Here is a 285,010-nt window from a genome sequence, read left to right as displayed (position 1 = left end):
GTTGTGGAAATCAGCACACAAAAAATAGTAACCTCTAAAAAGCCTCTCTTAAGCGATTGTCATAAAATGGTGAGAGAACTTGTAAGTTTTCAGAGAGGTTTAGTACTGTACTGTAATCACTAACCCCAAGTCTCAGCAATGTCAAAATGCACAATGCACTCTTATTTGCAACTGCTTGTTACTAGGGCACTCATAAACTTAGCTCGACTAACCTTGGTTATTATTCTGAAAGGATGTGGGATTCCGTCGGGTCGTTATTTATGCATTAATTACTCGCCAAGACGTGTGCGTTAGTTAGCTCGTTAAAATGCTAGCATTAGCATTACAATGTTGTGTGTGGAAACCGGAAACTCAATGGCAAAAAAACCAAAAAAAAACACGTCAAACACAGAATATTAACCAGTAAACAGGTGGTGTGGTTAAAAACACAAAAAAGTCGGATTTGTATCGAATTTGTGACAGAAAATTAGCGTCCCTGGGTAGCAAGCTAGTTTGTCGAGGGGCTCACGTCACCTGCTTTGTGGGTTTGGTCGCACAATGCAAGCCAAATGCTCTTTGACATCTATTTCTGTCAACAGCAGGTGGCAGTAAAATGTCAAAATGGCTGCACCCTTTGATGAATGAAAAGGATGGATTTATCCAATTCATTCTTATTCCACCACCAGCACGATATCATTCAGAATACTGTGTTTAGATTCTTGGGGACACATAATACCACAGTAGAAGATACTATTGCAAAGAATTCTTTTGGACTTGACTTCCTCAGGTACAAAAAAAAAAACAAAAAAAACAGTAAAACTCCATAAGCCTGAAATTGCCTGCTCCTTCCACTCCAAACTGCCATTTAAAACACCGCCTTTGACGAGTGATGTATAATGTAGAGCTGGAAATGTGCTCCGAACCGTCCAGAACGACTTGTTGTGTTCACTCAAGTGTGTTGCTGGCTAGATGGGCTGCAGATGTGCTTAAGACGTCATGAATGATGAATGAACAGGCTGCGGTGAATGCAAATCACCTGCCTGCCTTACTCGTAATTCTGCAGGCGGAAATAAAATACGACCCACCTATCATGATGAAAACTCTTCAATGACGGCGTGCTCCTTGCCCGACAGGAAGTGACGGAGGAGGAAGAAATACCATCCGTTGGTCACCCCAAGTCAATTTGGCAAATAAGATGAATTCTTCATAATAAAGTATTGTGATCGTCACGACTGCGACACGTCGTGAAAATTTCGTTCCATTTCCTGTTGTACTCTAGCCCTTCTGCAGTTATGTGAATTATTCTGCTGCTTGGTGAATTTGATCGGAGCAGAGGTGGACAGATTCAGAGCCTTCATTGGCCGGCACGCAGCTATGTGGTGGTGCGGGGGGACGGGGGTCAGGGGGGGGCGGGTATGACATTAAAGTCTCTAGTGGTTATCACTATGAAAGCGCCTGCTTACGTTGTACGCACAGATTAGTACGTCCTTTTCCATGCAAGATGTGTGTGCCAAATTTAAAGGCAATGAGAGGAACCGCTTCGATTGGCGGCGTAGGGAGTCAGGTGTGTTCACGCCCACAACGGCGCAAACTGCCCTTTTTCTCAACTGTGCCATCTTGTGCGCACCTGCAAAAATGACCAACATTGGTTTCACACCCCTCACCGTACAGATTTACGCCACGCCGGTCATGAGAAAAAGAGCCCTAGGACACATAGTGCAGTGGTGGGTGACATTCCTGCTCATGACCTTCTTTTCTCCAACGCCGCCGCCTTCAGGTTGCACGTTGAACTCAAACCTGCCTGAATACAAGCTTACAAACACTTTAGTCAACATTTAAATTTTTACATTTTTCTTCCTTCCGCAAAAAAAAAAAAAAAAATGTAAATGACAAAGGCGAATGAAGGACAGAGTGTATTTCTATGAAGTGATCCAAATCAAGCAAGTTGGTTTGATGTATTGTCTTGCTCCAAATACAGCAGGATGAGAGTCTGTGCAGTAAGAGGGGCTGAAGTTATGTAAACGTCATGGGGATTTACTGGTGAAGTCAAACTCCATTCAAACATTTGTTCAACTTAAAAAAAAAACGAAAAAAAAAAAAAACCTCCTCGCTTCCTGACGGCATCCCACTGGGGGAAAGCATCAGGGGAATATAAAAAAGAAAAGGTAAAATAAAAGTCATCCAGGACACGCACAAAAATTGTTAAATAAACCCTTCAGGGCCATTTTGTGTTGATGTGTTGAATGAACATAAGTGGAATTTGCCAGCTGATATTTATTTTCTAAATATTTTTAGCATCGTACTTTGTTACTTAAAGGAGCTTTTTTTTTTTTTATGCAAAGCTATCTAAAAAACTGCAAAAACGTCAAACTGAAAACGTTTGAAAATGTATCTTGACATCAACTAATGTGATCATTTGTTTACATTTCCCTCTGCCTTTTATTTTTGACCACCAAATGGCGCTATTTTTTACCTCTTCAAAGCATGCAGCTTTGTGTAGCTTATTATTTTTTTTAGTTTTCTGACACCGCCAAAGGACTTGAAAACATTTACAATACAATACAATTTTATTTATATAGCGCATTTCATCCTCTTATCGTTGAGCCATATCAGGGCATTATTTAAACATGGAAATATTTCTATTTCACTTTTGTTGCTTCCGATCCACAGGGCCTAAAATTAAAGTATTTCTGTTTTGACTACTTGACTTTGATATTTGTCCACCAGATGGTGCTTCCCTTCCCCATTCAAAGCATGTCACACCTTTTGACAGTTTAGTGATGCTGCTAAACAAAGAGCATAACAAAATGAATGTTCATACCAATCCATAACAATAACAATAATGATAATAATAATAATAATAATAATAATAATAATAATTTGGAGTAATTAATTTTTGCATTTGTCCGCCGGAGGGCACTACTTTAATCCCATTTAAAGAATGCAGCAACATGATACAACTTTTACTGTCTTTACTGACATTCCAGAAAAAAATGCATGAAAAAAAAAAAAAAAAAGTGATCTCAGATTCTATCCATAAAATAAGCACATAATCCTGGAAATGAATTTTGATGTCATTTTTATATTATTGTTTATCTTAAAATTCCAATTTGTTGCTTATTAAAGTGCTAAAATGAGCAAAATATCATTTAATATTTCCTACATTTTTATGTTCGCCTACTAAATGGGAAATGCTACTTTTCCCCATTTCAAGCATGCAGCAAAATTTCACACCATTTATTCTTGTCTGTAAACATACGGGCATTTATAGGGTTACTCCCCAAAATATCATTCATAAGGATATTTCTAGTTTTAAAACATTGACCTGTTAAAGGGTGAAAAAGTAAATATAAATATACAGGAAATATTTTTTCAGCAGTTTTTGAGAAGATGCTGTTTTTTGCGGTTGCGGACAAATGAGGGAGGATATTTAACATTTAAACGTACATTATGTCCTTTTTTTTTTATTAAGTCACTTCCCATACAAACAATGTAAAACTTCTCAATATAAAAAAAAAAATGCACTGCCCCAGTTTCCCTTTGTAGACGATAGCACCATGATGACATCACAACCACACACATAAGCATAACAACGTAGCTAAAGCTAATAAACAACAGCAATGAGGTTTTTGGCGGGTGATTTCGGGCAAAATGCGACCATTCAAGTGTTTTTGCACTTTTGTGTAGTGGCGACCATTCAAAGAAAGCAGCAGCATGTGAAGGCGACAATCGGCAATCATCCATTTTTCTCTCCTGTTTGTCCTCTAGGGGTGGCGAGTGAGCCGGAGCCTATCCCAGCTGACTTTGGGCGAGAGGCGGGGTGCACCCTGGACTGGTCGCCGGCCAATCGTAGGACGCTCAGAGACAATTCCCATTCCCACTCATGAACAATTTAGTGTCTTCAATCAACCTATGATGCACGTTTTTGGAATGTGGGACAAAGCCGGAGAAAAAACGGTCCACACAGGAAGGCTGGAGCTCAGATTCGAAGTACGAACCTCAGAGCTGCGAGGCAGACGTGCGTAGTCCACCGTGCTGCCTAATCAGTAAGCAATAAGGTATAAATATGACGAGGCACCCGCTCGGAGTCTTGGAAGTAGTTTGTTTTTTTCTTTTCCCTGCACGTTAAAAGAGTCAGTCAGTTTTGCTCTTTTTTCAGTTCCGTCTCATGCCGTCCGGAAGGGTTAACCGCCGAAGCAGACAGGCCCGACCTGGAAGCCGAACTTCTGGCCTGCGTTGCCGAAGTCGCTCACCGCCACGTCGACGACGGGCAGCGCGGAGGAGTGGGGGGCGTCCATTTCCAACACCGTCCTTTCCTGTCCTGAGCGCGTCTGGGACACAAAAAGCACCATGAGAAGATAGAAGACGGCGCTGCGGCGGTTCCACAGCTGAGGATGCTGAAAATCTCTTTGGGAGTGAGCATGATGGACAGGATCAGGAATTAGCTCGTCAGTGGGACAGTACAGACCGGAGCAAAACCAGTAGAGGACAAAGCTAGTAAAGGATATTAGGGCAAAACCAGTCGAAAACAAAGCTTGGAGAGGACAAAACTAGAAGAGGACAAAACAAGGAGAGGAAAAAATTAGTAGCGGACAGAACCAGAGGGGTCAATAAAAACAACGACTGCTTCATGAATCATCTTGAAGCTTCATTTTCCCATCACCAATTTTGAGACTAACAAAGACCAGGCAACAGAAGACAGAGTTGGAGATGCTAAGATTCTCTTTGAGAGTGACTAGGACGGACAAGATCGGGAATGAGCTCATCACAGGGACAGCACGGATTGTAAAGTGTGGAAATCGAGAAGCCAGTTTGATATGGTTTGAACATGTGGAGCGGAGGGACAGTGGATAAATTGGGAGGTAGAAGGCAAAGAGAAAGATTGGCAGACTTATGAGTGCAGATGGCTAGGGTTCGAGCGAAGGATGCATTGGACAGGAAGAAATTAGGAAGTCCGACTGGCCGTGGGCAAAGAGAAAGAAGAAGAAGTGTCCGTTTCCCGCTCACCTGACAGCCGTCGTAGAGGGCGCGGATATAGTGCGTGTTTTCGTGCATCAGTTGCTCGCCGTCGCTGCCGCGGAAGCGCAGCGCCCCCTGGTGACTGCCGGTGTCGCCATTCAACCAGGCGGCAGAGTTGAGGCAGTGGTAGGTGAACGTCTGCCTGGCCGTCACGCTCACCAGCTTGAGGAAGTTCATCTGCACCACGTGCACCGGAAGGCCGTCGGCGCCCGAGTACGAGAACTGGGGGGAGGGGGGGCGCGGCGAAAAAGGGAGGCGCACGTTCTCAGGCTGATTCAGCAGAGGCGGCATAACCGTCGTAGTCACATGCCTGACCAAGCTTGACTAGATTGTTTTTTGGGCAGAATAGAATGCTAAAGTCCAAGTAAAAGGTAGTATCAAAGGCAGGATGGTGGGAACAGCAGAAAGTTGCGGGTGCGAATTTGAACACTTAACACTCACCCTGTTGTGTTGAGAGCAATTGTCACTAAGAGCTAAGTACGGGAGAACCCAATATTATGACAGGATATTGCTGGAATTGGGTAAATTAGCAGCACGGTATCCTGTAATCAGGTACTGTAATTCAGTGACGTCAACACCTGCATCTGGTGTGATGATGCAGAAGTGAGTGAAAGGCGGCAAAATGCCGGCATTTTCAGGTAGCGTAATTATTATCTATTCTCGAGCAAAGCAAGATATTGCTGCACCTTTACGTAGAGACACGACATCCCACAATAAGATTCATCCATCCATTTTCTCCGGGTCACGGGATCAGCAGCTTAAGCAGGGGAGCCCAGACTTCCTTCTCCCCAGCCACTTCATCGAGCTCTTCTGGGGGGATCCCAAGGTGGGAGACATAGTCTCTCCAGCATGCCGCGGGTCATCCCCAGGGCCTCCTCTCAATGGGACATACCCGGAACAACTCAGCAGGGAGACACCCAGGAGGCATCCTAAGTAGATGCCCGAGCCACCTCATCTGGTGCCTCTCAATGATACTCTTTGTCCCTCCTGGACAACCGAGCCACCCTGCTAATGAAACTCGGCCGCTTGTACCTGGGATCTTGTTCTTTCCGTCGCGACCCACCATCGTGACCATAGGTGAGGGTCGGAACTTAGATGGACTGGTAAACCAAACCGGACTCCCTCTAAGCCCCCTAAATTCTGTCTATAAAAGTTATGAACTGAATTGGTGAGAAAGGGCAAACCTGTCCAACCCTCAATCCAACTTACTTACAATGTGGACCAAACTCTGAAAACCACAATCAGATACCCAATGAAATCAGTTCCAGCGTCTGGTGCGACGTATTAAATAGAAGTCGGACAGCAAAATTGCTTTCAACGCAATAGGTTATGAAAGGAGCTGTCCCGCTGCTGTTAGATCTCCGAAGCCGGAAAATCCTTGACTTCAACACCCATCCTCTGTTGGTACTGTTCACACAAAACAGCAATTTCCAAGAACAAGCAGTGTGAAGTGTTTCTATCTGCTCTAAATTTAAAAGCGTCAAAATTCCACAAATCTGAGATCCAGGACATGGATACATTTTAAAGCGCCGCCCGTGCGACTGAGGCCAGTAACAGCAGCCGATTTTACTTCGGCCCTCGGGCCTGGAATGACCATCAGAGTTGACTCAAATTGGCCTCTTTGTATAGTTTTAACCTAAAAGTTGCTGAATTTATTAATACCAGTTGCTCCTACTCTGACGTGTAGCACGTTTCTGTGCACATTTGTTATCTTTCTTACATACATATACCTGGAAAATTCCTAGCTTTTCCCGGAAATTGTTGCCTTCGGAGATGCAGTGAAACCTTGCCTATTCGTGGCTAACTATTTACGAAATGACCCATTTTGTGCTAAGATGCAACAAGATTTCTCCAAAGTCCTGGCTGGCTAATGGTAAAGTAATAATTGGTGTCAAGGAAGTTTGTTGAAATAATACTTCTAGACTGTATGTTTGAAACATCCCAAAACATCACTGCGTACCTCTTTCCCTTTCCGGAATTTACTGTACCAGGTGCCGGGCTTCTCCCCTTTCCACCCGGCCAGCTTCACCTGATGGTTAACGCAAATTTCAATTAGTACCTTAGATTTAAGAAGACGTTAAGTTCTTTAAGATGCAGCGGGCAAACTCACTGACTGAAACTTCTTGTCTGGGTAGAGACACGTCTCCCCCTGAGCAGTGAAGTTGCAAAACACCTTGAGGGAGTCTCGGTGGCAGCCCTGATTGGGGTCGATCCAGTACTCACCTGGAGGCAAACATGGAGGCTTAACCACAAAGACATATTTCCACCAAGTTACAATATGGTTCAGTTATAGCAAACTCTACCATATTAGGTTAAGTGGGACAGATATTTGCGGACTTTGTACTTTTTCGTTAGTTGTCTTAGTTTTGGTTGTTTTTCACGTAACGTGACTTAACAATTCACATAGTTCGAGTCTGAGTCAAATCATGTCTTTCATAAGCTTTACCAAAGCAAGTCCCAAATACGGAGACCCAAAGAAATCAGGCCTAAAATTAGAGACTTAAGTCTGACTCCGTTTAGTGGCCTTTGACGCATAGCTGAAGAGATGATATGTGGGAGTACCGTTTGGAAGTTCTGGGGTGAGTAGCCAGAGCTCCTTGCAGGAGCGGGCGGGACTGTGGTAGGTCCCCTGGGGGGTGCGCAGGCCCTCCACTTCCACTTTCATGGAGGACAGTGAGGCAAACACCTCCTCCATGCCTTGGCCTTCATTCTTATCGTTGGTCCACGCGTCCGACATGGCCTGATCCCCCTGAATCCACTCCCCGTCCTCCTCGCTGCCGTCCAGCATCTCGTCCTCCCCTTCCAGAACCGCACCATCCAGAACGTGGGGCCGCCTTTGCCGTTCTCGATCCGGCAGTGGTGTGACCGCCGGGAGTCCCTAAGACATGCTCCACTTTCAATTCTCAAAGTGTTTATCCAGCCAATGTTTTGTTTTTTTACAGTACTAACAGGGGGTCCCGGTGGTCCTGCGGGTCCAGTGTCTCCTCGGGATCCAGTTGGACCCTAGGTTCACAGTCAGTCAACCCATTAGTTCAGTGTAGGTATTTATGACACTGTCCATTTAGTAAAGACGCTTACCGGATTGCCTTTAGAACCCTTTATACCGAGAGCACCCTGCAAAGGACAGAGACAGACGGTTGTTCCACAACTCTAACCCGCAACGCATAATTGAATCTAAGCATTGTACTCACAGATAGACCTGTAGGGCCTGGGGGGCCGTGAGAACCTGCGGGACCAACAGGACCCTGGGATGAAACACAAAAGAAGCAGTAAAGTCAATCACCACATCAAGTAACTTCAAGATCAAGACTAAGACCAAGTGAACACAAAAACTTTGAGGAGTTTAGACCAAGTCGAGATGAAATGTGTTTTGATCAAGTACAGACCAATACCTTGAGGAATTGAGACAAGTCAAGACTAAAACATGAGTTGATTGAGACCAAGAGTTTTCGGTCAAAACCAACACAGGTGGAACAGTTTTTAAAATGATGATGTTCACAGTTTTGGTCTTGAGACTAAATACTAAGTCCACTATGCCGGGTCCAAGGTAAGACAGAGTTGAAATACAATGGATTTCTAAACAAGACCAAGACCTTCAAAAACAGTCTTGAGTTCTGTCAAGTCATGTTGTCACTGTACTGGTATAACTTTGCCTGGATGGCCAACCAGGTTCGTGTTTGGAATGTTTTGGTTTGTGTTTTCAATACCTCATCTCCTTTTGGACCTTGTAGTCCCTGGTTTCCCGGCAGCCCTCGGTCCCCCTTCTCTCCGATGTCCCCTGGGGGTCCGATCAATCCTATGAGGCCGCCATGACCCTGCCCATGCGGCACAAGTAAAGTGGAGTTCACATGGATTGTAGATGTGCGGCGTTAATCCTGAACCCACCTTGTCTCCAATTTTTCCATGTTGTCCCTTTAGCCCGATAAATCCTGGTGGACCCTGAAAGATGTTGTGGGAATAATCCGTAAATTGAATGACGTCCTGAGAAGTGCGATCTAAACAATCTTACCATAGGACCAGGTGGGCCCGTCTGGCCCGATGGTCCATTTAGGCCTTGCTCACCCTGCCAAAAAAAGAACAATGATTCACAAATTTAATAATTGTACAAATGTTTCTCTTGATCAGCTGACTTACAGCAGGACCAGGTATCCCCCTGAGACCCTGGGGACCAGCCTTTCCGGATTGTCCTTGACGACCCACTGGCCCTGTTTTCCCTATAGGACCCTCAAATCCAGGAGCACCCTGACATGAACACAGAGCAACGACACTTTGAGAAGATGTGAACTTTGCCAACTTTGTGATGCAAAAAGCCGCTTTTTTAGTGCTGACCTTGGCTCCTTTAAGGCCTTCCTTTCCATCTTTCCCAGCTTTCCCCAGGTGGCCCTGAAGAAGGACATTTTAGATAGTGTAAGATTTCACTGAGGCAAGACTTTTTAGGAGTTAAGACCAGGTCAAACAAGACTTTGAGGAGTTAGGGAAAAGTCATGACCCAGGAAGTTAAGACCAAATCCACGATATGTGTTGTTGTGGCCACCTGTTTTAGGATGAAGGTCGCCAAGACAAAGACTTTGGGAAGTTAGTCAAAAGTCAAGACCAAGACTTTGGGGATTCATGATAAAGATTCATGAGACCAAGCCCAAGTGGATCAACCTTATCATCCTAGTGTCTCCTTAAAGCCGGAGTATTTCATTTTTAGTATCAACTTACATTTCCTATCCAAAAAATAAACCCACCCTTCGGCCTGGAGGTCCTGGTGGTCCTGGTTCTCCTGCTGCTCCTGGTGGTCCCTGGGAAGTAGGGAATAAACAAACAGATTATAGTATCAACCATCTTCTTTTGATATATACTGTACCTAACATGCATGATTTGCACCCACAGCTTTTCCAGGCTCGCCGGTGTCTCCTTTAGACCCAGGAAGGCCGTCAACACCCTGACAGAAGACCAAACATCTTACCGTCATGACAGCATTCAATTTATCCGCATGAAAATCAGTCATTGTGACAATGTTATTCATTGGTGGCTAGGATTTAGAAGAGAGGGTACACTCACATTGGGTCCAGCCTCCCCTTGCTGTCCAAGGTCCCCGGTGAGACCAATAGGACCCTGAGACCAAAGCAATCCTATTATAACATGTTTTGATGTTGAATATATTTCCCGAATGGTTTTTGAGGGGGTTCGGTGGCTACTCACCGCATTGCCCTTGGCTCCGTCCTCCCCTGGGGTGCCTCGGGAACCTGGAGGACCAGCTGCTCCCGGTTGGCCAGTATCGCCTTTCTCCCCTTGATCACCAGTCTCACCCTAAGGTAGCAACGAAGACACACATAAAAGGGTCATTTCGAACAAAGTATGGAATAGAAACTGTGGATACAAACTCACCATTTTCCCAGCAAAACCAACTGGGCCAGGATCACCTGATTCACCATCCTCCCCCTAGGTTAGAGACGAGTGAAGAGATAAAGAATATGAAGCGAGGATTGACATGTAGACCACTGAACAGGAAGTAACCTAAACTAAGTGCAATGACTGACAGACTGCAGAAGACAATCAGTGAATCAAGGACACGCAGACCGTCCAATGATGGTGCAAGGTCTCTGCCCCACCCCATTGATTACCTTTTCTCCGACCATACCGGGCTGTCCAACCATACCCTGCCGACCTGTGGGCCCCTGTGTAAAATATAAAAATCATCAGGACCGATTAATCAGAATGTATTGAAACATACGTCGGATGTTCCGTACCAGTCCTCCGATTGGTCCTTGAGAACCCGAAGGCCCTTGTTGCCCAGGTGGACCCTAAAAACCAGACCTCAATTATTGAGGTGAAAATGTACAGGTACATTTGTGTGTGATGTAGACAGAAGATGGCTGCCAGCTCACCATCAGCCCAACATGTCCGCTCTCGCCTTTTTCACCAGGGAGGCCCGGCATGCCCTTGAAAGGAAACGCACATCAGCCGCTGTAACGCTGCGTCCCGATTGGCAGTGGACGTCTCACCTGCAATCCTATTGGTCCTCTCAAACCCTTGAAACCGCGAAGTCCCTCGTCTCCTTTGGGTCCGTACATTCCCTGTTGGCCCCGGGGCCCTACCTCCCCGTCTTGACCCTAGAACACACCGGGAGTCATCAAACGGGAAGCGTCACAAACTGTTGGGTTTTCGCCACAAACTCTCTGGTCTTAATTTTGACCAGCGCACATCTAAGCGAGCCTACTCACAGGAAGTCCCAGTTGTCCGAGGGGCCCCTGAGTACCAGTGGGTCCCGGGGGTCCCTGCGGAAGAGCAAAGACACATGATCAGAGGTGTTATGTTTATGATGGCCTTGTTGAGTGTCTAGGTTCAGACTCACAGCTTCGCCTTTGTCGCCTTTACTTCCTTTCTGGCCCGGTCCTCCTTGCTCCCCCTGTAGACACACTCGTTATCACGATGTAAGCCTTACAATCACTTCTTCTGTCATGTTGTTGGCACTTTTTAGAAAATAAAACTATTGATGGCGGGATGTCGTGTTTCTGTGCAAAAACGCATACATAGTGCAAATAGGCTGGATTTTCTCTTGCAGATCTCGTGGAATAATTCTGTGTAATAGAGGATTGGGTTCCAACAGTCTATAAAAAAAGACCTGGCAATTTTTACGCTTTTGGAAGTAGTATCAGAACCATAACAAAGGTACTACTGTCACCTGGCAATAGTCCCAGAGATTCTACGAGATTACTTTACAGTCAGAATTTATTCACCTATGCTTTTCTGTCTACAAAATAGTTTTACGATAGCAACCATTTGTTTCAACGCAACAGGGTGGGAGTGCGGAGTCAGGTGTTAAGCTTCACACCCCAGTCCTGGCTTTGATTACCTTGTCTCCATCGTCTCCTGCGGGTCCTGGAGGGCCTGTAGCTCCGAGCATGCCCCCTGGTCCCTGGTCTCCATCCTGACCTGCTGGTCCAATTGGACCTTTCTCACCCTAGGACAAACACACACACAGACAGAGCAAGCACAAGGACCCGACCAATTAATCGGCTGGTCAATTTTATCCGCTGATATCTGCCCTTTTCAAATCGACAAAAATTTGTACATTTTTGCCAACATTTGGAGATTTTCTTTTTATGCTTTAACACATTACAGCATAAGCAAAGATAATGACATTCAAACTATTTTTTTTTTTTTAATCTGGCCTATTTTTCTCACTGTTGTAAAGACAAACAAAAGCTAAAGGACAAAGTATGGTAAAACAATCCAAATTTCAACCTGAAATTCCTAACTTTAATATTGTAAGTGCTGAGGGACCCCAAAATAAGTACTTTTATTCATTATATATTTTTTAAATGAATCGGACAATTAATCGGGTATCGGAATTTTATCCTGCCAAATATCGGAATCGGCATCGTCCTAAAAAAAATAAAATCTATATCAGTTGGGCCCAAGTAAGCACGACAGTAATGGTGTTTTTCAAGGTATTGCAAATGATATATCTTACGGGCTCGCCCTTTTCTCCCATTGGTCCTGGTCCTCCAATGGCTCCGGCCCGTCCTGGCTGTCCGATGGCTCCGGCCGACCCGGGGGGACCTCTCTCTGCGGACGGCCCCTACACGAACAGAAACATCGACTTTATTTACTTTAATTGATCTTAAGGTTGAATTGCATTGTTAAAAAAATTGATTTGATTTGTAAATCCATCCATCCATTATCTGTACCGCTTCTCCTCACAAGGGTCGCGGGGCGTGCTGGAGCCTATCCCAGCTGTCTTTGGGCAGTAGGCGGGGGACACCCTGAACTGGTTGCCAGCCAATCGCAGGGCACACAGAGACAAACAACCGCACTCACAATCACACCTAGGGGCAATTTAGACAGTCCAATCAACTTACCATGCATGTTTTTGGAATGTGGGAGGAAACCGGAGTGCCCGGAGAAAACCCACGCAGGCACGGGGAGAACATGCAAACTCCACACAGGGAGGCCGGAGCCGGGATCGAACCCACGACCTCTGAACTGTGAGGCGGACGTGCTAACCAGTCGACCACCGTGCCGCCGATTTGAATTGTAAAAATGGACAAATGAGCCAGATCATTTGTAGATGATGTAAAACAAAACATAAAAATACTTTATGTGCATAGAATAGTTTATTTAAAAAAAAATCCTCATTATAATTATTTACATTCATATTTAATTAGAGCTAATTAGTTTGTTCACGCATTTTATATATAGCTGTAATAAATCCATGAATAATTTGTTAAATGTGTATGTGTAATTGTTTATTTTACATTTTTATTGTACAATTCAATGAACTAATTATTTAAGAACAAATACAAAATAGTTAAATGGATGTGTAAAATTGTGCATTTTAAAAATACAATAAATCAATCAGCCCGATCAATGAGATTTATTTGATAATAAACTCATTTTAAAATTGCTATTGATAATTAATTGAATTACAATTTAAAATGCTTTTTTAATATTGTTCAATACACATCCACTTATTTTCAATAACGCTTGTGCTCAAAATTTATAATAAACTACTTAAGCAATCATTTAAAAAAAAAAATGTTTAACTATATATGTCCAATTTCCTTTATTTTACAGTTTTATTTTATTAATGACAATAAATCAACCTATTACATGAAAACACATTTAAAAATGTACATTTGTAATTTTTCAAATATGATTCATCATTCATAACAAAGCAATAAACCAATTAATGAGAGAAATTAATCCATTTGTTCATCTCAATTTAGGGGGAAAACTAAATACATGGTGGGCCATGTTTTGCTCACGCCCGATTTCAAGCTAACTCACAATGGCACCTGGCGCTCCAGAGGGTCCTGCACTTCCTTTCAGACCAGGAGGCCCCTAAGAACATGAAACCTACGGTCACTTTTGTTGAAATAAATGTCGACTACTCACTAAACGTGACTTATTTGTGTTACCATAACGCCAGGAGCACCTCTGCTCCCCCTGAAGCCCTTCAGTCCTGGGGGCCCGTTCTTCCCCATAGTTCCGGGTAATCCAGGATCACCCTGAGGACAAACCAAACCAACGCAAGATGACTCCGTGTTGCTGATCGTGACAGGTGCGAGTGGATTTCCTGACCCACCTTTCCACCTTCCTTCCCGGCTGAGCCAGGTAAACCGTGTTCTCCGGGTACACCCGGTGAACCCGGGTGGCCTCGGTCCCCCGTGGGGCCAGGCTCGCCTGATTTGCCCTGGAACGCGCACACAAGGAGGACTGGCTCAAAAAAAGCGGAAACGTCACGGCTCCAGGCTCGCAGCGAAGCTGTAATGATCGAGATTTGACGCTAGGCCCTAAATGTAATGGACGCTGACGACCCGGGTTGCTCCGTGAAATTTTTGTTTGAATTTGGTAACAAAGATGTATATTGTCAAACATTTATAGTAATAATAATGACCCCAAAAAATCTACAACATGCAAATCTGAAAAATTGTTAAAATAAACATATGCTTATAGACGTTTCAACAAAGTTAAGATTTTTTTTTTTTTAAGATTTTGATATTTTCTTTTTTACGGAAAATTAATATCGGCTCCAAATATCGGTTATCGGTCGCCTTGACTACTAATAATCGGTATCGTATCGGCCCTGAAAAAAACATATCGTTCTATCGCTAAAGTTTAGCTTTAGGCTAATTTTTCTTTTAACTTTCCGGGGTTGCTACTGGGTGAGTTTTGAGCGGGTCATGTTGTGGACCCACCTGTGGGCCCACCACACCAGAGGGTCCCGGGGGTCCCGTCTTCCCTTGGAATCCCTACAGTTAAAAAAAAAAAAAAAAATTGTCAGGCAAAGAGTATCCATGCTGCCTCCAGAGTTCACTAAAAGGAAGAGTCTTACCGGTTCACCTCGTTGACCCGGGTGTCCCGGAAGGCCGTCTTTCCCGCCCGGACCCTACGTAAGTGCGTAAAGTTGCAGAAAGAACAAAACAAAACTGGAAAAATCACATTCAAGTAGAGCTGTGCATGTAAGGATATTGAAATACAGATTGTTTTTTTTTACAAATAAAAAGGTCAGCATCAGGGGGGGAACTCACAGATGCTCCTTTGGGTCCAGGCTCTCCACCCCTTCCTTGAGGTCCTTGTGGTCCCTTCAAAAATACAAATCACTCGATGAGTGAATAGCATGCAGGCTGTTTTATCACTTCATTTATTTATGTCGTCCCTCACCCTTTCACCGGTTGATCCCGGGGGGCCGTCGTGCCCGGAGGCTCCCTGACAAAAACAATGAAAAAGGAGAAATGCGACTGGTAAAGTGTGGAACCGAGTGACCTTAAGTGACCTCCCAAGTAAAGTGAGTCAGCTGACCTTTTCTCCAGGTTTCCCCGTGGGTCCTCTGGGCCCTCTGCCTCCCCGTGTACCCTGAAGGTACATGTCAGGGATTATGACTTTTCTTTGATTTGGTATTTTTTTCCATTAATGAATGGAATATTATTACTGTAATTTATAAGATTTTTTTCATCAATATTTTATTTGTATTCATAAATTTAAATTGTTTACTTGTTTGGTAAACACATTCAAATGAATTTTACACTCAATTCATGTTGCACACCACACAGAAAATTACATCCGAAAATGTAAATGAAATGTAAATAACCAAAAATGATGTGTTTATATATTAAAAATTCAAGGTTTCAATAACCGTTTATGCTGTCCGTGACCTCCTTCACTTTTTATTTTCTGCTTGTAAAGTATAGTGAATGAACCGCCTCTTGAAGGTAATTGGAGGCCTTTTTTCCATCTCTCCTTGGTGAGCAAAGAGGTGAGGGGTGAGCAGTTACACACAAAGGCGAGAGGAGGGGGGCAGGGAGGAAAACGAGAGAGAGCAACCTCGCTGATTACGCGGATGCCTTTTTGCTATGTCGAATAATGTGCATTGTCCTAAAAAAAAGTTAGCCCCAAGGACATGAGTAGACAATATGACTTAAGAAGAGTTAAAACAGAAGAATTATGTCAACATTTATTGATGTATTTAAACTTAACAAGGTACACGTTTCTTAATGTACAAAACATTCTCCATTGCGTTTAATGGGAAAATAAATGCAGCTTTTACTTACCCAAATATTTTTAAAAAGGACATTTTGGGGCTGTATTTTTAATAATGAGATATTTTTGCTCATGGTTATCATGCCATCAGAATCTAATATTGAATGAACTGAATATGAATGGAAAGAAGGACCTAAACAACCTGAAGAGATTCCAGGAAGGATACATTGCGCTGTCTATTCAGATCTTTTCCCCCGGTATGTGTTTTATTGTTTTTTTTTAAATTTAAATATTCATATATTACTATCAATTAGTATCCTTTTTTTTAATTGTAAACAATCAGAGGAGACGCATACATTTTTGTCATCTGTGAACATGTTTTTCTTGCTAAAACAAAACCAAACTCTTATTAACGGAGTGTCCAGGTGTACCTAATAAAGTGTCCAATGAGTGGTGCACTTACGTTTGGCCCTCTCTGTCCTGCACTTCCTGATTGTCCTGGAGGACCCTGCATGCATTGAACAGGATGTTTTTGGATCTAGTAAACACACTGAGATGGGCCAAAAGCCTGTTTTTTTTTTTTTTTGTTTGTTTTTTTTACACTCACTTTTTTGCCTTTCTCTCCAGGAGCTCCGAGTACTCCAGGAAAGCCATCAGAGCCCTGTGACAAGACAGAGAATTAAGCAAGTAATGTATTTCAATTATTTACTATATGTATGTGGATTATTAATGAAATGACCTTTGGTCCAAGGCGACCTGGATATCCTGGCAAACCGGGTACTCCTAGTTTTCCCTGAAAAACAGCATCAAGTTATCCAATAGGGCTGGGCAATATGGCCTTAAAATAAAATCTCAGATTTTCGTCACAAAATTCTGGAGACTCTCTAGTAAATTCTTCCGCTATCAACCCAGGCTAAAATTGGCTCCTCCCCGGCATATAAAATGTGTCTTTCAGTTGAAATGTATCACTTAAAAACACTTCCTTGGCATCAAGAAGTCAGAAGATGGCGCCAAAGCCCTGTTGAATATTAGGAAAGTAGGATTACTTTTGTCTAATAGGATAGTAGGCCAAGTTTTCTAGTGTTGCACAAAGAGCGTAAAATCAGTGAATAGTTGACTTATTCAGTAAATGATGGAGGTTCCCATAAAAATCCCCAAGTACAGTTTGTAAATTTGTGAACACCGTACTACTTTAGTATTTTTCTGTTACATAAGACTGTCTTTTTGTGGAATTTCAGAAAGAGAAAAACAATGCACATAGGTGAATTTCAGATTTTTTGGAGTTTGCATAAAAATCTGGAGTCAAATTGGTTCATTGCCCAGCCATACTTTCTTAGTATTGTACTCCTTACCTTCTCTCCAGGGATCCCCGAGGGTCCCGTTTCTCCCAAGGGCCCCACTTGCCCTTTGGGTCCCTCTGGTCCATCTTCCCCGCGTGCTCCCGTAGCGCCGTTGTCGCCGTCGTCGCCTTTGCCGCCCATCTCGCCCTTGGCTCCGGGGAAGCCGTCCTCGCCCTGAAGTCGGAGCCCAAGGAGGTTAGCGAGGAAGATGACATTTGGGGAAAGAATAAAGGTGCTGTGGATGGAGGGCACCTTTTCTCCTTTGCTGCCCTTCAGTCCTCGGACGCCATCTGCTCCCTGGCCAACACACAAGAAAAGATGGAAGAAGTTGAACATTTGGATTTGAAGCTGCTGTACTGGGCTCATTTTAGGCTCATTTTGGCCATTACCTTCCGAGAGTTTTTCTTTAACGACCTAAAATTTGAAAATTCAAATCGCCAATGCCAGTTTCATTTAGTGACAAAGAAATTGGTACAGAAATGTTTTAGTAGACCCACAAAAAAAGTTTGTAGAGTCCATGTCCAAAACACACAGGAAGCTTGCCATTTTAGCTCATAGCGGACATCATGCTAACCATTGCTTTCAAAAACAAATTTGACTTGTCCTTGAAAAATTCATCCCCCGAAGCTAGTTTCCTTTAGCAACCTCAAATTTGGTAGACGTCTCTATCATGAGTAGACCCACAAAAATGCCTCAAGAAGCCATGCCTGAAAACACACAGGAAGTCTTCAATTGTAGCGCGAAGCGACCATTTGTGGCTAAATTTGGTCATTTACTGGAAAAAAAAGTAACGTGGCCTGGATTGTCCTGAAAAAGTCTGCCCCTGCTCTGTCAGTTTCCTTTAGCAACCTCAAAGTCTCTCATAAGTAGACCCACATAAATTCCCAAGAAGCCATGCCCTAAAACACACAGGAAGTCTGCCATTTTGTTTTCCCACTAGAACTGCATAGATGCAATAACTCCAACCTTGACTCCTCGTTGTCCGGGATATCCGACAGGCCCCTGCACTCCCACGGGACCCTGTAACCAAAAGTGACACATTTTAGCATCACATTTTACGAGCCGGGATGATGACAATGTAAATAAATGCACTCATCTCACCGGCAAACCTTTTTCACCGGGAGTACCTTCCCGTCCAGGATGACCCTGTTGGCGAGAAAACGCGCTGATATCGCTAATGTAACATGCTAACGTTTTAGTTAGTGCTTGTCGCAGTCGGAGAAAGTTACTACTTCCACCAAGCAGTACTTAAAGGGAAATCAACCCAATCGTATTTTTCAAGAATATTTTCCCACCAGGCCCACTAGTTGAAACATTGATATTACGTTTGTGGAATATGAGTTAAGCAGCAAAATCCTTCCGTTTTTAGCCACCGCAGGGGGCGGCCATTTTGTCACTTCTGTCGACTGTAAATGACGTCACAACTACTCGGGGCTCAGGCAACGACCAATCGCGGCTCGGCTTCAGAAAACAGGCGAGCCGTGATTAGTCGTTACCTGAGCCTTGAGCAATTGTGATGTCATTTTCAGTTGACTAAAAACGAGTGGATTCACTCTTATTCCACAAACGCAATATTTATCAGAATGCCTTGTTTCGAGTAGTGGGCTTGCATAGAACATATTCTTGGAAAGAATATGTCTGGGTTGACTTCCTCTTGAAGCAAATTTGTCCATACCAAAAATAATGGCTCAGGCAGTCAGTAATACGTTACAATACTGCTGTGTCTTTACATGCCATGACTTGATAGAAAGGTGACTTTTTTTTTTTTTTTTCAAACATGATCTTACGGGAGGGCCGTCATTTCCAGGTAAACCCTGCATCCCTTTCTTCCCTTGCGGCCCCTGCCAGACAAAAAAAAAGAAGAAAAGTTGAAATTCCCCCAAAGCACAAAAGTGCTTTTGCTCGCTTTTACCTTCTCTCCCGGCAGGCCGACTAATCCCTGAGGACCAGGAAAGCCCTGAGGGAAACATGGAGGATTCGATTTTTTAACAATCTGACTATTGAAGGTGATTCTGCAAGGTGATTTTTTTTGTTTTGTTTGCTAATACCTGAATACCAGGGTTGCCTTGTTGTCCTGGTGCGCCAATGTCTCCCGGGGACCCCTTAAGTACACAAACACACACACGCACACACAAACCATGGAATCATGGCTCCAGATCAGGCTACAAAAAGGAGGTCAAATACTCACAATGTTGCCCTTTGAACCTTGAACACCATCGATTCCCCGAATGCCCTGCGAGAAGAAAAGAGAGGCAGGTATTTAAAAGTATGCGTGTGTGTGTGTGTGTGTGTGTGGAAGAGTTCACACTCACAGACTGTCCTGGGGGTCCTGGACGACCTCGAGGGCCATTCATACCTCTTGACCCCTGCAACACAAGCCATTTGTACACTTGTCAAGACTTATAAAAGTAAAGAACTCCATCACTTTTTTTTGAGGTAGCAAACGTACACACACCGAGTACTTGGGCAGAAATACAGATGCTTATGTGGGAAAAAGAACCGATTCAACTCCTGTCAAGCCAAACATGTGTTTTTTTTCAAGAATGTGTTCTATGCAAGCCCACTAGTTGAAACAAGGCATTCTGATAAATATTGCATTTGTGGAATAAGTGTTAATCCACTGGTTTTTAGCCATCTCTGGGTGCGGCCATTTTGTCACTTCTGTCGACTGAAAATGACATCACAACTACCCAGGGCTCAGGTAACGACCAATCACGGCTCAGCTTTAGAAAAGAGGCGAGCCATGATTGGTCGTTACCTGAGCCACGAGCAGTTGCGATGTCATTTTCAGTCGACAGAAGTGACAAAATGGCCGCCCCCGGAGATGGCTAAAAACAAGTGGATTAACTCTTATTCCACAAGCAATTCCACAAACGCAATATTTATCAGAATGCCTTGTTTCAACTAGTGGGCTTGCATAGAACATAGTCTTGAAAAAAAATGTTTGTGTTGTCTTCCCATTTAAAGGAAAATCATGGCTGACCTGTTTTCTGAATCTGAGCTGTGATTGGTCGTTGTGAGCAGTTGTGATGTCATTTTCAGTCGACGATAGACAAAATGGCCGCCCCAAGAGATGGCTAAAAACGAGTGCATTTTGCTGCATAACTTCACATTCCACAAACGCAAATGGAATCAGAATTTGGTGTATATATATTTGGTGTATGAAAGTAAGGCTTTTCCAATGGAAAAGACCCTGAACTCTATTGCGCAAGTGGTGCGAAAGCCTTTCAGCGCATGTGAGCACTCACAGCGTCGCCCGGTTGTCCTCTCGGTCCAGGCGGACCCTCGGAGCCCTGCACATGACAACAACAACAGTTTCAACAACAACCACCACGAGAGATACAGAATTACTCACATCAATACCACAAATTCTACCTTTTCTCCGGGCTCTCCGGCAGCACCTGGGGGCCCCGGTTTTCCCCTGTCACCCTGAGGGAACAAACAACATGGCGGCTAGTTCCATCAAGCTTTTCAAACGTGTTTACATTAAGACTTGAATTCGTCTGGGGAACTCTTCATGTGCTTTGGTGAGTGCTGCCGTTTTGGTGAGCAACTCTCTAGGCCTCACGTTAGCAGCATGACGTTAATATTATTTTGTGGATTGAACCGACTGCGGATGGCCAAGTAGCTTTATCCAGAGAGCTACTGTATGTCGAGGAAAACAAACATCCAGGTCATGCATGTCACTTGTTTGGGAGAGAATTCTCCAGGAGCCCAAAAGAGCGGCTGTGAACAAAACTGGCAGACTTCCTGTTCAAGTTGGGGCATGGGTCTTTGAGACTATTTTGTGCGTCTTATTATGATAGACGGTGAAACTGGAGTCAGAGGCTGATTTTTTTCAAACTTCCAAGGGGGTGGACTCAATTGAGGGAATTCCCTTGTAGTAATTTGTCAAAGTGAGAATCCAGCAGAAATGGCGGCTTCAGACCAAAATGGCTGACCTCCTGTTCAATATCAGGCATGGGTCCTTGAGACTTTTTTGTGCATCCTCTCAAGATAGACATGTCCACCCAATTGCCTGTTGATTAGTGAAACTGGTGTCTGTGGCTGATTGTTTTTCAACCTTTCAAAACCTGGAATTTGCCCTAGAAGGCTGCTTAAAAAAAAACAAAAAACGCTCGACTACCTGTTCAACTTGGACCATGAGACTTTTTGGTTTGTCCTGTTAACTCATTCACTGCCAATGGCACATTTATTCGTCTTTTCACAGTCCAGCCATTCAATCCCGGGACCTTACTTATAGTTTTTTTCAAAAGTTAGGGTTAAAGAGGGTCTGAAAATGTCTGGCAGTGAATGAATTAAGCTAGACAATTTGGTGTCTGATTTTTTTTTTGATCTGCCTCGAATGGGAGTTACTGTATCAGTCATACTTACTTTATGTCCCATGTCTCCGGGTAGACCAGGCAGGCCATCGAAGCCTCTGTCCCCCTGCGAGGACAAACAGTTTTACGATGACATTTGGAACGCGCCGACCGGTCGTGTTCGCTACTCACCTTTACACCCGTCTCTCCGATGTCGCCTCGCCCGCCGTCCGCCCCGGCCCGTCCCTGACAAACACCCAAACGAACGTTAGCATCCATGCGTCGCACGTATAAACGTGAACGTAAAAAAGCCTCACCCTTTTCCCGGGGCGTCCATTCTGGCCTGGGATTCCGGGGGCTCCGGGTGAACCCTGAGGGCGGTGCCGGGTTGTTAGCATGAAAGGAAGCGTGCGTTACCTTGACAACCAGCTTTTACTTACAGGCGGTCCCAGTTCTCCATTGCTTCCCTTCAGGCCAGATGGACCTGGTATGCCCTGGAAGACAAAAAACAAGAGAAAAAATGGTTTAGCATAGCATGTGTGTGTGTGTGTGCGGACGTGCGTGTGTGTGAGTAAAAACTCACAAGTGGACCAGGTCGTCCCCTGAGGCCAAGTGGACCAGGAGGACCCTTCATTGACAGCTACAAAAAGAAGTAAGATGCGACTGAAGGAGGTATCAGCCGTCAATCCGGTTCAATTGATTAGGGGCGAGGTGTTCGTTTACCTTGGTCTGCTGTAAGATGGCCTGAGCTTGAGCCTCCTGCGCAGAAAAGGTGGCCGATTTTTCACCACCGCCCGCCCGGAACTGCATCCACAAACAGAGACTCAAGATTCTGTCCTAGTGGCTATGCGAACGGACGCTTCGTTTTTATTCCAGCAGTTATCTGGGTACTTTTTGTTTTGAAACCACCAAAAAGAAACCATTTCCATTGCACACGTGAACACACAAGACTCCACCATTGTGACTATGTGGACGGCCGCATAGCTTTACAAACAAACGACAATCACAAAGGTTAGTTTATTAACGTAATGAAAAAAAAATCCACTACAAAAACAGACTTAAAGGGGAAGTCAACGCAAACATTTTTTTTTCAAAACTATGCAAGCCCTCTAGTTGAAACAAGGCATTCTGATAAATATTGCGTTTGTGGAATAAGTGTTAATCCACTCGTTTTTAGCCATCTCTGGGGGCGGCCGTTTTGTCTTCTATCGACTGAAAATGACATCACACCTGCTCACAACGACCAATCACGGCTGAGCTGTTTTCTGAATCTGAGCCGTGATTGAGCTTCGTGAGCAGTTGCTATGTCATATTCAGTCGACAGAAGACAAAATGGCCGCCCCCAGAGATGGCTAAAAACGAGTGGATTAACACTTATTCCGCAAACGCAATATTTATCAGAATGCCTTGTGGGACTGCTGGCAACATATTCTTGAAAAAAATATGTTTGGCTTGACTTCCACTTTAAGATGCTGCCCGAATCACCTCATTTTGAATTATTAAAAATTCCACACACACGAACAGAGTCACGATTTCAGCCCAGTCACTATACAGATGATTTTGAAACTCAATTAGAAAAAAACAACATTTCTACTACACTCATTCACTCACTCAACATCCCCCCTTGAGACTATGCGGACGGACGCATAACCTTATCCAGAACAATCATTCATCTGCATTTAAGCTGTTATGAAATGCGCTGTATCAATACAATTGTATTGTGTTGTATTGTATGTGAACCACGACACGAAAACAAAAATATATATATATATATATATATATATATATATATATATCTACTATACACACACAAACAGACTCAAGACTCCCCCTAGTGGCAATGCGGACGACGGCATAGCTTCATCCAGATACTTTAAATCAGTGCTTTCCAATTAGCACAATGACAGCAACCACAAAGAACAAAGCGCTATTTTTCTTTTTTTCCTCTCCACGTTACCGGTAAGACCATGATGTTTCCTGGCGGTCCCGGTATCCCGTCTACTCCGTTCATGCCCGGCAGTCCTGGGGGTCCCTAAGAAACCCGCATAGATTAGACCAGTTCAGAGCACGCTTGACAACAAATAGAGGACAACCCTGACCAGTTCTCCGGGGTCTCCTCGAGGTCCCACCAGCCCCGTGATTCCGGGAGGGCCCGCCGGTCCCTGCACACACAAACGACGAATAATGTGGATCGTTTTACCCATTTGAGTGAAGCGAGTGATGCGTTTTATATCCTGTACGGCACCAACCTGAAGTCCCGGAGGCCCGTACGAACCTACAAATTGCGTGCCCTGAAATCACAAAAAATGTTACAAATGTGGTTTTTCAAAATCGATTTTAGGCTGTGCTTGGAACCTATCCACTAGAAAGTGTCCTACATATCGAGATGGCCATTTTTTAGTGTTGTTGTAATGTGTCGCGAGTACAGGTGTCAAAGTCAAGGCCCGGGGGCCAGATCTGGCACGCACATCATTTTACATGGCCCACTAAAATGCAAATGATTTCCGTCCTCTTGATGGATCTCGCTAAAATGTGAACCCAAATTATTAATTGTCATCACTTTTAAAGTGAAAAACAGTATATAAGATTTGAACCTGCATATCGTCGCCGTCACGTGAAAAACACTTATCTCCGTTTTTTTTTCATTTTCTTATTTTTACATGAATGGTGTTTCCGCAGTACGGACATCGCGTTGTGATCGCGCATCGCGCAATGTTAAAAAAGTTTCCAAAATTGGAGATAAGTGTTTTTCACTGGACAAGGACAATATGCTCAAATGTCGTCCAAGCTATCATGTCCTCAAGCCACGGTATACACGCTTTCCGGGTTTGGTCACATGACGTTTGCAACATTCGCTGGGGCTTGTTGTGAGAGAGCAGAGCTGGGCATTTTACGAAAAATTGAGCGTCCGCAAAACGGGCGTCCATCAATGACAGATAGACGGACCGGTCCCTCACATAGACGGAATGTCCAGCTCTGGTTGTGATGATAATTTCGTTCACCAGCACAGGGTAATATTGCCCAAAATGGCGGCCTCCTGAGATTGATGAATTATTCTGTTTAATTCTTATTTCACAAGTGCAATATTAATCAGAATACTGTGTTTTAATTAGTGGTGGCACATACAACGTCTTCTAGCAAAAAAAAAAAAAAGCCTATAGTTCCTCTTTAATGATGATGAGATGTTGCAATTTTGACATCTTAAAAAAAAAACTTGAACAATAGTTGAAGAAACTATTTCCCTTGACTTGTAAACAATGCACAGGGAACTCCAGGTTGCCATATTCGCAAATTTGCAGATTGTGTGTAGGGGAACTATTCTCCTTTATTTGCCGAAAAACTCACCCATTTGCTGTTTTTTTTGCATTATCAAAAGTAGTCCTCTGCCACCATCATGTGGCATCTTTAGGCAATTACAGTCTCAGTAAAAAGCTATGTTGGGGCGGACGACAATTACTTGCTGATCTCACAAAGGCTTTATTGCAATCCCCTGCAATTCATTGACTTGTTTTCTTCAAAATTTCTAACGGAAGGTCGACCTGCTGATGTTGAGCCAGTGGCTTGTAATTTAACGAGAGCAACAACAAATATAGTTAACAGAATCCAAGTAGTGTTCCAAAACTATCTTTCATTTTGCTAATGAGTGATCTAGTCTCTCTCTCTCTAGTCTCCTTTATAAAAATGCTTATCTAGTGACTCCAGCGTAGGGAATGAGAGAATAATTCCAAACTTGCTTTTTGGTGGCCATTTCAGTGAACTATTTGGGTTCCCTAATTGGCTAGGACCAAATGAGCGGATGATTTCAAACACATTCATATTCCTTGAAAAGTTGCTTTCTTACCACTCCCAAAAGTGCCGGCTCTCCTTTCTCTCCTTTCTCTGGAACATACTGGAAGACAACAAGAGGATCAAAATGTTACTCATGCATGATCATCAACATTTCAGGCTTGTGTAATAGTAAATTATTGCAAGCGAAAACAATGATGCATCATGGTATGTATATTTGATGCTTGTGTATCAATGCCAAACTGTAATAAAACAATTGACTTGAAAATATTGGCATTTTTGTCGACCACCACTGATATATGACACTTGTGTATCGATCCAGTATCGAAAGACAAAATGATACATGTAAGTATCACCCATATGGTGTCCAAGGTTATTATAGTTAACGATAACTGACGAAATAACTCAAACTGAAATGGAAAAAACATTTGTGTTAACAAAATAAAATAAAACCAAAACGCTTTTAAAAAAAAAAAAACGACATTTAATTAAAACTACGTATAGTTTAAGTAGAAATGTCCTTTGTTTCCGTCTTTGTCAATTACTGTAATTTATGAGCTTTTTGGGGTTCATTTTAAATCTATTTATTTCAGTATTGCTGTACGTCCGTTCAGAAGGAAGGTCGTCTGAGAATTGTATCTATCGATACAGTACGGTAGGAGTAAGCGATGAGATGCATCACATTAGCGATATTTTATCCCACCCATATCGTATTGCACAACTCGTCAGTATCTTTCTTTGCTGCGTAGGTGTGGAGTTTTTTTTTTTTTTTTCATACGGTATGCACGTGTTGCTAATCCGGTGGCAGGTTTTGGTTGATACCTGCGTGTCCAGACCGTATCCTCGTTCCCTCTGGGCCGGCCTGTATCGTTCATCCACTTCCTCCTCTTCGTACTCGTACTCGTTCACCTGGTAGTCGTCCGTGGCGTTGTCGTAGTCCTCGTATTCGAAAATCTGTCCGACAAATGACAGGTGAGGGATGACCAGCGGGAAAAAAAAAAAAAAAAAAAAAAAAAAAGCGGGAAATGGTGACGGATGCCCGCCTCACCTCATACTCGGTGAGGTTGGGTCCAGCCGTCACCGTGGAGACGGAGACGTCCTCGAAGATGCGGCTGAAGTCGTACTCGTCCAACTCCTCCACCACGTGCTTCTTTGGGGTCACGTCCACCTGAAGAAAAGGCAGTGGATCAACTTCGAAGTCCATCATGGCCTGTGTGGTGAACGCGTTTGCCATGTCTTTGCGACACCACCAGAGAAAAGCTGAACTTCCTTCACTGTTCACTGTTTTCCTTTCAATTTGGACGGGTCTCTTTCATCAGAGGGATCTGGAGTGACCGCAATAAATCATCAAAAGAGAAAGAAAAAAAAAAAAAAAGAAAGAGAGAGAGAGAGACATCCCGCAGCGCTTTTGAGCCCACAGCCAGATCGTAAATCACACAGCGGTAAGAGGAAAAAAAAGCATTTGTAGTCTTTGGAACTAAAATAATCAAAAATATACAAGTCGAAAAATAAATGTTGGGTGTTATCATACCACCAGAAAAAATAAAAGTGAACGGGGACTTTTCTGGTAGATAAATGAATCATTATAAATACATCATAATATAGATTTTTAGATTTATTGTTGTTCTTTCCCCGCCACCCAACTTTTTTTCAGAGTATTAGTAGAAGTACTATTAAATATGATGCATTATTATTATTATTATTATTTGGGGTCCGTATACAGTAATTATTACACTGCCTCCTGGTGGATAAGGCAGGCACACCAGAAGGGGCAGCACAAATAAAATGAATTGCAGCATCAAATCACGGTTTATTTCCTTACAATCTTTTGAACACTCGGACTACGAGAGCTGTCATTTGGACTGTTTTCAAACTTTGATGTGTTATTACGCTGCGTAATATAAGATTCTCCTGGCCTCTTGACTTTTCCCAATTCTGTATATCATCGCTGTCCTGTGAAAAACACATATGTCCAATTTTGGAAATATTTTTAATGTTCATGTTAATATAATGTCTGTAACGCCGAAACCCCAATCACGTAAATAAGTAAGAAAAATGAAAAAAAAAAATGGACATAAGTGTTTTTCACAGGACAGCGACGATATATTCCATTACCATGGTGCAATTTTATGTTATTCAACAACATAAAAATAGCTACGGGTCAGTATTCCTTTAACTACGTCAATTTGACGGTTCTACTTTCGTTGCGCTGGGATGGCGCTGCCGGGTTTCTATAGCAACCAATGGTTGCATTGAGAAACGCTGCTGGTCACCACGATCGATCCAAAAAAAAAAACCTAAATCTTATAGAGTAGAGGAGGCGTTACATCTGCTTCAAAAATACTGATGAGTCTGAGGATGAATTGCTCGGCTGACACACAGCGAGTCAGAGTCGAAAAAAGTCCCTCTGGCGAGGAGGAGGAGGAGCCTTGTTGTGTGTTGTAAATATGGCTGTTGGATGTCATAGTCATGACGTTGTGGGTGGTGCATGCCAGACAGTCAAAATCAATAAAATAATGATCTTATGTGGCGCTTGTTGACATAATTCCCCCATGGAAAAAAAGAGTTCTGGGATACGATCGGGACGGAGTTATTTTGTGTGCCGCACCAAGGATTTACTTCCTCTTCTTCGAAGTGAAGTACACGCGTCTCCTTTTATTTTCGGCACCAAACTAATATATTTTATAAGAGCTGACACGCACGCGGCGCGAGAGCCAATAAGTGCTGCGTCAACCGTTTCTCATTTATTCAAATGACATCATTGACATTCAAAGACACAATAGAATTCTAATAAACAAAAGAACTTGATTATACACTCGAGCAGTGAGTAATAATCATTTTAGTCGATGACGTCATTGCTAGAGCGCACCGGAGCGCACCGCGTCAAATTGACGGGTCTCGTACATGGTGTCAAAATCCTGGTACTCGATATGAAATGATGCCCCCGCTTTATGTTTTTCTAACGGAGGAGGGTGCACCACATCCTTTCATTAAATGTAGACATATTTATCTATTTAATCTTAACTAGCTGTAAACAGGCAAGCCGAACCAAAAGAACGTGTGTGGCTTAGAAAGTTTGTGTAATTGCTCCTCTAAGTATTTCCTTTTGGACCTCAGAGCAAATATCTGGTGGTCCATAAATACTTGCAATATTTGTGAGGCAAGAAAAGCCGGCGGGCTGCTTTGGATTTACAGCATTCAGCACCTGTCACATTGCGGGTTGCCTGAAGTGTGAAGTGTGTGTGTGTGTGTGGGGGGGGGGGGGGGTCGGATCACCTCGTCTGCGGCGATGTCCATGATGATGCTGTCGTAGGGTAACGCGGCGTCGCAGTCGGGGATGAAGTCCCTGCAGTACGTCTGGGCCGCCGCAGGGTCGTCCACCAGCAGCAGCTGCTGGATGTCACCCTGTCCAGGTCAAAAGGAAGAGGTCACTTCATTGGCATCTAAATCCAATTTTGCTTGTTGTTTATTCTTTACCCGGTAGGCAGAGATTTTCATCCAAATCAAATACTGTATGCGCGTCTCCAGTTCTCACTCGGAGAACATTTTCCTACTAACAGTCAAATGCAAAATGAGAAATGCTGTCGGCCACAGGCTGCGTGCCAGACGTCAATCGTGAGGCACGCATACAATCCGACGGTTGTTTTGCGACTTTCAGCATATTGTCAAACCAGTTTATTTCTTTACATTCCCTTTTATGATGTTTTATGATATTTTTGTACAACCCAAAATTGTGGTATTTTTTTGTACACGCTGGACTGGCTTTCACATCATTTAAGGAAATGGTAATAAGCAATACAAGTATGTCAAAAATATATTTTTAGTGAAAAAAAACTCACTAAAATTCAAATGATAAGCTACTGTCACTAGTTAACTCATTCACTGCCATAGACTGATTTACTCGTCTTTTCACAGTCCAGTAATTCAATCCCAGGAATTTATTTAGATTTCTTTTTTAATTTTATTCAAACGTTGGGGTAAAAGGGGTCTGAAAATGTCTGGCAGCGAATTAGTTAAAAAGGAGGTAAAACAAAAGGTAATAAAAAACATTTTTAATTGACAATGAATTGACTTTTAAAAAATGCTTTCATTTGTTTTGTTTTTTTATTTGAAAAAAAAAAAAAAAAAGGATTTCAAAGAAAAATTGCATTTACTGTGTGAACTTTTTAAGCTAAATTCTTGACTATACTGCAGGGCAATGAAAAGGTGCCTGCTATCCAGCCAACCTCAAAGACGTCTTGGTCCAGCAGTCGCGTTCCGAACACGGTGACGCCGTCGGTGCTGACGTGCGCTTGGGCTCCCCGCAGCAGCTCCAAAGTCTCCAGCTTGACGCAGTCCAAATAGAGAGTGACCTGCTGGCCCTTCACACCGTAGGCCACTCGATGCCACCTAGCGGGAAGCGTCAAAGAGTCCAAATGACGTTTGCAGAATTGCACACAAAAACGTTTCATTGAAGAGTTCAAGAGTCCAAATTGTCTTCGTTTTTTGGGGGTGAAAAGTAAACAAACGTTAGGTTCATTGAAGACGCAAAATTGTGTTTGATGTTGGAGGCGAATGCGTACATTCAGCAACACCGGAAATTGCGTATCAGGTGTTTTGCGCTCTGGTGTGTTACCCACTTGCCGTCCGCCAGGTTGATCCTCCTAAAAGTGGGGTAGAGGTCCGGAGTGGGCTGACCCTCGTGGTCCTCGTACAGGAAGACGGGAGAACGTCCGATCTCTAAACCCAGCTGTTGCGTCCCCTGAGACAACAGCAACAAGAAAAAGAAAAAAGCGGAAGACTTCAAGATTCGACGGACTCATGACAAGCATTTTGTGCAGCCGGAGAGTATTGAGAGAAGTTTACTTTATCCTCAGTGAGTTATATTACAGCCTTATTGCAAGATGGAGTAAACCAAAAGCTTTGCTCAAAATTTTACACACAACATAATGACATAGGGCTGCCTGATTATGAAAACTATAGTAATCATGATTATTTTGGTAATAACTGAAATCACGATTATTCAAGCGATCATTTATTTTTGAGTGCAAAACAAGAAAATGTTTAAACATAAAAAATATAAAGGCAAATAAATGTACCGGTAAGTACGCTCCTTTTGGACCAAATTAAATTGATAAAATTAGTTATTATAAAAGAAATTAAAAAAATATTTAAACATAAAAAATACAAAGACAAATGCATTTCTTTGAAAATTAAATTGATAAAATTAGTTATTATAAAAGAAATAAAAAAAATATTTAAACATAAAAAATACAAAGACAAATGCATTTCTTTGAAACACTATAATTATGTAAGTTCCTTTTGGACTAAACAAAATTGATAAAATGAGTTATTATAAATTGTTTTACAAAAAGGTGCAAATGTATCAAATCAAGTATGATTTCCTTGTGTAAACAAACATAGCGCGTTGGATATAAATGAATATTAATCATCGTTTTTTACGATTATGCCAATTTTGTAATCGTGGAGTGTAATAATCGTAGTCTTAATAGAATTTCGATTAACTGCAGAGCCTTTTGGGCATTTTCCCATGTTTTTCCAGGATTTTTTTTTTCACATTTCCCCTGTCGAGGAACAGTCAATGCGTGTTTATCTGTGTTTTCTGAAGAATTTTGCGGGTTTATAAAAAAAATTACAAAAAATTAATTGGGCTCGCACAAGGAAAAAATTCCTTGTCAGTGGTTGTAACATAATAAGTGGAAAAAAATGATGCGCTGTATGAATGGACTCATGTTGTGACACAAACCTGAGGGTCGTACAGGGACAGCAGAAAGACCTGCGAGCCCTTCACAGCTCGAACTGTGGTCATCAGTGAGAAGTCCTCCGGGAATGGGGAATCTGAGCCCAGGAGCACATGAAACCTTAGCTCATTTGTCCACATTGTTCCGGTTAATACCCCACTGGTCGGACTTTATTTTACCGGGAAAGAGCTGCTTGGTGGGAGCGCTCAGTTGGATCTTCTTGTTGATCTTGAAGGCGAGGTCCGGCTCTTCTCGGCCCGTCCTGCTGGTGCACAGCCCGGCCTCCAGGGACACGCCTTCCATGTCCTCGGAAAGCTCCAGAACCTTCAGGACGTCGACTGGACTGGCTGCCAAAGACAAGACAGAAAAGGACAACTCCGACATTAGCTTGGTTAAAGACTCCAAATCGTCTTTAATGTTTACAAAAACAAAAACAGGCAGATGAGAAATGTCAATTGTCTTTGATGTTCACATACATTCAGCTCCTTGTAGACTAACTTGTCTTTGATTTTGGACAAAAATGAACATATAGATGTATACAGATTTACGGGAACATGTACGTTCAGTTCTTCGAAAACTCTCAGTTGTCTCTGATAATAATGAAAAATGTCCGTTAGGCTCCTCGTAGACTAAATTGTCTTTGATGTTTGCAAAAAAGAAACAAACCTTTGGTCTTTGATGATGGACCAAAAAAAAAAATTTACCAAACACTCTAAATTGTGATATTTACAAAAACTTGCACGTTAGGTCTTTCAAGATTCTAAAGTATCTTTGATGTTTACAAAAACACTAGTTTGGGGTTCTTTGATTGCTATTTAGTCTTCAATGTTTACAGAAACTGGTGCGTTAGCGTTCATTGAAGGAGAAATTCTTTGCTGTTTACAGAAACATGTAAGTTCATTGAATTCTCTCAATTGTCTGCATTGTGGTGCTTTGTTGCTGATCTGTAACGTCTCTTTGATGCTTACGAAAACGCATGCGTCAGTTCGTGGAGGACTTGATATTGTCTTTGGTGTTCAGAAAAACTGCAACGTTAGCTACCTCGAGCACCCTAAATTGTCTTTGATGTTTAGGAACAAACCATTTGAAGTTACTTACAAAAAAAAACAAAAAAAAACATGTGTTTGGTTCATTGAATGCTCCAAATATCTTTGTTCGTAAGAGAAGCTGTAGAAACACAACACGACGGAACAATGAAAGATTTGTCGGACGAAATCAAAATGAGCAACATCCATGCACGCGTAAGGAAAGTCATGAAAAGGAGCTCCAGAGAGAGAAGCTAAGAATGGAGAACATGTCTCGACTGGTGTGAATCTTCTTCACATGGATTTGTGAGCATTACGTAAAGCTTTCAAACGCACTCACTCACACACACGTTCATGTCTCATTAAAGTGTGCCAGATGTATTCTGTGTGTGTGTGTGTGTGTGTGTGTGTGTGTGTGTGTGTGTGTCCATGTGTTTGTAATTCTTACCTTTATGTGGTGACTACCAAATTATTTGCTTTTGTTGTTGTTTTACTGGCTGAGAAACTAGCGTCTGGTTCCTAAAACTAGACTACGGGCAAAGTAGCTCTGCCTCAAAAATAAAATGAAATGTTCAGCTTTTATCCAAAAAACAACAAAAATGGCTACGCTTGGTGCTTTGGATAGAAGTTAGAGGTTGAGTGACTCAAGATTTTTCAGTCGACTCTACTAATACCAAATATAACCCAAAACGTTTATTTGATTTAAACATAACTTTGCTTAATACTCAAATAAAATGAAACAAAACAAAACAAAAGTATTGCTTGAATCCAAACAATTATGTTTCTTCATATATTGCCTAAAAACAAAAGCAGTTTTTCAAATTCTACGCTTCAGCCAAATGAACAACAAAAAATCACTTTTTGGTGGTTCGGTAAAAATACCTTTTTTTTGTTGCTTTTTTTCTAGAAAAAAAACCCCAAACTATCAGGTATTTCTGGTTTTAGGAGAAGATCAAAATGAAATAACCCAAAAAAAGCACTTTTGGGGGGGGGGGGGTTTGAATAAAATTAATTAAAAAAAACATCAAAAATTTGGCTTTTTTTCCCATTCATCCATTATCCAAGACACCTCTCCTCACAAGGGTCGCGGGCGTGCTGGAGCCTATCCCGGCTGTCTAGGCGGGGTACACTCCGAATTGTCAGCCAATCGCAGGGCACACAGAGACAAACACTTTCACACTTAGACCTAGGGACAATTTAGAGTGTTCAATTCACCTACCATGCATGTTTTTGGAATGTGGGAGGAAACCGGAGTACCCCGAGAAAAGCCACGCAGCCAGGCACGGGGAGAACATGCAAACTCCACACAGGAAGGCCGGAGCCCGGAATCCAATCCTGCACCTCTGTTGACTTTTTTCCCTTCCCCCAAAATGGATTAAAAAAAAACCTTGACATTTTTTGCCATTGCCCTACGACTGGCAGGCGACCAGTTCAGGGAGTCGTCCGCCTTTTGACCAAAGTCAGCTAGGATAGGCTCCAGTATCGCCCCGCGACCCTGTACAGAATAAGCGGTGTTGAAGGTGACTCTTTTTCTTGCCATTTTGGACAAAAATAAAGACAACAACTCTCAAAATCTCTACCTTCTGTCTGAAAACAAAACAAAAAAATGGCAATGCTTGCTGTCTGGATAACAATGGAAGAAAATATTATCTAACAAAAATATTAGCAAAAAAAATTTTTTAAATATTTTTGGATGAAAACAAAGTCACAAAATTACAGACTCCCCCTCACCCCCCCAAAAATTATTTTGTGGCTGTCTAAACAAAAAAAAAATGTTTTTTTTATTTTGCTTTCACCCCCAAAAGACTGGATATTTTATTTATTTATATGAAACACAACAAATCTAACATTTCTTTTGACTTTGGATAAAAAGAATAAAATCATGTCAATGTCAAGCGAACACGCTAATCCATACGCTCTGTGTTGACCTTTCTGCGTTGTGTTGTAAAGCTTCTTTATTTTTCTGGCGCCAACATTTGCATGACGAGCTTGTGGAAAGTTAACCTCTGTTTTTTTTGTGTTTTTTTTGTCATTCAGTCAACCATGACAACAAACGTTCGGCGCAGGCGGGACAAGACGAGACACGGACAGTTTGCTCTTCAAACAAACGCGCGCGCGTGGATGAAAACGGCAGGCACAGAGTATGTACAGTATGTGCAGTATACACAGTACAGTATAGTATGTACAGTAGGTATGTACTTGAAGACAGAGGCTTACTGCAAGTTGAACTGCAAAAAACATATTGAGATGTCAACTAACCAATGCAGAGTGATGGTTATAAAACTGACCAGTTATGAGTACTGCGCACTGGCGGAGCTGTAGAGGGGGATGTGGGGGACACTGGCCCCACCCCCTGAAATATGCTTGGACACACCGAGTTGCCCATCTCTGGTCTATATACTCCCGTAGTTTGTCAACTAGTTGAAAAGTTTGAATATTTAATGAACCATACATTGGTCTATTGTTCCTGATATTTTTTAGGCCGAAAGTGGAGTTTTTATAAGATTGTGGGACAGTAAGCGATGCCAGCCTAGAAGTAACAATAGTCTTTCCTTTTTTTGTGTCCAAAAAAATTAAAAGATGAGGGGTGGGAGAAGAGAAAGAGAAACAACATAAATTAGAGTTTAATGTATCTTTTTATTATTTACATTGTAGCGATTGTAAAACATATACAGCAGTACCTCTACTTACAAAATTAATTGGTTCTGGAAGAATTTTCTTAAGTAGAACATTTTACAAACCCCGTCAGGGAAAAAGAGGACATCTGGTCACAGAAGAATAATGCACATCTGCCCATATTTCGATAAAACTGCTGAAGCTAGCTTGCTGAGCTAACCTTAACACACACACACGCACGCACGCACGTGCACACACTCGCACGTAGTGGAGTTGCAGCTGCTTGGCCTGAGGAGCAGTTGAGAGAGAGAGAGAGGTTTAAAGTTACAGATCTGTCCATCATTCCTAACCCTCTGGAGTACTTGACTTCCTTTGGATTCCGACAGGTGTCCCAATACTTTTGGCCACCTTCAATGCCATTGAAAATGCCACGACGATTATCTGGAAAGCAGATGTGTGTGTGTGTGTGTGTGTGTGTGTGTGTTGGGGGGGTCAGCAAGTGTGTTTGTTCTAATGTGTGTGCTTGTGATTAGTGTGTCATCACGTGTCATGATGCGCCTGACGTTAATGACTCGTCTGATTTGACTGGCAAGTCTGAAGTGTGCAGACCAACAAAGAAATTAAAATAACAACAAGAAAATGACTTTTCTCTGTGGTTAGGTTGAGGGAAAAATGAGATATTTAGATGGAAAATAAAAAAATGGTGTCGGATTAAAAACGGAGGAGGAAAGTTATCAGGATAATATCAAAAATAACTTTTTTTAAAGACGTGTTTAATCCAAAAAATGAACAATTTTCACAAAATCTTTGAGATATTTATACTGAAAAATGACAAAAAATGTTTACCTGTTTGGGTATTTTTTTTTCTTCAAATGTTCAACTTTGAATTTTTTTTAAAAAATCATTTTATCCCCCCAAAAATTGGTTATGTAAAACAACAATGACTTTCCTTGTCGCTTTGGATGAACAAAAGAAAACCTTCAAAAATTACGTTTCTTGGCTGTTAAAACACAGGTGTCAAACTCAAGGCCCGGGGGCCACATCCGACCCGCCACATCATTTTCGGTGGCCCGTGAAAGCAAAATTATGTGTATTGACTTTGCGTTTCTTGCTAAAATACCAAAATTGCAAATTGTCTTCTCTTTTAAAAAAGTTGACCTATTGCAAGCATTTTTTCCTTCGTTATCAATCCCCTTTTAAAATAAATCCAATTATATTTGAACAAACTATTTTTACTGGCCTCTGATTACATGTAGTATGAGGCGATCATACGGTTATTTGAGTTCCGTCATAACGGCACCCTGAAGGAAATGATGTGACTCGGAAATCAAACATAACAAAATTTAAACGCCCTTGGTGGTTCAGTTAAAAATTGAATTAACAACAAATTTGTTGCACTTAAAAAAAAAAAAAAACAACATTTTTTCTCAGGAACTTTTCTCATTGCTCTGGATAAAAAGAAGAAAAATAGCAAAAGTTATTGTTTTCAAGTAGAAACAAAAACCATGGTAAAAACGTCCAAAAGCAATAAGTCAAGAGAAGAGTTAAGTCAAAGAATAGGATGGAGTGAACATGTGTTTCGTTTCCTCCTGGATCAAACGCAATGAAAAATCTCTCCTGCTGTCTTACACAACACACACACACACACACACACACACACACCCCCACACACATACGATAAAGCGGATGGATCATTAGCATTAGCATCCTTGTATGTAATCCCAGACCCAGTTGATCGCAGACCTCGCTGGGGTGTCAAAAGCACTTCAAAGTCAACATGTTGCGAGTCAGCGGGGCTCGCACATGCTCCAATTTTTGCTGTTCGGCGCGTCACGTCGTGAACAAAGAGCAAGGAGCGCATTCCTCCGCCATTACGCTGTCCAGCACGTTCCAAAATGTTTCTTATACCTCGATTTACGAGTGGCCCGACAGACGCGATTTTCAAAACACGAGTCGTTGACGATTTTTTGCCGTCTCTTGCGAGCAATGATTTCCTTTGCGTCCGCTAGATGGCGGCAGCCACGTAAGGAACTTTGGACCCGATTGATGTGCTTCTAAGGCGCAAATATTTTGCTGTGGTTGCCTTGCCTCACCTGTAAAACTCTACATGAGAACATGTTCATTTATCAAGGATCATGTTTCGATACATGTTTTGACAAAATGGATGTTAATTTGGTTTCTTATATTATATGAAAATGAAAAATATTTAGATTATTTCTATGGAAGTTGATGCTACAAAAACGTTCAACCCTTATTTGGTATCAGGAGAAATAAAGAAAACCCTAGAAGGGAAAATAATGTTTTGATTGTCATTTTCTTATATTAGCAAAATAAAAAAAATTGTAAATGTTTTTGTGGGAAAAAAAATCTGATATTTTTTCAAGCCCATATCACCACCCAGCTGTCCGTTTAAATATTCTTTTGGTATGTCTGTTTTAAATGTGTACATTTATGTTTTTGCTCTTATCTGCCAAACCACAAACATGACTTTTTTACATTGCCTTACACATTTTTTTCCATGACGTGAATCACCTTCAAATTATCAAGTGTTTTTGACATGTTGATACGAAGCGTGGCTAACTTAATTTTAAACTTTTATGACTAAGAATGATACATAAAATATTTGTGAGGTGTTTTTGGAAGCCAGAATAATGGAAATACCTATGAGAGGTTACACTCGCGGCTACAAGTTAGCACGCTAAGACCCCAGGCCACACTTGACTGTTAGCATTATTTACAACACATAAAGTCGTGTACGCAATATATTCATCTTTCCAGGAATGATTGACAGGTGGAATTCTAGTTTTTACAAGTCTATGTCATCCAGGTGAAAAGGTTGCTAGAAAGTTCACAACCTGCCCTAGTTTGAGCCCAATGAATTCCGCCTGGCAACAACCGGACAATTACCGGTACTCATTAGCTTGTTGGCCAGTTATGCCATTTGATCCAGCGTCAAGTAAATACGTTTTTCATTGGCCCATGTGGTGGTTGGGAATTAAGTTCTTTATGAACCTCGCAACACTTGGCAAATCTTTTCATTGACCCATGGCTCGGTTAGGTTGGCGCCGTGTGAACTTTGCTTGGAAACGATTGACATAAGACACATTTTAATTGGCTTCTGAGCCAGTTATGGTTGAGCCCTATGCATTCTGCCTAGCAACAACTAGATACTGCTTTTCATTGGCCCCTGGGCCTGTTAGGATTGAGGCCTATCAACTCCGAGCAACAACCGGCCATTTTCTCATTCATACATTCTGTAGTGTCTACGTACGTAGATAGTATGCTTTCGGAAACTGCAGTAGTTTGTGATTGGAGCTCAATGACATCTGCCTAGCAACGAGGTAGTGAGTGGGATTACGATGAGTCCTGCTTAATATGAACCAGGGTTATATACAGTCATGGATTTTTCATGACAGTTTTTATTTTGTTCTGGCACTTGTTTTTTTTTTTTAATTTGGTTAGTTTTAATTTGTTTTTTGAGAAAGTTTGTTAGTTTTTAATTTCATTTTTTTGAAAATGCTTCATTTTTGTTTAGTTTACATTAGTTTTTGTAGTATTTTTTGAGTGCAAGATTTAAAAAAAAAAAAAAGCTCAGTATTGTGTAATAAAGTAAAGTAACCTACAATTCTCGAAAGACCGTTTGACCCTTCTTTTGTACGGACGTATATCGATACCAAAATAAACACATCTACAATAAACTTCGAAAGCTCATGTATGATATTAACTGACAAAGACAAAAAACATTTTCATAACAATTATAGTTAGTTTTAATTCTATATAGTTTCTGTTAGTTTTTTTTTTTTTTTAAAGCAATTTAGTTTTTATTTAATTTGTTAACGAAATGTTTTTCAGTTTATTTCAGTTTTTCGTGAATTTTTGTTAACTACAATCACCTTGATATGAATCCTATTTAGTAATGTGGCAAATCTTTTCATCGCCCAATGAGGCAGTTAACGTTGAACCCTGTGAACTCTGCCTACCAACAAATTGACAATCTCTTCATGTGGCCCGTACGGTTAATTACATTTGACCCCTCACAGAATAATAGATCGGGGTTTTTGTTATGTATCTGAAAAAGAAGGTAGTTGACTAAAATGAGGCACAGACTTGACAAAATTTGCCTTTGTATTGGCCAACGCTGATATGCACCATTTATTTAGCAAGATGTCATCGCCCGCTCCAGAAAATAAACGGTCTGGGGTAGTAATAATTGTTGGAAAAAAAACAGTACAATTCAAAATATTACAAATGCATGAGAATATTGCAACTATAACAAAATGTATCTAAATTAGGTGAACTATAAACATGTAAAATAAATCGCTCTCTGAGAGTAAAAGCAGCATTTTCGTGGTGATGGAGGGTACCTAATGTTGTGACCTTTGATTGTAAAAGTCCCTCAGGCTCATATTTGCTTTTTACAGCGGAAGAATTTACTAAGTGGAGCTCTAATGGACGACTTTGGGGACTACGCAAAACATGAAACACTTAAACTAAGATAAGATGAAAAAAGGACAACAGTGGCTTTAAATGTCATTATAGCACAATAATATTAGTAGGCATGAAAAAAAAATCTGTTTAATAGCGTATGAAGCTGCAGTACAGGTTGAAAAATGCAGCGAGGCGCAAAGTGAGAGCAGGTATGGAAGAACAAGTCCAAACACATGGATGACATGTGTCTGGTAAATGTGCAGCGAGTGTACAGCTCCTCGCGATAATAATGGTGAGCATATTGATGATAATAAGACCCTTGAGCAAGTTTCACTCCACATGCATGAAAAATCACCTGTGCAAACTCTGCAATTGGGGCACTGACCCCACCAAATGGCACAACTTTAATCTTAAATGTATAATCCAAAATAATCTGCACATTTACTGAAATTAAAATGTATAAATTAACCTAGCAACAACTGGCACACGGCACTTGAATTTTGTATTGCAGCAAGTGGTCATTTCTTTCATTGGTCCATGGGGCATTTCAAATCGGAGCCTTGTGAACTCTACCTAGCAAAAGGTGGAAAATTGATTTTATTGGTCTATAAGGCCGTTGCGATTCAAGCATTGCGATATCATCCGAGCAACAAATGGCAATGTCTTTCATTGAACCATAGGCCTGTTTCGTTTGAGCCCGATGAAATCTGCCTAGGGACAAGTGGTCAACCTTTTCATTGGCCCATCGTGAGATTGGGATTGATCTCCAGGAATTCAAGTGGCAATTTTTGGCTTGTGGGGCAGTCAAGCCCTATGAACTCTGCCTAGCAACAAGTGGCATTTTTTTCCATCCGCGTATCGTGCCGTTATTGTCGAATCACATGAAATCTGCCTAGCAACAAGGCTTTTTTTGTTGTTGTTGCAATTAGTGAGCTCTGCGAACCCTGCCTACCAACAAGCGGGTCATTTTTGCTCATTGAATGTCATGAAAACAAGACAATGACATTTGTACATGTACTTAGAGCACAATAATGAGTATGTTTGTGCACAAGATGGCGGGGTTTAACAAGATGTCCATCACCTCCCTTAGGGCCGCTGGGTGGAAGTGATTACAGGCAACCCGCAGAGGACACAGCATGTCAACTTCCATCCATCCATTTTACAAAAAGGAAACCTTGAAGCCTGGCTTGAAAACCTCATTTGAAATCCTAAGCCTTGTTTGACCTTTACTTGAAGCACAAACACTGTCTTTAAAACCTTTCGTCATGGCCTGAACGTGGCTTTAAAACCCTTTGAAACACGCACGAAGGTCGCAGCCCTGATTCAAACACCAAACCTCAGAAACCCACCTAACCACTTGCTGCCTGGAACCAATTTTCGGAAATGCAAGAAAAATGTAAAAGAAATCAAATACAAAATTCCCAAAACACCTTTGCTTGTAGAAAATATACAACCTTCTTTCTCAAGAATATCCAACTTTTTAGAAAATATACTTTTTTCATTTTGATTGATTTTTATTGTATTTTTTTCTGAAATCCCCAATTTTTTGCGGAAATATTTCAATATTTGTTGCTGCCGTTTGCGTTCAAACCTGCCGTTTAAAGGTGTCCTACTACTGGAATATCAATGCTAGTTTCGTTAGCCCATCTAGGGTGTTTGCCATTATGTATTAGCATTAAGCTAGTGGACATTAAGGCAAAGTTAATGTGGCTTGCTTAAGTACACAACATGTAATTCCCGTAAGTAACGTATGTTTAGTTAGATAGTAAACTTTAACTGGGGGTGGCAATAAATATCGAAATACAAGCACTTTACTCCATTTTGAAAAAATGCTCAATATCTGCCATACTGCTGCTTGTTGGGAAGTTTGCTACCACCATCTAGTGCGTGCAACCCACATTTTTGCACACAACTCCAGAAAAATAATTCGCAGAGCTAAGTCCCATATCTCAAAAATTCAAAGGTTGGCTCACTTGCAAATTGAGGTACCACTGCTATGACTTTTTTCACGGTCAATGTGCTACCCCTCATGTCAACGTTTTTTAATAGAATGAAAAAAGCTTTGTTCTGACGGATAAGCCTTCCTCCTACCTGCTATCGAGCTGTGAAGCCCGACGGTGAAGAAGAGCAGCAGCGTCCATCCATCCTTCCTCCGCATCCTGCCTCGTCCGACGTCTTCTCAACCTCCTTTCCTTCCTTCCTTCCTTCCTTCCTGCTCCTCCTAATTAATCAAGAATGAAGGCTTGAATCAATTCAAGTGATAAATTTCCATGGGAGCCCAGCTGCCACGCGTGTTTTTTTTCTGGATGGCGGAAAAGGACAACGACAGGGAGGGAAGAAAAATTCCCCCCAATTATTGCAAGTTGACTCTTCCCTCCCACCCTGTACTACTTTTCCCTCACTTTCTCTCCCCTCCCTCCGCCCCCCTCCCTCCGCCCCCCTCCCTCTTTATGAATCTGCCTCCACTTAATTACTCTTTTAATTTGCCTTATTAAGCGACTAGTAGACTAAGTACGGGAAATTACACAAGACATATAAGCATAATTACAAATGAACACTTGGGCTATGTTTAGTTTGCACACACACACACACACACGCACGTGCACACGCACACGAACACACGCACACACACTTCCAAAGCATGCTAGGACAGGACAAAGCTGCTGCCCAACTAATAAAAATATGCTGCTGAAGATTCCTGTGTGTCTTTGCCACGCCATTCTACACGCACGCACAGACACACGCACACGCAACCACACACACACACACATACATACAGACATGCAAACAATAAAAGTACAGCAGAACATAAAAAGGTCTTTGTCACACTCTTAATTTCGTCAAAAAAAACCCCATAAAAGTCTAAAAAGCAGACATGCTTTCAGGAAGACGTTTTGTTTATGGGGGTGAAGAAGGCCGCTGGGATTAGAGCACACTGCACACACGCATACGGTGTCCATAAATGCAGACTTTTCTTTTTTTTTTTACCTAAAATGGTGAATTTGTTTTTTCCCCGAGAGCTAAATGTAGTAAAAAAAAAAAAAAGTGGCATTAATTGATGTCATCTGGGTACTCCACATTTTCCAAAACATTTTCCATTTAATTCATTTTTTTTACATCATACTTCCAAAGTTCTCCACCGATTCCAGTTTCAAATTGTTCATCCCATTCAGGAAATGCTGGAAACTAATTTTGCTCTTTCCTCCAAATTCTCACATTTTTTAACATTCCACATTTTCCAAGACAAAGTTCCGAATGAATGGAGAAATGTTACAATTTTTACCTAGTGCTACACATTTCTCAGCGGGATATAATTGATTGATATAATTTTGATTGAAGATCTCACTGATAAATGGGATGAAGTGTGGACTACAGGTTTTGCAGCTACAAAAAAAAATTCAAGAAGTGTCACTTAAAAAAACAACAATGAATGTACTGGTCGCAGTGCTGAATTTTCAGACCCAAGAACAAATGATTTCTCTTTCCATTCTTTCTATTTGTCAAAGAAAATGTTTCAAAATAGAAAAAAAAGGGTGATTGTTTTGTAAAGAGCGACTGTACAGGAACTGACCCGTAGGACTAACAGAGGTTAATCCGCATCTTGTCCATGTGACTTTGATCCTCTTAGGGTGCGCACTCATCCCGCCTCAGCCTTCAGTGGACAGAGATGGCGAGCGGCGGCCAGAAAGTGGTGCTGATCACCGGCTGCTCGTCGGGCATCGGCCTGAGGATGGCCGTCATGCTGGCCAAGGACCAACACAAGCGCTACCGTGGTAGGTGCGCTCGTGCCGCTTTCCTGGAGGCCCTCAAACTCAGAGAACAGGGCCTTTTGTTATGCTACATACAAAATTCATTTTGCCCCTTCAAAATTCTACACAGTGTGTCCTGTCGACAGAAATATGTTTTTAGATCATTTTTTGAGGGGTGAATTTTGTAAAAATGAAAATGAAAGGCCACATAACATTATGTAACTGAATTCATTCATTACAAATAATCTAACATTTCAAACTAGACATTTGATGTTTCTGGAGAAATTGTGTGTGAAGCTCAATGAAAAAATATGGAAACGTGGAATGATTAAGAATGATGTGGAATGATATTGAGTGATATGGAATGATATTGAACGATATGGAATGATATGAACTTACAAATGGATGTGTTTTTTTTTATGTGTCGATAGAAATGAATGAGGATTTTTTTTGTGGGGCGTGGAAATTTTGGCATGTTAAAAAATTCAAATACAAAAGAGGTGACTTTCTTGAGCTGAGCATTAGAATTTGGAATGGGAATGATGTGAATCTGTTTTGTTGAATGTGCCATTGTGAATGAATAGAGTACAAATGTTGATTTTTTGGTGCATGTACATTTTGGGCATCTTGAAAATTTTCTTGAGAATTTTTGTGATATGTTGAAATTGGAATGATGTGAATGGGATGTGGAAGGAGATGCATACAAAAAATGGGTTGGTACAAAGGTTGTGTAAAGGCAAAGTAATAAATATATTTTACAACAGCTAAATCTGCACTAAAAGGTCACTGAGACTGCCTATGAGGTTGGTCGAAGGCTACATTCACAAATTCACCAATAAATACAATTGAATTATGACCTTAAAAATCTAGACATAAATAGCGCCGCATCAAAAAAAGGCAAAAAAAACTGGTTGTCTCGTGTAGCTAAGCAAGGTCACAAAATATTAAATGCAGCAATAGTATGTCAAATTTACTGTATTATAACAATGTTGTCACTGACTCTAAACATCTTTTTACAAGGGTTACTAAGAGGTATTACATACTTACAAAATAAGAATCTGAGTGTTACGTAGGCCACATTATTACGTAGATTAAATAATGCTGTAATATTGTTATACATCCAAAGTCAATCAAATCAAATAAAAAAAAAAAGTGCTCAAGACACTTTACAAGAGCTAAACGTGCACTACAGCCTTGCTGAAGGTACCTTATGAGGGCTGTCAAGAGCTATTCCAGGACACTAATACCAATATGTAAAGTGTAGAGTCCGCTAAGGCTACCTTGGGTTATATTTACCACACGTTGAGTATCTTTAGCATCGAGATTCACCAAATCCAATCATTCCATCACCACTTGGACACTATTTATGTCGCATTTCCCTTCACTATATAATGCTTGTTTATTCCAGTGTAAAGGAAGTACACAAAGTGGGGACTCTTTCAAACCATACACAGTTCACTGCGTGTGAGCCAGTGAACTCAGTTTGACACAGCGTAGTGTAGTGACGGTCTTTTTATAGCCCCGTTTACCTGCACCTGACGGCTAATCGCTGCTCTATTTGTAGCCTCGGCCTTATTCCCATTGGAAAGCATGGGAATAGAAATAATTACAAATAAACCTTGATTGCGGCTAACTATAGTGTTCAAGGCTGTGGGATTAGCATGTGTTGACATGACTTCAGCGACTCAGAATGTTTGTAGACCAGGCAGGAGTGCGTCGTGTTAGCGGTAGCATCGTCGCCAACGGGAGTGTTCAAAATTGTGTCGTGTAGGTTTTTGTGTCCACACAGAATTGACTTGGCTTCCTCCATCCAACAGTCATCGCAACGATGCGAGACCTGAAGCGCAAGGACAAGCTGGTGGAGGCTGCCGGCGAAGCGTACGGGAAAACGCTCTCTCTGGCCGTGCTGGACGTGTGCAACGACGAGTCAGTCAAACAATGCATCAACGGCATCAAGGATCGCCACATCGATGTCCTTAGTGAGTGGCTCAGACCTTTCCGGGGCCAATTTAATGAACCGAATTTACCACAACGATTAGCATGCACGATCATCTTTTGTCTTCCCCCTACTAGTCAACAATGCGGGCATCGGCCTGGTAGGCCCCCTGGAGAGCATTCCTATCGAGGAGATGAAGAAGGTGTTCGAAACCAACTTCTTCGGTGTCATCCGAATGATCAAGGAGGTGATGCCTGACATGAAGAGACGCAAAGGGGGACACATCATCGTGGTCAGCAGTGTCATGGGACTCCAAGGTGGGCAGTGGGCACCTCCTCAAGCTGCATTCAAGAATACTGAGATTTCTTTCATGCTATGATAGGAAAAAACTGCATTGCGACTCCAAGTGATGAAAACTACTGTCCCTTTGAAGACAGATGCCAGAGACATAATGAACGGCATATAGTAAACTGTCAACAATTGGGGTTCTATAGGTAAAAGGTATTGATGGAGAAGTGTTCCCAACTTCAGTAGTGCCGAGGCACATATTTTACAGAAATTTCTCGGCACACCGTAAAAAAAAATGTTGCCAAAAGTATACGGGAATCATGCCGATCTTGTTTAACTTTACTCACAAATTCCCTACGTTAATGTGGAATCTCTGCCTTTTTAGTTGAACGCTTATACCAGGGGTGTCAAACATACGGCCAGCGGATGAACAAAGATATATAATTCATCATAAATCAAAAAAGATGCATTTGGAATTACAGTATTTGGAATGACAGTAAACATTGTTTTTGTTTGCTTTTCTTGAACAGGAGTGGTCTTCAACGACATCTACGCGGCTTCCAAGTTTGCCATGGAGGGCTTCTGCGAGAGTCTGGCTGTGCAGCTGCTGAAGTTCAATGTCACGTAAGTGTCATTGTACACGTCAAGAATCCGCAAACCGGGGGTTCGGGGACACCTTACGGGGAAGGAGACATTTTTCCAAGGACCCTCTCATCATTCTAACACCAATTATAATAGACCATGTACTGTCAAGTGAATTCAAAGATTTGTTTCTTTGAGGATGACTGCTGACAATGTGCAAAGACCGAGACCTAGCGCTCAATTGTGGAGCTAGAGCATGAAACGGATTTTTAACCATTTCAGTTTCCCTGATTTTTGGGTGTGGCCTGGTGATTTGATATACAGTACAGTTATATCTCCAGTCCCAGTGGTTATGCAGCGCAATTGTGAACGACTTACTTACTTAAGTACTGGTAAGTGATCATTACTAAGCCCAAGCATGTTAGCTCGCGAGCTAGCTGGTGGCTAGCGCCTCTGGCCGTGGCGTGGAAAACCCCTCGACAACACGGTGGGATAAATTCCAACGAGTGGAGAGTTAAAGCGGATTTATTTTTACAGCTCAAAAATGTAGAGATGCGTAGGCATGACAAAGGTGATAGATGAAGGTGCCTCCCTTTTTCAGCAGGTTTTAACTGGCCCAAAGCTAAGGAAGGGATGTACCTAATTGAATCATATGTTGATTTTATTGAAACGCTGGTCTGGTCTGGTATGTAGCCCAAAGCTCTCCCAAAGCTACAGCACATAAACCCTTGGACCTTAGTTTGAGAACCACCGTTAATGAATAATAAACAGACGTGATCCCGCGATTGCTGTGTTCATTCTCAGATTGTCGATGATTGAGCCTGGCCCAGTTCACACGGAGTTCGAGGCCAAGATGATTCAAGACGTGCGGCAGAAGGAGTACCCGGGAACCGACCCGGACACGGTGCACTACTTCAAAAACGTCTACCTGCCGTCTTCCGTGGACATCTTTGAGACGCTGGGACAAACGCCGGATGACATAGCCAGAGTAAGTCCCGCTCCCGTTCATGCTTCAAACCACGGCCTCCCGTTCTCTTGGTGGGAAGAACACATGCTTCATTTAATTCATTTTTTCTTTTGTACTTAAAGTTGAAGTCAACCCAAACACATTTTTTTCAAGAATATGTTCCCAGCAGGCCCACTAGTTGAAACATGGCATTCTGATTAATTTTGCGTTTGTGGTATATAAGTTAAAAAAATGAACTCGTTTTTAGCCATCCGTGGGGTGGCCATTTTGTCTTCTGTCGACTGAAAATGACATCACAATTGCTCAGGTAATGACCAATCACGGCTCAGCATCAGAAAACAGGTTGTTACCTGATCCCCGAGTAGTTGTGATGTCATTTTCAGTCGACAGAAGTGCCAAAATGGCCGCCCCTGGAGATAGCTAAAAACGAGTAGATTAACTCTTATTCCACAAACGCAATATTTATCAGAATGCCAACTAGTTTCAACTAGTGGGCTTGCATGACAAAAATATGTTTGGGTTGACTCCCAATTGCATTTCGGAGTCTATACTTTTTTACCTGTACTAAAGTACAGGAACTGAATCAGTTCATCTACTATTGCCAGAATGTCTATTTTTTTTTTTTTTTTTTTTTTTTACACACATATCTGTGCTCACGCTAAAGTACCGTAAACAGTGTAAGTACTTTTGTAACCTCTGCCGTTTTCACAGTGCACCAAGAAGGTGATCGAAGCCAGCAGCCCGCGATTCCGCAACCTGACCAACCCTTTGTACACGCCCATCGTGGCCCTCAAGTACGCAGATGAGACGGGCGGCCTGTCGGTCCACGCCTTCTACCACATGCTCTTCAACCTGGGCTCGCTCATGCACGTCAGTATGACCGCCATGAAGTACCTCACCTGTGGCTGTCTGAGGAGCCGCACTGTATCGCCAAACTAAGGAAGCCAAACAACTGCCGGGACTTGACTTCAACTCAATGACTACATCATCTTGATGGGTGTTGCGGTTGGTCTTGCAAAAGAGTGGAAGTAGATTGCAGGAAATTTCCATGGGAGGTTAAATCGGGGAATATTAGACATATTCCCAAATGGAAACTTTCCAAGGGAATCTACTGGAAAGGTACCACATTCAAGCATAATTATAAACATTTTTCTTGCTCATAAGCATCCATTGAAAATAGACAGTTTTAGTTTGACCACATGTGAGGCCATTATAATACCTACTTTGCTCCATCTTTTTCTTGACTCAAGCTGTGGCATTTCCAAAGCTTGCTAATACCTCAAATTTTGGCTCCAACACAAAGAAAGAAAAAAAATCGTCCAAGGGACAGCTAGTAACTTGAAAAATAGGGGTGTACCTTGTTCGTCAAGCATGAAATTTGGCTGTTTTAGTCATGATCATGCTAAAATTCATTATCCCCAACTATATAAAAGTTCCCTATTAAAAGCCAACGTTTCTGGTTTATTCCAATAAATGACCATTAGTATTCCCATGAGTAATGTCCAATTTAAACATTTACAACCCATATAACAGGACAATGAGAGTGAACCTGTCCCGCTCATCGTGTGGGATATGTTTCGAACCAAACTACGATACATGAAAACCGTCATTTTATTTTTGTGTTTTTTTTTTTTTTTTTACAAGTTTACTCCTCCCACACGCTTTAAACACAATGAAGCTTATTAAAACTTTAAAACACATTGTAAACATATTTTGAACACACAAAAAATGCTGGTCGTTAATACTTGGGGCCCCTTTTTAATGACCGTAAAAGGCAGTCAAAACATTTGAAAAACAAATAATGAACTACATATATAGGGACTATTTCAATTTAACCATTGACGTACAGTAGTGACATGTCATAAAAGTAGTTCCACAAAGCCATTGTTAATTCACTGTATCAGGCCATCTTTTATTCTGTACATCCAACAGCTGTAATAAACCAATCCCTTCAATTCTCGCTTCATTCGTTGTTGTTTGTGCATTTTATGGTGTGAGTTTCAACTGACTGTTACAATCTTGTGATCTTGTCTTATAAACGTATCAATTTAAGGGTTGTGCAAACACACAAGTAGACTTAAACTAAGAAATTAGAGTGTTATTGTTAATTGCAAGAGCATTTTAAAAGTTTAAGTTTAGTCAGTTTAGTGTTGAATTTGCTATTCAGTTCCAATGCTAGAGAACAGCAAGTTGTGCAAAAAGTACTGTACACTGAACAATGGAGGTGCGCTCAAATGTTTACAGAAGGTCAAATGAAGTTCACCTGTGAAGGTTATAGCACATTTTAGGCCATCCTCGAATTTCACTCTAAAGCCCAATATTAATTTCTTGCTAGTAGTGTAATTAATTGTAATTCATTAATAATAATAATAATATCTTCATATTATTAATGTATTGTTTTAACTATGCTTGTTTTATGTGTCTGTTTTTTTAATTTTATGTACAGCACTTTGTATGGCAAGGCAGTTTCATACACAAGGCAACTCAGTGCAGCTATGATTGTTTCGTGCTCTATAAATTGAGTTGAGTCATTAACAATTAGATACATACAATTTTACATAACACAATTGGAATTTGAAATTGAAATTTTCGAGGCAAATTCTGAACGCCAACTCCGCTCGAGCAGCTTGAACTCACCCACTCCTGTGCTGATTTCGATTTTGTCAGGCTATCGTCATCTTTCTTGTCGGAACGACTCATCGAAGCTCCATTGCTTTTGTCTGCGTTGAGTGCAACGCGTAAATTCTTCCGCTATCTTGCAGCGGTGAATTATGTCCGTGCTTTCCAAGAAGGCATAGACTGTGAGGAGGGAAATCGAAGCCCGAAAGCAAAGATGTTTCCTCAGCAGGCGAGCACCTGACATTTAAATACCAGCGCCCATGGTGTCCACGCTGAGCGGCGCTGCTGACATTTCAGACGTAAAAGGAACGACACTTTCACCAGGTGGGAGGATTTAGCAACGCAATAGCATGTAGGCTAATTGCTACATTGCCAGGTGATTTTCAATTCAAATTAAGTTACTGTCCAAATTTTCTACCGGTCTACTCGTCGGTTTATGCTTGTCATGAGTGGTCATAGGGACATTAGTTACTTTTCATTATCGTCATGACTGAAGAAAGTATGTTTTTTTTTCCATATGTGGCGTAAATCGCTTTCTCGGCTGTCGTTCCAACGCCTCAATCTGAATGTTTTTGCGTTTTCTGTGACTTCTGGGCTTCCGTAGTTGTATCTTGAAAAGGCACGTTAAAAAAGAGTTAAATTGTTTGCCCATGTAGCTCATGTACATTTTATAATTTAACAGTTTGAATTAAATAAAAACAAATTGTGAATTCTGTCAAAATGTTCCAGGTAACTGTCGAAATCTCCCCTCAAAATGTCAAATCGGATTATGTCGCTGATGTACAGCTTTCATTTTTTAATTTAATTTTATTTTTTAACTGCATATAAATTTAAAACAAAAAAAACCCATTTAATTATAACAGAACATTGTACTTCTGTAATTCTGGTTAACTTTCAGGTCATGAAAAGATGAAAAATAAACAATTAATTAAAAATTAAATTGTAACCAATAAAATTACATTTAAGGGAGTTTAACAAATATTTATTAAGTGGTGAAAATAATTGTAATTAAATCTAAATATATATTAAATTCAAATAAAAATGCACAAAATAAAAGTAATTGGAATTGCAATATTTACTGGTAGATATATATATATATATAAAACGCGCACACACACATTTTCATTTAAGTGAACCCACAAATGTTGGTCAACTGTAGTCACAATAATAAACGTGTGAATGTTGGCCAGGCCAAGGAGGATCCCGTGATGGCGTCGCCGGCGGTGGGCTTGTCTGACCTGTCTGACGAGATCCTTCTGTGCATCCTGCGCCACGTGCCCGTGTGCGACCTGCTCACCAATGTGCTGCCCGTCTGTCAACGGCTGCAAAGGCTCTGCCGCGACAAGAGTCTGCTGGCGCACGTATGCCTGTCGGAGGAGTACACGGTACTTTCTGAGTTCTGTTTTAAGGATGTGTTTATCTGTGTTTTTCCTCATACACGTCCACGCTTTTCGCGCAGATGGACGATCAGACGGTCCGCCACACGCTGCAGCAGCTGTCCAATCATGTGCGGTCCCTGAGCCTCAACGGCGTTTACTGGCTGAGCAGCGGTGCGGTGGACTGGGTGGGACGCTGCAAGGTGGTGACGCGTCTGGACGTGAGCGGGTGCCGGCTGACGTCGCGGCGCCTCTCTCGCCTGGTGGCCTCGCTGCCTCTGCTGCGCTCGCTGGCCTTCGACGTGCAGCCGGGCTTTGACGCCGGCAAGCTGGCGGGCGAGGCAGTGGACCGACTCAGCCACCTGGCCGAGCTGCGGCAGACGCTGCTGACGCCCAGCTACGGCGTGGTGCCCTGCTGCGCTCAGCTACGCAAGTAAGGACCGTGCAGGAGTTACGCCACCATTTGGTCATCATTTATGTAGTCCAGGGTGGGCTGTGGCCATTCTATAACATTTATTCAAAATTAATTAAAAAAAAAAAATCAATTAAAGAGAAAAAAAATAATTACAGTAAAAAAGACTGAGTTCAAGCAAAGCACAACTAAAAGTACAAATTAAATTCAAATGCAAAAATCAAATTTCAAATGAAAATGTAATTGTACGTTGAAAAAATTCAAAATTTTAAACTAAATCCACATAAGAAAAAATGTGTTTCAAAGGTGATGTTGAAGTGTAAAAATTAGTTGTGATAAAAGTATAAACTGAAATACACAAATTAAAAAAAAATATGTGCAAAATTAAAAATAATTCTTTGTACAGGTAATGTTTTTCAGACTTCAATTTCACTCCAAAAATAAGTTAAAAAAAATGCATGAAAATTAAAGTCTATTAAAAATGAAACTGTAATTACAATTAAATGTTATCAAGTACAGTTAAATCACACACAAAAATCTGAATTAAATTAAAAATGTATTATTTGTCAAAGTTATAAAGGTAAACATAAGGTTAACAGTAAGAATCTAATTAAAAATGAAAATTAACTAAAAAGTTCCAAATATTCAAGTTCAGGGTTGGACGCAAGTAATTTTGTAAATTACCGGTATATGCGTATGTTTAATTTTGTAAATATAGAGATTTAAAATAAATGTTTCAGTACATAACAAAAGACATACATCAAAGTAAATTAAACATCAATTACAATAGAACATTTAAAAGTATCAGTTCAATTAAATTACAAAATAAAATTTCACTGAAATAGTATTCCATTTTGTACGGAAATCTTTTAAAGTGATAAATGTTAAAACAAAAGTTTTAAGTATTAAGACAAAAAAATATATAAAAATGATGACATTGAATAGGAAATATGATTCAAAACAATCCTCTCTGTTACGTCCACATGTAAAGCACTACAAATATTTTTTCCACATTCCTGACTCTCATGCAAGTGTCCGAAGATGTAAAGCATTTTGTTGCCTTTGTGTGTTGTCAGGCTGATGCTGCAGTTCGACATCTCAGACGTGACCCGGGAGGGCATCGGCGTCTGCTGCCACCTGATGGTGGGTCAGAGCAGCGTGCCGCACTACGAGCGGCTGGAGGAGTTCAGCGCCCGACTGGCTCCGGGAGAGGTCGCTTTCAATACCATGAGTATTTTTACCTCAATTTTACCTTCATTACACAAAATAGAAAAGAAAAAAAACACGGCATATAAATTCTCATAAAGATCTCACTTGATGATAGCTTCCTATTCCTGTCCATCCTTACATTTCTGTTAGGCATCTTCAAAGGCAGCATAGTTTGACTTTTTTTCCACAATGTGTACTCATCAATTAACGTGACCAAATAAGCCATACAAAAGACTCGTTGCCGACAATACCCATCAAACGCGATGTTTACCTGTCCTCAGGTGAACCAGACGTTGCTGCTGCTCTACCTGGCTGTGTTTAGCGTTCACGTACCGGAGCGCCTCCGCGTTTTCCTGGTGTCCGTTCCCGGCCCAAACCCGGCCCGCTGGCCCGCCGCCCCCTCGCTGGCTCAGAGCCTGGGCACCCGCGGCGACCTGGAGGCCCTGCAGTTGCCGCGCTCTTGGCTGGACCCCTCGTCGCTGAAGCGGGCGCTGGAGGGCAACAGTCCCAAGCACCTGAGCTTCAGCCGCTGTCCTGCTCTGTGGCCGCAGGTGAGGAACGAAAAAAAAAATAAAAATACACAAATAAACTAAAGCCAAACGAAAAGGATACAGTGGATTGACTTAAGACTTTAATTTGTTCCGCGCCAAGCTCGTATGTCAAATAAATTTGACCCATTTCAATGAATTATAATGTCAATAATCCCTTCCATCCCCGCAAACCCCTTTTTTTTTTATTAAATAAAAAAATGTCAAAAGGCAATTGTATTGTCTTCCTGCAGACTCGGGCTATTTTAATGAAGCCCGGGTTTCAAAGCAAACATGGTGAAGCAGCATTTAGCTGTTATGCTACGCGCAAACGGAATAAACTACTAACCGAAGTTAGCCAGCACCAACTTTAAATGTTTTTAAATCCAGGTTTTTTTCTAGCATCCCTTTGATTTAAGGTCTTTAAAATCAATTCCACTATACGGTCTTTTTTGTAATTTTATAATGCTCCTTTTTATGTAAATGTCTTGAAATCATTTGTTTGTAAGCTGATTGTTGTAGCTGCTTTGCCCAAAAACACAACAAAGCAGAATGTAAGAGAAGTGTATTTACATGTTTTGTCATATTTATATGTTGATGTAGGGCTGCTCAATTGTGAAAAAAAATATGAATCATGATTATGTTGGTAATAGTTGACATCACGATTATTCAAACGATCATTTATTTTTTGGTACAAAAGAAAATGTTTGAACGTAAAAAATATAAAGACAAATAAATAAGTTGCTTTTGGACCAAACAAAATTTATGGAATTAGTTATTATAGAATTTAAAAAAAGGTGCAAATGTATAAATTCAAGTATGATTTCCTTGTGTAAGCAAACAGTGCATTGCATATAAGTGAATGATCATAATTTACGATTATGCCAGATTTGTTATCGTGGAGTGTAATAATCGTAATTATAATTGAATTTCAATTAATTGCACAGCCCTATGTTGATGTATGTTTTTGGAGAACGAACACTTACCTGCCTACCTACTGTACCTACTTGCAAGGTGTTCCAGTCTCTGTTGGAGGGCGGCGTGCGAGACGCCTCGCGGCTGCTGAGCCTCAACTTGAGCGGCATCAACCACGTGCCGTACTCGGAGTGCCGCGGTGCCGAGGACCAGCTGCTCCCCGCCAACATGAGCCGACTGGCTTCCTGCTGCGTCAACCTGCGCCACTTGAACCTGATGCACACGCACTACCATCACGAGCACGCTGCCGCCCTGCCCCCTGCCGTGCCCCATTTGTGCGCCAGCCTGGCTCAACTCCGGCACCTTCGCTCGCTCACCGTACCGGCCTGCGCCCTGTCGGACGGCGTCCAGTTGCATCACGGCGCCGCGCAGAATTCGTCCCTCTTACTCTTGCACGGCTTGAAGAAACTCCCTCGAGTGGGCGTACAGAACTTCAAAGTTGGCTCGGAGATGGGGACCCAAGGTTGGTGTGGTTAGTAACGCGCTACATTTACGCTGTGACATTGACTAAAGTACCTTTTTGGATACGTTGCGCATCTCAAAGTAGCTCTAACAAAATATACAGTGTAGTAGTACTTGGACTTAAAAGTTTATGTGCTCGCAACTCAAATCACTTGTATCTAAAGTCAACTTTTCCTATTGAAACTAGTGGAAATGCAATTGTGTTGTAGCACCCCCTAAAACAACCCAATTGCATCATGTTTTTTTTTTTCAATTCGAAAAATAGCACTGTAGTACAGTATTGGACTGTATAAAACATACAATAACAACTAGGGCCTGACCAATTAATCGGCCAGCCAATTTATTCACCCAAGAGTAGCACTTTTAAAATTGGCTAATATCGGCCAGAATTTTTATTCTTGAAACACATTATCACATTACAGCATAAGACAAAGATAATGATGCTCAAACATTCCCCAGCAGCCCACTCGGCGATTAAAAAAAAACTTTTTTTTTTCTCCACAAAATGTACTTTCTTGTAAAGTTCAACACTAAAGGACAAAGTATGTGAAACAGTCAAATGTCTGTAATTCATATCCTTTTTTTTAAGCGTTAAGGGACAAAAAAAAGTTATTTATAATTTTTAATTTTTTTAATGTTATTTTAATTTTTTAGTTTATCACCTGTTTGATTAGCGGCGGAATTTTATTATGCCAAATATTGGACTCTGCATTGGCCTCAATCGGTTGGCCCTGTGACATAAAATGTCATTTAAAAAAATTGGCAAAATACCCGCCCACCAACAATAGAAAACGCGAGCTCAAAACAACTGTATTGTACCTTGCGGTAAGAATTTAATTCGCGAACATGCTTGTAACTCTAAATGTATGTATCTCATATCATCTTTCCCCACTGAAATTAATAAAAATGAGTCCTTTATAACATCTCCCACTAAAAAACAAAAAAAAGTTTTTTAGTGAGAAAAAAAATTGCATAAAGCAGAATAATACCATAATTGAATGGAAGAAACGTTTTTTGGATCAGCTGCGCCTTCTGCTGTGCCCTCCTTGACTTTTACATCGAGGATAAAGAATATATCGCTGGCGTTGGCCCGGAGCCTGCTACGTCAGCCGCTCGAATTGAGTCGCTTTTTTCCACTGAATTCGTACTTTTCCTCAAGTAATCATTTGGAGGGCTACTTTTGACTGAAATAAACCTTTGGCTTCTCTGCCCACATCTAGGGGACACCACCTCGGGAATCAGCCGTCTGGCCGCCGGATGCCTTTCCCTCGAGACCTTGGAGCTCATCGGGCCGGGTTTCATCTCAGCACTGCCTCGCCTGGAGCCGTGCACCCGGGCAAGCGTGGAGCCCCGCGGCATGTGCGCGTGGGCCCGCGCTGTGGGCGACGCCCACCTGGCGGCGCTGGGAGGGTTTCAGCGGTTGCGCCGCCTGACGCTGGCCGGTCTGCCCGGCGTCCTTCGGGGCACGGGGCTGGCCCACCTAGTGACGCAGTGCAAGGACCTGCAGGTGTTGTCGCTCGCCAACATCGGCACGCTGAAAATCATGAACTATAACGCCTCCCTGCTGGAAGCGCTAAGAAACTGCTCACAGCTACGAGAACTCAGGTAATGTGGATGCCTCCAAAGATAGTTTCACTTCTCAACGGGAAATTTGGTAGCCTTGTCTGTCATGCTTAAACGCACAAAAAAATATCTAAAAACCCCATGTGAAAATGAACATAGTCTCCCATTTTGGTTTAAAGTGGCCATTTTAAGATCATTTGACGAAATAAAAGTGAGTAAATTCAACACGCCAAAATGATGGTTGAATTTACTCACGTTTGCACAAAATAATGATAATCAATTAATTAATTAATTTTAAAGTAGATGTATCATCTTTTAAAAAAAATCTATCTGGATAGAGATTATTTTATTTTGTGCAAAATAAAATTGAGTAAATGATGTGCAGCATTTTTTTTTGCAGTTTAGATGGAGACAAACGTGGCATGTCCTTTTGATAATGATCCCGTACGTGGATGAAGGTGCAGCATTACTACGCAGAGAATTAAATATTCGTCGGGAGATCAGATCGCGCAGTGACGTTTTAGCATTTCCTGAAAATTATCTTTTCGAGTGATACACTGGGGAAAAAAAGTGGTGTGTTGAATTTACTCACTTTTATTTTGTCAAGTGGTTGCACAAATTAAAATCATCTGGATCCAGATACATTTAGATGTATTGTCTACTTAATAAATGTATCTGGATACCGATGATTATATTTCATGCAACCACTTGAAGAAATAAAATTGAATTCACCAAACCTTTTTTCAGTGCACCGTTTCATGCGACAGTAGCCCCAATGCGAACAAGGTTTTTTCATCTTCAGTCGTCGCCACACCCGCCCCCCTTTCCCCCTTCCACGGTGACTCGTCGAATCGGGGCTCCATTGATGCTGTCTTTTCATAGTTGTGGTGCATGCGCTTAACTCCAGGGGAAGATACTTGGAGTTGACTAAACTGATTCGAATCAGCTGTACTGCTGTAAACTCAGAGTTTCCTATCTCAGAGTAGATCAACTCAGATTTCAGGATTAGACTCAAGAGTTTGTTGAACCCGCTTTGTGAAACGGATCCCGGGTGTCATACTGGTGTTGTCACGGATTACCCAAAACATTCATCCCCGAAGCCAATATGACTTGGCAACATGAAAGTTGGTAGACACGTCTTTCATGAGTTGACCCGCAACAAAAAGTCTCAATAAGTCATGACTTCGTTTGGTTCAAAAGTAACATTTTAAAATTGTAACCATGTTTTTATGTTGTATTTGTTGTGATTGTGTGTGTTCAGGTTAGAGCAACCCTACTTGAACGCCAACTCATCCTTCTTCGACGCCCTCTCCTGCTGCTCCCGCCTGCAACGCTTCTGCCTCATCTCGCGCAACGGCTCCTTCGAGGCAGCGGCGGCAGAGTCGTTTGTGGAGCGCTGCGGTCGCGTGGTCATGTGCCACATGTTCACCGGCGGCACCTTGGTGGCCTGCCGGAACCTGCAGAAAACTCTTTTCGACAGGTCGGCATAAAAGCACAGAACTAAGGCTGTGCAAATTGTTTTGGTAATATTTTGACCTTTTGTGTGTTTCTCTTGCAGGTTTTCCTCCGAGCGTCCGGGCCTCTCTGCGGTCATTTACCCGATACAGCACGAAGACCTGCCTTCTGTCATCAGAGACATCCCACTCACCCTGTTGGACGGCACCACGTTATTCCAGAGTCACGTGGCTCAGCCGCCGCGTTTGTCACCATGGTGACGTCAACGCTATACCTCTTAACCCCAGTGGTGCTGCTGCTAAAGTTGACGCTTGAAAAGACTGATGTGGCTCGTTTGCCCCATTTTCAAGCACATCTCTTTTTAATCTTACATTATGTCTCAAATGGAATTACATTTTGTTACAGTGAGATTAAAGGGAGGTGTCTTTCAGGATCAATTTTGGCTTTTTGGTGGGTCAAAAATAACATGCTACTCATTTATATTATTATAAGTGCCAAATTGATGGATGTATTTGTTTACATATTAGACCTACAATTCCAATAAATTATTTTTTAAAAGTGACTTATTTTTTTCCATCAAAGTAAAATGGATCAGTCTAAAAGTTTTTTTTAATTATTTGTGTGTTTGTGTGTGTGTGTGTGTGTGTGTGTGTATATATATATATATATATATATATATATTCCTAAAAAAACAATTCTTTAATTTTTACTTTTTTATTGTAAGTTTTTAAATTTCATTTAATTTTACTTTTTCACTCTTTGACTTATTTTAAAATGTGTTTTATTAGTAATGTATTTTAAATGTTACTTTTCAAATCTTCAACGGTGTTTTAAATTATTTGAATTCTAGTCATGCAAATACAAAATACAAATACAATACAAAAGAAACAACTTGGTGCCACTAAAATTAAATGAAATTACCACTAAATTAATGGTAATGTAATTTCATTCAAAATGAAAATTCAATTACATTACCACTAATTTAGTGGTTACCAGGCATACCAATCAAGTACTGATGCTGTCGAACGACCTAGGACACTGAACCTATCACGATTGTTTTCAAGAATCTTTTCACCAAATAAAAATTAAAACATCGTTATGTTTTAGGCTAGTATACAAGTCAATCGTTTTACATATACCTGGCGGTTTGCCAGCCGAGTGTTTATATTTGCTGGACTTGTTTTTAGGGGGGCTCGACTATTGACTACTCAGGACTTGTCAAACATGGCGGCGCGCGTGACACACACCGAGTTCGTGTTGTCAAACAAAAAAACCCGTTGATAAATGGTCAATAAATTATCAAATAGTTTATTTGTAACCTGTTATTTTAATCATGATCCCGTCCGTAGCAACTTTATGGCGCCGGAATGGGGCAACGATGTCAGCCATGGGTGCAAAGTTGTCTCGTCTACCAGCGGTCACCACACGAGTTCGTAGCCGCTACGGAGCTCCACCTTCACCCGCGGTGAGGCTCTTCCTCACACCCGGTGGGGCGCACGTCAGACATTTCTCCCTGTCAGGTTCTGCGTGGCGGCAGGACGTGGAGTTAACCCCAACGCCCGAGGAGAACCTCGGCGCTTTGTCCGCCGACATTTCTGCTCGGAGGTCGTTTAGGAAAGTTAGCCCGGAGATGTTGGACCTGAGCTACCGACAAGACGACGACGACCAGAAGCCGGAGGACCCTTCACGGAGGCTTGGCAGGAGAAATACCACCTATTGGTACTTCTTACAGTGCAAGAAGCTGATTAAAGCTGGAAAGGTTAGTATTATTTTATTTATAACATTGTAGTCACAAGAAAATTGATTATTATATGTAGAAGTTAAGGTTCTGCTCTTCATGGCGGTCTAGTACCCAGAGAAGTCTCGAGAGAAGGTCCGGAAAATGGTGAAGGACCAAAGAATGGTCTCATCCAGGTTTTAGTCCAGCCTCCAGAGAGAAGCTTCAAGACGATAGCGAAGGTCTAATATACGTGTCGCGAGAGAAGGTTCTATCCTAAATGGGATTAGTTTAGTCTCAAGAGAAGGTACTAGTCCTGAGTTAATATTCTCATCCCACCAGGAGAACGGTTTAGTCCAAAGACAAGGCACTAGTCCTCAGAAAAGGCTAGAGTTTAGGGAAAAGATGCTAGGACTAAGAGAATGGTGTAGTCGAGGGGTGTCCAAAGTTGGTCCTCAAGTGCCGGTGTCCTGCCCGTTTTCTATCTATCCATGCAACGCACCTGATTAAAATAATCATGATCGTTATCAAGCTTCTTCAGAGCTTGCTGATGATCTGATCATTTGGAACAAGTGTGTTGCAGCAATTAGAGCTGGAAAACAGGAAACCCTTGAGCTGGACATGTCTGGTGTAATCCCAAGGGAGGGTTCTAGTTGTGAGGGAAATTACTAGTCTCAAGGTTTCAGTCCTGAGATAGGGTCTTGTCTCAAGAGAATGTTTTGCTTCAGCGGGAAGCTAATAGTCCTCAGAAAAGATACTAGCCCAGACAGAAAGAATGTTCTAGTCAACAGACTTAATCGCCCGTGCCTCAGTCAGATACAAGTGGAGCATTTTGGATCAGTACCAGCAAATGCGACCGTGATAAGGACAGCAGATATTTTGGTGAACGCTGCGCGGCTCATCTGTGAATGACGCAAATGTTGAATTTGAGCTTGAGGAGGCGTTGGAGATGTTCGAGAAAGACATGCTGCGCGGGGAGCGGCTACAGCCGGAGGAGTACAACTACAGCGTGCTCATCGGGGGCTGCGGTCGAGCCGGCCGCCTCAACCAGGCCTTCAAGCTCTACAACGACGTGAGGACGCATCACACGGCGCACGCGCACACACACACGCACGCGCACCCCCCCCCCCCCGCACACACACACGCATTTGTCCAAATGTGCGTTGCAGCTGAAGAAGCGAGGTCTGGAGGCGTCGGACGCCACCTACACGGCTCTGTTCAACGCCTGCGCGGAGTCGCCGCACAGACGCGCGGCTCTGGAGCAGGCGCTCAAGCTGGAACAGGAAGTGAGACGCAAGAACCTCACCCTCAGCGCGGCCACCTACCACGCCGTCCTCAAGACGCACGCGCTCAGCAACAATCTACACGCCTGCATGCACACGCTCAGGGTCTGTGTGTGTCTCTATTTGTCTGAAAATAAACATTGCATTAAACGTTGCTTTTCTGAAGAATAATTCACTAGCTGCCAAACAAGTTTGCTGCTAGCATAGCTCGTACTGTTATCTTCAAATTTTGCTCGCTATAAGATCACAGCTGAGAAACAACCCAGTCGGTCATTTAAAAAAAATTTTTTTTAGATGTTTTTGATAGTATTTGTGCTTAATTGTGTGTGTATGTGTTTCCAGGAGATGCTGGTTGTTGGTCACGCCGTCACTCAGGAGACGTTTCACTATTTGCTGATGGGATGTCTGAAGGACAAAGAGCTCGGATTCAGGCTGGCTTTGCAGGTCTTTCTTCCTATCGACCAAAACAGCAACAGCTAACGATTTGTCGCATGGATTAAATGCAACATTTGTCTTGTTGTTTTCTTTTTATTCCATCAATTTCAGGCGTTGGCATTTTACAATGAAACGCAAGGAAATACAGTTACGCTACATTGCTTATTTCAACAATGGTAAAGTTAGTACATACCAACGATGTTAGAAAGGAAAAGATCAAAGATTTAAGTGAAGTCAATATTAGTCGTGGTAGCAGAAAATGTACCAACAAATGTAAGGAAGCAGTCAATTTTAAGACCCGCTTTATTGCTTATGTTGCATATTCAGGCTGTTCCAGAGTTTCACGTACAGACTCACAAAAACCCTTTTGGAGTAGTTTGAATTTTAGCTAGAGTCAAGTTTCCATACCCTCTTGATTCATGGATTGCCTTAGTGTGACAGCGTTGTAAGTTGTTTTTGCTTTTGACAGGTGTGGCGGCAGATGCTCAAGTCTGGCCTTGTTCCGGACTCCAAGAACTACAACCTGCTCTTGAGGACCGCGAGGGATTGTGGGATCGGTGACCCCGCGCTGGCCTCCAGCATCCTGCTCCAGTCAAAGCAGTCACACGTCAAGTCACGCAAAGGAGTCGACGTTGACCTTCTGGAGCGTCAGCTGCTCGGCCAACATGACAACCCTGGTGGTGGTGGTGATGACACGCAAAACTCCTTGGTGCCGCTCAGACCAGAAGAATCTGCACCCCTGCCCGTTGACTTCACCCCAAACCTGCTGGACCTTCTGGAGGGAAAGGGCGGCGGTGGCGTGATCGCCTTCGGAGCTGCGGAAGGAGCGTCCGATAGACTGGCTCTGCTGGGCGGAGGCCAAGGTTTCCTGGAGAAAATGGCGGCGGGCGGGCTGGCGCCGGACCTGCGGACTCTGACGCTGCTGGCCGACACAATGGCACCAGGTCTTCAGTCTCTGGAGACACTATTGAAAGTGGCCAAACAGCACTGCATCAAGCTGGACTCCGCCTTTTTCAACTCGGCCATTCGCAGGGCTGCCAGAAGTGGAGACCTGGGCGGAGCTAAGGTATTGTCACTGGGTTGGATGCTTCCAATTTTGTGGCAACAGTTTGGGTAAATCTGCCTTTTGGCTTTTTGTGTGGGCGTGTACTTGAGTACAGTCAAAACACCAACCAATCACAGGTTCATCTTGTTAACAAATGACTTGTGGGTTGATCAATAAAGATGAGGCGACAAAACCAATCACCAATGCTACGTGTGAGGTTTGACGTGTAGACTCGGTTGCGTTTTTTTGGTATGGGCAACATGAGTAGCCGCTCGATTAAAAAACAAATTAAAAGCAAAGCTTTCATCCATTATTTTCAAGATGAAAGTCTGACCACCCATCATCTGAAATGATGACAAATAAATGGCGTGGTGGGATGGCTTGTCAGTTGTTGCTAGGCAGAGTTCATAAAGCTCAACACCAATGTCCAATAAAAAAATATATATATATTTCCACTTCCTGTCGCTGCCCTATGCTCATAAAGTATAATTGATGTCACCTTTCTATACAGCTGAACACCTGAAGTGAAAATGCGAATTGAAAGCGGAAGTCATGTTCCCAGCAGGCCCGCTAGTTGAAACACGGCATTCTGATTAATTTTGCGTTTGTGGAATATAGGTTAAGCAGCAAAATGCACTCGTTTTTAGCCATCTCTGGGGGTGGCCATTTTGTCTTATGTCGACTGAAAATGACATCACAACTGCTCAGAATGACCAATCACCGCTGACCTGTTTTCTGAATCTGAGCCGTGATTGGTCGTTGTGAGCAGTTGTGATTTCATTTTTAGTCAATAGAAGTGACAAAATGGCCGCCCCCAGAGATGGCTAAAGACGGGTGCATTAATTCTTATTCCTCAAACGTAATATGTATCAGAATGCCCTGTTTCAATTAGTGGGCTCGCATAGAACAATGTTTGCGTTGACTTCCACTTTAAGTTTATTTCCAATCTCTTGACTTGTTTTTTGTTTGTCTGCAGGCCATGTTGAGTGTGATGCGGCAGCGCAACGTGAGCGTGGACGTGCAGACGTTTGGCAGCCTGGCACTGGGATGCCAGAGACAAAAGGAAGGACTTCAACTCCTCACCGACATGGAGGTGAGGTCATAGTTAAAGAAAACCAACAAAATGTCTGAAACTCAAATTGAGAATACATCTTAAACTAAAACTCTATAATTATTGCAAAAATGGCATTCGTTTCCATGTTTGTCAGTAGCATACATGAGCTTTTTTAGCTCATTTTAAATTTGAATTTTTCAGTGTCGCTTTGCATTCATACAGAAGAAGGAAGATCAAACCGTTGTTTGAGAATTGTAGTTTACTTTATTACATTATACTTAGTGTATTGTTTTTTTTAATCATGCACTCAACAAATACTCCACGCATTAAAAAAAATCAAATAAATACTAAAACTAATCTGAAATTAAGCATTTTCTGAAAAAATAAAAACCAATGAAAAACCTGCTTATTAAAACCAACTGAATTTTAAAACAAAATCCAAAACTATTATAACCCTGATCATCATGCTGAGAGTCAAAACGAATGAAATACAGAGTAATAAATCTTACATCAAAAACAAAATCATAAAACAATTTTATGAAGTCCACTAAATAAGTGAAAAAAACATGATCATGTAATAATTGACATGTAGGCTGACCAGTGGCTCCGTGTTTATTTTTTTTGTCAGGAGGCGGGGTTAAAGCCCAACGCGCACGTGTTCTCAACCCTGATTGGCCGAGCAAGTCGCCGTCTGGATTACGCTTACCTGAAAATGCTGCTGAAAAGCATGCGTGACAAGGGTGTGTGGCCTAACCAGGTTGTCATCAAACAGCTGGAGTTTGCCGCTCAGTATCCTCCAAACTACGACCAGGTAACCGTGGCGACCACTCACAGTTTCCAGGTGCCTTAATAACACGATAGTGCAGTGCATCCGCCAAGTGTTTATGTTACAGACTCATTCAAAAATGAAATAAATTCATTTTCCCCCTCACAATTCTACACACAACACAGCATAATAACAATGTGAAAAACTTCTTTTTCCAATTCTTTTTACAAATGAAAACGTAAAAGATCAGGTACATACATACTGTGCATCCATAAAGTATTCACATTACTTTTTTAAAAAATTTTTTTGAAAAAGGCTGATAACTATTTGACACTTGGACAGCCACTCCATAGACCCAAGTATTTGTCTACAAACAATAAAGTGTACATTTTCCATTATACCCCCGTTTAATGTGCTGTTCTGTGAATTCCTTTCCTCCCAGTACAAGTCCCGCAACAACTACCTGCTCCAGATCGACGGCTTCCGCGGTTACTACGAGCAGTGGCTGCGAAGCATGCCGGCCCAGGGCGAGAAGGACCCCCAGTCGGAATTGAGCGTGGCGTTTATCAAAACGCAAGCCGAGAGGATTGAGGGCCGGAAGAAGCAAAGAGCAGCGGGTCGGTTCAAACTGAGCAGCAGGGAACAGACCACGGCAATTTAGGCAGGGCTTTTGGATTGTTATTGTAAATGTTCTTTAAGAATAAAAACATGATTTTATTGTATTGGTGGCATTGAATGTTATTTGCTGCATTTGGGGCTGAGTCCTGCCACAAAAAAAAAAAAAAAAATCATATTAATGTTATGATCAGAACATAATTTTAAACTCATCTAACAATATTTTCCTTCAAAAATAGCTGACAAAAAAGCTGAATTGTATTGTCTTTTCTTCTGTTAGTGTGGTTTGTATGGTGTGGCCAACGTGTTCTATGCACCTCCACTGGTCTCAACGTCATCATCAACATTGTGATTAATTAAGCGGTACAGATAATGGATGGATGGATGTATTGTTCTGTATTTGTTTACTGATGAACACGAATGAAAATAGAGTGAGATGCGTGAGTAGAGGAGAAAGGAGCAGGAAGGAGGAGACAGTAGGTAGTAGACTGAGAATAGGACATACAAGGCTAAACAGTACACAATGTATTTTAGGAAAATATCCGACATGGTTGAATAAGAAATGTACTGAAAAAAAACCCGAAATGATTGAGGGATTGAAAGGCATCAGTGAAATAGGAAAAGAACATTTCAGAGTTCGGGATAACGGAAAGGTGGGTGAGATACCTCAATACATATTTTTAGAAAAAGACAGCACTTTGAAAATAATTTGACACCTAGAGATTGGAAATGAAGGGCAGAGCGCCGAAGAACCGAGAGGTGGCGGTAATGTAAGACAATAGATATCAACCGACATTAAATCCCCCAAAAGAAGAAGAAGACGGAAGTTCATTTACTAGCGGCGCGAAAAAATCCATTCCTTCGAAAGTTTGGTAAAAATTGGTAAGAAAAAAACGCTAATTTTCTTCACATTTGCTCAACATTTAAGCACTTCTGTTGCTCCGTGGTGTAATACAAAATTATTCTGTTTGTCCTGTGTCGTCACAGCCTTACGTAGCTCTTCCAAAGTGCTTGTTGTTTTTAAAAGCGGTTTAGCTTCGCCAATTGGTTTCATGTCACTTGTTTAAAATCTGACTTCTGATGTCGTCGTCTACTCTAGAAAGTTCAGCAATCCTCAAAGTTTTTCGTTTTCTTTGTATTGTTGACACCACGGCCGAGTTCACCTGCAGCAGTGGTTCTCAACCTTTTTTCACTGATGTTTCTCCTCAGAAATATTTTTCAACCAGGTAGGCCTACCTTCGAAACAGCGCAAAGCATGTAAGAAAAAAAAAATACTTAAAACAAAGTCTAAACATTTGTGCGTGAAAATTATCAACGTGAGAAAACCAGTGTCCTCCCTTGGGATTATAGTAAGGAATAAGGGTCTGTTCTCAAAAAGAAGCCATTAACTTGATTTTAAATAAATCCCTATCTGCAAAAGGGAAAATCTATGTAATAAAAGGACACTGTTGACAATGCCGAACTGTCAACACTGAAGTTTGCATTGTTGCACTGAACTGAGTCTTTTTACATTTGGTGAGACGCGTGTGCTTCACTGGGCATCTTTGTCATTCTTGGTGGCAGGGAGGCAACTTCTGTGATTAAGCTCTTCTTTTGCTTTGGTGCTGCTACTTATTTTTCCATACGAAGTACCTTCAAGTACCTTCAAGTACCTCAAGTATTCAAGAGAGCTATCTTTTGACGGACCGGCATAAAAAATAAAGCTGGTTCCATCTTGCGGTAATGGGAACAGCATTATCAGATCTTGTATTGGCAGTTTTCAAGCCTTAATGGGGTCATTTACAAGACCCTCACCATATATTAGGCAGAGTATTAGTTCTATAATATTCATATTCATCCGACTCATCAGTCACTTTCCCCTTTCCGAAGAAGCTCTCTCCCTAAGATGTATTTTTATTATTATTTTAATCATTTTGTCATGTCTGTCCTTGTTTTCCCAGACTTTCGTGATGTGCACTGCCGCAGACAATGGCAGCATCATCCTCATCAGCGATGATGAAGACGACGACTGCATTGCGTATAAGTCCTGCTACGAATCCTCACTTATCATCATGGAGACGCAAGACGTTCCGCGGAAGGGTAAGCTATGCACACCTCCATTGTGTTGTCTGCTGTACTCTTTGTGTGCACTTGAAATAAGCACAGCATTTTTGTGTCTTTTTAGACTGTACGCTGTCTCCCAGTAAGTTGGACGAAGACTTGGTGGTCACCTTCTCCCGTCCAGCTGAGTTGTTGCCCCATGCACGCTTTGACTGCCCCAAACATCCTTTTACGTGAGGCCTTAAGCTTCTACTCTTATTGTTTTCTGCCCAAATCAACACAATTAAGTTTCTCCCGCTCCGGCTAACAACAGACGTGAGACTGAGCTTGTGATACAGGCAGAGAGAGGCATTGCACTACTGTTTATCTGGACTTGTTTTGGATTCAAAGCAAGATAATAGCATATTTATTCAGTTAGCCCTTGATAAATTGAATAATTTATTATCATGCATATTGTGCAAAAATGAATGGAAAGCAGAGTTGGACAGTCAGACCAACGAGTTCCATGCCACGAAAGCTTTCATCTTTTGCCCCTCAGAGCCACAGACGAGTGCGGACAGCCCGTGTCCGGGAACCATCTTCTGTGTGACCAGTGCTTTTGTTACATCTGCGACAAACTGGCAGCAAAGGTATGGGACTGAGGCGCCGGGAGGATTTCATTCTGTTGCACTAAGATGCTACAAATGGTGGCAAAGCACTCCTTTTTGTCTAATTTCAGCACCTCACCTCAGTAAAAACAATACAGGGAACCTAAATTCTGGAATGATTATTACTGCACCTCAGTCGGGGTCATTTCTGTCTGTATTCTTAATTACAAAGCATCTCTTCCAGTAGAGCTCAATGCTGCCCGGCATGTTATGGCACAACGTGGTACTCCGCTGAAGGTGCAAAACTTTTAAATGGGAATTGCCTGGATAGTGTAAAAACACGGGGAAAAAATGATTACTTGAAATCTGCAATGTAATTATTCCAACTAATGCCCGATTCTTAATTTGATATTTTTCGTCCTTCAACTGCATTTCACATTTTTCTCTGCCGATTCAAACCATTCCGTCAACAAAACAAAACAAAACGTTCCGCCATCCCACTTACAACTTTTCTTGCTCCCAAATTTTCCAGTTTCACATTTTTCACCCCAAAATTCCCCATTCATTCCATTAATTGAGGCATTCAACAAATTGTTCCCATTCTAAATATGAAATGTTCAGCTTATTCAGAACTTCTTAAACCCATTTCCACATTTCAGATTCTACATTTCTCACCAAAATTCCCTTTTTTTTTTTCAAACAGTAAAATTTCACATTTTCCACATTGAGTTTCCCACATTAAGACACATTCAACATTCTTCCCTCCTCTTTCAACATTTGTTGACCAATTCAAACAACAAAATATTTTCCACATTCCAAAATCTTTTCACATTAGCCAAATTCCAAATTTTTCACCCCCCCCCACAAAAAAATCCAAATTTTTCTGTTAAATTTCCCACATTTACATATATCTTCAACATTATTTAACATTATTCTGTCCACCTTAATTTGAAGGCTCAGGCTCATTCAATCCATCTTGTGAGCTTTCCCCAATTTCCCAATATTTTTTCAAATAAAACTCCAAAATGAAGACATTTGCATATTCTTGACCGATTCAAACTGTTCCAACATCAAACTGTTCCGTGTCATTCCATATCCCTCCACATGGTTCCTTATTATATCATTCAGCGTTCACACTCAGTTTCTCCAGCCAGAAATTGCCTTGTCTATATGACTTCCAACTAAAAAGTGCGATTAGTTAGTATGACTTTGTTACAAATGAGGACTCCGGTGAAGTTAATGCAGTGGATCCTGTGTGTTGTTGCAAGTGTGACAAGTGGCACGTGAGCGGCGTGTGCCACTGCAACAGTCACAAGAAGAGCAACTTGTGGAACCGGCTGAGAAACGACACACTGCTGGGCCACTTGGCGGCCTTCAAGGTCACGCTCTCGGAGGTCGATGACCACCTGCGACAAGCGGGTACTCGCCAACTTGACTCTCTTCTTCCCCATGCCGTCACCTGACGATAATAACAATGGCAATCCGCCACGCAGAGTCCCTGCTGCGGAGCTTCAAAGTGGCGCTCCGAGCCCAAATGGCGTCCTTGATGGCCGATAAGCGTCCGGGCGACGGCGTCTCTTACGAGTGAGTGGCGCCCTCGCCGAACACGCCTTTCCGAGCCGACGGCACGTCTTGTTTTCGCTCCCGCAGCTGCACGCCCGCCTTCGAGTACGTGTCGGCCTTCTTGAACAAAGCCGACCAACAAGATGGCCGAGCGGCGGCCATCATGAGGCTGGCGGCCGCTCAGGAGTTCCTTCAACTTTTCTACGCCGAAGGGTATGAACAATGTTCGCCGGACGTTTTATTAAGTACACCTGCACATTTTGCGAGCTGTGTGAATAGCAGGTGGGCTCAATAAAGTGTTGCGTGACTGCGTGCGTCTCGGTTTTCGTGTGTGTGTGTGTGTGGGGCTTTGTGTCTTGACTGTGTGTGTGTGTGTGTTACTGTCTCTGAGAGTCGTGTGTGTGCATTTAGTGCGTGTGTATAATTTGTGTTGTTGTTTTCTTGCCTTGTATGCAGGATTTGCTGCCCGGCGTCGTCGTCCTCCTCCACTGCGGCAGTCAGCAAATGGATGTTAATGCGCAGGTGGTCTGTGCTTGTGTGACCCTTTTGAAATGGATGTTTATGCGGGTGTGCTCATGTGTGCGTTTGTGTGTGCCAGGTTGTTGTCCGCGCTGCAGACGCAGATGGTCATGGATGATTTCACGCCAGAGTTCAGGCAAAAACTGCAGGATTTTTACAGGAATCTAAGTTTTCCTCCTGAGCTCAAACACATCAGGTTCAGGTGTGTGTGTGTTTGTGTTTGTTTGTTTCAGGGCTTTTTCAGTTTTGTTTTTGTTTTTGTTTTTAGGGTTATGGTTGTGTGGGTGTTTGAGTGCATCTCTCTTAAGTGCAAGTGTTTTTTGTCTTGTGTGTGTTTGAGCCTTTCTGTGTTTCTATTTAAGGCGTGTCTATGCTTTTGTACGTGTGATTGTTTCAGTTGTTTTGTTTTTGCTCTGTGTTTTTTTCAGTTTCAAATTGTTTTTTTTTGCGGGGAGTGTTTTAAGTGTGTTTCTTGTATGTTTGTTTGACGTCTGTGTTTCTGTGTTTTTGGTTTGAGGAGTGTGTTTTTTGGGTTTAATTTGTGTTTGTATAATGTGTGCTCTTAGTTTTTGTAGGTGTGCATTATAGGTTTGTTTGTGTTCTGTCCTTATTTAGGTTCTATTTTTTTATTTTTTCTGCATTTGCAATTTGTGTGTTTGAAGTATTCGTTTTTTGTGTGTTTTTGTGTGATTGCGTCTAATTTGTGTTTTAAGTGTGTTTTCTTATGTTTGAAGGCTGTATTTGTGTGTAACGTGCATTTTGTTTGAGGTGTTTTGGCTCGAGTGTTTTTGTGTTTTTTTTGGTTGAGGAGTGCGGTTTGTTTTTATAAGTGTATGTGTAAGGTGTGATTTTTTTTTTGTATAGGTTTGTGTGTTTGCCTTATGTAGGTTCAGTTTTTTGGTTAAGTTTGTGTGTGCTTTTTGTTCAACTTATTCTGCGTTTGTAATCTGTTTCTTTGAGGTATTGTTTTTGTGTGCTTGTGTATATTTCTGCCTGATTGCATCCATTTTGTGTGTATGTGAGATGTTTTTTTTTTTTTTTTTTTTTTTTTGTATACCTATGGTGTTTGGTTTGTTACCTGTCCGTCAGTTCACTGCAAAAAGTGTTTGTGTGATTGTCGCAGCTTGAATGTGCGCCCTTGGGAGGACATCCTGCTGGTGTCTGTGTTGAAAGGACAGAACGTTGCCGGCGTGCGCACCAACAGAGGCAAGAAGGACACTCTGTTTGAGGACATTGATGTTGTTATTCTCAGGGTGCAGCGACTGCTGGACCAAAACAGGTACACACTGGAACCACACCGGATTGATACACAGCTTCAATTAGTACACAGATAACACTAATTAATTCCCCACAAGGTCATGTTTCACTATTTGCAAATTCGCCCATCCACTTTTTTTTGGCGGGGAGCTCGGCCTTGCCCCTTGGAAAAATGAGTCCCTTAACCAATCAGAAACTTGCAAGCATGTCGATTGCTACCACGAATGCCTTGCAGGTTCCGAGAGCTGAGTCGCTACCTACGAGTCGTTCGAACGAACCAGATGAGTCGGTGAGTGCGCCGCCCCGCCGCACGTGCCAAACACCTCTTGGTGGCGCTGTGACGCCGCCTTCTGTCTTTGCCTGCGTCTCGGCTAGCCTCCTGTGGCTGAGGGACCTCGTTCCTTTGTTCACGTGCATGGAGGGCGACTTCAACTCTGCGCTGGCCAGCTTCTTTCATTCGGGCAACAGGGCGGCCTCGCGCGTCACCCTGCACGACATCCTGATGTTGCTGCGCGTGCTGGACACGGCCACGGCGCCCAAGCTGTCCGTCGGTCCCGCGTTGGGGCTCCGCTTCGCCGCCGATGAGTGGTGCGCCATCCCAGGTCAGCAAATGTTCCGGCCGCGAGACCTTCGTTTGGATCGTCTCCGTAAAAGTGGTGCGCTTCTCTCCGGTTCAGGTGCGGTGCCGCTGGCTCGTTTGCCGCTGGTCCGCTTTGCGCTCAAGCTGCACAAGTGCTGCCCGGCCGTCCACATGAATGTAAGTGTGAGCTTCAACGGGACCTTGTAATTGTCCCTCGGTGCTTGTCATGCCATCAGTTTTTTCTAAATAAGCACGACCAATTGATGGTGCACTTTCTTAAAGTCGAGCGTTTATACTGTATGCGATTTAAATATTCCGTTTATGCAAATCGCATTTCCTGACATTTAGACGGCCTCCCATGCACGCCCTAAAGTGAAGACAAATAACTGCACTCTCCTGAAAAGAGTTTAGCTATTATGGTACGTTTTAATATTTTCATTGGACAAAACAGACTGCTTTTAAACAGACTCTTGTCAGTTTCCTAAAAAGCAGACAACAGTGCACTTTGCTTCACAAGGATTATTTAAGCAAAACATTATATGATTACATATTTAGTTTTGTGCACAAACGATTTTGAGTTTTATTTAAATGTCCTCATATCCATTTCCCCAAAAAAGATAAGATTTCCTTAGACTATTTGTGATTTTGTATTTACTTTTCTCCATGACTCCCAGCTGCCTTTTAAGTATCCACTCATGTATTTCCCAAAAATAAACTATTGATGGTGCACTTAACTAAAAAGAAAAGGTTGCAGCTGTTGGATATCAAGTATTTTAATGACCACAGAAGTATACATTTTGATGGTTTGAGAGAGGAGTTTATTGGAGACACATTTTTTTTCTGTTTACACAAAAGAAAAGCTGTTGCGTGAGTGGTTTTTCCCTTATTGTAGCCTCTTTAAAATGCACCATCGACTTAAAAAAAACAGATTTTTGGTGTAGCGCGTTACACCAACTATAAATTGTTTACTTGACACTGGTCGTGTCCGAATGATTAAAATGCCTTTAGATATTATGTCACGACGTTATTCATCCTTAAACGAGAATCTCAATCTCCCTGTGTTGTCTTTATAAACATGAAATTTGTATCACATGCTCTTCATCCAGTCCAACTTTTGGACCCACTTGCTCAATATCGTCCACGTGACTCAGAAGGCGCCCGCCGGTCTCCCTGAACCCAGTCTGGCCTTCCTACAAGTACTTCTGTTTTTCACGTTTTTCCCACCAACTCATTCTTGTATTTTCATTTCATCTGCTTCATCGGGTTTTTGTTTTTTTCCCTTCCTCCTCTGCAACCAGGAAGCAGTGCACACGGTCCGTTTCATTCTGGAGGATGTGTCCTCTGACAACTTGCAGATCCCGCAGCACTTTGTGTCGGTACGGACGCGCGCGTCTCATCAACGCGCATACACACGCACTTATCGACTGACAGACACACACACACACGCACGCACACATGCAGAAACGGACACAGACGGATAGAAATGCAAATGCAGAGATGCACACACACACACACACACAAAAACTCAAGACTGAAAACGGCGCATGTTTAAATATACAATGTGTGTAATTCCTTTTGTTGTGCTGAGTTTTACAGTCAACTCGTGAAATGCGCTCCACAAATAAAATTGTCTTGTATTATATATATTGATGGATAGATACAGTAAAATGTTCTGGAAGTGAATTTCTATAGGTTGGCGGCTCTGCATAACCCTTTGGTGCGCTTGTGCTGGCAGGTGTTCCCAGATCAAGCCATGTTGCTGCTGGTCACCGCGGCCTTGAGTCACATCATCCTCCATCCTTCTCTGAGTCCGATCGTACCGCTTCTCTGCACGTTTCAGGTAGCAGCAAATATGCCTACTGAGCATTGGCGGCTAACGGGATGAAGCAAAGTGTTAGTGAGATGCTCCCTTTGCGTAATTTGCATGGGGCAAGTTTAGCATGTTAGCTGTTGGGACCTGCATACTAACTAATGGCAGTTTGATGATTTGCTTGAACAAATGTGTGGTGAATGTGTGACCCATGTTTGTACGGCAGAAGAGCGTGTGGGCTCTGCACTGGTTTTGGAGGGACTTGTTGCCTGTCGCCGAGTTCCGCGTGGCCGTCGTGCACAAGATCTATCGGGAGCTGGAAAACCCAGCTGGTGGGGTCACGCAGCCAACGTTCCTCCACAATATCCCCCTCGAGGTCATTGCTTGATTCAGTTCTGGCCTCTGAGCCGGCCCTTCTCGCTTGTTTGTTTCTTTTCCCCCTCAGCGAAAGACGTTTCCAGATATAATCAGTCCAACAAACGGGTTCTGTGGCCCGCTGCCCTCAACTTTGACCAGTAAGTGCTTTTCACGCTATTTGTCTGCGCCTTTTACTTTCAAGACATTTTGTCTGTGTGGAATGACTTTTGGTTGCATTTGCCAAAAGTGCTTCATTATGGGATCAATACATCATAGATTTGTCACATCTTTGTTTTCTTCTACATGTTCAAAATAAAGTACAATCAGAGTATCTCTGGCAGTCACGTATAGTGACTGGCAGAACAATGAACTCCTCTTCCGCTCGACGGCAGAAGGTGAATCGTGGCCTTGTTAAGATGAATTGTCTGCTGCGTTGTATTTTGCAGGCTTTTGCAGCTGAAGGACTTGCTGCCGTTCCTGCTGTGCCTGCAGGGCCAAACTGGCGAGGCGCTGAGCATGTTCTTCCCAGAGGGAGGCCCCGCCGCGCGCCCCACGCCGCTCACCTTCCCGCTCTACCTCCGCCTGCTCGGCTTCGCCGCCGCGCCCGACATGAGCGTCGCCTGCACCGGGGAGCTCTGCGGTCATGGCGACAGCTGGGGCTGCATTAAAGGTGTGTTTGCGTTCACGCCCCGTATCGCCCTAACCTCTCCGTCCTTCAACATTGACATGCGTGTGTCCAGGTGCGGTACCGCTGACACGTTCACAACTGGTGCACTTTGCGTTGAAGGTCTTCCAAACATACCCGGCGTGCTACAGCAGCGTAAGTTGCACTTTGTTTTCCTCTGCAGTGCTGCCTTGAGGTAAGAGGTTAATTTTCTCCATGCACATGCTCAAATATCTCAAATGACCTTTCCCCATATTGTACTTAAAAACATAGCGTAACAACAATTAAATAGAATGTGAAGCATTGAACAGAACGCATCATGATTTAGTGCCGCAATCCAATTGGCCACTGGGGGGCAGTGCTGTGTAAAAGTCTTGCAGACACAACCGAAGAAGAATAAACCACTAAAACTACGAGGCAGTGTGGCCTTTGGCGCACTTGTATCTCAAGGCACCGCTGTGTTTCATCTCATCATCTCCAAACTCAAACTGGGTGAAGTTTTGTTTGACTTTGAGTTTGCGCGTGCGTGCGTGCGTTTTTCAGGGCCAGTGTTGGATCAGTCTGCTCAATGTGGTCAGTCTAACAGATTCACTCAACAGCATCGCAGAACCAAGTTCAGACTTCAAGCAGGTAGGTTTTTTGCCTTTCTTTTACAGTATGTATTTTGTTTTTTTGTGTTTGTGTTTTTTGTAGGGGCGTGGCGGTGGGAGTGTTCCGATATGATTTTGATATTCGTCCGATATTGGCCCAAAAAAAGTATCAGTCAACATCCCATTGCACTTTTTTTTTTTTTTTTTTTTTTTTTTTTGGAACTACTCTTGGTGATCATTGATCAAGACTCTTAGAACATTTCATTCTAAAAAATAAAAGAATGCATCATTCCTGTTGATATCGTCTCCGATCGTTATCGGACAGTACTCTAGGCTGCAATATTGGTATTGTATCGGAGGTGAAAAAGTTTGATCAGGGCACCTCTAGTGTGGCGAGGGGGCTTCTGCATTGTGTGTTTTGTTTTTTGGATTACCGTTTGTCTGTCTCTGTGTCAATGGGGGTGTGTTCGGGTGGAGGGGGGCGGGATTGTCTGCGCACAAGCCATGAACCGCTTCCGTTTCTTCTCGGCATCAGGAAGCTGTCAAATACGCGGATTCCGTCCTGTTCTCCTTCAGCAAGGGCGTCATCGGCGACTTAGAGATTCCAGCGCACTTTTTGCCGGTACCAGCGTCAGCAGAGCGCACGCGGCATCCATGTTACCGAAGCACGTACGATAACGCGTGCATGCGTGTTTTCCGTAGCAGTACGCAGATCAGGCCATGTTGCTGCTGGTCACCAAAGCGTTAAGACAGATCATCCTCCATCCTGCGGTCACGCCAGTCGTCCGCATTCTCTGCACCTTTGAGGTACTCAAACTCAATCGAATCCGTCGTAAAAAGCGCATCGGTTCGGAGTCTCCAACGAATCCAATGTCGCATGCTTCTCTTAAGTGAACACAATGCACACTTTTCGTTTTGTTTCTGAATGTCAGAAGAGTCTGTGGGCTCTGCAATGGTTCTGGCAATACTTGTCCGATGACGACCGCAACGCCCCCATTATGGAGAAGATCCGTCAAGAGGTCCGTCAAACCACAGGTGTGTTCCCCCGTGGCCACAAGGATACAAGATGACTTTCTGTGTGTGTGTGTGTGTGTGTGTGTGTGTTGGTGCGAATACAATACAGGTGCAACAATTAATCTGTGTTCACACTCAGGTGCAACAATTAATCTGTGTTCACACTGCAGCTCACTTCTGTGGCTACTTCTTAGCATAACTAATGTACCGTATTTCCTCGTAAAGTGTCAGGGGGTGTATACTTTGGGTGTGTATGCTGTATACAGATATAGCTAATACACACAGATATAGGTAGTGGTCATATGCGACACACTATTTTTTTTTCTCTCTCCATGCAGTGTGAACAGTTCCCCCACCCCCCCCCAAAAAATTGCCGTTTTTGTATGTGGGTAGAAATCAATGCATCTGCAGTATGAACACTCATCCGCCCACATCCAACTTATACGTCGATGACGACTGACATCGTCCGTGAATCTGCAATGTTGTTTTGAGTAACTTGACTTGAATCCCGCTTGAAACATGAAGCATAAAGTGGACATTCGTGGTGATAGCAATAATTCAGCCACACAGACGTTTCATTTATTCCTGGCGGCAATGATATGTCATCCTTAGTAGACGTTTCCATTAAACGAGGAGATTGAGGAGCTTTGCCGCATTACAAAATATTTCTACCTCCTCCCGCCTCGCTACTGTCGATTTGAAACGCGCGGGATTATATTTACTTTTGAGGTGCGCTCACTTTGTCTTTTGGGTTTTGTGTGCGTGTGTCTCTGTCAATGGGTGAGTGCAGTGGGGCATTATGTGACTTGGTCAATGAGTGTGCGCGTCGATCTGCGTGTGTATGTGTGTGTCACTTTGGGGGAGCATACACGTGTGGGTTTGTGTGTCTGTCAATGAGTGCGTGTAGCCCATTTCAGTTTTGTTGAGGGCCATCTTTGTGCATGTCCTACTTTGGTCATCAGGAAACGGCGCCGTTTCTCTCCAGTCCATCCGTCACCTTCTGGACCCTTCCAGCAACGCTTGGCACCAGTAAGTCATGTCGCGTGACCGCCGCCGGGAGCGCTGCGGACACTCACGCTGCGCTTTATCAGCCAAACCGTCAATCCAAAACAACAAAATGTAGCTTGTATAAAATATTCGTTGTATGTTTGTTACCATGTGAATATTTGACATGTGCCACGTGCCAACTTTATCAATCACTGAAAAAAAAAAAAGTGAAGAATGCGGACATTTTTTGTAAGCATCTTTACACCTTTGTGCCTTTTTATTTTTGTAATGTTTTTCACTTGTAGTCAAAGTTGAATATATTAAAATCACGTTCAGTTCAACACGTTTGATTTAATCTCCAACTTCATCACAGTTGTACAATTTTTTGAAGGAAGGCCTACTGTGTGCATTTGGGGTTTTTTTTTCCCCCAGGTTTTGTAATATTTCACTTTGAGTGCTGTTTGGTGTTTTTTTTTTTTTTTTCTTTGGCAATTTCAGAAAAAATGCATTTTGGGGATTTGGCATTATTTTTTTTTTATTGCTCCGGAAATGTTCCACCCCTATGCAGGAGTAGTGTTTTTGTGCATGTGCAGCGCCACGTAAGAGAAGCGTAACGCCGGCGGTCCGCGTCCGGCGTGCCGGCGCTTGATGAGGTCCGACAGGAAACGCATCACCCTCAGGTCGCCGTCGCCCAGCTCGTCGTCCTCGTCTCCTCGCCTGGCGAACGTGAAGAGCAGCGCCCTGTTTGCCAGCGCCGTTAGGCCGCTTTGCACGTGTGGCAGGAAGACGGCGGCGGCAGGCACGGTCGAGCCCACCAGGGAGCCCACCAGCGAACCCGAGTAGGACGGGCAGCGCAGTGTCCTCTGGTCCAAGTCCAGCACGCCCAGGTAGCGACTGTAGCGACTTACCCAGTGAAGCGGGCCCGAGGACGGAGACCTGCCAAAAATGACATTCGTTCCCTTCACATCACGTTCAGTGATTGTTTTGGCGGTACAAGGATTGCGCCTAACACCAACGATTTGTATTTTAAAGTGGAAGTCAAACACAATTTAAAAAAAACATTTTTTTTTAACAACAATATGTTCTATGCAGCTTTATATAAGCCGCTCCCACTCTATTTTTAAAAAATAATGAAAAATACATTTATAAGCCACACCTTCATATTAGCCGCACCCATGTTGACAAATTAGGTATTTACTGCATTTACAGAACGACTTTGAACTGTACATGTATGTACCTGAACAGATTCTTACCAAAGAGTGCCTTTCTACACGACAGCAAGTTTGCTGATTAAAACGGAACAGAACCGAGAGAAAATAAACAGTACTTATCTTTATTTCACTGCCCGCTGCCACTCCAGTTTCAGTTAATGTTCACCTTTGCTCTACTTGCGCATACCACCTAATTCATAACCTAGTGCGTAGCGCCCTCGCCTGTTGAACTCCTCCAACTGCAGTCACATCCTGTTAATGGCAATTGTGTTGTATTGTAATTCCGGTTAAAGCGCCCTTAGCGGTGGAAGAAAAATACACAGAATAGCCACACCTTTACAGAAGCCGCATGGTTCAAAACTTAGAGAAAAAAAGTAGCGGCTTATAGTAAATATGGTAATATGTTTGTGGAATAGGAGTTAAGCAGTAAAATCCCCCCGCAGCCCCCTTTTTTTTTTAATTTTGTTTTTTAAATGCAGATTTTGGCGGTCATTTTACCACTTGCTGTGGGCTGAAAATGACATCACAGTTGCTCAGGGCTCAGATAACCAATCATGGCTCAACTTCAGAAAACAGGTGAGCTGTCGTTATTTGAGCCCTCAGCGCATCTGTGATGTCATTTTCAGTCGACAGAAGTAATAAAATGGCCGACCCCTGAGATGGTAAAAAATGGATGGATTTTACAACTCATATTCCACAAACAAAATATTTATCAGAGTGCCGTGTTTAGACTATTGGAGGTGCATAGAACATATTATTGCGAAGAATTTTTTTGGGGGGGGGGGTTGACTTTCCCTTTTAAATGTGAACAACTCCATAAAATTGGGATTAAACGAAAAATCCAATTTGGTCTTGACGGTCTGCAGTGTGAATGTCGCCTCACCTGTGGAATCCAATCAGCCTCCACGTGAGCAGGTCGGCGAGCTGCAGCGGTGCGCTCCAACACGGCATGACCGCGCCAGCGGGAGCCGGCAGGAAGAGAGTCAGGGCGTCCACCGTCTTCCTCAGCTTGTCTTCGTCTTCCGAGAGCAGCACCAGAGGACGGCCGCTCAGCAGGCAGAAGACGGCGTGCTGACAGAAGGAGTTCCGCTTCACGAAGCGCTGCGCTCGCGCCCCCACCTTGTCCAAGGGCGCGCCGCGGACCCCCCGCTGGGACGAGCGCGTCTCGGCGGCGCCGTCCGACACCTCGTCCGCACTCTGTGGCGAAGACCGTCGCCCCGCCGGGAGATTGGGCAGCGTCTGATAAGCGCCCTTCGCCGCCACGTGCGTTTTGTCATCTTTGCGCTGCTCCTCCTCCTCGGTGATGGCGGCAAGGTCTTCGGGCACGATGGACTCGGTGGTGCTGAGGACCTCGATGCTGTCCTCGCTGTTGGCCCGCCTGGCGTAGACTCTGAGGCGCCGGGCGCTCGCGGGAGGTTCTTCGTGGGTGTCGGGAGGGCCGGCGATCGGCGCGCCATCGGACGACCCGGCGAGCGGGACTGAGGAGGCGAAAGGCGCATCGGGCGAGGTGAGCGTCCTGTACGATCTCTCCGTGCCGATCACTTGTATGCTGTCGCCGCTGCTGATGCTTCCCGTCATCTCGCCGCTCGCCACTTCTTCTTCGGCCTCCGCGCACGACTCGGAGCCCGGCTGACTTCCCGTTTCCCTCGCCGCCGCTTCCTCTCCGTCCTCCTCCTCCTCCTCTTCGTCTTCATCCTCCTCGGGTCGCTCGAACAGGAAGTTGGTCAATCCGAGTTTCCTGCTCAGCGCGCGGGTGATGCCGGCGCAGCGCAGGGCGGTGACGTCGCCTCGGAGGCGGAGCTCCGTTTGCGCCAGCTGCTCCGTCATCAGCGACAGGAAGTAGGCGTTGCAGAGTTCCTGTAGTGGCTTCAGCCGACACTCGGAGCCGCCGCGGCGCTCGGCGGGCGGGGGAGGAGGCGGGACGGCCGCCGCGTCCGTCGAGGCGTCGGCCGGCTCGTAGGGCAGGAAGTCGGGCTGCTTTAGCTTCCTGTTGGGGTAGGAAGTAACCTGGCGCAGGAGCTCTTTGTGCGTGACGATGGCTCGCTCCAGCGCCTCCAGCTCCTCGCGCTTTTCTCCCGCGCCGCCAATGCCGTCGTCCTGCAGCAGCGCAAAGCGCTCGTACCTGAAACGGTCACGTGACATTTTGTGAATGCTCAGAGATGATGGAACAATTCTGTAGTCACTCTGGGGAAAAAAAACCCATCTCTGACACACAGTACCTAAACACGAATGCTTGTCTCTCAGCATTTACACACTACGATTTGTGACGTACGGCAACGATACTACAATATCACTTGTCAGACTGCATTCACACAAAATGTTTACAGCACAGAGATGGAGTACTACAGTAGAACGCTTGCCTCTCACTCAAGATTCACGCTAAATTAAGATGCTCGTCTCTCAGCATCCACACCAAAATGTTCTGATGCACAGCAGCCATACGTCCTTCTGCATTGGCACATTTCCCACACGCACTAACTACCGTGTAGTGCTTGTAGACTGCTTGTCTCTCAGCATCCACAAAAACATTTGTGATGCTGAGTAACCATGCTAGAATGACTGTCTCTCAGTAGTCACTCAAAACTAGAATGCTCGTATCTCGGCATTCACTCAAAAATGTTTTTGACGTACAATTACTATATAGTAGGATTTTTGGCTCTTAGTATTCAAACAAAACTAGATTACTATCGCTCAGCATCACCAAAAAATAGATTGGTCATCTCTTAGCATTCACTCAAAAGTAGAGGCTGGTCTGTCAGCATGTACACATAACCGCAATGCTCATCTTGCAGCATTCACACAAAACTAGAATGCTTGTCCCAGCATTTGCGTAGAAATGTTCTCACGCACGCAAACTATTCTAAAATGCCCGTCTCTCTGCATTGACACTCGGTGCCTACTGTGATGTCGAATGCTCGCCTCTCAGCATTCACACCAAAATGTTGAACGTACAATAACTGGTAGAAGTAGTTGAACGCTCAACATTCATATGCAAAACTAGACGCTTGTAGCACCGCATCCACCCAAAACTAGAGGCTGGTCTCAGCGTTGACACATAACTACAACGCTTATATTTCAGCAATCGCACAAAACCAGAGTGCTCATCTTCCAGCACTCGTGTCAAACTACAAGGCTTGTCACTCAGCATTCGCGCAACATGTTTCTAACGTACACAAACGTATTGCTGAATGTTTCTGAATAATTAGCATTTACAGATGTCTTGGCTAACGACCGGATGCCAAAAAGTGGAAGTCGGAAGCCACGTGCTGGGTGTTGGACGTTCTTACTGCAGCTGGTGCAGCTTGTGGTGCAGCTCCAAGGAGAAGGCCTGCCGGTTTCCCGTCTTGAGGCTGTCGGCCGCCCGGCTGAATCCGGCCGACAGCCGCCCGAAGTTGTCCATGATCTTGGCCTGCCGCGAGCACACGTAGGCCATGCAGAAGGGACGCACCATGCCGCGGGCCGCCAGGTCCAGGAGGGTCACGTGGCGCACGTACGCGAAGGCCCAGTCCGCCGAGTCCCCCAAGACCACCTCGGAGTCCTCGTTGAAGTTGAGGCGAGGCCCCGAGGCGGGGGAGCAGGGGCCTCCCGGGCCCGACGCCTGGTAGTCCACAGACATGATGCGCACAGAGAAGTGGTTCAGGTCCAGGGAGCCCGAGACGCCCGCCTCATCGGGTATGGTCATCACCGGTGTGGGCCCCACCTGGTGGACGTCGGACAGTACTGCATCACTACGCAACAAAACAAACGCCTTCGTGTGGTTGAAGCACCCTTCTTTTGAAAGAAAATCTCGTTTTTATCGTTCGAATTTTTCAGAAATATATTAATTACGCGCAATTTATCATTCCTTTCATCCTTACAAAACGTTCTAGTTTATTCAATGTAGTTTTTTTCTGTTTAGTCAACTTTTAGTGTTTATCCATTCAATTATTTGAACACCAAGACAATCAGCACTTATACAGTAGTATAATACAATACTTCTAAAAATAAGACGAAAACACAATTATATCTATCTTATCCAAATATTTATTGGGCAATATGAAAAAAATTCGGAAATACTTTATATGCTGTTATTGATGTTTACCTGACACTAAAGTTGTCTTGCATTGCATTATTAATACAGCGTTGTTTTTTTTCATCAATAAACTAAAGTGATCAACTCATCCAGCACTCAAGTCAGGACGACTCCTCTTCATCACCGACCTGCTCCGAGAACTCGGCCACCAGCACGAAGTCCTTTTGAAAGCCGGCCGCGGAGCTCCACGGGTGGCCGCAACCGCCGCCACCCCCCGCGGCGGAGGAAAGCGGCGGGACGGAGAGCTCCTCGGGAAGAAGCCCCCCCGCCGTTCCGCCCTCTGCCTCGCCGTCCTCGGCGTTGCCGAAGCCCTCCGGCCCGGTGAAAGGCAGCAAGTCCGGGGAGGATATCATCGGGGGAGCCCCGCGAAGCTCGGAGCTTCTTCGGCCGACATCACATCGGAACAGCTGACGCCGAGAGTCATGTGACCGCTAGAGAAGTAAATCACACGCTTCCCGGGATTCACTTCCTCTTTTCGGAAAAGAAAAAAAAATGGAAAAGGTCGCCTGAAGTGTCAATGGTTTGGTGTGTCGAGTGACTGTTGCGGTTTGGAAACTTTTGGGTTGGCAAAATGTTCGCTGAAAACAAAATTGGTGCTGCAGTCAAGTCACACGCGCTCAGGCTCCTTCACCATTTCCGACGACCACTTTCAAAATTAATTGTGAGCGAGAGTCGTGACATCCGCTCACGTTTCACAATGAAATCCGAGATTGAAAATTTGGATTAGGGTTTCAATGTAGGGTTTTAAAATAGGGTTAGGAATTAAATGTAGGTTAGGGTTTAAAATTAGGGTTTTAAAAGAGGGTTAGGTTTTAAACTTGGGTTAGGGTTTCAATGTAAGGTTTTAAATTAGGGTTGTAAAGTAAAGTTAGGATTTCAAGTTAGGGTTTTAAACAAAAGTTAGGTTTTCAAATTGGGGTTTTAAACAAAGGTTAGTGTTTTAAACTTGCGTTGGGGTTTCAAATAAGAGTAGGGTTGTAAATTAGAGTTAGGATTTCAAATGAGGGTTTTATACTAGGGATATGGTTTCAAATTAGGGTTCTAAACTAGGGTTAGCGTTTCAAATTTGGGACTCAAACTAGGCAACGCAAAGCAGTGTTATTTATATAGCACATTTTATACACAAGACAACTCAATGTGCAGAGAGTTAGGCTTTCAAAATATGATTTCAAACAAGGGTGATGGTTTCAAATTAGGGTTTTAAACACTATGGTTAGTATTTCAAAGCGTTTTTTTTTTTTAACTACCAGTAGTTAGGGTTCCAAAGTAGGGTTTTAAAGTAGGGTTAGGGTTTCAAATTAAGGGATGCATCCACAGCAACCCTTTAAAAACAAGAAATGACGACGGTAACCCTTGACCTCTTGTTTGTACTTGTGTCACATTTCTAAGTTGTGACGTCTAAAAAAAGGTTTGCAAACAGGTGGTGTTGTCCACTTGGGCAAAAAAACAGCAAGTGGCACCTGTTGCGCCAGGTTTTTCGGAAGCCGCCACTAGTATCAACGCTCTTATTACAACACTCCATTTATAACAACACCCCCCCCCCCCCCCCCCCCCCCCGAAAAAAAAATGGCTGACTCACTCAACAATGGAGGTAGAATATATTTAGAACAACTTTACGCATCAGATTTGAGCAGCAACTCAACTTGTTTCTTCAATATAAACATTTTCAATCCCAGACCAACATTTTAAGCTCGATTAATATTATTGACGAGTCAACTACTAGCTCGAGGTTTTTGAAATAAAATTTACATTTCGTGAAATCTATTTTACATAAAACCTATGGCATTAAAAAAATGAAATTCAAACACTTTTCTGGGGGTGTAGCCAAGGTGAATATAGTTAACAAAAACATTAACTGAAAACAAAAATGCTTTTAAAAATACAAAAAGAAACATTTTACGTTTGTAAAATTATTGCGAAACTATCCATTTTCATCCTTGTCAATTAATGTCATACATGAGCTTTCGAGGTTCATTTTAAATGTATTTATTTTAGCAAAGCTGTACATCTGTACAGTAGAAAGGTCAAACAGTCGTTTGAGAATTGCAGTTTCGTTGAATTTGTTAGACAATACTCAATGACTTTTTTTTTACCCTGCACTCCATATATTAAAAAAAATAGATACTAAATAACTATAATGAAACTAAGTATTAAAAAAAACAAAAACACACCTGCTCTAAAACCAAATTAAACACACCAAAAGTCATAACATTAAAACTATGATGAAAAATCCCAAACTATTCCAAACCTGGTGGCAGCAATATGTTTGTGTGCTCTCTGAATATGGCAAACCTCAGCTGCAGTTGACCATCCCAGCAACTTATTTGGCGCCGAAAAGGTCAACTGGCGTTGTTGACTCGAGCAACATCTCTTGTGCCGTTAAATATTAATAGCTGAACTCGATTCTCTGCTTGGCGCTTTAGCGAGCATGACTTGTTTCCCCCCCAAAAGTCTTATCTTGCGCGTGGCCCGGTTATTTCTGTCAATGTGTAACCAAAGAACCGGGCGGGCGGGGGCCGCGTGAAAGCAGGAAACAAACGGTGAGGAACGTTGTGCTTTAATACAGAACAAAGCAATAACATGGCTTCCGGCACTCTTAAAGGAAGGAGGCCCAAGTTTTCAATCCTCCTATACTGGCTGAGGCTGAGAAACAAACCTAAAAAGGTGAGAAATAAACACCGAAAAGAAGACAGAAAAAAAAAAAAAAAAAGGCTTCAAGACTAAGACAAATGTTATTGTACAGCTCGGCTTTCCTTATGTACAAGCAGCTTTTGAAGGTATGTACATCTTCAGAACACAAACATGCCCCGACTGCTCTCCTGCTAAACACAAACCAAAAGTAAAACGAAAGCTGGTGGCGGCCGGCGGCCCTCAGTGGCGGCGCATCTTGACTTTGCGTGACGAGCTCTCGCGGTGTTTTTCGTAGTCCGCCTCGCGCTTCCTGTAGTCGTCCGATGACGCGCTGTGACGCCGCTGGCCGGACGACGACGGCCGCCGGTTCTCCTCCTTGTCCATCTCCAGCACGCGCGGCCTGCGCCGACAAGCACACGTCAGCGACGGCACGTTTGGCCGGGCTTACTTTACCGCATTTTCGTTCAATTCAAAGACATTTGCATCATTTTACATTCGTGGCGAAAAAACGATGAATCCATGATCAAATTCACCAACTATTTTCATCATGGATTCATCGTTTTTCTATCAAAATGGTTGGTGAATTTGATCATGGATTAGTTGTCAGTTCATTGTTTCAGCCCTCTATAATGCTCGAATAAACATTCGTACCTGTGAGCGGCGTCTGGGTCGGCCTTACGATGCGAGCGCTTGGCTTTGAGGGGGGGCGCCCGCTCCACCGGGGTCGACCTTAAAGGGCTGTCAGAGTCCAGTCTGGGGGCGTCGGGTCTGGTTCTGGAAAAAAAAAAAAAAAAAAAAAAAAGTCAACATCGTGTCACGTTGCGGAAGGATGTCGACTTGGTGACGGACGCACAAGTGGCTGTGTTCAACTTCACACGGTGAAAAGTGTGCAGTATTTTTTTTTTTATCCTGGGGATAGGCTTCAGTTGTCAAATAACAAACAAACAAAAAAAAAAAAGGAGTGATGCTTTTGGACTTACTTCCTCAGGATGATGACTGCTCGCCTCTCTTTGATGTCCTGAGGTCTAATGCAGTGTGTGATGTCGTCTGCAGCGTAGCCACTGAAACACAAACATCATGTTAGGCCACAGTTGTTCAATTATTTCTTTAAAGCACTACACTAATTTTAATAGCGTGTTGATTCCTCAATGCAATAATGTCATTGCAATTTGCAGTTTGTAAAAGCGAAAGGGCAACTTAATTACAATTGGACAAAGAATTGTTATCAAAAAAATAGGTTTTAAGGCCATATTGCCCAGCCCCAAGACCCTTGAATAATCAATTATTAGACATGACAATGATGTATAAAAACATGTTTATTGATTAGATATGCTAATGTTTCAAAAGCAAGTTTCATGATTAGGAAACGACAGTGTCTGCTAGTTACACCTGATTTTCACGATCATAAGTACATGGGCATTGTATAGATATGTTTATGAACAACTGGCGAAAAAGTCAATTTTAAAATCACATTTTCAATTGATGCACTTTCATTTCTGAAAAAAAAAAAAAGATTCAATAAATCTAATAAATTTGATTTCTTTTTTAGTTTGTTTTGAACAATTTGACATTTTTTAAACATTCAAAAACAGTTTTTTTTCTATATTTTTTTTTTGGGGGGGGGGGGGGGGGGGATCTGATTTATATTAAGAAATCACATTACGCATGTTCTAATCAGCTCGCGTTTAAATTGACTTAGTTTTAAAAAAAATGAAATGAAACGCTTTGTGTCGAGCAGCGGCTACCTGAGGACCGTGACGCTGCCGCGACAGACGGGCAGCACGAAGACGGGCTCGGACACCCGGATGGGCTTGAACTGGAAGCGGCATCCGAAGCAGAGCGCGCTGTCGCTGAAGAAAGACACGGACACGATGGGCCGCGCGAAGATGTGCAGCGGGTCCACGTGGGACACGATGCAGCCGCCCGGCTGGTAGTCATTGATGACCGCGCTGTTGACGAAGCCCTCCGGGATGACGCCGGCGGACACCAGCCGCTGGATGACCAGCTCGTACACCCAGCTGGGGATGTCGTCCACTTGCCCCTTGCGGTAGAGCCTCTCCTGGCCCGGGCCGCGCTTCTCCAGCTGCGCGCCGTACGTGTAACCCTCGCCGAAGAAGTACTTGTTGCGCAGCGGCGCGCGGTCCACCGTGTGCTCGCGGTACAGTCCGGCCTCCGCCTTGGCCACCACCTCGTCGATCTTCTCCTCGATGCGCGCGCACTCCTCCGGCGTGAAGATGTTCTTCTGGAGCACGCTGCTACGCACCCGGTGGGCCTCCTGCTCGCGGAGCTCGCCGCTGTCGTCGCTGTGTTCGCACTCGTCGTCGTCGGACTCGCGGCGGCGCCGCTTTCGTCCCGCGCCGCCGTTGCTCGTCCTGTAGTCGTCCCGGTGCGGCGGCATGGACCGGAGCTTGTCGCGCAGGTCCGAGTAGCTGCTGGTGGCCATGTTCGCTCCGGAAAACAACGCCGCTGGGTGGGGTGTGGGGGGCACGAGAGCTGCTAAGTTTAGCTGGCGGATGTCATGTGTCGGCGGACACGACGTCAAAAGCGGCCCGTGCTGGTGCGGATGTGGCTCGGCTATCACGCGTTAGCCGATAGCTCGGTTGGGCTAACACGAGCTAGTCCGCTAGATTCCTCCGCCGGTGCCCTGTCCACCGCTTCGGGTGACGTCAAAAACCAACCCGTCTTCGTATGGAAATGGCTCAGCTCGCGCGCTAGGCTAACATTAGCTAGTCCGCTAGCTTGCTCCGACCGGTAACGGCAAAAATCAATCCGAGTTCATGTGGGTGATGCTCGGCAGCCGGCAGCTGTTAGCATGGAAGGCTAACACGAGCTAGTCCGCTAAATCCTTCCGCCGGTGTCCCGAGTACTGTGCTGGGTGACGTCAAAATCAATCCGCAGCGCTCAGTTGGGCTAACATTAGCCTGTCCGCTAAAGCCTCCTCGGCCGGGTTGACTTTGGAAACAATTCGCAGTGGTGCAGATGTGGCCCGGTTCCCTCGCTAGCTGTTAGCCCTCAAGGCTAAATGAGCTAGCCCGCTATTATCCACCGCTGGTGCCTCGACTGCTGGTCAGGGTGACGTCAAGAACAGGCCGTGGTGGTAAAATTTTGGTTCACTCTGTATTTGGTCACATGTGAACTACCTGAACTAACAAGACACACTCGCTAGCTTGCTGTTAGCTCGGCAGGCTAATCTCAGCTAGCGTGCACTTGTGCGGATGTGGCTCAGCTAGTTGACAGCTCATTCGCTTAGTCCGCCGGATTCCTCCGCCGGCTTCCCAACCGATGGGCTGGGTGACGTCAAACAATAATCCTCGCTGGCGTGGATGTAGCCCGGTTAGGCTAACGTTCGCAAACTTATTCCGACCGTGCCGCCGCTGCCTTGACACGGAGATTACAATAAATGTTTCAGGGTATCAGATGATATTCCGACAGCGACAAGTCAAATACAAAAATAAACATAAACAAACAAAGCCAACTTAAAGACGACGTCGTCACTACAACGTAGCGTAGCTTAGTTTCGCCTGGCTTGGACTCTCCGTCACCGCAGCCTGGAAATACCACCAAAAAAACCACGCAGCAACATCTCACGACAAGTCGCCACTATATTTCCTAAATAATGGCGTGTCCACAAGGATCGACTTTATAGAATCCGAGGCGGTCCTCGTGTACAAACAGCCTCGACGAGCACCGAAACTCGTCTTTGGAGAGGGGGAGGGATATAAAACAACATGGAAATAAACTCGTGTAAACCTGCCAGGTCTGCACGCATGCGCAGTGTCTAACCGCCATCTTGGGGCAGGACAGTCACGTGTCACGCGAAGACGCCGTGGCCATTTTGGGACAGGAATGACCCACCACTCTGATTACGCACCAAAATAAAATCTAAAAATATACTAACTGCGGATCGTTTTTTGATGTATACATGTTTACTTACAAAGAAAAAAAAAATTTTAGCCTTAATTACCATTAAGGTCCTGAATATGTAATCTATTTTTTGGCATCAATGCACCACATACTGACATTTCATTTTGACGAAGGGTTGCTGACTTCCAGCTAATTTTGTCATGTTAACAAATTAACAACAGATGCATCACATTTTATCTTTAATAGTTGACTGAATTAGAAGAAAACTATAACATGTATGTCATTTGAAATATCATGTCGCATGTAGAAAATATACCCTAACCTCTGGTTTGCAATTGTCCCAGTAATTATGATACAATATTTGATATTTGCACATTGTTTCATTAATTTAGCTATTTTTGCCTTTTAAATGGGTTCATAAAAAAAAACTTTATTTGCTTTTTTATTTGTTTTTCTCATAAAGTAATTGATTTGTTATTAACAAAATGAAGACATTAGTAAAACAAATTTTACATATCCAGTTACTTCTATATTATTCAATGATTGGTTAATTATAATCAGAGATAGGAAAAGTACTGACTTTCTGCACTTGAGTCAAAACAAGGAAGACAAAATGAACTTAATACAACTATTGGTCTAATTTATTTTTTAATCGTCATGCATCATGCAAAGCAAAAGTAACAATCCTGTTTTGAAAACGTATTGAGTAAAAAAGTACAGATACTGGTGATGAAATGGAACGGATAAAAGTAACAAGTATTCTAAAAAATAGATACTCTGTGAATTACAAAGTACTGGAAAAAAACTCCTCAAGTACATTGTTACTTTCCATCTCAGATTATAATATATTTTAATGTAAATCAAAAAAAAAAAAACAACAACAAAATACGTATTTTAGTAATAAAATAAACTACTTTACATAAACATTGAAGCTTTTTTGGTTTACCTTATCTACGAGGTTATTAGCCATGAGGTAAAATGTGTATAAGAAATATGTTTTTCTATCTAATTAAATAATTGCTGGACTAAGTTAGCGTAAATAAAAAAAAAAGAATAATAAAGTTTACATTTATTTATTTTTTAACAATTGTTAATTAAGAAGACATTTACCAAACTTCAATGCCATTAAATCTAAACAAAATGAAAACTGAGAATTAATTATTTTTGTTTAATTAAAACAAATGTATGTACACATTTTCACTTTTTGACCTAAAAATGTATATAAAAAAATTGAATTGATTTTTCTGACTAAAATATTGGTTGATTAGTTTTATTGTCAACAAAAAAATATCAAAATAATACATTTTACATACACATGTGAAAAGATGTACTGTATTCTATTAATTTTATTGTATTCATTTGAATATAAATATGGACATCAAAACGCGAGAATGAATTATTATTTCATCATAAAAAACAACTTTTACATATTACGATTTAGGTTTCTTTGTATACACTGAGCACGACAGCATGGAAAGATTTCAATTTACCCAACAGCGTGCTGTTGCCAGTTTTGCATATTTTACATACACACGTTAACTTATCTCCCACAAACGTCACCTGCGAATGTGCTTTAAAAATGAAACTTGAGCCCTTGAGCCCCGAATAGGACGCAGAGGAGGCGCGTTATAACATGGTGATCTCGCTGGGGGGCAGCGTGAGCCGCTTCTCGCGCACCGACATCATGTTCTCCACCTGCATGGCGACCACTCGACACAGCTCCAGGCCCTGTGGGAAAAACACCACCGCCATTCAACAAATGCAACGGCGTGACTTCTTCTTCTTCTTCTTCTTCTTCTTCTTCTACTACTTCATACCTGCTCGAGCTGCAGCTGGAGGAGCCGCTGTGTGTCCATGTCGCCCAGGGCCAGGTCCACGTACGGGTAGCTGGTCCCGGCAGACGGCCTCTGAGTGCGGCTGGATTGCACCTCCGTCAGGGAGACCACCGCCATCACCTCCTGCACGGGACACACGTCACAACATTGGCAAAGTCGTCCTCCCCGGATTTTTGTTTGGAAATTCGGCTCCTGAAACCAGTTTCACTTGGCAACATGATATTTGGAAGGGATGGCTAGCACGAGTAGATCCACAAAAAGTCTCAAGAAGCCATGTCCGAATAGACACGGGGAGTCTGCCATTTTGGTTTGAAGCAGCCATTTTAGGCTCGCCAGCAAAGTCTGATGCAAAATACACATTTTTAAAGACTCTACAAGTTCAGCTGCCAAAACCAGTTTCAGTTGGCTTCATGAAATTTGAGCAGGCCTACAAAAAAGTTTCAAGAAGCCAACCACTCTCCGCCCAAAAAAAAAACTTTTAAAGTGGAAGTCAACCCAAACATATTTTTTTCAAGAATATATTCCCAGCAGGTCGACTAGTTGAAACGCGGCATTCTGATTAATTTTGCGTTTGTGGAATATAAGCAAAATGCACTCGTTTTTAGCCATCTCAGGGGGCGGCCATTTTGTCTTCTGTCGACTGAAAATGACATCACAACTGCTTACAACGACCAATCACGGCTCGCATTCAGAAAACAGGTCAGCCGTGATTGGTTGTTGTGAGCAGTTGTGATGTCATTTTCAATCGACAGAAGACAAAATGGCCGCCCCCTGAGATGGCTAAAAACAAGTGGATTAACTCTTGTGTTGGGTTGACTTCCGCTTTAACTTTGCACCTGGCACCTGAATGTGCGAGTGCGTTTGCGCGTGTTCTCACGTGTGTGCTTTTGTGCAGGAAGTGAAGACCGTTTTGATTGACAGCAACGATGCAGGGGGCGTAGAAGGAGGTCGAGCTGCTGCTGTGGATGTAGAAGAAGGACGAGCCGAACATGGGGAACGCGCTCACCAGTCCTGCACGCACACAAGATTTAACATTTACATTTGCTCTCATCCCACGTGCATAAAAAGGGGCGATCCAACGTCATCATCGAGATTCATTCTGGCGCTCGGACAGACGCAATTTTCAACCAACCTTTATTAAAGCGTTCAAACTAGCAAGAACCAAAGTGGTCAGTTATTTCCCCAGAGCTTCTAGTCAAATATTGCAATCGAATGTAATTGGAGACAGCTGGAGTCCAACTGGTACACCATCAAGTTTCTTTTTGGGCACTCGAGCAGTCACGACTCTCTGTTCGCTCTTTTATATGAAAGCAAGAAGCCGAGCCGTTCTGTTACAACATTGCAGGAACAAGAGATCAAGACTTTTCAAGCTACTTTGAAAATAGTTCGGGTCTGAGTTTGCGATTTTTCCCCAGTGCTTTTCCTCCAAATGTCATCGACCTGATGTCATTTTGCAACTCAACTTTCTTCGCAGCGCTCGAGCAGCCACGACTTTGAGCTCAATTTTCATAAGCGGTGGAAATCTTGTGCGGCAAGGAGAGGCGGGTTGGACCAGACCCGTTTTTTTGCAAATGAGCGCAGGCCGGCGGATCTACGCCTACGCTGCTGCACCGCTGTGGGAGTGGTCGATTTCAATCCTGGTCAATTAAAGCAATTTCTTTCATTCCCTTAAAATGTGGGCTGTTTGTCGATATGATTGGATTATAATATGGATTTTTCATTACAGTTAATTGTTTTTTTTTAGCCCTTTTTTTTTTTGTTTGTTAATTTTGTGAACATTTTTCATTTTAGTTGAGTTTTTATAAGTTTTAGTATTAGTTTCTTATATATGCCATATTTGTGGAGCGTCATGTAAAAAAAAAAAAAAAAAAAATCTCACCCATGAACTGTGCTCGGGCCTGGTGCGGGCTGAGGGTCTGGACCTGCTGCATGTGCTGCGTCGCCATGGCAACCCACTGCTGCGGCGACTGCTTTTTGAAGAGCGGCGCGGCCACGTACTCCGACAACTCGTGTCTGCGGGAGACGCAAACACCATCCCAACTCAAGTTTTTCTTTCCTCTGCTCCGCTGACGCTGCAACCGCGCCGGCAAGTGACAGAGAAGAGGACACACAAGACAACTGGCGCAACCGATGCAGTGGCTGTCAACAAGTCTCGCCCTGCATGCTTGCTGAACGTCAGCGTTGTCGTGCGAAAATAAGATGAATTGGAAAAACATGAGGTGTTGGCAAAGCTCTTCAACTGGAAGAACGCTAGAAATTGAGACGGCTCAATATCAATGAATGACTGGCATGTCGACAGCCGCCTTTAAAAAACCCGCCGTCGTAAATGATTTGTTGTCAGCGTTGACCACTTGTGGCGTCGTTCTCTTTTCTTACTCAACTGTTGCTAGGCGGATTTCAAGCGCAAAAGGGAATCGGACTCACATGCTGGGGATGAAGACGACGTCTTTGGCTCTGTGCTGCAAGGCGGCAAGCTTGGAGATCTGATGGAACTGCTGATCGCTAACTTTTCCCGGCGGCAGGACGTTCAGGAGACCTTTGCGGTAGTCCGGAAGGATCTGGCGACAGCGGCAAAGAACACGCTCAGGCGCCAACATTTCAGCGTTTCAGCTCAACTGTTGCCACGGTATTGTTATGAAGCATATCAGAAAGTATTTGCTCGTGTTGTCTCTCAATCGTGTAAGCAGTGGCTATAAAAAGTCTACACACCCATGTTCAAATGCCATTTTTTGCCGGGGATATTTATATATAAAAAAAATAACTGATCGCAAAATCTCATGAATATCACACACCGTGTATTATGCGCCCCCCAAAATCACCCTTAACTCTGCACTTGTGCATAATGCGGTCCCTCAATTTGCCGCTCTCTTTTATTATCAGTGAATAATATGAATGATAACGGCTCAAAAGAGGCCAATAAAGTGTAAATGCTTTTAAATCCGGGTTCAAAACGATGCTCTTTTCCCATAGCCACGATTGAGGTACACACAAAGTATTTTTCAAATCATCTATTCAAAAATGTTGTTTTTGCATTGTACACTCCTTTCTAAATTTGAACAAGCTATTTTTTTTTATCTCTTGCTTTTGTTTTTGATTTAACTCTTGTTTGTAACTGCCTTTAAATGTTGTACTTATTGTATGTGAAACATATTGAGTTACATTGTGCTATAAATCAGTGATTTCGATATTTCTTTTATTTTTTTATAGGTACTGCCTAGGTGCTGGTAAACGTCAAAACGATGTGAATATTTTTCATTTCTAAAGCCCTCTGTAATATATCCACCCCCCTTCTATTTAAGAAATGTGTATTATTCACAGGATTTTACATCCAACTACCACATTCCAACTTAATCGTGTTGAAATGGGCGTCAGCAGACCGGCCGGAATACAAAGTGCCTCTAATCAACCCCAAATAGAGTTCAGCTGTTCGAAGAGGCTTCTCTTGACATCCATTTGCTCCGGGCAATTGGCCTGAAGGTTTTGTGTCTGACGCGGTCTGCTGTTGGGAAAGGTTCTTGATCCCCGCCACATCGTCGAAGCGCGTAGCCTGAGACGATGCGCCGTACCTGGTTATAGTGCATCGCCACGTAGAGCTCATTGTCAAATTTGAGAGGCTGGGTCCAGACGACGCGTCGGAACCAGAAGGTGTAGTTGTTGTCCAGCAGCTCCGCTTGGGCAGCCATGTCCAGGATGTACTCGTGTTTGTTGAGAGGACGCACGTTCCGACCTGAGCGAGCGCGTCGGACTTATTACCACATGCAGTAAAGCGGTTCCAGGCCAGTTCAGTTCAGAAGGGGAAACCCGCTGAGATGGTCCAAGCCACCCTGGGCTTTACATCCCGATGCTAGGCGGCTACTTGTTAGCATAACCAGAGCTGGGCATTTCGTCTAAGTGACGGACCGGTCTGTCTGTCCGTCACGAACGGACGCACGTTTAGATGATGGTTGACGGCAAACATTTTAAAATAGACGGAAACCACTTTATTTATTTCTTTATTTAGTCCGCCATTTGTCTGCAGTCCGTCATTAGTCTATTTGTGCAATTATATATATATATATATATATTTATTTATTTATTATGGAAAAAATATAGTATCGTGACGTATCGCGATACTTTCAATACCTTATGTTATGCCTTGCACGTTCTAGAACATACATTCGGAACATTTGAGGTCCTTAAAGTTGAGCTTTGTGAATGGAGTTGTATTAATTGCACTCCTGTGTATCAGGAACAGTGACTGGAACAGTTTATGCCCTTTTCAATCGTGAGACAAAATAAATGTCAAATGGCACTCGAGTTAAAACTTTGGAAACGCATGCCTCAGTTTTTTCAAATATATATTTTTATAATATGAAAGTATCGTAATTCGTATCGGATTACCGTGCAAGTATCGGGATCTGTATCGGATAAGGACAAATATATATATATATATATATATATATATATATATAAATATAAGGGCTGGGATATCTAAATGTGACAGACATTGACAGCTACTGTACAAAGCGGCCTATTTTCTGTCCGTGAATTCTGGAGTCCGTTAAAAGGAGTTCCCACTGCGGACCCGTTCCGAACTGCACCGTAAGCGTTTTGCGGTAAGCGTCGTTTTCAAGCGCACCTCCGTCGGTGACCAAAAAGATGGCGTACTCCTGGATGGCCTCCAACCTGTGCAGGCCCATCTCGTAGCACAGCTCCTCCATCACCTCCAGGGAAACGGAACACGTTTTGATCTTCACGTGGCGCTCCAGGCCGCCCGGAAAGAGGAACAGCTGACGCTTGGAGCTTCTGCCCGCCTGAGCGTGTCCAATCAAACGAGGGCGGCGTCAAGAGGGGAAGCCAATGAAGAGTGTGGACATGCTGCAGACGTTTTACCATCATGGCTTTCAGCTCCATGTTGTTGGGGGGGACGGCGCGGCCACCATATTGGAAAGTTTTCTTCAGGTTCTCTTGGCATGCCTTGGCAATCCCTGAAACGCACACAAGTGGACAAAAGTATTGGGACGCTGGCAGCGGCGACGCGGCAAACATGGGTTACCCTGATACTGCGAGCCAGCGCCGAGGGAGGCCTGCGTCAGGTACTTGAGCAGGAAGGGCTTCAGGACCTCCGAGCAGCGACTGAACGCCGTCAGGATGTACAGCAGCCTCCACCCTCGCTGGCAGCTGTCACTACAAATACACACACGGGCACACGCGCGCGCACACACCGGCTTTTAGGTGACAAATGGAGCCTAAAACGCACTAGACAGGTGAACTTAATTTGACCTTCCGTAAGCGTTTAATGCACGTCCAACCGGCGGCGGAGCCAGAAGGTGGCGAATGGGTGGGCCTGGAAAATTCAGGGTGGGCCCGAATATTTCTCTCACCGAGCACAATACGGTTAGCGTATGTACAAATAAAATGACAAACTGAGTCATATAAAGTTCAGATCTTAATATTAAGTACAATTAAAAAAAACACAACGAAAACACAAACACAAAAATAATTCAATAATAATTGACAAAAAATGTAAAAGTATATATTTTTTTCATGGATCTCACTGGGTGGGCAGTCTGTCAATCTGGGTGGGCCCGTGCACACCCAGGCCCACCCACGGCTCCGCCCCTGTCTCCAACTGTTGATTCTTTCAGTGTTGTTTGCTCAACTTGTAAAGGTTAAAGTGCAATTTGGGTTCATGTTCGAGCTGAAATTTGCGGCCAAAGCCAAATATCCAAGTCGGTTTCCGGACTTGCGTTTTTGTTCAGTGTGCAACATGCAGCGAAAACTCACGGCTTGGGGCTGGTGTTAGCTGTGATCTGTTTGACCACTTGACAGTAGGCCTCATCCCTCATCAAGGTGAACTCTCCTACCAGCTACACACACATGAATGGATGTTAAACCAACAGCCAAATATCATACAATAGAGGGCAACTCTTAACCCGGAACTCGAGTCGCTTGCAGGTGCGCCAAAGGAAGTGCCCGGTGAGCGTGAACGTACCTTGAGGAAAGTGCTGACCACTTCCTGCTCCGTCAGTCCCTTTAACGGCGAGTCTCCCATGAAGCGCATCAGCGCTACACAAATGACACAAACGCACAAAATGTCATTCGGTACACAACATGATCCCAATAAAACGGAATAACAGCACCTGACGGATTCCACATTTTGTCATTACAGCCTTTTTCCAAAATGTATTCGATTCATTTTCCCGCAATACTTGAACAAGGCTGTTACATCAAATGTGGCAGAAGCGACACGCTGTGAATACTTGCCGGATGCAGGGTATCGATCAAATATACTTTGTCAAAGTGTACCGTATTTCTCAGGCTATAAGGATTCCCGACATAGACCTATTGATTGGAACTGCGCCTTATAACTCGGTGCGCCTTATATACGGAAAATTTCCAACGTGGACCCGTTGATTGAAACTGCGCCTTATAACTCGGTGCGCCTTATATACGGAAAATTTCCAACGTGGACCCGTTGATTGGAACTGCGCCTTATAACTCGGTGCGCCTTATATACGGAAAATTTCCAACGTGGACCCGTTGATTGAAACTGCGCCTTATAACTCGGTGCGCCTTATATACGGAAAATTCCCAACATATACCCGTTGATTGAAACTGCGCCTTATAACTCGGTGCGCCTTATATACGGAAAATTCCCAACATATACCCGTTGATTGAAACTGCGCCTTATAATCCGGTGTGCTTCTATAGTCAGAAAAATATGGTAACCGTAAAATGTAATTAGAGTAGATGAGTGTAGGACGTACAAAGGGAAAGGTCCGCCGCCACTCGGTTCATGGCTGGATCTGTGAACTCTATGAGGGACTCACTTAGGGGAATCTGGACACAACACAACACAACACAACACACGAGATGTCGTTTTATGTTCATTTTAACCAGTAAAACGGTGTCAGATTAACAAAAAAAAAAAAAAAAAACACAACAAAAGAAAAATCAATGCTGAAAATAGCACAGTAAATAAATAATGCGTTATCAATGAGGTCATTGGTGCACCTTGGAGAACTTGATCATTTCCTCGGGCTCCCTGGAGGCTCGGCTCTTGCGCTTATTCTTCAGGGAGTCACTAAAAAAGCATTGAGGATGATGACGATGATGATGATGATGATGACGACGATGATGAAAAATGTCAATAAAATCACACAGTATAATGACATTGAATCCTTCAAATGAATAGAAATGTGTTTGTCGCAGTTCATTTTGAAGACACAATAAAAACAAAATATAGAATGGACTAATAATAAGATATATTAATATGAAATGAAAAAATATTTAAATGTAAAAAAAATCAAAACACACAATACAATACAAATAAGTTCTCGAACACGATAACGTGTATATTATAAAATATAAGGTTGACAAAGCCGTTTTTAAAATGTTGAATTTCCAACTACAGTACGAGTGTCTCTTTGTCTACTTTGTGTGTGTGTGTGCGTGTGTGCGTGTGTCTCACCCCCTCCCGGTGGCGGCCTGTCTGAAGTAGTTTCTGGCAAACTCCAGCATGTCGTATTTACTGTCCTGCAGAGTCCTCTCGTCCACGTCTCCATCGAAGCCATCCAGAGAAACCCTCTGACCAAAGCAAAGATGGCCGACATGGTGTCAATCGTAAAAATCCTTAAAGTGACAAGCTCCGACGTGCACTCCGTTAATGCCTCTCATTCATTAGTACGGATGAACAAAAACTGTCCGATGATTATGTTTACTCTTTATATGTTTGGGATATTGGTGAGCACCAAGCCAATGAGAGAAAGTTCCAGTCTTGATAGAAGGTTCTGGTCTGGATGGAAGGAAGGTTCTAGTCTTGAGAGAAGCTTGTAGCCCTGAGCGTCTTTCAATTCGGGCTGCCGGTAGGGGAGCGTACCTCGATGGTCTGGTCTATCTCGTGCGCGGCCATGGTGGATGCCACGGCAACGGCCACGGCCGATGACACGGCAAACTGGCCGGCGCCGCCTCTGGGTTCCGCCTTGCGGTCCAACGGCAGGGACAGGAAGTCGGGAGCTGCGACGGGGTGGACGCACTCGGACGGGAAGGCGCCGGAGACGCCAAACACCGCGCCGAACTTCCAGCCTGTCAAACGGGGAGTTGGATGAATGAAAGGGTGGAAGGGAAGGAACATTGGATGAGGGATGGATGATGATGATGATGGCTGGATGGATGCATGCATGGGTGATGGATGGACGGATGAATGGATGAATAGATGGATGGGTGATGGAGGGATGCTGGATGGATGGGTGATGATAGACGGACGAGTGGATGAATGGATGGTTGGGTGGATGGATGCATGGGTGATGGATGTGTGGATGGATGGGTGATGATGGATGGATGAGTGGATGGGTGATGGATGGATGGATGGATGGATGGGTGATGGATGGATGGATGGTTGGGTGGATGGGTGATGATGGATGGATGGGTGGATGGGTGATGGATGGATGGATGGTTGGGTGGATGGGTGACGGATGGATGGATGCTCATGGATGGGCGACGATAGACGGACGAGTGGATGAATGGATGGTTGGGTGGATGGGTGACGGATGGATGGATGCTCATGGATGGGCGACGATAGACGGACGAGTGGATGAATGGATGGTTGGGTGGACGAATGGATGGTTGGGTGGATGGATGATGGCAGGGTGGATGGATGCCTGGGTGATGGATGGATGGATGTGTGGATGGACGGATGGGTGATGATGGACAAATGAGTGGATGGGCGATGGATGGATGGGTGTATGAATGGATGGATGGAGGATGATTAGGATGGGTGTCAGCGAGGGCCAAAACAGAACCAACTGACAAGTTGATGTTGATCATCACCACTCACCAAAGTCCTGCGTGTCCTTCTTGATCTCCTCCAAGAAGACCACCTTCTTCCTCACCACGCAGCCGTAACTGTAACCTGTAATGCACACACACACACATTTGCACAGTCACGCACGCACTAATCATGAGCGACGGCCCCTCCCTCTGTCCCTTCTTGCAGTCACCTTTGTCCAGGCCGTCCAGCACCTGCAGCCGGATGATGTCGCCCTTGTGGAAGCTGAGCATGCGGCGCCGCTCGGCCACAAAGTTGCGCTCGGCGACGACGTATTCCGAATCCTTCTTGATCTCGCCGATGAAGGCGTCCACCAGCTGCTTCACCTGCGGCGCCTTGGCCGAAAACAAGATCAGCTTCTCCTTGCTCAGGTTGAACTCCAGCATGTTCTCCGAGGGGATGGTCACAAACAAGATGTCTGCGTAACTGACACAGTTACAGCTTGGTGTCAGAAGTGGGATCCTGTGAGCACTCTGGCCACCAATGACAGTGATTGCACAACCTCCAACTTTGATTAACCTTAAGAGAGGTGTAATACATTGTTTTTTTTAACTAAAACATATTGGGCATCAAAACTTTGGTGTCAGAAGTTGGTCTCCACAAGTCATTTTTCTTTCTCTGAGGGACGGAGGCTGCTCCATAAATCAGTCTTGAGAGGCGATATCTGACCCGTTAGATCATTTTTAGTTTGAAAATCAGGCTACCAAAATGTGGGCGTCAGAAGTGGGATCCATACGTGTATGCTCTGAGGACTCGGAAGTAGTCCGGTGCTGCGGCGCTGCTCTTCACCGTCTTCAGCAGCTTGATGCCACCCTGCCACACCGACAAGACCTGCACGCCTGTTCCCACGCTGCCCTGCGCGCGCACACACGCAAGCAAATGAGGGGAATCGAACCCGCGGCTCGTCGGTCGCAGGTCAACAAATGTTGTCCACTTGCCCAGTGTTGCCCACAATCGGAATGTCAATTCAAATGTATTGTGGTCGCATTCAGTAAGTGTCGGAGCCCAGTCACTACAACATTGAGTTTCTATTCGGTTTTCCATTTTTCAACCAACCTTGAAGCGCTGAATAGAAAGCGCTCGAGCAGCCACAATTTTGAATTTCAAATTTCAAACCCTTTTTTAGCAAGAATTTGAGTCATTTTTAAATATCTGGCACACGCACTTGAAAAAAGTCTTTCCGTTCAGATCATTGTCACGTTTCTATTCAGCACCCGAGCAACCGCAATTTAAGAATCGGAGTGATTTCTAAACATTTGGCACACACGATTGTCAAAAAGCGCTTGTCTCTATTCGGCGCTCGAGCAGCAGCCACAATTTTGAATCCGATTTCAAACCATTATTTACGCAATTTTTAACCAACCCGAACAAAATTCTCTAGCAAGAATCGGAGTGATTTCTAAATATTTGGCACACACACTTGGAAAAAAAAAAAAAAGTCTGTTCGGCACATCATCTAGTTTCTCTTCGGAGCTCGAGCAGCCATGTTTTTGGAAACAACCTTTGAGTGGTTCCACGGCAGAAATTGCCGTGATTTCCCAAATCAGATCTGGCAGGTACGTGATTGTTTTTCAAAATGCAATCAACCCCCCCCCCCCCCCCCCCCCCGTTTTCCAGGCACCCTCACCGACGCCGGGAAGAGTCGGGAGAAGTAGATTTCCCAGGTGTCCCTGGCGGCCGTGACGATTCTTTTCTTCACGTGTTCCTCCACCGGGTCCGTGTTCTGTTGCACCCCGTGTTCATCTGTGAGTCACACACACGCGCGCGCGCGCACGCACGCACGCACCGCCGAGGTGTCACGAGTGTGTCATTTTGTTAAGCGCGCGTAAAAGGCGCGTGGGAAGACGACGAGAGGGACTACCAAAGAGAGCTTTCATCCGCTGCCTTTCATCGCGGCGGATGCGGACGCACGCCTCTGACAGGGTGTCGTTGACGATCTGCGGAGGAGCGCACAAATTAAGCACGCCGCCTTTCATCTGCCGCGAGAAAGCGGTGACGACGAGCCGGGGGAAGAAAAAAAAAAACAACCCAAAAAAAAAAAAAAAGCAGAGGCGAGCCGAAAGGGGCGCATAAAAACAATATTTGGAGATGGTTTGATGAGCTTAGGGGAAAGTCAAGAGTCTGCTTAGTTTCGTTCAGTCGCGTCAAAGGACTAAATATGCGCAAGTGTTTTGCTTTTTCTTGGGCTTTTTTTTGTGGGGGGGGGGGGCACACTTATTCCTAAAGAATGAGCTTGTCTTTGAGGGTCTTGGAGTGTTGCGTTTTCAAGAGGTCTTTGAGTGACGCTGACTTTTTAATGTGACTGAGCGTGTACTTATGTCTGCCTTTTTGTTTCCAAGCCAGCTACGTGTCTTTGAGTTACTTATGAGTTACCCCGGAAACTAGGCGTCCTTGAAGGCTGAATTCCGACCGCCAAAAAGAGCCTTTGAGTTTTTAAGGCATCTACGTCTTTATTTAAGCACTTTTGATTAACTTTGAGTGTTGACTTGTAAGGCGACTGCAGAGCTTAGTTTTTGAGTGTTAAGATTTTTTACGGTGACTAGGCGTCTTTGATTGCTGACAAATTGACTGACTGCCTTGAAAACTTGATGAATTTGAGGCAGCTTGGCGTCTTTTGACTTTTGTGTTTTCAAGGGGCCAAAGTGTCTTTAACGGTTGAGTTTCTAAGACAGTTAAGCATCCCTGAGTGGGTTGAATGTCGAGTTTTAGAGCGACAAAGCGCCTTTGAGTGTTTTTAGTGTTGGCTTTTAAGGAGACCAATTGTCTTTGACTGACATTCAGTGTTAGGTTTGGAAAGCAACTAAGTGGCCGTGAGAGTTGCGGTTTCAAGGCGGCCAAGTGTCTGAGTGCGGCTTTGAGTCTGACTTTGAGGTGACTTTGCCTCTTTGAGTGTTGATACAGTGTATTAGTGCAACTTTGCATCTTTGACTGATTGGGTGTGTCATATTTTTAAGGTGACTAAGCGTCTGAGTGTTTTTGAGTTAAGAGTTTCCAATGAAAGCAGGCATCTAAATGTGTCGGGGTCTTTGAGGGTTGAGGTTGTAAGATGACTAAACATCTTTGAGTGATGAATTTTGAAGGCAACTAAGCATCTTTGATTGCCGAATTTGAGGGCAATGAAGCATCTTTGCTGTGTTTTTAGGCAGCTAGGCATTTTTGAGTGTTGACTTTTAAGGCGACTAAGCGACTTTGAGGCTTTTGAGTGTCGTGTTTCTATGGCATCCAAGTGTCTTGAGTGTGGCTTTGAGTCTTGAGGTTTATTTTAGGCGATTAAGTCTTTGACTGACTTTGGCTGTTTTTTAAGTCTTCAAGTCTTGGAGCATTTAGTGTTCAAAGTGACCAAGTGCCTTTGAGCCTTGAATTTTCAAGGTGACTACGCGTCTTTGAGTGTTGACTTTTTAGGGTGCCCCGCATGGTCTATGAGTCTTTTGAGTGTCGGGTGATTTAGATGACTAAGTGTCTTTGAGTGCCCTGTTTTGCGTCACCTGTTTGAAAATGAGGTCCAACACCAACGGATTGTTGAAGCTGTCTTTGGGATAAAAGACCTGTCAAACAGAGAATCAGTCACCATATGATATCAAAGCGAGATTTTGCCCTAAAGGTCACACCGGGATAGCATCAAAGACACGTGTGCGCATGCACCTCTTTCCTGAGGTAGAGTTTCCAGGGAACGTTGGTGTAGGTGTAGTGTTCCTGGTTGGCGCTCCGGTGCAGTCTGGTCTGGAAGCTTTCTGATTCCACCGGAAGCTCTCGAGAAACTACGGTAGTTCCAAATTCACGTGAGTCACGTGACCCGGGGTGTACAGGTAAGGTGTGGTCGGGGGTGTCAGGACCTGACGGAGGTACCGGCACCGGGCGATGAGGCGCTCTGCTCTTTGTGCTCTTGGTGGGCTGGAAGGTGGCCTCCGTAATGGCAGACGCGGAGGGTGGGGGGACCCCGGGACGCATGAGCTAAACGTACAGGAACAGGTTCTCACAAGACAGTGGTTCACTTCTTTTGACAGTTGGGTGCTTTGAGTGTTGACCTTTCAAGGCGACTGAGCTTCCTTGAGTTTGTAGGACAATCAAGTGTCTTTGAGTCTTGAGGTGACAAAGTGTCTTTGACTGCTGTTTTTAAGGTGTCCTCGACTAACTCTGTCTTTGAGTGTTGACTTTTTTTAAGGTATCAAAGCCTCTTTGAGAGGTAAGTCTTCAGGCGTCTAAGCGTCTTTGATCGCTATGGGTTTTTTTTTTGTGACAGTCAGTGTTGACTTTAGCGTTTGACTTTCCAGCAGGACTAAGTATCAGAGTATATCCGAGTCTAAATGTCGAGTTCTTCAGGCAATGATGTGTCTTTGAGTGTTGATTTTTCAAGGTGACCAAGCGTCTTTGAGTGTCTGACTTTTAGTGTTGCCTTTTCAAGGCGAGTAATCCTCTCAATGCTTTGAAGGCTAGTCAGTGTCTTTGAAGTTTGCAAGGTGACTTGCCGTCTGTGAGCGCGCGTGTGTGTGCGCACGCACCTGCGGAGCAGGAGGGTTGTCCATCTGTGGTTTTAAGATCTGCAAAGCTTCATCACGAGGCGTCTGCTTCTTCTTAAATTTACCTTCTGGTCTCCTAAACGATAAATACCCCACAAGCACTACATTATAAATGCACACGTCCTTATGGCACTGCGCCTTCTATGATAATATATGTTTTTTTTTTTAAATAATGCGTAATAATAATAAAAATAATAACGTTGGCACCTCTTTCCGGGCGGAAGTGGCTCCATCGGGGGAGGTGGAGAGTTGTACCGCTTGATAATTTCTGGGGAAAGAAAACATCATCAACACTCACAATGCAGTGGTGATGTAATAATAATAATAAACAAAACAAATACATAAACAATATTTAGTAACTATTATTTGAAAAAAAAAAGGATTCTTAAACTTATCGTATAAATCTCCGTAGTATTATTCCTCGCATAAGAAAAAAAAAAAAAGCTTTTACCTTGAATATCCCGACTAGGCACAATCTGCTCAGAAATCTGAACTGAGTACTTCACCACCTCGCCAGCAGGGGGGGCAGGAGACGTAGCCACAGTGGCTAGTCACAGGCACACGAAAAGAAAAGCTGTTCAAAGTCGACAAAGAGAAAAACTGACTGAAGTTGGGATTCTTACCAAATTTTTTGGCCGGTTTGTCCTTGTTGATGGGAATTGCAGGAGCTCTCCTCCGAGGTCCGCTGTCCTTTTTGTCATCAAGAGACACAGCCTGAGCAGCAGAACATTTCAACGACTCATGATGGTTAGAAATATTACAAGCAACTTTGTAGTTGTTTGCATGTAGCAAAAATAGCACTTTGAATGTGAGAAAACACAGAAATGTAATATGAGAATCATTGTAATGCTTCATTATGATACTGGGGAAAAAAAATCATTCTTATGTAGTGTGTTTCTTAGAATTGAACTAGAAATAAACTATACATTTTGGGGGGAAGAGCAGAATATTTAACAAAAGTCATAGAAAAGTAAAAAATAAAGTATAATTAGGTCTTTGTGTTTTCAAGACGATTCAGGGATTGTGTGTCTTTGAGTGATGTCTTTAAGTTGGTGAGTGGTGGGTTTTGAAGGCAACTAAGCATCTTTGAGCAGTGAGTTTTTAAGGGGACTACATGTCTTTGAGTGTGTCTTTGATGGTTGACTCTTTCAAGCCACTAAGTGTCTGAGTGTCTTGGAGTGTTGTTTGAAAAGTGACTGGGCATTCTTTGTGTGTTGCCTTTTAAGGCGACGGGGCATTTTTGAGCATTGCGTTTTTAAGGCAACTAAGCGTCTTTGAGTGTCTTGAAATTTTTAGCGTGACTAGCGTCTTGAGTTGACTTTTTCACGCGAGTAAGTATCTTTGAATGTCTTTGAGTATGGACTTTTTAAGGTGACAAATCATACGTGAGTGTGACGTGAGCATTGACTTAAGGCGACAAAGCACCAAACTGACTTTGAGTGTTATGTTTTCAAGGTGACTCAGTGTCTCAGAGTGTTGACTTTCCAAGACAACTAAGATATGTTATGTGACGGAGACAAGACGTTTTTGAGGATCTTTGAGTTCTGACCTTTTAAAGCAGCAAAGCGTCTTAAGTTTTGCATTTTTTCTTAAGGCCACAAATTGTCTGAGTGCTGAATTTTGAAGGTGACTAAGCATCAAACTGTTTTGGAGTGTTCAGACAAGACGACTAAAGTATCTTTGGGTGCCGATTTTTGTAAGGCACCCAAAGGTTTGAGTATTAAGGTTTCAGCATGACTCATTGTCTTTGCGTGTCTTGATGCGGCAACCTGCGCGATAGCTTGCGGCGGCGAGGTGGAGCGGCTTCTGTCGGTTTGGGCGTCGCCCTCCGGCTCGGACGTCGGCGGGTACGAGGCGGATGGCTGGCCCGCGGCGGCGTAGGGAGACGGCGTGAAGCGGGCGTACGGGCTGGGCGGGATGTTGGCGTAGGGACTCGGCGGGATGTCGGCAGCGTACGGGCTGGGGGGGTGTTGGAGTACGGGGCTGGTGGGGGGGCTCGTGATGGGCGTGTTCGGGGGGCTTGACAGGGCATCTGTCACGGGGGCCACGGCGGCAACAGGGAGTGACATCACACCCCCTACGGGAAGCACTCGCACAGCTGCAGCGCGCACATATATTTCAGTCTCGCACACCATTTACAATGTGTGGTGGTGTTTTTTTTTTTTTTTTGTGGTCTCACCGCCAGGTGGAGGCGGTGGGCCGTTCGAAGGGCCCTGGTCTTGCCACCCGACTCCTCCACGGCCTTTCATCCTGCTGGAGAGCAACGCGGCCGAGTCCACTTCCTGTCAGGGACCACAAACAGGCGGTTGAGGGCAAAGTAGATGAAAAAAGAAAAAAAATAGATGAAAAATGGCAATGTGATGCCATGATTACAGTCTACAGAAATGGCAGTGTTGTCCCAGCTAAGTGAAGATAAACGCGCCAAAACAAACACAATTAAAAACAAATCGCACATCTCAAAACTAAAGTAAAGCTGAAAACGAATGTAAAATTCAAAATAAAATAAAACTGAAAAGTGAATACATGTGACACCACTGATTACAATCAGCTGTGTAGCTGTGTTGTCCCGGCTAAGTGAGGAAAAATACATCCAGTGAAAAAAGAATGCATGTGACGTGACGTGAAAGCATTGGCTACCGTCTAGAACAAAAGGCTACAAAAGGTCCCTGCTAAGTAAAAACAAACCAAAGTCAACAAAATGGAAAGAAAAATACAAAGGTAAGTAGGTCGCACATATGGCTAGGTCGGTTGCTTGGTCGGTGAGTCAATCGGTGGGTGGGTAGGGAGACAGTTACGTAGGCTGACAGCACAAAGATAACTTTCACGTAAGCAGTTAGACAAATAAGTGGATCGGACAAAGAGTTAGGTATTTAGACGGGTTGCAGATTGGTGGCTAAGTAGATGGCTAACCGGCAAGAACGGTAATGACGTTCTTGCTTTGACATGAACGAATGAGCCCACATAGCTAGCTAGCGCGTGAGTGAAATTGAACACGACTTGACCGCCATTTGTCAGATATCATTTCAAAACGGGTAGCGGTCTGGCTGTGAAGCAGGTCGGGGTGAGAGCGCTCACCGGACGCCGAATCCTAGGACTGTATTGCGGTGGTCTCTGAGCACAGCGCCGTGAATAAAACATGGTCGGATATACTTGAGGGAAAGCTTTGGAAAGCACTGGGGCAATAAATAATAAAGGAGACTAAAATGCAAGTGCTGTATGTGGAAATGTGCTGTTGGGAATCCACACTGGCCCCCGTGGACTTTGCGGATGATGCAAATGCTTCTGTGGACACTTACTGTACATCCTTTAAGCTACGTAATTCTTTACGTTGTTTAAGAACCATATAACCTACATGCTAACACGTGAACTTACCTACCAATCAAACAACGCGCTAACTAGTATTACGTATTATGATTAAAAATAAACTACCGGTCACCAACCAACCAATGAAGCTATCTAATAAACAAACAAACAAACAAACTGACTGACTAACCAACTGAACAACCAACACAATAACTAGCATGTATGTAATTGTGCCAACCAACCAAACAACACACTCGAGAGTTTGTACTTGATTAGAATATAACCAACAAACTGGCAAAACAGCCAACGAATCAACCAAAAAACAAACATACAGAGTAACTAGCAACTTGATCATGCTAACAAACATAACAAACAAAACGAACTGACCAACTAAACAAGTTAACCACCGTATGTGTAATCACGCTAACTAACAAACATACAAACAAACTGGCCCAAAAAAAAACCATTAACTAATTTGTACGCAATCCGATTTGTACTCTGATAAGTAACAAAATAAAGCAACTGGCAAAACCAACTGACCAACCAACCAACAAACTCATCTGCAATTGTACATAATCATGCTAACTAACCAACCAACCAACACAGAAAGTAGTTTGTATGTCATCATGCTAACTAACGTAACTAAGTAACCAACCTAGCAAGTGACACATTTTCCATTCAATCAAAGCATTCATGCGTCAGTAAGTAGTGAAGTAGTGTGTGTGCGTGTGTGTGTGCGCGCGCGTGCACCCTTCCTCAGGAAAGTGTCAGTTCCCGCCTGGTAAGTGGATCCACTGCCACCGTTGCCTGGCCAGCCTTGTGAAATCACCGTGGCCATCCTGCGTCTGTGCCAGTTGCGGTAACCCGGTAACGTAATCGGCCCCAGAGAGCTCTGTCCGACACATCTGATACACGCGAATTCCTGTCGGCCACATCCGATAGCGAGTGAATGATGGAGGCCGCCGCGAAGTTCTGCTGAGGAACTTCGAGCATCTTTCGGCGTTCTTAGCGCCCGCGTGTCTTTGCATGTTGACCTTTGAAGGCGGTTAAGCATCTTTGAGTCATCCAGTGTTGGGGTTTCAAGGTGACAAAAAAATCTTGACTCATCCTTTAGTGTGAGGTTTTTATGGTGATGATGTGTCTTTGAGTTTTGAAAGCGTCTCAAAGTCTCTGCATCTTCACCTTAAAAACTCTAAGACTCAACGATGCCACTTTGGCTGCTTTGTGTCGAAAGGGGCCGTGCATGTCACTTACTGCGCTCCCGTCGGACAGCACCGGCTCAAACAGGCTATCCAAATAGCGATCCATTCCTCGATGAGGCTCCCAGTCTAGGGAGAGGATACCTGCTTGCATCAAACGTACTTTTGTGTGTGCGTGTGTCTGCCCGTGTGCGCTTACCCTGGCTAGCAAAGCCATCGCGGGCAGTGATAGCCGATGATAGGAATTCGTCATTGTTGTCAAAGCCGCCACCCAGCAGACTTCTACAAAAACAAGTGAGAAAACGTCATCAAGATATTTTCTGATGACTTAAAAAAAAAAACGGAGTACATATTTAATATTCAGGAACCTTAACCAAGAAACTAGTTTGTATGTGCTTGTGCTAACAGACCACAAAACAATGAACCATTCAACCAACTATCTAAGTTTGTATGCAATGGTTGTACATAACTAAACTAAATGCTCACCTCCACCACCAACCAACAGAAAAACTGGCTGACTAACTAACCAACCAAGTAGCTGACTGGCCAACTAACCAGCTTATCTATCTCCCCTAACTACCTACCAATCAACAGACCAACCGGCAACCGAACGAATCAACCAACTGACCAAACCAACCATTCAACCCCCTAATTAGTTTGTTTGTAATAGTGCTAACGAATTGACCACCTAACTGACAAAGGTTAGGGGTTAACTAACCAACTGAATAACTAACATGGTAACTAACAACATGAGAACCAACTAACTCACTGACTCATTTGCATGAGAACAAACAGGCAAGGAACTAACTAACTAACCTCAGTGATGAAATCCATTTTTTTAAAATATGTGCGTACGTCTCTTACATGCTGGCATTGGCCCGTACACGTCCCGGTTCCTGTGCGGAGATGATGAAGTAGCTGCTGTGCTTGGGGAATTGGGCAGGCAACTCCAGGTCCGACATCAGGTCCAGGACGTAGTCTGAGCCCTCAAGCTCCACCCACTGCGCCGACTCCTTCAGCAGCACGGACCAGCCCCGACGGCCCTCTGTTACGCCCCTGACAACACATGCACACGTGCACACCATGCTCACTTCCACAACATGACACAACTAGTATTACTACTCACAACTAACTTCCTGAATGTTTAATTATACTGACTAAGCCATAACCTTTTCTTTCATTTCATTTTTCTTTTACCTGTGTTGCAAAATGTCTTTGGCCATGTTCTCCCCTGTACTCCAAGAGTGCACAGGACACAGGACGGACGTACCTGGAGGGACACACAAGTAGAACAACTAACTAACTAACTAACTAACTAACTAACTAACTAACTAACTAACCGTTTTATGTCAATGTGCTACCAGCTACCGTAACAACCAACAAAACAATAAATTCAGTAATTCACACTGCTAGCTAGCTCACTCGCTCGCTCGCTCACTCACTCACTCACTCACTCACTCACTCACTCACTCACTCACTCACTCACTCACTCACTCACTCACCCACCCAAGCAACAAATCAACTAAGCGCCTCTCCACTACCAAATAAAAAACCATATCAAACCAGTTCATTAACATAATTGTGCAAACTAACAACTAACCAACTCTGACCTAACTAAGTAGTTTGCACACGAACATACTTTCAAAAAACAAGTGACCATACAACTCACCATCTAACCAAACTAAGAAACAAACCTCTGTTGTATCAAATAAGCTGGAAACATAGAAAGTTGTTAGAAACTGTTAACAACCATAACAACAACAACAACAACAACAACGTCGTCAGTCAATCATGACACACCACTAATGAATGGGTTCCAAGTGACGATCCTTTTGTCCGTTTAGCATAGAACTCTTTATTGAAAGACTATTCTCTTGCAGTGCCCATGTACAGTATGATCATGTCCCCCTGTGTGTATTTTAAATACTCGAGATGATATTCTGATTATTATTGCACTGTCAGCTGTATTGTGCTACAACCGCTCCAACGTGAGAAGTCAATGGTGCAGTGTTGTAGCCTGCTACCGTCAAAGCAGTGCACGTGGAGTAGGGTGTGCGCTCGCTTGCGGTTGGCGGTCCACTCCAGCAGACACGGTGGGTAGGTGCGCGTGTACTCGGGCCCGCCGCCACGGCCTCCGCCGCCGCCGCCGCCGCCGCCGCACCGTTGCATGGCCTGCAGCAGAGCGTGCTGACACACCGAGTCGTAGCCCTCGGGCCCGTAGTCCGACACGAACCTGAGAACGGCACCCGAGCGCACACAGCTCATTTGAACGACAACAACATGATGATTTAATCATCGCAGACAGCACATTACATTCATTCCCACAAATACTAAGTCAGGCGGCTCGTTAGTTTGCGCGTTCACAAAATGACATAAAAACGAGTAAGTCGGTTGGTTAGGTACAGTTGTTGGTTCAGCGTATTCTCGGTTGATTAGCTTATTTTGAACAAATATGTTTGTTGAGAACTAGTCAATCAGACATAGAACTAACGAACTAACTAACTAACTAACTAACTAACTAATCATTGTATTGTATGATTCGGTTGATTCATATGTTCTGACCTAATTAGCTAGTTATGAACTAATCAACCAACCATCCAACTATCCAACTAATTAGTTAGTTGGTTAGTTACCTGGCTGGTTGTAGTGTTGGTTGTCAAGTTATGAAGTAAGTTTGTTAGTTATCATAAATAGGTATGCAAAACTTCTTGTTGGTTAGTTTGTTATCAAAGTTAAGGATACACTAGTTAGTTGGTGGGTTGATTAGTCTGATGCAGAGCAGGAGAAATTGAATCCCACTTTTTCGTTACAGTCCGCTTGCACTGGGGCAAAGTGACTCCGCCTATCCAGTCGTGAAGCAAAAAAAAAAAGCTTTATACACATGACCGCCACCTACAGGACTGGAGTTGAACAACACGCGTTGGCACGTCCAAGCGAGAGATGCCGAATGCCGTTGCCATAGTTCCGTTGTCATAGCGATGAACTTACTTGAGCAGGTGCTTGGCCAGCCTTGGGGAAGGCATGAAGGCGGACAGACATGCCGACATGAGGAGCCAACCGCGCTCACAATTGAGCATGTTGGGATTCCTCCAAACCTGAAAGAAGGCAAACAAAGAGGACGGCGTGACTTACAAGATGATGTCCACACTCATTCACGTTCAACAAATGCCGTCTGGACCTGATTGGCCACTTGAGCAAAAATCTCGTCCCGGAGCTCGGCATTGGCAAGCCCTCTCTGGATGATGTAATTCCCAAAGAGGTTCTCCTGAGCGCCGTTCAGCTCCGGGTCGCCCATGAAACGTAGAATCTGACACAGAAACATCATGTAAAAACGACTTAGTTAGTTAGTTATGTCGTTGGTTGGTTATGTAGGTGGGCAGTTAGTCAGTGAGGTTCCGTAAACACCAGTTGGTTGGTTGTTAGTTGTATAGTTGGTTGGCTAGCAAGGTAGGTGTTAGTTAGCACAGTTATGTCAAACCAGTTAGCGATTTTGCGAGTTGGTTATTTAGTTAGTAGTATGGTTAGTTGCTGGGTTAGTTGACTGCAGGGTCGATGGTTGTTAGCATGGTTATGTGAAAATTATGTTGCGAGTTAGTGTTAGCTAGATGCTCGTTAGATTGAATGGTGATGTAAAAGCAATTTATTTCTGCATTTATTTAAGTCGTTGGTTGTTAAATGGTGGTCCCCTAGCACAGATATGTAAAAAAACTATAAGTGGGTTGGTTAGACGGTAGGTTACTTGTATGATTTGCTGTGAGTGAGTCAGGGAGTCAGCTTGGGGTCAGTTCCATAAACACGAGTTAGTTCAGGTTGGTTAGTTAGTTCAGTAAGTAGTCAGTTAGCACAGTTGCACAAAACTAGTTTGGTTGGTTAATGTTAAGTAGTGGTATTGTTAGTTGGTTGGTTGGTTAGTTAGGTAGACATGTTCTGCAGAAGGTATTTAGAGACTTAGTCGGTAAGTTAGCTGCTTGGTTGGTTATTTACTGGTATGGTTAGTTAGTGGTATGGTTAGTTGGTTATTTGTTCAGTTTCGTTCGCTGTATGTAGGATTGCTTGGTTAGTTAGTTGGTTATGAGTGAGTTTGGAGGTCAAATGTTTCAAATGAAAATATTGCCTGTACAATGAATGAAGGTACCATTGAACTTTTGTGTGCCATTCTGTTTCTTTTTGCCGCTTGTGCGTGCGTATGCGTGCGTCTAATTGCATGCGGTACCAGAACAAAGATGTTGAGGGCTCCTTGCTTCAAGTTCTGATCCAATCGGGTCAGGGAGTTCTCCAGAGGGGCTGTCAGCATCCCAAAGTAGGGGTCCTAAAACACCCCCCGCCACACAACCTATAAACACTGCTTCTTCCACGCCTGTGCCTGCATTTGTGTGTGTGCGTGTTCACCCTAAATATGGCGCGGACGTAATGAGTCATGAGGTAGTTGTTGATGTCCAGGGGCAAGGTCAGCCGTGGTTCAACCTCAACTTTGGGAGCCTGGACCAGCGCCAGGCAGTCTGAGTGCAGCTCGGTGCCACCTGCGAACGCACACACGCTCACACACTTTTACACGCACACGCGCGCACACACACACCTGTTTATTTATAGCCTTGTCCCGTGCGCACCTGAAGCTGCCTGAAGCAGCGCCCCCAACTCAGCGGGGACGGGCAGCGCGGTCACGTTCACCACTTCTCGGTTGAGGCGGTCCTGCGCACGCATACGTTTGTCTCAACATGTGAGCGTCCTCCTCCTCATCCTCCTCCCCATCTTCCTCGCTCACCTCCTCGGCCTTCCTCGCCGGCTCCACCACCGTCTGACAAAAAGACAACAAAGCAATTGTTCACGAATCTTGATTCGTACAAATTGTTCCATTCGGCAGCATTGTGCAGGTTGGACGGAACTTCTTAAAGGGGCAAATTCATTCATTGATGGTGAAGATCTGGCTCAAGTTAAAATTGCACATTTTAATTCAATGGAGTTTCTTATATTTTGTCCATATTTCATTATTTTCTATTTCAAAATTGTATATTTATACTTTATATTTTTCAAAAACATTATCACATCTCAATAACATTTGGAACTGGTCGGGATAAAGAAATCTTTTTCACCAAAGTGAAAAATTGCACAAAAAAAATAAAATAAAATAATTCACATATTGTTTGGCACAGATCTGGATAAAGGCTGGAAGAATCATATTCAATGAAGTCTTAATTACTTTATCTATATAAAACATCAAACATCCAAAATGTTTAATTGACACTAATTCGAATCCACATTTAATATTTATTATTTTGTGTTATTTTTTTTCTTTTAAGTTATTATGCTGTTCCACCTGGCATTTTTACCTGAATGCCTAAAAAGGTGCACCCAAAGTCAATTTGAATCTGTACTTGAACCATTTGGAGTATCAGCATAGTGTTGGTCTCTTTTTGAAGATAACGCTTGGATTTTTTTTCTCCTCAACTATCAGCATCATTTTAAGTGCTACTGGTACTGAATTATGGAAGTTTGAATACATAAAAGAAGTCTGCCTATTTTATTTATTTATTTATTTTTTTTTTCAAAAAAATCTGTCTGGAAAATGATGTAGTAGCGTGGTGGACTAAAATAAAACGATAGGATTACAGTTCAAAGGCTCCTCCAATTCCATTTCAAATTTGACAATAATACGACAGAAAATTAGCATTTTACACAAGTTTTACTAAGGACATATCCAGGCCAACCAAAAGTGTGCCATTTGGGTGATCCAATTGCAACCATGTCCACATACGTAGGGGAAAAGGCTGCTATTGTGGAAAGCTTCAACAATCATGACTTCTAATGAAAAGTAAGACTTGGCGCTATCATATCCTACATTCAGATTTAGAAAAAAACCTCGCAAAAAAAGTCAAGTCAGGTTTGACGTGCGCTCTGACGCACCGCCTGGCGTCGCTGCCGGCCGCTTTGAAAGTTAACAGTTAACAAGTTAACATGTTTTTTTTTTTTTGAAGAAGAAGAAGAATAATTTCATTGGCCGTTGAATGCGTCAATCACCAGCTGAGCAAGTTTGGTTGCGACTGCAAACACAACTGACGAATCGTTGATGTACAGGGGTGGTACTATTTGCGCACATAATTTCTTCATTGGCTGTTGTTGAACTCCTGACACGGGAAACATTTGTTTATTGGATCAAGCAAGCAATCAATCAAACAAACAAACATAAGGTCCAGCCTATGTTTTGAAATCTCGTGTGGCTGAATCGTCAAAGCTAACTCAATCTATGATGGAAAATAGGTACACAATATGTAACGGTTGGAGCAGCTAATAACGTGACTTTATGGATGTCAGGCTTGTTGTGGACTAACTATATTACTGGAATACTTTTACTGGACCCTTGTGGACGTAATAGGATCATTTCTGATGGATTATGAAATTGTGTCACACATTTGAGGCTGAAATGGTGAGTTCTATATTTTTTTGTGCGTTAGCGATTGTTTTGACTTAAATGCTCGCCGAGCCTGCAGATATGATTGTATCTTATAATGTTTGGTATCATTCGAATCTGCGGAAACTCAGTTTTCTAGCCATATACGGCATGCTGGGGAATGCTTTGAAGTTGTTCTGTGTATAGCGAATATCCCGCGGGCACGACGCGAAAACCCACCCGTGGGCCGATGGAATTGCATTAAAACAATCAAATTTGATTTGAGTCCATATTAATGACTGTACTTGTATTAAAGGTAAAATTGCAAAACTGCCATTCACACTAACCATTTTGTGTGTGTGTGTGTGTGTGTGTTTTAAGTTTAAACTGACAAATTCATTTTAACTTGAGTTAAAATATATACTGATAATAATTATGTTCATTGTAATCATGAATTATTTACTTGATTGATTATTGGATTTTAATTTGTATGTATAATTAATGTATTGTTTTCTCAAATTTCTCAAATCAAAATCAACATGTGATTCACAACATATTATTAGAATCATACCTTTTTGTTGCGGATAAAGGATAGAGGATATTTTAACTATCAATATATTTTACGACGTTTTTTTTTCCCCCAATAAAATGTATATTGTTGAATTGTAAACTACTAAAACAGCAAGCCACCATTTGGGGAAAAAAATTCTCAGTGAGTCACGTTTTCAACGTCCATTACACCCACCCATACGTACCCTCATGTACCGCCGCCGACTGACGATGATTCGCAACGTGGCGCGCAACTTGACAAGACATTTCCTCCTGCGAGCAAACTTCTTTCTGTCCGCGTAAATGGAAAACAAGACAACAACAATGTGAGTTATTTGATATGATCAGAGATGGGCACTTGAGCCTATTTTGCCGGTCCGTCCTCCGTCCGCGACCTGGGCACTCTTCCTCATTGTCCCTCCGGCCTTATTTATAAAAACTATCGTCGTCCGTCCTAGCCCTTTTCAAGTGCTTCCGTCCTTATATTCCGCCAGTCCGTCCCCACCGCAATAAAACAATTAGGAGGATATGAAAGACTTCCACTTCCACCGGATCGTGGCTTTAGGTGTACGGTGGCGCTGGCAGAGGTTTTTACCCTCTAGAGATGTTCCAGACAAGGACATACTTTGCATGCAATGGGATAAGGTATGGATTAAATGTTAACACGTAGCGACCAAAATAAAATAGTTTTCCATCTTTTTTCCTAGGCCCCATACATACTTTATCCCGGATTACACACACAAGACAGGCTGTTTCTGTCTATTGGCAGTGAAATGGGCGTCCTATAGGGGTGGGAACGATAATCATTTTTTCAATGCATCGTTCGGTGTATTAAAAAGATTCTGAATCGATTCATATGAATAATCGATATTTAAAGTTGAACTAAAAAAAGAAACTAAGCTAGCGTGTGCAAGTGATTAAGTGCGTTTGTATGTCAGATGTCTGTGCTAGGCTAAGCTAATACGTGACAGGATGGCGGAACAGGCAAAATGTCACACGAGCGCAGCAAAGTCAAAGTGTGAAATAGAAATCATTCTCTAAATCACTCTTCCTTGAGTTTTTGGTTTTTAAAAAGGTACCAGTGTTTTGCCTGCATTATAAAATGTAATCCAACATAGTGCTGCATCAGAATCGAATCGAATCACAGGCCTCTGAATTGGAATCGAATCGAATCGTGGGCCTTTGAATCATTATCGGATCGAATCGTGAGGTGAGGTGAGGTACCCATAGAGTCCCACCCCTAGTGTCCTAATCCATGTTCTACATGTGTTGAACCACTAGAGGGCAGACAATGCCTGTGAGTACAATGTTACTGCAGGGAATGCACCCCCAAAAAGTGTTGTTGCAGTCACTTAAATAATGGCGGATTCGTGGTATCGCAGAAGAGAACGGTGCTCTTGCTTTTTAAAAGAACCCGACACAGTACGTCAGTCGATACTTGACCCGATTAGGGACGAATACAGGGACGGACCAAAACCCATTTCCTTCCTTGCTTAGTCCATCCTTTTTAAAAGTCTCCTCGACTCCCGTCCACAAAAACGGGCGTCCGTCATTGCCAACGGAGGCCGTTTGCTGGCTCACCTGACAACGTATCCTTTGCATCTGGCCTGCAGCAGCGTCATGCGGTGCCGGAACTCTACAAAGTTCTTGCGGATGAAGTACATGCGCACGTATCTTTGCAGCGTGAGGGCGGCGATGTTGAGCACGCGGTCGCGCTTGCCCTCCAGGAGCTGGTGCAGATCCTCCTTCAGGAAGATCTACGCGCACACACACACACACACACGCAAGCATTTAACTGCATCCTCTTCCTGTGAGTGTGTGTGTGTGTGTGTGTGTGTTTCGGTGGACCTTAGTGACTCCCAGCTGGTAGGAGCCGACCTTGACGGGTCCCAGCTTTCGCAGCATGATCGCGCAGTTTTCTCCGTCGGCCATGGGCGGGTCTTTCAGGCAGAGCAGCGCTTTGTACCTGCATGCACGCATACGGATAAAACCGTGATTCGGTATATGATGTGCTATTGTTTGCATTCGAGGAGTTTTTTTGTTTTTTTTTTGCGGGACGATACCGAGGCCGATAACCAATATTTGGCGCCGGTATTAATTCCCAGCAAAAAGGAACGAGCCGCGAACCTCATCCTACGTCACCGCCGCCCGCCTAGCTATCGACCAACCCACCTGGTTAGGAAGCTGCGAAAAGTCAATCTGACGGGATAGCCCTCCTTGCGTATCCGAATGGTCTCCATGATTCCGGAGTAGCGCAGCTGGGCGCTCACCAGGTCCGCGTCAAACACGGCGGCTTCCTGAACCGACACAAAACCCGCCCCGCGTGAGCACGTTTGCGAGCGCGACGTCACGCACTCGACGACACGTGCTCGTAGTCCGATACCTTCCGCTGGTTTGGCTTGATACAGCGCACAAAGTAAGGGCGGCACCTTGAAAATGAAAAGAGAGCATACATAGACTACATGGAGAAATTGGAGCGTTTGTTCCTACCTCTCCATCTTCTCCAGTAGCTCCTGCAAGCTGCTCTGAAACTTGGCGCCGACCGTGCCGGCCTGAAAGCGGCGATGCCGCGACAGCGCCTCGGAATGCTTCAGGAAGAGGTCGGACACCATCTGGTGAGGTGACACACGCACACGGGTAAGCGCGCAGGCAGGCGGCATGCAGGCGACTTCAAAACAGTCCAAGTCTGACTCCGTTTTTGCTGCGGATGAAAAGGTCCAGGACATCTTGGCGGACCGTGTCAAAGTTCTTGTCCAGAAACTTGTTCACCTAGAAGCCAAAACATTAGACGGATGAACTAAACAGGTATGACCCAGCAACTTCATTTCTCATTTGACCAACCTACTTAATAACGATTGCTTCCAATCCATCAAAACGAATCTTAATCCATCCAATTAGTGTGTCTACCATCTACATGCCGGTGCACTTACCTACATATCTTTCTCGATACCTTCCTACCTATCTAGCCTAACTTCCGACCTATCTATCTACCTCCTTACTGGGGATGTAACGATTCATCGAAAATCGATTTAAAATCAATTTAAACCGCTTAAAATAGGCATTGATGTAAAAAAAAAAAAAAAAATTGTAGAATCGATATTGAAATTTTGATCACGACAGGATTTGTAATGACAACAGCCAAATCGATTGTACATTGTTTAGTTCTGGCACTAACAAAACACTGATAACAAGACAAAAATGTAGTTAAGATGTCAAAATGATTAGTTTATTCAGTTTTTTTTTTTTTACAAGTTACAAAAATGTATTGTTTGTAAAAAGGACAAAATGTAGATGTTAAAATTAAAACATCTTTTGGTTTTAAAGTGAGTCATTCATTTTGCTCATTTTTTTCTTCTTAATCGAATTGAATCAAAATCGGGAACTGAAAACCGAATCGAATCGGGGCTTGAGCGAATCGTTACATCCTTACTCCCTACCCATTTGTCCTATCCACTTCCCCTTGTTCCCCTTTATGTAGACCCTACCTGCCTTTTTCGCCACCCGCCCACCTACCTACAAGTACATACACAAACCCAATTGTTTGACTTGTCTAACTACCAACTTAACAATCTATGTACCTACCTTCCTGCTTACCCATCCACCTACCAAACCACTGATCCACTTATCCACCTAAATACCTACTCATTTGTCCCATCTATATATTTCTTCCTGGTTATCAGGTTTCCAATTCATCGACACACCCACCGAGTGACCTACCTACCTACCTACCTACCAACCTCAACCTAAGATGTCCTACATGTAGGGATGTAACGATTCACTCGAGCCAAGATTCGATTCGATTTTTCAAAAATTGCTCCCATGCTTGTCTCTGTGCGCTAGTGTGTTTCTGCAGCCATCCACAAACGCAAGACGCAATCATGTTTGGCGCAAAGGCGTCATTTGATCTACACGTTCCAAATGTGCTTTGCCTCTGGAATGAAAAAAAACGTTTCAAGACATCATTTTCCAGATGAACGTAAACAACTCGATTCTTCCATTAATCGGAGCGAATCCATATTTTCGATGAATCGTTACACGCCTAACTATGGGCCATGGCGACCCGCCACTAGGTCCCAATCGTATATTTGTAAGTAATGAGAGTAAAGAGAGCGTGACCAGAATTGCGAGCAACGGAAACAGTCGTTTACCTGGTAGGTGACTTTCCCAGCGTAGTGTTTGAGGGTGAACTCAGGCAGGGGCGTCTTTGGCTTGGCGTACAGGGGGTCGTTACCGTGGTGATAATGGCACTTCTGCAGGAAGGTGTGGTCAGTGGCCTAATCGGCACAAAGAGCAGGTGGTCAGTGCTCATCCGCTCCCTTTTTTTTTTTGGGCGGCAAAAGGCTACCTGAGGAAAACCACACTGGTCGTCAAGTATGCGGAGTATCCCGTGAGGCTTTGCGCCAATGAGGTCCAGGCAGGCTCGGTTGTGGCTGAAGGGCTGCTGCTGCTGCTGCTGCTGCCACTCGATCTGCTCGCGCATGTACTCCTCCTATGCCGACGCACGTGCAGTCTCGGTTAGATTGCCGTACAGTCGAGCCGTGGCCATTTCATACTTTTTCCGCAGGGACAAAATTTTCACGCCGCCAATCGACAAGGCGTTGGTGTGCATGTCGTAGCTTTGCAATGCGGAAAAACATCCATTCGTCGCCTTGTCCTGTGAAAAACACTTATTTCACTTATCAGGACAGCGACGAATTACTACTTTCCTACTCGGCATTTTGATACAGAGACCTCATTCCAAAAAACAACCAGTAAACCCCGCCTATTCATGAATTCCCTTTTTTTTTTTTTCTGCGCAACCGATCCCGAGAGATTAGCTGGAAAAACTCAGCGAGTTGCGCTGTTTGCGCTTCTTCTGTAACTCCCTAAAACGTCCTATGGTGGCAAAACAGGAAATGAGTCATGGGTGTCAAGGAAGTCTGTTGAAGTGACACATCCTGACTATTTCAAAATATTTGTATGTCAGTGAAAAACTACGTTTAACCAGGGTTGCTGGTGGGAGAATAGAGTCTTCTCCGCATGAGTGCTGGGTGGTTGTTACAAAATAAGTGAATCCTGGTATATTTAGAGTTTCAACTTGATCTAGGCAATTAAAAACGTTTTCACAAGGTTGTCACTTCCTCGTGTCCTTTCGCTATTTGTGGAAAGGTTTGGTATAGTGAGGGTAGAAAAAGGAGGAGTTGCAGACAAAACAAGGTGTCCCCTGACCTGCTCCTGGTGGATGATGACTTTGTTAAAGAAGAACTGCAAAGTTTCGTTGGCGTAGTTGATGCACAGCTGCTCAAAACTGTTCACCTGAAGCTCCTACGGAGGTTTTATTCAAAGTGCGCCAATGTCAGTCCGAGTTTGGACTAACATACGATTAAAAAAAAAAAAAAAAAAAAAGAAAGACGGGACCTCGAATCCATAAATGTCCAGTATGGAGATGGAGAGTGCCTCGTTGCGAGGGTACACCCGTCCGTTGATACGCTCCGTCAGCCAGTTGAAGAGCAGCGAGTAGAGGATCTTGGCAACGGCGTCTCTACGAGACACGCACACGCGTAACAAGGTTGCTATGGAAACAAGGGAACCTGGTTCCTATGGAAACAAGAGGGCATCTGAAAGGATGCGACCCCCCACCCCACCCAGCCTCTCCGAGCACCCCTGCCGCCCCCCCCCCCCCCCCCCGCCCCCTTTACATACTTTGTCCTTACGTGGCCCCTTCAAAGATGGGAAGAGTGTCAAAGACGCCTCCATCAGCAGTAATCCCAAGTTTATTTCAGATTTAAAAATGTGTTACTCCAGAGTCCCCACCCCACCCAAAAAAAAAAGTAATTATGAATCAGTTTTGGAAATGGGTAAAAATCTTGATCGTCACTGCATTTTCCAAAGGATAAGCCGATGCTTTAGTTTGATTCAACAGAAAGAACCCGTCTGTGTTCACTAGAAATGAAATGATATTTACTGTCGAGAAGCTGAAATTCCGAGCATTTGGACAATTTGAAATGAAACATGTACCGAAAAAGATTCCGCCGATATCCAAAATAATTGTTGATTCATTTGATCATCGATTAATTGTCGATTAGTTGATTAAGTCTTGCACCTCAAATATATAGGTGGTGCAGGGGTCCATTTTGAGGCCCCACTTCTGGCAACAAAATGGCTACATGTCAGGGGCGGAGCCGGAACGTGGCGAATGGGTGGGCCTGAAAAAATTAGGGCGGGCAGAATATTTCTCTCACTGAGCACAATCCTCTGGTCCGACACATCGTATATTCAAATAAAATGACAAAGGAAAAATAATTGAATAATAATTGACTAAAAATGTAAAAGTAAATATTTTTTTCATGAATCTGGCAGTCTGTCGATCTGGGCGGGCCTGTGCACACCCAGGCCCACCCACGGCTCCGCCCCTGCTACATGTACATGTACGTACTTGTCTGCGAAATGGTGAACTACAATGACAAATAAATGAATAAATATAGATTTCATCTTTTTTTTGTTTTTTTTTTCATAAATTTTAAATTGCTTTTCATTTTGTTACACAAACGATATCGTTTTAAAATATCCTTTCTGACTTCAAATAAAGTCTAAGCTAAGATGTAAATAGCCCAAAATGGACTTAACAGACCTGGCATCCACGGCACTCTCCACTGTGAGCGGAGTGGCTATCTTTTCCCTCACTGTGTCCTGCAAACAAAGGCAAAATGCTGCCCATCAAGCCTCGTCGCTGCCTCGTCGTCGTCGTCGCCGCGTCGTCGCCGGCGTCGTCGCCGCTGCGTCGTCGGCGCGGCGCTCACCATAACTTTGAAGGTGACGCACTCCTGCAGGCCTTCGGCCGACACCTGCAGCAGCTCGGCGACCACTCGGATCTCCTGAGTGCTCACCACCGAAGCCGCTTCATGGCCGCCGCCAGCCTGCAGGGGGCGTCGTCAATCAGTATGGTCAACAAGAGCGTCTCGCAGGGGTGCGCAACGTGTGGCCGGCGGGTCACACGCGGCACGCTGCCTTCTGGAATTTGGCCCCTTGCGCATTTACATGATCAAGAGGCCTGGAATATTTGTGGCATTTATTTCGTTTTTGCTTTTTTTCCCCCCCTCAGAATTGATCGATTAAAATGGGATTATTCATTTGTATCGATATTTATTCATTCATCCGATCCAATGAATTATTTTTTTTTTTGTAACAATTAAATAAAAAGATCATTCAAATGAGCCATTCAAAATATTATATTAGTTAGTTGCTTGATTGATTATGATCCAATTCATTTAGTGTTTAATTCATTATTAAAATAAAACATATTTGACACGATAAATAAATAATTGGTTAGTTAATCATACTTAAATGTTAATAAAAATGAGTGTAGTATTTGATTATTAAAACTATTGGAGTTATTGTAGATCCACGTTACTTTTTAAGACATTTTAAAATGTGTTTTATTTAATAATTGGTTAAAGAAAATCAAATCAACATAAATTATACTTCTTAATGCACACAATGTACTTACATATTTTGACATTTATTTTTAGCCCATTTTTATGTATTTTGATTTTAAAAAATGGTTAATTAACTGTACTTAAATCAATTACAGCTAAAAAAAAAACAAAAAATGCGAATGATGATTTCATCACTAAACTAAACTACTTTGCTCATTTGACATACGATACACGTGAACAGTTTTAAACCTCATCAACAAACCACCTGGCCTTTCTGTCTGTTTTCAAAAACAAAAATGCGAGCCCGCCACGGACGTTGTCTGGCGTCCGCGTGTGACGCGTTTGACCTGATGCGACTGGAAGTAGACGTTGCCGAGATGGAGGATGGAGGCCAGGAGCCGGTAGATGGCCTTTTGCTCCTCGGCGCTGAAGTGCAGGATGTCCATGGCGCTCAGCAGGCGGCGGAAGTCCTCGCTGTCCTCCTTGCCTGCGATTTTGCAATCCCCTCCCTGCGCTCACGTGCACACACAAGCCTTAAAAAAAAGCCTCGGCAAAAAAAAAAAAAAAAAAAGTCCACAAATCCTTGACTGACACACATTGGGTGCTTGCGCGGCGGTGCGGAAGGTAACTTAAAAAAAAAAAAATGTGAGCGCGCGCTCTCGCAGTCAGCGAGGATGAAAGGCCAACTCCATAGCCAAATGACATTCATCATGTCAAAGCATTTACTTCCGACAGAGTGAAAGGTTACACGGGGCCATATTTACATTTGCGGCCATGGATCAACGTCTGGGGAATGTTATGTCACCTTGGCACGGAGACGGCAAGTCATTTGTGAAGCCAGAAATTGATTAGCTGCGCTCTGTGTGCGTGTACCTGGTTGAGATAGTAGTAGGTCTCAGCGTCCTGCAGATACAGCGAGCGCTTCTCGTGCTGGGGAAGGCCGGCTAGCATCTCGTAGAAGATGTGGTAGTTTCTCTCCCATTTGGCCTGACAACCACAGGAAACAAAAAATCGCAAAAACACACCATAGAACATTTCAATATTGAGCACATACAATACGTACCTCCTGTATTCTGCATCGAAAGATGTCAGTTATGTAAAAACACGTCGGCTGCCATTTGACTTTTTATGCTAAGCTAAATAAATGCTAACTTTTTTTTTCCGGCACTAAGTTTCATAATGCATTTCATTTATAGTTAAGGCCTGTCATGGAGAGGGGCGTGGAATGGGTGGGGTCGACGGGGCGGGGGCCTCGGGGATCCACCTGGGGTCGGCGGTCTGGGGGGGGGGGGGTTCCACCCTCCGGGGTCATCAAAATCAGCTTGTTTGTGGATGAAGTACTTACAGAAAGCGTAGTAGTAATGATAATAATTAAAAATAGAACTATTTCAAAATCAAATAATAAAAAAAATAAATAAATATTTTCAAGTAACGCAAATAAGTGGGGAGGTCCGCAAATAACGGGGAAATAAAATCCACTAACAAGTGAATTTGAGAACGGTAAACTCTAATGACCGCCGCCCTTCAATTAAAAAGAAGAGAAAAAAAAGATTACAAACAATAATACCTAAAGGCCACTTTTCAGATCAGAGAACGATGGGATGACATATGCCGAGAACAATAAAAATCCGACAACTACGTGGAAAAGGAGGACAGGTGCATCCAAGTGATCTTATTTAGAAAAGACATTTCAAGTGTGTGTGCGCGTGTGTGTGTGTGAGTGTGAGGTCATCTCAGTCCTGCAGACGACAGACGCTATTGACGGAGAAGTTTGATGGACATCAGGATTAAAGAGACACAGCATCATGTTTGACACCTCACGCTGACTGACTCATGAATCTCCTCTTTCTCACACTCTGACTCACGTGTAAGAAGACGCCGTGTGTGTGTGTGTGTGCGCGCATGTGTGCGTGCGTGCGTGCGTGTCCAGTTTACCTGAAAGACAATGCGAGACTTCTCCAACAGGTACTGAGATGTTATGGCACCGCTGATTACACCCCTGGTTAATTAGGTGGGAGTGGGCACACACACACACACACGCGCACGCATGCACACACACACACACATACACGCACAGGCGCACAAACAAGAGTTGAGAGTTAAGTAACTACATGTTACATGTTGCATGTGTATTGCGTTTGGGTCTTCTTTGGCACCGGTCAACTCGTCACTTACGTGTGTTAATGTTGCACGTACGAGTGTTCGATTGTCAGTGTGTGTGGTATCGTTATGGCGGTGGGCATAACTCACTAGCTCGCGGTTGGAGAAAAAACACACCACGGAGGTCATGTTGTGACAAAAAAAACAAAAAAACACACACACAATTCGTTAGCCTATTAGCGTAAACGCCCGAGTCATCTTTAACTGTTTCAAAATAAATAAATAACACCGATATGCTTGCTAAATATTTTGTTTCTCAGTCATCCAGATCATGGGGTTGAATTGAGGCAACTGGACTCTTCTTGTTTGGTGATTTTTTTTTTTTGTGTTTTCAAAAAACGTTCATATGTAACTTATGCAACTACGCTAATGCACATTTTTTTGGTTTTATTTCACGAGAGGTTAAAGAAAGAGATTTTACATCTTGCTATCTATATATTTACTACTTCTAATGTGCTGCCTGAGAATGGAAGATAAATGCCCTGGATGAGCTGAATCGATGAGAAATGTGGAAGGAGGAGTTGCTGTGAATATGTCAAATGTCTCTGAATTTAGGAATTGAAATGAAAAGTGTGGAAATTGGGAAACAAATGGAAATGATTGAAACGTGGAAAAAATTTTTTCCCAAAATGTCCCGAATGAGCCGAACAATTTTGAACTTGAAATGGTTTGAATTGATTTAGAAATGTGGCACAAATGTAACACTTTCTGCATGAATCCAGGAATTCTGTCATGGAAAATGTGGGAAGTTGGGGATTGTGGGAAAATAAATACAAGATGAACATTTGGAAGTTGGAATGGTTTACTCACTCCTCCATGCAGATTTGCGTGAATTTGCCAAAGCGTGATGAGTTGTCGTTGCGCACCGTTTTGGCATTGCCAAAGGACTCCAATAGGGGCGTGGCTTCCAGGATCTAATGAATATGTAAACGCACGTTACCATGGCAACCTCCAACAGGCTAGACAACAATGCAGTTGAATGCCTTACCTCTATCTGACGGGACAAGGTCAGGAAAAAAAAAAGTGACAATGAAGTTTGCCTATATTTTTTTTACTTATAATTACATTACATGGGTTAATTATGTTTAAAAACATAAAAAAGGCAAATGAACCTGTTGCGTCACGTTGCGCTTGTGATGTATGGCTGTCAGGTAGCGCAGGATCAGCTTGGTGGCTTCCGTCTTCCCAGACCCGCTTTCTCCACTGCAAAGAAATCAGTCAAAAATGGGATAAATGATATTAGTTTCAAAAATTGGCGTCAAGTTCTGGAACAAAAGCGATACAAACTTGGTACCTGATCACAATACACTGGTTGTCTTTGGCATCCATCATGTTGGTGTAGGAGAGATTAGCAAGGGCAAAAAGATGGCTGCAACACAGACACACATTTTACGATCTTTTGTCATGCAATATAGTTCAAGAAGGTTGGACTATTCAATAACGTGTGACATTAATACCGCTAAGCTAGCAAAGTGGACTCTTAAGTATAGTATTACATAAGTCGCTTTATGGCCCATTTTGTAGGCCATAAACGATAGACGGGAAACTTCAAAAAAAATAGTTGGGAGCCCATTTTTTTTCCCGTCTATGTCATCGTCTATTTTTGCGCCCCCAGACCGGTACGTGTTATCGATGCAAAGCTCCACTATGACGCACGTCTTCCCCCGCCGTGCGGATGAAAAAAAAAAAAAAAAAAAGGTCAGCTACCGTAATCTATGTGGTATCAACAGAAAGATCTGTTGGAATTACGCTGCTATCTTAAACGGTTCATGAGTTACGGTGATTTGAAAATCATGTGTCATCTCCTGTCGGCGACGACAGCTTCGCATCTAGAGGGATTGATATAGTAACCAGCTTGCTCCCAATTCTCCAAGCCTGCTGCTTCCTTGTCATGATATATTGTGTTTTTCAAACATTTTATTTGGGTGTGTGTGCTTAATGCTTATGGATGCAAGCCGCTAAGCTAGCCAGGTGGCGTTTTTAGTAATGTATTTCATTAGCCTTAACAAACAGCAAAATCGGAAGAAAATATGAGCACATAAAAGTGTCATTGTAAGATGGGTACACCAAACGTAGGGTCTTACGGAGGGTTGTCGCTCAGGCCGTGTCCCTCGTACTGCAGTACCATGTCTGTGCCATATATGTTGAGCAGCTTGTAGGGGTTGACGGAGACCAGAATGCTGCCGATGTACGTCTTTTGGAAGAGAAAATCAAAATGTCTTTGTATTGAGACGTGTACCTTTTGAGGTATTACATACGCATAGGGACAGAAATTACGTAAATGAGCTCCTGATCGTAGCGTTTCTTGAGGTTCATCAGGACGGTGGTCTCATTCAGTTCGCTGAAATTAAACAGGTGGGATCTTGACAATGCCTTGAATTGAGTCTACAAATGGGCATCCCCATTTTACAATTGTGAGGCTTACGGCAGCTGTGTCAAGTCCTCCATGCCTTCAGCCCAGCGTTTCACCCTGTGGCTGGTTGTCGGCATGCTTAGGATAGAGTAGATCTAAAAAAAACAATGACGTGGTAGTCAGCCTGAAGGATCTGATCATCATGGTCGAGATTCGAGACGATTCTCTGTAAACTACCTACTACCTTGTCATACCAACTCTGCCCAGGAACCCTCTCGCGGACAGGAGTCCAGTCTGGATCATGAGGCTCTCCGTTCTCAACGTTGGGCATGGGTAAATAGCCGTCCAACACACCGGTCTCTCTATACATGGACCACTTGGCCAGATGCTGGACTGTGCCGTGGGGTAAAACTCTCTCAGCGGCCCACACATCCTCCCCCTTTTCGCCGCCGCCTCTGGCATTCCAGGCCCAGTGGCCTGAGTGCGGACCATAGGGTGGGACTGCAGCGTAGCGATTATCAGTGCCGTATAGTGCTGTCGGGGGTCTGTACGAAGCATAGCGAAGCTGCTGGTTTTGGATGGCGTTGGCCAGGTTGGGATTGTGAAACCGTCTTGTCAGAACAGAGCCGTCCGGCAGCCTAGGGGACAAACGTGGCTCAAGATAAAACTTTCATGTCGCATGCCAACTATGTCAGATCCCATGATTTATCTCTGCGGTTTGCTTCCTGACCTGTAACGGATGCCACGCAGTTCATCATTCTTCAGGGCAGAGGAGAGGTTCGGACTCTCGGGTTTTGGTGCTCCCGTGAACACAGAATTTTGAGGGAGGTGGAAGAGATCGGAAGAACGAAGGCCCATGTTCTTCCTCAGAGCAGCGGTGAGGTTTGGAGTCGAGGGCTGTTGACCAGGGATGACCATGGAACCATCAGGGAGTTGATACGAAGCATTTCGAATGTTTTGATTGGCAAGAGCCTACAAGGGCAGTAAAAGCAAGAAACCATTTGAAATTTATACACCACCTGCAGAGTCGTGAAAACAAATAGGGTTAGGATTATGTACTTTTGACAAATCAGGAGTGAGCGGTTTGCGCGGGTCAATGATGATGGTTCCGTCAGGCAGGGCGTACGATACACCTTTAAGGTAGGGGTTCAGAAGGGCAGCGGTCAGGGTGGGACTCCTTGGTTTTCTTGGGTCGACGATCATGGTTCCATCGGGGAGGGTGAGTGTTGCCCCCTTCAAGGCCGGGTTATTAAGAGCCTGTTCCGGAGAAGGTTGATCGCAAGATTCAGATCAGGTAAGGTATTTCGTCACATCACTGCATTTTAATTAGGGGCTGATAACAAACCTTTAACAAGTCTGGGGAGATGGGTGTATTGGGGTCTCGAACTCCCTCCGGCAGGTTAAAGGAGGCGTTCCTGAGGGCAGGGTTCTGAAGGGCATTGGCAAGACTCGGCGAGACGGGCTTCCGCGGGTCGATGATGATAGTGCCGTCGGGCAGCGTGTACGATGCCGATTTCAGGTAAGGGTTCTGAAGTGCTGCTGCGAGGTTGGGGGATTTCGTTTTTTTCGGATCAATGACGATGGTACCGTCGGGTAGCGAGTAGGACGCTTCACGTAAAGCAGAGTTCTTCAGGGCCTTAGCAAGGTCCGGGGAAACAGGTTGCTGGATGCAAAGAGACAGGTTAATGGTTGTCAAAGTCAGAAACAATGTGTATTCAAATCGGGAGCCATAAATCACATGTTACTTGGTTTTTAGGATCTATAATTGTGCCATCGGGTAGAGTGTACGTAGCAGTCCTGAGATCCTGGTTCTGAAGCGCTCTGGCAAGGTTAGGAGACATGGGTTTCTGGGGAATTCGTGGGTCCTGTGTAAGGCAGAATGGAAAGTGACACACTACTTTTTGAAAAGCACACAAAAACGCTTATACAGGCTGTCGCAAAATAATCCACAAACACCACAATGCAATGTTGCGAAATCCACTGGTACACGTTATCAATTATGTTTGGAAAATGGTGGAGACCAGGTTGACCATTTTTGAATGTGCGGGAAAAAGTAGACTAGACTAGGGGGTTGTGTTCTCCACTTCTCTTTTATGCCATTAAATCATCTTAGATTTGTTATTGCAAGTAAATTTAACCGATTGGACTTCAATTCACACCTACTGTAAATAGAAATGTTATACAGTATATAAGTGATGGCCAAAGGATAAGTATATATTTTTGAGACACTTTGTATATGGACAAAAGCTGTTATAATACCCACCCTGATAATTGATCCATCAGGCAAAATGTATGAAGCTCCCCGGATTTGTTGGTTTTGCAAGGCTTGACCGAGCTGCGGTGAGGAGCGCTGTTCCACATATGGCGACACTAAGGTTCCGTCTGGCAGCCTGTATGATGCCTGCATGAGCTGTGGATTGTGTATGGCACTAGCCAGCATTGGTGAAGAAGGTGGCGGGGGCCGGTAGGGGGATCTGAGTTGCAAAGGAGTGTGATAGGATGCTTGGCGGAGGTTTGGGTTCTGCTGCAATGCGCTGTGGAGCTTGGGGCTGACAGGTGCGTAAGGACGCTGCATCATTGGGGCTCTTAAAGACGCAACGCTCTGAAAGTCGGCACGGTTCTGCAAAGCCTCATACAGCAGCGGTGCTGGCCCAGGCTCAGATATGTAATCGTACCCAGTAACATATGTCTGTCCATATGGCGAGTGGAGCTGTGGAGTGGGATAGCTGACCACACCTCTGAGTGCTTGACTGTGTCTTATGGCTCCAGAAAGCAGTGGAGATGAAGGCCCAGACGGGGCATATGGGGACTGAGGCCTTTGAAGAGGAGAAACATAGGAGGCATCTCTCAGCGCCTGGTTTTGCAGCGCTCTGGAAACCATCGGGGAGGAAGGAGCCATGGGCTGCTCATAAGGAGATAGTGGCCTTTGTAGAGGAGAAGCGTAGGACATGTCTCTTACTGCCTGGTTTTGCAGGGCTCTGGACACCGTTGGGGAGGAAGGAATTATAGGTTGCTGGTAAGGAGATAGTGGACTCTGCAGAGGAGAAATGTAGGATGCGTCTCTCACCGCTTGATTTTGCAGTGCTCCGGACAAAAGCGGAGAAGAAGGGATCACGGGTGACCTGTGGGGGGCCAACGGGGAAAGGTAAGAGGCATCTTGAAGTGCTTGGTTTTGCATTGCAGCAGAGAGCAAAGGGGATGAGGGAGTATACGGCTCTGCGTATTGGGCTGCCGTTCTGTCCATGTCAACCACTGGGATGGTTTGAGGGCCAAAAGGGGAAGATAAAGAGGCTTGTCTGATAGTTTGATTTTGTAAGGCGCTGGATAGCATCGGCGAAGCAGGGGTAGCAACTGGATCGGTGAAAGGATCCACATAGGGGTTAGAGCCGTACAGCTCCGGAGGAGGGACGGCGGGAGGAAGCAAGAGGGGGGTGGACATACGAGAATGGTGAGGAGAAAGGTGTGGTGATGCGGGATGTGAAATATGCTTGAGCGAGGGCGAAGCAAGGGGCATCCTCCTCAAGGAGTTTTGGGCCACAAGTGGACGTCCACGGGCCACAGGGCGCGGAGGAAAACGGACAGACTCCTGCCTCACGACGGGAGCACGGTGCATCATGTGAGGTGACTGAAAAGGAGATGACTGATGAGAAGAGTCTATCGTAAGAACTGATGATCTATTGCTTCTGATAGAAGCGGCGCGGAATGGACGCACATTCTGGGTGGGTGGGGGTACTGGACGCCCTCTAAGCCCCATAGGTGAGGGTCTGACAGTTCCTAAGGGAACATTTCCTCCCATCCTCGGTCTGGTTAGTGGTGTGGGATCCCTTAGTAGCCGAGTCGAGCGACGAGAGAGAGTGGGGGATATTGGTCGACGCCCTTCGGGGGATAAACTTCGGCGAGATTGAGTTGGAGATTGTGTTCTGCTGAGTTGAGGAGAGAGGGCAGGGGATACAGGATCTGGAGAGGGTTGTCCAGTCACCCTTCTCCCTCCAAACGGACTTCTGGCAGGAGCTGGTGTTGCCGGTGGACTTTGCATCCTTATCGAGGCACGTGGTGAAGAGGGAGGAGAGCGCTGTATCATTGAGGTCCTCGGTGAAGGTGGAGGACTTCGCTGAATCATGGAAGCACGGGGTGAAAAAGACGGCGAGGGCACCCGAGCCTGGGGGGCCTGAGGTCGCATTCTGGGATGAGCCAGGGGGGAAGCCACAGGAGAGGGAGGATACGAAATCTGCCGTGAAATGACAGAGGGGGGTCTTTGGGCATTTATGATTCCATTCCTCATGGCTGAATGTGGGGAGGGGATTTGTCTCTGGGGCAAGACCGGAGAGGGTGCCATTGAGGCCATAGGATTGGGGTGATGTGCTGCCTGAGGTGGGGGGATCATGACAGAGTGTCGGGATGGACTGGGAGAGGGTGACATGCGGCGGGCAGGAAGTGGGGACATACCTGCTTGCTTTATAATCATCGCAGTTGGCGTGGGGATTGGTGGAATGCTGTAACTCTGCTGGGGTATCATCTGTGGATAGGGCGACGCCATTTGATGTGACATCATCTGCTCTTCCGGTGACATCATGGCATGGGGAATCATCATTTGTGGCGACATCATCGGCTGCTGCGACATCATCTGCTCGTCTGATGACATCATTTCTTGGGGAATCATCATTTGTGGTGACATCACTGGTTGCTGTGAAATTGCCACTTGCTCCTCTGGCGGCATCGTTGATTGGGGAATAATCATTGGAGGTGACATCCCTTGCTGCGGCAACATCCCTTGCTGCGGCAACATCCCTTGCTGCGGCAATATCCCTTGCTGCGGCAACATCCCTTGCTGCGGCAACATCCCTTGCTGCGGCAACATCCCTTGCTGCGGGGTTAACATGTGTTGTGGGGATATGACCTGGAGTGGTAGCATTTGAGGTACCATACTTTGTTGTGCTAACATTTGCTGCTGAGGTGACATCGCTGGCATTAGCTGCTGAGAGGACATCATCATTTGCTCGTGCGGGGACATCATTTGCTGTTGGAACATCATGCCAGTTGAATGACCTGGTGCGAGAGGTATCTGGTCTTCGTATTGGATATCGGACATGTCTTCAAATTCTGGATCAGGAGGAAGATTGGGTGGCGGGGGAAGCAGTACTTCGAGGCGCTCTTTTCCAAAGAGGCGCACTTGAGGTCTGGGAACTCGGAATGTCTCGCCCTCGTGAAGCCCTCCAGTATCACCCCCATACTGATCCATCTGGTCCGTGGACTGATCCCCGTAGAGACCCTGTACGCCCATTGCTTGCCCTCCAGAGACCTGTTGGCCTCCTATGGGAAAACCAACCATCTGCTGAGAGTTGAAGTCCTGGTAGGGTACACCCACAACATCATGGTAGTTTGGTAGAGCTTCACCTTGCATTCCAAAGGCTCCTGCATGGACATTATTGTAATATGCTTGCCTGCTGTCATAATAATCAGCTGGCCCATTTTCATCATAATGAACCTGAGCCTGATGAAGCCCATACACTGGATCCTCACCCATTAGCGCATAGTAGTCTAGACCACCTTCATTGTACATTGGCATTGCTTGTTGTTGTTGCTGGTAGCCATATAACGCTGGTTCCTGATTGATGTAGTACCCTTGGGCAACCAGATGGGGGTCATAGTAGGCCCCTGTGTCCTCATCATAAAGACCTTGCGCATAATATTCTGCATTGGGGTCATAGATACCCTCATCTTCGTAGTACCCCAAGTCCTGGTAGTCTGGCCCTGCTCCGTCACCATAGTAACTGTATGGATCTTGGCCCCCGTAAGCTATCTCGTCACCGTAACCGTCATAGCCGTTATCGAAATGTCCGTAACCGTTTTGATCGTATTCGGGTGGGTCTTCCCACTGCTCATAGCCGCGGTTGTGGTAGCCATGGAGGTGTCGCCGTCGGCTATGCCCACGCTGTCCCTCCCTGTAATGCTGCTCAGTGTGCCCTCGCATCTTGTTGAACACGAAACGGTTGTTCAGCCATCTAGCCGCTGCGGCAACCCGACCTAGCACTGTACTCCTGCCCTTGAATCCGGCAGAAGAGTCGCCGTTTTTCTTCCCAAACAAGCCCTTGAAGAAGCCGCCCTTCTTCTCAGATGACTTGCCGCCTCCGCCCAGGCGCAGCAGCATGTAGGTGGCTTTCTTCCCGTCGTTTGCTGCCTTCTCCTTGGTCTCTTTCTTTCTCTTCTTGCTGGCCTTAAACCTCATCATGAAGCGAGACGTGTTCTTCAGCATAGACTTGCGGCGCTTCTTCTTGGCCAGTCGGTTCCGTCTCTTGCCCAGGCCGAGGAACAAGCGTGAGGTGCTCTTGAGCTTCTTCCGGCTGTTTCTCCGCCGCTTGAAGCCGGAGAATTTCATGAACATGCGGGACATGTTCTTTAGGCCTTTTTTGGGGATTTCCCGAATGGGAATTGGAGCTGCTTCCTCGCTCTTCTTCCCTTTTTTCTTCTTTGGGTCGGCATCTGACCTCCCATCTTTATGGCGGTGATGGTGGCCATCTTTGGATTTCCTTTTGGGTTCATCCTCTTCGTCATCATCATATTCATCCTCCTCCTCCTCCTCCTCGTCTTCTTCCGAGTCTACTCCGCCTCTTCTTGGTCTTCCCTTTGCTGCCACCCCACGCCCTGCACGCCCCCGCCCCCTCCTGTAATCCTCCTCATCCTCTTCTTCTTCTTCTTCACTCAACTCCTCATCCTCTTCTTCATCATCCAGGAGTTCGTCCTCTTCCTCCTCCTCCTCCGATTCCACTTTCTTTCCCTTTCCTTTGTCTTTCCCTCCTTTCCTATCATCCTTTCCTCCCTTCTTAGCATCCTTTCCTTTCTTGTCATCCTTCCCTTTCTTGTCATCCTTACCTCCTTTTTTATCATTCTTCCCTCCCTTGTCATCTTTCACTCCTTTCTTGTCATCCTTGGTGGCTTTCTTGTCCTCCTTGCCTCCTTTCTTGTCATCCTTTCCTTTCTTTTCCTCTGTCTTTTTCTCGGGTTCTGGTTTCCCACCCTTCTTTTTGTCATCCTTCTTGGGGTCTTTCTTGCCAGGCATTTTGCGACGGGTTAGCTAGCAGTGCACCACCATTACAGCCCTCAAATACTGGAAGACATTTAAACACAGACACCGGGTTGACTTTTAGCATGAAAAATAAGAGCTGATGTGTTCAGAAGAGAGAAACAAAATGCTCCAGAGTCTGACCTTTAAGAGCGTTTAGATGTGCCTTGGTGGATTTGTGCTGTCAGGGCACGCCCGCCTTGCCAGAGCCCTACACTGTCTGAATCTGGTCCCCATGAAGCCTCCTGGAAAGACACGGATATGCAGACACTCTGTAGTTAGTTGAACCACCTTCAAAGATGGATTTAAAAACAAAGCATGAAGACGTCATGTTTAGCTTTTCCAGCTTTCACAAAAGACATTGGGAAAAAGCCTGCAATGGATGGTCAATAAATGGAACACTTCAAACTTGTAACAATTTGCACACTCTTTTTCCAGGGCAAATCCTTAATCTGAAGATAAAATGTTCAAAACAATCATTCCCATCGGTGCTCATTTTGGGACGAATCTCCGAAGAGGATCTCATCAATACGATCGCGGGATCACAAAGTGGCCGCTTCAAATCAAAATGGCCGCCTTCCAGTTTAATTTTAGACATGGAGCCTTGAGACTTTTTCGTGTGTCTCGTTATGATAGATTTGACTGCCAAAATTCATGTCAACAAGGGGAAACTAGCGTCCGTGGATGATTTTTTTTTCCAAATTTGACAGGGCTTGCAACTATGTTTTGGAGCACCTAAAGTAGTATTTATAATAATTTTTACGATACAAGTCCCTAGTGGTCATTGTAACAAAAAACGTGGGGGGGAAAAAAAAGAACAATATCCTAAGACCCCTGTTTACAAGAACAAAACATACCATAATCCTGCATGTTTGTTCAATTAACAAAAAAGACAAGAAAAAACCCCATCTCTTTTAAGAAGAAATTAAACTTCATTCCCAGACCGACCTAGTGCCCTCCTTGTTTGTATCATTGAGGTCTCCCAAGATCTGCCACGGCCGATAAATGCCATATATAAAACGGATGCATTATTTGTTATTATTATTATTATTATTATGTTCTCGTATGCGTAAACTCTTGACATCAGGTCTGGAGGATAAACACCTCCCATAAATCTCAATCTGGCAACCCACACGCACAAACACACTGATACCAGGTTATAGTCACCTCCGCACTCAACCAGCAATCAGTACAGAAATGGTAATGTTGAGGTCGGCGGAATCTTGGCAGTATTCCAATGGTTTCTTCCCCTGGGGGCAGTTAGGTAGAAAAAATACAAAGAAAAAGTCTTTAGGATGTACTGTTCTCTTCTTCAAGCCCACTCCATCTTTTGTCCCTCTCACTCAACACTTGCGAGTTGACGGTGTTTCCAGCGTGACTTTGACAGGAGTTTCTTGCGGCTGCTGGCGCAAGGAGTCTTAATTTGTCATCCTGCTCTACAGGTGAAACCCGAGCGTGCCGGGTAGCGGCGGAGGGGGCGGGGCATAAATAATACAAAAGGTTGACAGAGACGACACGAGAGGCAGAGGGAAAGGATGAGACGTGGGTCGCTGAAGATAAAGCACAAAGGAGAGGCCGCGTTTTCCGCAGGTGACATCACTCATCGTGCCATGTCTTAAATTTGCTGGCATATGCATTTTTTTTCCCTTAGTCTCCAGGTGTCTTGATAACATGCCTGTTACACGCTTTTGACAAAATTCCCCAAGGATCAAGAATTACAGGACACCCTCTGTTTTATAGCCTCACTGAAATGATGACTCTTCTCCGCCCTCTACTCTGTGGCCAATGCACAAATATGGCTTTTGTTTCCGTAACGACTAGAGGGAGAAGAGAACTACTTCGTGGGCCTCGTGTCGAAAGAAGAAGAAAACTGCAAAGTGCATCATAGCCCTCATAATCACAGCAAAAGCGTGACCTGCATTTTCACTGTCGGAGGCGGCACTTCATCAACGCTTGCTCGCCTACCGAGACACCTACTATTCATGAGCTGACTTTTTCAAATTATTTTTTTTTTGTGAGTGTTTTGGGATCACAGGATAGGTTTATGGATTAAGATAATAATATAGATCCAAAAATGTTTAGGAGGCATCCATCATTTGCAAATGTATGCTAATTGGGGGTTCACAAAAAAAAAAGTCCATCCATCCATTTTTCATAAAAAGGTTTTCCTTTAAATTTGAGTCCACACGCCAGCTGCCCGCCCACTTGCACGTACATCAGGAGGAAGAGCCACGCATGACATGACGTCTTCCCGCCGGGTATCGGTATCAGGGCGAAGGACTCAGTCCGACGCAGAGGCCCCCGAGAAGGATCGGTGTCAGGACTGTGATTATGAGTGCCATCAACCAAATTATTCCCCGGGGCTCGGATTGCCAGATCTGTCCGGCCTGGTGTTGGGTTGCCAGATAATGATCTTTTGCTCCCCCAAGCGTAAGCCTATCTGATCATTACCAAGCGGCAAAGAGCACACGCAGGGAGCCGCGCGAGTCTGCGTCTCTTCCCTTTTACGATTTTGATCTATAATTGTACGCGCTGCCTTTGAACGGCTATGAAAAGGTCCAATCAGACGGGAAGCAAGACCCAGACTCGGGCGGGTGGTCTTCCAACACGGAGGAGGGATGTACAACAGAGAATCACACTGATGAGGGTTCATCAAAGGCATTCACACGCACGTAAACACACGCGCGCGCGCACACACACACACACACATGCGCACACACTGCTGCTATCTGGTGGTTCGGCATTACACTTACAAGCAGCTCCACTGGTGGGTGAAACAACAAGGAGAGCCGACAGGATACCACGGTGAATGCCAAAGCTGTCATCCTGAACATACCGTGTGTACCACATTACCATGTCAATGCTACTGAAGAAGGAGAAGCATACGAAACCCTTGTTGAGTTTGAAACTGCAGTAAATAGTCTGATACAAAGCCGATATATCATCCATCCATCCATTTTCTATGTCGGTTATTGCCCCTAGCATCATGCCTGTTATCACGGTGAAAACAACTTCAATGCATAATCGCTAGTGGCGGAACGGTATGCCAAACCTCAAAGTTGAGCGCTCTGTACCTTGGCTTTTAAGATAATGGTTCAATTCACGTTGGATACGGCAAGGGAATAAAATGCAAAATAAACTGCGTATCTATTGTGTCAACGGGGAGATTTGAAGATGCGGAGGGGCAGGGGCATAAATATGTATATCTTTTATTTTTAGTGCAAAATCTGTACATTGTCGTCTTTTTCGTTTGAATAGTCAGTTATTATGCTCTAAAAACAAGACATTTGTTCGAGTATATAACTATGGCTCCATTTGAAGAGCCTGGGTTGAGCTGTATTGGACTTTGTTTACACCGGTGGCCACGGCAGCACGTTTTCAGGCCACCACGGACGAAACAGGATAGACCGCAAACATTTTTTTTTTTACTTCAGAGAGCGATGTTGCTGTGGGGTAGCCCAGGGGAAATCAGATCCAAATCAAAGTCCTTTGTTCACAAACCGATGCTTGATACCGACGCCAACCGACCTACTTGACCAAATGGCAAGGGAACAAAAATGGAAGGAGACAACGGCAAAACAATTATTAACAGTTGTCGATACTCGATGATGAAGACAAAAAGCTTTGGTGAAAAATACCACATTTCAGCAGAAAAAAACTAAATATTACAAATAATTGCAAATAGAAATAAGAAATAAAGTTATGGGGAAAATGAAAATAATAGTGAAAAAAAACCCAATATATTAAACAAAAAAAGAAAAAAACAAAAAAAAGGTAAAAAACAAACATTTTTTTACTTTTATTTTCTACAAAGTAAACAAATTAAAAAAATTAATAAAAAATAAAAAAATAGACCAAAAAATGTACAATTACAAAAATCTCTCTCGCCATCTCATAGTGTAAACCTAGACAAAACTATGACTTTTTTTTTTAAAAGAAACTAACACGATGCAAGTAAAATTGACTCAAAAACTCTCCTTTTAAAATGTACTTTGAGTTTATGAGTGCAAAACCTTCACGAGATTTAACTATCGCTCCAATTTTTTTTTCTGTGTAAAATATTTAGAGTAAATATAGGAAAATTTGAGTTTTTTTTTCCTGTGTAAAATATTTACTCTAAATCACAGGTTTTTTTTCTGTGTAAAATATTTAGAGTAAATATTTTACACAAAAAAAACCTCTCAAATTTTCCTCTGTTTAGACTAGCACCAAATATAGTCTTTTTAGAGTCAAATATACGCTACAAAATTTACTTTGTACATGATTCCCTTTGCACTTGACTATTATCGTTTTTAGGACTAGTTTTGAACAGGAGTCAAGGATAAATTGTGGCAAGCTTTCACGGGATAGATCTGGCCTTGAATTTGAAACCTGTGGTTAAGGTGAAACTTACAAAACGAATCGTTATTGTTTTTTAAAGTCCAATTTTGACATAAATGTGCCTCCTTTAACCATAATATCAATATTTGACGCTTGTGTAGCGTTCACAAAAAGCGACTTTCAAGCGTCCGCTTTGATACACACGAGTTATATTGAGTTGATTAGGCATCTTGGTTGGTAAAAAGGTGAAGTATTTATGTTGACAAGAAACGAAATTTAGGAGAGAAGCTACGGGAAACCCCCTTTCTTTGCTCAGCTTTTCGCTAGCGTCACTGGAGTTCCCTGGCCACGTGACACCCGCCATCACTCGCGCGTGCCGCCAAAGAATGCGGAAGTGGCTGGGAGGGGTTGGTGGGTTGATTAGGGGCGGAGCGGGAAAAACGAATGGTTGGTTTTGCTCACCTTTCAACGGCGCAGCTCCCAGTCTGCAGCTTCCGCCGAGGAGACTGCAACTTCCAAGCCGGACGGAAGTGGAGCAAATGAGGCGGAGAGAGAAAGATACGCCGCTGCGGCCCACGCCACAGGATGAATTTTTAACGACCGGCCATTCTTCGGCGGTGGCCGCCCCGGGGGGCTTGAGTTCCACACACACGTGCACCGGACTGACGTGGACGCCGCGTGTGGCCCGTCACGTCGCACACGACATGCATGTAAGTTTTCGTACACTTGTGTTTAAACGCAATCGAAAATGCTGCTTGGCATACACTGTGGGGGGAGTATTCAAGTCTTTTTCGTCGAATGCGTCTACTAATTGTTGCCTTCAGGACCATTTGAAATCACAAGCTTCTTTGTTTCTTTCTTTCTTTCTGTCTTTCTGTCTGTCTGTCGTTTTGTTTCCTTTTTCTTCCCTTTTTCATTGTATTCTTTTTCTTCTTTTTTCTAAAGCCTGGTTCACACGGCATGATGATCGGCCCGATTTTCGGTCTCGGGACCGACTCTCGTAATGGTTCCGAAGATCATTTTATTAGATAAAGCCTGATCTCGGCCGCTCGGATGGACGTCCGACCTCAAATTGGGGGTATTCAACACGTTGGATTTTTTTTTTTTGGGGGCCCGAATTTTCACCGTGAGGACAAACGAGCAGGCAGCCCGTTGACAGTGACGTACAGCCAATCGGGAAGCGAGGTGACGGGTGCGGCGAAGAAGCACGGTAGGAATACAAAATTGAAAACAGTGACGGCGCACCAGAGCCCAATGTCTTTTCTTTTCGTGTCACTTTTTTCCACTGAAAATAATTGGCAAACTAGCGCCACCGTCAAGACATGACCTTCGACCTTCTGCCTTTTCATCCGCCAAGTCTCGTTTAATCTCGAGGGGTCCTGCGAGATTTTCCCTCTGACATGAGACTTTCTTTCTTTCTTTCTTTCTTTCTTTCTTTGGTTTCTAAAAAATGACGTGAACGTTTTTCAATGGAGGATATAAGTTCTCCGCACCAAATCAGCGACTCTGCAGGTTTTTCAGAAAATAAAGAAAGATATAACCCCCCCTCAAAAAAATAAGCGACGGGGTGAGTTTTTCAGCGAGTAACGGAGGATACGCTCAAAAACAATAGCGCCTAGTTAAGGGTTGCAGTGAATAACAGGGGATAGGTTCTAAAAATGAATGAATAGGCAGGGTTTGGAATGACTAACAGAGGATCTAAAAGAGAAAGAAAAATCGGCATCCAGGCCAGTATCCTGTGAACAACCAAGGCCAGCTCAGCGAATAGGTAAATTCCTGAAAGCTGAACCCCAAGTCTGCAGTGTTTCACCAACCAAACGTCAGTCCAAATATGTTTTGTGTATTTCCAAACTGGCCTTTTAGCCTCTTAAATTGCCTCATCTATTGAAACAATTTCATTTTCCCCTCATTTATTTTCACCTTTCTTCTCAGGCCGGGCCGGCGCACGATGGAAAGTGTGTCAGGAGATGGCTTAAAGTGCTAAATGGAGCATAACAGATGAAGGTGAGGCGCGTTTGTTCTCCCCCCTCTACCCCCCCCCCGCCAACAACACAAAAGTACTCCTCATGTAGTTCACCAACCGGCCGCCAGGGGGAGCCCACCTGCAGAATAACAGCCGATGTTGCTCATCATCCTCGTCAACATCATCATCATCATCTCCAGATTGTCTCTACAATCCAGACGACCTTGCCCCCCCTCCCACACACACACACACACACAACACACACAACATACACTACACACACACACACACACACACACACACACACACAAACAGCAGCTCGCCTGCTTTTTTGATGATAGAAGCCCACAGAGGTTCTGCATTGCTGTGCTACACGTCATTGGCTTTTTTTTTCTCTCTCGCTCTTTTTTTTTTTTTCCCCTCCCTAGAACATTTTGGCAACATTTGGTCTATTTTTAGCAGCGTTTCCTGGAGTGACATAGATAGGTTTTGAACCAATAAGACACGTTTGCAGGGTTTTTGGGTGGAAGTGTTGTTTTTTTGGGGCGCAATTGCTGTTCGTTAGCCCGGGGGAAATCAGATCCAAATCAAAGTCATTTGTTCACCAACAGCTGCTTGATACCGACTCCTGTTGACCAAATAGCAATGGAACAAAAATGGAAGGAGACAATGGCAAAAAAAAAAAAATTACTAACAGTTGTCGATGCTAGATGACGAAATCAAAAAGATTTGGTGCAAAATACAAAATTTTATCAGAAAAATACAAAATATTAGAAATAATTGTAAATAGAAATAAGAAATACAATTATTCAGAAAATAAAAATAATACTGAAAATACTAAACAAAAGTATTAACCAAAAAAAAAAAATAGGGAAAAAAAATTCTACATTTGTTTATTTTCTATAAAGGACACAAATTTTTGAAATTTTAAGGAAAAAAAAAATAGACCAAAAATGCACAAATAAAAAAACCAAAACAAATTATTGTAAAAAAAAATGCAAACAGACAAAATATATAAATAATGGCAAAAACAAAAAACCTGAGTTTAAAAAAAGATTAGTCAAGCATAAAAAATAGGAAAGTTACAAATTTATTTGACAAAAATACTAGAAAAACATCAGATTTTAAGACAAAGTTCCTGAGGAAATAATTAAAGAAATGTTATTCAAAACAAATATTATAAACAAAAAAAATGTTGGCTAACTTTAAAAAACAAAACAAAACAGTAGAGCCTCGGATAAAATCCCCCCCCCCCAAAAAAAAAATTAGAGGAAAAAAACCAAATGTTTTTTTTAAAAAATTCATGAGGAAGTATAAAAAATATTAGACAAAAAGTCACTCAAGCTCTCCTGTGAACATCCTCAGACGTGAAATGGTGCCTTGCATGTTTGCATTTGACAGAGGCAGAGGCCTAATGTCTTTGCTACGAACATGATCTCGTGTCTCCGGCTGCAAATAGAACATTGACAATCCCACATAGGCGGGCGGGCGGTTGGGGGCCTTTTTCCCCGCAGGCGCTTTTGGCACTTCCTCTTGATGACTTTTTTCCAACATGGCTTGAGGCGTCCGTGTCAGCGGCCGATCCATCCGCCTATCGCCTCCTGCGCCGCTCGGTCTCCGAGCAGCTGGTCCCGCCGCCGCCGCCGCCGCCGCCGCCGCCGCCGCCGCCCACTCCGTCCGCACGATAAAGCCGACGTTGGTGATCCGTGCGGCCGATCTGTCGCCTGAGGCACCGCCGTCATTCTCGCCTCGCTTGTGTTTACTCCCGTCCCAGTGCTGGAACCTCAGCAAATCCTCCAGTAAAGGGAAGATTGGCAAATAAACTCAGTTATGCATACTATGAAAACATCTGCAACAGCTTGACTCGAATGAAAGTTCCGGGAAAAAACCCCCCGAAATATATGGCAACAATGAATATTTGAAACATATTAGGCAAGGTAAGGAAGCTTTATTTATAAAGCGCGTTACACTTAGGGCTGACTTCACTTCTGTTGGCTGCATTTGCGTGCAGCATAACGGCAAAATGCTGCTTCACCATGTTTGCTTTGAACTCTGGCTTCCCCTAATTGACCCGAGGCTGCAGACCTCAGAGCCCTACTGTGTTGATATTACATGAGCTGCGATCACTACCTAAACCATTCATACATTTATAGACCATTATTGCAGAATTTTGAAATCTAAAAATATTGGAACCTGCACCCTAAGATTCAACTAAAAATACGTACACATACTGCATACAGCCTACACGTTCATTACACACACAACAGTATAATACACATGAAAAGAAATAGACGAAAAATGCAAAATATCAAGAAAAAAACAACAACAAAAAAACAAAGTTTTGCAAGATAATAAAAAAGAAAAATATTAAAATATTAGGAAAAAAATGGAAAAATATCAAATGAAAAATAAATGACATTAAACAGTAAAAGAAAAATATACAGTTTACAAAATCATAAACCTATTCAACAAATACAAAAACAAAAAATAGGAAAATATACAAGAATATTATCAACAATCAAAATACAAGGGGTAACATAAAAACAATTAAAAATATTCAGGACAATACTAAAATATTAGGAAAACAATGGCAAATATCAGATGAAACAAAATAAATGTAATTAAAAAAACTAAAAGATGAGAAAAAGTCATTTTTTTTAAAGAAAAACTACACAAATCACAAACCATCCATAAACAAATACTCAATGATAAAAATACTAAAATATTAGGAAACTAATGAGATGATAAATACAAAAATATTAGGTAACAAACTGGATAAAAAAGAACGTTAGATGAAAACTAAATAAACATTCAGAAAAAGATACAAAATGTTAGAAAAATAAATTAAAATGTAAAAAAAAAAAGTGAAAACTATTAGGAATAAAGGACAAATTAGAAACATGCAGAAGTATAAGCAAAATATGCAGACCAGTTGAAAAATGTTTTAGAAAATTACAAAATTAATAGATAGACATTTAAACATTTGAGAATGGGGGGAAAAAACACAGAAATATATTGGGGATAACGTAACATAGTGAAAAGAAAAAATACCAAAATATTAGAAAGCAACCATACATAAAAAAAAAAAAAATCCCAACGGTTGACTGCATTCCGTGCGTCTGCTTTCCAATTTTCCTGCGAGTGTGCTGCTGGCTTGCGATAACGCGCCGTTGGCTGAAGAGCGACGGAGGCGGCGAGGATGAAGCCGACTCCTCCATTTACCGTGACAACTTGAAATCCCCTCACGATGGATGAGCCGTAAAGGGACCCCGCTAACCCCCCCACCCCCGTTAAACCGCCAAACCCAACGTGACATCATCCATCTTCTTCAGCACCTTTCCTGGCCGCTTAGCGCGTGTGGGCCTTTGACGAATCTCTGTCTGGTTTTTTTTGGGGGGGTTATTTATTATTATTATTATTATTTGTTTTTTAGCTTTGCGCGTCCCTGACGACTACGACGGTTCCCAGGCTTCCCAGCTATCACGTGACTGCAAACGGAAGCTATGCTAATGAGGCGTTTGTTGACCGTACGCTAGCGTGCCACGGAAGCGTCACCGGACCCAATGCGTGCCACTTTCGTAAGCCGGAATTGTGCCCCGTCGCTCCTGCAGGAAGACGCAGCAGATGGACAATGTTCTCCAATTCCCATTCAGGAGAAACACGGCGCCAAAGCCGCCAGCATCGTCATCCTCATCGTCACCATCCACAAAACAAATAAGGCAACACAAAAGAGCCCATTTTGAAAGAAGGCAGGCGCCTCATCGTTTGAGCATCCTTTTTAAAATGCTCGTCATCAATCCTGTCGGGCAGGGCTCTCGAGCTCAATTTATGTGGCCCACATAAGTTGAATTTGAGACCCCCGCCCCCCTGGGCGCCACTGGAGAGAGAGTCCAGCTATGTCTCTCCTGGGTTTAAAGAGAAATCAATCCAAACAATTTTTTTTCAAGAATATGCAGGATAAGCAGGCCCACTAGTTGAAACGGGCCATTCTGGTAAATATTGCCTTTGTGGAATATGAGTTAAGCAGTAAAATCCACCAGTTTTTGTCCATCTCTGGGGACGGCCATTTTGTCACTTCTCTCGACTGAAAATGACAACTGCTCAGGGATCAGGTAATGACCAATCACGGTCAGCCGTGATTGGTCGCTACCTGAGCCATTATGATGTCATTTTCACTCGACAGAAGTGACAAAATGGCCGCCCTCAGAGATGGCTAAAAGCGAGTGGATTAACATTTATTCCACAAATGCATTTATCAGAATGCCTTGTTTCAACTAGTGTGCTTACATAGAACAGATTCTTGAAAAAAATATTTTTGGGTTGACTTCCGCTTTAAGTATTTAAAAAAAAAAAAAAAAACCCAAAAAACAAAATGCGTTCTTCTCAGTGTTTATTGATAAAAGATCAGAACAGGAGCAGTTATTCAGAACGTGAACAAGCTTGGTGCCGCGGTCCTCTGTCATCTCCCTGCTACTTTGCAAGCTTAGTTAACGAAAACTCGCGAAAAAGTACAATTGGAAAATCGTTTTTCTTTTTCCTTTTTTGTGTTAACGAAACAAAATTAAAATGCTTAAAAAAAAAACAACCTAGTACGAACACTAAGTATAGCGAATATGTCCTTCGTTTTTGTCAATTAATATCGTCCATGAGCTTTTGGAGTTCATTTTAGATGTATTTCTTTCGGGATTGCTCTGCAGTACGTCCATTTGGTGTGTCACAGACAAATCTTTTTGGAATCGATGATCCTATTGTTAACTTGCGGAATCGCCCCTACTAAAACTAAGAAAAACTCAACAACAAACAAACCTGCTCTCAAAACTAAAAGTAATTGAATTAAAAACAAAAAAAAAGTCAATACGAACCAAAAAAGGAACGATAATGAAAAATGTGAAACGATTCCAACTGCGCATCCTGTTGAGTCATGACATCAGACTTGTTTTGCCTCACTTGGTCTCACTTCAGAAGGACAATTTGCCGCAACCTGTCATGAGCTGGAGCTATGCTAGCCCATAAGTGAACGGGGCCGCAAAATCTCATCTTGCGGACCACAAATGGCCCTCGGGCCGCAACTTTGAGACCCCTGGCATAGAGCAACATTTACCTTTTCTATCTAGTCGTGTTGAAAAACACTGTGGTCTTGGTCTGAAGACCACATTATGAGGGTCTTGTACTCGAGTCCCAAAAGTCTTGGCCTTGTCCGGGTCTCGGTTTTGGAGCGGCCGTACTCTGGATTTTCCGTCAAGACCAGCGCTGATGCGCTACTCTTCAACTTCATCAATGTGTAAACAACAAAGAGCTTCGGTTGGCGTGTTACAAACCCCGCAGCACCACCATCATAAGTAAACCCCATTTTGAAACCTTAACCCCGTCTGGAAACCCTAATTTGAAACTCTAACCCCGGTTTGAAAACCCTATTCCGGAGCCCTACCTCTTGTCGGGAAGCGTTCCAAATCATGATGTAATGCGACACGTCCCGTCCCTCGGCTCGAGGGTGCGCGTAAAAATGCAGTCCAAGCGGGTGAAAGCGTTTTGGCGGCGGGCGCCCGATGGCCGCCAAAAAACCCGACTAATGCGTTCAACACACAAGCGCACTCAAAGCCTTAACGGTGAGCCATGAATGTTGCATGCGGAGGCCACGGGGCCGCTCCTTTTCATCAAGGCATCTTTCTTTCACGGAACATATTTAATGCCCCCTCTGGCTGCGCTGATAATAGAAGGAGCATAAAAAAAAAAAATCTATCTATATAAAAAAAAAAAAAAAAAGCACGGCCTCCAGATGAGCTGTTTTAAATTGTTCACTGGACTGCGCCAATTAGCTCCAGCCTGCCGCCGCCGCCGCCGCTTGCAACTTTTTTGACGCTCCGCTGCACCGACCGACCGATCGACCGACCGGCGGCCATCGCCCTACACACACACACACACACACACACACACACGCAAAAAACTACTTTGACACCCTAACTCTGTGTTAAAACACTACCACAGGTTTGAAACCGCAATCTACAACCCTAACCTATAGGCCTGAAACCCTCATTTGAAACCTTAACACTATTTTGATATGTGTCCTTTGAAATTCCAATCCTGACTAGTGGAAAATGACAGCCCATGCTTGAAACCTGAATTTGAAACAATAACCCAGGTTTAAAATCCTAGCTAAGCTCGAAACCCTCATTTGAAACCCCAACACTCTCTTGAATCTCTACTTTGAAATGCCAATGCTGAGGTGAAACCCTAACTCTAGCTTGAAACCCTAAACCTATGTTAAAACGGTAACCCAGCCTTGAAACCCCAATTTGAAACCTTAACCATAATTTGAAAGCCTAACCCAGGTTTGATACCCCAATTTAGAACCCTATGCTAGGCTAGAAACCCTAATATGAAAACCCAACGGTGTCTTGATTCCCTACTTTGAAATGGCCAATTCTGACTTGAAACTCTAACCCTTGAATAAACCGGTAAGCCTGTCTCGAACCCATAACTTGAAACCCTACCCTTCGTTTGAAACTTTAACCCATGCTTGAAACGCTGTCTTGAATCCCTACTCTGAAATTCCAATCTGTTTTGAAACCCTAACCCTGGATGAAAACAGTATCCCGGCCATGAAACCTTACTCTTGAATCCTTACTTTGAAATGACATCCCTGTCTTGAAACCATAAATTGAAACCCTACCCCTCGATTGAAACATTAAACCAGGCTTGAAACCCCAATTTAAAGCCCTAAACTAGGCTTGAAGCCCTAATTTGAAACCCGAACATATTCCCGTGGACTGAGCGTGAACTGAGCCCTTCTTTTTTTTTTTTATCTCTTGTTGGCACGGCAGCCTCTCGTCACCTGTGCCACCCGCCGCCCCCTCACCCACTGGTGGGACTCATTCCAGGTGCCCCCCCAAACTCCCTGCCGGCCCACTCACTCACCCCCCGTGGGCGAGTGAGAGAGAGAGAGAGAGAGAGAGAGCGCGACAAAGTCTTGATGAAAATGGAAAATGTATGCTTACTGATGCAGTGATTGACTTCCTGCATCTTGAAAAAACACACAAAAAAAAAAACCCCAGCCCGACGTGCTGAGTGACTGCAAGGAGGAGAGGGCGGGCACCAGGGGGATTGCGAGCGCAGCCCACCCACGTCCACGCCGTCCACGGACGCTCCACTTGCACAAGGCCGCAAGTGCCGCACGCACGCACACCAAAGGAAAAAAAAAAAAAACACATCAAGGACTTCATATGTTGCAATATGGGAATTTGAAAACCTGACTCAGGCTTAATTGAAACCCTAACTGAACCCTGGCTTCAAAGCTTATTTGAAACTCGAACCCTTGCTCAAAAATCGAACCCTCTTCTGAAACGCTACTTTAAAAATTCTTACCCATGCTTAAAAACACAAATTTCAAACTCTTAACCTTTGCGTGAAACTCTAAATATGTCTTCAAACCTTACTTTGTCATCAACTCAACCCTAACACGGACTTGAAAATCCTACTTTGTCACTCTAACCCTGTCTTGAAATTCCAGTTTTAAACCCTCACACAGGCTTGGAACCCCACTTGGGAACTCTAATCCTGGCTTGAAACCCTAATTTTAAAGCTCGAGTCTAGTTAACATCCCTAACTCACTCTCGAAACCCCAACTTGAAACTGTAACCCTGGCTCGAAACCCCAATTTTAAACCGGAACCTAGTTTGACACCCTAACACTGGCTTGAAACCCTACTTTGGCACTCTAACCCTGTCTTAAAAGCCTAATTTTGAACCTTAACCCTAGTTTACATCCCTAACTCAATCTTGAAACCCTAACTTGAAACACTCACCCTGGCTTGACACCCTAATTTTCAACCCACACCTAGTTTGAAACCCTAACTTGAAACTGTAACACTGTCTTAAAACCCTAATTTTAAACCCAAATCTAGTTGAAAACCCATACACAGGCTTGAAGCCCCACGTTGAAACGCTAACTCTATCCCTGTTTGACACCCTAATTTGACATCATAAAAACCTTGTAAACTTGAAGTTTCCATCCTTAACTTGAAACTGTAACCGTGGCTTGAAAGCCTCATTTTAACTTCTCGCGCCTCTCTCTTACACATAAAAAAGAACATTTCACTCGCGCCGTCATCCAAATCTGCACTTTTTTTTTTTTTCGAGTCTGGAGTTGCACCGTCGCTTCTTGTTGTCATGGAAACGTATCTCGCTATCATTTGGAGCCTCGTCCGGGTGGGCTTTTGTTTTCGCCCTTTAGCTTCCCCTGGTGCGCTCGTCTACGAGTGGGACGCTAGCCCGGAACTGGGATGCTCTGCTGCCTTCGCAAAAGTGGTGACACTGATAAAGTAGTTACCATGGTAACCAGAAATTGCCCACATCATTTTTTTTTTTTTTTTTTTTGTCAGAGGCCTTGTGTAATGGTTTTCTCTCCTCTCTAATCTATTTATGTACATTCATATTTATCAGTTGGTGCACTGGCTGCCTGGCGCTTTCATATCGCCGCCTTTGATTTCATCCGGGAGACTCTTTTCATTTCCGCCGCTACGTTAGCCAAGCGTCGTTAGCGGCGCCAGCCTTTTGTCTTGGCTAATTACACAACAAAAGGAAAACTAGTCGATTGTTAGCATACTATCCACGCCGTATTGCGCCGCCATAATGGCTTTTTTTTTTTTTTTTTTTTTTTTCTCTCACCCCCCCTCTTCACACTTTCCATAATCACTTGTTGGTGCTATTAGCAAAGGCGGGCAGCATACTTCAGACGTGTGTGTGTTTTAGTGTGCAAGTGTGTCTTGGTTTGCGTTTGTATATGTGTGGGTGTTGTTTTACTTTGGCTGATGCTAGCATTAAACCAAAAAGCTAAGCTAGCAAGTAATTGTCTTTGTTTTATGTTTAGTTTGACAGTCAGCATCTTCTTTTGGAAGGGTTGCTCACATTGCGTCTGACAAAGTGTCGCTTTTTGGGAAGCCAGTCGACTTGAATCAAGGCGAAAAGGCGGCGGAACGACAGCCGTTATTCATTTTACAACCCGACTTTGTGTTTTGGTCCACTTGGCGTCCTTGTTTGGCCTTGGCGGAGGTCTTGCGCTTTGACAACGTGACCTTGTTTATCGTTTGAACTTTCAAGGATTCCTCCCACAAGTATTATCCTCTCTTTTCTTGTCTGCCTTTTCCCCAAGCGACTCCCTTCTGCTTTCTGTTTGGCCGACGAGGCGTTTGTCGTCAGTGCGGGCTCTGAAGGTCACTCGAAGTCTCTCTAGCAGGAGAGCTTTTCAAGCAACGTTGGTTTCGCGGCCCGACGTAAAGAATGTTGAAGAGCAGCTTTGCAATTGCTCCACCGGGGCTCGCAAACGGCTCTTAATGGACCTCGCGTCGCATCTGCGCCGCAGGCTCGTTTTGACAACAATTAAAAAAAAAAAAAGAAAAAAGAAAAGTAAACACACACACAGCTTTTTTTTAATAAATCCGGAAAGCTCCTGGAATGTCTTTTTCCCTCAAAAGAAACCCTCACTCTTCCCTCTTTCATGTTGACGTTACGCAAGCATTCGCAGCCTGGCGGGCTCGTTCTTGTCGGAGGAGGAGAGAGGACCTCAACAGGTGGCGAGTGTTATCCTCGGGATGCGAAGAGGAAGAGGAAGATGAGGAAGAGGACGACTGTGCTCCCCGGTAATGAGCCCCGCAGCCCGCTCGACTGCTTTCCTGCGAGCTGGCGTTGCGGGCCCGCCGACGTGACCCCCGCGCACGCCATCTGTCTGCAGCGGGACGACAAGGCGACTCTCCAGAGGGGAGGGGGGAGGGGCGGGGGCTCCCTGAGGACCCCCTTCCGCGCGCATACACCCCCCCTCCAGCAGCAGTTTTGATGGGCTAATTACGTCTAATTGAGGCTGCGCGGCTCACAAGCCTCTCCGGTTCCCCTCATCTCGCCCGCTTTAACGAGCAAAGCCACTGACGGAGAACATGACACATCATCGGGCTCGTTTGTGCGTGCGGGCGTGCGGGCGCGCGCGCGCGCGCGCGCGTGGCTGAGCGCGTATCAAAATGTTCAGTCTGAGCGGACCGATGCCATTGCAGTCGTGTGATAGCGCCACACGCGTGCACGCGCACTCCACACGTACGAACCCCACGCGCCACCATTACACGTGCGCGTGCGCGCACAAGCGTACCCCACACTCCGTCACACAAACGACCCACGCGTGCAAATAGACGCCTGCACGGGCACACGCACATGGCATCCAAACACGCTAAGCGCACGCACACACACGCGTTAAGCACACACACATTCCAAACCACACAATGGCACACACTCCTTCCACTCACAAAACACACACAGACACACACGCACACATCTTAATACATTATTAATTATTGATCGGCCGGCCGATTTAATTGGCTATGAGCTCTTTTTCAATCAGCAAAAAATATTCTTTTTTTTTTTTTTTTTTTTTAACACATTAACGTATTACAACAAAATAGAAAGATAATTACGTTTGAGCATTCAAAAATTTGCAATTTTGTGGCCGTTTTTTTTTTTCTTCTCTGACGTCAAGGTAAAGTGTTGTAAAAGTCCAAGGTTCTGACTGTAATTCATATCTTCACTGGTTTAAGCATTAAGGGACCCCAAAAATAAGTTATTTTATTAAAGTGTTTTTTTTTTAAAGCGAATCGGCCGATTAATCGGCTATCGTAATTTGATTCTACTGAAAATCGTAATCACCACCTGCGTTACGGCTGCGACACTCCGATGGCATACATTTTCCTCATCGCCCTACATTCCGGTGCCGTTTGTGCAAAACAGCGGGGGAGAAAGGTGGAAAAATTCCGGCTTGTCGAGACGGCGTGAAAGGCAGCGCAGGGGGGGGAAAAAAAGCCACAGACGCGGATGACGTTTTTTGACAAGCGCGCAAGTCGGATTCTCCCGGCGGAATTGTTGCGCATGCCATTTTCCCATCATGCACTTGCTAAATAGACATTTGATGATAATTTATAAATGGAGGATGAAGTCACCCGCTGTGTGCACCCTGCCCCCCAACTCGCCCCTCGCCCCTCCCTCTCACCCCCTCCCCCTCCCCCTCCCCGCTCCACCATCCTGCTCTCATTCAGGCCCCGGTGTCCCTATGTTTAATTAACTAGTCCGCTGCTGTGGAAGTGCCTGCAGCCAGCGGTGCGTGGGCGGGCGGGCTGCGGGCGAACGGGGACTCGAAGCGGGGAACATTTCAGTGCGCATCTCGGCTCGCCAACTAGCAACTTGGGTGCGCGTTTTTTTTTTTTACAATTTTTTTTTTTTCATTTTTGCCCGCGCGACTTTTCAGAAGGATTATATATTCGTATCAATACATGCGTGTTTGTGTGTGTGTGTGTGTGGATGTGACGGAATCTCCCCACCACGTTCACACGCTCTTGAGTCTCCAAGAATCCACGCGGAGGAGGACAGAGGAAGAGGAGGAGGAAGAGGAGGAGGAGGAGGAGGCTGTCCACGGGCTCTCACACTGCGGAACGCGCGCGGAGCTGCCTGGAGATCCCCCCCCAAAAAAATATCGGCGGATCCTTCCACCGCATGCACTCCGTCCGCCGCCTCCCCACGCGTGGAGTGGACAAGTGGACATTTGACTCCGTCAGGAGCAGGAGGCAATCGGCTCCCGAGCTCCGGGAAGGTGCTCGTGGTCGGCGGGGGTCTTCACGGACCCGACAGGTGGATTAATCCGAGTGTGTGACTCTTATTTCTGGGTGGAGGTGCTCCTGGTGCGTGCGTGCCACCCGACACACACTTCTTTCCCTCGGATGGAGGCGCAATTGATGGATTAATTTCACGGGGGTGGAGGGGGGAGACTCACCCCTTGGAGGGCACCCGAATGGAGTAACAGGCTGCAATGTCATCTCCACCCGGCCGCCTGGAGAGATGTGTCACGGGAATGGGGTGAGTGCCGTGGGTTTGATCAGGGATTCTCGCTTTTTACACGGCAGTCTGGTTGCGCAGGGGCACATTTTGGGCTTTGGGGACGGGGGCGGATGGCAACTGGAGCACACAACCTGCTGCGTGGACCGGAGCGAGAGCAGGCGTCATTTTCCGCACCTCCCTTTTTTTTTTTTCCTTACGCGCACTTTTCTAATTCAACTCCGATTCTGCCGCGCGCGCATGCCGTTAAATATGCTAATGAGTCACGCTGCTGCGCGCGCGCGTCCACGCCTGGCAGGATTCAACAAGTCGCCGCATGCGGTGCACGCGCACCACCAACACAACAACAACAGTGACAACCGCACTAATCACACACTAATAATGTGTATGGTTGGCAGATCAAGTTGAAACACTTTGGCACCAGGAGGAGGAGGAAGGAGGAGGATGAGGAGCCGGAGAAGAGGCGCGATGGCCGGCCGCGACGACGGCGACGCGTGGGTCAGGGAAGCGGCGGCGGCGGCGGCGGCGGCGGCGGCGGCGACGGCGGCGGTGGCGCGCACGCTCGCGGAGCCGCGAGACGAAGGCGCAAAACGCGCCTTGTGACAGCCAAGGTAAGACAAGACGAGCGATCGCTGCGCGCGCGAGGCCGCCGCAGCCTGTTGTTGACGCGCGCGCGTGCGTGGCCGCCGCCCGCCGCTTGGCGGCGCTGTTGCATCGCCGGCTCGTGTCTCACATGATGATGCTCGTGATGATGCTGATGAGAGGCCATGCAAATGCATTCTCAAATTACGCTTTGAATAGAGTCACGTTTTATAGACACACACACACACACGCGCGCGCGCGCATGTATGGAAGTCATGCAGCCTCCTAATTCTGCATCAGGCGTATAATTTCAGCTCAGGCTCATCTTCATGCTAAATAGTGTGTGTGCGAGTGCAATGCACTCACTCTTTCATTGACTAAAGAGGAGAAGACATCTTTTTTCATATATATGCCATTAAAGTACACCCTCAAAACAGTTGGTTTTAAAATAGCACAATTTGGGGTCAAAAATGGACTGATCCACAAATCGGGTCTATTTGACTCACCTTCTTGAGTTGTTTTGTACAAATATTCTGCAAAATAACCCAGAAAGTTGGGTCAAATTGACCCATGTAGTGGATCGGCCCATTTTTGACCCCAAATTGTGTTATTTTTAACCCAACTGTTTTTAGAGTGAAAAAGTCATGTTGTTTTCCTTTAATTTAACTCATTAGACTTAATATGTAAATGCCAATAAACACTTGCACGAAAGGGAAATATATGAGTAATGGCCAGGAAAAGAGTGAATGACGCTGTGTGTGTGTTCTTGAATGGCAGCATGACAAAAAAAAACAACAACAACAACAACAACACCTTTTGCAAAAAGCTGCAGCCAGTGCACTCGGTATGTGTGTAAATGTGGGCGATGTCACCGCTGCTGTACCTTTCCCCTCGCTTTGGGTTATTGGTCACCTAGGTGCCCGTTGGCCATACAAAGGGCGGCATAAAGCAGGCCACGCAAAAGGGTCCCGACAATCAAAGACGTAACCAAGCTAACTTATACGAATGAAAAACTATATGTTCGAAACATCTCCATTGGAATACACATGGCGGCTCATTTCTCTACCACCGTGTAACCGTCGGCAAAACTGCTGTCTGGGACTTTTTTTTCCCCCCCTCCAGCTATTAAATCCTCTTTTCCATAAAAATTGCCCCCCTAAAGGTTGCTTCAAACCAAACTGTCCAACTTCCGGTTCAGTTTTAGGCCATGGTCCTGGAGATCTGTTCCACTCTGATGGACATGTTCGCCCGGTTTCACATTGACTGGTGACACTCCACTCCGGGCAGGGACGATTTGATTTGAATCAAAATGGCCGACTTTCCATTCCATTTCCGTCGTGGTTCCTTGAGACTTTTTGGCGCGTGCTATTGTGACAGACAATTTCTTGTCAGCCGTTCAATCTGGTGACAGGGGCTAATTTTTTGCCCCCAAAATGCCTGCTTCAAATCAAAACTTCCGACTTCCTATTCAAATGTATTCATGGGTCTTTGAGAACCTTTGGCGCATCCTACCGTGAAAGAAACACCCGCCGAAATTCAAGGCCGTTATTAAAACCGGTGTCGGCGGGGGCCATTTTTGTTGTCATTTTCCAGTCAGCTTTTTCATGGAATTTGCCCCCCAAAATGGCCGCCTCAAATCAGAATGCCCAACTTCCTGTTTGATTTGGCCCATTAGTCGCGGGGACTTTTTGCTGCGCGTCCATCGAATTTCAGGGTGATCGTTGAAACTGTGTCGATTTGCTGTCAAGTAAGTAAGCGCCAAAAAGCAGGCGTAGTCAGCGACGCGAGTGCCGCGTTTGGTGCCGGTCGCGTGGAGCCGACGCGTCGCCCCGCATCCGGATGAGCCGCTCGTCTGAGCGCGGCCGCCAAAGCCGCAGCGGCGACGGTCCCCGCGCCTTCGAGCAGGTGCGGCATTCGGCGGCGTCTGCGGGCGCCTCTGCCCTCGCCTCAGTTTATAACCCACGTAATCCGCTACGTTCAACTCTCGCTCGCTCGCTCGCTCGCTCTCTCTCTCTCTTGCACCGCTCGCTCCGTCTTATTATTGTGCTCAGTTATAAAAAGATGACCCACTTGGGATTTTCCGACACATAAAACCTGGTCACGTTTGCCGTCTGCGCTCTGTGGGCTGCAATGTTTCCTCAAGCACTTGATGGCGATGCACACCATTTCAACAGTTGAACCCTCTCCCATTTGCAGATCACCACCCGACTAATCAGCGACCGGCGGTCAAAAGCGCTAACTTGATAACAAGCGGCGATCAAAAACATAACCAACCCAACTAACGTCTTAATGCATTACCTGTAATGAAACGTAACCAATCCAACATGGAGAACTAACAGCTAACTAACCAGCTAACTAACCAACTAACTAACCCCCCCAAAAACAACCAACAATGTGGAAAGTATAACCAAAGAAACAAATGAAGCAGTGAACTGACATATGAACCAACGCTCTCTTTCGATCCTCAACTAATTGACTGAATTTAACTAATGACCCAACCCACCAAAAACAATCTGTCTTGATATCTAACAAAATAGCACAAGATTATCAAAGCTAAAACTACTGACGGACCGACTGATTTCTTACATGGAATACCGACTGCCCAACCAACCAGTGAACTAACAAACTCACTTATCGCTAACTAGATAACATGTGGTGATCAAAAACATAACCAACCCAACTACCATACTAACGTATTTCCTTTCATTAAAACACAGCCAATCCAACATGGAGAACTAACTAACCAAACAACCAGCGAACAATGGTGAAAGTATAATCAAAGAAACGAAGAAAATGGCGCAGTGAACTCCTGAAGCAACTCTCTATTTTGATCTTCAACTCATTGACTGGCTTTAACTAACGACCCAACCAACTAAAAACAAACTCAGTCTTGGTCTCCAACAAAATAGCACAAAATGATCAAAGCTAAAAGTGCTGACTGACTGACTGACAGATCTGTTAAGTGGAATACCAACTGGCCAACGAAGCATCAGACTCATTCATCTCTAACTACCGTAGATAACGTGCGGCGATCCGAACGCAAGCGAGCCGACTAGCTTGGGAGGGTGCAAACTGTGTTCAAAACACAACCAAGCCAACATGCGGACAACTAACTCATTGTCTGACTGATTAACTACAGTATGTATCCATTTCTAGCAAAATAATCCAAACTAAAACCACTAACTGACTGACCAGTGAACCAACAAACCCAACTAAAGTCAAAGTGTGTTAACTTTGATCAAAATGTAAACAATCAAACTCGTGGGGACCTACCAGCCTAACTAACCAACCAACTACTAACTAACGAACTAACGAACTAACTAACTAACTAACTAACTAACTAACTAACTAACTAACTAAATTAGTACTGGATCTCTATTCGGCCGCCGAGGGGAAACGCCCAAACCTAGAGTTGAAACCCCGACCCTATCTTGAAACTGTATTTTGAAACCCTAAGCCAATTTAAAGCACTGCCTTGAAACCCTAAAACCTTGCCTCGAAACCCTAATTTGAAACCCTAAGCAAAGCTTTTTACTGTAGTCTGATATTCTTACTATTTGTTAGGAACCCTAATCCTGACTTGAAGCCCTAGCTTGAATGCTAATTTAAAACTGAACGCCTTGTTTAAAACCCTGACTTGAAGCCTTAACCCTGCCTTGAAACCTTGACCCTAGCTAGAAACCCTCATTTGAAACCCTAGGCCTTGTGTAAAAACATGCCATGAAACCCTAACCCTGACTTGAAACCTTACTTTAAAACCCCGAGTTTGGTGATTGTATTGTTCTGTCATTTCTGCGTACAAAAGAAAAAATCTCCTTATAAACAAAAGCAGGCTTTGAGATCCTGGAAGCACCGAAAAAAAAACAACAACAAAAAAAACAAAGAGCAAATCAAATGCAGGCTTTGAGGTCCTGGAAGCTTGCCGCCTTGCCAGATGCGAGCTCCGGTCTCCTTCTCGTTGAAGGTGACACGTTTTCTCCGTCCGAGTGTTTATTTCCACTCAGAGCGTTAGCGTGCGCAGCCGGTCGGCCTCCGGCGAGGCCGCCGGCCGTCAGCTGGCCGCCGAACGAATGAAAGGAAGGAGCGGATGAGCGACTTGAAAGTCAATTAAAGCCGCCGCCCCCCCCCTCACATTCCGCCACTCCCGGAACATCTGCGGCTCGGCTTGTGCCCGCCGACTGGTTCCGGGGGAAAGGACGCCGCGGCGTCACATCATTCCGGACCGCCGGGCCCGACGGGATGTTCGGGAGGTTCTGGATTCCGGACGCAAGCTGGGCATCCCCCCCCTCCCCTCCGCCCCCGGCAAGGAGAAACGCTTCCGAATGTGGCGTCAAGCTTCTGGGAGATTCCCCCTTTATGTCACCTTTTCGATACACGTTAGCGTTGCGTCAAGGATTACATGCCGTACCTTGCTTTGAAATTCAAATACTTTCAAACGCCAAAGCTGACTTGAAAAGCCTTATTTGAAACCCCAAACCAGGCTTGAAACCCTACTCCAAAACCCTCATTTGAAACCCTAATTATGGATGGAAACGCTCACCCTTCACCTCATGCTAATCCTTCACTTTGGCTTGAAACCCGAACGCTTGATTGTAACCTTGAGCCTGTGTTGAAACCCCGCTTTGAAACCCTAATCCACGCTTGCAGCAGAAACTCTTGACTTTGAAACCCCAATTTGAAAGTTCCTCCTGCGAAGCAGCGTGTGTGTCAAAAACAGCCCGTCAGGCCAAATGTGTGCGAGGGCCGTACCAGCTGTCCTCCCGATCAACCCACTTCCCTTGATGATCTCAGAGGCGGCGATGTCGCCGGAGCGTCTTCTCCTTCTTGGTGTCGACGCGTAATCGTCGCCTCGGCCGGTAAACGGAAGATTCCCCGGCAAATGTAAACATCTGTCGCCGGCATCTGGAAACCAGACCGACTGACGAGGGCCCGGAGACCCGAGCGTTTAGCCGCCAGGATGCTAATTCTCTCGCGGCTCATCGGCACTGCGACAAACACCTTCAATGTCGCACTCACACACACGCACGCACGCGCGCACGCTCAGGGACACGCATCAATATTAACACCAAGGCTTAGTGTAGATTTAAGCCATCTGTCATCCATTTCGAAAGCAAAGACAAACTCAATATTGATACGCGGCGACCATTGTGGAGGAAGTCGGCGATGTGCTTGGCGCTAACGTCAAAGATGTTTTCCATGTAGGAAACCGCGCCCCCCCCCCATCGCCCCCGAACATTCTCCCCCTCAGTCGATTTCACCTGCTACATTTTTTTTTCCAAGAGCTTGATTTCACTTGATTAGCGCAGCATGTAGCAGCGAAGGTGTTAGCTTTTTTTTTTTGTTTTTTTTTGCCTCCCCCTCGTAGCTCAGAGTGGTGCCATTAGTTGCCCCTCGGCAAAACATAACAGAGACCATAAATGGAAAAATAATTAAATAAATGAATGAATAACCAAAATCAAATGAACTCCAAGGTCCAGACGTAAGCGGACAAAAGGTGGAACTTATTCGCCAACTACTAGCGCATCATAGCAGGGGAGTAAAAGTGAGTTTCAATGCTAACTACTAAAAGGGACTGACTCGCAAACTAATAGTGGTTGAAAAGGTTGTGAAAGACAAAGAGCAAGTGAACCAACTAACTAACTAAAGTGTCTTTGGAACACTAACTATAAAAACTGATATAAAATAAAAAATAAACGGGAATGAATGATTTGGGTAATAAACATAACTGTAGATATTGACATGTATTTAATTATTTGTTATTTAGTTTGTACTCATTTATCTATTGTCAATAACACAATGACAAATATTACTGAAACTGATGAATAAAACATGACCTAAAATAGTTTAACATTCAGTTTTAACATTTTACAAAATATTTCACGAAGTAAATGAGTCATGAATCCCCGCTCAACTCATCTTTATTTATACGGCTGCAGCTGCTTGATATAAAACATTAACAATAATAACAAATCATACAATTTCAAAACAAGAATTTATTAATACTGTACCACAACACTCAACTATATTCACACATATATATATATATATATATATATATATATATATATGTATATATTTTATTTAGTATTTTTATTTTATGTCTATAACTGACCTGGCCCATGTGTCCATTTTAAAAGTCGAGTAAAATCCCCCTTTTGAAACATTAACCCTGACTTGACACCCTAACTTGCAGCCTTAACTTTGGCTCGAAGGCCAGTTTTGCAAACCTAACCCTTGTTTGAAACAACAGCCCTGTCCTAAAACCAACATTGTGAAACCTTAACCCTGTCTTGAAAACCCTCATTTGTAACCCGAACCTTCCATTTCCATTTGACGGCCAAGGTGGAGTGTACAGTAAATACACAAGTTGTTTAAATAGAATGGATCGATTCTTCCATCTTTTGATCGCATCGGTGATCGCTTATCATTTTTTTCAGTTTTTTTTAAACTCGCTGATCGGTGACGGGCTCCAAAATCCTGATCGTGTGAGCCTAATTGAAACCCTACTTTGCAACACTAATCCTAACGTGGAGCACTAACTTGGCATCCCTGCCCCTAGCTTGAAACCCTAACGCTAGTTTGAAACCATAACCCTGGCTTGAAACCTTAACCCACTGCCTTTAGCCCCGCTTGAAACGCCAATTTGAAACCATATCCCTCTTGTGCAACCATAACCCCGGCTTGAAACCCTACTATACAATCATAAGCCTGTCTTAAAATCCACCTTTTGAAACATGAACCGTGCCTTGAAACCCTAACGTGCAGCCTTAACTTTGACTTAGAGCCCTATTTGACAACATTTGAAAAAAAAAAAAACAGCCCTGTGTTAAAACCAAAATTGTGCGACCCTAACCCTGGCTGGAGGACCCTAATTTGCAACCCTAACCCTCTATTTCCATTTGATGACACGTCAGTCAACTTAATTCTTCACACACGAGAATGTTTTGCAGGCTATCTGTATTTCCGCGATGTCCTGCCGTATGAGGACATCGGTCAGAAGTGGCGTTAAGTGCCAGACAAGCTGCAGCTTTTCATCGGCCAATCAAATCGCCGGCTGCGCTTCGACACGGAAGGTAAATAAAAAAAGAAATCAAACGCTGTCCCGAGGGTGAAGTGGAGCCGTCTCAATTTGAACAATCTCTGGCGGCCGTGTCAACAAACGCGCTTGACAGTCTGTCCGGCGCTCAGCGGGGACGACGTCCGCTCCCCATTGGCTTGGAGCCGGTCACGTGACCGCCGCCGCCGCGGCCGCCGCCACCGCCGCCGCCGCAGGCTCTGGCTTCAACTTAAGGTCCTCTCCTGTCAGTGGCAGCTCGGGAAGAAGAACAAATACTTCATTACAGTACTTAAGTAGATTTTTCTATTACGGATATCTGTACTTCACTTGAGTATCTTGGGGAGTTTTAAGGTGGAAAAAAAACAGGAACACCAACGACATGGGGAAAAGTGAACAAATATGACGCGACAGATTTGGAGAAGCAAGATACTCCCAATACGAGGCCTTATTTTCGGGAATTGTTTGATGATAACTAGAGATAGACCAATATGCTTTTGTTAAAGGGCTGATTGCGATACCGATTATTAGTAGTCGAGGATGCGGATAACCGATATTTGGCGCCGATATTCATTTTCGGTAAAAAGGGAAATATTGGCATAAAAATCTAAAGAAAAATGTACACTTAACTTTGTCTTTAAGCATGTTTATCGAACAACGTTTCAAGTTTGCATAATGTTGTTTTTTTTTAATTATTATCATTAATGATTTGCCAATATACATCTTTGTCGTAAAATTCTACCAAAAAGTTCAGGGAGCACCCAGGGATGTCAGCATGTCTTAAAAAGGATAAATGAAAACTTCAACAATAGCTCCATGTAGTTTTCTACAGTAAATGAAAATTTCAAAATGACAGAAAAACTTTGTATCTTTGTTTTGATTTCCACAGTTTTAAATTGATTTCTTATCGGCCAGCAGAGTTTTAAAAAAGATGCCGTCAAAAAGTCAACTATCGGTGCCGATAATTGGCCCGGCCGATAATCGGTCTATCCCTAATGTTAACCATTCCAAGATTGATTTGTGCCAAATGTGTTTTCTCTTGAATTACAGAATTGTAATTAGTTCATGGTTGTGCATTTTCTGCACTGTCAATTTGAACTTTCGATTTTTGAAAGTTTTGGAATACAGGGACGGAAATTAAAAAAAAAATCTATCTTTAAAAAAAAAAGATCCGATGCATTGATTAAAAGTAATCGACACAATAATCGTTTATTAAAATAATAATTCGTTGCAGCCATAACAGACGGTAGGTAGCTAGCGATGGATGGATTGCAATCTACAATCTTATTTGCAAATTTTGGTCAAATCTACACGAGTACGTCGTTTTGACAGCATGTCCAACGTTTTTTTTTCTCCTTTTCTCCTCAGAATCTAAAAGAGGGAAGCTATTTTGGGGATTTTGTTTTCATAGGGTCAACTTCTCAAAATGTTTTTTTTTCTTGTATTGACAGTAAAAATGATTTTCTACTTTAACTCATTCACTGCCATTGACGAATTGACTTGTCTTTTCACAGTCCAGCCATTCAATCCCAGGAATTTATTTACATTTTTTTCCAATTTTTTCGAACGTTAGAGGGTCTGAAAATGTCTGGCAGTGAATGATTTAAGTACAGTACATTTCAGCGCGCTCTACTTTTTGGTGTACTTTTACTGAAAGACCAAGTAAATTGAGAGATGTACTTCTAAATATGTGATACATATTCGAAGAAAATTTCCGAAAACATGTGCCAAGACTGAGAACGAGGTAGCACTCACTCGTGGAGTCATAGCATGAAACAGTTTTTCACTGATTTAAAAAAAAAAAATAATAATAATAATTCTTTAATTCTTTTTCTGAGCGTGAGCAAAACAGAACCACGGGACACCCTTTGGAGTCTGACACGAGTCGCCCCTCCCTTGCTCTAAAAGAACCAAGCATTTTGTCTTCAAACAGAGTCCCAAAATTGTCCATGTGGCGTCTTCTAAATCGAGGTAGCGCTTGTTGTATTTGTACTCGCTTGCGCTTAAGTACAGAGGCCGAGTGCCGCCTTTCGCCACCTCTTGTCTGCTTTACAACTGCGCTCCCCGAACGCTATTAGCGGCTAGCAGATTTGTGGCCGCCTACAAGACGGATGATCGCGCGACCGCCGCTAATAATCCCCCACCACACCTCCACCTTGTTGTGTTGTTCAAATCACGACAACGGTAATCTCAAGTGGATAAATAACACGCATAAAACTCCACGGCACAATCGATAAAGACGTGCGCGCCTGTGCGCTAACGGACCTTTGACGGAGTGACTTACAGGTGAGTGGGAAGCGGCACAAACACAGGAGAGGATCGATAGCCGTTTAAAGAGAAGCTTCCAGGGCCGCGCAGCGTCTCGCAAGCGCGCCCGTGTCTTTCCTGATCATTTGCTTTCCATATTTAAAGATGTTTACAGGCGAGGGGAGGGGCGGGGCCTGGGGCGGGGAGCCTCAGCGGAATGAGAAGTGACAGCCCCGCTCGTGTTATACATGAAGTCGCTACCGGATACTGACAAGATCAACTGACGAGTTTTGCGCCAAGTGAGGTTTTCAAGGTGGGCTTTGGCTTCCATCTGATGTGTTCGAGAATGTTGCGGGGCGCCGGATGGTGGTCGTCCCCCACCACAAAGGTTGCGGGCTCGATCCTCAAGCCTCGTGACCATGTCCAAGTGCCATATACGTGCAGTGCATTTACCATGTATTTATTTCAAGGCCGGATTTGGGTTTGAAACAAGGATCGGGGTTGCTAAGTAGGGTTTCGAGACAGGATTAAAGTTTCATCCAGGATTTATGTTGAAAACAAGGGTTAGTTTGGTTTTCAAAGGGAGGTTTCAAGATTGGGTTCAGGCTTTCAAATGAGAGTTTCAAGTCCTGGTTAGGATTTCCAACAAGAGTAATGGCTCCCAATTAGGAGACAAGGATAGTGTTTCAATTTAGGGATTCAATATTAAGGTTAGGGTTCAGAGTCAAGGTGAGGGTTTAAATCCTTAGAGATTCAAACAGTTTTAGTGGTGTCCCCGCGCCATGTTCAGAATATTTGCAATTGGATTCCAATATTCCAGGATTTCAAATCCTGCAGGTCCCGGGTTTTGGATCACCTTCCCGCTTTCTGACCCAGGAATGAAGCGCCGTACCCGGGCACGGAGTCGCCGAGTATCGCCGGGTATTCCGAGTCGCTCTTGTGTCGACCTTCCCGACCTTTTCACGTGGAAGGATTGGGTTTGGAATATTGAAACGGGACCCCGAAGCATTCAAGCGGTGGCGCTGATCATTTCGGTACCTAAATCGGGTGGTCAGTTTGAGCTTAGGCAAAAAAAATTGGAATATATGGGTCGGAAAACACCCTTTAGGGTTAGGGTTTCAATTTAGGCATCCGAGCCTTGGCCCTGAACTGAATTTTTCATCTGAAGAGTCATTAGAGATGAAAAAACAAATATTGCGGCATCATCCATCATGCGAATCACCTCAGGTGTTCTCCTAACGGTGACAGGTTGCTGTGCTTCTGTCATACGCCACATCTGGTCAGTGAACATTTCAAGCCTCCAGCCAAATAATTCTTTTTTTTTTTTTTTAAAGCAGGCACATGTTGATCCAACTGCTAGCCTAGCATGTAGCATACAAATCATCAACCTTCTCCTTCGCCCGCGGCTAAAGTTGACAGCCAATGTGGATGAAAAATGAAGTCTAATCGGATTTCTGATGAGACACTGCTGGCTGCTTTCATCTGCTAAAGTGACGGCGGACGCCCATGAGGTCAAAGCACGCTCGTCCTACCCGCTGCATACAGCGCAGTGCGCTGCCTTGAGTTATCACAAGGGCCTGAGCTCTACCGCACTTGAAAAATCAACCCCCGAAGGCGCTTTTCCCGAGAAGCCGTATCAGAAAATGCAGAAAATGGCCGCCGTTTTGAGTTGAAGACGCCCAAAATTGGATGTCTCAATTTCTGGAAAAAAAAAAAAATCAAGCATGGGAAGCTAGTTTGAACAAGCAACATGACATTCGGTAGGAAAGTCTATCAAAAGTCTCAAAAAAGTCTCAGGAAGCCTCAACCAAAATTGGACTCGGTAGCATATCGGTATTTAAAGCGGAAGTCAAGCCAAACATATTTTTTCAAGAGTGTGTTCCCAGCAGGCCCACTCGTTGAAACACGGCATTCTGATGAATATTGCATTTGTGGAATAAGTGTTAATCCACCCGTTTTTAGCCATCTCTGGGGGCGGCCATTTTGTCACTTCTGTCGCCTGAAAATGACATCACAACTGCTCACAACGATCAATCCCGGCTCAGATTCAGAAAACAGGTCAGCCGCGATTGGTCGTTGTGAGCAGTTGCGATGTCATTTTCAGTCGACAAAAGTGCCAAAATGGCCGCCCCCGGAGATGGCTAAAAACGAGTGCATTTTGCTGCTTAACTTATATTCCACAAACGCAAAATGAATCAGAATGCCATGTTTAAACTAGTGGACCTGCTGGGAACATATTCTTTAAAAAAATACGGTTGGGTTGACTTCCGCTTGAAATCCTCAAAAACGTTGAAATGAGACCAACGTAAAAACACAACGAAAGCTGCTCAGGTCGAAATTAAATGAGCCGAAATAGTTGCAGTGACTAACGCAAATCTCCCAAACGTTACACAAGTTGAAATAAAAACGATCGTTGAGAAAAATGACCGCATTTTCCCAATCTTGCGTTCAAACCAGCACGTCATTGACACGCGCTAGTTGTGTCTGCTTTAGATTTTTTTTTTTTTTTTTTTTTTTTACGCTAATCTGATGTTCAACCTGCAACTTTTCTTTGTCTTTATCATGGCGGTCATATTTGAACCCGTCCTAGCCGACTGTGAATGTCTTTATTGCCCCCCCCCCCCCCCCCCCCCCCCCAGACCCCCTCTTGCAATATCGTCTTAGGCGCAGTGCGATGCTGCTCAAAGGCGACGCAGCCCATCAATCGTACGCGGCGGGCCCGTCGGCGCCGCCGTCTCCAAGGTCGCCGAGATCATCCGCTAAACAGTCAATAGACCTCCCAATCTGGCGCCGCACCATCCCTCCTTTTATTTTCAGACGCTTTCGTCTCATGCCGGCCCCTCGCTCACCTCGACCAAACGCCCTCGAAAAAAAAACGCGCGCGGGCACGCTGAAAGCCGCCGTGTCCTTTCTGGCCGCTTGTCCTTCTTCTTCATATTCATCAGCGATGAAATATGAATGAGGCGACGTGTTGGGCGGCCCAGGCCAGCCCCCAACTTGCGGCTTGCCCCGCAAAAAGGAAAGAACATCACATTGGCCGCAAAATGCCTCGACGCCGGCACGCCGTGCGTTGTGAAAGTTTGATGCTTTGCTCCGAAGGAGACTCAAGGGAGCGCACGCATCACATGTACAGTAAAGAGCGCTTTGGACTTTCTTTTTTCCTCCTCTCGTTTTGTATTTATTTCTTTAATTTTTGTATATGTAGGCCGGGCCTTTGCACTGTTTTCATTTCGATGACATTTACTGTCCACAGATTTATTAGTGGACACCATTGTGTCCTGTCAATTCAAAGTAGGCGTGTTTCAAAGCGTTCTACCCTCCTTTCCTTCCATACATCCCTCTTGCCTTCCTTCTTTCGTTCCTTTCTGTATCCTTCATCCTTTGCGTCCTCTCATCCTCCAATCCTTAAATGCAACCTTGCTCCCTCCCACCTTTCTTTCTTTCTTTCTTTCTTTTCTCCTTTCCATTAATGCATCCCTTTGCACTTCCTTCCTTCTTTACTGCCTACCTTCCTTCCTTCCTTCCTCCCTTCCTTCTGTCCTTCCTTTCTTTCATACCTCCATCTTTTCTTTCATTCCATCCTCCCCGCCATTCTCCCTCCCTTACCTTTTGTAGTCCTTCTTTCCTTGTTTCCTTCTCTCATTCGTTCTTCCTTCCATACTTCATTCAGCCTTCCTTCCTCTCCTCCCCTGCAACCTTACGAGTACGCCGTCCTCAATTCCTTGTTTTTTTTTCTCATAACACCGTGGCATCCTTCCTTTATGCAATGCTCCCTTCTTTTCATCACGTCATTTGTTCCTTCATCCTTCCTTCCCAACTTTCCATCCATCGTCCCTCCCTCTTCCTTCCTCGATCCTTCTCTCCTCCGTCCCTCCCCTCCTTTTTTCATTATTCCTTCACTCCTCTCTCCTTCCCCTCATCACTCCCGCCCATCCCTCCCTTCTTTCCTACCGCCATCCTTCCTTCCTTCCTTTCATACTGTCCTGCCTTCATTCCTTCCCGCCCTTCCTTCAAGGACTTCATTAAAAAGTGTCTTCCTGCTTCGGCATGTACTGCGAATCCCTGAGCATGCAGCAACCAGGCGTGCTTCGCAGTTGAGTGTCATTGTGGGTGTTGTCTAAATGGCACACAATGTCCTCCTAGTAAGTGAAGAGAAATGTGCTGGAAAATCCAAAGCACCTCTGTGGCCAAGCCTCGTTGTTGTTATTGTAGGGGTGCGCGTGTGTGTGTGCGTTGTTTGTGCGTGTGAAAAGAACACACTGCACTCGCACGTTCTTTTATCATGTAAAAATGTAGCAGTTGATGCGAGCAAATGCCGGCAAAACATTGTGACATGGCTTGTTTGCTGTCAGAAGAAATACAAGCTAATCTCAGAAGGGGGAAAGGCAAAACTTGTTTGGAATCGTGTCATTTTCATTTTCTGTAAACAAATCGGGGAAAAAAAAAAAATCTATTCAAATCCTTGGGATTTTTGCGAGAAAAAAAATTGGAGTTTTTTTTCAAGGACATATCACCTAGCCCAGACTTTGGTGGTGATGTGAGGCTGGAATTTCTTGCAAGTGCGCCTCATTTACCTTTTTTTTTTAATCCAAATAATAATGATTTTGAAGTAAAAAAAACAAACATTTGTAACATGTTTACTTTATAAAACCATAAAACAGATACAACTCCCCATTCCCATTTACACTCTTAAAATGGCTGGATGAATAATAATCCAAACTGGGTGAAATAGCTAACCCAGCGCTGGCTTCAAAAAGGACCAAGCTAATGCCGAGTTATTCAGACCCAGCACGCTGCACTCGAAAAACAGTTAATACCATTTTGGGTCAAAAATGGACCGATCCACAACTTGGGTCAACTTGAACCAAATTTCTTTAAAAAACGGGTCGTTTTGTACAAAACAATCCAAGAAAGTGGGTCAAATCGCCCCAATTTGTGTATCGGTCCATTTTTGACCCAAAATGGTGTTATTTTTAACCCAACTGTTTTTAGAGTGCATGGGTCCAACTTTTTGACGCAACAAGGGGTAAAAACGACCCATACTGATGAGTTAAAGCTACCACGAAATGAGCTACCAGGTTATCAGTATAGCTGTGGTTAAAAATAATGCTAGTTTATTAGCAACATTTTCAAAGGAGAAGAAGAAGCAACTTTGCCACAGCTTGTCACTCGCATGCTACGTTTTGCCCTTTCTGACACAACATCCTGGGAATCTGCTCATGGCACAAACGACGTTACCGTTCACCCTCACTTGGGTTTGAAAAACGTCATGTCCCAAGGTCGGCGGTCTTACCGCCTGAGCCATCCAGCCACCACCACCTTTCCTAAGAATGTTACATTCAGGTTTCTTCAACTTCAACACAAAATGCCCGTCCAAAATGGTGGCCGGCTTCTGCCCATCAGCCCAACTTTCAGTCCAATCTGCTGGGTCAAAATAATGAACCCAAGTAACGCTATCTACTCACAATCCACAGCTAACCAGCGAGTGGGTCAGAAAACAACCCAGCGGTTTTTAGCGTGAAACATTTTTGCCTATCAAACAAGCGGTAATGACGTTACTCAGCCCCCAGCACCAAACCCCCCCCCCCCCCCCCCCCCGCTTGAACATCACTTCCCGCTTTTATTGGGAACCATGTTGACGCTGCTCCTTCCGTCTTTGTCATTTTGACCGTGTGCGTCTGTGATGACTTTGATGATCCCGCTGCAACTGTTTTAGATGAGTTGCCGGCGGCGCTCGCGTGTCAAAAGTCCCTCATCAAATATTGAAGGCAAATGTGACATTTTTTTTTTTTTTTTTTCTTTCCCGGGCTCCTTGAAAAAGCTCGGCTAAAACCTTAAAGAAGGTGACACCTGCCATCGTCATCTTGGCTCGCCTGCTCGCCTTCAAACGTCTCAAAATGTAGGGAGCTATCGATTGAGATCCACTTTCACCTTTAACAATGTCATCTTTTTAAAAGCGGGCCACCGAGTCATTGTTTGCGAGAGCCGCACTTTTACAGTCCTTTGTTTCAGCGGCGCTGCTATTTTGACTCGTTAATGCGGCATCGGAACAAGACTACCGTAAAGCCCCAAAAGGTGCGTGGCAGCTGTAATTGCTCTAAAATGTCTGCAACAAAAAAACAACAACATACACACAGGTTGAATGATTACAAGACAACTGTAAAACCCCCAAAGTTGTGTAGGTTAAAATGGACTGCCGTAAAGCTCCCAAAAATTGGCACAAGTAAAAGAAAACAAAGCAAACGTATTTCCTCCAAAAGTTACGATTATTTCATTTCAAAAGGTTGAAATGAGCTGACTGTAAAAACCACGTGTAAATCCCCCAAAAATTACACAGTTTGAAATCAGATTACCGTAGATCTGCCAAAATTTACAGCGGAATATAAGCCTTTCTTAAAGCAGAAGTCAACACAAACAGTTTTTTTTTCAAGAATGTGTTCCCAGCAGGCCCACTCGTTGAAACACGGCATTCTGATCAATATTGCGCAATAAGTGTTAATCCAGCAGTTTTTAGCCATCTCTGGGGGCGGCCATTTTGTCTTCTGTCGACTGAAAATGACATCACAACTGCTCACAACGACCAATCAGGGCTCAGATTCAGAAAACAGGTCAGCTGTGATTGGTCGTTGTGAGCAGTTGCGATGTCATTTTCAGTCGACAGAAGTGCCAAAATGGCCGCCCCAGAGATGGCTAAAAACGAGTGCATTTTGCTGCTTAATTTATATTCCACAAACGCAAAATGAATCAGGATGCCGTGTTTCAACTAGTGGGCCTGCTGGGAACACATTCTTGAAAAAAAATACGGTTGGGTTGACTTCCGCTTGAAATCCTCCAAAAGGTTGAAATGAGACCAATGTAAAAACAAAACGAAGCTGCTCAGGTTTGAAATTAAATGAGCCTAAATAGTTGCATTGACTAACGTAAATCTCCCAAATGTTACACAAGTTGAAATAAAAACGATCGTTGAGAAAAATGACCACATTTTCCCCAAGCAGCCAGCACGTCATTGACACGTGCTAGTTGTGCGCGCAGCATACGCAGAAAGTCGGCAAAGTTGTTTTCGGACTTTTGCAACCTTTGCGGAGTTAATTGTGACGTGAACTTCCGACGCCAGCAGAGGGTGTCGGCTGATATCGCGCAACATGGAGGCCCCTTGAGATTGATGACTGTCGAATTGTTATTCCATTCCACAAACGCAACATTAAACAGATTAGCATGTTTTGGCCACTGCCGGCACATGCAATATATTCTTGCCCGCCACCCCCGAAACGTTCAGTTTGCAGACGTTTGGAAAGACGACTCTCCTGAGATTCGCCCAAGTCTCGCATGCTATCGATTTTTCCATCGGAAGCACTTTTGCGGCATTTCTCTCTCATCTCATTGAGATTCATGACCCGATTGCTCCAATATTTTGATTCAATTTAGCGCCGAAATGACAAACGACAGCGAAGCATCGTTGACCGATCCATGTCGGCCATTTTGTTTCATATATTATAGCGCAATCGTCACAAACAGTCTTCCCAAGAAATGTCCCCACTGTGGGATCAATAAAGGCATTCTTATCTTATCTTATCTTAAATGATTGTCATTTTCTCTTTGGAGGACTGATTGTGGTCTTTGTGCGTGTGAACCCGGGTAGCGTCTGAGATGCTTTTCAAAGGTCTCTTATGAGCTCATTCCGACCTCTCCACAAAAGTGCTGACATCCCCCAAATGACACCTCATCACCATCTCAAGGTGACCCGGCATCCTGACCGCATTACTAATTCCCCGCATGTGTGTGTGTGTGTGTGTCTATGTGTGTGCGCATTGCCTCACCGGATGAGATGATTAGCAACATTTGACAATATTTTTCCAACTCTCACGATACAGTGATACTGCAGGATTTAATAGGAGACAAAAAAAAAAACCAACATATCTAAATGTGATTACATGTCGACATTTGATTTGACTATAAAATGATGGCCCATTTTAAAAGTACTAATTAGGTGTCAATGTTTTCCGATTATTCAGCCGGGTACTAGTTTGTTCACAATCATCTTGTGCTAGTTGAAATGATGTGTATCAAAAGTACTAGTGGTATTGGTACTCGCTATCGGTTGAGGACTCGAGTGAATACTCGCACTGGTATCGGTCTGGAAAAAGTGGTATCGAGCGTCCCTACTGTAGTTTGTGAACAAAAGTATCCCGATACAGCTGATGATATTTCCAAATACGTCCAATTTCAATCACCATTTAGGAGACGTAAAGATGCAGCCTTCTTGTACATTAAGTACGCACTAAAATTGAATTCAGAAATGCACTTTTTTTTTCTATGACCACCAAAATATATCATTTTTATCTATACTTTAATCTGTTTTACAATAAACAATATCAGATTCATTCGACATAAATATTTTGGTCTCCTAGGTTGGGCTTATGCTAAGATCACGGCAAATGAACCATGAATTATTATGAAAGACAGTTTATTTACTTCAGTTCGAGTTTTTAGCCCACTTAACACCATGACTTCGGCAACATCAGAAAAATGAAAGAAAATATACATGCGGGTAAAAAACAAAACCGAGCGACCGACCGAAATGAATCCGAGTCCCCGCCTAATGTAGCCTTTGCGATTTGAAAAGTGCATTCGACACTGGAAAAAGTCATCTCGCGCATTTGTAATGGTTAAGCAGTGTTGCGTTGTGATGTCAACAACGCAAACATTATTTTGGAGTCTTACACAATGACTGGAATTGAGAATGATTTTTCCTTTGTTAAAAACGCAACAAGTTGTGAATTGTCTCCCCAAAAAGAGCTACTTACGTAATCTCAAGGAGTCATGTTAAATGCAGCCATTCGACATGAAAAAAACAAAAAAAAACATTTGTTGTATTTACTCAACTGCGAAGTGGGAGGGGCCACAGAATACCGCGGCTGTTGCATGATGGGATTGGTGTATTTCTTGCCTCATTCTGTCTTCATGCGCGCCGTGTTATACCTTTGTTTTTTCTCAGTACCCTATTTAGTACGTAACTATTTTAGTCCGGGTAGTCGTTCGGCCAGGAGCATTTTGTCCATTTCTGCGTATTTAAGGGTGATTTGTAACTTGTTTTTTGTGTATGAACTACTATTTAGCCAATCAAATGTCAATAGAAATGAGACAGTACTTGTAAAGATGTTTGTTAAAAAGTAAGTAGCAACTACTCATAAAAGTGTATTTTAAAACTCTAAGAAGTAACTAAACTCAAACACTGAAACAAAAACCCAAGTAGGATTTACTTGAAAATGTATATTTGACACATTTTAAGTGGTTTTAAGTAGTTCGTTTTCTGCTAATGTGCTTAAATGATGTCGTTTTGTTGGTTGCTTTTGCTGACTCTACTTTGCTTTTGAAATGTTGTTACCTGTCGCGTTAACAACAAAATGCTTGCAGGTGTTGCCTTTGCTTGTGTGAAGCACGTTGAGTTGCCTTGTGCATGAAATGTGCTGTATAAATAAAGTGCCTTGCCTTGCCTTTCACAAAGAATATGTTTTTTGTAACTACTTGCTAAATTGATGCAATTAGTTGCCTCCCACTTTTTTCTGCGTACTACGCTGCGATGTCGATTTGAATTCGATGAATTGCCAGCCCTAATATCGCCATCCAGCACAAACCTTTGCTGCGTCTTTGCTGCGCTTTGCATTAGCCGCTGGCCGCTGACTATTCAGGACAAGACCTCCAACTTTGCTCATGTCATCGACTTGTTGTTGTTGTTGTTGTTGTTGTTGTTCAGCAAACACATAACATAGCATGCGTGCTATTTACTGTATCAAACAACCGGCCCGGAAGTTTGTCCTGTCATCCGAGACGCGCCTCGCACGCAATCGGTGGAGTGCGCGCTCGCCTTCGACATGCAAATGCATTTAGCGGCAAAAAAAAAAAAAAAAAAAAAAAAAGAAAGAAAGAAAACGAGCCGACGCTGGCTGCCGAGATGACAAGATTGAGGATCGCGTTGAAGAGGCCCGGTCCACTGCGGGGGCCGCTTTTTTTTTTTTTTTATTTTATTTTTTTTTTTTTTTTGACAAAAGTGCAGCACTTGCCGTACAAGCCCGGGGAGTTGTGGCTTTGCGGCTTTTTATTTTTTTCTTTCTCTCAAGAAGATGGCTGTCTGGCTCTTATATGTTTAATGAATCCCACTGCTTTGGCTTTGTCACTAGGACTGCCTTCAATTAGCATTACAACAGGGAACTCGTGCCCAAAAAGGTTTCCTGATCTCTTTCTTCGGGCCTTGATGCCCCGCATGCATTTTAGCTAGCGTTTCACTTCCTGTTTACTGACAATTAGCCGCTAATTCCGATGCTCGTTTCATGCAGATTGTGAGCGCGGATATGCGCATAAATCTGATGAGTGTCGGCGTTTGGAATGAGGGGCAGCTCGGGGGGAGGGGTATTAACACATCAAATCAAATCAAAACATCGGATGATGTAGTTGTAATGTACTGTATATTTATGTACTATCTGTCTGTCTGTTTTTCGATCGATCTATCCATCTATCTATATATTATCTGCCAACGTTAAAGCATCAACTATGGAGATGAATTCAAATTTTATGCACTACAAAAAAAAATAACTCAGTTAACTCCGTTTTATTGACTTCCTGTAGCAGCTGACCTCTGCTCACTTTGCAGCCAAACTTAGAGGAGAGTCACTGTCGCAAAGACGGACTTATGAAGTTTGACTTTAAAAGTTACTCGACGGCTCATCGGAGAAATCCAAAAGAATGTGCGCACTTTGCAAAGCCAAATTCAAATACCATATTAGTTGTACGTCTTTGGTGTATCGTTCAACTGTTGTATTTTACGGGAAAAGAATCGTATTCAAGGACAAAGGAAGCTATTAGAACAGTCTTTGAATGGTATTAATATTTTTTTCCCCCACATTACTTCCAAGATTTTACTCAAGTAAATATCAGTTCCGAGCTTGGTAAAAAAAATTGTAGTAGAAAAATACGATTAATCGCGATTAACTATGGATTTGATTAATCATGGAGAATTTTGCGATCAATTATATATGTCTATATATATATATATATATATATATATATATATATATATATATATATATATATATATATATATATATATATATATATATATATACACACACACATATGAACATGAACATAATCTTGATCCTCTGGGCTGTAGCTGATGCTTACCTCAGTTCTGTTGTTCCCACATGGACATGAAAGGGTTCATTTGTCAGATTGCAAAAGTACTCAAATACAATGCCTCCCTCAAATAAACACCTACAAGAAAAAAAACAACAACTGGCGCTAAGTGTAATTGCGTCAGTTCATAGACTGTTTTGCACATTTGGACATTAGCGAGCGTTAGCTGTCTGTCGGATATTGCTCAATGAAAATGTTCAAATAAATGCCTCCCTTTCAATAGACTTCTCCTATATTCATTCTTTTTTTCCTGCAGTGGGAGCACCAGCCATGGGTGAATTTCAGCATGCAGTAGCAGCAGTGTCTTGAGTATGATGCACAAAGAAAGTTTTGAAAGGGCAAGACTCTCACTGAACATTTATATTTATTTATTTGTTTATTTTTTCAGGGCGGGGGCAACCACGCTCCCTATTTGGTATTCATGGCCAAATGAAAGCGCTCGAGTGGCCGCAAATGAAATAATGACATTTTGGACTCATACGTTGCAGCCGGCGCGCTAAGTTAAGGCTAACGCCGCTGAACCCAAAAATGCGCTCGTGCGCGGCGGGGGGAAAAATAAAGCCCGGGGTTTGGCTTACGCTGAGCAATCATGTCGTCTGATTTCTTCCCGCTTCAGCTGTTGCCGTTGCCGCTAATCTCGTCTCCCGTCTCCCGGCGTTTTTGACCAAGCGTCGTCCTCGCCAAATTTGGTCGGCCGCTAATTCAGCGCCGGGAGGCAACTTTGTACTCTTAAGACAAACGCATTTGAATGATCGCAAACACGCCGCAGCAGAGCATACGGCGGAAGGAATTCATTTCCATTACTCTGTGCGACTGAGTAGACCACTTGTATGAACCCATTTGAGACTCAATCAAGCCGGGGTTCGGGTTTCAAGAAGGAGTTAGGGTTTCAAAACATGTTTAGGCTATCAGAGTTGCTTTTCAAGACAGTCGGGAGGGATTCAATTCACGTCAAGAGTTTTACATTTGGGTTTCAAGACGGACGTAGCGTGTCAAAGTTAGGGTTTCAAAATAGACGTTCAAGACAGGATTAGGGTTTCGAAACAGGAATAGGGTTTCAAAGGAGCATTTCGAGTTTCAAGCCACACGTAAATAACAAAGTGAGGTGCACTCAAAATGTCAGGGCAACACATTGATACCATTTCAAATTGGGCAATTCAGCAAAATATCTGAAGTTCTGGTGTCGTGAAAATTGGCTCTACCGCATTTCACAACAAAGAAATAAGAATTTACTAGGGGTGTAACAAAAACCGGTTTGAACCGGAAAACCGTTTTTTGATTTAAAAGGTGCGAGCACATTAAATCGAACTGAATCATATCATAGTCATTGGATCATACGCTCACGAAGTGAGCCACATTGAATCGAATCGTAATCTCACCGAGTCGAACCGGACCAAATCGTTCCGCTTTCAAATTGAACCATCTTGGAATCGTTTCGCACCTAACATATCGAAAACCGCATCGAATCGTCTTTTGTGGAGAGATGCACACCTCTAGAATTTGCAGAACCCAACTTTAATTTTGAAGTAAAAACAACTCAGCAAATTGTTTTGAAAGCAAACAACTTGCTTGCTTTGATTTGCTCACTAACATTGACTAACATGAATGTAAAAATTTTTTCCGACTTAAATGACTGTTTTAGCCCCAAAAAATACAAGTTGTATTTTCAGTTTTTTTAAATGCAGGCTTAGGGTTTCAAGTTAGGCTCTCAAAACAGATTTGGGCTTTCAAGCCAGGGTATTGGCTTTCAAGTTTGGTCTTCCAAATTTTGGGTGTCAAAATAGGGTTTTCAGACAGACTTATGGTTTCCGGTTTATCAAAGTAGGGTTGGCAAGTCCTATTTCCATTAGCCGGGACCCTAACTCCAGGGGAAAAGCTCGCGCAATCTTGAGCCGCCGGCTGAAGTTGACGCTAATTATCCGAGACGCCAGCGTAGCGGTGTGTGCTTTTGCGACCGACGCTAAGTGGTGCGAAGTCCACGGGGCTCGTCTGCGGGCGGGCGGGCCGGGCGGGCCGGGCGGGCTGGGCGAGCATCCGTCAGGACCGGGTGCTTGACTCATTCGCTGGCCTGATTGTGAGATGACACGGATCACAAACGTGTGCGAAGCCGGCCGGAAAGACAGATTGCAACGATGGAACCAGACCACGAAGCTGTTGTTTGAGGTCGTTAGCAGGAAAAAAAAAAAAAAAAAAGAAGAAGCTCATAGGTTCACCATTTCCCCTCCAGGTTTTCTTCTCAGGCTTGTCCGGATGGCGGCGTTGTCGGAAATTGGCCGAGATGCAACGCGGCGTTCTCGCGGCGCTTTCATTAGCTCTCGTTGAGCCCACGGGCCTTTTCACGGCGCCTTTACGACTCCGCGCATCTGCCGCTCCAAACACGTTTTTGGGGCCGAGCGGAAACCGCGTCCAAGGGTTTGCGGCAAACGGGAAAGAGGAGGGCTTTTTCGCCCTCTCGGCCACAGGCGGATGTCGATGCCCACGCCAAATGTTTCCCGCCGCCGCAATGCAATCAACACAAAGTCCGGCTTTCAAGACGGGGTCAGGGCTTCAAATGAAGATGTCCATCAAATGAAGTTTTCAAGATGGGCTTAGTGTTTCAAATGAGGGTTTCAAGCTTAAGGTTAGGGTTTGGAATCAAGGTTTCAAGATGGGTTTGGATGAAGTGAAATGAAGTTTTGAAGCAGAGGTTAGGGTTTCAAAATTGGGGTTTCAAGCCGTGGTTTTTAAATGAGGTTTTCAAGCCCGGAAAAGCTGCCCGGATCTGATTATTGTATGATTCCTGAACTTCAGAGATGGTAAAGAAAACTGCCGAGAAAATTCAATCGACTGGTGTGAGTCTTTATTTTAGAGTGGATACCTTCTTGAAAGATCAAACCAACACGCATTGAGTAAGTAGTTGTTTTGTAAATTGCTAATTGGGCTTATGGACTCCAGACCTACAAAACATTCCAACAACATCCTCACTAAATACAAGGGAAGCAGTTCCGTCGGCGGCCATGTATGGACGGACATGAAGCGGCGGAGCTCGTCCCATTACTTTTGCCCCTTTCCAAAGTGCGATCACATGGGCAAAGTGTTGTCATTCCTACGCCATTCACCTGATTCGGATCTAAAAGTCCGATCTCGGTGTCTGCAGAGTTCCTTTTATTTTGGGTATTTTGTGTCGCTCAATCTTGACCATTAATGTCACTGGAGGGAGCCTCATCAGGTTGTTGAAATGCACCAGAGGCAGCCATTTTGCTTTCACACAATAGCCGACTGGTCGATAAATGGCGCGTTTTCCGAGTGACGTATGGATGAAAATCGGCCACCAGCATTTGCGCTGTCGATAAGGATTGCCTTTACTATGAATGCGTAAAAATCCAGCGACATTTCAGTGTATTATTATTATTATTTAAAATGTCTTATGTCGTTCTTGATCCAATGAAATGAACCCAATGACCCATATGCTTTGGTGTTGTGTTCTTTGCGTGTTCAGGGTACGATGTCTGCGGTGTTGTGGGCGCTGTTCCTCCTCTCGCACTGGGCGTCGCCGGCCGCGTCCCAGAAGCCTCCGGGGCTCAGCGTGGGCGTGGTGATGGGCCAGACCCGACTGGTCCCGGACCAGGAGCTGCGTCCGCCGCGCAGCCCCGACGACGCCCTGGACGTATCGGTGGTGCCCTTAAGGATCAACCAGACCGACCCCAAGTCTGTCATCACGCAGGTGAGAGGGACTTTGCACAGAGTACACAGCAGAAAAATGAGTTTACCCCCCCAAAACAAAGACTGCCTGTACTTTCACGTTTAAGTTTGATTCAAGGGGTGAAACAATTTCAACGGGGTTCACCGTAATGGACATTCTGTTTTTGAAGGTATGCGAGATGCTATCACGCTCTCGCCTCCACGGCATCGTGTTCGCCGACGGCACCGACCAGGAGGCCATCGCTCAGATTCTCGACTTCCTGTCCGTCCAGACCCAACTTCCTGTGTTGGGCGTGCACGGGGGCTCCTCCATGATCATGGCCGACAAGGTGAGTGAGCGGCACGGCTGCTTGATGAGTGTGAAGGAACTTCGTTGAAGGGCGGCTGTTAAATGGAGTGTGGCACTAAGAAAGGTTAGCGCTTAAATCTGGAAAAGGGCGAGGCTGTATTTGAAAATTACACCGTCTGCTCAATGGAATACGTGCAAAATGAGCCTCAGGGGTCAGAAATGGGGCTTTAAAGTTGGGATTCAACCTTAGGTTAGGTTTCAAAGTGGAGTTTCAAGCCAGGGTTAAGGTTTGAAATTTGCGTTAACATTTCAAGTTAGGGTTTCGGACAAGGTTTTGAAGACAGGGTTGGGCTTTCTCTCCAAAACAAGTTCATTTTCGTGGACCCTTGGAAATCACCAAAATGAGCCCAACATTCTGCTTTGAAGCAAAATGACAGATTTTCTGTCTCTTTCAGGCATGCCTTTTTCATTTTTCTTTCTCTTTTTTTGTGGGTCTACTCATGACAGACACGCTTACCAAAATTCATATCCCTAAGTGAAACTGCCTTCGGGACTGAATTCTTGGCAAAAACAAAAAGGCAGACTTGTATATATTTTGGGTTTAGTTATGATAAACATGCACGCCAAATTTGATTTTGCTAAGTCCAACTGCCTTCAGGGATTCAGCCCTGAATCTTTTGAAGATTCTGGACAACAAAACCAAGCCAGAAAGTTTGTTGCAAGTCAAAATGAATTACATCCTTTTGGGCATGCCGTTTTGGGATATTTTGTGGGCCTTATTATGCCCCCCAAATTCCTTGTGGCCAAATTAAACTGGCTTAACGGGTTTTGGATTATCAAAACATTTTGAGGTGCTCCGAAGTCGAATTGTTTTGACGCTTTGAAACAAAACGGCCAACTTCCTGTCTGTTTTCGGCATAGCTTTTCACACTTTTTTGTGGGTCTTCTAATGCTAGACATGCATATCAAATTTCAAGTTTCGAAGTTATACTGTCTTGGGAGGCAGAATTTTCCCCAAAATTCAGAGAGGTCCAGTTCTGCGGTGCTTCACAACAAAACGGCTGACTTCTTGGTCGTCGCTTTTTGAGACTTTTTTTTTTTTGTGGGTCTACTCCTGATAGACATGTCTTTGTCTGTCTTCGGGGGCTGAATTTCCTTCTTTCGAAAAGGTCACTTTTGATTGAGTTAAAAACGTGCATAAAAGGCCAAAACCCAACAAAATGTTTTTTCTTTTTTTTTTTTTTTTTTAACCAACATGAACTTGGCCTTTTAAATTGCATCCTTCTTAAGATCAGCGATAGGACGTCGAGGGAGTGTGCTGCCACAGGTTGGCCATGTGAAGGTCAGCGGCTTTTAAACACTCCGTCGGGTAAATAATGACGGGGAAAATGAATAAATTGCGCAATGCGCAGAGGCCGACGTGCCATTTAACGAGCTATTGAACACCTCCGATATCTTTCTCCAAACCTGTAACGAAACAGCAGGGATTGGCCGCCCACCAGACGGGCAGTAAATCACTGCGGGAGTATTGCAGGCTCAATGAGCTTCAACTGGATGTCGATGGCGGACCGCAAGAGATAATGTTCCTTGTCACGGCGCTCGAAGGCTAATTAGCGCCGCGCTGTTTACCTTTCACCAAAAAAAAAAAAAAAAAAAGAAAAAAACCCTGCATTGTTTTTCTTGAAAACAAACGTCTGGTATAGTAATTTCTTTGCTGTAATCTCTCTGTGGGCAACAAATGCTCTTTTACTTGCACTTCAGTGGAATACGCATCGCATACGGCGATTGACGCTATTGACAATCAGGGTGAATGACGTCACTGAAAGCTGTCAAAATTAAAACATTACCTATGGAGATTAATTTAAATTTCATAACGCACTAAAAAAAAAAGAACTCAGTTAACTCCGTTTTATTGACTTCCTGTAGCAGCTGACCCCTGCTCACTCTGCAGCCAAACTTGGCGGAGAGTCACTGTCGCAAAGACGGACTTTTACGTAGTTTTACTGAAAAAAAGGCTCATTGTAGAAATCCAAAATAATTTGCACACTTTGCACAGCCAAATTCAAATACCATATTATGTTGTACGTCTGTGGTGTATCGTTCAACTGTTGTATTTTACAGTCATTTTACAATGTATTTTACAATCGTATTCAAGGATCAAAGAAAGCCATTAGACCAGTCTTTGAATCGAAATATACTTTTATTTTTTGTCCAAATTAATTCCAAGATTTTACTCAAGTAAATAACGGTTCCAAGCTTCGTGAAAATATGATTAATCGCGACTAATTATGGAAAATGTTGCGATTAATTAGTATAAAATTTGTTATCGTTTGACAGCATATATGTATAGATATGTATATGCATACGGTATATATATATATATTCATAAAAATGATCGTCCTCCGAGCCCTTCCGTCCTCGTCCTTTTAAAGCGGTTCCGTCCTTACCCACCCGCCCCAAAAAAATAAAAGCATCCGTCCATGACGCCGCGGGAGGGACGCTAACGGCAGAGGTTTGTTTAAAGCTCATTAGCTGGCTAATTTACTATTCAAATCCGCTTAGCACTTAGACAATAAGCAATAAAGCCTGTAATACTTCAAATGTTTCAATCGCTCCTATAATCTGCCAGGCAGAAACCAAAGCAACCCCCCAGTGGACTCGCGATCAGGTCACATGAAACCAAACCAAACCAAAAAAAAAACAAAAACAATATTATACTTTATTGCTGCGCGCCGCAGATGACGTCGGAACGGAGCAAAGTGAATAGACGGGAAGCGTCGTGCTCGAGCGTTCAGTCAAGTTGTGGATAGAGAAGCAGAAGGCCGCAGATGCTGCCAAGAACATGCAGACAGCAGGGAAAAGGAAAAAAAAAAAACATAGAAGAAGAGAACTTGGTGGTAAAATAATGGATGTATGCTCTGTAGTGTAGGTGCGTGTGGGCGGTGCAAGTGCCAAACGCTTTTGGTGTTAGGAAAATGGAAATGTGCTTCTAAAATGTAAACTCGACTGCCGGTTCAAGTCAAAGTGCCACTTGTCATTTTGGATCACAAGTAGAAAGAGGACGGCAACAAGGTCAAGAAAAATCCTGCAGAGTTGCACAAAACCTTGAGCTGCGAAAATGAGCATTTTGTAACAGTTGCTGTGCATTCAATATTAGATTTTGATTTTATTTGCAAAGAAATATGTATTTGAACATTTGTAAAAGCTGTCAATTTTGGGGGATTTATAAGATCATTTGTTTTCAAACTTTTTTTTCAAAATCCAAATTCATGGCCCTCCTTATTTTTACTCGATCAATGCCAGATTTTTGTTTTCGCAAGAAAGAGTTTTTTTTTACGTTGGAAATATAAAATTGAAAAATGTTTCGCAATACTTTTTGTGCAATCAATGTCTGACTTTGATGGTTATTGTTGTAAAGTGCTTTTTTTTTCCAGTTAAAAATTTCAAATTTGGTGTCATTTTAAAAATGCCCATTTAATTTCAGAAAGCTGTAATTCTTTTTTCTGATAGATTTTTGTTTTTAAAAATGAGAATTTTTTGGGTCAGAATTATGTTTTGTTATGCTATACATATGTGTATGTATACATATATAGTTGTGGGATTATCTGTTTCTGCATTCAATTGTGGACTTTTTGAGTAATAATAACAACAATGATAATAATACTTTTAAAGGAATACGCATTTTTGGCTATTTTTCAAATTTTGCGGCAATTTTTTAGTTTTTTTTGCATTCAATGTTGGACTATTCTTTAACAGTTGAAAACAGCCGTAAGGTTATTTTTAGGACATTTTAAAAATGAACATTTTGTAGCAATATTTATTTTGTGCATTCAGTATCAATCACTATTTGTTGTTGTGTCATTTTTTAAAAAATTTACTCTTCATACGTACTTCGGTAGAGTTAAAGAAAAACAAATAAGATGACAACCGCTTTTCTGCCTGCTCGTCATTTCGTGTAAGGCTAATTTGTGTGAATTGGGTCTGCTGTTGTCACGGAATGAACATGGAGAAAGGCCACGGGAGACGGCGAGATTAGTCGGGAATGTTGTACTTCCATTACATGCGGGGGTCGCTTTGGGAAATAAGGAGAATGTTTCGCCGCGCTCTTCTGCCGCTGCCGGTGGGGGGGTTGCGGGTCACACGGCGTGTCGCACCAGCGCGCGACGACGTGGAAATGGAAGGTTGTGAATTAAACATGCCCGTCGTTTCTGCCGTGTCGTGGGACGCCGATGCCGCCCGCCCACCCCCCATCTGACCCACCAACCCCCTCGCCATCCGGCGCATCTTTGAGAATGTTTACGGGGGGAGGAGGGGCACCACGTACGTGTGCCCTGCCTGGGATGTCCCACATCGGTAGGGGCCATTTGCAGTGGCTTTTAATATTTAACACTTGCTCTGAAGAAGACGTGACACCGTACCTCGCGTATCCGGACGCTCGCTCTCGAGGATTACCGAGTCTTGCTTTTGGCCCTGCTCCACACCAGCATTGTGGAACGGCAAACCCTTCACCTGTAGATTTTAGTGAGGCGTCCGTGTTGACAATGCCAACACGTGATCGTCCATTGGTGTCTTTAAGCTATAACCGTCATTTCAGATTCCTAAAGTCGACAAGTCGATTCAATATCTACTGTACCTAAACAAAAATTGAACATAAGACAGTAGACAATGGAACATAACATCATTTCAAAACAATAATACAATAATAAAGATAAAAAGAAATTCGAAACCAAAACAAGGACAGAGTCTCATCAAAATTAATCGAATCGTCCACTAATCGACTATCAAATTAATCGAAAACAATTCTAGAAATTGAGTAACCGTTTAGGGCCCTTGTTTATTGAGTTCAGCCTCTCATGTTTAATCAAAATAAGACATTTGCAAACATTTGCTTTTACTTTGGGAAACAATGACCGAGCTAGTAATTGAATCAGCTTCAAAAAGTTTGGTGAGTACAACATCAGTCTCTCTCTTGTGTGATATTGCTTGATTGTTGTTTGATTGTTTTATTTTTTTCCATCACTAAACAATACAGAATAAACAACAATAATTGGTTAATAAAATCTAATCAGCACAAATAAGGTTTTTCATAACACTTGAATGCAAAATACAATTTTATCTGATGAATCGATGGAATAACCGACAGACTAATCGATTCTAATAGTATTGAGTGTAGACAGCCCTGATGTTGTGTTGAAAACCAAGAAATAAAAAAAATGGGTTTCAGGCGGGTTTTTAAAAAAAAAAATGCAGCACAAAGTAAGGGCCCTTTCTACTGTAATGTGCTGTGGGAGGTCATGCCGTAGTTTGGAAGCAGACACTGAAAAATCCCTTCTGAGCTTCCTTCCGCTTTACTGGCAGCGGCTCAAAAGACCAAGATATCGCTTGTGCTCTCACCAGGACAAAGTCGCACCGAGTCGAGACGTGGCGAAAAGACATCGCTTTATGTCCCTGTCGACGCCGTCTTGAGTCTTGTTTTAACCCAACTCATTTCATTTGTTCTTTTGTTTTCTCCATGTTTTTGGTGTCATGAGCTGTGATGCTCCAGTGACTCAACAAGCTCACCTGAGCAAAAATAGCCACGGGCAGAGATGCGAAAATGTGAATGTCAAACGCGCGGGCGGGTGGTCGGACGCTGATGCTTCGGAAAATCGTCTATTTGCCAGAGAAGCTCCCCCTTTTCTCTCCATTTGTTGCTTTTCATGAGCACGGAACACTTTTTTCATCTTCCACTTTGGGAAGTGACGGCCGCGTCAGCACTCTTCTAGGAAAAAGCTGAATCTCAGCACGAAGGAGCTGGAAGGCCACAATGTGCAATTAAAAAAAAAAAAAAGACTTGGTCGGGATTGAACCGGAGTTGAACTGGAGGAGAGTTCTGTTTTCAGCTTTCAATTTTGTTGGAATTTTTTTCGTCTCGTACAGATTTAAAAAACAATTTTTGGTAACATTTTGTCTGTGTGAAATTACAATTTTGTGTGTATAATTATAACGTTGTTGTTATAAAATTCAAATTTTTCGCAAATTATATTCTCATTTAATAATATTTTACAAATATGTACCTCATAATTTTGTAACTTTCTTCATTACGATATTGCAATTTTATTTTCATGCAACAATATTTCCCCCGTCATGTTATCACTTAATTCCCGTGATATTACTACTTCTTTCTTAAACAATTGGGATTTTTTTTTCTCAAAATATTATGATTTTTTTTTTCCTGTAATATTTCAAATGTAATAAAAGCAAAAATAATTTCCCCTCAATTTTTACAACACACTGTATTGTGAATTTACTGTTATTTTTTTCCTCTTAATTTTGTGACTTTATTCCTGAAGTAATACCACTTTACTATTGGATTTGAATTTTGAATACCCCACATTACATTATCCCTGTAATATAAAACAGTCATAGAAAATACATTTTTAAAAACAATTAAATTAACATTTTGGGGTGAAAATTGCCATATTCTTGGAATATTACAATGTTATGATTTAAAAAAAAATCAAATCTCATAACATTATGATGTTAGTCTTGTAAAATTAGGCCTTGAATATTCGTTTCAGATTCTACATACCTTTAATGTAACATCAGTTTGTCATTTTAAATGTATGCGCATCTAACGTTCCATATTTACTGCACATCATATTTAAGCTATAGGCTTGTGTCAAAGCATGTGGTGTAAATCCCGCCGTGATGCGAACGTCTCTTAGGAGTTCAAATCTTCGATCTGAAGACACTGATGTAAAGTCTACAAGAGTTTTTATCGGTTGTGTATCCAGAAGACAGCTCAGCAAATATGGAAAAAGGACTTTGATTGAATCCCTTTGTCGCCTCACCGGAGGGCCTTGTACCAAAATGGAGTTGGACAGCGGGGAGATAATGAAACACCCCGTCAAGAATAATAGAGGGAATAATAGAGATCCTGTACAAATCAAAGCCCGTCTGGTCGGACACTAAGGGAAAAAAAAAATGCTTCAAGCTTTGGCCGAGCAGATTTCAAAGGATTGCGTTTTATTCTGCTTCTTCCTCTGATCTTTCCATCGGGGTTGTCCAAAGTCCAACCTGGGGGCCATTTGCCCGCTGCATGTTTTGCATTGGCCCGCTGCATTATCTAAAAATAGAATTATACATGCAAAACACATCAAAAAGTTACAAGTCTCGCTAATGGAAATCACATCACGGGTGGCTCGCTGGAGGCTAGCGCTGGAAGCTAACACATCAGTCTACTCAGTGCATCATCCTTGCCTAGCATATAGCATGAACTAGCACGCTAGTTCTACTTCGATCCGTTATGGCAACTGCTGTAATATACGTGGTGGCTAGTAAACTAGCCGGTAGCTAACATAACATATTTAATTTACTGAGCGCACGTATCTCACACAAAACCTCCAACTAGCATGTAGCATGAGCAAGCAAGCCAGTACAGGCTACATCGGTACCTCAAAAGTTCTGCCATGATCCAGCCTGTGAATTTTGCTCCTAAATTTGACAAGCACGGGACAGGTGGCTTGCTGGGGCCTAGGACGAGAAGCTAACTGGGTAAAGGCGTAGACTGATTGTCTACGCCTTTACCCAGTGTACCTTCCCACACAGTACCTCTAGCTAGCACACAGCATGAACTGGCGCTTATTCTTGTCACAAACAGATGAACTCATCCGAATCACAATCACTTATTCACAAAAAAATGAGGACTACCAAAAATAAACAGCACACAATGGCCGATCTTTAAATACAATAATGCACTAATTGAGATAATGTTACCAGTTTATCTCAAGTAGCGTCTCGCTTCAGTGAAGTTAATTTCAAAAGGCAAAATATTGTCATTGAGCCGGTGGACATTTGAAAAAGCTCACTGGGAGAATTGTAATGACTTGTGAATTCATTTGTCATTGTTTGTTGAAATTAAATCTTTATTCCAATAACAAATTAGAGCAACAATTAAACATGAAGTTTTATTGCTGTCCAGCCAACTGTAACCAAAGAATGTTGACTCTGGACGACTGATTATTGTTGTTGTGAAATATAAGCGTCTTTACTTTCTCCCGCAGCCCGTCTGGGCCGCAAGCGAGTGTCCGCCAAACTCTCATGGACCTGTGCTAGTTGTTGACAATGACGCTTTGGTTCACAACGACGGTTTAAAGGGTCTTGTAGACTTTTTTTAAGATGTGGGTTATTTCCAGTCGCTTAGTTTTTTTTTTCTACCGTGCAAAGTGGCAGTTATAGTAAATTACTAGCAAGAGGATGGATTGCATTCATTTTATGATTTAATTTTATGATTTTATGATAGTACGGTACGTGCCGGGGGTGACTGAAGATGCTGTGCATTATTTCTAGTCGTTCTGATGATTTCTATTGTGTGAGGTGGCGGTTATCATGAATAACTGGCGAGGAACAATCACATTAAACTAATTGTGTGCATGACCAAACGTGCCGGGCCATAGCTCACCTCATCCAAGTGTGTGTGTAAGTATGTCTTCCTCTGTGAGTGTGTGTGCGTCTCCAACACAACAACGCTGATTAATTTAAGGCACATAGATTTTTACGTCTTGATTAAAACGGCTGTCATTTGAAAAAATGATTTTTCCTCCGCGGCTCTCCGTCACGCCGTCGAGTTCCTCATCGCCAAAGGTCAAGTCACACCATTTCATTTGCGACGCGCTTCTGCCATGATGAATACTTCATGAGCAATCAAAACCCACCGGTGCAAATTTGGATGCAAATTTACGCTGGTGGGGATTAAAAAAACATTTAAAAAGAGATTGCAGGTGCATAGGGGTGCAATAGTAAGCAGACTAAATCATAGCTAACTGATTTAAGACCAAGGCTTTGATGGGACGAGATGGAATCTTGACCAAGTCTTAAGGGGTCAAGATTGGAACTTTCCAGACCAAGACTTTGAGGGGTTGCGATAAAGTCTCGAAAGGGTTTGGAAATTGAGTGAAGACCGAGACTTTGAGAGTCGAGACCATGTAATTACAAGTAGAGATCAAGACTTAAATGGGTTGAGACTGAGTGAAGACCAGGACTTTCAAGACCTTGACTTTAAAGGGATAAGACGGAGGCGAAATGGAGGCTTTAGGAGGTCAAGACCTAGTCTAGACCCGGACTTTGAGGGGCTTAGCCCAAGTCAAGACAAAGACTTTCCAAACAAGGTCTTTGGGAATCATAAATGACCCAAAACCAAGACTTGGTGAGTTAAGAGCAACACTTTGACTGTGTGAGAGAGAATCAAGACCAAGACTCTCAAGGCCAAGATTTTGAGGGGTCGAGATCGAGTCAATACCAAGACTTTGAGGGTCTAGACCAAGGCTTTGGTAAGCATACTGACTTAGGACTAATGTACACGTGTCTTTTGTATATTCCACTCCCGCTGTTCCCTGCGTCTCAGAAGTGCTTCCATCAGGCTTTTTACCCACATGCTCAGGACACAACATTAGGTACACCAGCTAATGAACTCCGTCACCAGAGACACGTCAAACATTCTGTCACGGCAGCATAGAATAGCTAGAAAGAGAAACAGAGAGACATTGAGAGGGGCTGAGTTGCACGCCAGGAAGCACAGGGGATCCCATGAAGTGGAACGCTCTTGCTTTGGCCCCTGGGATCCTTAAGGAGGTGCCATGCCTTGAACTACATGTATCTACTGATGAGGTGTTTTGGGAGTCCGGCGGCCCCCATGAGTACCTTCCTCTTTTAGGGGATGGTTGAGACGCATTCATTCTGGTCTCTTCTCTCTTCGTATATGCGTTCGCCTTTCAACACCCACATCTACATCTTTCAATCATCTACTCTCTAAACCAGGGGTCCCCAACCACCGGGCCGCGGACCGGTACCGGGCCGCAGGCCACTTTGGACCGGGCCGTGGTGGGCTGCACAGATGAAAAGAAACAAAAAGAAGAAAAAAAACGTACGGTACTTCCAGTTTATTTATTATCTGAGGCAGAAAAATATTTTATTTTGAAAAGTGGCCAAATTCTTTCCATTTCATCCATGTATGACTCTTGACTCTTGATGCATGTCAAGTTGTCTCCGTCACGTAACGCTAATATTAAATGCCCAAACTAGCAAATGAATAAAATTAACAGACAAACATTCAAAGTTGCTCTACTTAGGTTTGGTTTAGTTTTATTTATTTTTTATTTATTTGCATAAAGTATTATTTTGCGTAACCCTACCCACGATCTGTCTCCCTTTTTGATATAGCCTTCGGGCCGAAGTCATAACACTCCTGCGAAGCAGAATTTTTGTAGTTTATCTGGTATAAGAAATGATGGCTTAAAATTAAAAAGATAGTGCAAGTTCAAAGTCTCAAGTCAAGAATTTGCCGGTATAACACTGAGTTAACCAAGACTAACAGTTGAGAGATCGAGACTTTTAAGGGGGGGCGAGAATGAGTCAAAGTCAACACTTTGATGAGTAAAGAGCAAGACTTTGACTGGTTGAGACAAAGTCGAGGCCAAGTTTCTAAATGGGTCAAAACCAAGTCAGAAGCAAGACTTTGAGAGCTTGAGAACAATCCTCTAAGAGTCCAGACCAAGGCATTGACTGTTTGAGATAGAGTCAAGACCAAAACATGGAAGTCCCGTGACCAAGTTAGGACCAGAATTGTGAGGTGTCTCGACCTCGTGAAGGCCAACTCTTGGAACTGTCGAGACCAACACAAGACCAAGACTGAATCATAACCAAGACTTGAAGACATCAAGATCAACATTTGGTTGGGTCGAGGCAAAGTCAAGACCTAGTCAAGATGAAGATTTTGAGGTGTCGAGACCAAGTTAACAGTAAGACTTTCAAGACCGAGCTATCGAGAGGTTGAAACTGAGGCTTTGTGGGTTTCCGACTGAGGCAAGACCCAGACCTTCAAAATGTTTATGGGACGAGAACAATTTCAAAACCAATCAGCATCACAGAACAAGTTTTATTGTTAATAAAAAAACAATAACTAATATTTCATTCAACATCTTAGATTGTTGTTGTTCCCAAAATCTCACCTCACGTGTGGCCCATTTGTTGATATCTGTCCTACTGTGACCCTTATCAGTGTCATCAGTGAGCTTCATCTGTGGACTCCCGTCAGCGGGCTTGGTCAACTAGACAGTCGCCACACTGTCACTCACGTCCGTCCTCTCGCGGCGTTTTTCATTCCGATCCCAATTTCAAACAAGCACTTTTGTCGCAGCCAGTCACGTTTGTCAAAGACGATGTGTGGCACTGGCCGGGGCCAGCGCCTCTTTTTGCCCTTTTCAACCGGCAGTCCAAACTTTTCCGGCCCTTTTCCGGGGGCTTGACCTTCTCCTTCCTTTTCTCTCTCTCGCTCTCTCTCTCTCTCTCTCTCTCTCTCTCTCTCCACTTTTTATTTTCCCCCTTGAATATGCGCCAGGCGTCGTGACAGCGCGTAATCCCTCCCGGAAATAATCCACGCCGGCATCTGCGCGCCCGTGGTGGGGGAAGTTGTCGGCGTTTGCGAAATGCCAACTCCGGTGCCCGCAGTTCATCCGCGCTGGAGGCGAGCTGGAGACCAATGTTATCTCCTGAAAAAATGAAAATAAATAACGTCAATAAAGAGAGACAATAAATAAATAAATAAATAAAAAGTCAAGAGTTGCCATGCCAGGTTCTTTCAGCGAGCATGTGGCCTCAGTGATAACACGCAAGTGTGCTATGAATTAATTAACTGCCTTAAATTTCCACTATAAATTCAATGCGTCAATTGCTACATGTTGCATGTTCAGGGGTAGAAAACGAGTCGAGAACAAGACTTTTGAGAGTCAGGACCACGACGTGTGTGTGTGTGGGGGGGGGGGTGCGTGTGTGTGTGCGCGTTAGGCCGGTCAATATTGGGTCATGAGCAAGACATTGAGTGGTCAAGCCAGAGTTAAGACCAAGACTTTGAAGGGTCAAGACTGAATTGAGACCAACATTTTGACGAGCAAATCTTTAAGGGATCGAAGCGGAGTCAAGACCAAGACCAAGAGGGGTCGAGACTGGGTCGAGACAAAGATTTTCAAAACCAAGACTTTGTAGACTAAGTCGGGACCAAGACTTTGAGCGATTGAGGTCAAGATTTGGGATTTTGGGACAAGACCAAAAATTTGGCTGAGTGAGGGCGAGTTGAGACCAGAACTTTGAGACCTGAGATTAAGACATTGGGCGCTGGGTGGCGAGACCAAGAATTGAAGCGGTTGCGACCAAGCCTTTGAGGGGTTGAGTGAGAATTAGGACGAAGACTTTGAATCTAAGAGGCCAGGTCAAGACCAAGAATTTGAGGGGTTGAAACAGAGTCTTGACCAGGAGTTTGACAGGATAAAAAAAAAGTCAAGATATACATTACAAAGTCAATAAATACATACTTTCTCAAGGAAAAATCCAATGTATTTAGAAGAGACGGAGTCAAGAACAAGACTTTAACAGGTCGAGACTGAGTCATGATCAAGACGAAGACTAGGACTGTAGGGGGTCGAGACTCTCAAGGCTCAAGAATCTCCGGTGCCCGCAGTTCATCCGAGGTAGAGGCGAGCTGGAGACCAGTGTTATCTCCCCCCGAAATAGAAGGACATAAAAAAGTCAATAAATGACTAAAAAGTCAGCGTTGCCAGGCGGCTTTTTGAGCGAGCATGTGGCCTCAGCGATAACACCTCAGTGTGCAATGACTGTTTATTCCAACTAGGTTGAAAATCAGCAAAAAGGAGAGTCTGAATTTGAAATCGACTACTTTAAATGAAATGCTTCAATTGCTACATGCTGCCACTGATGTCTGCTGAAAATGTGACTTTTGAATGTAAGAGCCCAATTTGTTTGAATGCCTCGGGTGAGATCAATTGAAGTGAATCACTGAATGATCAACCTAAGCTAAACTTGTCTCCTGCAGGAGTCACCATTTCATGCTTATTTCAACATCTGTTGATTTAAACTCATACACATCTATATTCATTTATGCATTTATTTGATTTTATTTTGCATTTTGAATGTGATTTTTCTTTACATGAGATTGAGATGATTTCAGTTTTGTGCATTTTATTCATGTTTTTTTTCAAATGATTTGACTTTCATTTCTCTCATTTATTTGACTATGTATTTGTCTTATTCTTTTTCTTTTGCAGTATTTTTGTACTGTCCATTCATGTTCATTTAATTTATTTTTACTTATATCATGTACGTTTTATTTATTTCATTAAGTTTGAGTTGCGCTTACATTTTTGAAAATATGTATTTTGTTTGTCATTTTGAGTTTGATTTTGGCATGCGTTTAAAATGACGCAATTTTTTGGTTTCATTTTTACATATTTTTTAATATATATATTTTGATTTTATGACATTTTGCATGAATCTCTTTACATAGTTATTGTTTTTTGCATGGTTCTTTCAATTTGTATATTTGAGTTTAAGATGACGTGATTTTTTTTTCAATCTGCATATCAGGCATTTGATAGTTGTTGAAGTATTTTTTTCACTTTTCAACATTTTGCTCTAAAAGTTCTCTGCTAATCTCCGTCATCGGAGCGGCGAAAAAGTGTCGTCACTCAGTTTTTCCTGCGCTAACGGGCCGCGACGTGCCTAGACGGAACGTTCTCGCTAAAGTTTGATACTAAACAGTGCCGCTGGAATATTAACGAGGCGGCCCGGCGCTAATGCGGGACACCAGAGAGATGATTAATTTACATGAAATATATCCGTGGTGACAGTAAGGAAGCTTAATTGGGAGGCGGCATATTAGTATGACAGTGAAAGATGTCCACACTTATCAGCGGCGGCTCCGTGAGACGCCCGACGAGGCGGCAGACGGACCTGCCCGCCCGCATCAAGTCCGCGTCCAAGAAAACTTCACAGGAGCAAACTTTTCTCTGATGCATTACATTGATCTCAAGGCGTCTGGAGGAGTGTAGCGGTGCTCGCATGGCTACTGTGTCTGTTGGCAGCAGCCTGTTTAGGCAGCGAAGCACTTGCGTCACTGCACAAACTTTTTATACAAACTTTTTATTGAGCAAATATCACATCATTGACAAAAAATGTAAAGAACCTGATCAAAATAATGGACGCATCAATTTTGGGCCGCAGCCTGTTTAGGCAGCAAACCTGTCGGTTCACTACATAACCTCTTCATAGAAACCTTTTATTGATCAAACACCACCCGATGAAAAATGTAAATAGTATGATCAAAAAATGCAATATTCATTTCCAGTGCAGCCTGTTTAGGCAGCAAACCGGTCGGGTCTCCACACAAGCTTTTGATGTAAAGTGTTTATTGATCAAATGCCACACAACTGACACAAATTAAATCGCCAGAAATGAATAGAGTACATCAATTTCTACAGCATCCCGTTTAGGCGGCAAACTAGTTTGGTCACTGCACAACCCAGTTTATACAAACCTCTTATTGCTTTTCACCAAACAAACAAACAAAAACAAGTTTGCATACTGAGGTCGTATAGTGACAAAAAAACACAATGGAATATAAAGATAAAGGGGATAAAAAAAAAAAAAATCTCTTGTACATAGAGTGACTACTTTCTTTGCCTCATGCGACAGTGGATGAAAAAATCCAATGGAGGCAGGGGGGCCGCAGCGGCGTCGGGCCTGGGAATATTCCGAGGAAACAAACATAAATGTCACATTAAATGGAAACAAAATACCAACAGCGAAAGCAGCAACAAATGTGACACGCACAAAGACGAGCCAGTCTGAAAGCAATACCAGTGATAAATGTCAGACGTCTCGCTGCGAAGTTCCCATGGCCTTTTTACACAGGAGAAACAGGAGTTCAGAACACCCTCAAAATAGGACTTTTGATGCTACTCATTTTTTTTTATTTGTTTTTTTTTTTTTACAGAGATGCAATTTGTCAATGTGAACAAGCGGGAGGGAGGAACAAAGGATGATGCTTAAAAAAATGCATCTGCTGCCTAAAGGGGCTGCTGTGGAAATGTTCTGATGTTTCATCATACCGTTTCACGTTACGTTTCTCAGTCGTGTACTAATTGATCGATCCAATGTTTGTATCGTTTGCTGTGTGGGCTTTGGAAGAAATTAGTGTATGGCTATTTTTTACAAGTCTATTAAATTTTCTGTCGATTGTCCTGCGTTTGGTCAATAAAAAGGGCATAGAGTGAGGTTATGTACTGACCCAACAAGTTGATGCCTAAATGGTCTGCGGAACAAATTAAGGTATCCATTTTTTTTTTTTTTTCATCATGCCAGTTCAATATTTGTCACTTGTTGTGTGGTATTTATTCAATAACATTTTTTGTATGTAGGTTATGTAGTGACACTGTTAAGGCATGAAACGGCAAAATTAGGACCCCAACACAAAGTCTAAACATAAATCAACGGCGACAAAAGTGTTGCCGCAAAAAAAAACCTGACAACAAACAAAACGAGATGGACGGAGCGCAACAGACGCCGCAAAGAAAAACAAGCCCTCTTAAAGGACTCAAACTCGATTGAAAAACACGACAGGCCAACAAGGTAAATGACTAAAAAGCAAATGGCGTGATAAAAATGCAACATCTAACTTGAAAGAAATAAGAGAAACGTGAATAAGTGACAAGGCAGACAATATCAATTGAAATGAAATTCAATGAAAGTCCAAAGTTTAGAAAGACGGGGAACTGGAAAGAATGGAAAACAACTAAATCCAAACTACACAAGTTTAGGAAGGAACAAAACAGAGAAGCCGCCTGGTCGGGCATCTCACAGAGCTGCCCTTGATCAGCCATTTTTTTTTTTTCCCCCAATGTTTGTCCATTGTGTGGTGTTGGATTGATAGAAGGTTTGTATAATGATGTAGCAACCAATCTAGTTTGCTGCCTAAACAGTCCGCTGTCGAAATGAATGTATCGTTTTTTTTGTTGTTTTTTTTCTGTACTGGTGCTCTGCATGCAGGCGGCGGGCAAAACGGGCAAACAACGTGAAGAGAATCACATTGACAGCGCAGCGGCGGGCACAACTTGAGGTCCTTCCTTGAGCAAACTTTGACAAGTTGTGAGACGGGGGACAAAAGGGGGCTCAAACTGGCAACGGAACGATGGCGAGGCGCCCACTTGAACCCCTCGGCCGCGTCGCTTCCCCCGCACGGTGTCAGACGACAGCGTGTCGCAGCCGATTAGCGGGGAGGAACATCTGTTGAACGCCGCAACTCAGACTGTCAAAGAAAGACGCAAAGTACAGTGCAACAAGTCACTTATTCAGTCCGACTAGTTTGCTGCCTCGACGGGCTGCTTGAGAAATTGTGACTTTTCTTGCACTTTTTCGATTTTCTTGTTGTCGTTGTTGTGTTCGTATCAAGCTTGCGCTATTTGAGTTTTTATAATGAGGTTCTGGAGTGATCCAAGTCGTTTTTTTCCTAAATGGGCAGCGATATAAATGAATGCAGCCGTTCTTTTATTATTTCATTTCAGTTTTTGTCGACGGTGTGGTATTTGATAGATAAAATGTTTTTTTTAAATGAGAATATGTAGCAAACCCATCTAGTTTGCTGCCTATTCGGGCTGCTGTAGAAATGAATTTGACCGTTTGAAAAAAAAAAAAAAAGATTCTATCACTTAAGTGCTATTTTATCAATGAATTTTTTCTGCTGAAATGGGCTGCTTGAGAAATGAATCTTGACATTTTTCCATCATTCCATTTTAGTGTTTGACAATTGAGTAATATTTGATCAATAAAAAGTTTGTTGTGTAGTGACCCAAATAGTTTTCTGCCTAAGCGGGCTGCTATAAAAAATGTCGATTGGATTTGGTCATCATTTTCTTTCCGTTTTTCTTAATTCTGTGCTGTTTGCATGACAACATTTTATGTGAGGGGTTTCTCTAACGACCTAACTTGTTTTCTGCCTAAACGGGCTGCTGTAGAAATACCTCCATTTTTTTTTTTAATTTCTATTTCAATTTTTGCCAATCATGTGGTATTTCATCAGTACAAAGTTTGGATGAAGAGAGGTTGTGTAAACCTTTTTTTTTTTTTTTTTTTTTTTAGTCAAGCATTTAAAATTATTATTAGCCACACGATTAATAGAAATACTACAACAAATCTGCAGCGGCTCATTTAGTCAGCAAACTGCTTGAATCACCACAAGCTCATTATGCTAAAAGCTCATTATACAAACATTTCATTGATCAGTTGACCGCACCCTTGGCAAACATTGAAATACGTGGAAGGATGCAAGTTTCTACAGCAACCCGTTTAGGCGGCAAAAGCCTTTTTTTTTTTTTGAAGCATCACCCTTGGTTTCCCTTGCACAAATTGCAACCGTGCACGCGAGTGGGCGGATGCGAGCCCACGCGGTGTCATCTCCCACACGTCCTTCTCGCCCTTGTAAACACTCTCTTCCTGCCGCCTTTTCTCCCCCCGTCCGCTCGGCCGCTCTCGTCCCGTCACCTCACGCCGACAGGGTCCGACCCCGCCCCCCTCCCACCCCCCACCACGTCCCCGGTCCCACCCGCTTGCCTCCCGCTCTTCCGCCCCAGTTGTGTAGCACAATTTGACTCCATGACAGACTATATATGCGCGTCCCCTCTCAATAGTGGCTGACTGTTATTTAATCCGCCCTGCACAGCTATTTAAAGATGGCGTAAATCTTTCTCCAAAGGGCCGGTAAAAGCTGCCTGTGTGTGTTTAGGGAGAAATAATGCGTGTGTATGTTGGTTGTGTTTATTTTACACAGTGGTCAGCTGATAATGCAGTCATGAGCTCTCGCGATTTGCCTCGTGCAATTGTCTCGCTTCATAGATGCTACGCTTCACACGCTAACATGCAACGCTCACGGCGAATAGGCGAAATGGGCCTCAAACTTTGACGGGTGGCTTCCTCTGATTGGGGCTCATTTGGGCAAATTCCCTAGTGGTGATTTTTGTTTAAGTTCTCCCAAAAATGTCACTTTGAACCAAAATGGAAGAAAGTTTCAGCCATGGGTCCTTGAGACTTTTTTTGTGCATACTGTTATGACGGACATTTCTGCGCAATTTTGTGTCATTGTGTCAAAAGTGAAGTCGGGGTTTCATTTTGTTCGAACTTTCCAGTGGGTAGGATTGGGTGAATTGCCTAGTATGGTTACTTGGCCGATTTTTTTGTTCGTTTTAAAGCAAGGCTTTTCTGTGCGTCGTCATCGTTCGCCCAATTTTGTGTCAGTAGATGAAACTGGAGTATTTTTGAACTTTTCATGCAGCCCAATTGAGTGAATTCCCCAGACACGGTTGCTTCAAACCAAAATGGCCGATTTCCTGCATCATCCGACTGTGAATGTTTCTCAGACGAGGAAGCAAGCAGTCTTTTTAGCCCAAACGTCGAACTTAATAGCGAGATTTATCATATTGTGGCGTCTCCCAGGAACACGCCGTCAGACGTAGTTTAATTATCACGTTTTTATGAATCCAAGTACAGCTGCTCGCGCTCTTCTTTCTCCGCTGCTCCACTCGCATGCCGTACGATGCGTTCATGAACCCCGGAAACATTACAACTCAGCAACACACAAATCCGACCACAACACAGATAACGCAATTCGTTACAATATGCTGTTGAACATTCAAAGATTTCAATGCCTAAAAAGTGTATACAATTTCATAAAGACTTTTTAAAGTTACTGCATTTTTTTCATGGTGAAAAATAGTTTTAATATAGTTAGCAATAATCGCAACTCTTATTGCGTGTATTTTTTTCGATCACAAAAAGTGTATGTGTACTGTAATGACAACTTGTCTTTAACTTTGAATACTTAGGTGTGTCATAGGCTATTGCTGCTGAGTGTTTAGAGATTTCAGCGTCTTAATAATTTACAAAATTAAGAGATCTTTATTGTTAGTGTATTTTTTATTCTGGTGTAATTTCTTAGAATATCACCCGAATGTGTCTATATATATATATATATATATATATATATATATGATCAATAACGTTTAATGTCAGGTTTCCCCGTACGCAACCCATCGTTTCGGGTTCATCGCAATTCCAGCCATAGTTGGTGCGGCAAGCATTAGAAACGGCTGACTCCCCACACGATATACAGTACTATAAATCAAGTTCAGTGTGTGCATTTCAGCCAAGCGTGTAATATCATATACACGCCTTGGCAATCCTTCGCTAACATGACAAGAAAAGTAAACAGTCAAGGTCACGACGGCTCCCACCTCCCTTCGGATTAAAGTGGAACCTTCCGAGCGGGCCTTTAACCAGAACGGCGGCTACGCTGTATCGGGCTGGTGGATTAGCGGCTTGCGAGTACTGGTGGCCGAGCGCTCAGCTGTAGCCTTTTAAAATGAATTTGTTCAGGTCGAAGGATTACGGAAGCCACAGATGTTTATCGCCTCGAAAAACGAGACATCAAGTTACGCAGAATTAAATGTTGTGGCTAAATATATGCTCTGTTTGGGGCCAGATGCGTTGTCATTTTGCTGCTACCTTTGAAGTGGGATTCGCGCTGCAGCCTGTTTAGGCGGCAAACAAAACGTTGAAGATCAACTTGAGTTTCAGCTCACTCGAACTTTACATCTGTCTGTGCATTATTCTTTCCCTGTTTGTTTTCCGTTTTGACTTAGGCCCGACCAAAATACACTTTTTGTTTTAGGCCGATGTCGAGTCTGATATTTGGCAGAGTGAAATTCAGATAACAGATGAATCGGCTGATTAAAGGATTTATCATGAATACAATACAACTCCTTTTGCAACAAGAAATGTATGAATTACAGGCAGAACGTTGGACTGTTTTCTGATTGATTTCTTTTCCGGTTTCTATATCCTTCCATTGCTTCACAGCTAGGTGAGCACACGACATGACCTTGCGGAAAGTCTAAAGAATTGGCTCCGTGGGCATCGGAGCCGCCTGTTCATACCCGACCTCCGCGATGGTACACTCCCACTTCTAAGTGCAGTTTCCTTCAGTTGCCAAACGCTGCTGCAGCATCTCGTGACCGAGCGAGGTGGCTCAGCGTCCAATCCGACCCCGGAGACTCCTTCCGGTTGCGTTCGATAGAGCACATTTCCCCCGTCGGCCTTTTCTTCGTCTTCTTCTTCTTCTTCTTTCTCTTCTGCCCTGGGCTGCACTGTCACCGCGCACATGAGGCGTGCGACATTGCGGCACAACGCTCGGGGCGTTTTGTTCCTCACGCTGCGCGTTAGCCGCATTGTTCGAAATTCTGCCAGTGTTTATCCATATCGTTGGTGGACGGCTGCAGGTCGTACGTCCGAGTTTGTCAGACGGCAGTAGGGAGCAAAATTGCATTTCATAATGACGCAGTATGTAAAATTGTGTAATTGACTCACGTTATTCACACGAAATGAAACAATTATTTTATTACATTTTGAAAAATGGATAATGCATACGTGAAATGGTTGATTTGACAAATGTTTTCTATTTTTTTTTATTTTGAATAGTTTCGCCAATAATTTAATCAACTCAAGCTTAAAATTGAATATGTCAAATTGTTGGTTTTACAATGTGCTATTTACCAAATTATTAATTTGAAAAAATCATCTCAAAACGTTAAAGGTACATAAAGGTACTAATATTTTCCCATTTTATCATTTACAATTCGTAAATTCATTTTAAAATGTGTTAAATGTGAATAATGGTTTATTTTACGATTTGCATTATCGACGATAAATTAACAAACCAATTGTTTTGTAAAATTAACTTAAAAAATATAACATACAGTATACAGGGTATGGCTATTCAATTTTATTATTCATAAAAAAAAAAATTATTTGATAAATACATTTGAAAATGTTCAATGTATGTTCTTTTATGTCACTATATTTTTTATAATTTATGACTGCATTTGTAACCAAACAACTAAACAATTATTCTGTTAAATTAGTTCTAAATTTTATATTTAGTAGTTGTCATTGTATTATGTACGATAAATAAGCCAATTATACGATAACATGTTTTTTTTAATTCAAAGTTTTTATTTTTACTATTAGATGATTTGAAACAATTACCCAATTAATGTCATTAATGTAATTTGATTAATTACAGGAAATGAACTAGTTTTTAAATGAGTGTAGCTAATTACAGGACCTCTTAAAAACGTGAGGTGGCATACTACGACCCCACCGCCGTCCCCCACCCCCCATCTTGGCAGCACCGTCGTTTTACGGGTTTGAATGCGATTCGGTCTTTCTTCGTATGGACATGCGGCTGATCTGGGTGGATTCCGTAATGAACAGCGGCGGGTGTCAAAGCCAGTAAAGGCTAACGTCGGATGCTAACGATGACAACACTACGAGAAAGGGGAGCACAGCCAGAATTGTGACATTCCTTCCTACCCGTCGAGACGTCCTACCATGCCCAGCGCGCTTGCGCACGCATGCGCACAACGCCGATAAGTGTTTTTGTGGGAATTTTGTAACTTTTTTTGTCCTATCTGTCGTACGTTGGCTTACTATTTTTTGTTTTGATTGAGTCTTATTTGACTTTTTCCTTGCCTCAAAAATACTTTGGGCGTGTGTTTTCCGTCATAGCTTTTAAGTATTGTGTGTTTTCTTGTACGTAGCAGCTTTTGAGCATAGTGTTGATCTGTTGACCACATTCATCACGCAGTGTATGTATACCACACTCTCTTGTTCAATTGTCAGGGCGTCCTACCTGCATGCGCTTCAGTGTAAGTATTTTCTTAAAAAGGTAATCAAGCCAAACACATTTTTTTCAAGAATATGTTCCCAGCGGGTCCACTAGTAGAAACATGGCATTCTGATTCATATTGCATTTGAGGAATAAGAGTTAATCCACACATTTTTAGCCATCTCCGGGGCCGGCCATTTTGTCACTTTTGTCAAAATATTATTTATTATTTTGAAAAAAATATGTTTGGGTTGACTTCCTCTTTAAGGGATTATTTTAAGTTCTACCTAGCAGTCTGAATCTAAACAAAAGCTAAAAGATCACTGTAAAAAAAAAAAAAAACAATCAGAAGTTGCATACCAGTTACTCAATACTTGAGTACTTTTACCCCGGGGGACTTACATTCTCTTACCCAAGTAACAGTACTCTTACTTGAGTACAATTTTTGGCTACTCTCCTCATCAAAGGAAGTCTTTACTCATTTTCCTGTGCGATCTTCATCCGCCAAAGGCAAACGTAGTTTCAGATCAAAAGCTCCCCTTGCGTGTCGAGTAAAGTGCGTCATTAACAGACCAGTCGTCCATTTTCATCATCTGATTATCATCCCAAAATGTTGGCGGCCATGTAATATTTCCAAAAAGAATGTCGGACACGCGCGGCGCCGCGATGACACCAGCGGCCTGGCCCCCCCGAGCGCCTCGGCGGGGGAAACGCATTTGCCTTCTAACCTGCTCTGACGGGCGCCATTCCTGCTCGGGGAATCCAAATCAAGACAAATCTTTACAGGCCCCCGAAATCCGATAAACGTCAACGTGGCGTCCAGAGTGGGCGGACGGCGTGATTCATAAACATTAGCTGCGACATCCGCGCCGCTTTACACACCCCCCAAAAAACAAAATAAAATACAATTCTTGGCTCATTAGTGAAGCGCATTTGTTTGTATTTTTGTATTCTTTATTGCAACACAGCAAACACAAGCACCAGGGTTGAGTTTCTGAACTAAGGTCAGAGTTTGAAATGAGTCTGCTAAAGACTTTTGTGGATTATTTCTAAGTACTTTTAATTCATATTATATATATATATATATATATATATATATATATATATATATATATATATATATATATATATATGGGTGTATTTTTATTGTGCAAGGCAGCAATTATCATGTATAACAGGCGAGAGAAATAATCCCATTATTCATATGACATGGCGTACACGCAACGAGCATTCTTGTGGATGTCTTTGATTTTGTGGATTATTTCTCTGTGTTTCGTTTTTATTTCTATTGTCGAGGGTTTGTCAGCGAGGAGCAATTACATGAATTGTATGAGATGTACATGTGACTGAGCATGCCAGAGATCAGGTTTTGGACTTTGTGGATTATTTCTCATTGTTGTGTTGATTTCCATTGTGCACAGTGGTGGTTTGAATGAATCTCTGGTAATGGGAGTGATTGTTGTGGTCTTTTTTGATCTTGTGGGTTAATTGGAGTCATTTGTTTATTCAATTGTGCAGTTTGTGAGCATCTTTTTTGACTTTGTGGATTGTTTCTAGGCTTTGTCTGTAGTTCTCTTTATTTCTATTGTGCAAGGTTTATTTTAAGTAACTAGCGAAAGGGTGATTGCAATAATTATAAACTGCAGGTGACCGATCATGTCGTTCTGTGCCTTTTATTTTATTTTTTACTCTGTGGATTATTTTAGTCATTGAATTGATTTCTTTTGCGCAAGGTGGCAAGGTTTTTTTTTCCACATTGTGGATTATTTCTAGTTGTTGTGTTCATTTCAATTGTGTAAGGGGCAAGTCGTTAATATGACATACTTATATTTGAGTCAAATCTGCATGTCTGGGATTATTTTTGTTGTTTTTGTTTTTCTTTACAATGAAATGACTACACAAACAATACTACTATGGAGATTATGATTGCTTCACTTTATCACGTGAGTCGCTTCTCTGTATTCACTACCAAACCTCTTAAAGTAAGGTTATCCGTGTCTATGTGTGTGCCTCGTATGGATCCGAACCCCTAAAGAAAAGGTGAATGGCCCAAAAAGTTGTCCACATCCTATTGCGGTAATTGGTGCGCGGACAAAGGAAAGAATTCTCCTGAGCACCTCGCGTCCGATCCACTTGACGCTCAATTGTCTCGACAGCCGTTCGGCGACCGATCTCAACTAAAGGGATGCGCTATACGCAAGTTTCGTCACTCCGGGGACGCCGAGCCATCGCCGCCTCAAAATCCGATGGTACCCTCGAGGTCTATACTCATTAAATATGTTACATTAGAGGAGCATACGGTGTCGATTTGGCAAATTAGAGGTGCATGCATGAAATGCGATGCAAATATGATAGATTACAGGAGCATGCGGATCAAATATGATGTCAATTGTGTACATTGGTGGTTGAACAGATGTAAATATGATGTCAGTGTACATTAGAGGTGTATCGTTTTTAATGTGATGAAAATTTGCTACATTAGCGGTGCATACATTAAATATGATACATTATAGGTGCATAATCCGTTTGATATTATTACATCAGAGGTGCATCTATATGCATTAAATATGATATCTGATCAATTTGGTACATTACGCAGCGGTGGGCATTTTACAAAATTTGGCTAGTCCGTTATTCGTCATCCGTCAGCAGCCTGCATGCCCGCCCGTCATTCATCAGTACGTCATTTGTTCAAGCCGAACCGAATTGTAATCGACAGTTTGTCAGACCGTCAGTCAGTCCGTCAGTTAATCCGTCAATTTCCGTCAGTCTGTCGCCCCACCCACAAAATAAAAAATAAAAAACAACACGTCAGCAAAATGGGCATCTGTCAGTGACGCACTGAGAAGCCCACCCTTACTGAAGATGACTCTGACGGACGAAAGTGCACTTCCGTCAGTGCTTCATCCGTCATTTTTTAAAAATGTCCCGCAGGGGCGGGGCCAGAATGTGGCTAATGGGTGGTCCTGTAAATATCAGGATGGGCCTGAATATTTCTCTCACTTAGCACAATCCTCCTATCCCGTCACAACGTATATTTAAATAAAATGATCAACTGAATAATATGAAGTTCAGATCTTCCTTAGACAACCACAATTATGGCGTTCTTAATATTCTATAAAATAAAAAAAATTTTAAAAATTCACAAATAATTTGATAATTTACTAAAAATGTTAAAGTTTTTTTTTTTTTTCCATGAATCTCATTGGGTGGGCAGTCTGTCTCTCCGCCCCTGGTGTCCCGTAATTTGTCAAAAGTCTGCAAAAGGAGCGTCCGTCAGTCCGACGGAATGCCCACCTCTGACATTACAGCTGTATAGACGTTAAATATGATGTATACGTGCCACATTAGAGGTGTATGATGTAAATGTGGTACATTAGAGGTGCATATTCGACATAAAAAAAAAATCATGTAAATGTTCTAGCTTCAAGAGACTGTACATTACGAGGAATATGATGTAAACAGGATGCATTATAGCTGTTACATTAAATTTGACGTAAATGTGGTACAGTAGAGATGCATACATTAACCATCATGTAAATATGCTACATTCGAGGTACATGAAATGGGAAATAAACGTGCCTCGTTGCAGTACGTACATTGTGTGATGTGATGTAAATGTGGTACATTAGAGGCATCCACTCGTTGAAAATAATGTAAACATGCTGCATTAGCCGTACATACCCTTTAAATATTGTGTAAATATGCTTCGTTAGAGGTGCGGCCATCAAATATGCAGATGTGGTCTTGGATATTATGCAAATGAGCGCACATGTATGTAACAAAAGTGGGCGAATGACTAACTTTCAGTCCGCCACACGCACGTCAGCTCATGGACACGCCGGCTGCGCACGTAAACAAACACGCCAGTCAACATTTGACACATTCGCATGTATGCACTTAACATGCTGTATGTGCTAACAGCATCTTGGGAGGTGGTGGTGGTGGTGGTGGTGTTGGGGGGGGGGGGGGGGTGGCTTCACACCTCAGGGACATCCGCATTCCGAGGTGGATGTGGGTCACTCTCTGCTCGTCTTATCTGCTCCTCCAGATGTTTGTTTGTTTGTTTGTTTGTTTGTTTGATGGGGATGCGCATTGGAAATGAGCAGATGCGTGGCGCACAGTCGGCGCAGCAGCATTGATGTTGCCGTTGTCTTCCCTCCCGTCCGAGAGGAGCCGTTTTAGCCTTTTGTTGCCATGGCGGCGGAGACGAGAGCACCATAGTGCAAATGCAAAGTTTTGCTCTGCATTTGCCTGCTGCGTAGAAAATGGACTATGACTTCAATTGGGCACATACGGTATGAAAGTGGTACCATCGAGGTGCGCCGACATTAAATAGGATGGAAATATGCTACGTTACAAGTGCATGCATGAATTATGGCGTGAAGATGCTACAGAGCAGATGTCAAGATATGACACAAAGTGCATAAGAGACGCGTCGAGATTAAATGTGATGTAAATATGGCAAATGACAGGTGTGTCGACATTGCCTATCATGTAAATGTGATCCATTAGAGGTACATATATTAAATACGATGTAATTATGGTAGATTAGAAGTTTATAGACATTGGAAATTATGTAAATATGGCATGTTAGAGGTGTATAGCAAATTAACATAATAAATCTGCCGCATTACAGGTTTGTAGTCATTTATTTAGATGTAATAATTAGGGCCCAATCGATTAATCGGCCAACCGGTTTAATTGACTGATATTGGCCCTTTTCAAATCAGCTGATTTTTTTTCCGCCCCCGACACTAACACACTACAACGTAAAACAAAGTATATGACATTCAAATAAACACTGAAAAAATAGCAGCAGAAAAATCGGGCAATTTTGGACAATATTTCTCTGTTGTAAAATTAAACAAATACTGAAGGACTGCGTATTGCTGCCTGTAATTCCTACCTTTTTTGTTGTGAGCGTGAAGTGACTAAAAATTGAATTATTTGATTCATTATTCATTTTTCAAATGTCCGGCCCTCGTAATAATGCTACATTAGAGGAACATATGCATAAAATATCATGTAGATTTGGTACATTAGAGGTGTTATAGCACTTTGTGGAGGTTTATAGTCATTGACGATGTAATATGTAAATAAGGTGCATAATAGTTGCATAGAACATCAAATACAATGTGAATACGGCACATTAGCAGTTCATACATTAAATATGATAGTAAATATGCTACAATGGAGGCGCATTCATTGTGTAAAAATGTTAATATGGTTAAAGCCTTTTGTTGCCATGGCTGCAGAGAAGACGGCACAAGTGCACGCAAACTTCTGCTCCACATTCTTCTGCTGTGTGTGTGTGTGTATGTGTGTGGGTGCGTGTGTGTGCGCCGTGCTAAACATACATTTGTGCCGCTCTGATGCCGTTTGCACCACCACGACAATGGTGGCGGCTCGTTTATCAACGTCTGCACTAAAAGTGGATCTTGATTCAGGCTCACACACGTCACCTGCGCCGAGCCTTTGGATGATTGTTTACACGCCTTTTTGTGTGTGAATGTGTGTGTGTGTGTGTGTGTGGATCAGGCTCAAGTTCTTGTCACAATGAGAACACAGTGAAGCGTTCAGGGCGCTTCAAGTCCGTGCTCAAGTCCGATTGGTGCACAAGGTACACACATTAAGATAATCGGGCTGTTTTTGTCCCAGTTTTCAAACGCCTGACCTTTTTTTTTTTTTTTTTTTTTTGCAAAGATTATCCTGTAAGATTTTCCAGCAGTCTGTGGTATGTTCAGAGGGAATATGTCCCAATATTAGGGCCGACAATCTTTGAATATTAAAAATTTCACCATTTCCAACCAAAAATCTTCACGTGTGTTGTGGAACGTTGACGTCTCCCACAACGCCTTGAAGTGTGACGTGAAACGGAATGTAGCCAATTAAGAAGCCACCTGACTGAGGAGCAAGCAACTGTAAATAAAAACAAACATCTAGCTGATTCTACCTGATCATTAAGATTTTTATTTTCCAAAGCTTAGGTCCCAATGGCCTTAAATATGACTGTGAATACCCCCCCCAAAAATAACACGTTCTTAAATGATTCAATTAAGATGTATTGTTTGTAAACAAACAATTCTAAACCAGTAAATGCAAAAGCATTGCACTTGAAGGTTAAATACAACTGAACTGTCAATAACAAACATAGTGTTCTTGATGCTAATGCTAATTGTATATCGCTGGCGGAATCCTTCCACATTCATAATCAGTTTTTAGGAAAACCAAGAAACAGTTTGTTCAACCAACCATTATCATTGCATAGATTTTCTACACTTTAGATTGGTCACTAATTTGTAAAAATGACACCCACACGTGTGGATTGACCAATAGTATAGATTTGTGGAAAAAATATTGACTTGACCAGATTCCCACACAGGAGATTCCGGCCTGAGGCCAGCAGCATGTAAAATAGAGGTACACTGAGGTCACGCTAGCTAGCTAACTGAGCATGTAAGATAGATGTATGCTGTAGTTGTAATAGCAAGCTAATGCTAAGCACATATGTAAAACACGTGTGTTGTCGTTGTATTAGCAAGTTGATCCTAAGCGCGGATGTAAATCAGGTGCACTGTGCTCGTATTAGCAAGCTAATGCTAAGTGTGAATGTAAAGCAGGTGTATTGTTGTTTTATTAGCAAGCTAATCCTTAGAGCGTATGTAAAACAGAAGTGCAATGTTAGCTGTCTAAAGTCATGTATATTAATGATTGTCAAAGAGTGGTCGTAGTACCACTAATAATACTCGGAAGAATCACTGAATGAAATGTTCAACCTGGTTATGTTAAAGAAGACAGTGTTACAGCGTCCTGTTTCAGTCGGTCAACATGTGCAGACGAGCAGCTAGCTGGAAGAGGCTGTAAAAAACGTGACTATTCAGACAGAATAATGGCTGCTTAGCCTTTTCCTTGCTCGACTTTTTGTTTTATGATCAGGAGAACTGAGGTGGGTGTCAGATGGCGCCGTCCTTTTACTAGCTGGCCCTTAAACCGGTGGAAACTTGAAGGTGGTGAAGGTGCTTTTGTCCCTGAAGTGTTTTGGCGCAGGTGCCTTCGCCACGGTCGCACAAATCCAATTCACGCTTCGCCCGTCTTCAGAGAGCTGCTGGCCGTCTTGAAAGCAACAGTGCGCTTCAAAATGTCGCAAAGCTGACAGGGTCCCTCCCCCGCTTGTGTCTGGGCGGACATCTTGAAGCTAAGACTCACTACACCTGGACACCATGGGCCCAAGATCTATACACCACTAATACTTACATCATCTTAATTGTATGGACCTTTAAAATATCACAGATCATGGTATTGTGATACTGCAATTACAACTGTAATGATATTATTTTTAATATTTGGTACCGTCGTCAACGTAAAATGGAATTCAATTGATTTTTCTAGATCAAATCAAAATGTAGTAAAAAGCAACCTCAGAGCGGAAAGGAGTTGATGTTAGCCATGTTAGTTAGCCATGTTATCCGCCGCGGTAGCACTGTCAATTGTAACACGCTAACTTTCGTAGCTGCTGGCAAACGATCATTTCAAGACAGCCTTGTATTTAGCTTAGCCTTGAACATGTTGAAGAATGATCTGTGATGCTTTCTCTTAAATGCGATATCCTATCGGAAGTGTTGCCAGCAGCTTTTTGTAATCACATTCTAGTGTCACTTTGCCTGCACTGACGACCCCCCCGCCCCCACCCCAAAAAAACCATAGCTTAAACCGCTAATGGAACGTTTTAATGGTTTTGAATTTGTGACTGCGCTCCGAATGTGACTTTTGTAAATCACTGCATGTCAGGCGGAATTCTTATACCAAAAGGAGACGGTTTGTGGGGCTCTCCTTTTGGAGACACCAGTAATTACTTACTAACTCACAGTAGGTGTGACATGTGGTAAGAGTGGCCATTTCCTAACCTGAACGTTGTTGGTACGTTCCTCAACCCTTGTGTGACTTTTATCAATAAACTAATAGAATTCAAGTAAAATTGACTCGACTTCGAATTTCGGAGTGGAAAAGCTTTAATAGATTTTTTTTTTTTCAAGTAAGTAATTCTCCAAATGTTTTTCTGTGTAAAATTTATTCTGCATATTATTCTCTTCCAAATTTGACTCTGTTTAGACTGGGACCAAATATAGCCTTTTTAGAGTAAAATGTACTCTACAAAATGTACTGGGTATGTTTAATTTTCTTTGTTTCACATGTCAATTTTACAGGATAAAATGAAAAACAAACTGTGGGTAACAGATCACTGTGCCTCTTTTTTGGAGTACTGTGAAAACGGGCACTAAAGGATGACTTCAAAAACGTTTTTTTCCATACATGTACATGTGTTTTAGTAAGTTTAAATGTGTTAAAAGCATGGCGGAGGGTTCAAAATATATGAGACCATTTTTTAAAAAGGCTGCTGGTGTGAAAATGTGCTTTTAAGTGTCCGCGGACACAAGGCCGCGCTAAATAAATCATGTAAGTTTTTGGGTTCAAGCAGCAACAAAGCAGCCATTTTGCTGCTGCTTAAACGTGCTCACTCTTCTTCATCTTGTGCTGTTGTAAATATTTAAATTGCGGACCCTCACCACGGGCGGGCTTTATTCCATCTCGTCAGTGTGGGCTCATTCGAGCCACTTAATAATGCACACCATCTTGTTAGCGGGAACTTATGGAGCCTTTGTGTTTTCATGTCATGTTTGACATGTGGAGCGAAGGCTTTTTCCGTTAACGCGGGAGAACGCAAACATCACCTTTTAAATAATGACCTTGAGCGGGAAGCGTTATGTTTGCCAAGTCCCCTTTTGGCAGCTATAGCTAATGTTAGCATCATAACGCAAAAGTCGTTGTTGCGGCTGCAGCATTTTTTTTTTTTTTTTTAACTGAATAGTTTAACTTATTATTTTTTTAATTGAATATCACACGCTTCAGTAGTGCAGTACAGTTCAATAGCTGTTTCAGGATTATTTTTATAACATTTCATTTTATTTATTTTTTCTAATATTTCTTGAGTTTCCTACCGTTCTTTACTCGTGCAATCGTGTAGTAGTTGTGTAATTTCTTTTTAACATTAAAAAAAAAAAATCATATTGTTAAGCATTTTCTTATATTTTTGATGTATGTTTTTATAGTTTTCATTTTTTGTTATATTTTTCCTTTTCTTGTATTTTTTGTGTTGAAATTTTAGCATTTTTTAATTGTAACAGTTAAATGGTGATCACACACAGTATTACTCTTTCAATTTCAGTTATCATTACTACCGTATTTAGCAGCTTGTCAATTGTATATTTTTCTGTATCTGTATTTTTTGGACATCATATTATATATTCTGTTATATTTTTTACGTACTGTATAAAGACGTTTGAGTTTTTTTTTTCCCTGTCATTTGTTTTCAAATATTTTTTCTTCAATATTTATTTTCAAATATTTTAGTATTTTTTTTATGTGGCCTTATTTGCACTTTCTGCATATCTGCCCCCTTTTATATGTCTTTCTAGTTGTAAATGTCAGAGAAGTTTTTTTTTGCATGAAATTGTTTTTCACGACATCCAGAGAACATTTTAGTCATGCGCACCATCGTTCCTCAAAGGTGATTATCTAGTCATTGCTGAGATGTTCTAAGCGGCCCGGAGGCGCTTTGTACGGTAATTATGTAATTGCAGGCAAAGTGACTTTTGCCGGAAACATAATTAACGATCATTTTTTATGAGACACGCTTGCATTCTGCAGCATTAAAGTCAGGAAAATATTCACTTTTTACACGTTTTGATGTTACAGCGTTACCCCAAAGTGGATAAAATTAATTTTTCCCTCAAAATTCTACACACAACTCCCCATGATGACAAAGTGATTTTTTTTTTTGGGAGGGGGATTGCAAATTTACTGCCTCATTCACTGCCATGGACATTTAAAATCGCCGACTGGAATCCGATGGTTTACTGCCATCGCCGAATATCTTTATGTCCGTTTTTCAACGGTAGGCATGCAGGAGGGTGTCGCCCTGCTTTTCTGTAAAATTCGGGTTTGTATAACAACGTAATGACGAAGTGATCCCTGCAGATGGCGCCTTGCTTCCCTTTGGATTTTTAATCAGCACAGATTTTGAGTACACTGAAAATTTTTTTATGTATCATTTACTTCATTTCATTTCTTCAAGTGGTTGCACAAAACAAAATCATCTGAATCCAAATTCTTTTTTTAAGCAGATTATACACTCTAAAAGCAGTTGGGTTAAAAATAATACCATTTTGGATCAAACATGGTGGTCAACTGGTTGGCACGTCCGCCTCACAGTGCAGAGGTCGTGGGTTCGATCCGGGCTCCGGCCTCCCTGTGTGGAGTTTGCATGTTCTCCCCGTGCCTGCGTGGGTTTTCTGCGGGTACTCCGGTTTCCTCCCACATTCCAAAAACATGCATGGTAAGTTGATTGGACTCTCTAAATTGCCCCTAGGTGTGATTGTCAGTGTGGATGTTTGTCTCTGTGTGCCCTGCGATTGGCTGGCAACCAATTCAGGGTGTCCCCCGCCTACTGCCTGAAGACAGCTGGGATAGGCTCCAGCACGCCCGCGACCTTTGTGAGGATAAGCGGTATAGATAATGGATGGATGGAGGGTCAAAAATGGAACGATCCACTATTTTGGTGAATTCGACCTGCGTTCTTGTGTTGTTTTGTAAAAAAACAGCCCCATTTTTTGGGTTGTTTTTGCAGAAAACAACCCAGGAAGTTGTGTCAAATTGATCCAAGTAGTAGATCGGTCCATTTTTGACCCAAAATGGTGTTATTTTTAACCCAAGTGTTTTTAGAGTGTACATCTACTTTCGTCAAGTGCGCAACCACTTGACGAAATAACATTGAGTAAATTCCACTGTCATTTTTCAGTGTAGTGGGAAGTTAATCATAGCTTGTCATGCGTATTATGAGGAACCAGAGTCTTTGTTGCTGCTAGCCTCAAGATACTGGCGACCTGGACCCGGCTTCAGCCTAAAAAAAAAAAAAAAAAAAAAAAAATACATGTCAGGCCCCCCCAACAGAATATTGAGCAAATGCTCCGAGTTCTTATTGCATGTACCAGTACTTGTTATTTCTCAGTTTTATATTCTTTATAAATTTGCTAAGATTTTAACCCCCACAAAATTCTTCACGTTGACATCATTGAGTGTTTTTTTTTTTTTGTCGGATTTTGAGGAAACCACTGAACTTATTCTATTTTAGAAGAAGGCTGTAACATCACAAACGCCTGAAAAAGTGAAGCGCTGTGAATACTTTCCCGACGCACTGTATTGAGTACACACACACACAATGGCACGCCGCGGCAAGTTTGCGGTCGGAGTTTGCGAGGTGATGCCCGCCCGCTCTCTGGCAAGTCCAATTCCTCTCAGCTCAGCTCAACGCTGCGCTGCTGCGTGGGCCGCCAACGCCGCCGCCGCCGCCGCTTCTGCTGTATAAATAAAACTCTGCCAGCCAATGGGAGAGCGGCAGAAAGAAGGACGACGCGGGTGGAGAGCGGGGAGCGAGGGGAAGGACGTTCACAGGGGAGAAGAAAGTAGGAGAGGGAGGACGGACTTGATCGCGTTGAGATGAGCCGCACAGAATGATTGCACCATATATGGCAACTGTTGAGAAGATGAGAGGGAACAAGTGTGATGGATGTGAAGATCAACCCTTCAAACTGCGTGCGTGCGTGCGTGCGTGCGTGCGTGTGTGTGTGGGGTGCTTGTATGACACCATCAGCGTTAGTCACCGCCCGCCATGATTAATAACGTTGAAGCTCGCGCCGATCCGGGATCAGCACCACCCGAAAACATCCTACGTGATATGTTTTGAGGGAGGATCAGCGTTTGGGAAATAACGCCGGAGGGATGAAAATGTTGACGTTATACTGAGGATCGGCGGAAATCTTTCACACGGTTCGGATTGCAGTTTGACATTGAAATGAGTGCCTGACTGACCGATTCATCGGTGGCCTTCTCGAAGTAATCATAACCGGACGGATTTCTGACGATTAAACGAAAGAAATGTCACAATTTCAGTTTCCTATTTTTTTCACAAAGCTGTAGGCCTACTATTGGTCAGTCCGCGCAATTATTGACCGATCTCAAGTGTTTAAAAATGGTTCGTGCTCTTTGACGATGCAATGTCGGTGGTTGAAGCAACGTGCCGTTTTTGGGCCCTCCTGAAAAATGATGATTGTGGAGCTATGCCAGCGATATATTCTTACTTTGTCATGAAACAGTAAATGCTGTTCACTTTCGGGAGTCACTCAGAATGATGTCCCCGCGCCTTTTGTCCGCTAGATGGCGCTCCGACTCCATTCGACGCAACAGGTTGTCCCGCGAATTACTCTTAGAGCAAAAGTTTCTTTTGTCTTGTTAATTTTTGTACTATTTCTACTCATTCTATACTCTGGTCGTGAAATGGAGCCCCCAAAGCCATTTTGACTTAACGTAAACAACATCAATTTAGGTCGGCATGTCTATTGTAAGTAGACCCACGAAAAAGTCTCTCAAAGTCATGCACGAAAAGATACAGGAAGTCAGCCATCTTGTTTCCAAGCGACCAATGTAGCATCCATTTCTAAATGTCCTATAAAGGCAGAGATTTTTTTTCCCAAGTTGCTACCAAATTCAAACGACATAAGCTGGAGAGATGAGCAACAGCACATTGCAACACGTTTGCATTTTGGGTCATTGCGAGCATGGCAGTAAAGTTTGATGACTCACCGTTAAAAATGAAACTGATCACTTCATAAAAAAAAAAATCCGCCAGCTTCACTTAGCTAGATGAAACTTAGCGGGCTTGTCTATAATGAGTAGACCCACAGAAAGGTCTCAAGAAGTCCTTCCCGAAAAGATACAGCAAGTCGGCCGAATTGGTTTGAAACAGCTCATTTAGGGACATTTTTCCATTTTCCTACAAAGGCCAACTTGTCTCAGATTTTTTTTCTCCAGTCGCTACCAAATGTTGCTACCAATTAAATCACATACACATACTATGCTGAGGGCCATTCTAAATTGCCTCGAAATGTAATTTGTGGAAAAGTGGTCGATGTTTGCGTTACTTTGAGCGCTTTACTTTTCAAATGAGACAAGTTCTTTACTGCCCTTGAAAAAGGTGGTTATAAGGTGAGGGCAACTTTGCATCTAACCTCCAAAAAGTCCTGGAAGTCTTCCTGTCACGCACGATTAAACTTGCCCGTGTCATTTATTTCCAGTGGAGTCACAAGTCATCAAGGCAGCGACCCGGCTACTGCTTGCTTGTTGGCTTGTTGGCGCTGACTCAAGTCTCTCAAGTCACTCCGAAAAGTCCGGTTTGAACTTGTCAGGTGACTTTTAACACGCGCCCCGTGCGTTTGCGTCGCTCGAACGCACCGCTTGATTGAATTAGTGACTTCATTATTTAGTCATTTGCCGCCTTGGACTGGGGGGGGGGGTGTCGTGCGTACAATTTGCTGACCAGAAAGGGAGCCAGCCGCACTTTTATCAGCTTGTTAAAAACCAATAAAAGCAAATTGAATTGGCATTTTATGACAAAGTCCTGACATGGTAGAACCTTTTCATCCATCTTTGAGCCATGTTTATGTCATCGGGAGCTTTTGAGGGCGCCGTTGTGGCAATGCATGCTGGGAATTTGGAACTGCTTGAAAAAAAAATGTGCTCATCAACTTGCCGAGATCAAGAGTTCAGCTTTTATTTGCGGGGGTAGAAATAGCTCTGAATGTCCCCAAGTCTGGCGGACAACATTTATATGAGCAAGAGGTGTAGCTTGCATGAAAACCAGAGTTGTATATTGGTGATAAACAAACAATTGTGAATCTGATTGATGAATGGTGAAACGTTTCTCCTGTCGTTGTCCGAAAACTACATTTGTAGACGTCAAAGGTTTAATTAACCAACATGAAATCCAGAAAGTTGTTTATGGGAGAAAAACAAGCAATTGTGAAGCCCAGCAAATGTGGATTTTTTTTTTTTTTTTTTTACCACTTTGGGTGATTACATCACAAATGTTAATGATAGTATCCAGGGATAGTTTTTTTTTTTTCCATCTGGATTTGCTTCACAACTTTTGACACTGAAGACTAGTCAGGTGTTGAACCAACCCAAAAGCCAGATAACTATATGGGAGGAAAACAGGCAATTGTGAAGCCAAGAGAACAATTTTTTTCATAGCTTTAGGGGTGTTACATGGATCAGATGCCCAATTTTGACCTATGGGAACTAGTTTGGGATATAACCAACATTAAAACTAGAGTTTAATTTGGGTGAAAAACAAGTAATTGTGAACATAGAATGTTGTATGTTTCCCATCAATTCAATGTTTCCATCTTTTGAATCTACGGTTACACAACTTTGGCCCAACGAGTTGGATGTGTAAGCTGTCTGTTGGTGAAAAATAAGCAATTGTGAAATAGAGCAAACTTTTTTTTAATTGCTTTGTGTATTCATCATCACCATACACCTGGATTGGCTACACAACTTTTAAAGCATGTTTGGCGTGTAACCAATGTGAAAAACAGAGAAGCTGTTTATGGGTGGAAAAACATGCGACGTTTGTCTGTAAAGACTACATTCATAGGAGAAAAGTTGTCATGTGTCTGTAGGGCTGTGCAATTAATTGAAATTCAATTACAATTACAATTATTACACTCCACGATTGCAAATTGGCATAATCGTAAAAAAAACGATTTATTAATATTCATTTTCTGTTGTTGTTTACACAAGGAAATTATACATTTGCATATTTCATAATAACTAATAATCAGATCTGTCAAACGATTAAAAATTTGAATCGAGTTAATCACAGTTTAAAAATTAATTGATCGTAATTAATCGCAATTCGAACGGTCTCCAAAATATGCCATATCTTTCTTTGCATTTTTGTATTGTATGTATATATCTATCTATATATCTATCTATATATATATATCTATATATATATATGTGTATATATATATATATATGTATGTATATACATATGTATACATATATATATATATATATATACATATATATACATATATGTGTGTATATATATATATATATATATATATATATATATATATATATTTCGAAATGCTTCTTTATATTGTTAGAGTTTATTTTTTCCGAGTAGTCCCTGAAGGGCACACGAATGTGATTGGCTGAGGCTCATAATGCTGTGCTCTGCCATGGTTTCAGCACGTCGTGTGTTCCTCCTTTAACTGCCTTTATTAACGCAAAACAAGACAGGCCTCTTCTCTACTTATCCTCAGTCGCTGAGGCAAACCAATTTATTCACATTTCTGAGATTTAAAGATGCCCTCTTGTTTCAAAATGCTTCTTTATACTCCCGCGGGCGACACGCGTCCGCTCCGCTGCTCACTGTGCACTTCTGAGTGGGATTATGCATGGGCGCCGGCGGACCTTCTGCGCATGCGTTAAATGCGTCAAATAATTTGACGCGATCGATTACAAAATTTAATTACCGCCAGTTAACGCGGTAATTTTGACAGCACTACTAATAATATAATAACTCATTTTAGAAATTTTGTTCGGTCCAAAAGGAACTTACTTACATTTATTCGTCTGTTTATTACGTTGAAAATTGTTCTTGTTTTGCACCAAAAATAAATAATCGTTTGAATAATCGTGATTTCAATTACTACCAAAATAATCATATTTTTTTCATTATCGAGCAGGCCTATGTATGGGGATGACAAAAAGCAATTGCAAAACGAAGCCAATGTGGATTCTTTTCTTCTGGCTAAATTGTCTTCATTGAAAGAGTGACCCAACGACAGCTGGCCAAGACAATTCCACCAGGACGTCCCCATGTTGGAAGCTTTTATTTCATCCCGCTACTTAGCTTCTACTTGTTTTCTTTTTTTTTTTTTTTTTTTTTTCTTTTTGGGGGCAACATCAAAAAGGCAAAGTTGCCAAGCGGGCAAGCGGCGGGCAGGCAGGGGGTGCGCAGAGCTGAAAGGCAAAAGAGGGACAAGAGATGCTTGGTGGTGACATCATCGCTTTTAGAGCGGCGGCGGCGACCGACCGACCGGCCCTCAGGCCAGCCAGCGCCCAATACGCTCTCGACAGTCTTGTGTACTTCCCTCCCGCTGAATTATTCAGTGCGCTCCTGATGGAGAGACTCTGACTGCACATGTGTGGGTGTGTGTGTGTGTGTGCGTCCGTGCGTGTGCGCGTGCACGTGGGAATGCATTTGTCTAAAAACAACTTGTGTGAAGTGGAGTATAAAAGAGTGAGTGAGTGAGTGAGTGAGTGAGTATGAGATACAATGAATGTGAAATTCAGTGTGTGTGTGTGCGCAAGTGAGTGACTGAATGAGCTAGTGAGAAAGAGACAGTGAGTGAGTGAGTGAATAACAGACTTAAAGAGTGAACTAGTGACAGTGAGAGACAGCCAGAGAGAGAGAGTGAGTGTGCATGTGACTGAGTGAGTGTGTGTGTGTGAGAAAGAGAGAATGAGAAAGTCTGACAGTGAGTGAGAGAAAAAGTGAGAGAGTGATAGAAATGGAAAGTGCAACTGAGTGACCGTGCGTGAGTGAGTCAGTCAGTGAAAGAGTGATTGTGTTGCCGCTTAACACGTTTTTGTGTTTGTGTGCACTGCCGTGTGTCTGCGCGCGTGCGCTTGCGTCCCACGTGTGTGTGTATGTGTGTGCATTTGAATTCATTTGTCCGAAAGTAAGCGAATACAACCCGTCTTCATCTGCACTCCAATGAGAGACTCAAGGAGGAGATGACGCTCCACTTTTTCCCAACCGTGAATCATCGCTTTCGGGCCCATCTCGGCACGACGTACACACGCACGCACGCGGGCACACGCTCGCGTGCCCACACACACACACACACTCACACGCACACGCGTGCGCGGCGTTAAGTGTATTGAGCAGCTCTGGAGCGAGTTGGAGGAGTGTCATCCTCTGTGCTTTTCAGGACGAGTACATGCCCAATCTAGCCTCAATCGCTTATAAGTAGGTTCGTTTTTGTGAGCTGTCCATTTGCTGTACCGCTTGGAAAGTGTGATGATAACCATAGAACAGGAAGTAGGACTTACCACTGAGTAGGAAAGGGCCTGGGCTATTTATTTGTTGATGAAGTGTCATGACAACCACAGGACAGGAAATTGCATTTTGGTTTGTTTTTGTGCTAATAACCGTAGAATACAGGATGGAATTTAGGTTTTTTGTCATTCCATTCCATTTATAAATATAAATATATATACTTATACCGGTATATTTTTCTATTCCGCATTATAGAGGTGTGTTGTTTTTTTTTTATGTGAGTGAGAGAGAGAGAGAGAGGGCGAGAGAGAGAGAGATTGAGTGAGTGAGTGTGAGTGAATGAGTGAGAGAGAGAGAGCCAGAGTGAATGAGTCAGTGAGTGAGCGAGAGAGCGGGAGTGAGTGAATGAGTGAGAGAGAGAGCCAGGGTGAGTGAGCGAGGGAGTAATATTGTGTGGGTGGGTAACTTATCCACTCTCTGTTTGTGGGTGTGTGTTTGTGTGTGTAGCGGCGTGCGTGCGTGTGTGAGTGACTGAGTGATTTAATAATCCACATAGTGAGTGAGAGTGTGAGTGCGTGAGTGAGGTGCGGAGTGGGCAGCGCGTGCCTCGCAGAGATTGATGAGAGGGAGAAAATGATGTGATGGAAGTGTGGAGTGCATTGAATTGCCTCTTGTTAGCATCAAGCTAGTGCTACTCCACAGAGAAGAGCTGTTCTGGATTTCATGTGAGGGGGACAACTAGGAGCTTTTTTCCCTCTCTGCTATCATTCACTTCTACCTTGCTGCTGCTGTCTTGACATCACACACGCAAAAAAGTCCCATCACTCACTGAAAACATAAAAAAAACAAGTCCAGTGGAATTTTCTATCATGAGAGATTTGCTGAAATCCCACGAAATTTGCTCCATTTTCCCCAAATCTTGCAAACATTTTCCAAAATCTCACAAGATTTTCTGATGTCTCGCAAGATTTGTTTTTTTGTAAGTCTCAAAAGATCTGCTGAAGTCTGATGTGAATTTCTAAAATCCTGCAAATTTTGCTGAAGCCTTGTGAGATTTGATAAAGTTTGCCAGGATTTGCCGAAGTCTGGTGCGACTTGTGGAGGCACCACGTAATTTGTTTAGGAGATTTTCTGAACATTTGTGAGATTTGAAGTTTCATGAAATTTTCTGAAGTCTCACAAATTTTTGCTGAAGTCAAATGGGATTTTTTTTTTAACCAAGATTAGATGAAGTCTCTTAAAATCTGCTCAAATTTGATAGGTTTCCCAAAAATCTTGCAATACTTTCTTAAAATCTCCTTCTAATATTTACTAAAGTCCAACTGGATTTGCTGAAGTCTCATGAAATTGCCGTAAGTCTGATGACATGTGCTGGAGTCTCGTGTGATTACCTTTAGTCTCTCTTCTCATTTTTTTTCTGATATTTCACCAGATTTTTCTTGAGTTTCATGAGATTTGTGGACCTCTTGCGTGACTTGTGGAAATCTTGTGAGATTTTCTGAAGTCTCACAAGATTTGTGAGATTTTCTGAAGTCTGGCATGATTTTCTGAAGTCTTGCAAGCTTTGTTGAGGTCTCATGAGAGTTTCTGAAGCCTCAGAAGATTTTTCGGAAAAATCGTCAGATTCATTGGAGTCTCACATGATTTAAAGTCTTGTGAGATTTACCCAAGTTTCACACAATTTTCTTAAGTTTCACTGGGCTTTCTGAAGTCGCGCAAGATTTTGTGAAGTATTGTAAGATTTTCTCACAAGATCACAAGTCTCACAAGATTTGCTACATACAGTATCCTGCGCAATATGCTGATATCCTGTGAGCTTGTACGAGTTTTTACATTTTTTCATGAAAATGGTGGTCTGTTCCAAAATGTATCACATTTAGTGCATTAACGGTAGCTGCTCGTGTGTGTGTGTGTGTGCATGTGTGTGTGTGCATCTTATGTTGTGGCTAATAGGGCGTAGTAGGTGATGGCAGCCGTAGCCTATTATCTCTGCTCTGCTGTCTAATAGCCACTGGCTTTAAGCATCTGGCATCAAGTACCCCCCACAGGATGCTTCCCCACACACAGGACGCTTCCACACAAAAACACGCCCACACCAACACGTACACGCAGACACACACATACAATCCACCCCCACACATGAAATGGTCAAAAGTGTTTTGCGCATATGCAGGCACTCGTGGCGGGCGGGTGCTCCTTTTTCCCGCCGGGAATCGCCAGCCAGCTTTTAATTAGTGCGGGAAATAGATTCACTTATCTGCTCTTTGACACGTGGGCCGTGCACTCACCACACACAAACGCACACGCACCCCCCCACACACACACACACACTCACGCATACACACCTATACACACCTGCCTCCCTGCGTGCACTCGTCCGTACGCGACGACCTATCCCATCCATCAGCAGTGTCGCAGAATGAGTCGGGGCATGTGTGTGCGAGAGAAATAAATGCGCTGCCTTCTGTGGGCTGACCATCGATTCGCCATGGAAACAGTGGCTATTGTGTGAAGAAAGCGCCCAGGGCCGAGCCGGCAGGATTGGGATATGAAATGGACAAGAGACAAAAGCTAGTGTAGGGCGCGAGATGTGATGAAGATTTGTGAGATTTGCAGAAGTCCTACCTGATTTGTTTAAGAGATTTCTTGATGATTTGTGAGGTTTGATCAAGTCTTGTCTGATGGGATTGTCAGAATTCCTGCGAGACATGTTGAAATCTCAAGAGATGTGCTTGAGTCTCACAAGATCACCTAAAGTCTGACAGGATTTTCTAAAGTCTCACAAGATTTACTTAAGGGGATTTACTTCAGTCTCACAAGATGTTATTTAATCTGACGGTATCTACGGAAAAATTAAGTTGTTCCAGAATTTGTGTTGCATTTGATTTGCTGAAGAGATTTGCTGAACAATTCCAAGATTTTCTCTAGTCACGATGGGATTTTCAGAAGATTTACGATGCATGATGAACTCTCTCTCGAGAGGTTACCTAAAGTCAAACAGGATTTGCTGAAGTCAGGCAGGATTTTCTGACGTCTCCCAAAATGTTTTGAAGTCGCACGAGACATGCTGAAGATTTGCGAGATTTGCAGCAGTCTCACAAGTCTGACAGGATTTCCCACAGTAAGATTTCACGAAGTCTCACAACTATGCTGCAGTTTCGCTCGAGCCAAAGCCAACGGACATTGTGAGCCCGTTGCTGCTACAATTATGTGTGTGTGTGTGTGTGTGTGTGTGTGTGTGTGTGTGTGTGTGCGTGTTTGGCAAAGTGTGCGCAAAGAGTTACACACACCCGACTAAGGCTTATGTATAATGAGCAAATCCGCCTTTAGCGAGTGCCGTTTATTTTTCTCTCTCTCGCTCTCCCTCTGTCTGCACAATTAGCGATTTGGCTAAAACCTCCTTGTGGTCTCGTTGCCGCCGATTCTCCCAGAATGCATCCTGCTCTCAGGCGGGGAACAGTCGGTGGCATTTAGCAATTGCACAAATGACTGGGCTCTCGTTTTAAAAACAAACCAAAACACTGAACTGCTGTCTTAGGTCTAGTCCTCCATTTAAAGGGGAAGTCAACCCAAACTGATTTTTTTCAAGAATATGTTCCCAGCAAGCCCACTAGTTGAAATATGGCATTCTGATTAATATTGTGTTTGTGGGATAGAAGTTAAGCAGCAAAATACACTCGTTTTTTAGCTATCTCTGGGGACAGCCATTTTGTCTTCTGTCGACTGAAAATGACATCACAACTGCTCAAGTAATGACCAACGGCTGACCTGTTTTCTGAAACTGAGCTGTGATTGGTCGTTACCTGAGCCCTGAGCAGCTGTGACGTCATTTTCAGTGGACAGAAGTGACAAAATGGCCGCCCCCTGAGATGGCTTAAAAGGGCTGGATTTTGCTGCTTAACTCAAATTCCACAAAGGCAATATTTATCAGAATGTCACGTTTCAACTAATGGGCCTGCTCTGAACATATTCTTCAAAAAATGGGGTGTTTGGGTTGATTTCCCCTTTAACCATTGTATTACATTGAACTATTGTATTTTTTGAAAGACTCAATATCAATATCACATCGATATAGTGGAATGCGCCGATACTTGTAGACGTGTTAAAGGACGGATTAAAAACATGATATCAGCCCTCCCAATACTGGAAACACTCCCAAGAATAGAATGGTTATAGTAGATTACACATTTCAAATTAATTGTAGGTCTACGATTACACCTATTTTATGCCACGTTTTAGGTATCAATATCTGTATCGATCACCCACACACATTTATTTTTCTTGATTGCATTCCTTTATTATTTTACATTTATTTAACTAGTAAAAATATGATACTAAATGATTATATTGCTGTATAAAACAGAATTTATTAACGATAACTGAGTTATTCTTGAAAAATATATCCTTTAGTATTGATTCATAATATTGTACAGTATATCATTTATTTTCTTACATACTGTATGTATTAATTTGCGTTTAAACAGTTATGTATTCAAACATATTATTTAAAATCGTTTCGATGCTAGATCAAACAGATTCTTGCCTAACTGTGAGCATGGGTGAATTTTCATTTCTTTTGGTAGTTTCCGGGATACACACAGTTAGAATTCGGCATTTGCGCAGTCGAGGGCGTGAACACAGCTGACTTGTTTACCAGCCAATGGAGGCAGATCCTCTCTCGTTCCCTTTAAAATACATGGTAGGAGTCCGTTTAGAAGGAACTGTAAGAAGACGTCCACTTGCGGATGCTTCAAGTTGGCCAGATCGATCACAGATCACCGCTGTGAAGTTGGCACTGGGGAACTGCCTTCCACCCCGATCATTCGTGTCCATGTGCACACCCAAATTACATGCCATCTGACACAATTATTACTCCATATTTAATGCGGCGTTCCCGGTCTAGAACCTGCGGCACATGTCCATCCGTCCGCTAGTTTGTCCGCTCATTGGCTGACTCATAGCCGCCTGCTGCCGTTTTTACACCAGGCCTCAGGTTGCCGGAGTCCAACAGAGTCATCATCAGTGGGCAGTGAGTGAAACAGAGTGGGTTACATATTTTTTTTTTTTTTTTTTACCCAAAGGCTCTCCCGCTATAAATATCCAACCGGCAATTCTCTGATTCAGCCGGAGGAGAAAGGAAGTGAGGGTGGGGTGGGGGGGGTTCCCGAGATGGAGGGCGCGGGGAGGGTCCATGCTGTCGATTATCTCCCGCGCCGGGCCACAATATGACATTAGCATCTCTTTCTCTTCCAAGTGCCATAAGTCAAACGCTTATTATGACTCACGCGTGGTACATGGGCACGCATCATTTTGATCTGCGCCACTATATGTACAATACGTACAGTAAACCCTTACTACTGACGAGGGTTAGACAGCAAGTCCTGTTGTAAATTGCAAAAATTTGCAGGGCCCGACCGCTATGGATTCTTTTTAGCCTGGTGTTGATGACGATATTCTTACTGTATAAAAGGAACTTTAGTTTTATGACCCTTACAACAATAACGGTATGAACTACAGGCACAACATTTTGCTGTTTTACAATACTTTGTTCTTTAGTACTTTTTAAAACTTTACAGCAAAGAGACAAATTTTCCTATTTTTGGCCAAGCGTGGGCAGCGGGGGGATGTTTGAATGTTTGAATATGTGTCTTTTCTTGTAATGTGAATGCCCCCACTATCTTGATGCTATCACATAATGGAAAACTCTATAAACGGGCTAACAATTAGTTGCAATGTCATAACTCTTTAATCATAAGGATGTTTGAACACAAATAGTGGAGTAAAACAGGTAGACAGACAATACACTGTACCAACATTCACAGGCATGAATTGTTTATCCCATTCGAAAAAAGGACCCATGTTATGGCCGTCCCACAGTACAGTATATCCATGTGTCTATTATGGAAACCGCATCCTAAGTTGAGCTGACCCTGTATGGATGGGTCTAATTCCTGAAGAGAACTCCTAAAATGCTAACATGCTTACAGTTGTTATTCTATTAGCAAGCTAGAGACTCTAGTGCAGAAAGCGCTAACTAAGACAGGTCGATATGAATTTCATATCATGCCCTGTGTTGTCAGGTATGACTTCTAATCTTAATTGCCAAAGTGCTAACATTCTAGCGATTGGCATGCTAATAAATAGCGAGAGAGTAACCCAAAATGAGAATGTGCCAACTAAAACAGGATGATATGGATTTTGCATCTGACCCTGATTTCCAGTGGGAACCGCCACAATGCTAACATGCTAAAGGTCATATGCTAATAGCATTGCTAACAAGACGAGTCGATATGGATTTCATATCATGCGTTGTGTGGTCGGGTGTGATTTCGTATGTGAACTGTGAAATGGTAACATGCTAACAGATGATATGGTAAGAAATAACATGCGAGTGACCAAAGGAAAAAAAGCTCAGGGTGGTGGGCACCTAATTTACATCATGCCTTGTGTGGTTGGCCATGATTTCAAATGTGAATTTCTAAAATGCTATCATGCTAAGAGTTGGTTTGCTAACATCTGCAATGTTTCCAGTGGTTTGTGAACGCGCTTTCCCATGTGTGGCCATATAAAAAAATAAAATCTCCCCGCAAAGTGGGGTAGAAGTCAGGCTGACGGCGTGACAGGCGGGAAATATATACGAGTCGGGTATGATGGATGGCAGCGACTTGTCTGCACTCAAGTTTTTCCCGGCGACTTTGTGGCTTGCTTAATGGAGGTAAATGTTTTTCACTGCGGGCTCTTCCGCAAGGAAAGGCACCAAGGTGGTGATTCAAACAAGCCCGGATGCAGATTTTCCGACGTGGGTCGTTTGAATTGTGCGGAGTCTTGCTGACTAAAAAGCTCTCAAAGATCCCTGTTGTGTCTCTGCCTCTTGTCTAGACATTTCATTTATGTCTGACACCCGATTCCTTCGAGCATTTCGGCTAGGAGAAAAAAAAAAACCCGTCTCATTTGGAGACGTTTTCACTTGTCATTACCATCCGTAATGCATCAGTCACTGCAGTGGACAGCTACGCAAAAGCACTTTTCTTCTTTATGCCCGAGTATCAATGTTGAAGTCAAACATCAATAACTACAGTGGGCATTTATTCAATAACTGTTAGCCTTCAATGTAAAAGGTATGCATCAGTCATTACAGTAGCCAAAGTCACTTCTCAAAAGCAGTTTTCTTCTTGCGTGAGCACTGATGTCAAAGTTGCGCATCAGTTACTACAGCGGACATACAGTAGATTCAAAAGAGCTTTGGTACTATGATGCGTCTCTAATGTCCAACTTGTTTAACAGTCACTATTGCGCAAAACTCTTCAGAAACAGTTTTGTACGTGTGCGAGTCTCCCTGTCAAAAATGTGCATCAATGGCTACAATGGACAGCTGTTCCAAAACGGATTTCTTATATATCAGTCTTGTTGATGCCAAGTATCAGTCACGACATTGGACGTAGCTATGCTACGCTATGCTACGCTATAAGTCGCAAGCATGTGTTTTTTTCGTCTGCGGCCAGGTCGGCTGGATAAATAAAGCTTGAATCAAAAACCACATGGGGTTAGCCATTCCAAAGCGGCTTCCTTAACCCATTAAGCACGGGAGCGCATAACCGCGTTTCTACCACTAGAGCGCTGTTGCGTCATTCTACCTTTAAAGCTGGGAGAGCGGGTACGTCACTGTCCTTTTTTAATCCAATTCTCCGTCTCTTAGCCAGTTTATTGCATCAGAATAGACACGCGACGGTGTCGCGAGACCGCGGAGGATGTCGTGGATTTTCTTCGAGCCGTGGGTAGGCTAATGGCGGACGCCGTCCATCGCCGGGAGCTCTGATAAGTAACGGCAGTGGAACCAGTCAAACGTGATACGATATGGTTTGTAGACAATGACGATATCAACGTCTTTGTAACAGAATAGAGGATGGTAATACCACTTGATTTTTTTCAATTAAAAATAGTGCTTCCCTTTCGCTGACACTTTATTTTTACATTTTTGATTAAAAAAGTGAATAAGAATAAACGGAGGACTGTGTGAAAGCTACATTTCTAAGATCTCAAAGTATTATAGAATTATGTTTCTATCTGCTACAGGAGCTGAGATATCAATTATTTTGTAGATGTTGAATTTCTGGGAGAACCTGCAGGTTTAAGAGGGTCATTCTATAGTCGCCTTTAGGTTTTGGGGAGATGTTGAGCCAGAAGCTTTAGGCCTTAATTTGTTAACTCATTCACTGCCATTGACGGATTTACTTGTCTTTTCACAATCCAGCCATTCAATCCCAGGAATTTATTTATATTTTTTTCAAAAAATTTTCAGACGTTAGAGTAAAAGAGGGTCTGAAAATGTCTGGCAGTGAATGAGTTAACTTTCCTGTAAAGCGCTGTATGTTCAATATAGTATGTTTGGGGATTTGCTGCTGGTGTGTCACATGTACTTTGACTGTTTGCATAGAACATTTCCAGAACAAAACATGTTTCAGAGCGTCCAGGGACACGCGGTTTTCCTCTCCGGTTGTCCGTAACGGAGCACTCGCTAGATGTGTGTGTGTGGGTGTGGGTGGGGGTGTGCGGGGGTGGGGGTGTGTGGGCGGGTGTGTGTGTGTGTGTGTGTGTGGCTGACATGTTAAATGCTATGCTAGCCAGGCTGTTAAATAGTACAGTAGACCAGAAGCTTGGAGAGCGAGTGGGTGTTAAATAGTAAACAAGTTGGGGAGCCCATGTCTCCCTGAGCTACATGCTATAGTGCTAACATGTATACTTAAAGTACTGTGAAAAGGTATTTCTCCCACTTCACAAATTATTGTATTTTGGGATATTTTAAGATCATCAAACATATGTAATTATCAGACAAAGACAACACAAGCATACATAGATTGTGATTTTTTTTCATCATTAAGGGTTAGGGTTATAGTTAGAGTTGGAGTTCATTTTCACCGACTAAGCTCACGTTTGACTGCCTCCAGACTTGTTCAATCAAGAAATCACTTCAATAGAACCGGTCACCCAAAATTAAGTCGGCCAAAAGATCACAAAAAGCTGCAACAAAATGCCACGATCCAAAGAAATTCATAGTGGTTATCGTGCGACAATCTGGGGCTGCTTTGGTACTTCAGGACCTGGACGACTTGCTGTGATTGATGGAACCTTTAATTCTGCTGTTTACCAGATAATCCCGAGGGAGAATGTTCTCCATCAATTTATGACTTCGAGCTAAAGCGCACTTATGTTTTGCAGCACGACACGATCCAAAACACACCAGCAAGTCAACTTCTGAAAGGCTTTAAAAATGTATCTTTTTTAAATGAAGGTTTTGGAGTGCCCTAGTCAAAGTCCGAACTTGAATCCGATTTTAATGCTGTTGTCTTAATAAATAAAATCACCATTTAAAAACTGCATATTATGTGTACTTGGGTTGTCTTTGTATGATATTTACATGAAAATCAACCCCCTGGCCTACCCACACACAAATGGCCAATTTTTCTCTGCGTTTTTCTAAACAAATAGAAAAAGACAACATATTTTGAAACATGTTCTGCCTCTAATTCAAATTGTAATTGTCGTAAGCGTTGTAAACCAAAACCAAAAATGTATTCATTTATTTTATTCATTCTCTATTTTTGGAATTAATCAATTGATTAATTTGTTACTAGAATTCTGACGAATTCCATTCCATATGGGTCGTGCCCCAGTACTACACGTTGTAATTCCGACACCGTTCAAGCTGAGCGTCTACAATTAAAGCAGTTTCAATTCAAATCCCTTCTGGCGGTGTTGCGTGCCAAAAAGATGTGAGTTTTGTCCATGTCCCAACATTTATGAACCTGAATGTGTACTATCTTTACTATAGCTGGCCTGTTGGGGCAAGCACACTCTTAATGTTTTATATTGTTTGCACTTAACATCTTCTTTAAAGTAAGCATGGAATAAAAAAAAGGGTACTTTTCTTTTTTTTTTTTTTCTTTTTTTTGGCATAATCTTTCTCTTCCAGACTGTTTTCTTTTTTTCCCCGCCTTTTGTCAGTGCTAATTCTTTGTTAGCATAAGGATTTCAAAGAACATCTGCTGAGCGTTTAGGGAGAATTAGCGAGGCAATGGAAAACACACCACGTTTAACCGGGTGCTCTTGTTTTCCAAGATTAGCGGCGTGGCACGTTAAGGAAAACGTCTCACCAAAGCCTTTGACATTTTGCACCCTGACGACGATTAAGGCATTAAAAAAAAAAAAAAAAAAGTGTGATAACGAGCAGTCTGGCACTCTAATCAGGACTTTCCGGGGGCGTGTATTAAAGATAGCATGGCACACTTAACAGGCTACGAAGGCACACACGAGGTTTGCGTTGACGCTACTTGGCGTAATCGCACCGTCGTTGTTTATCTTGATGTCTTGGCTTGTCTGCTTTGTGACCCGTCAGCTCTTATTATTCTTGTTAGGACACATTTGGAAGCTTTTAGTTACAAGCAACAACATGGGGGGGGGGGGGGAAATCCCATTAGCTTGAAACTAGAATGCCACTCAGTCTTGTGCCTCAGCAACAACGGTGGACAGATCTTCAAAACCGTTTTGCTCTCTAAATGAGTCGTTGGTGTTGACGTTACACATCAGTCAATATAGTGGCAAGTCCTCAAAAATGCTTATCTATTTGCGCATCAGCGATGACAGTGGACAGAAAATCCAAAATCGCTTCTATTTGCATCGATGTGATCTTGTGAACAAGTCACTATCGTAAATTCAACCGCCGCTTGTTTTATATGTGAATGAGTCTTTGGGGCCGCGCACAAATCGATTGTGACTCCAATGGAGAAGTAAATTGGCCGCGAAAAAGAAACGCTGAATCTGAATTTTCCAAATGGAGTCAGAACGGGTGATATTGTTGCGTGTATTGTCACAGAGGAATGTCGGAGTCACAGGATGAGATGTGTGCCAAGCGGCGAGCGAGCAAAAAAAAAACCTTTCACCGAGAACAAAAAGAATTGCTGTTGGAACGCCAAAACAACAACGCTGACGACATTGTGTATCTTAATGGGTTTTAAAATGGACAATGAACTTAAATGGGACCAGCGAATAAGTCCAGCTTCGTTCATCTTAGACAGCTGGCTAAGGTAAAGCCCCTGCTTTCCCATCAGCACTTAGAAACAGTCATCCATGCCTTTGTGACATCTCGGCTAGATTACTGCAATGTACTTTATTTTGAAGTCAGCCAGTCCAACCCTCAAACGTCTCCACTTGGTCCAAAATGCTGCTGCCCGCCTACTTGCTGGAGCTCGGAAGATCGAGCACATCACACCGATTCTGGCCTCCCTTCACTGGCTCCCAGTGCATTTCAGGGTTCAATTTAAGATTCTCCTATTTGTCTTTAAATCATTAAATGGCCTGGCCCCGGCGTACCTCTCTGAGCTCCTCCACTCCTACGCACCTTCCCTTATTATTATTTATTATTTCTTGTTTGTAAAGTGTTTTGTTACAGCTCTAGCTGTTATGAAATGCGCTATATAAAAAAAATGGTATTGTATTGTATTGTTTACTTGCTGTTGGCCTCTCACGCCGTCCTAGCAAGGGAGATGGAATCCGAAAATACCCAGGTTAGCTTAGCGTTAGCTAGCGGCTGGTTTAAATTGGTCCAAAAGAACATGCCGGGTTCCGTCGTTAGCCGGCGCGCGGCGAGGGATCCTGAAGGTTAAAGTAAGTTCTTTTCAACTAAAAAGGGAAACCTTTCCACAGAGTGACGCGGCTGCTATAGCACGTCCGTGTAAAAAGTGATACAAGGTTAGGGGTGGGAACAATAATCGTTTTTTTCAATGCATCGTTCGCGTGTTAAAAAGATTCAGAATCGATTCATCGCTATTATTAATCGATATTTAAAGTTGAACTAAAAAAGAAACTAAGCTAGCATGCGCAAGCGTTTACGTGCGTTTGTACGTCAGACGTCTGTGCTAGGCTAAGCTAATACGTGACAAGATGGCTGAACAAGCAAAACCTCATATGGGGGCGGAGCGAAGTCAAACTGTGAAATATAAAACTTTGCTCTTCCTTGAGTTTTTTTGTTTAAAAAAAAAAAAAAAAGGTAGAGGTGTTTTACCTGGACTACAAAATGTAAGCCAATGAAGTGATGCATCGCATTCGCAATCAAATCGAATCATAGACCTCTGAATCGGAATTAGAATTGAATCGTGGGCATCGGAATCGGATGGAATCGTGAGCTACCCATAGATTCCCACGACTACTTGTGATATTCTTGATGTCAGAGCTTAGCTGCGGTCACTACGGTGGAGAATTAGTAGTCTTTGGTGTTCAAGTCAATATCGAGCTCTTCAAATCGCCGTCTGACAGACTGTGTTGGACTTTTACACTGTGAATGGAAAACATGTCTGTTAGCATTGCTTCTTTAAGTCCACACACACACACACACACACTCACACACACCAATGTTAATTATGAATTTGTGGGTCTTGTTTGTGCTTTGTTGCGCACATCTGTAAGGCCATGTAAACTTTCCATGTAATGAGGCACATGTGTGTGGGTGTGTGTGTGTGTGTTGTTCAATACGTACACACGCGCGCGTGTGTGAGAGACGTCTGTACGCCACAATGAAATTTGACGTGAGCTCACATGTGTCGCCGCGAGTTTGCCACGGGCCCGCAGAGTAAGTGTGCGATACGGCGCGGCCGCTCTATTATTGATGCTCTTCGCCCCGCACCGTCGGCGCCCACCGCTGGGTTTGGACTCGCTCTGTGCGTGCGCGTGCGCGCGCCCGCGTGTGGGCGAGTGTGTGCACTGACTTTGGATAATTAATGCACAATGTCATCAGTGAATCTCTAGGTGACACACGTGCGCTGCGTGTGGGCGTGTGTGTGTGTGTGTGTGTGTATATAATTGATGTGCGTGAACTTCTTGAGACAGCGCTCTACTCAAATGACACTTTGTGATCCTTTGCGGTGGCAACGTCTTTTCCTTTCCCTCGTCCTTCCATTCCTTTACGTTGGTCGCATTCCCTTGTGGCTTCCTTTCCTTTCCTCGGACTTCCTTTGCTTGATTGGCATGTTCTTTGTTTTCCATTTCCTGTTCGTCTCTTGCGCTTCCTTTCCTTGACTGTCTCGGCCTTTACATGACTTGACTCCTCTTTTCTCCTCTTGCTGTCTTTGCATTTCCTTCTCTTCCCTTTCCTTCCCTCCTTTTTTATTCAACTTTTTCACTTTCCCGTCCTGTTCTGTCCTGCCCTTTGCGTTACTTTGCTCTCGTCCCTTCCCTTCCATTTCTCTTTCCTTCTTTTCCTTCCTTTCTTTTCAGTCATTTCCATTTGGTCCTGTCCTTCCTGTTGCTCTTTTTCCTTTCCTTCCTTCCTTTCCTCCCATTCCTTCATCTTTTTTCTTTTCATTCACTTCTCTTCCCTTGGCTTTCCTTTCCACTCATTTGTCTTTCTTTGCTTTGGTGCTCTGTAGTCGTGATCTTTAGTTGCTTTGCTTCCCTATACTTTCTTCCTGCCACTGTTTCCATTTTTCTCATTTTCACTTTCATTTGATGTCTTCTCATTTCTCGTATCTTTCATTTTTCTGACTCTTCTTTTCCTTTTCGTCTCCAATCCTGTCCTTTCTTATCGGATCCTTTCCTTCAGCGTCCTTTTCCCCCTTTCCTTCCGTGTCAATGTCCTTCCCTCCCTACTCTTCCCGTTCTCTTTTTTTGTTTTGTTCCATTTCTCGTTCCGTTCCTATCCTGCCCTGCACTCTCCTGTTGTTTACCTGGCATTCTTTTGCAAACCTCTCTCACCTCAAGTGTCCTTCCCTCTCTTTTGATCTCCTTTCCGTCAACTGTCCATGGCTTTTTTCTTTCCTTTCCAATGTATCCTTTTGACACCTTTTCCCAACCCCCTTTCATCCTACATTTTCCTTTCTCACCATTTCCTCTCCTTTCCTTTCCGTTCTCTCCTTTTCCTCTCTTTTGCTGTTGGTATGTTGTTTCACTTCATCTCATTTTCTGTGCTTTCCTGACACTTCCCCTTTCATTTCTCCTTTCCCTTTTTCCTGGTTTTACTGGCGTTTTTTTTTTTGTCCTCTTTGCCATCACTTTCCTCTTGATTCCTTGGTTCCTGTCCTCACCACTCCTTCTTTTGACTTCCTGTGGCCTTTTTATTGTTTATTATTTTCATTATTATTTATTATTTGGAAAGTGCTTTATTTCAGCTCCAGCTGTTACGAAATGCGCTGTATACATTGTATTGTCTTTTAACAACATTCCCGCATTCCAACACATTGCCAATTCAGTACTTCAAACCACGACTACAAATACACCAAAACTGTGGAAAACAACCGACCCGCTTTTGGTGCATCGCCCTCGCCCTTGTGTGGCGCATTCAAGGTTAAACGTGTGTGCGTGTGTATGTCTGCGTGTGTTGGCGTGCGTGTGTGCGCACCTCCAGGCGCGAGTGCGCCGTTGCTATCGGGACCCGAGTGACGATAAGCCTGTTGCCACACAGGCATTCTTCTTCTTCTTCCCTAAGCCCGAGTACAAAGTCTCACCTGCAGCGAGACACGCACGCACCAACGCGCGCACGCGCGCACGCACGCACGCACACAGATGCGGTGACATAGATCTTTTTGAAGTACAATTTCATCCTCTCTCTGCTCATATGTGACGAGAGGCTGTCGAAATCTCCGCAGGGCCTCCTCGCAGTGTGTATTTTGTGTTGTTTGGTGTGTGTGGGGGTGTGTGTGTGTGTATGGTGGCCACCACTTGGAGGCACAACACAATGCCAGGCTCACACACACACACACACACACACACACTGACACAAAGGTAAAGGTAGACAGGAGCTGACAGCTGATTTTGTTGTGAAGCCTTTGATGCTAAACATGTCATAGCCTCAGTGTGTGCGTGCGTGCGTGCGTGCGTGTGCGCGTGTATGACTGTTGCGTACTATTGTACGTACTCTGCGAGGAGGGTTTCATGTGCGGATGCGCGTTTCCCCTCCCCCCGCCATGCCGACTCCCCTGCAGCAGGTGTTTAGAAATACAACCGAGTGAGCTGAAGTCTCGTGTGGCATCACAAAGAGGAAAAAAAAAAAAAAAAAAAGAAATCCAAAGAAAAAGCCTGCACGGAGTTAATCCGTTTGGCTCAAATATGCCCGCCGGAGGAGTTGCTCCGTTGAGAAGGCGAAGTCAAGAAAGTGGATGTGAGCGTGATCAAAGTCAGCATTCGGACGTCTGAGGAGGAGAACAAAAATAAGAAGAAGACTAAAAGTGCGGCGTCAGCTTTTTCCCGAACAAAACTTTTGGGAAACGGTGATGTTTCCACGTGAAGCGTTGGACAAAAGTATCGTGCCGGCGAGCCGCAAAGGCAGCCGTTGGCGAGTGATTGGCTGCTTTTGCCTCTTTTGCTTGATTGCTCATTCGACGTGTTGATCATGACATACAAAAAAAAAACAAACAAAAAAATACGGGCAGTCATTGTTCAGTCGCCGCGTCCGTCATTGACAGTCGCGCTAACTATCGGTTGGCTTCATCGCTTCATCGTCATTGGTCAGTCTAAATCAAACCACCAGTGATTGATCGCGATGGGTCGGTCGACATGTCAATCGTTACAAAAAAATAAAGAACCAATCACGGATTGGTTTCATCACTTACTCTACATTGATCGGTCGAAATGTCAATTGTTCCACGACAAACCGGTGTTGGAACTCTTGGTGTAGTCATTGGCCAGTCGACACGTCAATCAATTCATGCGGCATCGGCGATCCCTTTGTTCTGTCACTTACTAGTCACTCTTCATGAGTTACTCAGACATCGGTCGGTCTGCCTGTCAATCGTGACGAGAACGACCCGATTGTTTGCTGCTTGGTCAGTCATTGGTCAGTTGACATGTCGGTCAGCGGTTGGGGTTGTTTGTTTTGTTCCGTTTGCTGTTTGCGTTCAGGACTGGGCGAGTAAAACGTGTGCCAGCCAACCAGCAGACCTTGCGGGCCTCATCCGACGTGCGCCGTGTTGCCTGTACGCGCAACACCATTTCCAGCGGGTGCAAACAAGACTTTGAAGCTCTCTCGCCGCGTTTCCTTTCCTTCCCCTCATGTTCTCTCGGGCTCTTATCTTGTACTTAGCGATTACACAATTGGAAAATGCTTCTAATTACATCGGTGCCGCTTTCTGCCGCAATTAAATAAATGAAGCTGGAAGCGGGAGGGGGAAAAAAAAAAATGCTGACAATCTCTTCTTCCTCCGTTTTTTTTTTTTTTTTTTTTTTCTCTCCCTAAAGGATGAGAAGTCGACGTTCTTCCAGTTCGGCGCCGCCTTGCAACAGGAGGCCCTCCTCATGCTGGCCATCATGGAGGAGTACGACTGGCACGTCTTCTCCATCGTCACCTCCAAGTTTCCCGGCTACCAGGACTTCATCAGCACCCTCAGGGTCACCGTGGACCACAGGTAGGTGCGCCGGGCCGGGATGTCATTTTCAGCCAACAGAAAGTAGCAAAATGGCCGTCCCGTGAGAGGGCTAAAAACGGGCGCATTTTGTTGCTAACTCATATTCGACAAATGCAATATTCATCCGAATGCTTTGTTTGGAGTAGTGGGGGCTCATAAATGTTTTTGTAAAGAATGTTTGGGGGTTGACTTCCCCCTTCATGAAAGTAAGGGATTATAGTCATGTGATGACGCTGAAATGTAAAGTTGTGAGTCATCTGCATAAATAAGTATGATAAGAGATGTTGAGATGCTCCATAATCTGAGCAAGGGGCAGCATGTAGAGGTGGTCCTAGAATGGAGCCTTGTGGGACCCCGCATGTGATCTTTGTTCACTCAGACTCATGTCTACCAATTCAGACAAAGTAGTCCGTATCTTGCAGGTAAGATTTGAACCAATTTAACGCGGTGCCAGTAAATCACACCCGTTCTTCTAGTCTGTGACTTTCACGCCTCCATTGGCCAGCAAGTTTTTGCTGCCGAATTCAAATGTCGCCTTCTTGCAGCTTTGTGCGTTGGGACCTCCAAAGCGTGGTGACTCTGGACGCCGTGGACGGAGACCCCAACTCCAAGTCTCACATCGCCCTCAAGAGGATCCAGAGTCCCGTCATCCTGCTGTACTGCTCCAAAGACGAGGCCGTGTAAGAAGCGTTTATGACCGAGACAAAATAGATATGAAACTTGGTCATCCAGAATCTGACCCCCCCCCCCCCCCCCCCGACAGCTACATCCTGGAGGAGGCGCGCTCATTGGGCCTGATCGGAGCTGGTTACATCTGGATTGTGTCAAGTCTCACCACAGGAAACCCAGACTTCACCCCAGAGGTACTGCGCAACAATTCTTCTTCTCTTGTCACCAGAGTAGGGCGACAAAATTCATTGAATTTTCATCACAATCACCATTTTGGCAACCGCGATGACATTAACCTGATCGTCGGCCAACCGGGAGTCAGCCAACCACCAGGGGGTGAACACATGGTTAAGTCTTCATTAAGCTACCTAAATAACAAGCGAGCAAAGGGGATCAACATCCATTGTTCAATGCAAGCAACATTAAATACGATAACAGTGTTTGTATTCAGTTAGTATTTTTGGCAGATTTTTTTTTTTTTTGTGGTTAAATAAAGACTGAAGCGAAAAGTATTGTAAAGCAGTCAAATGTTCCGCCCGTAATTCATATCTTTATTGTTGTAAGCGTTAAAAAAACAAAAACAGAAATATGTTACTTGTTACATTTGTTTCTAATTAATTGGACGATTAATCGGTTATCGGAATCCATCGATCGGGCCCAACTAAAGACATAAGAAAACATAATAATAAAAGAATGTGAAGAAATGAACTGGTTTTATCGAGCATATTAACTGTATGGACTTAGTAATGATGTGTTGGATGTGTGCCTTTAAGGGGCGTGGCATCAGGAGTTGGAGTCTGAGTCTCTCCTTGCGAGTGGTTTCATTTTAGATGTGTCTGTTTGACTGTTTGACCCTTTCAGTGAACTGCTGAAAATGCGCTCACCCTCTGTACTTAAAGGCTCACCAGCTTCCTGGGTTTGGTCACATGACGTTTGCAATGCGAGCCCGGGGCAACTTTGACGTCAGTTTTCAGTCAACAGCAGAGTGCAGTAAATAACAAAATGGCAGTGCCCTAACCGAAAAAATTCATCTGCTTCATTTTTATTCCACAAACACGATATTCATCAGAGTATCACATTTAGAAAAAAAAAGGATTAGGTAAAAAGTTTTGCTTTTAAGTAGTTTAAGTCCAGATACGAATGTATGGAAATACTCTGGTAAAAGTAAAAGTACTGAGTAAAAAATAATGTACTAAGATTTTTACTGTAAATTATATGCAATACCCATTCTGAAAACTTACTGCACAAGCTAGCCAGTACTCATTTTTCGGTCAGCCCAAAAAGGCCAAAGGAAAAGCAAAAAGGGACAAGTCGATCTTTGTTGTTACCCCAGTTGAGCTCTTCTAAGCTCGATTGCTTAAAAAAAAAAAAAAAAAAAAGAAAGACAAGCACGCACATTCAGCACTTTTGTGAATGCACTTAGTAGCTTTTTTGGCAGGGAATCTACAGAGCAGGAAGATCAATATCAGCTTGATGTATCACCATAAGCTGCTGTCACTTAGCTTCACTTAGCATAGCGACACCAAAGAAGACAAATAACAACGCTAATTGACATGATTTACATCCCAATGAAGGGAAAAACTGCTGATCGTGCCTTTGAATTGCTGTTCTTCAATGTCTTTCCGCTGCCCGACCAGGCGTTTCCCCTGGGCATGATCTCGGTGTCCTACGACGATTGGGAGTACCCGCTGGAGACGCGGGTGCGGGACGGCGTAGGCATCATCTCGTCGGCCGCCACCGCCATGCTGCGAGAGAAGGGCGAGCTGCCCGAAGCGCAGGGCAGCTGCCACAGCACGGCGTCGGACCGCAGCCCGGGCAAGCTGCCGCCCAGTGCCCTGCGCAGGTGCGTTTCGATGCATCGCTGTCTCGATAGTGCTGCCTAAATGGGTATCTGATCAAAATGACAATAAACATAACAGAAACACAGTGAAGTTTGTCGTGGTTAGCTTTATTGTCTCTAACGTTGATATCAACACTGTTGCAACTACTGCTACTGCCTAGATGGGCTGTGGGAAAAACAAAAATAGCAACAAGATGCAGTTCGGTGAAGTTAACATCATGTCCCTAATGTTGATGTCAGCACTGTTGCATAGTACTTAATATGCATAGTCATAGATTGGTATTATTACTGCCTAGATGGGCTGCAGAAGAATATCAATAATCAAGAAACCAGGTGAACTTTGGTAAAGTAAGCATCATGCCTCCAATGTGAACATAAAAATGTTACTCTGAGTAGTCTTTGATCATTAACAGGTACTGCCTAGACGGTTTGTGGACGAATGTTAATAATAAAGAAACAAGGTGCAGTTTAGTGCGGTAAGTGCTGTCGTTAAGTAGCACTGTGGTACTGCTGCTGGCTGCTGCCTTATTAAGCTGCTGAAGAAAGTAAACATAAAAGAACAAGGTGAAGCTTCACATAGCATCATTTCTCTTCACGTTGCTATCAAGGATGTCGCGTAGTACTCCAGTCGTATTATGCTGTTGCTAGTGCTGGCTAAATGGGCTGTGGAAGAATGTCAACAAAAATGAAACGAGATGCAATTTGTAGTGGTTAATCTTTTGTCTTTCACGTTGTATCAGCGGTGTTGTCTAATACTTAAGCAGTAGTTTGTTGTTACCGGTGCTGCCTTGTCGGGCTGCTGAAAAAAATGGACAAAAATATGATGTGAAAATTGATGATTCAAAATTCTTTTAACATTACGATGAACAGTGTTGCATAGTGCTGAAGGTGTACAGTGGCGTTACTAGTTCTGCCTAAATGGGCTGCGGAAGAACATCAAGACAAAAGAAGTAAGGCACACTTTGAAATGAGTAACGTTGATATCAGCTGTGGTGCAAAGTACCGCTTACAGGAAGAACTTCATTAGTTGTGCTGCCTAAAAGGACTGCTGGAAAACCCTGACCCTAAACAGGCTGCCAAATAAAGTAAACAAAAACTAGATTTAGTTTCGTGTTGTAAGGATAACTCTTCAAACGTTGATATCAACAGTGTGGCGGCGTTTCTCTTAATGTTGCCATCAACAATGTTGTGTCGTTTTTACTGCAAATTTTACTGCGTTGTCGCTAGTGCTGCATCAACGGGCAGCTGAAGAAAGTAAACATGAAAGAAACAAGGTGGCGTTTGGTGTGGCGTGTGTGTGTGTTATCGTCGCATGACTGGACACATAGTCGGGATTAAAGCGACTTTGTTCTTCTTTTCTTGTTGCTTGGATCTGTGTGTGGCACGCTCACACACACACACACGCGCGCGGCCGAATAAAAAGGTCTGTGTGTGCGCGTGTGTCTTTTCTGTGATGAGCATAGAGCAAAATTATGTCGTTGCTACAGTACGTCTTGGCAATGGTAGGCATTGATGTTTTCAGTACTTGGCAGCGACACTGTAAAATCCAATCCCTGACTTGCACACATGAATTAACTTTACTAGGTTACCAAAAATACGCCTCGTATTTATTAAGTAACAGTCACTTGCAAGCTTAAAAATACAAAGTATTAAGTGTTTTGAGTGAAGATTACTTCATTCATAGGTAAGATCACTTGCAACAGTAAGTAGCAAACACTTTCATTTAAGTCTGAGCTATTCCACACCCGGGTCAGTAGGTGGCGGTAATGGTCATTGTAAAGGTGATCACCCGCCGTTAAACTGTACAAAGAAGAAGGAAAACATTCTCCCGCTCTGCTAACAATGCTACCACAGGCCAGAACACAGATTTTTTTTATTATGACAATCCGAACGGCTCAATTCCGATTTTTTTCAAATGTGATCCTAAATCGGATACGATTTTTTCCAATGAGAGCGCCGTCTGAACGGCCGGGTCGCATATATCCAACATTGACGTCGTCCGGAGCCCAAATTGCTCTGCGCGCGGGCGGAGGGAAAATGCTGGCCGCAGGGGGATCAAATCTGCTTACACAAAAAAATCGGAATTTTTCCAAAAATCCGAATTGAGCATTAAGACCTGCGGTGTGAACCTAGCCTTAGTCAAGTGAAATAATATAAGTTAGTTAAACTTAGATAATTATGTAATATGAACAGAAGAGAGTAAATTTAACATGTAATCATTTAGTAGATTAAAATAGTAACTCTGAGTACCGTAGTCTTTACTAAGTCAAGAGTATTCTATAGTAAGTTATCGAGTACACCCTACTTTGCTCGAACTCATTGTATACTCTACAAAGGAAGTTCTAGTTAGTACAACTAAAATTAAATTAAAATGAATTGGTTTTTGTTACTTGTTTTTTTAAGTGCAACCGGTTTGAATGCAAAGTAATGATAACTAATTGGATTTTACAGTGAGCCAGCAGAAAATGCAATTGATTCAGGCACAACCAGATGCCTAAATGGGATGCTACTGTGTGTGTGTGTGTGTGTGTGTGTGTGTGTATGTGTATATATATATATATATATATATATATATATATATATATATATATATAAATGCTGTCCTAAGATTAATCGCGATTAATCACATTTTTCAACTACATCTTTTACGAAGCTTTGAACCGTTATTTAATTACTTGAGTTAAATCTAGGAATTAATGTGAAAAAAAGTACATTTCAATTCAAAGACTGTTCTAATAGCTTTCTTTGATCCTTGAATACGATTCTTTTCCTGTAAAATACAACAGTTGAACGATGCACCAAAGATGTACAGCAAATATGGTATTTGAATTTGGCTGCGCAAAGTGTGCAAATTATTTTGGATTTCTCCAATGAACCGTCAAGTAACTTTTTAAGTAAAACTACGTAAAAGTCCGTATTTGCGATTAATCGCGATTAATCTTTTGACAGTCCTAATATATATATAATACACACACACAAATCCAAACCGTAAGTGTAAAAATAAATGAATGCTAAGAAAAAACAAATAAAAAATTCTTAGAACACCAAACTTCACCGTTTCCTTTGTGTTTCTTGGATTATTTTCAGGAACCTATTTAGGTAGCACCAGTAAGTACTGATACCACACCAAATTGCAAACCCTGTTTGTTAGAGGTTTACTTTTTTCAGCAGCGCATTTAGGCAGCGCCCATCACTACATAATACTGCTTGAGTATTACTGCTTTCATACATTCTCAAATGCACAGCTGTTTTGTTGCTGTATGTCTTAACGGTATGTAGGCATTATGGGTTTCATTGCTCGGTAGAATCCAACGGGACTACGGATTTTTTTCGCAGCCCGTTTATGCAGCACGAGTAGTACCAAGGTCATGTGGCTTGTCTTTCAAAGTCACGTTACTGATTTATGAGTGGCTCGGTTATGACAGGATCGTCCCGCCGCCTCTCCTATTAGCACATGCTACCAAATATATCAAAGCACATTTCAATATCGCCGTGGCTGACAGCTTGATTTGAAATTACTCCTTTAACGCTCCCTTCTCTGTCGCCATCAGCTCGTTTATCTTGCTAACTTATTGCATTGAATTTGCATATTTGTCACAACAACTGACTATTATACGTAAGCGTATTTGTGCTACGCAGCAGCTTTTTTTTTGTCGAGTGCTGTCCTCCATTTGAACATTTTTTGTTTTTGTTTTGTTTTTTTGTTCTTTTTACATTTAATGGAGCTGCTCAAGTGTGCAAAACTCCAAACCCGAAGCACTTTAGTTTTATCCCGAAAAAAAGATGTTCCCTAACACAGGAATAAAATGTCTGAGGCCCATTTGATTTTGACTATTTATACTTTTGGGGAAAAGTGCTCGCACAACGGCGCAACACAAATACTTTAATAATAGAATACAGCACACAAACAGCAGGAAGACACAGAGGACAAGAGTGAACGATGCCTGGACGGGCTGCTGAGCAACGTAAAAGTCAAAGAAACAAGGTGAAGTTTGGAGCGGAAACTCTCACGTCTCTGTTTTAAACCAAGAGTGTTGTGTAGGACTACTTGTAGTTAGTACTGTGTTGTTAGTTGTGCTGCCTAAACGGGCTGCTGAAGAATGCAAATAAAGGAAACAAGGTCAAGTTTGATGTGGCAAGTACAGCATAATGTCTCTAATGTTGACATTAACAGTGTCACGTACTACTTACAGTCGGTTTCTAGTGCTGCCTAAACGGGGTGTGGAAATAAATCAACATAAAATAAACAAGGTAAACTGTCTTTAATGTTGGTATCAACAATATTGTAGTCAAAATTCCAATAGTACTGCCTAAACAGGTAGCTGATGAAAGCGCATGTAAACATAACAGAAGCAAGTTGACGCTTGGTGTGGCTTGCATCGTGTCTCCAATGCTGACATCAACATGTTATAAAGGTAGAAATAGTAGTAGTATTTGGTCGGTACTACTGCTGCCTAGATGGGCTGTGGAAAAATGTCAACAAAAACAAAAAACGAGTTGCAATTTATTAAGCATCATGTCTGTAATGTTGGCTTCAACAATGTTGCGTAGTACTAGTAAAAAATAGAGGTTGATACTATTACTGCCTAAACGGGCTGCTGAAGAAAGTAAACGTGAACAAAACAAGCAAAAATTTGGTGGAGTATCCAATTCTCTTACATAAATATCTTCTTGTCTTCCACAATCCTCCATTATTAGTAGTGCTGCATGAACAGGCTGCCAAACAAAGTCAGCTTGAGCGAAACAAGGTCAAATTTGATGTCATGTCTCGAACATTATTAGCAACATTGTATGTAAACGCTGTTGTTACTGGTGCTGCCTAAACGGGATGCTGGAGAAAGATTTTATATTGTATTGTGAAATGTGCCAATAACCGCTTACTAGGCTTAGAACGTGTGCTCCTGCTTTACTTCAGCTAGTTTGCGTGCCCGTGTTTTTGATTAAGTGCGTGCGTGCGTGCGTGCGTGCGTGCGTGCGGCTGATGAGTAAGACTGAGTGAGGCAGTGACTCTCAGAAATCAATGCTGAGTGTTGACGGGTTAGGTATGTGCCCTCTGACTCGTCCCCCTCCCCCGCACACGCACACACAGAGATCGAAACAAGAAGCCATTATGAAAAATGTGGCATTTGTTTTCGATTCTTGGGTTTTGCCACACAAAACTTAATTCTCCACGTGTTTACTTTCCTTTTTGACAGCCTCTTTAGGCAGCACTAGTAACTGCAAAGTATTAACACAAATGTCTTGTTGCTGTTTGTCTTCAAGCTATGGAGACATTATGGATTTCATTATTTGTTGGGTAACAGCAGAGAATGCAATCAATTCAGGCCCAACCTCTTTGCTACCCAAAAAGGCTGCCATATACATCCAAACGGGAAGTCAAAAGAAACATTTTAACTCCTTTTCGGTCATTTACGACACCAAACTTTAGCCGATTTCCTTTGTGTTTACTTTCGATTTTCTTTTCCCAGCAGCCCGTCAAGGCAACACTTGCCACTAAGTAGTGCTAGTATCGTGGCTGTCTTGTTGTGATACATCAAGACGCAATGCAGGCATTGAGCTTTACATTAATTGATAGCAAATGATGCAGTTGATTCAGGCCCAATCACAATGTCGCCTAAATGGGCTGTCATATAAATCCAATCAGAAAGTAACTCGGGGAAAATGTGGAATTGGAGGAGGATTTTTTTCTATACCAAACTGAAAATGTCTTACTTTCGATTTTTTTTTTTTTACAGCTGCCCATTCAGGCAGCACGACTAACTACCGCTTAAATAAATTGTTGATGCTATACATCTAAAAGCAATGGTGGTCTCGAGCAATGCACTACTTGTTGGCAACCAGCAGAGGATGCAAGTAATTCAGGCCCAACCAGTTTGCTCCCTAAAGAGCCCGCGCCATATGAATCCAAACAGCAAGCCAGTGAGAAAAATGATTTTCGAATTTCTTCCCACACCAAACTTCAAATCCTTCGTGTTTAATTCAGATTTTTTTCTCAGCAGCCCGTTTAGGCAGCACGTCACATGTTCACACGCACGCAAATAACAGCATCGGTGGTCTGGGGGTCCCTGTAGACACATGATGCACGTGTGGAACGACGGCAGAGATTTGTCCTTCACGCCCGACGGCTACCAGGCCAACCCCAAGCTGGTGGTCATCGTCTTGAACAGCGAGAGGACGTGGGAGAAGGTACAAGGCAGACGAAATGAGATGTTGCCGTTTGTTGATTTCATAGCACCGTTGCTTTTTTTTTTTTTTTCCCTCAGATGGGCCGCTGGGAGAACGGCACGCTGTCGTTGATGTTCCCCGTGTGGCCGCGCTACAACTCGCACGGCGACGAGGACGCCGACGAGAACCACCTGTCCATCGTCACGCTGGAGGAGAAGCCCTTCGTCATCGTGGACAACGTGGACATCCTCACCGGGACCTGCATGAGGAACTCGGTGCCCTGTCGCAAACACGTCAAAGAGTAAGGAGCGTCTTTTCTGGCTTGGCTTCTTGACTTTTTGGTGCATCTACCCGTGATAGACGTGCCTACCAAATTTCATGTTGCTAAGTAAAAGTGACTGTTGCTAAATTTAAAAAAAAAAAAAAAAAAGATTAGGTTCACCGAGCTAGTTTTCGAGGGTTGCAACCGTGCAAATTGTACCTAAAATGGTCACTTAAAACCAAAAGGGCAGACTTCCTCTTTCATTTTTGTGGGTCTACTCATGATTGACATGACTACCAAATATTCATGTCGCTAAATTGAGCTCACCTTCGGGGCTGAATTTTCAAATGAAAACTCCACATGGGGGCATTTTCGAATCAAACGTAAGACCCTTGGAAATGACCAAAATGATGTAGTTATCATAGTCATGACCGCTAAATGTCATGATTCTAAGTGAAACTGGCTTCGGGGCCACATTTATTTTTTACACTCCAGGTGCTTTTTGAATCAAGCATAGAAAATTGAGCCTAAAATGACCACTTCAAGCCAAAATTGCGGACTTCCTTTATATTTCAGGGCTTGGCTTTCTTGACACTTTTTGTGCATTTATTCATGATAATTGAGTCTACCAAATTTTATGAACTCAAGCTTGACTGGCTTTAGGGGATGAATTTTTAGTAAAAAAAAAAAAAAAAAAAAACTCCATGAGGGACATTGTCAATGCAAATGTATGATCCTTGGGATTAGCCAAAATGCCAAACGTTCCTGTGTCTTTCAAGGCAAGGCTTCTAGATGTTTTTTTGTGGGTCTACTCATGTTGCACATGTCAACCAAATGTCAAGTCCTTAAATTAGACTTGTTTTGAGAGCTGTATTTTTAAAAAAAAAACAACTCCACAGGTGACACTGGCCAATCAAATGTACGGGCATGGGTTCTTGTGAAATTTTGGTGCATCTACTCATAATAGACATGTCTACCAAAAGTCATGTTACTGAGTCAAACCAGCTTCAGGGGTTTGATTTTCCCCAAAAATTCTGAGAAGTGCTACATGGCCAATATTGAGAAGTTGTAACCGTCACAACAAATGAACCCTAAAATGTCCACTTCAAACCAAAACGTCTGACTTCCTGCGGCTTTTCGGGCAGGTAATCCTCTCGGGACTTTTTTTGTGGGGCTACGCATGATAGACATGCCTGCCCAGGTTCATGTCTCTAAGTGAAATGTGTGTTTTGGTTCGGGTTGTTTTTGGTTTATGGCGAGTCATCACCTTCTTGATTTATTCATTCTTCATGAAATCCTCATCAGGAGACGCGCTTGCAAAAATCGGTGAGTATTCGGGTACGTCGAGAGCCCCCAAGAAAGCGATTCATTAGTTTTGATAATGACATTTAAATATTAAAGGGTGCAGTGTGATTTCTAATGAGTTGCAAATGTTTTTCCGGGGACAATTATCACATATTAGTGATGTGTTTATACGGTCATGTGACTGGCAGCTAATTAGCGCCGTCTCACTGGTCGATGACAATTTTTTTCCTGCGCGATTATTTTTGCCGCTAGCGCGTCGTCGCTGAAGCGCAAGGCTAACAATGAACGGTGCATTTATTCATTGCGATTCACGCGTTTGTGTGCTGCTTGTTTTCCCAATATTGCATTTATTAATCACTCTTTTCCATCTCTGGACATATTGTCGCCATCCTATTATCATTCATATTTATATTCCAGCTGTGTGTGCTTGCAGCTTGTGTGCAATCAAGCACAGCACACACACACACACACACACACACACACACACACACAAAAAACAGCGATGTCGCTGCTTGTGCTGCATCCATTTTGTCGGCTTCTTTTCTTTTTTTTTTTGCACTCCATTATGTGTGCAAGAGTGTGACAGGAGATTACTGGGGTCCTTTTAAATTGACACCACTTTAGCGTGCAAATTGGGTCAAGGATGCTAACGAGACGTTTGGCTATTTCTTACACAAACTTGTGAATAAATCAAGAGCTGTATCTGCAGGAGACTTTTCTCGCGGGGCACTTCCCAAACTTTGCTCGTGTGCCATTTGGAGTGCTGCCACTTTTCCCGCCTTCAACCTCGCCGGAATTCTCCCGGTGTCTTCCGACACGGCTTCCTGTTACCTGCCTCTTCATCACTTGGCCTCCTTTCTCTCCCGAGTCACTTTTTCTCGCTTTATCCTCCGGAAGCGTGCAACTGCGGGGCCGTGTCCTATCCGGTTCAAGCGCGTATCCCGTCTTAGCACGCGGCCGGCTCCTTATCCCGTCCGGTTAAGCCGCTGATCCTGCGATCAAGGGACACGGTTTGGAAAGAAACCCCGGCAGAGCAGAGCAGAGCAAGACTTCAGCTCCCAAACTTTTCTAGCATTCTCCACCCGCACACAAAGACGAAATCTCACAATTTAGCCTCATCCGTCTGCGCGGTACACAAATTTAACATTTAAAAGCAAGAGAGAAAAAAAAATAAATCTCTAAAATGTTGCTAATTAAAACTAGCTTCTGTGGTTGATAGACATGCCTAGCCAATTTCTTGTTCCCAAGAGAAACTGGATCCAGAGGCTGAATTTTGTGAAGCAGTTTTGAACAAGTTTATCTTTGAAAGACCCAGAAATATGGTCCAAATCAGCCTAAAATGGCTGCTTGAAAGCTAGAAGGGAGACTTTTTTTTATTTTCAGTCATGGCTTCTTGAGACTTTTTTTTTTTTTGTAATGATCTACTCATGATAGCCCCCTTAAAAAAATCATGTTACTCGTTGAAATTGAATTTTCGAATTGAAGGACCCCGAGGAAAAAAAAGGCCAAAACGAGCCTCAGATAGCCGCGCAAACCAAGCGGGTCGACTTCCTGTGTCTTTACCGCCATGACTTTTTGAGACCTTTTCGTGGGTCTCGTCGTGACATTCCCACCGAATGTCGTTTCCCTCAATTAAACTGGCTGCTGGCTCCGCTAACCGACGCCAAATCTGGCCTCGGCGGAGGTCTTCTTCGCTTTACTGAGCGTCATTCCACTCGCATCGTGTTTGCTCGTGCACAGCGTAACCCTGGATGCCTTTTACGTCAGCCATTGCGGCGCCATGCGGGCACAACGTCCCGAAAGGTGATGGAATCATTCACACGAAAGAAAACTGTCACATCGAATGCGCCGAAAGCTCTTTTAACATCCATCGCGCGGTGTCTTAGTGGGTCCCAGGTGTCCCGATGCACACACACTCACGTTGTGTATACATTATGCCTGCCCAGCTGAGGCTTCTATGTCCTTCTGCCATTATGTACACACACACACACGGTCCCTGGGGTACATGCGCATCTGTCTACACAGCAAGCACAACAAAAGCATCATGTTGGTATAATGCACGTGCGTGCGTGCGCGTGCGTGTGTGTGTGCAGTAACAGCACGTCGGGGGGCTCGTACATCAAGCAGTGTTGCAAGGGCTTCTGCATCGACATCCTCAAGAAGATTGCCCGCAATGTAAAGTTCACCTACGACCTCTACCTGGTCACCAACGGCAAGCACGGCAAGAAGATCAACAACGTGTGGAACGGCATGGTAGGAGAGGTATGGGCCAACGTCCACTCACAAACGGAGCGCAGCCTTGCAATTTGGCTAAGAATCACCACCTTGCTAGGTGGCAACGTAGCTAGCTACAGTAAGTAGGAAGGTAAAAGTGTAACAACTGGAAAATTGCTGGGTCGGTTCAGTAAGTCTGGTATGTACACTACCGTTCAGAACTTTCAAAACACCTAGAAATGTCCTTCTCTTTGAAAGAAAAGCAGTTTTTTTTTTCAATGAAGATAACTTTAAACTAATCAGGAATACACTCCATACATTATTAACGTGGTAAATGACAATTCTAGCCGCAAATGTCTGTTTTTGGGTGCAATATCTACATAGGTGTATAGAGGCCCATTTCCAGAAACTCTCAAGCCAGTGTTCTAAAGGGACAAGGTGTTTGTCCATTGCGTCAGAGGGCTCCGGGATATTAGGAAACCCTTGCGCAATCATTAGCACTGTTGAAAATAGTTTAGCTTAATGGAGAAGCGAGGGAGTAGTACGCGCCGTTGTAGGATCATCATCAGTTTCTTGGCAGTTTCTCGAATGGCATAGCCTTCATTTCTAAGGACAAGAATCAACTGTTGAATTTCGCTTGGAAATTCTTTTTTTTTTGGGGGGGGGAGCCATTTTGAGCTTTTAGTCGACCCCGCAAAAGGAAGGCATATTTTATAGCTCCTCTAGCGCTCGTGATGATTGCAAAAGGGTTTCCTAATATCCTTGAGGCTTCTGACGCAATGGACAAACACCTTGTCCCTTTAGAACACTGGCTTGAGAGTTTCTGGAAATGGGCTTCTATGCACCTATGTAGATATTGCACCCAAAAACAGACATTTGCAGCTAGAATTGTCATTTACCACGTTAATAATGTATGGAGTGTATTCCTGATTAGTTTAAAGTTATATTCATGTAATAAAAAAACTGTTTTCTTTTCACAAAGAAGGAGATTTCTTGGTGACCCCAAACTTTTGAACGGTGGTGTACATAGGTCTTATTCTCTGAAAACCAGCCAAAAAAGGATCTCTTCCAGGTTCATACAAAACATTCCAAACAATTGCAAGTGTGATATGCGATGCAATTAATGCCTCGCTGCTTGTTATTCGTTGGCCCGGCGCACAGCCAATAAAAAACATTTCATATTTCACGATGTCAAATCGACCCAAATTTGCGATTAACGGCCTCCCCTCGGCCCGGCTTTTTGAACAGCGTCCCAGTCGTAATAAGTCATACGCTACTTCGCTCTCGAGCGTGAGCTCATGAATGTGCATGGAGTCATTGAGAAAGCAATAAAACAACACATCCCTCAAGGAGATGGCGTGGTCTCGGCGTCATGTGTCACGATACGTTCACTCGCCGGCAAAGATGACAACTGCGATTTTCTTCTTCTTGCTCTGGAAATGCCCCCAAACGCTGGCTGACATTCATGCTGATGTTTCACTTCGCTCGAGCAGGCGGCGAGAGAGGGAAGCGGGACCGCCGCATGAGTGCATCCTTCTCCTTCCTTCAGCAGGTGTTAGCGTGCCGTGCTAACCCCGCCCCTAGGCGGGGCAACTCGCGAGAGCATATTGGCACGATAGTTTGACGTCCATAGTATCACATTAGTGACTCCTGATGTCATACTATGGCTATATTTCAGGTTGGGAACTAGCTATAGGTTGGGTAGAGTAGGTAGGTCGCTTTCTTTACTTACGGCTCCCTTAGCGTATATGTCAGTTGGATCCAGTTAAAGCAACACTGTGTCATATGTCGGTTTTTGTTGATTATGGCGGCGCCATGTGGACCAACGCGGTCGTGTTTTGACAAAAGTCAAGCGCATTTCCCATGCGCGGCGGGCCAGCGCGTAGTGTGGTGAAATCCTGAGCTCTCGCTGGCCTGCAAGTTGGACTGAATTCCATTTCTATTTCCAGTGGCTGTGTGAAAGATGAATAGCGATGAGGTCATGAATCTCATTTTGTTTAAACAATACTTTTCTTTTTTTGTTTGTTTTGGGGCTTCTGCCATGACACCAGTAATAGCGCGTAGACGTTCGAATCGACTTCCGTCCTTGTAGCAGAAGGAGGAAGTGAGTATGCTGTAAAGCAATTCAGGACATTTGCGTTTTTGTTGTGTGCCAGGGTTGCTCCCATCCTCCTCAAAGTTGCTTAGTGCCAGTAAAAATGAGACAGAGAGCAACCCCGACCACCATCACCCCCCCAACCGGGCATGACAAAAGTCCCATTCATCTACTTGTAAGTCAATGTATTATCAAAAGAGTTGTGAAAAAAAAATCTTAAATTTGAATTCTTGCCCAGTGCTGCTTTAAGGTGGTGCAGTCACACATTGTCACATTGGCTTGGTAGGGTCGCCACAACGAACCCCCCCACCCCCAACCCCCCGCGCGTCCCCCGTGTGGGACTGGCCAAGAGACTATAAGAGAAGTATTTGTAGGTCGGTTGACAAATTGGTCGACAGGTACGGTTGGACACCGGATATTTGATGCTAGTTTATCAATACAGTATGGCGGTGAATGTCAATACAGGTCCCCGTGTGTCCACCAGGTGGTGTACAAGAAAGCCGCCATGGCCGTAGGCTCTCTGACCATCAACGAGGAGAGGTCGGAGGTCATCGACTTCTCCGTGCCCTTCGTGGAGACGGGCATCAGCGTCATGGTGTCGCGCAGCAACGGCACCGTCTCACCATCGGCCTTCCTCGGTAACAACAAACAACTTGGAGCCTTCTCCGTCCTCTTCTCGTTTCTGCCGAGGCGCCATTGTGTCACCGAAGGGGGGGAACCGTAGTGACATCACACAGTTAGCGGGAAGCGTGGAACTGTATTCAGTTAGACGACAGGACAGCAGAAGAGGAAGACGAGGAGAAAGGGAGGAAGAGAGACGTTCTCTTCCTATTCCTACTCCTTTTTCCCCTTCCTGTTTTTTTCCCCCCCCCTACCTACTGATGGACACTGCACATTTCTGAAACTGCAAATACCAAGAACTGGACCTGAAGATGTGGCTATGGAAACCTACAGAAATGAAGTACTGAGCTAATATACGGAGACCAAAAGAGGGGAATAGTTCCGAGTAGTCAGGAATCTTCAGTGAACATATCTGAGTGCAACCTTTCAGTTCCCCAATAATGACCAGTTCCTGGTACTTTAGGTGGAAATGCAGCAAGAGAAAGCGCCACCCTTCCAAGTAGGCCTGTTCTATGCTGGGACTATTTGTCTGCATTTAGTTCCACAATTGTTTCTAAGCATCCCAAAGCAGACCCTGGTGTGGACTGGTAATACCTCTGAGGTTCTGGAACCTTTGGGATGACTACCGGTGCTTTGGACTGCAAGTTCCTAGCACTGTCGGTGGGAATAGAAAGATACAGAGACTAGAACCCGCAGCATTCCACCCCACAGCTGAAGTGGTGATGACCCACGCGGAGAGCTTACAAAACATGCTCACTGAGTGATATGAATATGTTAGGGGTACGTGTGTGTGTGCGTGCGTGCGTGCGTGCGTGCGCGTGCGTGTAACAGGGTATCAGTGATGGTTCAGTATCTCTGGCGTTCACCTCAGCGCACAATCTTTCTGGGTTGGCTAACCCTAGCAGTCACATACAGAGCACACACACACACACGTATGTGTGCACGCACACACGCGCACACACACTTTGCCTGTGTTCAGCTTCAGTGTGGGTTTGATCCCGCTCTCCTCCTCTTCTTTTTCGTCCTCCACTGGAGTAATAAGAAATATGCAAATTCTTCCAAACCACGAACTAACTCTTCCTCCTTCTCCTCTTCATCACCCCCCCTCCTTGTCTTCCTCCTCCTATTCTTCCTCCCCCTCTTGTCTTTTTCTTCCTCCTCTTCCTCCCCCTTTCTCCTTCGCCTCCGCCGTCTCCTCTTCCCGCCCGCGCCGCTTCAGAGCCCTTCAGCGCGTCAGTTTGGGTGATGATGTTTGTGATGCTGCTCATCGTCACGGCCATCGCTGTCTTCCTTTTCGAGTTTGTCTCTCCGCTGGGCTTCAACCGCAACTTGGCCCAAGGCAAAGGTATGCGCAGAGGCATCCAAGCATCCTCCCTTCCTCGGCCTCCCCGCAGGCGCGGCGGCGACGCTATTGTTGCGCGGACTTTTTGGCAAGTGTCTGTTGCAGGGACGCTCCCAAAGCGAGCCCGCAGTCAATTAAACGCTTAGCCTCATTTCACTGGGAATGACGCTTTTCCTCTTCTTTGGAAAAAGTTTCGCTTCATTTCCAAACCCTGCAGGGACAGTAGTGGATGAAAAATGATTTTTTTTTTTTAATTTATATTTTTATAATACAGTGGTCCCTCTACTTACGAAATTAATTGGTTCTGGAAGAAATGTCTTAAGTAGAGCATTTTGTAAGTAGGGGCGCGTTTTCCATGTAAATGCCCTAATCCGTTCCAAGCCCCCCAATATTCAGACATAAATGTTTTATAAAGCATAAAAATGCATGAAAACATGTAACAAATAATGTTACAATTAGATTATTGCACAATACATTTGAGTTGTGCATAATGTAAAAAAAACAAAGAATAGAGTAAGGAATAAAGACGATGGTCGTTTGCCTTTCAATTGCTTTTTGCCCTCTTTGGTTCATGTTGTCTCTCAGAAGTGTTTTTGCCTGGCGTTTTGTAAACAACTGATTTAATAACGTGGCGACTGTCGACACATTAGGGTCATATTCTTTGGCGAGATCAACCAAACGCATCCTCCTTTCATACTTTTCTATTATCTCTTACTTTGTTTGTATGGACAAAAAAACCGATTTTCTCCTTTTTTTCTTTTCCTCGTTTCTAATTCACGTCAAACTATCGTAAGACCTCATGGCCCGAAGGTTGAAATGACGAGGACGCTGTATCTATCTATCTATTTACCTATCTATCCACACACATAGAGACATACGGAAGAGATCCCTCTTAGCCAATGGGATGCCAGGAAGATGCTAGGCTAGCCAATGGCAGAGCAGCTATGAGTATGTTGCGTTCAGGAAACTCCGGAACTGCGAGTATCAGCCCATACTTTTACCTTTCGTATCCTGAAATTTCTTTCGTAACTAGAGGCAATATTTTCCTGTTGAGGCATTTCGTAACTTGAAAATTTCGTTTGAAGGGACGTTCGTAAGTAGAGGTACCACTGTAGTCATCAATTTGGTGATGTAAATGTTTCAATATTTTTACTTATTTTAATGCAATTAATCATTGTAACAATTGGAATTATTCCCTCCAGACCCCCACGGTCCGTCGTTCACCATCGGCAAGGCCATCTGGCTTCTGTGGGGTCTGGTGTTCAACAACTCTGTGCCGGTGCAGAACCCCAAAGGCACCACCAGCAAGTTCATCGTGTCGGTGTGGGCTTTCTTCGCCGTCATCTTCTTGGCCTCCTACACGGCCAACCTGGCCGCCTTCATGATCCAGGAGGAGTTTGTGGACCAGGTCACCGGACTCTCCGACAAAAAGGTAGGAAAGGGGGGGGGGGCCGCCCCGGCCGCCTCTTTTGTTCACCAAAGTGGCAAAAATATTCAGCTGGCGTTCGCCGTGTCCGTCGCCTGCGTTTACGTCGACGCCCTTGCAGCTTTGCGTATTCATTTAGATGTGCAGCAACGTCGGCGGCAATTGCTTTTGACACAAAAGGGGCGAGGCCACCAGTGAGTCTTCAGCATTGATATTATTATTAATATAAACTTCATTTGGGGGGGAAATGAATAGAAAAAAGGTTTTTGTGGAAAAAATGAAATATAAATTTGTTTGAAATGTAGCAATATATTTTATTTCGTGATGAAGTAAATAAATCTTAAACGAATGTAGCCTTGATGTTATTTTCTGATTTTCTTAAGAAATGAACCTTCATTTTGTAAAGTGGAAAAAATGTGGTAAAAATGTAAAAACATTTATTTTGTTGAAAAGAAAATGGACATAAATTAAAAATGAAATATATGTAGCCATGATATTGTCTGATTATTATTTTTTTTAATTAGACAATATCATGGCTTCATATATTTAATTTTTAAAAATAAAAGGTAACCTTTATTTTGTCAAACAATTATAAAATGTAACCTTTTAGATTTGCAAGAAAAAGGAAAGAAATTTAAGTCAAGTGTACCTTTTATTTTGTTTTGTGAAAAATGTAATAAATAAAAATGTAGACTTATGTTTCGAAAAAAAAATGAAGGAAATACAGATTAAATTAGTCTAACTTATTGTGTGAGAAATTGGTATAACAATTATTTTATTTTGGAAAACAAAATAATCAATAAAAATCAAATAGAAATGTATCCTTATTTTTATTTTTTTTTATGTAATGAATGTGCACTTGTTTTTTGGGGGGAAAGTTTTATTATTTATTTGTTATTTATTTACACTAAAATTAAGTAGGTGTAAGTTTTTTTATTTTGTGGGAATAAATGAGTAAATGTCATGCTTTTTTCAGTTTTTCACAAATTGTTGACATTTCCGCATTTACGACTATTCAACTGTTGTCTTTTTTAATGACAATTGATGCAGTGGTTAAATAATTGTCACCTCGATGCTCTTTCTTGGGATAAAAAAATAAATAAATAAAGCAAATCGGTGTAAATGTTGCCTTGATTATATTGACAAGCGATGACACGTTTCCTCTCCAGGCTGTTGTAATGGATGCCAAGCCTGTGGCCGCGCGGGTCCCTCTGGGACCAGCATGCCGCTTGTCACTTTCACCGCACTCGCACTGGCCGCTTAGCACGCACACACTTTGCCAAAATAAAAGTGCGCGTGTGTCAGCAGAGTCTTCCCAGCTTGACCGGACCTGCAATGACGCTGGTGACAGCTGTGTCTACTCCTCACCCGGTTGCTCTGGTCTTGTCCTGGTCCAGTTTCAGAGTCCCTACTCGTATTCGCCGCCCTTCCGCTTCGGCACGGTTCCCAACGGCAGCACGGAGCGCAACATCCGCAAGAACTACCCGGACATGCACCAGTACATGACCAAGTACCACCAGACCGGAGTGCAGGACGCCCTGGTCAGCCTCAAGACCGGGTAAGTGTGCCACCTCGCCTCGAGGCCACGGGGAAAAAAGTTCGAGCTGTTCTGTCGTGTCGGATCCAACTGACCCGTTTGAAAGTTTTACAATAAAAGTGTAGGTCTATTACAAGGACTTGCAACTGGTTATTGGTGAAACAGTACCGCTCAACTCAGTGCTTGTGAAAAGTAAAAGCTGTCTTTTAGTCCTGGGTCGAATTGACCCGTTTTAAAAGATGTCGAAAAAAATAGAAGAGTGGAGCTTATGTACCAATGCTTAGGCCTGGTTTTAAGTGGCCCGGCTTCAGCTTGAAATGTTCAAGTGATCATTCAAAAGTCATCTGCAGTTGCGGGTCAAAATGACCCGTTTTAAAAATGTCAAGAAACTTCTAGAAGTGGAGATTCTGGACCAGTGCTTAGACCTGGTTTCGAGTGGCCCCGCTCCAGCTTGAAATGTTCAAGTGATCATTCAAAAGTCATCTGCAGTTGCGGGTCAAAATGACCCGTTTTAAAAATGTCAAGAAACTTCTAGAAGTGGAGATTCTGGACCAGTGCTTAGACCTGGTTTCGAGTGGCCCCGCCCCAGCTTGAAATGTGCTCATGAAAAGTCGAAGCTGTTCTATGGTTCCGGGTCATGCAGACCCGCATGAAAGTAAAAATGGTTTTGTCTTGCTGCTGCATCAGGACTTGGGACTTGCATCCCTTGCGGAACTGTTGCACTGACCTGAGTGTTAGTGAAATGTCAACGCTCTTGCGCGTTCCGGGTCAAATGGATCCCTTTCCGAGACCAGGTTCCTTGTGGAACAGCGCGTGGCACCAGAGACTGCTATTGGCCGCTGGTGGGCCGGCATTGTATGTCACTTTGAGCGGCCGTGCATCATAGTTGGCTTTGTGCTGAGTTGGTCGGTATCAGGCCCGCACAGTACACACGCGCACACACGCGCGCACACACCGTGGCTTTGAATTGAAACTGTCGTCTCGGAAAAATGACAACAAGGCGAGAACAAAAGTGGCAAAGGTGTGATTGGCGGCGAGGCCGCCGCCTCATTGGTTTTGCGGAACTTTGGACAAAATAAAAAGACTTTCCCCCGAGGGGATTTGACCTCATTCGACGTACTTGAAACTCATTGGTTGACACATAAACATTTGATAGATGTGATTTAGATTAGGGCACTGTTTGAGCTATTATGCAACATCATTTATTTATTTCAATACTTAATGTAATGTATTGATTTTTGTTTGTTTTGCCGAGTCTGCCCTTGTGTAATTCTCCAATGGCTATAGAATACAAGGAATTTTTCAAATCTACTAATCAATATTTTTCAAGTTATGGTTATTATATTTTCGGTTATTGTAGTGATTGATTAGTTTGTTTCTTAACAATGTCGATGGATCAGTGTAAGCCACTCTAATGTTTCATCATCAAAAAAGATCACATAACGCATTGCAAAGTTTTTGATATTTAAAAAACGAGGCCAGCAGACTGAGTTCAATCGTTCTTTCCGCAGATTTTGCTAACGGTTGAAGTTGACCTGAAACATAACAGAAGGCTTAATGTGGTGTCTTTGATGCTGTTTTGAGAGTGTCTTTAATGTTTTTTTATGCGGTTTCTGAAATTGCTGGCGTATCCGACGTGGTGTCTTTGACTCTGTGGTGTATGGTACCTTTGATGTGGTGTGAAGTCTTTGATGCTGTTTAAATGTGCCGTCTTTGTTGTGGATGTTTTGTGGTGTCTTTGATGCTGCTCTGGTGTTGTCTTTGATCCTGTTTTGAGAGTGTCTTTAATGTTTTTTTATGTGATTACTGAAATTGTTGGCATGTTCCGATGTGGTGTCTTTGATTCTGTTGTGTATGGTACCTTTGACGTAGATTTGGTGTTGTGATGTGCTGTCTTTGATGTGGATGTATTCTGGTGATGCTGCTCTGCTGTTGTCTTTGATGCTGTTTTTGACATTGCCTTTAATGGGGTTTCCAATGTCGTTTCTGAACTTTTGATGGTGTATCTGATGCGGTGTCCTTGATGTGTTGTCTTGCTGTATTGACGTGTCTTTGATGCTGTTGTGATGGGGCGTCTTTGACATATTTTTATGTGGTGTCTTTGATTCGGTTCTGTTTTTGCTGTTTTTGAGTGTCTTTAGTGTTTGTTTTTTTTATGTGGTTTCTGAAGTGTTGATGGTGTATCTGATGCGATGTCCTTGATGCTGTGGTATCTTGAAAGTTTTTCTTTTAAAGCCGGTGTCATCGATGGAGCCTTTGATACAGAGTTTGATGCCTTGTCTTTGACGGTGTCTTCGGCAGCAAGCTGGATGCGTTCATCTACGACGCGGCGGTGCTCAACTACATGGCGGGCCGAGACGACGGCTGCAAGCTGGTGACCATCGGCAGCGGCTACATCTTCGCCACCACCGGCTACGGCATCGCGCTGCAGAAGGGTTCCTACTGGAAGCGGCTGGTGGACCTCGCCATCCTCGGCATCATCGGCGACGGTGCGCTAGTGTTAGCGTTAGCGCCTGGGCCTCAAACGCCTCGTTTCATCCTCATTACTGCGCGCGAGGCTGACCAGACGCAACTCTAGACCACTAAAGTGCTTCCTAACTACGCCGCACGCACGGAGGCACGGAGGCACACACAGCACATTGTGCTGATCATTCGCGATCAATGCATCACTATTCATTCCTTTGCCTCCTTCCACTGACGTTCCATTCTGTATCTGTTTCTACGCCTCCTCCCCCCGCCTGCTTCTTTTGTGCCACGCCCCTTCTCTCAATTCCCCGTTTCGCCTCCCCCTTTTGATTGAATGCCTTTTTTCATCTCCTCCCTTTTACCTCTCTCAATTCATTTTTACCTCCTCGCCATCTACTTCTTTTGAATGTAACGCCCCTCTCGCCCATTTTCCTCGCTCAGCCCCCCTTTGACACCTTCTCTGTACATTTTGCCTCGTTTCATTTTTCCATCTCCTCCACCCTCCTCATTTTGTAGTTCACATCGCCCTTGTTTTTTTTTTTAACTCCCTCAGTTCTTTTTCATCCTTTTTTTTATTTCAGGCCTCCCCCTCCACTGTTTACCTCAATGACCTCTCTCCTCTTTTCCTCAAGTCATTTTTCACCTCGTTCCATCTCCTTCTTTCGATGCCTCAATTCTGTTTTCAACTCCTTCTCCTTCTCGCCACTGTTTGACTTCCCTCAATTCGCTTGCCCCTCCTCCTTTCTACTCCTTTTTTACCTCCTTCAATTCATTCTCCACATCTCCTCTTTTATTCACTCCTCCCCCATCTTTTGACATCCCTCAATTCCTTTTTTTCACATCCCGCTCTCCTCATTTTCACTTTCTTCAAATGCCTTTTCACCTCCTTCTGTCTTCTTTTTGACCTCGCTCAACTCTTATTCACCCCCTCTCCTATTTCATTTTACTTTCTTCACTTCCTTTTTCGCTTCCTCCTTTTTATTTCATGCCTCATGCTCACTCTCCACATCCTACCCGCTCCTCTTTTTTTGTTGCCTCCTTCAAATTCTGTTATTCCCGCCTCAATGTTCCCTCAATTTCTATTATCTCCTTAATTCATTTTCCACCTCCCTTCAATTCCCTTTTTCAACTCCGCCCCTCAATTCCTTTATAACTCCCTTAGAACCTCAGTCCCTGCCAAGGACGTATTTATTAGTCTTTTCACGGTCCAGCCATTCAATCCCAGGAAGTTGTTTATATTTTTTTCCATTTTTTTTTCAGACGTCAGGGTAAGAGAGGATCTGAAAACGTCTGGCAGTGAATGACTTAATTCATTTTCACATTCTCCCTTCTTCTCCTCTTTACCGCTCTCAATTCATTTGTCCCCTCTGCTTCCCGTTCCTACTTTTACCTCCCTCACTTCATTTTCCACCTCCTCCCTTTTATTCCCTTTTCGACTCCTCTCCTCTTGCGTTTGCCTCACTTCAATTTTTTTGCTCTGTTTGGCATTCATGGGCCCAGGCGAAATGGAGGAGCTGGAGGCGCAGTGGCTGACGGGCATCTGCCACAACGAGAAGAACGAGGTGATGTCCAGCCAGCTGGACGTGGACAACATGGCGGGCGTCTTCTACATGCTGGCCACGGCCATGGGTCTGTCCATCCTCACCTTCGTCTCCGAGCATCTCTTCTACTGGCGTCTGCGCTACTGCTTCACCGGCGTCTGCTCCGGACGCCCCGGCCTGCTCTTCACCATCAGCAGGGTGAGCGAGAATGACGCGAGGCCATCAAGGGTTTGGCTCGCCAGCCCTTGATTGTGTGTGAGTCTCAAATTGGGCTTTTACGGCAGGGTTAGGATTTCAGACAATTAGGGTTGCAAACAGGAGGTAGGGTTTTTAAATGAGAGCTTCAAGCCAGGGTTGAGGTCTGAAATTGGGGTTCCGAGCATGGGTTAGGGGTTGGGAGGAGGGATTCAAGTGGAACTTTAAATGATATTTTCAAGCCTGGGTTAGGATTCAAATGTAGGGGTTTTGGGCTATGAGAATGAGTTGGGGTTTCCAAGGTGAGTTTTGAGCCTTGATTAAGGTTTCAAAGTAGGGTTTCAAGTTGAGCTTCAAGTGACGTTTTTATGGCAGGGTTAGGGTTTTAAAGTTGGATTTCAAGACTGGATTGGGATTCCAAATTGGGATTTTGTGCTGGGTTTAGGGTTGCAAACAAGCATTAAGGTTTCAAGTTGGGTTATCGAGCCAGTGTGAAGGTTTCAAACGAAGGGTTTGGGCTTCAAATTATGGTTTCAAGCCTGGTTTAGTGTTTTAAAGTAGAGTTTCAAGCCTGGGTTCTAGTTTCAAATAAACGTTAAGGGATCAAATATGAATTTCTTGTCTGGGTTAAGGTTTCAAGTTGAATTTTAAATTTCAAACAAGGATTAAGGTTCCAAATTAGGGTTCGGAGACTTGGTTAAGGTTTCAGGTTCAATTTCAAACCAGGAATAAGGTTTCAAATTTGAGTTTCAATGTACTTTTTCAAGCTTATGACATTTTCGGGTTTCAAACCTTGGTTACACTTGAACTTTTTTAAGACAGGGTCATGGTTTCAAAAGTATCTTTCAAGACAGGGGTAGGGCTTCAAATTAGAATTACAAAGTAGGGCATGGTTCATTTTTTCAAGAAATGGGTGCATGTAGGCGTGGCGTACACACACACACACACGAATGACCCATGTCTAGCGTGTTCATTATTCATGTGTCGTGTGCGTGTGTGTGTGTGTGCGTGCGTGCGTGTGTGTAGCAGAGCTTTTATTCCAGACGAGCAGCGCTTCACACATCAAGTGTTTTACAAAGAGCGGGGCGTGTGTGTGTGTGCGTGCGTGTGTGTGTGTCAGCATGGAGGTTAAGTGTCTGGGGGAGGAACATCTCCTTGCACTCAAAGGCGTCGTGCGCTGACATCATCGCCTCGATTAAACCCTGAGAGAGTCCCAAAAAGTCTGTCTTCTCTCTTCGTCTGTTTTTTTTTTTTTGTCTTGACTGTGTCTGCTTTTCTTTTTCTTTTTCTTTTTTTTTTTTCCTTTCGGTCCTCCAAGGGCATCTGGAGCTGCATCCACGGCGTTCACATCGACATGAAGAAGAAGGCGCCCGAGCTGGACTTCAGCCCTCAGGCCAACATGCTGCACCTGCTCAAGTCGGCCAAGTCCATCGCCATGTCGTCGCCCAAACGCAACACGGTGCTGCTGCAGCCCAGCATCCTCGACGTCATGACCGGAAAAGGTCTCACCCGCCTCGCCTCGCCTCGCCTCGCCTCGCCTCGCCGTTGCCAGTAGGCTTTGCGGGAGGTTTGCTCAGTAGGGGGCTCCAAGTCTGGGTTAGGCTACAAATTGAGATTTCAAGCCTGTGTGAGAGTTTTGAAGTCAAGTGGAGTTTGATCCTAGGTTTTCAAATAGAGAATTCAAGCCTGCATTAGGGTTTCAAATGAGAGATTTAAACCTGGGTTGGGGTTTCTAGGTAGGGCTTCAAGACTGGGTTATGGTTTTAAACAAGGGTTAGGGATTCACGGCGGAGTTTCAACCCTCGGTTTCAAATTGGGATTTCAAGCATGAATTTGAGTTTCATGACCGTGTTAGGGTTTCAAATTGGAATTTTAAGCCTGGGTTGGGGTCCTGGGTAGGGTTTCAAGCCTCTGTTAGGATTCAAATTAGAGTTTAAAGCTTGGTAGGGTTTCAAGGCTGTGTTGGGGTTTTAAACAAGGTGTCAAAGTAGGGTTTCATTCCCAGACTATGGTTTCAAATTCGAGTTTTAAGCCTGGCTTAGGTTTCTAGGTAGGGTTTCATGGCTGGGTTGGGTCTTCAAACAATGTGTCGAAGTTGGGTTTCATTCCAAGGTTATGGTTTCAAACAAAGCTTGGCATATCAAAGTAGGGTTTCAAACCATGTTTATGCTTTCAAAATAATCTTGGGGTTTTGGTTCTGGGGTTTTTAAGACCATGCTAGGGTTTCAAGCCATGGTTGGGGTTTTAATATAGGGTTTCAAACAAGGGTTTGGGTTTTGACGAAAGGTTAAGGTTTCAAGGAAGGAGTTTCAAATTGAGATGTCAAGCCTGGATGAGGGTTTTAAAGTACGGTTAGGCTAAGTAACCCTGTGTTAAGGTTTCAAGACAAGGTTAAGGTTTCAAATCAGGGGTTCAAACCAGGGCCAGGGTTTTAAATTAGGGTTTCAAGCCTGTGTTTTGATTATGAACCACTGTTAGGGTTTGGAATTAGGAATTACTCGAAGCCAGGGTTGTGGTTTTGAATTTGTATTTCAGGACAAGTTTAGGATTATGAAATTAAGGTTTTGAGCCGGGGTTTGAAACGTGCAAATAGACAAAGGTGAAGTTTCACTCCACCAGTGTTGATTACAAAACTCATGTCGCAGAGGTGCATTTCTGTCAACTGCCCACGTGACATCCCGGATGATTGCGAAACGCTAGAGAGAAAGCGTTTGATTGGTCGAAAAAAAAAAAAAGCGGAGTGGATGTCATTGGCTGCTTCAGTCACCTAAAACGAGCGCGGTTGCACAGTCGCCGATGGATTGCTGGCTTTTTGGCGGAGCCGCACGGAACGTGCGCACGGAACGTGCGTACGGCCTGCTGGCGTCTTCCATTTCAAACGCGGCACGCAGGCGTCAAGTGATCAGGCGCTTGCTCGTCAATCACACCGAGTGCCGCGCCCGTGGCAGCCGCATGATTGCAAACGCGTTAGAGACACGCACAGGCGCACACTCCTCTCCTTATCTCTAAGGAGCTGGTTAGGGTTTCAAGCAAGGGTTAAGGTTTCAATTCCAGTCTGAGTTAGGGTTTCGATGTAGGTTTTCAAGCTTATATTATGGTTTCAAAACAAGGTTAGCATTTCAATTTTTGTGTTTCAAAGCCAGTGTTCGGATTTCAAATTATTGGTTCAAGCATAGGTTACGGTTTCAAGACGTGGTTTGGGTTTGAAGGAGGGTTTTAAGACAGATTAGAGTTTCAAACAAGGGCTAGGGTTTCAAGCCTGTGTTATCGTTTCAAAACAAGCTTGGGGTTTTATACAAGGGTTAAGGTTTTAAATTGTGGGTTCAAGCAAAGGTTTAGGGTTTCAAGCCATGGTTCAGGTTTTGAAGTAAGGTTTTAAGACAAGATTAAGGTTTCAAGGTAGCGTTTCAAGACAGATTTAGGGTTTTAAATCGTGGGTTCCAGCATGAGTTTTGGGTTTCAATCAATGGTTGGGGTAGATCCGTGAAGTAGGGTTTCAAGCCAGGATTGGGGTTTCAAGCAAGAGTTACCGTTTCAAGCTTGTGTTATGGTTTCAAGACGAGGGTTTCAAATTTGTTTTTCAAAGCCAGAGTTCCGATTCAAAATATGGTTTCAAACCCGGATTAAGGTTTCAAACTTTTATTTCAAGCATAGGTTAGGGTTTCAAGCCGCGGTTCAAGTTTCAAAGTAGGGTTTTAAGGCAGATTAGGCTTTCAAACAAGAGTGAGGGTTTCAGTGTAGGGCTTCAAGCCTGTGTTATGGTTTCAAGACAAGTTAGGGTTTGGAGACTAGGGTTGGCTTCCAAACCAAGTTTAGGGTTTCAATTTATGGGTTCAAACTTGGGCTAGGGGTTCAAGACAGATTTAGGGTTTCAAATTGATTATGAAACACGTTAGAGGTGATGTGGGCACACACACACACGCACACACACTCACCACCTCTCCTCGTCTCCTAGGTAACTCGCTGCACAGCCTGACTCCGAAGGGTCCCGGTCTCTATAGCAACGCCAGTGGTCCACAGGCCTTCCTGTCTCTGTCCGGTCGCCACAAGAACCTCCTGAACAACGCGGCACCCTTCCCGGCCCCGCAGAAGGCACCGACTCACCAGGCCAGCCCCACCAACAAGCCGCAGCTGTCCGTCACCAACGACAACAGCAAAACCCGCCCCGGCCCCCCAGGAGGCCCCGTCGGACCGCCGTCCAAGCCCCGTGCCCTTTGGAAGAAAAGCGTAGAGACCCTGAAGACGCAGCCGGCTGGGGCGGCGCCGGTCGGCGGCCCTAGCCCCACCGCGACCGCGGCGGTGCCCCCAGCTATGAAGAGCCAGCGCTATCTCCCCGAAGAGCCGCCGGCCCCGCCCCACTCGGACATCTCGGAGTGCTCCAGCCGCCCCGCGTCCCACAAAGACTCTGACTCCATTGCGGCCAGGGGCGGCTTCAAATCCGTTAACCAGTTGAGGAAGCGGGGTGGCGGCGGCGGAGGGGGCGGCGGCGGCGGCGGCTCCAAGATCTACTCCATCGACTCGGACCAGGCCAGCCTGCAGTCGGCGCCGCCCTACCAGCGCGACAGCCAAGGGGGCAGCGACGAGCAGCCGTACCCGCCCGACCTGTTCCCCCCCGACGGCACGTACTCGCACAAGGGGGACGCGCCCATCCTGCAGTTGAGCGCCACCTTGCTGCACCACAGCCACAGCGCCGAGGCCGATCTGCACTCTATGAAGGACAAGAAGTACAGCACCTACACGCACAGCAGGTGCAAATAACTCAATAAGACAGACATTCATCCCAAATCACTTTGATTGAAACGTCAGAAATCTCACGTGCCACATTTACATTGCAGGATCTGATTATTACGACACACATTCCGTAGTTGATATTTTATCATTTATTCTCACACAAACGGTGTTATACATACCCAACTGTAAAGACTTTTGAAAGCATTGCCGACGTACAGACGGACCTTCACACCAGAACCATCTCTTGGGGTTACAAACTTGTCATGCAAGTCGAACTTTCTTTCTGGGCAAAGAGTTTCTCGTGAGACGAGAACCTTCCCTTGAGACTATACCTTTTCTCTGGACCGAGACCTTCTGTGGGGACTTGGACCTTCCCTTGAGATAAGAACCTTCTCTCAGGACTAGAACCTCCCTTGAGATGAGAACCTTATTTCTTTGTTTCAGTGTTTACCAATATCCAAACATAAGATTTAAACATTTATAATCATCAGATTAAAATTTACCGACCAGTACTTTATCTCTGGAGACTGGACCCTAACCCCGACCCTATGTGGATCACTACCTTTTCTCTAAACTACCGTCTTCTCTCTGGGGCTAGAACCTTGCCTAGGAATTGATACCTGCACTAGTGCCAAGGGACTAGTACCTTATCTCTGGACTACAACTTTCTCGTGGGATTACAACCTCCTTTCGAGAGTAAAACCTTCTCTAGGGATTTCTACCTTCTAACAAGACTAGAGCATTCCCTGGGGACTTGTACCTTTTCACAAGAAAGTCGAACCTTCTCTAGGGATGGTTTCTTCTCCCTAAAAACCACAACCTTCTCTTGGAACGAATACATTTTATATCTGACCAGGACTTTTTCTAGACTAGAATATTCCCCTTTTGGGACAATAAATTCACTTTGGACAAGAACCTTCACTTGGGACTAGAAACTTCACTGTGTACTATAACCTGGTCTAAGGTTTAGAACCTTCACTGGGGACTATGACATTCTTTTAAAATGACAACCATCTCTTGGGACTTGTGCCTTCTCTCGAATAGAAGTTTCTCTCAGAAGTAGAATTTCTCTTGGGACTAGGACCGTCTCATTGCTTTGGTGCTTACTGACTGTATATCCTAAATTTATAAGAACTTTTCTAATGATCAGATTCAAAATGAAAAATACAAACCTTCCCTACAAATGTGACTCTGGACTAAAACCTTCTCTCGATACCAGCATCTTCTCATGGCGCATGAACATTCTCTACGCCATAACCTTGTCTCGGGACTACAATATTCTCGAGGGCAGAGGTCACCGACTCCCGACCTCGAGGTCCTTATCTTGCATGTTTGAGACATCTCCCTCCTCCGCCACATCTGATTCAACTGATCAGGATCATTATCAGACTCCTGCAGAGTTTGCTGGTCAGCTGATCATTTGAATCAGGTGTGTTGCAGGAGGGAAACGTCTAAAACATGTCGGATAGGATCCCTCGAGGACCGGAGTTGGTGAGCCCTGCTCTAGGCACTAGTACCTCCTCCTCTTGGGCCTTCTATCTTTTCTTGGAATAAGTACCTTTTCCTGGGACGACGACCTTCTTCCCGGACTACAACTTCCTCTTGTGACTCGTACCTTCTTTCAAAACTGGCACAACCCACTCGATGAGGCGTCTTTGTATGAATGTCTATTGTATTCATTCTCCCTGTTCTAAATGATTGCGTTTCCTCTCCCACCAGCGCAAAAGACAAGTCTAGTGGATCCTTCGAGGCTCCTGGTTCAGCCGTCGGCTCTCAGGGTGTGCGTCCAGGCCACTGCCGCTCCTGCCTGACCAAGCTGAGCGGCTTCTCGGGTCTGTACACGGTGCGCCACCCGCAGGCCCGCTGCGACGCCTGCGCCCACCTGGGCAACCTGTACGACATCAGTGAGGACCACCTGAACTACTCACATTCCAGCGACATGTTTGCCCACTTCCTGCCCCAGAGCCAGCTGGGGATGGTGGGCGAGGGCGACGACCTGGTCAGCCACTTTGAGCCGGCACCCTGCTCGCCGTCCGCCCTGACCGCCGCCTCCTCGCCTGTGGCGCAGCATTTGCAGCTGAGTCGCCAGCACTCATACGAGAACGTGCTTCCGGATGGCGTCGCCCAACTGCGTGGCCTGAGCTTATCGGATCGGGATCGGGAGATGACCTTAGATGAGGGCGCCTACGCCAACGTGCTCACCATGCGCTCCGACCGCCCCTTCAGCGGCCGCAGTCCGCCCTCGCCGTCGCCCTCCCACCACCATAGCTTGGACGCCCCCCTGCCCCTGCCCCGCCGTTCCAAGAGCCTCTTCCCTGACCGGCCTTCGCACAATCCCTTCCTCCAGTCGGCCCCCGGCACGGCGCAGCGAGAGTCGGCCACCCACGCTCATACCGTCGCCCAGACCACCAACCGACCGCTCTACAAGCAGCGCCTGCCGCTCTCGCTCACCCTGGGCAATCACGGAGGCCACCACACCAATCACCACGTGGACCCGCAGGTGTTCTACCCCCAACAGGAGCCCCCCGTCGTGGCCTACATGGTCCCGCCCGCCGCCGCCCAGCCCATGAGCTACGTGACAGCGCCGCGAGCTTCCAGTGCCGGCGGCAACCGGCCCCGCCTGTACCGACGCATGCCCAGCATCGAGTCTGACGTGTGAGGCTCGCCACTTCTTGTCACTCACTCACTCACACACACACACACTCACACACGGGATTCTGGAACACCGCCCCCTGCCCCTCTCACCAGCCTTCCCGGGACCAAGGGGAGAAGAAACCCACCCTCCGGCCCTTCCTTTTTTTTTGTGTCTTGTATGAGCACACGTGGAGCCGTGACACGGGAATCGAACCTACAGATGGGCGGCGGCTGTGCGTTCCGGGGTCTTGACGCCCCAACACACACACACACACACCCCCACGCAAACACACGCACTCACACACTGTGTACACAGACATGGGGAAAGACTGTTTGATAATGTTGATGTCAGCCAATTGAACATTCCAAACAAAATCAATCATTTGGGGCGCGGGGTGAAAAAAATGCTCTCAGGATGAGGATTGGTCAGAGGGAACCCGAGATTGGCACACACACACACACACACACACACACATAGCATTTAGCATCCTAGCTTCCTTCCTCTCTTAGCTCCTAGCCTTCAGGTCACACACTTGCATGCTTCCTCAATAGCCCTGCGCGACACTCACACACACCTATGCAGGGTCATATATGCGCACGCGCACACATCCGCGCGCACACACAGCGTGTGTTTGTGAGCGGGTGTCCGTGTGTGTGTTTATGTGTGTGTTGATGCGGTGAGCTAGCCTAGCCTTTGTGCACTTTGTACATTTTCTAACCTGCCACCAAACACGAACCAAAAACAAACACTTTTTGATACTCGCACAAGTCGCTGGATTTGATGTTTTCTCCCTTTTCTTTGTTTTCTTTTCTTTTTGGGCCGCGGCGGCAAGCGTTAGCTAATGAGTACGGCATCATATTCCTTTTTAGCGGCTTCATTCTTACTCGTGCGCGCGAGTGGTCGCAGGCCTGGTAGAGCTCCAGATTAGCCGTGGTTTCAAAAGTTGCTATTTTTTCCAAATCTTTTTTTTCACTTGAGTCTCAATGGAAGGTCCCGGAAGATGAACGCAGACATAAGTCATATGGATTCTTGAAGAAAAAAATAACAATGTGTCGGTGGCCAGGGCCACGTGGGCGGTTTACACACACACACACACACACACACACGCACACACACGAGCTGTGTCCCAATTGAGGGTCTAAGGGTCTTACGTGGTCTACTGAAGTCATGTATAAAACAAAGTAGGAAGAAGAAAAACGTGGATGTCCTGCCTTCAAATGTGTCCTTCGGATTCTGCATTTGGTATGAGGCAGCCTTCAACCGTGTTATGATGTCAGCGTCCTTCATATTTCAAGCAGCCCATGATTTGGGGAATGTTTGAGTGGCGTTATGATATCACCTACCTTCAAATACATCCTTCCTTGCGTGGCATTATGGTGTGCAGTGCTACAATATCATTGGCCTTCCAACGCAGCCTTCTTCCAGTTCACCCCAGTATTACAATGTAATTGTTGTTCAAATGTGGCGTACTAAGGATGTGTTTGAAGGAGCCCGTGATTTGGGACAACGTTTATTTCACACCATTCTTTAAATGTGTCCTTCAAAGGCTTCGCTTGAATTTGGAACAGCCTTTGTGTGTCCTAATGCTGTCATGGGCCTTCACATGTGGCCTCCCTACGGTTGTATTAGAGAAGCCTTTGATTGGCGACAGCCTTTGTGTTGTGTTATGAAGTCATCGACACTCAAAATGCAGCATTCTTCCAATTAGGGTGTTCACATTGCATTACGACATCGTAAGCCTTCAAATGCAGCTTTTGAGGGACGCACGTCAAGTAAATTGTGATTAGGGTCAACCTTTTGTGTGGCGTGACGACATCAGCCAATTCCTCCTTCAAATGCAGCCTTCGTCAAATTAGGACAACCTTCTCTTGGCATCACTCTGCCTTCAAATGCGTCCAGCAAAGGATGTCGCCCCTCGATTGTGACACAGCCACGGGACCGGAACTTGCTGACAATATACTAATTGAACTCGAATGAGGACTTTTTGAGGGTAATGAGCAGGATTTTGATGTCAAAAGCGGACATATTTCCCCCCCCCCTCTCATACACTCGCACACACACGCAATCTCATGTAGTGGCTGCACACACTCCAAATGGCCTCGTGTGAGTAATATGCACAATATCAGGTCGCAATATGATTACATTCATGTACAGACATTTTGTTGTTGGTTTGGTTGGATCAGGATGGTACCGATGCTTCATTTCAATGACAACTTTCTATTCTTATGATGATAAACTGGCATGTTTTCGATTCTCATATGAGCTTTTTTTTTTTTTTTTTCTTTTTTAATGTGTTTATTTATTTTTATTCCTGCTGTGTTGTCAGTGGTAGTTGGGCACCTGGGAATCAATGAGGAGTGCGCGGTTCCGAGTCCGCCCACCCGGTTCGCTTTCACTACGAGTCTGTGCGCTGTTTCACCTCCTGCGTGCGTGTGCGCGTGTGCGTGCGTGCGTGAGTTTTACATCAAGCAGGCATTTATATAAGGCAATGGATGAAGTTTGTGTGTGCGTGCGTACTTTCCTCATCTGTTCTTCCCTTCATCCCACTCGTAACATTTGACCCACTCATGTAACACAACACACACACACACACACACCGCTTTGTGTGCGTGTGCGTTGTACCATCACTGGAGATTTTTACGCTTTTTTTTCCCCCAACTTGCATGACTGTGCTCGTGTTTCTGGTGGATTCTTTTTTTTTCATTTTTTTTTTTTTATTTATTTATTAGGATCATTATTTTTTTTCAACCAGGCCGCATACACGCAAACACGCAGTCGCACACACTCACACACATTCTATGCCGGTTTTGTGTGTGCGTGTGGTTGTCGATGGTGTGCGCGCGTGTGTGCGTGCGCTGTTGTTCTCACTCGTGTATAAGTTCAGGGGTTTCTAAGCTACTGGTTGTGTTGTACATAAGACTTGTCACTCAGTACCTCTGTACAATGTGTAAATAAGTAAAGGTTACATTTTTCTACGTCTTTGTCCCTTGAATTGCTTGTTGGGTCGGTGCGTTCAAATGAACACAAGCGCTAACCTTCACATTGAGTTATATGTTTGCGTTAGGCTTCCCTGGAAAGAAAGTGAGAACCGTGTGTGGAAGCAGTCCTGAAGCTAAATGAGTAAAAAAATAAAAAATAAAAAAAAAAGGAAAAAAAATTAGGAAACAAGCATGAAACGAAACCGACTTGGAACCATGTGAGGAGACAATCCAGGAGCGAAACAAAATAAGCAAACTGAAACGTATGTCGAGAAATGTACTTTGTACTTATTTGGGATTAAAATGAGGAAAGCGATGTGAAAACCATGTGAAGAAACATACTGGGAACCATGGGAGGAGACCCCTAAAAAGCATGCAAAGAAAGCAACTGGGAACCATGTGATTGAGGAAAGCTTACTTGCAAGTAAATGAGGGAAAATGTGGGAACCATGCTAGGAAATCAGACTAGTACGTACCGTATTTTCCGGACTATAAGTCTTTTTTTTTTTTTTTGTAGTTTGGCCGATGGTGCGACTTATACTCTGGAGCGACTTATGTGTGAACACATTAGGAATCGATCGTTAATGTAATGTAGTAGTAGAAAATTCAATGCATACGTTTTTTTCCAAGAGAGGGAATTTCCGTTTGACAGAGGTCCGTAGGTGGCAATACTCACTGTATATCATTTCACATGTTATTTTAACCCACATAAAGATAAATCCTAAAAGCTATTAAAATGCATGAGTAATTTAAACTGTTAAAATCTAATATTTGGTTAAATAAGTCATTAAAATAATATGATAAAAAGACAATTTGACTGTCTATCAATCCACCTATACAAAATAGTGTACTGTTCCTTTAAGGTGCCGCCGTACCTGGCTGTGGTCTTGCATCATCAGCCACACGCGTACAGAGCGGAGAGAGGAGGAGACGAACAGAGGGATAATCACGACGAATACAAAAATACTTTTGGCGACTTGGAAACTTTCTACATGGTTGGCGATAAATAAAAGACATCTTTAATCCATCTACGACCGTTTTGGTGAGTTTAAAGTTATCTTACCGTAGCTTTCTTGTCATGCTACATGTGCGGATGTTAGCTAAATGTTAGCATCGTAGCTCGGTGGAAATGATGTGTACTAAGCGCACAATTTTATTAATGTGATTTATACGGACACATTTATCTGCGTTACGCCACGGAGACAACTTGGCTTCCGGGAGGGGGTGGAGGGTGGGCCTTGTGTAATGTAACATAAGCATGCCGTTCAGCCTGTTGTTGCCTCTATTCTGTTTTTATTTTAAAATTGTTCTTCATTTAAATTTTAAATGAAACGTCTGTTCTTGGTGTTGGATTTTATCAAATACATTTCCTCCCAAAATGCGACTTATATTCCAGTGCGACTTTATATGGTTTTTTTTTTTTCTTCTTTATTATGCATTTTATTGCTGGTGCGACTTGTACTCCGGAGCGACGTATAGTCTGGAATATACGGTGTGTGCCAGGAAACCTTACAAGGGGACATAGCAGTAAATAAACTGGGAATGATTTTGGGAACTATTCAAGGAAAACATACTAGGATATAAACCAGGAAATGTGTTGGAAAGCATGCAAGGAAACATCCTAGTAAGTCATTTATAAGGAAACGTCAAATCTAAGCTAGAAAGTGCGATGGGAACCCCAGCGTGGCGTATCATTACAAAAAGACAAACTAGAGAGAAAGTACGCAGCCTCCATAACGAGGAGAGACACTTTTAGGAAACCTTCAAAGCAAGTTTAGCAGACATCTTGGGAGCTGAACGGGGAAGTGCGGCTGGAAATAACCTGCAAGCAACACTTGGGAAAACAAGTACAGTACACACACACACACACATTGGGAACATCAGTATGACTCAGAGGAATATTTTGGGGAATCTGCGTTCAAACTTTTTTGTGTATTCGCGTTTCACAGCACACACACACACACACACACACACACTCAATGTCAGTGTGTGTGTGTGTGTTCTGGTACAAAGAGAAAAAAAAATCATTTATTTTGGGTGTTTTTCTCCCTCAGGAGATGGACACTCTAATCTGGGTTGAAGTGGGACACACACACACACACAAACTCACGCACGCGCACACGCGCGTCGAGAGAGACACGAAAACGGGGAAAGAAAGCCTTCGACTTGAAACAACAACAGCAAGAAAGAAGGGAGGAGTTTCTCTGCACTCGGTGTGGCTTGAACCAGCTCCCACTCCACATCAGTCCACAGTGGGTGGGTGGGTCGGTCGTGTATCTCATTTGATCACAATCGATCCCAGAACGTGTCATTCGTATGCGTGCGTGTAAATGTGTGTGTGTGTTTCAAATGTGACTGTGGATAGCGAGAGTGTATGAGGTAGAGGGGGGGGAGGGGCGCTCGGGGGCACTGCCCCCCCCCCCCCCCCCCCCCCCGCCCCTGGCCCATAATACAATTGGACCCCCCAGGTGCCAAGCCAGATAATTGACTTTTGGGTGTTTTCCGATTTTGCCGATTTTGTTTTGCGCAACCCATGAGATATCCTTGCCCCCCACCCTCAAGAGAAAAATACACACACAGTGTGTGTGTGTGTGTGTGTGTTTCAAGTGTGTTTTGTGTATCCATGTATACTGTATGCCTCCAACGTGTGTATGGATGCACGTGGATGCTGCTCTCCATATGTGTGCGAAATGCGTGCCGGCCCGGTCCATCTGCTACACTCGCACAAGACAAGGTAGCGCACACACACACACACACACACACACACACGATGAAAAAAAAAATACATGAGGATCATTGATTTCCTGGTGAGTGATGAAGATGATGATGATGATGATGATGATGATGGTGATGATGATGATGATGATGATGATGGCCGGCGAGGGCGACTTTGGACTCGGACAGAGCAGCTGCAGGCTGTTGGCTCGTCCCGGTGTTGCAAACATGCTCATTAAGAAGCAGGCAGCCTCCACAGTTAACACGCGCACGCACGCGTGCTAAGTGTGCGTGCGTGCGTGCGTGTGTTGCCATGGTGGGGAGGTAGTGCAGCGTGTCGGCCTACACGCTAAACAAAGCCATGAAAATTTATAAGCACCCGCCGACGCCTACACACACGCACTAAAAATACTGGACGCGTGCACACGCGCGCACGCGGGCGCGCACGCGCTCAGGAAGACCAGAGAGGAAGAGGAGGAGTAACATGACAAAGAGGAATAAAAGTTAAACTTGGAACACGTCTATTTCTATACAACTATTCCCGGCCGCCAGCTCCCAGCGTGCGTGTGTGCGCGTGTGTGCGCGCGTGCGTCTACGTTCGTGTTTCGAAAATGTGCGTATTCATGTATGCCAATGCATTGAATGTGTGCGTGTGTAAAGTACGCGTGTTTGAAATAGTGCACGCGTGCGTCCACGCGTGCGTGTGTGTGTGTGTGTATGAAATGTGTGTATCGAAAAAGTGAGCGTTTATCCGCGCGCGTGTACCAAGTGCGTGCGTGTCATTTGTACGTGTATCCAATGTGTGTGTTTGGAACCAAATGTGTGTCTATCAAACGTGCGTGTATCCACGGGCGCTTCTATCCAACGTGTGTGTCTCATGTGGGTGTGTTTTCCATGTGTATATATCAAACGTGTGCGCGCGCGCGCGTGTCGATAAATGAGCAAATATCAAACGTGGATGTACGTATAAATGTGTGTCGCTGTGTGCATGTCCTAATCAGGTTTGGATCGGCTGGTTGTTGGCGCGCCTCAGGAGGCTCAAATGGCGTCAATACGCACTCGCTGGACACTTCATTAGGTACGCAATCTAATCCAATGCAATGCAGTGCGTCGCTTTAATGACGGCAAGCCAATTGGCCGACGTCGACCGGTCGCGTCAAAGGCGTGTTTGTGTAACGAGACGTTTACGATTGCCCCGGTGCGCATGCCGTCTGCTCGCTCTCTTTGCTTCTATTTGACTTCCCCCCCCCACCCCCCGCCCCTCACAAATTGATGAATTGCTCCCATTTGACTCGCAGTGATGGAACGCGCCGCCGGCGGATCGACCCGCAGGTAAGAAAATCTCGATGAAAAATGAGCCGCCTGCGTGTAAACAAAAAAAACAAAAAAAACAACAAAAATAAAACGGCAGCGTGAACCACTGCACCTCTTTGATTTGTCATAACCTCCTCAACTGGGTATTCAACTTGGGCGTTTATGGCCCCAAATGGCAGGAAACGGCACTTTCCCGCCAAAATGGCCGACTTCCTGTGCATTTCACAATGGAGGTGCCGGCTGCAGTTTTTGGTAGTCCGATTTTCATATTGGCAGCAAAATATGCCAAAATTATTATTTTTTTTTTAAATTCCAACTTCCAACCAAAATGGCTGATTACGTATACATTTCACAGCACAGGACATGCCGGATGCAAATACTATGTATATATGTATATATATGTATATGTATATATATATATATATATATATATATATATATATATATATATATATATATATATATATATATATATATATATATATATATATTTATATATATATAAGGAAAAAAAAAAAAAAAACATCGGTCAAGGCGACTTCTTCTCAGGCTTGTAATCACGGCTAGTGTTGCGTTGGCATGAACCAATCGCGGCGTAAATCTCCCCGGGAGCTTCCGCTGGCTGTCCGGAGGCCGTGGATCAGCGACCCGCATCAAAATGTCAGCCGTCGCGGACGAATTGAAGTACAACCTGCCACTACATTCAAGTGGGATACGCTCGGCTCGTCAAGACTACATTGTCTTGGATGTTTAGGAAAGACCCGCGACTGGTTCTTGAAGACTCCCGATCGTCTTTCTTCTTACGGAGAGGTGACGAGCAAGATGACCTTTCGTGTTTATGAAAATGGATACTTTAGGAAGGAGCCGTATGGTCTTTGATGTTTCTAACCATCTATGTTAGGTTGGTTGACTAAACTAAATTGTCGTTGCTTACAAAACCGCTTCGATTCAGTCCGGGATTGAAAACGTGTCCCATCAGGAAATTGTCTTTGAGGTTGATGTGAAAAATGGTCTTTGCTTCATGAAAGTAGCTACATTTTCTTTGATGCTGACAAATGTTTGCTTCGTTGAAGGCGAAATTGCCTTTGATGTTGATGAAAGCAGCTTTGTTGACAATTTGCAATTGTCTTTGATTATTAGATGCTCATTGAAGATTCAAGGCTGTCAGTTATGTTAGGTTCATGACCTCATTCAATGCCAATGACATCATTTGTGTCACTCCCAGTCGGTTTTTTGTTTTTTTTTTCTTTTAATTTTTCAAACATTAGGGTAAAAGAGGGTCTGAAAACGTCTGGCACTGAATGAGTTAAATACCATTATTACCAGCCATGAAATTGTCTTTGTTGTTCACTAAAACATGTATATTAGATTTGATGAAGAGTCTAAATTTGAGTTGTTTGCGAAAATCTGCACGTTAGGCTCATTGAAGAATCAAATTATCTTTGACGATTAAGAGAATGTGCACGTTAAGCTCACTGATGAGTCGAGATTGTCTTTGAGGACTAGAATTCGGTTCATTCACCTCGGTGAAGATGCAAATTTGTCTTTGATTTTCCTGAACATGTACGTTAGGTTCATTGAAGACTTAAACGTGCGTTAGGCTCTTTGAGGAATCAAGGTTGTCTTTTTGATGATTCTGAAAACATGTGCGGGGTCCGAGTTCGACCCGAGGCGATCTTTTGATGTTTTCCGAAAAGCATGTTAGGTTCACTCAACGTGACAATTTGTCTTTGACGACTCAGAAAACCCGCGCGTTAGGCTCTCTGCGGACTCTCGAGATTGTCTTTGATCCCGCGCAGTCACGTTTTCACCTCAGGCTGTTCCCCTAACACTTTTGTCCATCCGACGTCTCGCATTTGATGTAGTTTGTCACATAGCAGGCCTTTGCTTTCAGTGTTTTCAGCGCGCAAGGTTTAATAGTTAATGCGCTTGTTATTTGCACGTGGCGATCATGCCCCCGCCGTTTGTCGCGACGCGGCGACGGGTCGCAAAGTGCCCGCGTCGGGATCTTCGGCTCTGCGCCGTTTAAAAAATCATTTGGAAAGAAAAATGTAAAAAGGGCGAGCTTGTCGGGAATCCATTTGCGCGGCCGGCGTCTCCTGAGACTTTCCGGCAGACAAAACTGCTCATTGGACGCGACGAGTCGTCCCGCCGAGCGGCCGAATGACGCCTGACAGCCTCGCGCACCTCATCAGCTATTCAAGTGAAAGACGCCTTTCATGCGTGTGCGTGCGCATTGCTGTGGCCAGGATTGCGCAATGCGTGGCCGTTGGGTTGAGGCTTACGCTCTTTGAAGACGACATACCGTCTGTGATGTTTTTGAAAAGATGTGCCCGGGGTGAACTCATTCACATTTTCAGACCCTCGTTTCCCCTCGCGTTTGAAAAAATTGTAAAAAAAAAAAATATATAAGGAGGTTCCTGGGATTGATCGGCTGGACTGTGGAATTGTCTGTGATGTTTACCTCCGAAAAAACAAATAGCACCACTAAATTGTCTTTGATGGTGACAAAAATACGTCATTAGGTCCGCCGACGATGCTAAATTGCCTTTGCTGTTTATGCAAATATGTTTGGTTGATTCAGGAAAATGAATTGTCTTTGATGTTTATGAACACTTAACATTAGGTTCACTGAAGAAGCTAAATTGTCTTTGATGTTTACACAAACCTTGTTATATTCATTGAAGGCATTCAATTGTCTTTTAGGACACATGTTAGGTTAATTGACGATACAAAACTGTCTTTGATGTGTATGAAAGCACAGAAATTGGCTGAAGACGTCTGGGATGTTTACAAAAACATTTTTGTTACGTTATTAGAAGACGCTAAGTTGCCTTTTATGACATAGACTAGATAATTGACAATGCGACTTTATGTATGTATGAAAACACTGAAGAGGTGTCTTTGATGTTTACAAAACGCAAACATTAGGCTTATCAAAGACACTGAATTTCATGCAAGAAATGTACTTTAGGTTTGCTGAAGAAGCTATATTGTCTTTGATGTTTACAAAATCCTGTATGTTGATTGAAGTTGTCTTTGATGATTACAAAAACACACATTAGGTTTATCGATGATGTAAAATTGTATTTGATGTGTAAAAACAAGTCGGCGGGATTTTCCTTTTATGTTTACATCGCTTGTTAGTTACTTTGATGTTCATAAAACAGATTCATCCAAGGCGTTGTCTTTCGTCATATTTATTGAAGACGCTAAATTGCCTCTGATGTTTACGGGGGGGGTGCATTAGGATCGCTGATGCTCTGAAAGTGTATTTGATGTAAACAAGCTGAATTGTTTTTCAACGTTCAAGAAAATGTACATTAATGGAGGACACCAAATTGCCTTTGATGTGTACGAAAAACATATGTTTGCTTTGTGTGTGTGTGGGGGGGGGGGTGTGGGGGGGGGGCACATGCATGTGTTGTTGACGGTCCTCAAAGCTGAGCTCAGCGCTGACACTCACTGACCACCGCTACCCGCTAGTGGACACACAAATCCACGCACGACGACGACGACTCAAGTCGTGCGCAGTGAGCTGAGCTGACAGCGGAAACGCGCTCGGTCGTCACGCTCACGAGACAAACATTCGCTGATCGCTCTGACAACACACGCACACTGTTAGCACGTTGTCCGAAAAGCTGCTTTGGCTTGTTGTTTTTGTCTGGCAGGAAGCAAAACCGAGCCGATGAGTGACAAGCCAACGGACATTGAGCCCAAATTGCGCCGCAGGTTCATCAAATGTCGCATTTCAGGATGAAAATGACGAATCGACATTTTTTTTTTAGTAGCAAAGTATCTTAGTATTTATTTATTTTTAGACAATCCCGTTTTTCAATGAAAAAAAGGCTTATCGTAGGTTTATCCCCATTTTTTCAAGATTTTTGGAGGATTGAAATGAAAACAAAAATAAATCAAATGAAAAATTTCAATGCTTTTATAATTGCCGTCAATTATACACAAGTTTTTGCTATTTGCGGGCCAGTGACGTAGAAAAAAGCCAGTTTTATTTTGGAAGCGCTACAACAAGCATGTCTGGTGACATGGCATAAGACTCCGCTGAAAAATGTCCAATATTTCAAAAAAGAAAAGCATATAAAAATATTTGCACACGTCTCCGACATAATGCATGTTGAGTTCTTTGACCATGGTGGAATTTACAGAGAAATTGCTATTACATCCCGTTAAAACTTGTCATTTTGTTTTACAAAAAAACAATAGTGTCAGTGCTGCGACTCTAAAACCGATGAATATAAGTTCATCATTTTTTTTTTTTTTGCATAACAACGGCAGTGTAAATGCTGCGAGAGTCGCAGCACTCAAAATTAATGCCCTTAAAAAATACAAATATAAAAAGACTTGTTCTCATGCACGTCGGTTAGCATTACCACAAAAGTAGAGTAATGCAGATGCTAACAAAAAGAAGAAAACATTGACTAACTAGCTCCTGAAAGCACTTGCAGAAATATTACACAAGTTTGGGAATAATGCCGCCTGACAATCAGAAGCGACAACCTCGACAAGGTACTGCACTTTTTCCTTGCATTATTTATCTAGCTTCTTCAAATAGCTGCAACCATTGGCGAAAAACCCCCCAAAATAAGCATCCATTTTTTAATGCTTTGGCCAAATCGCATCAGTCTAACATTAGGGGACACGAGGTGAAGAAAAAAAAAAAGAAATCATCCAAATGAACACGCACGCTAACGTTAGCGTAGCCTGTGTTATAAAGTACGGTAATCATGACCTCCTAGTCACAAATTCACCGGCTCCATATTTTGTGTGTGTGTGCTTGGGGGGCTACTAGTCTCCGTTATTTGCATTTGTTGCACTCCACTCTTTCTAATACACTCCAAATTGCCACAAGGTGGCGTTAAAGCACTTAAGGGAAGTAGTCCAGTAAACTAGGGCACCAACCGATTAATCGGCCCATATTAGCTTGGCAAAAATTGGCCCATTTTGTCAGTAAGCGGGGTACACCCTGAACTGGTTGCCAGCCAATCGCAGGGCACGCAGAGAAAATTGTTGTCAACATGTGCCTTGCTCTCCTGCATTTGGTGTCTTCCTGACTGACGCGTCGGCCGTGACGCGGTTTCCGCCGCATCACCCCACCCCCCACCCCCGGGCGCTATTTTCGGTCGGCATTTCGCTCCGTTAAGCGCAACCCTCCGAAACATGAGATTATTTTAAGCAGCTGCTGTTAGCGGGCCAGGTGCTAATCGGCGCACGCTGCTATTAGCACCCGGGGTGGAGGAGCTAATGTGTCTGTTTACACCTGCCATTAGCCGGCAAACAGCGTGTGGCTCAAGGCCCATCGGGCGCAACCATTGCAAAAATCTCATTTCATTTCGCGCGACGTCGTCGGCATTTTAATTTGCTCGGCCACGCGTGCTGTACTGTTTTTTTTCCCACTTCTGATTTTCATGAATCTTGGCAGCTAAATTCTTTGATGTATAAAAATCCCCGGTGGTGTCTAATGATAGATGCTCGCGTTTTAATTAATTCATCACAGTAGATAAAATAGAAACCTCACTGGTAAAAAAGGGAAAAAAAGTCCAATATTTCATAAGCAATGAGCATATGGAAAAGTAATAGCACATACAGTGGTGCCTTGTGATATTAAATGAATTGGTTGTGTGACCTTCTGAAATTATTGTTCAGAAGGGTTCGGGTTTCCAACTAGGGTTTCAAACTCATTTTTCAAACTAGGATAAGGGTTTCAAAGTAGGGATTCAAACTAGGGTTAGGATTTCCAACTAGGGCTTCAAACTAGGGTTAAGGGTTTCAAAGTAGGGATTCAAACTAGGGTTAGGGTTTCAAACAAGGGTGAGGGTTTCAAAGTAGGGTTTCAATCAGGGGTTAGGGTTTCCAATTAGGGTTTCAAACTAGGGTTAAGGTTTTCATTTAGGGTTTCAAACTATGGTTAGGGTTTCAAAAAAAAGGTTAGGGTTTCAAAGTAGGGTTTCAAACTATGGTTAGGGTTTCCAACTAGGGTTTTGATCTGGGATTAGGGTTTCAAAGTAGGGTTTCAAACTGGGGTTAGGGTTTCCAACTAGGGTTTCAAACTAAGGCCAAGGTTTTCATGTAGGGTTTCAAATTTAAGGTTAGGGTTTCAAAGTAGGGTTTTGAATTAGGGTTAGGGTTTCCAACTAGGGTTTCAAACTAGGGTTAGGGTTTCAAATTAGGGTTTCAAATTAGGGTTAGGGTTTCAAAGTAGGGTTTCAAACTAGGGCTAGGGTTTCAAGGTAGGGTTATAAACTAGGGATAGGGTTTCAAAGTAGGGTTTCGAACTAGGGTTAGGGTTTCAAAGTAGGGTTAGGGTTTCCAACTAGGGTTTCAAACTAGGGTTAGGGTTTCAAATTAGGGTTTCAAATTAGGGTTAGGGTTTCAAAGTAGGGTTTCAAACTAGGGTTAGGGTTTCAAGGTAGGGTTTCAAACTAGGGTTAGGGTTTCAAAGTAGGGTTTTGAACTACGGTTAGGGTTTCCAACTAGGGTTTCAAACTAGGGTTAGGGTTTCAAATTAGGGTTAGGGTTTCAAACTAGGGTTAGGGTTTCAAGGTAGGGTTTCAAACTAGGGTTAGGGTTTCAAAGTAGGGTTTCGAACTAGCGTTAGGGTTTCAAATTAGGGTTTCAAATTAGGGTTAGGGTTTCAAAGTAGGGTTTCAAACTAGGGTTAGGGTTTCAAGGTAGGGTTTCAAACTAGGGTTAGGGTTTCAAAGTAGGGTTTCGAACTAGGGTTAGGGTTTCAAAGTAGGGTTTTGAACTAGGATTAGGGTTTCCAACTAGGGTTTCAAACTAGGGTTAGGGTTTCAAATTAGGGTTTCAAATTAGGGTTAGGGTTTCAAACTAGGGTTAGGGTTTCAAGGTAGGGTTTCAAACTAGGGTTAGGGTTTCAAAGTAGGGTTTTGAACTAGGGTTAGGGTTTCCAACAAGGGTTTCAAACTAGGGTTAGGGTTTCAAATTAGGGTTAGGGTTTCAAAGTAGGGTTTCAAAGTAGGGTTTCAAACTATGGTTAGGGTTTCCAACTCGGGTTTCAAACTAGGGTTTGGGTTTCAAAGTAGGGTTAAACTAGGGTTAGGGGTTCAAGTAGGGTTTCAAACTACGGTTAGGGTTTCAAAGTAGGGTTTCATACTAGGGTTAGGGTTTCAAAGTAGGGTTTCGAACTAGGATTAGGGTTTCCAACTAGGGTTTCAAACTAGGGTTAGGGTTTCAAATTAGGGTTTGGGTTTCAAAGTAGGGTTAAACTAGGGTTAGGGGTTCCAAGTAGGGTTTCAAACTACGGTTAGGGTTTCAAAGTAGGGTTTCAAACTAGGGTTAGGGTTTCAAGGTAGGGTTTCAAACTAGGGTTGGGGTTTCAAAGTAGGGTTTCAAACTAGGGTTAGGGTTTCAAAGTAGGGTTTTGAACTAGGATTAGGGTTTCCAACTAGGGTTTCAAACTAGGGTTAGGGTTTCAAATTAGGGTTTGGGTTTCAAAGTAGGGTTAAACTAGGGTTAGGGGTTCCAAGTAGGGTTTCAAACTACGGTTAGGGTTTCAAAGTAGGGTTTCAAAGTAGGGTTTCAAACTAGGGTTAGGGTTTCAAAGTAGGGTTTTGAACTAGGATTAGGGTTTCCAACTAGGGTTTCAAACTAGGGTTAGGGTTTCAAATTAGGGTTTGGGTTTCAAAGTAGGGTTAAACTAGGGTTAGGGGTTCAAGTAGGGTTTCAAACTACGGTTAGGGTTTCAAAGTAGGGTTTCATACTAGGGTTAGGGTTTCAAAGTAGGGTTTCGAACTAGGGTTAGGGTTTCAAAGTAGGGTTTTGAACTAGGGTTAGAGTTTCCAACTAGGGTTTCAAATTAGGGTTAGGGTTTCAAAGTAGGGTTTCAAACTAGGGTTAGGGTTTCAAGGTAGGGTTTCAAACTAGGGTTGGGGTTTCAAAGTAGGGTTTCAAATTAGGGTTAGGGTTTCAAAGTAGGGTTTTGAACTAGGATTAGGGTTTCCAACTAGGGTTTCAAACTAAGGTTAGGGTTTCAAATTAGGGTTTGGGTTTCAAAGTAGGGTTAAACTAGGGTTAGGGGTTCCAAGTAGGGTTTCAAACTACGGTTAGGGTTTCAAAGTAGGGTTTCAAACTAGGGTTAGGGTTTCAAAGTAGGGTTTTGAACTAGGATTAGGGTTTCCAACTAGGGTTTCAAACTAGGGTTAGGGTTTCAAATTAGGGTTTGGGTTTCAAAGTAGGGTTAAACTAGGGTTAGGGGTTCAAGTAGGGTTTCAAACTACGGTTAGGGTTTCAAAGTAGGGTTTCATACTAGGGTTAGGGTTTCAAAGTAGGGTTTCGAACTAGGGTTAGGGTTTCAAAGTAGGGTTTTGAACTAGGGTTAGAGTTTCCAACTAGGGTTTCAAACTAGGGTTAGGGTTTCGAATTAGGGTTTCAAATTAGGGTTAGGGTTTCAAATTAGGGTTAGGGTTTCAAGGTAGGGTTTCAAACTAGGGTTAGGGTTTCAAAGTAGGGTTTTGAACTAGGGTTAGAGTTTCCAACTAGGGTTTCAAATTAGGGTTAGGGTTTCAAAGTAGGGTTTCAAACTAGGGTTAGGGTTTCAAGGTAGGGTTTCAAACTAGGGTTGGGGTTTCAAAGTAGGGTTTCAAACTAGGGTTAGGGTTTCAAAGTAGGGTTTTGAACTAGGATTAGGGTTTCCAACTAGGGTTTCAAACTAGGGTTAGGGTTTCAAATTAGGGTTTGGGTTTCAAAGTAGGGTTAAACTAGGGTTAGGGGTTCAAGTAGGGTTTCAAACTACGGTTAGGGTTTCAAAGTAGGGTTTCATACTAGGGTTAGGGTTTCAAAGTAGGGTTTCGAACTAGGGTTAGGGTTTCAAAGTAGGGTTTTGAACTAGGGTTAGAGTTTCCAACTAGGGTTTCAAACTAGGGTTAGGGTTTCGAATTAGGGTTTCAAATTAGGGTTAGGGTTTCAAACTAGGGTTAGGGTTTCAAGGTAGGGTTTCAAACTAGGGTTAGGGTTTCAAAGTAGGGTTTTGAACTAGGGTTAGAGTTTCCAACTAGGGTTTCAAATTAGGGTTAGGGTTTCAAAGTAGGGTTTCAAACTAGGGTTAGGGTTTCAAGGTAGGGTTTCAAACTAGGGTTGGGGTTTCAAAGTAGGGTTTCAAACTAGGGTTAGGGTTTCAAAGTAGGGTTTTGAACTAGGATTAGGGTTTCCAACTAGGGTTTCAAACTAGGGTTAGGGTTTCAAATTAGGGTTTGGGTTTCAAAGTAGGGTTAAACTAGGGTTAGGGGTTCCAAGTAGGGTTTCAAACTACGGTTAGGGTTTCAAAGTAGGGTTTCATACTAGGGTTAGGGTTTCAAAGTAGGGTTTCGAACTAGGGTTAGGGTTTCAAAGTAGGGTTTTGAACTAGGGTTAGAGTTTCCAACTAGGGTTTCAAACTAGGGTTAGGGTTTCGAATTAGGGTTTCAAATTAGGGTTAGGGTTTCAAACTAGGGTTAGGGTTTCAAGGTAGGGTTTCAAACTAGGGTTAGGGTTTCAAAGTAGGGTTTTGAACTAGGGTTAGAGTTTCCAACTAGGGTTTCAAATTAGGGTTAGGGTTTCAAAGTAGGGTTTCAAACTAGGGTTAGGGTTTCAAGGTAGGGTTTCAAACTAGGGTTGGGGTTTCAAAGTAGGGTTTCAAACTAGGGTTAGGGTTTCAAAGTAGGGTTTTGAACTAGGATTAGGGTTTCCAACTAGGGTTTCAAACTAGGGTTAGGGTTTCAAATTAGGGTTTGGGTTTCAAAGTAGGGTTAAACTAGGGTTAGGGGTTCCAAGTAGGGTTTCAAACTACGGTTAGGGTTTCAAAGTAGGGTTTCAAACTAGGGTTAGGGTTTCAAAGTAGGGTTTCGAACAAGGGTTAGGGTTTCAAAGTAGGGTTTTGAACTAGGATTAGGGTTTCCAACTAGGGTTTCAAACTAGGGTTAGGGTTTCTAATTAGGGTTTCAAATTAGGGTTAGGGTTTCAAAGTTGGGTTTCAAACTAGGGTTAAGGTTTCAAGGTAGGGTTTCGAACTAGGGTTAGGGTTTCAAACTAGGGTTAGGGTTTCTAATTAGGGTTTCAAATTAGGGTTAGGGTTTCAAAGTAGGGTTTCAAACTAGGGTTAGGGTTTCAAGGTAGGGTTTCAAACTAGGGTTAAGGTTTCAAGGTAGGGTTTCGAACTAGGGTTAGGGTTTCAAAGTAGGGTTTTGAACTAGGGTTAGGGTTTCAAATTAGGGTTAGGGTTTCAAAGTAGGGTTTCAAACTAGGGTTAGGGTTTCTAATTAGGGTTTCAAATTAGGGTTAGGGTTTCAAAGTAGGGTTTCAAACTAGGGTTAGGGTTTCAAGGTAGGGTTTCAAACTAGGGTTAGGGTTTCAAGGTAGGGTTTCAAACTAGGGTTAGGGTTTCCAACTAGGGTTTCAAACTAGGGTTAGGGTTTCAAGGTAGGGTTTCAAACTAGGGTTAGGGTTTCAAGGTAGGGTTTCAAACTAGGGTTAGGGATTACAATTAGGGTTTCAAACTAGGGTTTGGGTTTCAAGGTAGTTTTTCAAACTAGGGTTAGGGTTTCCAAAGTAGGGTTTCAAACCAGGGTTAGGGATTACAATTAGGGTTTCAAACTGAGGTTAGGGTTTCCAACTAGGGTTTCAAACTAGGGTTAGGGTTTCAAAGTAGAGATTCAAATTAGGGTTTCAAATTAGGGTTAGGGTTTCAAAGTAGGGTTTCAAACTAGGGTTAGGGTTTCAAGGTAGGGTTTCAAACTAGGGTTAGGGTTTCAAGGTAGGGTTTCAAACTAGGGTTAGGGTTTCAAATTAGGGTTTCAAATTAGGGTTAGGGTTTCAAAGTAGGGTTTCAAACTAGGGTTAGGGTTTCAAAGTAGGGTTTTGAACTAGGGTTAGGGTTTCAAAGTAGGGTTTTGAACTAGGGTTAGGGTTTCCAACAAGGGTTTCAAACTAGGGTTAGGGTTTCAAATTAGGGTTTCAAATTAGGGTTAGGGTTTCAACGTAGGATTTCAAACTAGGGTTAGGGTTTCAAGGTAGGGTTTCAAACTAGGGTTAGGGTTTCAAAGTAGGGTTTTGAACTAGGGTTAGGGTTTCCAGCTCGGGTTTTGAAATAGGGTTAGGGTTTCCAACTAGGGTTTCAAACTGGGGTTAGGGTTTCAAATTAGGGTTAGGGTTTCAAAGTAGGGTTTCAAACTACGGTTAGGGTTTCAAGGTAGGGTTTCAAACTAGGGCTAGGGTTTCAAAGTAGGGTTTCAAACTAGGGTTAGGGTTTCAAAGTAGGGTTTCGAACTAGGGTTAGGGTTTCAAAGTAGGGTTTTGAACTAGGGTTAGGGTTTCAAAGTAGGGTTTCAAACTAGGGTTAGGGTTTCAAGGTAGGGTTTCAAACTAGGGTTAGGGTTTCAAAGTAGGGTTTTGAACTAGGATTAGGGTTTCCAACTAGGGTTTCAAACTAGGGTTAGGGTTTCTAATTAGGGTTTCAAATTAGGGTTAGGGTTTCAAAGTAGGGTTTCAAACTAGGGTTAGGGTTTCAAGGTAGGGTTTCAAACTAGGGTTAGGGTTTCAAGGTAGGGTTTCGAACTAGGGTTAGGGTTTCAAGGTAGGGTTTCGAACTAGGGTTAGGGTTTCAAAGTAGGGTTTCGAACTAGGGTTAGGGTTTCAAAGTAGGGTTTTGAACTAGGATTAGGGTTTCCAACTAGGGTTTCAAACTAGGGTTAGGGTTTCAAATTAGGGTTTCGAACTAGGGTTAGGGTTTCAAAGTAGGGTTTCGAACTAGGGTTAGGGTTTCAAAGTAGGGTTTTGAACTAGGATTAGGGTTTCCAACTAGGGTTTCAAACTAGGGTTAGGGTTTCAAATTAGGGTTTCAAATTAGGGTTAGGGTTTCAAAGTAGGGTTTCAAACTAGGGTTAGGGTTTCAAGGTAGGGTTTCAAACTAGGGTTAGGGTTTCAAGGTAGGGTTTCAAACTAGGGTTAGGGATTACAATTAGGGTTTCAAACTAGGGTTTGGGTTTCAAGGTAGTTTTTCAAACTAGGGTTAGGGTTTCCAAAGTAGGGTTTCAAACCAGGGTTAGGGATTACAATTAGGGTTTCAAACTGAGGTTAGGGTTTCCAACTAGGGTTTCAAACTAGGGTTAGGGTTTCAAAGTAGAGATTCAAATTAGGGTTTCAAATTAGGGTTAGGGTTTCAAAGTAGGGTTTCAAACTAGGGTTAGGGTTTCAAGGTAGGGTTTCAAACTAGGGTTAGGGTTTCAAGGTAGGGTTTCAAACTAGGGTTAGGGATTACAATTAGGGTTTCAAACTAGGGTTTGGGTTTCAAGGTAGTTTTTCAAACTAGGGTTAGGGTTTCCAAAGTAGGGTTTCAAACCAGGGTTAGGGATTACAATTAGGGTTTCAAACTGAGGTTAGGGTTTCCAACTAGGGTTTCAAACTAGGGTTAGGGTTTCAAAGTAGAGATTCAAATTAGGGTTAGGGTTTCAAACTAGGGTTAGGGTTTCAAAGTAGGGTTTCGAACTGGGGTTAGGGTTTCCAACTAGGGTTTCAAACTAGGGTTAGGGTTTCAAAGTAGGGATTCAAATTAGGGTTAGGGTTTCAAACTAGGGTTGGGGTTTCAAAGTAGGGTTTCGAACTGGGGTTAGGGTTTCAAACTAGGGTTTCAAATTATGGTTAGGGTTTCCAACTAGGTTTTCAAACTAGGGTTTGGGTTTCAAAGTCGGGTTTCAAACTAGGGTTAGGGGTTCAAATAGGATTTCAAACTAGGGTTAGGGTTTCAAAGTAGGGTTTTGATTTATGGTTAGGGTTTCCAACTAGGGTTTCAAACTAGGGTTAGGGTTTCAAATTAGGGTTAGGGTTTCAAAGTAGGGTTTCAAACTATGGTTAGGGTTTCCAACTAGGGTTTCAAACTAGGGTTTGGGTTTCAAAGTAGGGTTTTAAACTAGGGTTAGGGTTTCAAATTATGGTTTCAAACTAGGGTTAGGGTTTCCAACTAGGGTTTCAAACTACGATTAGGGTTTCAAAGTAGGGCTTCAAACTAGGGTTAAGGTTTACAACTAGGGTTTCAAACTCTTGTTAGTGTTCAAAGTAGGGTTTCAAAAACTAGGATTAGGGTTTCCAACTAGGGTTTCAGTACCCAGAATAGTACCCACCTATAGGCCGTTCCGCCTCTATTTTTATCCGGCCGTCCTTCGGCGAGTCCGACTGAACTTTTAAACGTTTGGAATGTTTGGTTGAAATGTTGTCCTACTTTAACGTACATCATTTCTTGATGTGCCGCATGAGGGAAAAGGCAGTGAAATGAGAGCGTAAAGGGAAGATTATCTGTGTAATGCTGCATTGTGATCCTCGCTAATGTATGCTCCGTTGTTCGAGCATTACACACCAAAGTCCGCCAAGTCCCGTACAAGGTGGACTCCTGCACTTATTTTATGGCTCCACTGAAGCTGGAGGACAGCTAAAATGCCCGCTAAGTGCACCCTGATATCTCATATTTATTTTTATGATCGGGATTCTTCATGACGCGGAACCACTTGAAGAAGTTGAATCAAAGGCGACTTAGCAGTATTGAAAGCATCCAGAGACCGTCTTGATGGGGCTGTAAAATTAATCACGCGTGTAGTAACACATCACATGAAACACTCCCTGAGGTTTTCCCAGGCCGCGATCACAAAACTTTTGGCATCTCGACCTTTTGATTTTTGGGGCTAAAAAAAAAGTTTTGGAACCAATAATCCCTAAGTGAGGAATGTAATAAAACACCTGCCAGAAATATTTGGTTGTTTGATGGGTTGGAACCCACATAGAAACGTCAACCTCATTCCACGCACGGTTTCATTGTTTCTTTCATTTTTGCTGCGCCATAACAATAGTGCACATGCTAATCATTCCAAATGTGTCCTATTTGTTCTTGTCTGTGGGCGGTGCTGTTGTGTCCTCTCACAAATGTATGCTATTGTTTTTTCTCAGTTTAAACATCTGTTCCATTACTTGAATGCTGAAAGTTGAATACCCTATTGTTATTACGCAACACGGAACGTTTCGGCGACGGATAATAGCGTTGTCATTTCAATGCAGATTCATACTCAATCAAAAGACAAAATGTGTGTCCCATTAGGGACGGGTGTGCTATTGTTTCTCTCAGTCCATAGATGAAATATTGGCCGTATTTATCAGAAAAAAATATATGATCGCCTTATCACATATACACAACACATTGATGGATAACTAGTTTTGAAATCAGAAGCCAGTAAATAGTTTGTTCAACTATTTTTCAATGTACTGTATTTTAAAGAAGGGATTGGTAACAAATGCTTGCAATATCTCTTATGTTATGTTGTCGGTAAAGACAATTTGAAAGAAACATGTCAAGTCAACACACGATTTGCCTTCGCGGGCCACATAAAATGATGTCGCGGGCCGGATCTGGCCCCCGGGCCTTGACTTTGACACCTGTGAGCTACGGCATGAAACAAATAATAATAATAAACGTAAATGAGAGCCATTCGAAGTAGGCAAACAGGCCTTCAACAAAACTTGAGTTGTGCATGTGAAAACACAACAGAAAGCTAGCAGCACTACGAGAGGCTATCATTAGCGTAACCGCGCCGCAAATAACATAAAAGGCAGCCTCCCACGGAGAAGTCATATCACGAAAAACAGACAAATAGCTTGTCCAACATTCCAGCCAGGTGCTTGCATCCATATATAAGTCCAAACAATTACTCTTCAATCGGCAACACATCAAATCGATGACCTCCTTTTCCTTTTTTTTTTTTTTTTTTTTCCTAGAAGCATCTCCTTAAAGTCAAGACATCGCTCGTGGATCGGCACTTCCCGAACTACCGGAAAAGGGCCAAAATAAAAGCACAGAGCCCAAAATATGATGCAAAATAAAATATATATAAAACAAAAACTTGTCAAAAGTGATAAATGAACATTTATGTGAGTACTTTACACTGTACTGAGTCTGTTCTCTCAGCAATAGTTACATCACTCCAAATTGCATCCTCCTCTCAACCCGATCAAAGACAAAGTGCGTAGCTCATTAGGAACGGGTGTTCTATTGTTTTTACCGGTCGAAGATAACTGTGCTATTGTTTTGCCCAGTCCAAAGAAGAAATATTGGACTTCTTTTAACCAAAACAAAAGATGCGTGGGTGTTATCTATTGAATAACAATCGTTACACTTCTTGATCTGATTGGGTTGAATGGGCCTAAAGACCCTACTTGAGTTGGGCTACGGTTGGTTGTGGGGGCCAAATTGACTGACTGGGCAAGGCGCTCCAAATTTTTGTACCTTTCCCAAAATATCACAA

General features: G+C 43.5%; 11 protein-coding genes and 1 long non-coding RNA gene across 18 annotated transcripts in view; 6 read left to right on the top strand and 6 right to left on the bottom strand.

Moving 5' to 3' along the window:
• The window catches only part of LOC147146577 (noelin-2-like), a 19,104-nt gene extending 18,569 nt beyond the window's left edge, over positions 1-535 (bottom strand). For both annotated transcript variants that reach the window (XM_086034244.1, XM_086034246.1), the window contains exon 1: positions 213-535. The gene's annotated coding sequence lies outside the window, so the exon portion shown is untranslated. The remainder of the gene's footprint in view (positions 1-212) is intronic.
• A 2,888-nt stretch (positions 536-3,423) lies between these two features.
• On the bottom strand, positions 3,424-46,922 carry LOC147146576 (uncharacterized). 2 transcript variants are annotated; one of them, XM_086032710.1, is made up of 67 exons: positions 42,781-46,922; positions 41,301-41,430; positions 31,320-31,487; positions 31,146-31,237; positions 30,019-30,140; positions 29,626-29,788; positions 28,676-28,804; positions 26,448-26,567; positions 26,222-26,353; positions 25,455-25,502; positions 23,863-23,904; positions 23,713-23,775; positions 23,571-23,645; positions 22,337-22,417; positions 22,197-22,253; positions 22,054-22,107; positions 21,931-21,984; positions 21,806-21,859; positions 21,687-21,740; positions 20,688-20,741; positions 20,561-20,605; positions 19,625-19,678; positions 19,501-19,545; positions 19,361-19,414; positions 19,225-19,269; positions 19,100-19,153; positions 18,414-18,458; positions 18,279-18,332; positions 17,565-17,609; positions 17,325-17,486; positions 16,712-16,765; positions 16,580-16,633; positions 16,436-16,480; positions 15,295-15,348; positions 15,157-15,201; positions 15,024-15,077; positions 14,828-14,881; positions 14,691-14,744; positions 14,078-14,185; positions 13,911-14,000; positions 13,780-13,833; positions 12,464-12,571; positions 11,843-11,950; positions 11,342-11,395; positions 11,211-11,264; positions 10,992-11,099; positions 10,875-10,928; positions 10,737-10,790; positions 10,611-10,664; positions 10,375-10,428; positions 10,189-10,296; positions 10,048-10,101; positions 9,875-9,928; positions 9,732-9,785; positions 9,328-9,381; positions 9,133-9,240; positions 9,008-9,061; positions 8,884-8,937; positions 8,706-8,813; positions 8,190-8,243; positions 8,077-8,112; positions 7,948-8,001; positions 7,561-7,876; positions 7,109-7,221; positions 6,959-7,027; positions 4,987-5,220; positions 3,424-4,310 (listed from the first exon to the last, which is right to left on the bottom strand). In XM_086032710.1, exons 2-67 carry the CDS (start codon positions 41,365-41,367, stop codon positions 4,164-4,166), a joined length of 5,217 nt encoding a protein of 1,738 aa, XP_085888836.1. In that variant the 5' UTR covers positions 41,368-41,430; positions 42,781-46,922; the 3' UTR covers positions 3,424-4,163. The 2 variants fall into 2 exon arrangements, with proteins under 2 accessions (XP_085888836.1, XP_085888837.1); XM_086032711.1 differs by lacking the exon at positions 42,781-46,922 and adding an exon at positions 42,198-42,226.
• Positions 42,834-48,686, top strand: LOC147146575 (retinol dehydrogenase 8-like). Its single transcript, XM_086032716.1, has 6 exons — positions 42,834-42,982; positions 44,776-44,937; positions 45,032-45,211; positions 45,713-45,806; positions 46,569-46,752; positions 47,443-48,686. Exons 1-6 carry the CDS (start codon positions 42,877-42,879, stop codon positions 47,668-47,670), a joined length of 954 nt encoding a protein of 317 aa, XP_085888842.1. The 5' UTR covers positions 42,834-42,876; the 3' UTR covers positions 47,671-48,686.
• A 754-nt stretch (positions 48,687-49,440) lies between these two features.
• fbxl18 (F-box and leucine-rich repeat protein 18) lies at positions 49,441-57,891 on the top strand. 3 transcript variants are annotated; one of them, XM_086032715.1, is made up of 9 exons: positions 49,441-49,672; positions 50,534-50,735; positions 50,810-51,159; positions 52,215-52,350; positions 52,629-52,898; positions 53,889-54,312; positions 55,532-55,916; positions 57,136-57,354; positions 57,433-57,891. In XM_086032715.1, the coding sequence occupies exons 1-9, from the start codon at positions 49,611-49,613 to the stop codon at positions 57,587-57,589; spliced, it is 2,205 nt and encodes a 734-aa protein (XP_085888841.1). In that variant the 5' UTR covers positions 49,441-49,610; the 3' UTR covers positions 57,590-57,891. The 3 variants fall into 3 exon arrangements, with proteins under 3 accessions (XP_085888841.1, XP_085888840.1, XP_085888838.1); XM_086032714.1 differs by having other exon boundaries at positions 49,447-49,726; positions 50,541-50,735; XM_086032712.1 differs by having other exon boundaries at positions 49,451-49,674; positions 50,541-50,735.
• A 631-nt stretch (positions 57,892-58,522) lies between these two features.
• On the top strand, positions 58,523-64,351 carry ptcd1 (pentatricopeptide repeat domain 1). Its single transcript, XM_086034695.1, has 8 exons — positions 58,523-59,088; positions 59,978-60,118; positions 60,216-60,434; positions 60,672-60,773; positions 61,234-61,830; positions 62,786-62,902; positions 63,492-63,674; positions 64,072-64,351. Exons 1-8 carry the CDS (start codon positions 58,663-58,665, stop codon positions 64,288-64,290), a joined length of 2,004 nt encoding a protein of 667 aa, XP_085890821.1. The 5' UTR covers positions 58,523-58,662; the 3' UTR covers positions 64,291-64,351.
• Positions 64,352-64,995: 644 nt separating this feature from the next.
• Positions 64,996-76,553, top strand: LOC147146572 (uncharacterized). The gene is given in 26 exon segments (XM_086034113.1): positions 64,996-65,126; positions 66,185-66,323; positions 66,409-66,517; positions 66,823-66,913; positions 68,140-68,290; positions 68,365-68,455; positions 68,522-68,647; positions 68,891-68,956; positions 69,033-69,155; positions 70,077-70,232; positions 70,446-70,499; positions 70,586-70,812; positions 70,888-70,967; positions 71,897-71,986; positions 72,089-72,166; positions 72,526-72,630; positions 72,827-72,932; positions 73,046-73,115; positions 73,404-73,627; positions 73,698-73,777; positions 74,165-74,251; positions 74,747-74,833; positions 74,914-75,018; positions 75,144-75,246; positions 76,188-76,241; positions 76,244-76,553. Coding segments are annotated over 25 exon segments (2,622 nt in total). The 5' UTR covers positions 64,996-65,126; positions 66,185-66,193; the 3' UTR covers positions 76,273-76,553.
• Positions 76,441-82,085, bottom strand: smcr8b (Smith-Magenis syndrome chromosome region, candidate 8b). Of its 3 annotated transcripts, none has more exons than XM_086034114.1 (4): positions 81,624-82,083; positions 80,711-81,123; positions 78,307-79,545; positions 76,441-77,148 (listed from the first exon to the last, which is right to left on the bottom strand). In XM_086034114.1, exons 1-4 carry the CDS (start codon positions 81,846-81,848, stop codon positions 76,773-76,775), a joined length of 2,253 nt encoding a protein of 750 aa, XP_085890240.1. In that variant the 5' UTR covers positions 81,849-82,083; the 3' UTR covers positions 76,441-76,772. The 3 variants fall into 3 exon arrangements, with proteins under 3 accessions (XP_085890240.1, XP_085890241.1, XP_085890242.1); XM_086034115.1 differs by having other exon boundaries at positions 81,505-81,771; XM_086034116.1 differs by having other exon boundaries at positions 77,115-77,675; positions 81,624-82,085.
• A 1,950-nt stretch (positions 82,086-84,035) lies between these two features.
• alkbh5 (alkB homolog 5, RNA demethylase) lies at positions 84,036-87,891 on the bottom strand. The gene is made up of 4 exons (XM_086032991.1): positions 85,872-87,891; positions 85,107-85,187; positions 84,778-84,900; positions 84,036-84,526 (listed from the first exon to the last, which is right to left on the bottom strand). The coding sequence occupies exons 1-4, from the start codon at positions 86,567-86,569 to the stop codon at positions 84,367-84,369; spliced, it is 1,062 nt and encodes a 353-aa protein (XP_085889117.1). The 5' UTR covers positions 86,570-87,891; the 3' UTR covers positions 84,036-84,366.
• A 1,340-nt stretch (positions 87,892-89,231) lies between these two features.
• On the bottom strand, positions 89,232-126,901 carry LOC147146569 (unconventional myosin-XV-like). Its single transcript, XM_086032992.1, has 63 exons — positions 126,760-126,901; positions 126,588-126,670; positions 126,440-126,503; positions 126,247-126,356; positions 125,457-125,531; positions 125,275-125,365; positions 124,973-125,076; positions 123,938-124,001; positions 122,876-122,989; positions 122,350-122,511; positions 121,367-121,483; positions 121,198-121,256; positions 119,985-120,108; positions 119,796-119,891; positions 118,933-119,076; positions 118,736-118,861; positions 117,279-117,356; positions 117,078-117,199; positions 116,971-117,016; positions 116,760-116,884; positions 116,436-116,553; positions 116,169-116,344; positions 114,794-114,878; positions 112,416-112,448; positions 112,261-112,342; positions 112,043-112,173; positions 111,867-111,962; positions 110,832-110,960; positions 110,642-110,748; positions 109,678-109,886; positions 108,851-108,923; positions 108,518-108,709; positions 107,853-107,935; positions 107,709-107,782; positions 105,331-105,433; positions 104,921-105,249; positions 103,775-103,865; positions 103,603-103,698; positions 103,359-103,419; positions 103,134-103,227; positions 102,468-102,585; positions 102,277-102,392; positions 102,120-102,179; positions 100,496-100,571; positions 100,262-100,377; positions 99,371-99,489; positions 98,807-99,060; positions 98,644-98,718; positions 97,687-97,892; positions 97,279-97,394; positions 96,822-96,891; positions 96,575-96,647; positions 95,800-95,873; positions 95,592-95,674; positions 94,861-94,991; positions 94,698-94,792; positions 94,444-94,618; positions 93,392-93,552; positions 92,250-92,383; positions 91,705-91,838; positions 90,703-90,836; positions 89,808-89,948; positions 89,232-89,718 (listed from the first exon to the last, which is right to left on the bottom strand). The coding sequence occupies exons 1-63, from the start codon at positions 126,883-126,885 to the stop codon at positions 89,617-89,619; spliced, it is 7,155 nt and encodes a 2,384-aa protein (XP_085889118.1). The 5' UTR covers positions 126,886-126,901; the 3' UTR covers positions 89,232-89,616.
• A 926-nt stretch (positions 126,902-127,827) lies between these two features.
• LOC147146568 (uncharacterized) lies at positions 127,828-129,465 on the bottom strand. The gene is made up of 3 exons (XM_086032828.1): positions 128,779-129,465; positions 128,261-128,380; positions 127,828-128,178 (listed from the first exon to the last, which is right to left on the bottom strand). The coding sequence occupies exons 1-3, from the start codon at positions 129,463-129,465 to the stop codon at positions 127,828-127,830; spliced, it is 1,158 nt and encodes a 385-aa protein (XP_085888954.1).
• An 8,865-nt stretch (positions 129,466-138,330) lies between these two features.
• On the top strand, positions 138,331-140,932 carry LOC147146567 (uncharacterized). Its single transcript, XR_015087203.1, has 3 exons — positions 138,331-138,605; positions 139,828-139,899; positions 139,968-140,932. It is a non-coding gene; the product is annotated as an uncharacterized LOC147146567 (long non-coding RNA).
• Positions 140,933-150,973: 10,041 nt separating this feature from the next.
• On the top strand, positions 150,974-265,685 carry grin2ab (glutamate receptor, ionotropic, N-methyl D-aspartate 2A, b). Its single transcript, XM_086033418.1, has 20 exons — positions 150,974-151,740; positions 152,118-152,330; positions 176,271-176,495; positions 176,644-176,802; positions 231,500-231,666; positions 232,212-232,346; positions 232,430-232,529; positions 233,973-234,178; positions 240,247-240,361; positions 240,439-240,641; positions 244,001-244,169; positions 246,701-246,854; positions 248,057-248,182; positions 249,382-249,611; positions 251,003-251,163; positions 253,444-253,631; positions 255,109-255,347; positions 256,663-256,846; positions 259,300-260,092; positions 261,795-265,685. The coding sequence occupies exons 1-20, from the start codon at positions 151,723-151,725 to the stop codon at positions 262,732-262,734; spliced, it is 4,725 nt and encodes a 1,574-aa protein (XP_085889544.1). The 5' UTR covers positions 150,974-151,722; the 3' UTR covers positions 262,735-265,685.
• The last annotated feature ends 19,325 nt before the right edge of the window (positions 265,686-285,010 follow it).

The sequence above is a fragment of the Filicampus tigris genome, chromosome 6, assembly GCF_054856515.1.
Source record: "Filicampus tigris isolate MCC_2025a chromosome 6, RoL_Ftig_1.0, whole genome shotgun sequence".
Classification (NCBI taxonomy): Eukaryota; Metazoa; Chordata; class Actinopteri; order Syngnathiformes; family Syngnathidae; genus Filicampus; species Filicampus tigris.
This window is presented reverse-complemented; position numbering and strand designations above follow the sequence as displayed.

What these genes read in the sequence shown, in the direction of transcription:
- alkbh5 (XM_086032991.1), bottom strand. Translation starts at nt 86,569, where the DNA reads ATGGCCACCAGCAGCTACTCGGACCTGCGCGACAAGCTCCGGTCCATG. An exon ending in GGCAGCGTCACGGTCCTCAG is followed by an intron (nt 85,188 to 85,871) that starts GTAGCCGCTGCT and finishes TTTGTGTTTCAG; the next exon opens with TGGCTACGCTGCAGACGACA. An exon ending in GCAGTCATCATCCTGAGGAA is followed by an intron (nt 84,901 to 85,106) that starts GTAAGTCCAAAA and finishes TTTTTTTTCCAG; the next exon opens with AACCAGACCCGACGCCCCCA.
- smcr8b (XM_086034114.1), bottom strand. Translation starts at nt 81,848, where the DNA reads ATGATATCCTCCCCGGACTTGCTGCCTTTCACCGGGCCGGAGGGCTTC. An exon ending in CACAAGCTGCACCAGCTGCA is followed by an intron (nt 79,546 to 80,710) that starts GTAAGAACGTCC and finishes TGACCGTTTCAG; the next exon opens with GTACGAGCGCTTTGCGCTGC. An exon ending in AGGCTGATTGGATTCCACAG is followed by an intron (nt 77,149 to 78,306) that starts GTGAGGCGACAT and finishes CATTTTTGGCAG; the next exon opens with GTCTCCGTCCTCGGGCCCGC.
- grin2ab (XM_086033418.1), top strand. An exon ending in CCATGATCATGGCCGACAAG is followed by an intron (nt 176,803 to 231,499) that starts GTGAGTGAGCGG and finishes CTCTCCCTAAAG; the next exon opens with GATGAGAAGTCGACGTTCTT. An exon ending in GGAACGGCATGGTAGGAGAG is followed by an intron (nt 244,170 to 246,700) that starts GTATGGGCCAAC and finishes TGTGTCCACCAG; the next exon opens with GTGGTGTACAAGAAAGCCGC.
- ptcd1 (XM_086034695.1), top strand. Translation starts at nt 58,663, where the DNA reads ATGATCCCGTCCGTAGCAACTTTATGGCGCCGGAATGGGGCAACGATG. An exon ending in CCTGCATGCACACGCTCAGG is followed by an intron (nt 60,435 to 60,671) that starts GTCTGTGTGTGT and finishes ATGTGTTTCCAG; the next exon opens with GAGATGCTGGTTGTTGGTCA. An exon ending in AACTCCTCACCGACATGGAG is followed by an intron (nt 62,903 to 63,491) that starts GTGAGGTCATAG and finishes TTTTTTTGTCAG; the next exon opens with GAGGCGGGGTTAAAGCCCAA.
- LOC147146575 (XM_086032716.1), top strand. Translation starts at nt 42,877, where the DNA reads ATGGCGAGCGGCGGCCAGAAAGTGGTGCTGATCACCGGCTGCTCGTCG. An exon ending in CCAACACAAGCGCTACCGTG is followed by an intron (nt 42,983 to 44,775) that starts GTAGGTGCGCTC and finishes TCCATCCAACAG; the next exon opens with TCATCGCAACGATGCGAGAC. An exon ending in CAGTGTCATGGGACTCCAAG is followed by an intron (nt 45,212 to 45,712) that starts GTGGGCAGTGGG and finishes TTTCTTGAACAG; the next exon opens with GAGTGGTCTTCAACGACATC.
- LOC147146576 (XM_086032710.1), bottom strand. Translation starts at nt 41,367, where the DNA reads ATGCGGAGGAAGGATGGATGGACGCTGCTGCTCTTCTTCACCGTCGGG. An exon ending in ATGGAGAACTGGGACCGCCT is followed by an intron (nt 21,985 to 22,053) that starts GTAAGTAAAAGC and finishes CACCGCCCTCAG; the next exon opens with GGTTCACCCGGAGCCCCCGG. An exon ending in CGGGATCAACCGGTGAAAGG is followed by an intron (nt 15,078 to 15,156) that starts GTGAGGGACGAC and finishes GTATTTTTGAAG; the next exon opens with GGACCACAAGGACCTCAAGG.
- fbxl18 (XM_086032715.1), top strand. Translation starts at nt 49,611, where the DNA reads ATGGTGTCCACGCTGAGCGGCGCTGCTGACATTTCAGACGTAAAAGGA. An exon ending in GTCCTGCTCTGTGGCCGCAG is followed by an intron (nt 52,899 to 53,888) that starts GTGAGGAACGAA and finishes CCTACTTGCAAG; the next exon opens with GTGTTCCAGTCTCTGTTGGA. An exon ending in CTCGGAGATGGGGACCCAAG is followed by an intron (nt 54,313 to 55,531) that starts GTTGGTGTGGTT and finishes GCCCACATCTAG; the next exon opens with GGGACACCACCTCGGGAATC.
- LOC147146568 (XM_086032828.1), bottom strand. Translation starts at nt 129,465, where the DNA reads ATGTCCTACGCTTCTCCTCTACAAAGGCCACTATCTCCTTATGAGCAG. An exon ending in CTGATGGATCAATTATCAGG is followed by an intron (nt 128,381 to 128,778) that starts GTGGGTATTATA and finishes TGCCTTACACAG; the next exon opens with GACCCACGAATTCCCCAGAA. An exon ending in TTATAGATCCTAAAAACCAA is followed by an intron (nt 128,179 to 128,260) that starts GTAACATGTGAT and finishes CTTTGCATCCAG; the next exon opens with CAACCTGTTTCCCCGGACCT.
- LOC147146569 (XM_086032992.1), bottom strand. Translation starts at nt 126,885, where the DNA reads ATGTATAGAGAGACCGGTGTGTTGGACGGCTATTTACCCATGCCCAAC. An exon ending in AAATGATCAAGTTCTCCAAG is followed by an intron (nt 96,648 to 96,821) that starts GTGCACCAATGA and finishes TGTTGTGTCCAG; the next exon opens with ATTCCCCTAAGTGAGTCCCT. An exon ending in TCCAGCTGCAGCTCGAGCAG is followed by an intron (nt 89,719 to 89,807) that starts GTATGAAGTAGT and finishes TTTTTCCCACAG; the next exon opens with GGCCTGGAGCTGTGTCGAGT.